A 288,358-nucleotide genomic window follows, 5' to 3' on the forward strand; every position below is an offset into this window, starting at 1 on the left:
GGGAGGGGGGGGGGTTGAAGATTTCTTACGCGCCATACAAATTATTTTTGGTTTTCATACAAAAAATCTTACCATGGGGGGAGGGGGGTTTGAAAAACCGCTAAAATTATCTCACGTAATTAATGGACAGCCCCATAGACTCCTCCAGCCAACAATGAAACATGGTGGAGGTAATGTGTAGGTAAGTAAACGGCAAAGAAAACGATCGCTTTCTCCCGATCCTGTCGTATAAAACCATTGGAATCGAATGGATGCCACAGAGCCCTAACTTGAACCCTATTGAGAATCTTTGGCAAGATCTTGATAAGAAAATGGAAAAGAAAATTACGTAACTAACAAAAAACGACGTTGGTGAAGGTCTGAAACGAACTGTATCCCCGATACCTCAAAAACATGGTGTACAATATGACAAAACGGCTGTAACGCGAAAGGAGGTCACATTGATGATCGATTACTTGTTTTTATGTTATTTTAATTGATTTTTCTGTAAAATTCGAATTGATTTTTGGATTTACCCCTTAATGTTATTTATTGAAGCTCGTTGAAACTTTATGCCTGTGTAATGAAAACAATTATTATCAGTAAGCCAAAATACTTTCCATGTGTATCTTTTGCCAGGGTGTATCACAACACCCATCTCTTTTGCAAATCCATGACTTTTGTAAACATTTACAAATTCATCACGGAGCGGTCTTTGTTTTAGCCGGTCAATGTATGAGGGTAAAGTGCTGCAGACAATACTCGGTGGGAAACTCGAAAATTGTTTATTGCGCATGATTCACGAGTTATATCAAGCGAATATTAATAAGCGTGTATACGGCAGACTTCAGTAGGCTGGTTATTTGGTGCGATTTGCAAAAATAATATTAAGCAGGGAACCAGGTAGAATGAAGACCACGAATACGTTGGTTGTACGCAATGGAAGAGGAGCTGGCCGCTCTAAACGTTCGGGGCAACTGGAGAAGTATCGTCCGAGACCAACGAAGACGGAGCTCTACATTACGCCCGGCAACGGCGTCACGATACGCTGTAGCCATTGAGATATCAAGATAGGTAGGTAACTAAAAATGTAGTTTCAGGAAATGAAGTCAGAACTTTTGGTTAATTTCGATGATCTTGAAAATATTGCAATATTGTGTAATATTAACAAATGGTGTTAATTAGTTTTTTGTCCGTCATATCTTGAATATCTATATATAAACTTCTCTATTTTTTCTTAAATTACACTGCGAAACACTTTTTTGTCTCAAACACCAAAATACTGTTATTTACTTAATTAAGGGTTGGTGAATTCATTGTAGTTTTCAGAACTAACATTCAAGTATTGAACTCTACATCATTTCAACGACGGGACTAATGTGCAGCTAAAGTGAGACTATATAACATTTTTTTATTGTGCTATTCAACAAAGATTCTAATGTGTTCCAAGCACGATATTTAATTATGTTTGGAAGTGTCTGAATGCTGCACACGAGAGTGCGAAACTGTATCCAACGTATTACGATTATAATAAACTAGATTTTTATTGACGCTCCTATGGCTGGCCGTGTGAGCGCGTTTCTAAAATTTCTTCTCGGCAAAATCGACATCCATCCCAACAAAAAATAGCCGTGGGTCGATCGAAAGACGATACACTCCACCGAGCTGCTGGGGTTTCTATGGGTGATAGCAGAGCTAGGCGAGCAAATTTGCAACAATTTAACATGATGTAGGGGTAGGTCCCCTAGAATAAGCCAAGCTTCAATTTTTTGAGATTCTGCTTTCTTTTTAGCAATATCTACTAAGAATATTTATTCTGTTTCATACAAAGTAAGATTTGGAAATATAAATATGAGTTTTAGAATTCAGTCTTTCTTACATCTTTTGCTAATTTTATATCGATCAGAAAACACATTGGAAATTGACTGTAATTTGAGACGCCAATGCGATTTTTCAAAGATTTGTTATACCAGACATATATTACTCTCTGTAATAGCTCCCTTTTCTTAACATTCTTCTTCTTCTTGGCATTACTTCCTCACTGAGACAGAGCCTGTGTCTCAGCTCAGTGTTCTTATGAACACTTCCACAGTTATTAACTGAGAGCTTTCTTTGCCAATGCTGCCATTTTCGCATTCGTATATCGTGTGGCAGATACGATGATACTCTTGACCCAGGGAAGTCAAGGAAATTTTCATAACGAAAAGATCCTGGACCGACCGGGAACCGAACCCAAACACCTTCAGCATGGCTTTGCTTTGTAGCCCCCCTTTCTTTTAATGCAGCATTATTACGATTGCATTGGATAACAATTTTCCAAAGATATCCCTTGTTGGGTGATGTCCGGTACTGGGGGATCCCCCCTATACGACCGCAGAAGTGAAATTTAAATTGGTCCAAGCCAGAGAATCCTCAGCCAGTAGTTTTGCGTTGGCGTACGAAAGTGAGGATGCTGGGTGCAAGATACAAGAGATATTGATGATCTACGACCACAGGTTCGGCCAAGATGCGAAACTTTGGACCATAGGTCACTGACCGTTTGTCGACGGAATTTTCTATTGGTTGTGATGCCGGAAACAGTTCACATCGCATCTATAACGCTGTTGAAGTTAACAAGTTACGTTCCTAGTATACTGTACACCGCGCTGCGCCACTATTGTTGGAAGTGTAATTAAGCGAAACTTAATTGACATGAACCTTATGCGGAGTGACGGGCGACGCCGGCTTTGCCACGGTACGGCCTGGTTACGTCAATTAGTGCAAGTCGCAAGTCGTCGTCGCACAGTGGTCCAGATTTAAAATATTGGATTTTTGACGACTGCTAATTCGATAATCAAAAATGATGGCTTCTCACTGAATTTGATGTTCATTATCACCACTTGACACTAGAACATCAAACTTCATGGTCAAAATAACAACAAATTTTGCTGCAGACAAACCCATTAAATGAATTTGAATGACAGTCGTTTTCGAAGCAATAAGCAATGTTTTATTTTATTGAGTAGACATTTTCTGGTTCTCTACCTTTATTGTAAGAAAAAAATGGTCCTATTGCGACTGGACTAAACAATATGCTTTCAAATTCCCATTTTGATTTTCGCCACAGCAAACAATTTTCTAGAGTAGCAGCACATGAGCTCCACTCTCAGTCAACTAACAATTTCTAGAATTAGCTATAAGAGCTTTTCCCAAAGCCAAGTCTTAGACCCTTGCTAAATATGTCTGATGTTCAGATATTGACAACAGTTTGAACGAACTACTCACGCTGAAACAACTTGCAGATGAAGTAATTTCCAGACCAGTGAATTACAACAGAGTTGCAACAGATTTTGTTACTCGGTTAGCGCGTTTTTTTTTTGCTAACAAAATATTTTATAATTTTGGCTCGTTAGTAGTTGAAATAACAAAAATTATAACACAATTTCTTCTACACTAAACTAAATTGAAACAAAATATGTAATAATTTAAACAAAAATGTACCTAACTCATTATGTTTCAAATCAAACAAAAATATAACTCATTTTGTTATTTTCCATAACAGAAATATAACAAAATTTGCGGTAAGCAATTGAACCCTTTTTTATAACAAATTGTGTTATAATTTAAACAAATTTAAAACAGACTTTGATGTTAGAACTGATTTTGTTTTAATAATGTTATAATTTCCTCCATCAACTCAATGTGCTTCAAACAAAAATGAAACCAGATTTGTTATTCGTAACAAATCTTGATATAATTGTGCTTCAATTTTGATGTAATCCACTAGTCGGGATTTTCTGTAAATAGCCCTCGAGCAGGAATATTACAAAGACGATAGCAAAACTACCTTGATAATCTATCCACTTTGGGTAGTAATTTAGATGGATGTGAATTTGGGTGAAAAAAACAGTAAATTTTAAGCTTTTAGTAATAATCGCAATATTTAAACGAAACCTTGCAAATATTACCAAAGAATTAGAAAAAATCTGACACAACAGGAAGTAGTTTTAGCACCCTGAAAGTAAAATCAAGAAAATGTAGGAAGTACTGAGTAGCTTCTTTTTTTTTCAAGATCATTCCAGGACTTATGGTCGGTGTGATACATGATTTTTTGGCGTTCTAGAGATACGTTAAGGACTTCATCAATTTTGATTTTTTCGTTGCTATTGATAAGTTCTTTTATTACAACAAACAATGCGAATGTTTCGAATATCTGAGGTAAGTTTTCCAGAAACCTTTAAAAAGCACTTAGTTCAGTCTGTCTGAACATCGACCATATTAAACTGTAAATTTGACAGCATCTTCCTAGAAATCTGTGTTTGCAGTTTGAAACAGTATGCTTAGCTTAGCTTAGCTTAGACTGACTACACATATCAATGGTTGCTATTCCGTGATTGACCGAAGTCAGTGAAAATGCACAAAGAATCAACTAGAAGTTCGGCTGGGATTGGCCATAATCTTCTTCAGTGTGCATAATTCAGTGCCTCTATTTATACAGGGTCAATAACGGCGCCGGCCACGTCCTTGCAGTCAGGTGGGATTGGGGGAAGGAATGTTAGTGTGTAACCTTTGCTTTTTGGAGACCGTGTTTGCCTCTGCATCTCCACAAAGGCTACTGGGAGGGATGTTTGTTAATGGGGAGGATCGTTGGGTCATAGGATTCACTTTGATAAGCGATTAGACCATGATAAACAATGATTTGTGAGATATATACATACTTATACGTAAATATAATATTTTCATTTGATATGAACAATTTCTATGTAGAGGAAAATAATGCCGACACTTGAGGTGACGAACCATTCAAAGTTTGTTGAACAAATACCTAAATGTAACATTCCTACAGCTGTCAGGACGAAAGCATGTGTTATTATATTTTACTCATTTGAAAAGAAACAAAAAACTCGATTGGTTGGGACATCATAGAACACTCTTATTATTATGCCGACACTTACAGTGGCGAACCATCCAAAGTTTGTTGAATAAAGTGAACCTTTCGCAAGTCTACACTTGTAGTGTCGAACCATTCAAAGTTTTTTTTAATTACAAAAATAAAGGTATATAAAAGGTGTTCTGAAAAAAAAAAATGTTAAACATAAATAAATCATGAATCAGAGTTTGTGTCGACACTCACAGTGACGAACCATCCATAGTTTGTTGATAAATCATATATTTTATAGATTAGAAATAGTAGCATGAAACGAGCTCACCAATTGATCCGTTATCCTTGACTGAGCAGCCACAATCCACTTTCGGCTTCACTCGTTTGCTCGGCTATAAAAAAGCACTCAGGAAAAAAAATAAGCGCGCGACCCAAAAAGAATAAAAAAAAACTGTTCGGGCTTTCTTGACGCACTGCCCAGGAGCAAGCGTCAAGGTCGAAGGATCAAACAGAACTAACCGATCGCGGCACTTTTTCAGTTACTCCAACCGAACTCACCGATCACGCCACTTTTTCACTTACGAGACCGACGCGCGACATGTTTGATCCTGCCCTCGTCGCTTGCCCCGGGAAAAGCAAGTGTCAAGGTCGAAAGATCAAACAGAACTAACCGATCGCGGCACTTTTTCACTTACGAGACCGACGCGCGACATGTTTGATCCTGCCCTCGTCGCTCGCCCCGGCAAAAGCAAGTGTCAAGGTCGAAAGATCAAACAGAACTCTTTGCAGTTTGAAACAGTATGCTGTATATTAACTCGTGAAGAGTTTTAAAATTCATGATATAACCTTGATGATTTTCATTGGAATGAATGGAAGGATTTTCATTTAAATTGAATAATAACTAATAACTATGAAATAACCTTATATCATGCAATACCTCTATTGCAAATCGTAAAGGATTCGTATTTTGTATTTAAAATCACTAATTTGAAAATAAATTCATTCAATTTCAAGTTGAAGAAAAATCCGATATGATTTCTGGCAAATATATGATAACATGAGATTAAGTTATTGTTTGCTTTAAAGTTAGTAGTTAATTCCATACGATTAACTTATTCGCTAATGGAAACCATCAAGGTTATATCAAAAATTTTAAAACTCTTCTTGGCCACGCCATACTTGGTAATTCTGACGTGTTGTTGATTTTACTATGACGGTACTGAAACTATTATTCTATTAAACAGATTTGATGTTCTACTAGGTTATTATAATTTTGAATTGATATTTTCTAGGTTGTGTTGAATATTGCTATTTCTACTGTAAGCCAATTACGGAGGAATTACCCTGCTGAATGCGGCGTACAAAATTCTGTCGCCCATCCTGTTTAACAGACTGATACCGCTCGAGGAGTCCTTCGTCAGCGAATACCAAGCTGGTTTTCGTGAGGGCCGTTCGACAACGGGCCAGATGTTTAGCTTGCGAATGATCCTAGACAAATTCCGGGAGTACAACTTGCAGACTCGCCACCTGTTAATTGATTTCAAAGCGGCGTGCAACTCAGTGAAAAGAAATGAGCTTTGGCAAATAATGTCTGAACATGGTTTTCCAGCGAAACTAATTAGGCTGATACGTGCTACGCTGGATGGTTTGAAATCAAGTGTTCGGATCGCAGACGAGGTGTCAACCTCGTTCGTGACGTTAGATGGATTGAAGCAGGCAGACGCACTTTCGAATTTACAGTTCAACATTGCACTCGAGGGTACTATTAGGAGATCTGGCGTGCAAAGAAATGGCACTATTACCACAATGTCGCACATGCTCCTTGGCTTTGCGGACGATATAGACCTAATTGGAATCGTTCGCAGGTCAGTGGAAAAGCCCTTCGTGCCTCTGAAGAGGGAGACAGCGAGGATAGGCCTGACCATTAATTCTACCAAAACGAAGTACATGGTTGCAGGTACAAATAGAGTCAGGCCTGGTGGTGTAGGTGCTGAGGTAGTGTTTGATGGGGATGTGTTTGAAGTTGTTGAAGAATTTGTTTACCTTGGAACACTTGTGACATGTGACAACGACGTTGCCCGCGAAGTGAAAAGACATGTTGATTGTACCCCGTTTGGCATAAAGTCGTTTGGCATAAGGTCGTTTGGCATAAGGCCGTTTGGCATAATGGTGGACTTAGAATTAATATCGGAATTTTCGAAGCTTTTACCGAAATCAACACAACCGAGCCCACAGCAAACAATTTTCGTAGATTCTCAATAAGCGTGGTGATTGTTCAGAGATATTCCAAGCTATGAATGTCAAAAATTGTAGTGACATTAGATAGCATAACTAAATATAACTCGTGACGGGTTTGGTGGAAGATCTTATCGGAAGAAAAACTTTCTTCACATCCCAGAACATAGAGTATCTTTGAGCTTATTGAGATATACTATATTTGAAAATAGTAAATAAGAAAGTTCTTAGTTATTAAGGAAACGCTCATAGAATATTTAGCTGCAGATTAAATCTGTCCCAGTTGGGACGTAACACTTGAGAAAAATTGTTTATAATTGTTTATTTACTTGTACCACCAACAGGCTTCAAAGCCCCAATGATGTCATCTTAAAACTAAATATATTAAAAATTGTCATTCTTACGATCTATCAAAAAACGAACTGAAACTTCGTCGAAGTAGTTGGCGAGACAAGTTGAAATCAAAGAGAGCCGCAACTCTATTGAAAAGCCTCTGCAGACCGTAAATAGCGCCAAACATGCTATTATTAGTTCGTTGAAGAGGTAATCTCAGCGTCACGTTATTCCGAAGGGCTCGGGGCTGCATTACTAAAAGAAGGTGAAATTCATTTGCAAAAAAGCTAAAAGCTCTTATCCAAAGATCTAGTATCGCAGCATAATGCAAAATAGCCTATATACGAGAGCAGATTATTGTTCGTTTGAAATGTTTAAGGCTCTATCGTAAAAAAATCTTCTCACAGCATAACTCAAATGAACAACACATTGTTGAAAAAAATGTGGCAAAACTTTTAAACGATACAATATAAATTTAAATTTTGGAAGTGTACGTCGAAAACACTCTATATTATCGAAGGAAAGGAAATTTTTTTATTGAAATAATATTTTTTCCACCATATCTTAAAAGGAGATAATGCATTTGCAAAAAAAGTTGAATATTGGCAGGTTCTAAAGTAATAATCATCCTAACAGCATGTTTTGCAAGAATTGATAAAACAGCAAAATATAAAAATTATTAACGTTTAGCTTAACCTAATAATAAAATTTGAGACAATACATATATAAAGAACAGCCTATTTTTAAAAGAACGCAAAATTTATAATTAAACCAATGCAAGATTGTACGCCAACAATTATTGCGGTATTATAAAACGAAAAGACTTCAAAAATTGCGTTCAGAATCATCGAAGTGATTGTACTTTTTTTCCCCGATTGTCGTTTCTCCGAATGTCAGTTCTCCGTAACTGATAAGTAATCAAAAGAAGGAGGTATTCTGTCATTCTCGGCTACACACATGTTGGCAAAAATGCTGAGCACGGTAAAACTTGAAAGAACCGCCAATTAAATAAAGAAGGGTGCATATCAGATGGCCAGTTCGTTCACCACCCTGAAATGTATAAAGTTACGACAATTATGAGCGCCAAAAACTCTTTGGAGAAGCTGGCTATTCGGGGAACTGGCGTTCGGAGAACTGACATTCGGGGAAAAGTAGCACAACCCATCGAAGTAACTGAAGTAATCGATTTCTCTTTTTGCTGATAACTTGAGCAAATAACATTCGATAACATTCGATTGCCGCACTTAGGTCAGTTGGAAACAAAATATATCTAAAAAATATAGAAAGAAAGTCCAAAGAACAGCCTATGTATAAAAGAAGGTGAAATTTATTTAATTTTTAAATCAACAGTTTTCATACATATAATTATGGTAACATCATATTTAGAAAAAAAAAATAATAAAATGTTTGAAGGAAGGGTAGATTTGTGCTAAATATATCAAAATCTTCAGTGCAAAAATTTATTCCAATAGCGGATCTCGAAAGAAGAATTAATATTTGAAAGAAGGGTAATTTCTGGATAAATAATAAAATACTATTGGCAATAACTATCCTAATACGCTTAAGTTTATTCAAGAGCTTATGATTGTTGAATTGTGTATCAATTGACTTTACAACAAGCCTGATGTCAGTAGAAATATTCAATAGAAACGTTAAAACGAATGACATCTTAAGAAATTCTTGGTTTCAGACTCATTATGCCAAACGGCTATTATGCCAAACGACCATTATGCCAAATGACCATTATGCCAAACGACTTTGTGCCAAACGGCTTTATGCCAAACGACTTTATGCCAAATGACCTACCACCGACATGTTGCGGCTGCGAATAGGGCCTTTTACGGACTACGTAACCAGCTTAGGTCCCGCAGCTTGCAAACGGCGACAAAATTCGCCCTGTATAAAACATTGATTCTTCCGGTGGCTCTCTACGGGAACGAAGCGTGGAAGTTGAAAGAGTCAGACCGGAAAGCTCTCGGTGTTTTCGAGTGTAAAGTGCTGCGGACAATACTCGGTGGGAAACTTGAAAACGGCGTGTGGCGCAGACGCATGAATCACGAGTTGTATCAAATATACAAAGATGCGAATATTATCAATCGTGTAAAATACGGCAGACTTCAGTGGGCTGGTCCCTTAGTGCGAATGTCGGAAGAAAGAATTGCGAAAATAATATTCAGCAGGGAACCAGATAGAGGTCGGCGGCTTAGGGGAAGACCACGAATACGCTGGCTGTAACGCAGTGGAAGAGGACCTGGCGACCCTAAACGTTTGGGGCAACTGGAGAAGTTTCGCCCAAGATCGACGAAGATGGAACTCTACAATACGTCCGGCAATTGCGTGACGCTACGCTGTAGCCATCAAGGTATCAAGGTAGGTACCAGTATATATCATCCCGGGGGATACATAACGTTTTACGACTCAAATAGGCACACATCATTTAGTGTTCAAAATGATGTAATAAAATTCTCGGAAATCTCAAAATGTAGTGAAAAACTTATAGAAACAAAAAAAAATATTTAAAATGTTCGCTCTTTCACCCCTTATTCACCACGTTCCAAAAAAAAACCATGTTGGTGGCAAATTCAAGAACCGAATTGAAAATATGGCGAGTATTGGTAAGAATAAGATATCAACCAGTATAAAGATATGCTGAAACCAAATTCTCACAAAAATAAGGTGATGCGATTTGGCGTCCAAGCATGATGAAAAATAATTTCCTTGTCAAAATCTTGTATGTGTTCCTTACTTTCTTATGTTGTAGATGGATAATTGACTCTTTTTAGCTTGAAATTATGTGAGGAAATTGGATTTTGGACAGCTTTCCAATAAACTAGACCACTGTGCGTCGTCTTATGCAAATGGAGCTGAATACCCAAACGATTCTAAGCGCAGCACTACGGACGGCGTACGATCGTTGATGGATTGCATTATTATTTATAATTTCGATCGCAGCCCAGCCCAGGCGTTCGCTCAGCTGGTTGCTAACTACCGCCCGCCGAAGGAGCAAACCAGAAAGCGGTGAACCGCGGCTTATTTGTGGTGAGAACAAACTTTCCGTGATAAACAATATTTAAGCATGTTAACGCCACTTGGTTTGAATTCCGATCGCCCGCAGTCCGAAGTGTGTGGGTTTGGTTCGATGGTTTTTTGGGTCTCGTTGTTTGTGCAAACGAGCTCTCGAATGTTTGGTGTTGCAAATTCGATTACTAAGTTGCAGTAAAGAGGTTTATAGTTATGGAAATTTTGCAAATATAATCCTTATAACTTATTAAGATATACTCACAGCATGAATGCAATGTTCAAATACACGACAAAACATAGCAGGATTTTTATGCTGAACAAATATCTAAACTACCCTGTAACGAGGTTTGTAGTCTAATGGCTACTGGTTCTACTAACTAAGCAAACAGTCATGAGTTCAATCCCAGCCCATTCCCATACATGAAAAATAACTTTCCATCTAACAGAATCCAACTACCAAGTTGGCATCCAACTAATCATCCCTTCTCATTCCCCAGGTATTATAAGGACCTCGCCAGGACTGCTCTCGACCGTTAACAAAGAGTCAAAGGTTCAGCCCAAATTTCTGACTTTGCTATAAGGCGGGAAGGAGGTAAGGTGTGAAGTGCTAAATGCTAATGCTTAAAATGATCTGAGCTATTCTAACCGTTGTTAGCACCAAAATGAGGTAGCTTTTTGTTTTTTTTTGCAACCCTAACTTGAAAACTAACAGCAGTGGTGCCTACTATGATGCGCCAAAAAAAAGGACAGAGTACACTGTGTAAAACGCATTATGCGAAACAATAGTGATGATGATTTAAATTAATTAACAACACACAACAAACCGAAACAACAAGTGAGGAAGCAAAGGGTGTCGCCAATCCTGGCCAAAGCAGGCAATCTTGAATCCCATTAGGGGAATCGAGATTTCCATCCAAATCTCGAATAAAAAAGTAAGCTGCGTTTAGACCAAAATCCTTAGAAGTCGCGAGTAGTTCTCAAAAATCTTGAAAAGATGAGGCATAAGCTTTTCACTTACGACTACAAGATTGAACGTTTGGTAACCAAGTTTAGGCATTCACTCATGATGAACTTTGATTTCTCAAAAATAGGTCATATCAACATCGAAAGCCGCTGAATTGTGCAGATCACGCATACCAAAGTTTATGACTGTTTCTACATCCAGTGAACGAACCGCTAGAAAGTTCATTCTCCTGATATCAAGCGATAAACATTTGTGTCATAAAACAAACGATAACAAATCCCACCCACTCCTGTTTAAAACATTTTGAATCGCCACCTGATAAGAAGCCACTCTCGAGTTACTGAACTCATTATCTAAGTCAAGCAAACCCCCTCTTTGTTGCGAATCAAAACAACACTATATGGCATTTCCAAACCTCTCCTGGTATGTTAACAGATGTCATCTGGACCAAGACGGCTCTCTACACCATCTCATTCATCCACCAACTGCCAAAAGATTGCGTCTTCCCGATAAGTTGCAGACAATCGAATTAAGCTGAAACAAGAATGTGCAAATCACACTTACGAAACCACTTGAAGCCCCCACATTGGGTGGGCGCGATCGGTAATTGGGTGTTGAGATTTCCCGGACGGATTGTTAGTGTAGAACACACTTTCATTAGCTGCTTTCGGACGGCACTCCGTTGGGACAGGCACCAAAAAACACTCCTTTCTCCACTCGAGGAGAGGTCGTTTCACTTTTCAGACGATGCCGATCGACACAAACACACCCGAAACTAAATCGATTTTCTTGAAACGAAATCTTTCACACCACTTGCATTTCCACTCGATTTTTTTCTCCTTTTCCTCGAGAACGGTTTTTCGATTTTTCTTCACCGGGCACTCTTCAACAAATCCAGACGATCCAGCTGAGAGATCCGTGGATGGGAAGCGTTCAAAATATTTATAAACAACGAGCTGAATCACAGATTTTTCACCCCTGGCAAGGGGTACAGTGATTGAAATTATTATTCGTACTTTTTTACATCAAGTTGCTAAAAAACTATTGAATGATATCTCAAATACTAAATACTTTAACAATAATGGAGGTCATAGATGTTATCTATCATTCAACAGTCTGTTTCTTTTGACTTTTATCTTAAGAATGTTTTTTTTTTTTTTTTTTTTTTTTTTTTCTTTATTAACGAGATTTTTAGCCCTAGGCTAGTTCATCTCGGATCTTAAGAATGTTAAAAAAATTGCTTGTCTAAAATTAACCTTATTTCATATTTGTATTCCTATCAAAATTTAAACATACAACAACTTGAACTAAATTTTGGTTTTGTATTGCTCTTTATGATTGCTGAAGTCCTATATGACATTGTTAACACATTTGGAGTACATTTGGACATATTATAAGTGGACATATTTGAAACTTAAGTAATTATATGAAAAATTCCACCTTTTCAATGATTTTGGCTTTAAAATTATTGGATCTAACACTTTTTTGCTGATCGGTCTGTTAAAAGAATGACGTGACGTTGGAATGGATTTAGTCTACAGAAATTATAAGCAGTTTTCGTCATCTTTAAGCTTAAAAAATTATTTTGCCATGACTCTAAAACATTTCTCAAATTTGATTTTTAATCAACGTAAACCAAATATTTTTTTTTTTTCAAGGTGTGCATTAATTATTGGTCTAGAGAATTTTCCTCGAATTCCTCCTGGTTTTTATGACAAGAATTTCTTCGGGGATTCCTCCAAAAATCGATCAAGTAATCATCCAGATATACCGCTAGTAATTCTGGCTTGCATTCGTTCAGATTTCTCAATTCATTTGCTTATAAATTATTCATGGAATTTATTCTGATATTTTTCTAAGCAATTTTTCAAAGTTTATTTATAACTATTTGGCCATAGTTTTTGGTATAGAGCCATAGAGTTGCATTCATTTAGCAATTTCTCCAGGAATCACATCAATAAAATTGATTAAAAGTGACCACAATACACTAGAAATATTCATGGACTGCTCTACATTAACTTTTTCAAAGATATTTGAAAGAAGTTATCTAGGCATTTCTTTTGAAGTTTCGTCAAAGAATCCTCCAAAGATTTTCTAAGCATACTTATTTTCGTTAAGAATTTATTTTATCCCAAGCTTCATACGTTTCTGCAGGGATTCTTCCATAAAAATACTCCAGCAATTCTACCAAGTATTTCTCCTAGCTTTGGTCTTAAGATTCATCTAATCAAACATCTCATAATGCTTACGAGAAATTTCCATTGTTTTCTTCCAAAATTTCTATAGGAATTCCACCAAAGATTCATGCTAGGTTATTCTTGAATTTCCTTAACGAACATTCAGGAAAGGGTTGTTTATGAATTCCTCCAGCGCACACTTGCAAAACTTAATTCCAAGTTTCCTCCAGATACTAAAAAAATTGACCAACGGGATTTTCAAAGCGAAAAACTGGTTTTAGCTCAGTTTTGATATTTTACACACATAATATGGTTTGAAAGCTTGCATTTGACATATTTGTAGCATAAATACGGCTTCCCATTTAATTTTTATTGACATTTACTCTCAGGCTGGCCAAAACCGGTGCTTTTACCCTAAAAGAAAAAAAAATATACACGATGGATCAATTTTAAATAAAAAAAAATATCAGGACTACTTTTTATCGACTTACAAAATTTTGGTTTTTATCAAAATAAATACGTTTTGATCATACAATAAGAATCTTCAATTTATTCTGAACCATAATGATTATCTGGATAACTTCTCTAGAAGTAGCCATTTTCATATTATATTAAATTCAACGCAAAAAAAATGTTTTATAATAAGATAGGCCTTTTTAATTAGTTATTCGCGATTACTACTGCGAAAAACTGGAGTGAGTCGCATTTTTTTTTTTTTTCAAATAGGATACAAAAAGTCGAGGGGGCCCAGATAGCCGTAGCGGTAAACGCGCAGCTATTCAACATGACCATGCTGAGGGTCGTGGGTTCGAATCCCGCTGGTTGAGGATCTTTTCGTAAAGGAAATTTTCTCGATTCCCAAGGCATAGAGTATCTTCGTACCTGCCACACGATGTACACATGCAAAAATGGTCAATCGAAAGCTCTCAGTTAATAACTGTGGAAGTGCTCATAAGAACACTAATCTGAAAAGCAGGCTTTGTCCCAGTTGGGACGTAACGCCAAAAAGAAGAAGAACAAAAAGTCGAGTCTAGTACACGACACTGAAGGCAACCTTACAGTTGAGGTCGAAATACGCGTATCTGTCAAAGGATACAAACTCCAGTGGAATTAAATGGTATAGTACTAAATTCGGTTTTTCATCTACTTACAAAAATATATTGTTAACAGGCAGCACTGCTTATGTAATGTTATATAAGGCTTAATATCTCAAACCAGCAGAAAGATAGGCAATCTGAATCTTTTGCAAAAATGGCATTCAGCCTGTTTACCTCATCTTTTTTTTTCAACATGATTTTTAGTTGATTTTCCGCTCAACAGAAAAAAAAATATCATATTCCGTAGAAGATTAGCTTGTTTTTTTTTTGGTTTCCATTCAATTATGAAATTTAAAATTGCTGAAATTCTTCAAACTCGATTGTCTTAAAACGAGGTTTTCCCGTACACCCTTTTGCTTCTAACCCTCTTAGTTACCTATGGAAGTGGTTCAGTATTTTATCATTCATTTCTAGTGGTTTTCTTGCGTCAGTATTCTAAATTGAACTAGTTGCAGACATTTTGCACAGAACATTTAGCGAGAACTTTAGCCACACGGCACAGCCGAAGTACCAACAAAACGATATTCTAGAACAAAACACTATTTTTTAAGATCAAATCAAATGTACTGTAAAAGAACATTAAATTAAACACTAAGAAGATTTTTTTAACTTTTCTTTGAATATATACAACAAAAACGGGGGTGACCCATTTCGGATAAAGCCGTTTCGCATACGGATGTTTGGTGTAATGGACGTTTCGCATAAAACAGTGCCATATAAGAACAGGTAGCATTTCAAAGAAGGCATATAATTCTCTTTATGCCAAACGTTCATTATGCGAAACGTCCACCCATAAAATTATGCGAAACGTCCTTATGCGAAACGCCTTTATGCGGAAAGGCCCTTCCCCAACAAAAACGTAATTGAACATTATTTTAATATAAGGCAGCTCAAATCAGAAATTAATTCATAACCTCTCAAAAATTTCATATTTTAGCGCAAAAAAAATTCAAATCGCGCCAACTTTTTTGCACATTTTTTTCACAAGTTCTTCTTTTCTAATTTGAGAGTCCGTGTCGATATTAAAAATTGGTGTCCTGGTTTTGCAAATACTCCGATTTTCCTTGGGAACCGACATTCTCCATCTAAAATATCTTTAGTGGCCATATTATTGTTGGTCAATTTATCAAAAAAAAATTGGACTATATAATGGCAAGTAATAAAGAGATACTCTGAAAAAAATCATACAAAGCAGTTAAGTATTCTTGGAGATATCTGAAAATTACGATATGGAGTATTTGAGTTTTCAAGATTTTTAGTTGGACAGCGAGGTACCAGATACCTAAATGCTCATCTCTCAAAGAAGACTACACCAAATTGTTCCATTTTTTCAAAGCAGACTTTCACTAACCTATAGCTCCAAGGAGTGTATATCCGAAAACGATAAACATTCTGTAGCCTGAGAAATTTACGTGGGTTATGTGGTAAAAAATTAAGCTGTTCGTGAAGAGGTTAATAAAGTGGCAAATCCATGCACTGTGGGTTTCTGTATTGTGTGCTGAAGATGTGATTTTTTCTGGATTTTCGAGAAGGACATTTTCAATAATTCTAGCAGTATTTTTTCAGAGATGCCTCCATTGATTTCATCAGATTTCCTACAAAACTTGTCTAAAGATACCTTTAGTAACTACTTCAGAGATTCTTTCTAAGACTTCTTCAGGAACTTCCCGAAGAATTGTTCAGGGATATCTCCAGAGAATTTTCAACTGATGAACTTCTGGAAGAATGTCTGAAAGATCTGCTGGACTTCTGAGGAAGTCTTGCAAGTTTTCGAGATAAGTTGCTAAGAGTTGCAAACATAATCACTCGAACCTATGGATAATACTCACCAAGATTTATTGAATAAACGTCGGACAGGATTACTGAAGAAATTTGTGGAATTCCTGGAATAATTCTCACTATTGGTAATTTCCATATAGACTGGTGGCCAAAAATATGTTTGCCATCTCATGTCAAATATATGATTATTGTGATGCAAAATTGATGTTTTGTTTTCATTAAACAAGTTTACGAGGTAAACTTTTGAAAAGGACATATAGTGAAAAATAAGTTTACTGATGATGCATCAATGATGATGCGATCAACACAGAGGAAATCATTATAATTATAAAAACTGAAATAGCCATGATTATAGTTGTCACATTATCTCCTGAAATTAATCTCAGCTGTTATTAAAAGAAAATTGTTAAAAATACTGAAGAAAAAAATCAATACGCACTAGATGGAAAAAGTACAAACAAATGCGGAGATAACTTATCCACTATCCTCTTGTTCACATCTTAGAGTAACCTTGGAAATAAATTTTAGCCTTGGGACACAAAAAAATGTGGGATGTGTCGAGTTTCGATAAAAAATCAAATAATTTTTTTTTCAGTGTTGTCTACACATTTACCCGAACTTAAATATGAATTTTTATTTCATTTCAATTTTCTAAGATAGTTTTTTAATGAGCTTTAGAACAGTGTATTAGACATTACGATTTTTGCAGTAAATTACATTTGGAGTTATAGCGTGCTTGCATTGAATTTTCTATTTTTCTTAAATACTCTAACTTTAACATACTGCTTGAATAATATAAAATCTTGCTCTTATATTCCAGGAAAATTTTGATATAAGTGTTTACTATGCAATGACTTACAAGAAAAATCTTCCATAACTAGTCATTTTTTGATTATTGGCCACCTGATCACCCATAGTGAAGTGCTGTGACATTTTAAAAGACACTAACACGTTAATGCTTCCAGTTGACGATTTGCCCTTTGAAAAAAGCACCACACTAGACAACGGACTAGCATGCAACGCCCAGTGGCACATTCGAAATACAATTCAGACGAAAAGTTTTTTGGCCTGAAGCGGGAATCGAACCCTCACTCCTTGACTTAATGCAGCATAATGCTTGGTAACACAAACCGCACGGCCACGACGCCCACAAACATTTGCTAGTGTGGAAACTTAAATTAAGTTTTGAAGGATCCATGGCATTCAATTTAAGAAATTATTCGAAAAATATTTCGGAAAACTGCAGGTGTAATTGGATTAAATGCTGAAGAACTTACTCGAGAAATTTCTGAAGGAAAATTCCTCGAATTTAAAGAAAAATCATGGAAGAGTTTCTTATCAATTTCCTGATAAAATTTCAGGAGGCATTTTTAGACTAATAACCAAGGATGGAAAAAAATCAGCTCTAACGACAAACAACACGGTATTTGAACGGTCCAAGAGGGCCATCGCTCTTGCAGCAACATGATTTCAACACCTCACCACGCGCGCTAATCATAGATATATCGAGCATCCGATAAACTGTTTGTCGTAGGACAAAAGGTTTGTCGGATATTGTAACAAGTTGCGATTAATGCGAATCAATTTAAAATTCACGGATAAACTTTCTCACATTCCATGCACGATTGACTTGAGGATCAAAAATGGTATGCTAGAAGTCATATCGCAGAGTGAAAGCGTGAAAATCTTCCAAAATTTATGAATTCGGTTTGCGAACAATTGATCGTTAGCACACATGCCGAGCGATTCATTTTTCGCGGAGCGAAGTTTGTTGTGATGGCTTGACGACTAAGGGTTTATCGTTGTTGCTATGATCGCATGACAAAGAACAACCACGATGCATCATTTGTTTTATCATGATCACTAGATTTCCATCCTTGCTAATAACTGCAAAAATCGGCGCATGAACTTCAAGAGAAATTTGTGCAGGGTTTCCTGAGAAAATCTTCAATTTCTTTAAAAACTGTGTAACAAACAATTCTTTGGAATAATTTATGAAGGTATCATAGGAAAAATTGGTAGAATACCCTCAGAAAAAAATCTGGAATAATCTGTGGAAAAATCCCTGGGTGACCCCAGTGGAAATTAGTGGAGATAGTGCGTTGAATTTCATAAAGCAAAATCAGTAGAATTTCTTTAAACCATTCCTTAAAAAATCACCAGGTTCCTGGCATAATTGATGGGAACTCTCAAGATAAACTTTTGGAGGGATGTCCAGTCTTTACTCGAGCAATTGGAATGAATATTAAACCTGTGAAACAATTGTGTAAGAATTGCTGAATGTTTTCTAAAACATCTTACTAATAGGGTAACCAATATATTTTGGACCCCCTGGGCCATTTTCCTGCAAATTTTCCAGATCAAATCGAAAAACCAACTCAAACCGCATGCCATTTGTAAAGATAGGACTATTCCGCACTTGCATCAACCGTTTGTACATAGAAAATGTGTTTATTTTATCTGAAATTAATTTATTTTAATCGGTTCATCCATGCCACCGTTACAACACGTTACACTCAGATATTGAAGCCGTCAGAAATGTTGCAAATGTAAACAAAAACTTTTTTCAAAATTCTGAACTAAAAGCTTAGAATTTCTTCGGTTTTCCATTGTCAATTGATTGACTAGACTATGGGCAAGCGTATTATACAACCAGTGTCGTGGACTTTGTTGCCAAGCGATAAAAAATGCCGGGGGTCCAAAATATATACTTTGAGGGTCCAAAATGTATTGGTATGTCCAAAATAATGGAAAAAATGCTTCACAAATCAACTATTTTCGACGTTTTTTGGATCCTGCATGACCGTATGGACATTTTAAACTCGTAGAGAAAGTTTTTCTTTACATTTTGGCATGTTTTTCGACTTGGTTACGCTGTGCAATCAATTAATTGGGACAAAAAACTAAAATCACTTCCTTAGGGGGTCCAAAATACGACCGTTACCCTATTCACTGTAAGAATAAAGGATAAAAAGCGACTTTAAATACCTTTTTGGTTCAAAAAGAGAGCATAGAGTAATGGACGGTCTGTATAATAGATAAAAGAGACTTTTAAATATTTCTCGCATATTTCCCTAAAAGCCATTGGTTACCGAGTGTGTAGCTCCTTGTTTCTAAACAAATGAACTAGGAACAAGGAAAACTGTCACAGAAGTGGACAGAGGAGGATCTTTTCTTCATCGCAGCATTGTTGAATAACGTGTAAATCAATTCGTTTGCACGTTAACAAAATGCTACACACTCGGATCCCGATAACTTTAAAGGCGAGATCACACGTTATGTGAGATTTGCGCTAAAATAATAATGACCAAGCCTCTAAAAAGAGACAATATCATTTCTACTGTCACACTTCATAACTATATTTGGAAATAAAATAGAATAAAAAATTGATAATTTGTTTATTTTTCTAAACCCGAACTACGAATTGAGGGCATTAGAAGCAAACCGATGTACCGTTTTGTCTCAAATTCGGAACATGGCCCTTTATTCCGAACAATAGTGATTTCAAAGGTAAGAGTTGATATGTTCACACCATTTAAATGTAGAGGATTTGAATCATTGAGGAATTTATTAATCTGTATAGAAATTTGAGTGGTCGTGTGTTCGGAATATGAGTCATGTTCGGAATTTGAGACAAAACGGAAAGTGACAAAAACCTAGTTTTGACAAAAAATGAGTTTTGAAAAAAGCTTTTAAGAAATTTCTAATTCCATACAAATTGTATGACATCCAAAAAAACAAGTCAATCTTCTACGAATTAAGTATTTTTTGGTGGACGAAGAAATCACCTAAATGTACCGTTGAAAGGTTGCAAAAGGTAGGATTTTTTCAGTATATTCAAATCAAAACCTACCATTTACACCCGTTTACGTTTGACCACCTTGTATATATGAAGGGTTAGAAGCGAAAGGGGTTGTGAGTGACAAAACCTAATTTTGAGAAAATTTACTTTGAATTTTTTTAGAAATTTCTAATTCTATACAAATTGTATGGGAGACGCAAAAATAAGTTGAACTGAAACATCACCTAAAAATACCATCGGAAAGCTTGAAAACAGCAAAAAAATTAGTATGCTCAGGGTGAAAGGTCATTGAGGACGTAAACATAATACTGCCACCTACTCAAACCATCTACTAAAACGCTACCTCGAGCCACCCAAACAAGACATAGCACAGTGCTAGTACATCGGCCCAAAAGCGTATCATAATCATCAATTTTTATCATCATCCATAGTATCAAGTAAGCTGTATTACTTTTATACGTTGCATACACAGGTATTACAGTCGACATTGATTCGTCAACACATTCAAAATAGGTTTTAGTAGCAAATTATTTCTTTTTTTTTTAAATAAAATATATTTTTGTCCGGAATTACAAGCGTTTCACACACTATTAGCTATTTTGTTGACAGTTTTCTTCTCTCGTTTCTTTTGCTTCTCGCCGCTGGAAAGAGTTGCCATCAGTAGGCTTTTGATTTGTACGGACAATTATTGTCTACAATATCGTACATATAAATTAGCTGTTAAATTGAATCCTAGGCTGTTTTCCTATGCATCAAAACATTTTGCAACATTTGGAGACATTTTACACTTCTTGAAAGTTTTCAAATTTTAGAATGAGAAGTTGAATTTGAATATCCAAACAATTTAAATCCCATATATTAGAATCACTTAACACTTCCAATCAGTGAGTGTTGCCAACCCCGTTCGTGAACAACAGTATTTCAGTGAATTTGCCATTTCGTGTTGATTTTTGAACTCAAATGAAGTGAAATGAGCGAACAATTGCTCTCAAAAGTACGATGCGAGAAAATACAAGTTTTTTAAGTAACATACCAGATTTTTGAATTGCTACGATAAGTATAAATACACTTGTGAGTTTTGGAACAGGTACAGAAAAGCCAGCAAACAACAACCACCGTGAAGCAGAAGGAATTCGGCACTGAGTAGTATTTTGTACACATATCACAGCATTAACTACGTGTTTGCGTTAAAAAAACTAATGGATTGTAAAAAAAAAACATTATGGTTTTTATGGAAAACAAGCGTGAAGGGGGAAGCGAGAATAAGATGCCATATTAGGGGTCATGCACAAATTATGTCACGCAACAAAGGCGGGGGTCAAGCCAAGTGTGACAAGCCTTACAAAAATTGCAGAGGATTCAAACAAAAAGCTAAACAGGGGGTATCTAAGAAGTTGAAATTTAGCGTGACATAATTTGTTTACGATCCTTTAGAGGCCATATTGGTACTCAAGCAAATACCAGCTTCACTCAAACACAACCCAAATTTCACGTACCCCTTTGCATTAAAGGTATACACAAAAAAAGATTTTGGATTTACTATAATTGTTATACCAAACAAGATTCTGAAGAATAAGATAAAAAAAAACATCCGTTACTGTTCAGCTAATTTCATTTTCCAAATCATAGTGCAAGCGGTACATACGTATTTTGTTATTGATTTGTTGATCAAACAATAAACATGCCATTGTTTTGATCTTACAAAATATTAACCAGATATTGTTTAATACTTCTGCATACTAATTTTTGAAATTATGATTGATCTATTATCTCTTATCTCCAACAAACCAACAGTAATTCACTTTATAACAACAAGTTATGATCTTGTTTAGCTTTTTCAACTTGCTCGGGTAAGTTATCCAAATGAACATTTATTACAGTTTACGGTTTGAACATTCACGAAGAGTATTGAAATTCAATACTTTCCATTGATCCAGTTGATGATTGTCAAAAAAAGAGATGACACCTATGTCCTTCTATATTGATAAAGAGTTTAGAATTCTATATATCGGTATTTGATATATTTGATATTTGATATTTGATGATTTTACCAACTTGATGTGAAAACAGTGCCCTGAACGAATAAGATTTTGACTCACTGTGTTTGTGGAGTAAAAAAACACGTGTAAAGAGATCGTTTTTGAGTAGCTTCTTTTGGACCAACACTTTCTTCTCGGTGCGCCGCCGAAAAAAAATCTTCACCTCCTGAGCGCCGTTGATCTTCTTCTGCCTGTAGGTATGTTAGTCAGAGAAAATTCCCTGCCAAAGTATTGCAAACAATCCTCCCACGAGCGAAATTCTTCACCACTTCACTTTGTCTCAACGACACGGAACGCGGTGGATGCCCCTATGACGGTACTCCGAATCCTTTTGTCCACGCACGTTTCCTTCGAGGCAGCAACTCAATTTTCCCAAGGCAAGATTTCCTTAGCAAGAATAGCTAGCAGTTTCCCGCTGGACGCGAGCTACGAACCGAACCGCGACTGCGTTCGAACTAAACCGTCTGCTTCGTTTCGCTGGCCGCTCAAGTGGAGGAAGGTGTTGCTTTCTTCAAGTGCGAGCGCGAAGCACGTTCTGCTCTTGAGAGACGCGCGCGCTTAGTTAGGTTGTCGGTTGATGGTCGTCGTCGCTCTTTGCTTTTTTCGAAATTCATTCTCGCGAACAACGACGAGTATGACGACGCAACGACGCGACTGCGATGAGGATGAATGCAGTCCGATCAAATGCCGCTAAATTTGACGGCGAGAGAAAGCATACGGTTCTTTAGTAGCTGCTCGAATTAGCAGAATGAAGAACCAAACTTGGGTGTTGCATCTACTCGATTGGTATCGCTAATTCGAGTGGAAGCACCACCGATTAGAAGAAAGGGTTCGAACAACAAGAAAATTGTATAGATTGAATAAATGAACCTTTTTAAAAGGCTTACAAAAAATATATTATTATTATATTTTAAAACACTGGTTTTGGACTATTTTCACTAAAAGTACCATTAAATCTGTGTAAGTGTAAGTAAATTTATTTTGTTATTGCTTAGCTTCAAAGACAAAATAATAAATTATTTTTTAACAATTTTTTGTATGAAAAAATGGTCAAAATCGATTTTATTTGGCTGTTTTCACTGAAGTGTCATACAGCGCCATCCACATCAGTGGTAAAGTATAAGTGTCTTAAGAAAAAATGTCAAAAATGTTTCAATGAACATCTTCGCAGAAGAAAGTTTTTTGCTAGGACGCTCCTATCAAAAAATAAAACTCATCTAGATTTGTTTTAACTTAACTAGACCAACTCCGAAGGAGTCAAAATATTGTTCAAATTGTTCCAAAATACTTTGTCGAAGACTCCAAACCTCTAGGATGCATATCCAGAGTAGTAGAAGTTTTGGACGTCGAAAACAGAAATCTGTCCCAGTGTGCCTCACAATAACAAGCGATCACGTTTTTATTATTTCAATTCTCAAATCTTTTACGCTCACTATAAAACAACGAGGGATAATCCATATTTGACATTTCATGCCTACCGATTTTATAGCTATATCTTAGTAGGCTTTGGGCCAGAGTATCTCCAAAATTTCATGTTTTATTCATTTAATAATAATCATTTGGGCGGGGGGAGGCGTTCAAATTTTAGCGTTACGTTATAAAAGGATGCTGCCTAACCAGGAACAAGATTCTAAGAAAACTGCGAAACAACAACAAATACTAATCAGTGCCGCCTGGTGACAAAATTTTGAATAGCAAGGCTCGGACAATGATACTTAATGAACAAATTTTCCAAAGGCGTCAACTTCCTAAGCAGTTTAGTGCTCACTAGCGCCACCTGTTAGTAAAATCTCGAATCTCTTTTCTAGAATAAAGATAGCGTTTGAGCTACTGAACCATTTTTCCGAAGACGCAATTTTTCAGGATCATGAGATACATATTTGCAATACAAAAATATTGCTAGTTCATAAATTAAAGTTTTTATCAAAAGTTTGGAAATTTTTTATGAAACTTTTTTGTTTCAAATCTATTTATATTCGATGTTTAGTTTACCGCAAGTGCTCCTACAATGCTGAAATAAATGAAAAAGCTTGATTTAGGACAAAACTTACTTTAATATCCTGAAAAAAAAATAACAGCCTAATTTAACCAGGAAAGTTCCAATATGATCATTCTCACAAAAAACCAATGTAATTGATTAATGTATGAATCTAAGTAAAAAAAAATAGCTAATGTCGAAAAACCGTGGAATTAGCATGGCTTTCCTATAACGGAGTTCCTAGTGATTTTGGCCTTGTGCATTCAAATTTTATAAAATATTAATTATAGATGATTCAGTTGGTTCAAAAAATATATCATCACCCCAAGTCGGTTGTATGGAAGTATCAATGATTCAAGTTGCAATCATTTGATAGCGATCACCGTCAAGCAAAACCTAAACCTCTAAAATTATGGCATGACTCATCGATAAAGTGGTAGCTTCTTTTTATCTTTTCCTCGCGGGCGATACATCCAGCACTATTTCTATATCAAACAAAGTGTTTTTTTTTTATTCGCATCCAATTGGCTTATTGAAGTGCAACGTTGCTGATCGTCTTCCCCAGCCACCGGCCAACAATAAAACGACATTGCTGCCTTATATTCATCGTTGCTTTCTGCCCATTTATCCTTTGTCGGTTCATTCGTAATGGCGTTCCGAATGAAGTGGCATCAGCTAACTGCCATAAATGCGCTGTTTCTGTTCCGATAGCGTTCTGTGCGCTTTAACCCTTTGAGACATGGAAGGATCAGAACAGCAGGTCATTCAACTTAAGGTGCTTTTAAAGAACATCTTGAATTATTGAGTTACAGTCAACTCTACCTTACTCGATGGTTCGTTTCTCGATATCGATTTAGAGAACCATAGAAAATGTTGGTTATCATGGCTACCTCTGTGGCCCCTTGGATCACATTTTCACTGGTTTGGTGTTCTGTAACTCGCTATCTCCCTAACTTGATGTTCCCTTTAATATCGAGTTATGGAGAGTTGACTGTGCATCTTTTTTGCCCAAAAAACGGCTGTTCAGTTAGATCGTTCTAATTTCGAAGCTCTTGAAACGAAAAAAAGTAATTATATGTCACAACAACATGGTGATCAAAGAAATTTTTATGGGGAGAGTCGGTTCCCCAAAAACATCGGAATCACATACAAAATAGATCACTTATGATTAAAATTGATAGAGATTCTGAAAATAGAAGAGTTTTTCAAGAACTATATGAAACATATCGAAAAAAAAAAAAGGTATCGTGATTTTTTGTCCTTTCGACGTTTTGTCTTTTGACCTTCTGTCCATAATCCATAAAAAGTTGGTCTTCAAAGGGCTAAGCTATCCCGTTCTACGGTCATCCATCAAATGGGACCTACATGGCTCCGAAGCATTGTCCAGCTTTGTTTTGACCAAACCAACCAAGTTTCAAGAGCTGAAGGCGCAAGTTCGATCATGCGTTCCATCCCAGGCGGTAGACGACAAAACTCATTGAGTGTTTCCCACTCTTCTCGCGAAGTTTTTGTTCTCAGTTGCTTGTTTCCGTCGTCATTTTTATTATGATAGCCGCGCAAGACAATCATCCTAAGCAGAAGAAAAATAAACTTCCCGTCGCGTTTGTTGTCGCTGTCTGACGGTGGCCAACAGACGTCCATTGACTGCGCGGATTATTTAGTCCAATGGACTTTGGATAAGGCAGTCAGTCAACTGTATCGCGGCTTTATCTCCCTAACATTATCAACATCAGTGGCCAAGAATAATGGCACGGTGCCCTGCTGAACCGCAATTATGAAAAAAAAAATTCAACTTCAGGAAACTGCATTTAGTTTTCGCCAGCATTTGGGACGTTTTGTCTCTCTCGCAACAGCAATGTTGTCCAAAACAGAGAGAAACGCATCGACCCAGCGTCGAATGTTCGTGGAATAAGCCAATTATGGGTTCTTTCGAGTTTACTCATATTTAAGTTTGTTTTAACCCACTACGAAGACTTCGAAAGCTAACGCTAGGTAGATTTGTTTGCACTGAGTTGTTTTTTTCGCTGTTGACAAACGAAAACTACCTACTGAGAGCTAAAAGACAGTTAAGCCAAATATGGGTTAACCCACGGAGAGCCGAAACAAGGTTCGATTCACAATTATCTAAAACAAACATATTTTTATTCATGACATTTAACCTCTCGGCTTCAGCCATTGCGCGAATTTTTGTAATGCAAGGAGCAGCTTTTGCTTCTGCAAAACTTTAGCGTCTGTACTCCATGTTAGGAGCGGCTCACAACAGCGTCTGTTCCCCATGTCAGGGGCGGCTGATCATCGTCCGAGTGCCAGAGAAGGACTCTAAGCTAAACTGCGCACTATGGCCCTCCGAACATTTAGGGGGAATGGTCCTCCGGAAATCTAGGGGGTTGGTGTCAGGCCCTGCAAGCCTGCCGTAAAAATACACCAGCACAGGAACGTCAACGAGAGAATACGGACCGGAACAATCGGCAAAGACCACAGCGACGAAAATGGACTAGCGATTGGAAACTCGGTACGTGGAACTGCAAATCTCTCAACTTCATCGGAAGCACACGCATATTCTCCGATGTACTGAAGATCCGCGGTTTCGACATCGTAGCACTGCAGGAGGTGTGCTGGACAGGTTCGATGGTGCGAACGTTTAGAGGTAATCATACCATCTACCAGAGCTGCGGCAACACCAGTGTTGCCACATTTTTTCCGACTCTCATCTGTGTTTTCGACTAAAAAAATCTTTTTTATCTTAAGTCATCCTCCAAAAATCTTGGTAAAAATCTGTGACGCAAAAACATGTTAAATTTTCATTTTTTTGGTCAAAAAAAAATTTACAAACTTATTATGACTGTTTTTGGCATGTCAACAATTTCTAATTTTAATTATCTTTTCTAAAAAAAAAGTTAAAGGTACGTAATAGTTCCTAAAATATTTAAATATTGATGTATTTGAGAAAAAACTAAACAGATAAATGGCATTTCTGATTTACACACTCAATCTGTTCGGTAAAAATTACTGGGTTTTTGCACTACCGAGAAAGTCAGTAAACTAAGAAAATTTGTTAAAAATCGAAGAACAGGAATTTTCATTTGAAATTTTGCGGTTGGCTATATTTAAATACCAATTACCAATGAAAAATAAAACCTGGCGATATTTGCCATTCAATCATGCATGACGATAATTTACATTTAACTGACTTTTTCGGTAGTTCAAAAACCCAGTAAAATTTTACCGACCCCAGTAATCTAATCTCAGTGTGTATGTCTTCCAGAACTGTGTCCTAAACTCGTGAAATATCATAAAATCTTAAAAATCTTATTTATCTCAAAAATCTGTGATCTGTGATCACAGATATCTGTAGGCAAAAGCAGGAAAAAGCTGTGTAATCTATATAAATAAAAATGGAATAGTGTTTGTATGTCACGAAATAGCTTAATAACGGGTCAACGGATTTGCGCAATTCTTTCACTATTGTATTCATCTAGGGTTCCGACGTGTTCGTATGAAGAAAAAGTTTAGAAAACTCTTCGGAAAAGTTGAAAAAACTGGAGAAAACTTATCTGTCAATTTGTATAGGAGAGTGCATGTCATTTTTCAACAGCCTACTTGATGGCAGGACGAAGTTTGCCGGGACCACTAGTTACAGATAAATCTGTGTATGAGGCATCACTGGGCAACACACGTGAGCTGGGAACAGCTTTTATAGTGATGGGTGATATGCAGAGGCGAGTGATCGGGTGGTGGCCGATCAACGAAAGAATGTGTAAATTGAGGCTCAAAGGCCATCATAAACGTGCATAGCCCTCACTCCGGAAGCACTGATGATGACAAGGACGCATTTTACGCGCAGCTCGAACGCGAGTACGACCGCTGCCCAAGCCACGACGTCAAGATCATCATAGGAGATTTAAACGCTCAGGTTGGCCAGGAGGAGGAGTTCAGACCGATGATTGGAAAGTTCAGCGCCCACCGGCTGACGAACGAGAACGGCCTACGACTGATAGATTTTGCCGCCTCCAAGAACATGACCATTCGCAGCACCTACTTCCAGCACAGCCTCCCGTATCGATACACTTGGAGATCACCACTGCAGACGGAATCACAAATTGACCACGTTTTGATCGATGGACGGCACTTCTCCGATATTACCGACGTCAGAACCTATCGTGGCGCTAACATTGACTCTGATCACTATCTAGTGATGGTGAAACTGCGCCAAAAACTATCCGCCATTAACAATGTACGGTATCGACGCCTGCCTCGGTATAACCTAGCGCGACTGGCCCAACCGAACGTCGCTGCCGCATACGCGCAGCATCTCGAGGTAGCATTGCCGGAAGAGGGCGAGCTTGACGAAGCCCCTCTTGAGGACTGCTTGGAGCAACATAAAAGCAGCCATCAACAACGCAGCCGAGAGCATCGTCGGGTACGTGGAAAGTAGGACATGTGACGATTGGTTCGACGAAGAATGCAGGCAGGTTTTGGAGGAGAAGGATGCAGCGCCGGCTGCAATGCTGCAGCAAGGAACGCGACAAAATGTGGAGCGATATAAAAGAAAACGAAAGCAGCAAACCCGCCTATTCCGGGACAAAAAGCGCCGCATGGAAGAAGCGGAATGTGAAGAAATGGAACAGCTGCATCGTTCACAAGAAACGCGAAAATTTTACGAGAAGCTTAACGCATCCCGAAAAGGCTTTGTGCCGCGAGCCGAAATGTGTAGGGATAAGGACGGAAGCATCTTGACGAACGGACGTGAGGTGATTGAAATGTGGAAGCAGCACTACGATGAACATCTGAATGGCACGGAGAACACAGGCGCCGAGGGTCACGACAGCGGAGGAAGTGGCTACGTCAGCACGGCGGATGAAGGAAACCAACCTGCCCCCACATTGAGGGGAGTTAAGGATGCCATCAATCAGCTCAAGAATAACAAGGCCGCTGGTAAGGATGGTATTGGAGCTGAACTCATCAAAATGGGCCCGGAGAGGTTGGCCGCCTGTTTGCACCAGCTGATTGTCAGAATCTGGGAAACGGAACAGCTGCCAAAGGAGTGGAAGCAAGGGGTCATATGCCCCATCTACAAGAAGGGTGACAAACTGGAATGTGAAAACTATCGTGCGATCACTATCCTGAATGCCGCCTACAAAGTACTATCCCAGATTATCTTCCGTCGTCTATCACCAATAACAAATGAGTTTGTGGGAAGTTATCAAGCTGGTTTCATCAACGGCCGCTCGACAACGGACCAAATCTTCACTGTACGGCAAATCCTCCAGAAATGCCGTGAATACCAAGTCCCAACGCATCACCTGTTCATCGATTTCAAAGCGGCTTATGATAGCATCGACCGCGAAGAGCTATGGAAAATCATGGACGAGTACAGCTTTCCCGGGAAGCTCACAAGACTAATAAGAGCAACGATGGACGGTGTGCAGAATAGCGTGAGGATTTCGGGCGAACATTCCAGTTCGTTCGAATCCCGCCGGGGACTTCGACAGGGTGATGGACTTTCGTGCCTGCTGCTCAACATCGCGCTAGAAGGTGTCATGCGGAGAGCCGGGTTCAATAACCGAGGTACGATTTTCACAAGATCCAGCCAATTTGTTTGCTACGCGGATGATATGGATATTGTCGGCAGAACATTTGGAACGGTGGCAGACCTGTACACCCGCCTGAAACGTGAAGCGACAAAAGTCGGCCTGGTGGTGAATGCGTCAAAAACAAAGTACATGCTGATAGGCGGAACCGAGCGCGACAGAGCCCGCCTGGGAAGCAGTGTTACGATAGACGGGGATACTTTTGAGGTGGTTGATGAGTTCGTCTACCTCGAATCTTTGTTAACGGCTGATAACAACGTTAGTCGTGAAATACGGAGACGCATCATCCGTGGAAGTCGCGCCTACTATGGGCTCCAGAAGAAGCTGCGGTCGAGAAAGATTCACCCTCGCACCAAATATACCATGTACAAAACGCTTATAAGACCGGTGGTCCTCTATGGACATGAAGCATGGACCATGCTGGAAGAGGACCTGCAAGCACTTGGAGTGTTCGAACGAAGGGTGCTTAGGACGATCTTTGGCGGAGTGCAGGAGAACGGTGTGTGGCGGCGGAGAATGAACCACGAGCTCGCTAGGCTCTACGATGAACCCAGTATTCAGAAGGTTGCGAAAGCCGGAAGGGTGCGCTGGGCAGATCATGTTGCAAGACTACCGGACAACAATCCTGCAAAGATGGTCTTCGCGTCGAATCCGGTTGGCACAAGAAGGCGGGGAGCACAGCGAGCGAGGTGGCTTGACCAGGTGCAACAAGATCTGGAGAACGTGGGCCGAAATCGAAGTTGGAGAGACACAGCCAAGGACCGAGTAAATTGGCGTAACATCGTTAACGAGGTTTTATCAAATAAATTGATGTAACGCCAACTAAATAAAATAAATAATGAGTTTTCCACGCAGTATTAATGATTTTGGATTGTTCTATACTGTTTTGATGATTTTGACTTTTAGTTTTGCATGTTTAAAAATAATATATCCTAAGGGTCGAGCGGGGCACCGCATTTTTTTCATAAAAAAGGGAAGTTTTGTTTTTTGTCTAATATTGCATTAAATCAATGTTTTCTATTAATTAGAATCAAAATAAACCATCTAGGACATTCAAAGGTTTCTGAATAGTTACACTGTTATTCTGATAACCATGTAGGATGAAAAATGAAATATTTTCCTAAAACTACCGTTTTACTATAAAGTTAACTTTTATCCCACAGTTGTTATCGGTATTTACTTAAGAGTATACATTTTTGGTGGGGAAATAATATGTATAAGATTTGTTGCATTTTACTCATGTGATCTTCTTGCCCCATGCGAGTAGCACACTTGTCCCGGGCCTCGTTGAAAAACCTCATAAGAAGAGCCATTTTCTAATATCTCACACAAACATGTCTTTCTTATTTATCAAAATATTATCGATTACATCAATTAGTTGAATCACGTTTGAAATAATTCATTTTGAACGATGTGCAAATTAGTGAGATACAGATTAAAATATGTTCAGATTAACCCAGATATATTACCCGGTATAGGTAACCAGTCGAAAAAAATAGATTTTTCAAACTTCTTGTTTGTTTTGCATGCTAAATTTGTGATGTTCTAGTAAAATTCCCATACACAATGAATGGAATACATATCGACGACAGAACTACAATTACGAAGTTTAAATCCAAATAATGAATGCTTCCGAAAAAAAATATCTGAGGTGTGTGTGTGTGTGTGTGTGTATACAATCCACCTCCCACTGACCGGCAGTGCTTTTATGGAAGAAAATTGTATGCATGTATTTATTGATACCCTTCGATATCTTCATATCTGCAGACAATTTTAGCCCAGGAGATGAAAGGTGATAGCTCTACTGAAATTCCAACGACCCATTTCAAGAATGGCAATAAATACACACACATTCTGAGGTCATTTTCATATACAGTAAGCCCCGCATAAAAACACCCAGATATCAAATGGATATCTGAAATTTTTTTACACTTCCCGAATCGAAAATTAAATGTTCGACCCTGGCACGTATTTAGTTTCATATGGAAATAGGTAGGTAAATAATAATGAAGAATGATTTTACCAGGATGTAATGCTGTTTCTTCCGTCGCAGCACTGTGCTTACCGCAAAATACAACACACTTTTTCACTGCACTGCGCGCGAAACACGATTAATCCTGCTTGACCGCTTCACCCGCCCCCGCAGGAGCAAGCGTCACGGTCAAAGGATCACACTTTACTAAATAAGTCCGCGAATCACGCCACTTTTCTCCCCCCCCCCCCCCCCCCCACTGCACTGCGCGCGAAACACGATTAATCCTGCTTGACCGCTTCACCCGCCCCCGCAGGAGCAAGCGTCACGGTCAAAGGATCACACTTTACTCTTCCGAAAAAAAAAAAAAAAAAAAAAAAAAAATATCTGAGGTATACAAAAATTCAATGTTGCCTATGTGACACAAAAACTCAGTTTAGAATCCCGACTTATTTCAATCAAGATTTGCATAACCCAGAAGTCAGCAAGCAAATTTCATTAGATCTTAGGAAATAGAAGTCGAGTATCAGTAAATCGTTCCCCGTAACTAAGTAGCCTGGTATTTTGTAAGGGTAGAAACAGGTGTGTTGGCCATATCGCTAGTTATAGTGATTCATACATAGTTGTACATGACAAATCAGCAAATGAAACTTTTCATTTCATGTTCAGTAGGCCACTATATTATGACCGAGATATATTCAAATACTTATTCGATTTGTTTGAAAATACAGATAAATTAATCATTTTCCAAAAAGATTTAACTCCCATACCCCTAGTCTGGCCAGCGTATTCCTAATTTGGTCACTTCAATTAAAAATCAATGTAATTGGCCAATTCAGGAACCTTAGTGAGATATCTCGCCGAAACTATATATCAAGCGTGTGCTGGAATGAGGGAGTAAGTCGCATGATCGATTTCTCCTCATCGACCCTCTCTCCTGTGAATAAAAGTGACAAGCTGCAATTTTGACAGTATTTTTCCAAGATTTCATCACTGCCAAGCGGTCTGAAGTGAAAAAATGCTAACAAACTTGCAGCTTGTCACTTTTATTCACAGAAGAGAGGATTGAAGAAGAGGAAGCGATCATGCGATTTACGCCCTTATTCTAGCACACGCTTGATATGGTGGTCTGTATTGACCAGCGAGTTTTTAATGCGAAAACAAGTTTTTTCTCAGTTCCGTTATTTCCATGCACAATATGGGTTGAAAACTTTCATTTGTTACAATAAGAGATTCTCTTCTCCCTTGCTCTCTTTCGATTATAACAGTGCAATACTAAAGCTTTTGTGAAGTTTTCCATCATAGATCGAAAGATAATATCAATGATTAGTGTTCAAATTTTCAAGAGCACAAGACTTGAGAACCAAAAAGCGCTCCGTAATTTGATTGATTTTCAACGCGAACTGTTGTCAGATTCTCCAGGCTTGTGCACTCGAAAATTCAAAGTTTGGCTTCGTTCTATAATCACCTTAAAACAAAAAACTCAACAAAATAGGTTAATTTGGCTCAGTTATTGATTAAAGAGAAAAATAAACAAAGAGAGCCTCTCAATGTTAGATAGGTCCTTTTAAAAAGTTACACGAGATTTATTTCGAAATTTCGTAGCTCAAAAATTCATATGAATATTTTTCAAGATTCCTCCTACGATATTTTTTAATTGGCCCAGAGGTGAAGAATGACCTAAAAAATCGAGTCCTGTACTTAGTTTTGATGGACTTTTTGCATAATAACGGCCTAGCGGGGCACCGTGAATGGAGCCACGGTCTTTCTTATTTATCAAAATATTATCGATTACATCAATTAGTTGAATCACGTTTGAACCATTTTTAATTTGAACGATGTGCAAATTAGTGAGATACAGATTAAAATGTGTTCAGATTAACCCAGATATATTACCCGGTATAGGTAACCAGTCGGAAAAAAATAGATTTTTCAAACTTCTTGTTTTTTTTTTGCATGCTAAATTTGTGATTTACTAGTTAAATTCCCATACACAATGAATAGAATACATGTCGACGACAGAACTACAATTACGAAGTTTAAGTCCAAATAATGAATGCTTCCGAAAAAAAATATCTGAGGTATACAAAAATTCAATGTTGCCTCTGTGACACAAAAATTCAGTTTAGAATTCCAACTTATTTCAATCAAGATTTGCATAACCCCCCAATATGGGTTGAAAACTTTCATTTGTAACAATAACAGATTCTCTTTTCCTTGCTCTCTTTCGATTATAACAGTGCAATACTAAAACTTTTGTGAAGTTTTCCATCATAGATCGAAAGATAATATCAATGATTACACTGCGGAACACGTTTTTGTCTCCAGCATCAAAATGTCTCTATTTACTTAATTAAGGGTTGCTAAATCCATTGCCGTTTACAGAAATATCATTGCACGTCTAGTTTTTGAGATATTGGTTGTTGAAAATGCAAAAATTGACAATTTCAGCCAACTTGCATGCAAGTTTGCCAGCTTGTATGGCAATTTATTTACTTAATTTACCACAGAATTCAAACTTTATGTGTATAACAACACTTATCATCAAAGTTTGTAATGCTTTTGACGCGGAAAAGTTATTGTTTGATGGTTTAGAAAAGTATTGTATTTTGCCATATAAGAGAAACGAAGAATTTTGTATGGAGACTGCAAGCATATTGAATAAATCTGTTTAATCTAAATTTAATCATGCAATTTTAATCAAAATACATCTAAAATGAAAGTTTAAGTCCTCTTTTGTATGCTAGGTGGAAAATATCACAAAAAAGTTTAATAAAATATACTTGAAATTTTAGGTAAGCATCACTAAAATCAATGTTTTATACAACTTTGGCGACCTGTAGCTAAAAATTGTGACGTGCTGGAAAATTTCTGAGAACGGCATCAGATTCAGCAACCCCAAATCTACTAGAGACACATAATTTGCTCCTTGAGACACGCAAAAATTGCATTTTTGTTGCGCTGTGTTAGTGTTCAAATTTTCAAGAGCACAAGACTTGATAACCAAAAAGCGCTCCGTGATGAAAGTTCATTCCATTGGTCACCACCAGCAAGCAAGTAATTTGATTGATTTTCAACGCCAACTGTTGTCAGATTCTCCAGGCTTGTGCACTCGAAAATTCAAAGTTTGGCTTCGTTCTATAATCACCTTAAGGTGAAGATGAATCGAAGCCAAACCTCAAATTTTCAAGAGCACGGATCTGGAGAACCAAACATCCGTTTAAGCTGAAAACTTAATCGATTGGTCACTTGCTGGTGGTGACCAATCGATTAAGTTTTCAGCTTAAACGGATGTTTGGTTCTCCAGATCAGTGCTCTCAAAAATTTGAGGTTTGGCTTCGATTCATCTTCACCTTAAAACAAAAAACTCAACAAAATAGGTTAATTTGGCTCAGTTATTGATTAAAGAGAAAAATAAACAAAGAGAGCCTCTCAATGTTAGATAGGTCCTTTTAAAAAGTTACACGAGATTTATTTCGAAATTTCGTAGCTCAAAAATTCATATTAATATTTTTCAAGATTCCTCCTACGATATTTTTTAATTGGCCTAGAGGTGAAGAATGACCTAAAAAATCGAGTCCTGTACTGAGTTTTGATGGACTTTTTGCATAATAACGGCCTAGCGGGACACCGTGAATGGAGCCACGGTCAAATGCGCGTGTGAAAGTGTCTGCGGCTCCCGGCTGCTGCAATTCTCCTGATAATGATATGAGATAGCGCCGCCGCATATGATGAATGGTTGGCGACATAGATGGGATCAACCGCCAGACAGCAGCGCCATTAGTTACAAGACGGAAACAACTGGAATTGCTCTCTTGCTCAGTTGCTCACGCGTTTATCCAATTGGGGTTATACATTTTAAATTACACACAATTAGAAAGAATTACACCACTTAACGAGTTTGTGTAGCAATAAGTGTTTTAATCGCAGACAACTTCTTTTGTTTATACTTTCATGTCTACTCTATCTTTCCGGATGATTCTACCCCACTACCCCGAATCCCATTTCCCCGAAATCCAAACCCCCGAATTCCCGGGGTTATAGATCATCTGGAGATTTGGATTTAGGGGTAATGGCATTCGGGTTAATGGCATTCGAGGTCATAGAATTCGGGGTAATGGGGTAGAATCTTTCGGAGAGTGTGAAAAATGTGCTATGAACTGTAAAAATTATGGTTTTAGGAAACACGTCAGTTTAACACATAATATAGTTATGACAGTGTATTATGTGCATCTTAGAATTTGGAGTCGTTGCATGTATATCAATCTGCTTGTTTAATCGCTACTCTTGTTTACGCTGTTATTGTTAAAATCTCAACCTTCTCAACTTTGGATACTGACTATGGTTAAAAAAGCTCAGATCAATTTTCAGTATGAAAGAAAAGCCACGATCAATCTTTGCAGCCTCATAGTTTTCAGACTTTTCTCATGAACATTCTTCCCTCTTAGATCAGTAAGACTTTATAACTTAACCTGTAAATATCCGCGATCATCTCCATTAGCTTATCTCAATGCACACATGCAGGCAAATGCAACATTTGAACAAAGAGTAAACCATCTTTACGCTACAACCATTGCGACCGGTTCTGCTGCCAAAGATGATTGACGCGCCAATGATGAAGCCGACAGAGTTATGGTTGAATGTTTCGAAATGTCCCGGAAGTGCCAAGGAAAGTCTTTGCCCACCGCTGAACTATTCATTCATCAGTCATCTTCTCCGGATGATGTGTTTCTGTTTACTTGCCCATTGGCATCCATGCTGTTGTTCCCTGTGGCAATATGCTAAAGGTTTGAAAATTTGTTGACTTTCCACAAGAACCCTTCGTGATCCAAAAATATTCCCATTTGCTTACAATCTAGCTAGTTCGAAGGTAGTCACTCACTCTTTTTCTATCTTACACAGATCGGTAGGACGAGTAAACAATCTAAGCGATAATTATCACTCCGTTATGTTTGTTCAAACTTTTTTTAGTCGCGACATGAGAGAACCCTGTCACTGTGTAATATAAATATCTTCTCTACTTGAGATACTCTGCAGTACCCGAACTACCCGGAAAATATCTTCAAAAAACACTTCTTGACTTTTTATAGAGTATACTTATAATAGAACCAAAACAGAATTGTCGTCAACAAAGTCACCATCGTGGCACAGTAGCGGCGTAAATATCTAGTGAGCTGTAGTGAACTGTCTTTTTCTCAGGCCAATTTTTCACACGGTTTCGGTAATACTTTTTATATTTCAAACACCAATGTTCACTCGTTTTACAGAAACACGTTTATTTTCCCCAAAACAAACCAACAAACTGACATCTGCTTTTCATACTCGGAAACAACTGCCTACTATGATCTGAATCAGTATCTTTTCTTCAACATCGAGCAAATCCTTATTAAATTTGAATTATTTTATTCCTTGCCTTTCACTATCCCTACATTCACCTCTTCCTCTACTCTTAGTTATATACTGTGATTCTAATCTGTTTAGTTAGATGTTACAATTTTTTTCTTCCTGTTCAATTGCTTCCATTTTCAGTTGAATCTTCGATTTCAAGCTTCTTCATCCTTGTGCAACCAACATCTGTTCTAATGTTTTTCAAAGATTCTTCATTGGATTCTGAAAAGATAAAAGCATATTTAATTTTATTTTCGCTTCCCATTTAATAGTTAATCGAGTAACGCTTTTCACTTATTTTCACCACGCTTATAGATGAAGATGTCATCAACAAATGAATTTGTCTTCTCCTTGGCAAATAGAGCGACCACTCCATTAAGTTGCAACGTTTCCTATAGATGAAATTAGAGCGTTTTCATTCCTCATTTGGTTTTTATGCGGCTAAAAGACATTGATAAAATGGTTATTATATAGAAATACGGCAACTTTACGTTTTCGAGCTTTTATTGTTAACCACTAGCAATTTACGCTATGTTTCCTCAGTTTAGTGCTCCTTTTAGGAAGCTAATCATAACTGGAATATTGTTCTGAAACCTAAATTTATATTAATGAGCATTCTTTAGTGTAGAACTATATCAGATATCGACCTGTTTAAAATTGAAATAAAAATTATGAACATATTTGTATATTTAACTCCAGATAATTCTTATTAATTTCTGCATATTATTTCTACATAGATCATTGGTTTTATAATGCTGATAGGTATTTATTTTAAATATTAATGTATCGAAATCTTTTGAAGTTTCTAAATTTTAAATTTGTTTACTTTGTAATACTACTATGAAAAAATATCAATGTGAACATAAGAGATTAGAATTTTAAAAGGTTCATCATAGCTACCAATGGCTATGTGTTGTTACCAGCAAAATTGATGGTAGGGTAAGCTTCTGATTTTTGGCAGCAGCATTGCACACTTTAATTCTTTGTGTTACATCATCTGTCCCTATGTTCAAAGTTTGTTCTTTAACTTTTCTCTTAAATGCATTGATTGGAGTATTAAAAAAAATAAAATCTTCAAAACTTCAATGGAAACGAATAGATGCACAAGACCAGCATAAGCATGAGAATTCCAAATCATTCTAAGATAAAATTACACCGACATCTTACACCTTCTAGATGATTTCTGTCCTCAATGCGTTGCTTTTCAGACTCAATATCAAAATTATATTAAAAGATTAACACTTATATATTGTCAGAAAAATGTACGATTTTGCAAGGCTCTATACATCTAGTGATTTCGTAATGAGAACTGTAGACTTAAAATACTATCAAAGACAAAATAAAGACCTCCACGTTCCTAACAGTTGCCAAAATTTTATGGAACATAAGGTAATAGAGCAAAATCTAGAATGCCATGAAAACTGTACTGTGATCTGTCAAACATGGGTACCTTTTGCAGTATCAAGGGACCAGATGCAGTATTAGAAGTGGTACCCAATTTGAACACGAGTAGGACGAACAGGTATATTTGAAATTTTTAGATTTTTTGAATGAAATAATACACTTAATATGTTCTACCTCTAGACTTATGCTACTTCTAATGTTCTCAAAACGCTACATTGGATAGAGCTTTCCTGGTTTAGAATATCAAAATAGGCATAATAGATCATTTTCATACTTATACTTTATAATTGCTATATACATGTTATAACTAAACTCCATTGTATACCTGAGATCTCAAAATGCTACTTCGGATAGAGTTTTACAGGCTAAGAACATCAAAGACAATATAAGAGATCAATATTGTATAGATATTCTTACTCTACCTAATTCTCTATCTTTGTTCTAAAAAACTACTACGGATAGAGTTTTCCAGGGTCAGAACATCAAAGAGAGCATCAGAGATCATTTTTTTTTTAAAATTTCTAACGCTTTACATGTTTACCTTATTGATCATGTTTTTTCTTCAAACTGCAACTTCGAACAGAGTTTTTCAGGCTCTGAACATCAAGAGATCATAAGAGATAAAAATTATTTCAATTTCTATAAAGCTAAATACTCTTTCCATGTTCTAACACTACTTCATCGTTTATCTTTGTTCTCAAAATGCTACTTCGGATAGTTTTCCAAGCTCACAGCATTAAAAAAAGCTTAAAAGTTTAAAATTATTTTTTAATGGCCTAATATACTTATATGTTCTAACCCTACATCATCGTAGATCTTTGTTCTCAAAATGCTAGTTCATATATATACATTTTTAAATGGCTAAATACACTTTCCATGTTCTAACTCTACTTCATCTTCTATATTTTTTTTTTATCAAAATGCTACTTCGAATAGTTTTGCAAGCTCAAAACTTCAAAAAAAGCGTAAAAGATCAAAATTATTAGTTTTTTTATAATTGCTAAATACACTTTACTTGTTCTAACTCTACTGCATCGTCTATCGTTGTTTTAAAAATCCTAATTCGAATAGTTTTTCAGGTTAAGAACACCAAAGAGAACATCAGAGATAAAAACCAATTAAAATTTTAAATGGTTAAACACATGTACATGTTTCTACTTCATTGTTTATATTTGTTTTCAAAATGCATCATTGGATAAAGTTTTTCAGGCTCAGGACATCAATGAGAATAGAAAAGATAAAAAAAATACTTTAAATGTTCTAATTCTGCTGCATCGTCTATCTTTGGAAAGAGTTTTGTAGGATCAGAACGTCACATTGAGCATAAGAGATCAAAATTACTTGGAACGGCTATACATTTCACGTGTTCTAACTCTACTTTATCGTCTACCTTTGTTCTCAGCTTCTTCGAATATTCTTTTCCAAGCTTAGATTACGAAAAAATATTTCAATTTTCAAATGACTAAATACATTTAATATGATCTAATCCTTTTTCATTGTTCCTTTGCGGAGAGTTAGCTATGCTAAGAATATCAAAGTGAGCGAAAATTAAAATTATTTAAATTTTCAAACGAACCAAACAGTTTTACAAATTCTTTCTCTGTTTTCTTGTCCACCTTAGTTCTCAAAGTTCTACTTCAATTAGCTTTTTCCAGATGTTCTAATCAAAGCGTAAGATAATTTTTTTTTTAAGGCACTCTTTTTTTTAAGGTGCTCGTGGCCACTACTGTGCCGGAATCAGTTGATCTGTAGCTTCTTTACCGATACAGATCTATTTTAAACTTATCTATATTTACATCTACTTTCACTCTCTCCTACTTTTTCACTCTCACACCGAGCAGGTAGGAGAAAGCTCTGCTGTTAGTGAGGCTAGCTGCCTGCGAAGAGGGTCAGTTTGTCTCAGGCACCATCTGATACTGGCGGAGGATGGATGTGCTCCCCAATGCACGGTCCTTCGTGAGGCGTCTTCTGGTGGCTGGACGGGTTTTTTTGTGGAGGGGCTGGGAATCGATCCCATGACCTCCCGCTTATGAAGCGAAAGCGTAACCTCAAGGCTACAGACCCCCTGAAGATAAAAATTATTTGATTATTTAAAATGGCTCAATACACTTTACTTGTTGTATGTCTACTCTATTGTTTATCATTTCGTTTGGTTTTGTTCAGGTACTCTATTCGGCGATAATTTTTCTATTAGTTGCCCTCTCATGTAACCCTTTCCGGTTCCTTTTGTGATTACCCTTGCTATTTTGATTACAAATTTTCATTGCTTTTCATTGACAACCCTCTCATGGGACGCACTTTTTTTTATTACCCACTCACTCAGGAGACTAGATGTTGTTATTAGTAAGCCTCGCTGGTTTTGCTTAGTTACCCTCTCAGGGGACTAACGTTTTGAAGACTACCCTCTCTGGGGACTCACTTTTTATTGGATACCCTCACAGGGGACTCACTTCTTGTAGACTACCCTCTCAGGGGACTCACTTTTTATTGGATACCCTCTCAGGGGACTCGTTTCTATTACCTACTTTCTGAGGGGACTCACTTTATGAAGACTACCCTCTCAGGGGACTCACTTTTTATTGGATACCCTCTCAGGGGACTCGCTTCTATTACCTACCCTCTCAGGGGACTCACTTTATGAAGACTACTCTCTCAGGGGACTCACTTTTTTATTACCTACCCTCTCAGGGGACTCACTTTTTATTGGATACCCTCTCAGGGGACTCGCTTCTATTACGTACCCTCTCAGGGGACTCACTTTATGAAGACTACCCTCTCAGGGGACTCACTTTTTTATTACCTACCCTCTCAGGGGACTCACTTTTTATTGGATACCCTATCAGAGGACTCGTTTCTATTACCTACCCTCTCAGGGGACTCACTTTATGAAGACTACCCTCTCAGGGTACTCACTTTTTATTGGATACCCTCTCAGGGGACTCGTTTCTATTACCTACCCTCTTAGGGGACTTGCTTTATGAAGACTACTCTCTCAGGGGACTCTCTTTTTTATTACCTACCCTCTCAGGGGCTCTTTTTTTTATTGGATACCCTCTCAGAAGACTCGTTTTTATTACCTACCCTCTCAGGGGACTCACTGTATGAAGACTACCCTCTCAGGGGACTTGCTTTAAATTACCTACCCTCTCAGGGGACTCACTTTTTGTAGACTACCCTCTCAGGGGAATCACTTTTTATTGGATACCCTCTCAGGGGATTCGTTTTTATTACCTACCCTCTCAAGGGACTCACTTTATGAAGACTACCCTCTCAGGGGACTTGCTTTTAATGACCTACCCTCTCAGGGGACTCACTTTTTTATTAGATACCCTCTCAGGGGACTCACTGTATGAAGACTACCCTCTCAGGGGCTTGCTATTAATTACCCTCTCAGGGGACTCACTTTTCGTAGACTACCCTCTCAGGGGACTCGTTTTTATTCTACCCTCTCAGGGGACTCACTTTTTGTAGACTACCCTCTCAGGGGACTCGTTTTTATTCTACCCTCTCAGGGGACTCACTTTATGAAGACTACCCTCTCAGGGGACTTGTTTTTAATTACCTACCCTCTCAGGGGACTCACTTTTTGTAGACTACCCTCTCACTTTTTATTGGATACCTTCTCAGGGGACTCGTTTCTATTACCTACCCTCTCAGGGGGCTCACTTTATGAAGACTACCCTCTCAGGGGACTCGTTTTTATTACCTACCCTCTCAGGGGACTCACTGTATGAAGACTACCCTATCTGGGGACTTGCTTTCAATTACCTACCCTCTCAGGGGACTCACTTATTGTAGAGAACCCTCTCAGGGGACTCACTTTTTATTGGATACCCTCTCAGGGGACTCGTTTTTATTACCTACCCTCTCAAGGGACTCACTTTATGAAGACTACCTTCTCAGGGGACTCGTTTTTATTACCTACCCTCTCAAGGGACTCGCTTTATAAAGACTACCCTCTCATGGGGCTCACTTTTTATTACCTACCCTCAGGGGACTCACTTTTTATTGGATGCCCTCTCAGGGAACTCTTTTTATGAAGACTACCCTCTCAGGGGACTCACTTTATGAAGACTACCCTCTCAGGGGACTCACTTTTTATTACCTACTTTCTCAGGGGACTCGCTTTTCATCCTATTCTCTCAGGGGACTCACTTTCTGCAGACTACCCTCTCAGGGGACTCACTTCTTTATTAGATACCCTCTCAGGGAACTCGTTTTTATTACCTACCCTCTCAGGGGACTCACTTCTTGTAGCCTACTCTCTTAGGTGACTCGCTTTTTTTTTTTTAGCCTCCCCTTTCAGGGGACTTGCTTTTTATTAGGAACCCTCACAAGGGATTCGGGTTTTTTATTAGTTACCCTAGCTGTTTTCATTAGTTACCCTCTCAAGGGACTTGGTTCTTTGAGTAACCACTCTCTCAAATGACTCGTTTTTCTTGTTAGGTAATCTATCAGGGAACTCACTTACTAGTCAACTACTTGGGCTCACTTTATCTACTAATCTACCATCTCAGGGGACTCGTTTTTTTTACCCTATCAGGTGACTTGTTTTTTTAGCTATGCTCTCAGGGCAGTCCCTTTTTGATGCACTGTCTACATACTCAGGAGATGCACATTTTATGAGCTACCATCTCATGGTTTTTATATTCTACATTCTCAGGGGACATGTTCTGAAACAGTTTCAATTTTTACAATATTTAGATTTCTTGAGACTTTTTTTTTAGTTTATAATCTCCTCTTCTTGGCATTACGTCTTCACTGGGACAGAGCCTGCTTCTCAACATAGAGTTCTTATGGGCACTTCCACAGTTATTAACTGAGAGCTTTCTTTGCCAAAGTTGTAATTTTTCGCATTCGTATATCGTGTGGCAGGTACGATGATACTCTATGCCCAGGGAAGTCAAGGAAATTTCCATTACGAAAAGATCCTGGACCGACTGGGAATCGAACCCAGGCACCTTTAACATGACTTTGTTTTGTAGCCGCGGACTGTAACCACTCGGCTAAGGAACCTACTTTTACAGATGTTATGATTTTGGCCTTTACTTTGACTGTTTTCATATTTTTAGATGCATTCTTTGATACCACACTGGCCAAATAAGTGCTCAAAATTTCTTATTCACCAATTAGTAAATATATAAAGAGCATAATTGTTTATTTTTAAATATATTTTTTGACGTTCACTATAATTACTACTTTCATATTTAACTCGTATCCAAAGGTATTGATATCTTATAAATGCTTCATATTGATGAACTATATTATTAAAACCAAGAATACATACATTTTCTGCTTTCTTTTTTTCCTACTTCTTTTTCAACTTCATGTTATACTCACATTCCAATATAAAAGGATGCATAACATTGCATAAACACTGCTTGAACCAGTTTTGCTTCATAATGTATGTATTTCATCTTTATTTTTCTTATTATCATTATATTTATATAAATCATTACGGCGTAAAAGTCACTTTTGCAGTTACGAGTAAAAAGTGACATATTTGCATAAAAATTCTTACGTCAGTAAATTAGGTACAATTCGTATTTTTCCATGGAAAATAATCAAATTGGCGCATGATGCAGTTTTGCGATTATGTGTACAACATATGTCATTTATGCAAATTATAGATCCTTTGACCAAGAACAACTGTTCCTTACATACCGAAGTGCTGATGTGGCTAGATCTTCCAGGTTTGATTTTTAACCCGCGTCTCCATACATTCAACGCTCTGTGTGTCACCTACCTTAGAATTATTATGCATCAATGGTTGCTATGCAACGATCACCTTTTTGTCGTTTCGTTACCGACGTTGGAACTCCATAAAAATCCACGCGTTTCTGCACTTGCAAATGAAAGATTGTTGAAGTATTTCTGTCCAAACTCATAACTCACTTCCAGTTCGGAAAAAGAAGCAGCATAAATTGTCTGATAAGGCGATTCGGAACACTTGTTGATGTAATTCACACCAATTAAGGAAAACTATACCAATAAACGATTTAGCCACCCGCTCTTCTTGATACATTATTTGTTGTGGGAGCAGCTGCGCCATGTAGTGAACTGTCTTTTTCTCAGGCCAATTTTTCACACGGTTTCGGTAATACTTTTTATATTTCAAACACCAATGTTCACTCGTTTTACAGAAACACGTTTATTTTCCCCAAAACAAACCAACAAACTGACATCTGCTTTTCATACTCGGAAACAACTGCCTACTATGATCTGAATCAGTATCTTTTCTTCAACATCGAGCAAATCCTTATTAAATTTGAATTATTTTATTCCTTGCCTTTCACTATCCCTACATGAGCAACTGGTGATAGGACTAAAAAAATGGTTCAACTATTCAGATATAATCCTAGTGTTGCCACTTGACGATTATACTAGCCAGGCCAGTCGCTGGGGGCTGCCGTCATCATCACATTATTGTAGTGGCCAATTATTGGCAGCAGCATGTGAGCGCCATAATTCGCAGAGTATACATATTAGTAAGCAAATTAACAGCTCGTTCAATAAATTTCAATCTAACTACCATGCTGAGACGTTGTCACTGGCGATGGATTATTTTAAAAGCTGGGAAACGGCTTGAATAGGAACCTACACGCAACTATAGATAACGGTTTGGGTTAGGATAGTTGTTCACGAGTGTTGGACAACGTGTCAGCAGTGATATAATTCATTTACATTTATAATAGCAAAGTTGCTTAACTTTTGCATTTTGAACGTTATTGCGCGCTGAACTGTAAAGTATTTTCTATTTAATTTATAGGGACCTTATAGCACTCTTTATAGTGAATTTGACACCGTCCACAAAACGCTCTAGGGGGAGAAGCGGGTAGGCTGAAACGTTACGGCTCATAGAAAAGTTTGGGATTTTTCATATAAAAAGCGTTTCGGACGGAGGGAGGGGGTCAACAATTATCAATTTTAGCGTTACGTAATAAATGGACGCTACCTTTCTAGCGATAGAATCACATATGAATTCGTTCCTGAGATTCATCATCTTCTCGCTCAAAATTCCCAGGATCCCGCTGCGATTCCCTAAATAGGAATCCAACTGAATATGCTTGAAATTTTGTAAGAAATTATCAAAAGTCCATAAGAAATTCCTGTCACCCGCTAGGAATATCCTGATCCAAATGGAATCCCGCTCAAACTTAAGCTTTGAATCTATAATAGCCCATAATTTCGCTCAAATCCCTCATAATTTGGCTGAATAAACTTAGAACCATGCCAAAGCACTCCAGGATCCAAAAATAAATCCTTATCCAGTTTAAAAATTTCTAAATCTCGTCAGGACTTCCCACGGATTTCCCAGAAATTCCCGAATAACTTTCTTCCCGAACTTCGAATAACGATGAAAATTCTTAGGAATCCATTAAGTATCTTTATACACTCAGCTCAGTTTATTGATTGCGGTTAACTTTACCGAAAGCACAATAGTTGACAGTCTATCTATTTATCTATTATCTAATATATCTTATTTTGGTTAAATTTCACAGATTCCGCTGAATAAAAAAAAAAATAAGCCAATGTGCAGAATTGCATTTGGAATCCTCAAGATTTCACTAGAAATTCTCAAAATCATGCTTCGAAAACCCATTTCACAAGGAATCTTCAGGATCCCCAAATTATTATCACTTATTGGAGTAAACTTGTTACAGGGAGCACCTCTAATTTAATTGCATCGCCTAAATTTATCAGATTTGCGCTGAAAATGTATAAATCTCGTTAGTTAACTCCAAGATCAGAAAAAGACAAAATTCCGCTGGGAAACCTCAAAATATCCCTGACAATCCCCACATTCCATAGGAGTCCCGCGTTATAATCCTTCAGATTTCTCATGAGTTAGAAACTCCAGGGATACCGTTATTAATCTCTAGATCCCACTCAAACTGCTTAAATTCTACGGTATCTCGCAAAGAATCCTAGAGTTTACAAGGAATTGCGCTCGAAATCTTAATAATTTGCTGTAAATTCAGGATTCCGCTAGTATGGATATGATCGCATTTGAGTAATTTTCAAATCCCACCAGATACTTCCAAGAACTCAGAAGGAATCGTAAACATCTCGCTGAGAATTCTGCTGAGAATCCTCAGGATCTCGCTAAGATCAACAGCATGTACAATATACAGTACCGACGCACGCTTGTTACAACCTAGTGCGACTGACACATCGCATACGCGCAGCATCTAGAAGCAGCGTTACCGGAAGAGGGTGAGCTTAATGAGGTCTCTCTCGAGGACTGAAGGTAACGATTGTTTCGACTAAGAATGCAAGCAGGTTTCGAAGGTTGGGTGACAAAATGTCGAAAGACAAAATGTCGAATTCCAAAACGTCGAAGGGACAGAACGTCGAAAGGACAAAACATCGAAAGTGCAGTATGTCGAAAAAAAATACGAGTTGACCTATTCAATTAATAAAAAATCCGAAGAAAATCAATAAAAATGCAGCTTCGAATCCAAACACTCAACAATGTTTTAATAGTTAAGGCCGTGAAAAATACTTATCTTCCGATCTTATCATCGGACTGTCATTTCCATACAAAGCCGCGTTCCAATCGAGCAAGAAACTACTTGGGCACTTCCATGATTCACATTGGCATGGGGTGTTTTTCTCGATAGAAACTATACAATAATACGACGCGTATTGAGGCAAAATATGAGCTCAGTAGCTTTCAAAACACCCCACTGCCGAAATGAATCTAAAGTGCCAAGAATAGGATCCGGCTCTCTACCCCTTGTGATTCTTCCACTAACTTTCAGATATTTAGCCATGTGCTTTTAAGAGATTCCTCTGAGAATTCCCACGGAGATTCCATCATGAATTATTTATATACTTTTTCCGTACATTCTTCAATAATTCCTCTACCTGGATTCACTGGGTGCCTCCTCCTGGAACTTCCACGGAAAATCATGCCTGGGAATACTAGTTTTTATTCAACAGATTTTTTTTCTGAAGCTTCTTCACGCTTCCTGATCTTACCAGAAAATTTCTCGAAGAATCTCTGTCGAATTTCGTTAGGAAATCTGTGGAAGGATTCAGCCAGAGAATGATTTGGAAATTCTTTCAACATTTCTCCAGGAAGGTCATCTACGTACTTATTACATATAAAATCCAATTGTTAGTTTAAAATATCACCCATCCATGAACAAACAGTTTGTTTAAAATTTTCTAGAATAAATGAAGATTTCCCCAAGATTATCAAGCAAGGATTCATTCCCAAAATTCTTCAAAAAGTTCACCAATAGTTTTTCCAATTTTGCCTTTGAGGTTCTTCCTAAAGTTCCTAAATTCCTTCAACCATTCTTTCAGATAATTTATCAGAAATTCTTCAAGGATTGCTTAAAAAACCCGCAGCAAAATTATTCAGCATTTTCTGCATTTCATGATTCTTCCAAGTGTTACTCTAAGGATTCCTCCTATTTAATACTCCACAATATGTTCATAACCGAAGGGGCCCAATTAGCCGTAGCGGTAAACGCGCAGCTATTCAGCAAGACCAAGCTAAGGGTCGTGGGTTCGAATCCCACCGGTCGAGGATCTTTTCGGGTTGGAAATTTTCTCGACTTCCCAGGGCATAGAGTATCTTCGTACCTGCCACAAGATATACGCATGCAAAAATGGTCATTGGCATAGTAAGCTCTCAGTTAATAACTGTGGAAGTGCTCATAAGAACACTAATCTGAGAAGCAGGCTCTGTCACAGTGGGGACGTAACGCCAGAAAAGAAGAAGATGTTCATAACCGATTGAACAGGATTCTTTTGGAAAATTACAAATTTCTCAGAGAGGTGCTTCGCAGATCTATTTGCCTTTTTTCCACAGAAAATTATTAAATTCTCTAAAAATCAATTGGATGTTGCTTCCTGCATTTCTTAAAAACTATCTCAGAAATAATATACTGTAGTTTCTTCACAAATGCAAAAGAATATTTTGAAAAACATCAAACATTCTTATGAATCAACTATTCTTTTGAAATCTCTTCTGAGACATTACTCAAAAATTCCTCGACTTTTTTTTTTAGGGATTTCTACAGATAATTATACTATTGTTGCCCCTGGGATGTCGTTCTGAGATTCTTTAAAAAATTCCAGATATTCATCCAAGTATTTTTCGGAGTTTTTTACTTCTTTCAAACAGCTTTTTGGGAATGTTTAAAGATTTTTTTCAACAAATTTACTACAGCATTCGCAATTCATTCTCAAACTTCTCCAAAAAATTCCCCACAAATCCCATCAGGCATCTTTCAGGTTCTGTAAATTACTCCATATAATTACTTCCGAATGTTAACCCCAGGTAAAAAATCTAAAATCTATCCTATTTCCATTTCTTATTCTATCTATCCGCTCTCATTTTTTTTCAGGAAAAATTCAATATTTTTTAGGAATTTCTTTACAAATTACTCTACGAATCACTCCATAACCAAATTAACCCTCTAATACCCAAATTGTTATTTTCGATTGAGGTATTATTTTTCGTTATCTAAAATCGTTCTTAACACGTTTTGGGCAATTATTTATTTTAATTCGCAAATTTTTAAATTTTGGTTTTTGATTTTTATGATTTTTATTTTTGAACATCCCTAGCTTTTTCCATTTTTTCTTGAAGCCTTTTCTAGTTGTTGATTTTTGTCAATAATAAAAATTTAAATTTTTACGGTACTTTTAAAAACATTAAATTTTTGATAATAAATCTTCGAGCTGTTTATTAGAATACCTATAAGTAGATCAAAAAACCGAATTTAGTACTATACCATTTAATTCCACTAGAGTTTGTATCCTTTGACAGATACGCGTATTTCGACCTCAACTGTAAGGCCGTCTTCAGTGTCGTGTAGTCGAGTCTAGTACACGACACTGAAGACGGCCTTACAGTTGAGGTCGAAACACGCGTATCTGTCAAAGGATACAAACTCTAGTGGAATTAAATGGTATAGTACTAAATTCGGTTTTTTCATCTACTTATCTTAGAAAATGTTTTTACATGACCTCCGATGTTTCATGATACTATAACGAACAGATTGACAAAACAGATTTGATCTTGGTTTAAATCACAAAGCACTTCCAATACGTGGATTTTTCGAACTTCAGTCCCAACATGCATCATAATCTGATTCTGAACACCAGAATTTACGGACACAATACAAGGCATGCTAATAATTAAGTGAGATCTAGAGCTTCCAGTCAAATGCAAGTATCCTATATGTAATATAATTCCACAGCGATTGAAACGGATAAATAGAATATTATCATTCAAAACAAGTCTTAAATAGTATTTCAGGACGAAAATTAATTCCTTCCTTCTATAAACACTCTATAAAATGTTGTAATTAGTATGTTCAATAGTTCAATGTGTCCTATTATTTCGGTTCAATTAATTGTCTAGTGAATCAGGGATCCCTTAAAAGAAAATCAGTTCAACTGGACAGTTAAGTTTTTATGAAAGTTTAATTACTCCCTTCCACGCACCGATAAGCTAATTTTTCTTGTTTTCTTGTCTTGTTTTGTTAGTTTTTTTTTTGTTCTTAAGTGTAGATAGTGTAAATAGGTGAGGGTAAACGGTGAGTAATAAAAAAAATATTTGGAGCAAATTTTTAGGTTACTCTGTTAATTTGTTGAAGAATCAACTTCTTGAATCAACAACTTGAAGAATTCTGCAAAAATTTCAAACTTCTTTCATTTACGTTTGTTCTTTCAATTCTTAAAAGTGTTGCTCTTTGGTGTATGAAAAGATTTTTGTACGAAGTTCAAGCAAGTGCCATGCAAAGGAAATAGAAACAAAAAAATGTTGAAGAAGGTATAAACAACAGATGAACAACGGAATGACGAAAGATAAGTGAGAGTTTATAGGTGAATGGTTACAGGATAATAAAAACCTCTCTAATGAATTGAAAAAAGCAAATTTCTGAAGAAGTTCAATCTTTAGAAATTATTCTTGAAATCTAGTAGAATTCCTTCCTTGATTTCTGGATTCCTAAAAAAAACCTGCCAAAAAGCTTCTATGAATTCTGCCTTGGAATAGCCCAAGAATTCAAGCCCAGGACATGGATTCTGCCAATAATTGATTAAACTATTTCTTAAAAAATATTTCAAGGGAGATCCTATGAATCGCTATGAATATCAATTTAAGGGAATAGGCCGTCATTTAAATTCGTACTGAGGTACTGAGCATCGATGATTGTGTCTAATTCGTTTCACGATTGCGAATTAAAGAAAATAACTTGTTTTTGCGCTGACATTGCTGAAAAGTATCAGCATACTTTCTGCATGTAAGTACAAGTAGTGATGCTTTTCTGAATCAATATTACTTATAATGATTGAGTTTCATCACTTTGAAATTGCGAGCTACAAAATGAATAACGGACTACTTAACCTTAAATCCCTTTCCCCTTCCCAGTTTTTTGTTACCTGTTTCTCCACAAATTTCTTTGCCGATATGCTAACTTTAATAGCAAAAGTGTTTCTGGGATTTTTCAACAAATTGCCTCTGAAGAAGCAAGAGACATTTCAGAAACAGTTTAGTAGATTATTCTTGTATAATCTGGGGGTTCGAAGCAATTTACAGAAAATAGAACATTCTTACGTGATTTGTGATGTATTTTGAAAATGTTCCAAAAGGACTTTTGATGAATTCCGGGAAAAAATTTGATATAATTTTTGGGAAACTTTTTGAAGGAATTCACAGAGGAATATCCAGTATAGAACTTTCAGTGAAATATCTCAGTAGGGTAGAAGCTCCGGTTTTGGCCATACGCCAGTTGTAGCCATAGGAGATTATACACCGTTTTACATAGCCAATCAGCATGAAAGCTTTTATGTTCAGTAGATCACATTCACATGATAGAGCTACATTCATTTACTCGTCCAAATTGACTCAATACATAAGAAAAACAACTCATTTTCCTTATAATTTTAACTCCCATACACCTAATTTGGCCAGAGCACTCCTAATTTAGCCACTCTCATGAGAAATCAATGCGATTGGCCAATTCAGGAACCGAAGATAAATCTCTGGCCAAAACTGGTTCCGTTGGCCTATATTGACCAACGGGATTTTCAAAGCGAAAAATGGTCGTAGCTCAGTTTTGATATTTTACACACATAATATGGATTAAAAGCTTGCATTTGACATATTTGTAGTATAAATACGGCTTCCCATTTATTTTTTATTGACATTTTCTCTTAGGCTGGCCAAAACCGGTGCTTTTACCCTATAAGATTTGGCATTTGAAGCTTTTTTTGAGGAACTGCGAGGGAAAATTTTGAACTTTAGCAAGTTAAAGTTTTTTTAGTTGAATCCGGGAACATATTCCGGAATTATTTGTGAAACTAATAAAGAATGATTGTTCCCCAGGATGAACTCACGTTGATTGTATGAACAAATCTTGCAATATTATCAAGCAAATGTTCTGAAGCCAATTTTCGATATTACTTGAAGATAAGAGTCATGTAAATTGATTCAAAAGATTTTTCTTCACGTTAGAGTCATATACATTGTTTTTTTTATATATATATTAATTATCGTCCAAAATTCTGGGGGCTGGATGATTCTGGGGAGGGGGGGGTTGGGGGTAAAGCTGCTCTCCTCTGGACCCCCTGTTCCTAGGCCAATGGTAGTTAGGACCATAAAAAACCGCAAAACAAAAGTTCCATGTTCACTAGCGTCGCCTGGTGGCAAAATCTTAAATCTCAAGAGAGAATAAGGATAGCCATTAACTTACTGAACAATTTTCCCGAAGATGCACCATTCCAAGCGGTTAGAGATATTTGCAAAACAAAAGTTTTATTTTCACTAGCGCCGCCTGGTGACTAGATTTCAAATCCCATGGATTCAATGATGATAGCGCTTGAACCCCTTTCTAAGTATTGAGGATCCAGAGATACCAGAACAACAAAATTTTGATGCTCACTAGCGCTGCCTGGTGGCAGGATTCCGCATTTCAATTACCACCACATGTTGGCCCTTTATTTATTGAACAACTTCATGACCCTCTATTTTGATAACTTTTCAATATATTGATCATTTATAAAAACGGTCGTTAATCTGAATGTTGGTCGTAAGAAGTGGTCGTCAGAAAAATCGTTGTAAAAATAGATTGGAGTGTATGGAGCAGCAGCATCGTACACTAGAAACGCGAAAGTACTAAAAAAAAATCAACGCATCCAAGAAGGCTTCGTGCCGCGAGCCGAAATGTGTAGGTATTGGAATGGAAGCATTTTGAAAGGCAAAAGTAAGGTGTTCGAAGGTGGAGGCAGCACAACGATGAACACTCGAATGGCACGAATAACATAGGCACAGATGGTCACATAGTAAATTGTGAAAACTATCGTGCGATCATTATCCTAAATGCCGCCTACATAGTGATATCTTCAGAAACGCCTTGACTACCAGGTCGCATCACTTGTTAATTTATTTTGCAGCGATGTACGATAGGATAGATCGCGTAGAGCTATAGAAAATCATGGACGAGTACAGCCTTCCTGAGAAGCTCACAAGAATAATAAGAGCACTAGTATGTAGAATTTCGTGAAAACTTCGGACATGCATTCCAGTTTGTTCGTTTCTCGCTTGGGATTCGTCAGGGTAATGGACTTTTAACCTTTTTTTGGGTCTCATCAACCAAGATACGATCACAAGATCCAGCCAATTTGTTGGCTTCGAAAATTATATGTTTATTATCGGTCGAAGATATTGCGTGTTCGATGTATGATTCGCGTAGTTTGGTGTTAAAGTGTCGTAAATCTGGTTAGGCGCGAATCATGCATGGATCGCAAGACTAATTGTGACTCCCAGATTCCTACCTACTAACACTCAATGTTCTTTTCCACGACAACTGTGGAAATGCAAAGGTCTACTCGATTTCTAGTAACAATGGTTGTCTACCTACCATTCCTTCCCTTCCCCGATGACAGTAAGGACGTGGCCATAGGAACATTTTTGGAACTTCAAAATCGCGATAAGCCGAGCTACAGATTATTTGGGAGCATTTCAGTTTCAATTAATTATATTTTGTACTTTGTAAGACCGAATTGTCTCTCGAATGAAGCCCGTGTCTCCTGAAACACGATCAGAAACCACATTCGAAGTGCGTGACTCACCATATCAATGCTAACACAGCACAAGAAATTTACTTCAACCACACTCTACCCACAGACATAAATCATGTGCATAATTCCAAAAGTGCAATTAGCCGCAACGCATTGCAGCCGTCTAGTGGCCACAATCCTGGGCGGCCGACGACGCACTCTGTTTGGTCCATTCCTTGCTCAACCCGATAAGAAATGCGTTTCCAATCCAATAAGGCTGATACAAATATTAATTTTCTTTTATGTCACCCCCCCCTTCAAAAATCAGAAAATTTTGAAGGGGAGAAAAAAAAATATTCATCATTTTTTTGACATCAGTAAGGTTTTTTAATTTTAAAAGTCGAAAACAGGTAAAATAATAATCCAGATGACGATTGAAAATAGTTTAACAACTATCGTTAAAAATAAAAATTCAAAAAAATATTTTTTTTTTCAATTTTTATTTTTTTGTTCCTTATTTATTTTTATCCCCCCCCTCGTACCTTCCAAGTGGTCTCGGACATAAAAGAAAATTAATATTTGTATCAGCCTAATTGAAAAAAAAAAAACATTTTATTTATGTCAAGGTTAGTTATAATATTGATCTGAGGACAATTAAAACTAATCTTTATAGTTATAAGAAACTTATGCGATACAACTTTATATGCAAAAAATATATATAATTTGTTACAACCTTTGTTATAATGATCATTTCTAATTTCAAATTATTAAATCTAATTTTCTTAAAAAGTTAGTTATAGTTATAGTTGTGATATTCATTTCAGATCGAAAATGCAATCAATGAACTGGTGGTGCCTCACCACAACACCGCTTGCATAGCATTGACGGAAAAGAAGTCGCGAGATATGATAAATTTGCATGCCCGTTATTAATAACCAGCGGCGGCGGGCAGCAGCATCTCGTTCGCACCACGGATTGGCCAGTCGTGGCTCGTGGGTGTCTTATTCAAATAAACCCATTAACCTTTCATGGCTTCCCTTTGCAGAAGTGCTCCTCGGCCACGGGTAGCGTTCTTTGTTGGATTAAATGTGCTTTCTATTTGATGCATATAGCAAACAGTATCCAAAAACTATCCTAGATCCTTAGAAACACAGATAATGTAAGGTTTCAATACAAGGGCTGTAGAAGAATCCAATATTTTTTGTAAATTCCTTCAAGAAACTGTTTTTGCATTTTGTCTACTACTTGTCAGATACCGCCAATAATTTTTTTCAAGGAGTTTCCTAACGGAATAAATTTCTGGTCACAAATATCAAACAATACAATTATTTATTGGAGTTCTATTTTAATTAGTTTCTATCAGTGCTGGGAATGGTAATAGTAGTAGGCTTGAATTTTCGCGAAAATCACGTGGCTCTCCAGTACAGTAGTTCAAAAACGTGAATCTCATCAAGTAGCCAATTTTGGGTGCACGAATTTTCTAAATCATGAGTGTCATTGAAGGCTCTAAATGCGGGAAATGCAGCGGGAAATAGAACATTTTTCTACAGTAATTCTGGGTTGCCCTTAGCAACGGGTGTTTTGCTATTTTCAAGGCTTTTTGTCTACAGCAGCGATGGGCGTGAGTTTCACTGGCTTCGCTGATTGTGATTGGCTTTGCTTGGATACTGTAGAGTGAATTTCAAGATTTTTCCCAACCCTGGTTTCTATACCATGCCTGCAAAAGTTGAACTTTATCACAAACAAAACAACAGCAATAACATTCAGTCTGAGCATCATCTGTTTGAAACCGTCCGTTCGACCTATCAACACCCATGGAATACCAAACAGCTTGTCTAAAAACGGCACGCAAACTTGAAATTAATGGCGATTATCAGTCACAGCTACGAATGTCAAAGCCAACCATACCCCCCGAATTCCAATATATCGCACCCCAAATCGTTGCATCGCATCCAAATTAAATTGAATCACAGCTTTAGATGCTGATAGTTTTGACGTCACACGCTTTGTGAGCGCTACTGTAGAAGACCAGTTATCAAAAAATACCACGGACAGTCAGACCGGTTGGGGGTGCAATGGCATAAAATATACAATTAAGTGCGTACAGGTGATAATGATAAGACAATGTCGATCGATTTCGGTCGGGTATGTACCTGGTAGACATATGATTTCATCAGTGGATTAATACCTAATACTTCGGTGCCGAAAACGCTTCAGGTAATATAGGCCACCTAATGAATTAATTTAGTGTGCCATGGCTTTTAGTTGTTCGAATTGGTTCGAATGTCGTACATATTTTGTTCGGCCAATGGCATATCTAAGGGAGAGTTGAAAACAGGGGCAAACCATGATTCAAACCTTTCAAAGTTCAGTTTATAACATCTTCAATTTATGTAATATCTATCTTACCTCTGATTTCAGTGCTATCCAAATAACAAATGAAAGATGTTTCAAATTGAGCAAAGTCTCTCCACAACTCATTATATTTAGTAACTCGACAGATTTTTCGATCCCTTCAAATTTCCAGACATAGGTCGATGTTTTCATAATGTTATGTCTATTTTAATCAATGTCACTTGCTATCCATAAATCTATATTTATTTGAAAATACTTTCTATTCAGTGATACTTGAGCTAATTCTTGTTTTGTAATCCTGCAATGGCTTCGTACCCCGTGCCGATATGTGCAGGGATAAGGATGGGAGCATCTTGACGGACGAACGTGAGGTGACCTAAAAGTGGAAGCAGCATTTCGACGAACACCTAAATGGCGCTGAGAGTGCAGGCAATGAAGGTCGAGACAACGGAGGAAATGCCTTCGTCAGTACTGCGGTCGATGGAAAACTACCAGCCCCTAGTTTCAGAGAGGTTAAGGTTGCCATTCCCCAGGTCAAGAACGGTATAGCTGCTGGTAGGCACAATCTGGGAAACAGAACAGCTACCGGAGGAGTGGAAGGAAGAGGTATCCCTCATCAACAAGAAAGGTGACAAGATAGATTGTGAGAACTTCCGAGTGATCACCATAGTTAATGCGGCCTACAAATTGTTATTTCAGATCATCGTCCGTCGTCTGTCACTTGTAGTAAACTAGTTCGTGGAAAGTTGTCAGGACGGTTTCGTCCGCCAGGAATGTCGTGAATACCAGGTCCCAATGCATCACCTTTTCAGCGATTTCAAGGCAGCATACGATACCATCGACTAGATATGGAAAAACATGGACGAGAACAGATTTGCCGGAGCCTTACAAGATTAATAAGAGCAACGATGAAGAGATTCCCTAGAAATTTCTTCAGGAAATCCTTTATGGACTTCTCCAGAAACTCCTGCAGGAATTTCTGAAGTGATACCTCCTAGAATTATTTTAGGAATTTCTCTGAGATTACTACAAGATTTCCTGCGGGAATTCCAACAAGTATTCATACAAGAGATAAGTCCCCTTCAGGTATACCTCCTGGAATTCCCCCGTGATTTTATTTTTATTTTCGCAAAGAATCGCCCGAGAAGTGCTACAGGAATCCATACAGGGATACCTGCTAAATGGATTTCGGGGGATTCTTTCAGGAATACTTCTACGGGATTGAATTCTGAGAAAATTGAGAATATATCTCACTTATAGCTTTCTGTAACAATCACGATCCGCAACACATCATGAGAGTCTATGAAAAGACTAATTCTGCTACAGCTTAGATAACAGTGGGGGATAACAGTGCATGATAAAACCCATCTAAACAGGCTCCAAACCTGGGGAATTGCTATGGGATGTCTTTGGAGCTCTCGCTCGCTGCTGTTATTTATCAAGCTTGTTACAATTTGCGAAACATTGCCGATCATGGACTATCGGTGGAATGGGATGTTTTGTTTCGCTTGCTCTAATCGTGTTTCAAAATCAAATGACAGTGAATTCTGCAATACCTGTCCACGGATCTTTACAGGGTTTTTATTTTAAGGGAATTCCCCAATACATTCTGCCGGAATTCTTCCGTAATTCGATCATGAATTCCGCCGTGCATCCCTTCAGGAATACATTAAAAAATTCCTTAACCGATTCTTTCGCGGGTTCTGTCGGAAATTCCCTCAGGTATGCCTCTAAAGATTCCTTCTGGAATTTATCTAAGAGTTCCATTCAAAATTCCTCCGGAAATTCCTGCAAAGATTCTGCAAGCAATTCCTTCAGGGATTTATCCACGATTTCCTTTATTGGTTGGTTGGGAAATTCCTTCAGGTTTTTTTTTTATTAAAAATCCTTTAGAGATACGTCCAGGATTTTTTTTTGAGTGATTCCTTCCAGAATTTCAACAGAGTTTTTTTCGAGCATTTTCATAAGAATCCTTCAGAAATTTCTCCAAGTAATCCATCAGGGATCAGCAAAAAGGATCGCATAGAAGCTTTCGTGCGTAATTACAGTGCATTTACTCAGCATAAAGCCGTATAAAGAAAGCTTCGAGTATGTATGTTTACATTTGCATTGAATGTTAGTTGGCCTGCGCATTTTCAGCAAGACTCCAATAGACAGTTCGCGTTGAAACGCTGAGATGATCGGACGTGCGCGTTATAATCTCAAGCATTTTCACGTGGTCAAATAAAGTTAGTGCTCTGAACCGTATTCTTTTCGTCAGGCTGACGACACAAAATCAAAGGCATTTTCAATGCACAATTAACGATGTCTTCGCCAAAATCGCGGGAAAACACTTTCCGGGTGGATTTTTCTAATCTGCCCAAACGAATGTCGTATGAAGAAACGCACAACTTTGTGCACAATACATTGGGTCTCAGCTTGGACGCTGTAGTACGACTACAAGTAAACCACGCTCTCAACTGTGCTCAAGTGAAATGCAGAGATCTCAAAACTGCACAAGAAACTGTGATTAAACACAATGCGAAACACGATGTAGAGATCAACAGTACGAAGTACAAAGTGAAATTGATCATGGATGATGGGGGAATTGAAGTAAAGATCCACGATCTTTCAGAAAATGTCACATCCGAGCAAATATGTGAATTCTTGAAACACTATGGCGACGTTATTGCGGTCAAAGAGCTCATGTGGGGAGACAACTTTATCTACAAGGGAGTCTCTACCGGTGTACGTGTGGCTAAAATGGTTCTTCGTAAACACATTAAGTCGTACGTGGTAGTTCAGGGAGAACAAACACTAATCTCCTATTCAGGGCAGCCTGCCACGTGTAAGCATTGTGCAAATCTTGTGCATCTAGGTATGACCTGTGTACAAAACAAAAAACTTATTACACAGAAGACTGACCTTACTGCAAGGTTGACACGGGCTCGCGAAGAGCGATCATCGTATGCTGACATTGCTGGAAGTTCTCCAATCCTGATGCCAGCACAGAACAACACTGGATTCAGATCTGCCGAAGCTCTCATGCCTGAGTTTGTGAAGCTGGGTGGTATGAGGAAAGACCAGGAAGCTACAAATACCGCCAAAGAAAATTCCAAGCTATCCGTACATTCGAATATCGAGGGTGAAGTTGCGGGAGCGTCTACTTCGTTCTCTACTGCTGCTGCTGCTGGTGTTGAGGCTGCTGCTGATGCTGCTGAGGGAGATGTTGATGTTGAGGAGGCTGTAGGAGGTCAACTCTTTTCTCAGTCCGAGGAGCTCAGAACTGAGATAATAATTCCAATGAACGTGGATCTTGTTGAGGCAGACCATGACACCGAAGTTGACTCGTCAACTGTCTCAGGCAACACTGAGAATGCCGAAACTCTTTCTCAGCCACAAATACTGAACGTCTACTCCCAGAAAAGAGTACCTATACTCGCTACAGACACAACCAAGGTTTCCAAAACCAGTGTGCACCAGTCGTCGGAGAAGCACTTCAAAGTCCCGGCAGGAATCTGCGATGGTGCGATGGAAGTTTCAGAGAGCGAATTGGAGATGAGAGCTCACAAAGAGTTTGAGTTCTCATCGGATGCGTCGTGTCATGATGATGGATTCGTCGTGAAAAGAAGTAGACACCGTTCCAAGAAAGCCAGAACCACACACTAAGATGAGTGTTCTCAACACATTCAAAAGCTACAATATTGCTAGCATTAATATTAATGCCATATCCAATGAAAATAAGGTAAATTCGCTACGATCAATGATACGACTATTTGTTACCGTTTGTAACAATAAGACTGTTAGTTTGTAAGTTTTTGTTTTTCCTATTATTATTATTTGCATGTCGTCCGTTTTCAAATTTAAATTAAACAGAATGCCTTACACATACCCCTAGATTTAGTACACTACATTACCACAGTACACTACACGAAAATCTGCTGGAAGAAATAGGACAGTTAGAGTTCAGTGGAAGAGAGAGAAAATAAGGGGAAAAGAGGAGAGTTAGTTATACCTATTGAACGATAGAGGGAGCTGTAGGCGCTGAGGAAATGACTCGTTCGACTTTTGAAGAGGACCTCAGCCAAAGCAGTCGTTAACCAAGATTGAAGTTTATTAAAGGAAAAAAGTTTTAAGTGAAGCCTGTATGAAGAAGTTTAGGACAGTGGAGAAGTTCTTAAAAAAAGGAAGATATACGAATCAGGACCCGCAAAGTGCAACCTGGAGTTCCATTACGTATTCACGTTACGTACGGACACCTTTTCGGCGTGGGAGCCAGTGACGAACCACGGAAGCGTTCCAAACGTGCCTGGGATCCAACCCATCCTCCCCTCAGAACAGGTCCAGCGACCTAGAGTACCCTGAAAAGGCAACACGTTGTCCTTCGACTCCAGAACTGATATGTTCCAAGTTTTCCAGCAGAGACCGGCCGGTATACCAGAATAGTGCAAGTATAACACACCACACTCACCCACACAACACTGTAAAATTTAGGGAATAAAAGTTGAAATTGTACCCCATTAGTTTATTCAGTTACACCCCCCCCCCCATATCCGAGGTCTGATTAGCGAAGTAGGTCCACTCCAGCCGATCTTGAGACCGTAGAAGTGCTCCAGGTCGAGCTAGCCGTAAAAGAGGTCCTTGACGCACCCAACCTCAAAAGGCAGGCCGTTGCTTAGCCAAGCTTGCCGAGGTCTTTGTCCTAGCAACCCACGTGTTGACCAACCTAGCAGTAACATATTGGATTTAGACATAGTTTTATTACAAGAAGTGGAGAACAGTCGCTTAAGCTTCCCTGGCTTCCAAATGTACAGCAACGTAAACGAAACGCGGCGAGGAACAGCTATAGCACTAAAGATGCACATACCTGTATACGCGGCTGCTTGGGCACGTCAGGAGTTAATCATCAATATTAACCTCCTTTTCCCGAGCAGCCTAGATAGCCGCGTAGTGTCGGTAGCGGTTGTTTCAACTGGCTAAGAATTAACACTACGGACTGCCTGTTCCGGTGGTAAAAGTCCACCTCACAGGTGACCCCTAATTTATGGTGTGATGCGTACCGTGCCTAGGAATGAATGGTTAGGGGGGTCTAAATAAAACCTAACCGCTAACGGAGCCTGTGGGGTACCAGGGCGCCCTCCACAGTATTGAGTCCTTCCTGTGCTACCCGCAGCAATGGTGCAGGTGACCTTGTGTTTCTCCGAGATAATCGGCTGCCCTTCTTCAGTCTCTATCCTGAGGCTTAATAAGGGTGGGATTATGAATATGTTGACATTTAATTTAAATTATCACCTATATGGATTCGCATTATGCGTTTTAGACAGTGTATTCTGTGCTCTTTCGCCTTTGGCGACTTTAAATAGATACCGATCTGGTTTTTTCGTTGCTGGTCTTTTTCGTGCTGAGATTGCAAAAAGCTTAATCCTGCCTAGTTTGGGTAGTGGCTACGGTTAGGTTAGCTCAGATCAATCTTCAGCATAAAAGAACAGCAACGATCAATCTTTGCAGACTCATGCAAAATGGTGCAGCCCAAGTGGCGCTAGTTCAAGAACCCTACTTTCGTAGAGGGAACTTCTATCTAGGTAACCTTGTGGACCCAGTTTTTGCTACTTTTAGCAAACTTGAAATGGCAAACTCGCGCTCCATGCCCCGCGCATGCGTGCTCGTTAATAAAGCAATCGTTGCTACACTCATTTCTGAGTTAACTACCAGAGATGTATGTGCTGTCACAATCGATGTTTCTGTTGGTGACCTCAACAGGAAATACGTCTATTGTTCGGTATATTTACCACATGATGAACCATCCCCAACGGATGACTTCAAACGAGTTGTCATACACTGCGTAACAAAAGGCCTTCCGCTGATTGTGGGTAGTGATGCCAATGCTCATCACATCATCTGGGGCAGCTCGGATATCAATTTGAGAGGCTCCAGTCTGATGGAATACTTAAGTAGTACAGACCTTGGATTACTTAACATAGGCAATCGCCCAACCTTCATGGTTTCTAATAGAGAAGAATTGTTAGACATAACGCTCTGCTCGAATAGAATCAGTCACGAGTTGACGAATTGGCATGTATCAGATGAGGAATCATTATCTGATCATCGGTACATCTTCTTTGAACATTCAAATGTAACTGCGCAGACTTTGCGTTTTAGGAATCCCCGGTCAACAAACTGGGAACTCTATATTGAATTGGTTGCGACCAAGTTTCATGGATATTCTCCGTCCATTGAAAATCCAAGTGATCTGGATGATGCAGTTGATACTACAACATCCTACATTATGGAAGCTTTTGAAGAAGCATGTCCTCTGCGGTCTGTAAAGACTACAAGAGGGACCCCATGGTGGAATTCCGATCTGACCAGACTCAGGAAACAATGTAGAAGGAGTTGGAACAGACGCCGTTCAGCTGGATCAGAGTCGTTCAAGTCGGCTCGCAAGGCTTACAAGAAGGCTCTTCGTTCTGCTGAACGATCCGGCTGGAAAAACCTTTGTACAAATGTTTCCAGTTTGAGTGAAGTCAGTCGGTTGAACAAAATTCTTGCAAAATCTAAGGATTTCCAAGTGAACGAAATTCGCTTACCTAATGGTGACTTTACTTCTTCCGATGAAGAAGTTTTAGAATGTTTATTCAATACACACTTCCCCGGATGTGTGGACCTAGCATCTACGGATGAACCAAATGTCTTTTCATGTAGTTACGAGTCTCTGGCCTCGGCTCGCAGTATCGTAACTACTGAATCGATTCAATGGGCACTTAATAGTTTTGCTCCTTTCAAATCTCCAGGAGCGGATGGGATTTATCCTGTTCTGCTCCAAAAGGGATTTGAGTATATCAAACATGTTTTGAAAAAGCTACTTGTAAGCAGTTTTGCTACCGGGTACATTCCCAAATCCTGGCGTGATATTACTGTAAAGTATATCCCAAAAGGAGGACGTGCGTCGTATGAGGAAGCGAAGAGTTTTAGACCAATCAGTCTGACCTCTTTTCTTCTGAAATGTCTGGAACGCATAATCGATCATCACATCCGTGATGTTTATTTGGCAAACATGCCTCTTCATGTGAATCAACATGCTTACCAATCTGGAAAGTCCACTGTGACTCTTTTACACAAAGTTGTATACGATATCGAGAAAGCATTCGCTCAGAAGCAATCGTGCTTGGGTGTTTTCTTGGATATTGAGGGTGCCTTTGATAACGTGTCTTTCGATGCCATATTGGAAGCCGCACGAAACCATGGGCTACCTACAATGATTACCAATTGGATTCATCAAATGCTCAAAAACCGACATCTCTTCTCGACATTGCGTCAAGCAGCGATTCGAAAATTGAGTGTTTGCGGATGCCCCCAAGGGGGAGTCTTGTCACCACTTTTGTGGAATCTCGTAGCAGATACGCTATTGAGGCAACTCAATAATTGCGGTTTTCCAACTTATGGATTTGCCGACGACTATCTAGCTCTGATAGTTGGTATGTGCATAAGCACCCTATTCGACCTGATGCAAAGTGCTCTTCAGGTAGTCGAGAGTTGGTGTCACCAATATGGCCTTTCGGTTAACCCGAATAAAACATCTATTGTTCTTTTTACGGAAAGACGAAACCGCGATGGAATTCGACCTTTACGTCTTTTTGGCACTGAGATCAATGTGACTGATCAAGTAAAGTATGTCGGAGTCATTCTAGATTCCAAACTTTTATGGTCAGCTCACATTGATTTCAGAGTCAAAAAAGCTTGCATGGCCTTCGGTCAATGCCGGCGAACCTTTGGTAAAACTTGGGGCCTCAAACCCAAATATATCAAATGGATTTACACAACAGTTGTTCGACCAATATTGGCATATGGATGTCTTGTGTGGTGGCAAAAGGGCGAAGTGAGAATAATCCAATCAAAATTGGGCCATCTCCAAAGGATGTGCTTGATGGCGATGTCTGGTGCGTTCTCTACAACTCCCACAGCAGCGCTCGAGGCCCTTTTCGACGTTGCGCCACTACACATATATCTTAAACAAGAAGCACTTTCTTGCTCTTACCGTTTATGGGTACTGGATCTACTGGAGAAAAATCCAGTGAATCGTAGATCTACACACACTTCGTTGTTTCCACTTTTGGTGAATTGGGACAAAATTGTCCTTGCTCCAAGTGATCTCACAATTGCTTGTAACTTTCCTTACAGGACATTTACCACACAATTCCCTTCACGGGAAGAGTGGACGTCTGGCTATTTGGAAAGAAGTATATCAAACAATATAGTATGTTACACTGATGGCTCCCTTCTTGAAGGTAGAGCTGGTGCAGGAGTATATTCTCGTGAGCTAAGGCTGAATCAGTTTTACTCACTTGGTAGAAACTGCACCGTTTTTCAGGCGGAAATATTTGCTCTTATGTGTGGAGTGCAATCAGCACTTCAACAGCGCGTAATGGGTAAAGTCATATACTTCTGTTCAGATAGTCAGGCTGCTATAAAAGCTCTCGCTTCGGCCAACTCAAGGTCGAAGCTTGTTATCGCATGTCGAACTCAAATTGAGGAACTGAATTCAGTCAACTCTGTAAACCTTGTATGGGTACCTGGCCATTCTTCCATCGCTGGAAATGAATTGGCTGATGAGCTAGCTCGCGATGGAGCATCGCATGACTTCATTGGCCCTGAGCCGGCTATTCCAATTTCGAAGTGCTGGGTGAAGCTTCAAATAAACTCTTGGGTGGCAACTCAGCACAAGCAATATTGGAATAGTTTGGAGTCGTGTCGTCAAACAAAATTGTACATTACTGAGCCATCTCCAAAGGTGGCGAAGTATTTAACAAATCTGTCAAAGCAGAATTGCAGTCTCTTGGTCAGAGCGTTGACAGGCCACTGCCGACTCAACTATCACATGGCAAATATTCAGCGTGCTGACTCATTTGTGTGTGATAGTTGTGACTCCGATTATGGAACTTCGTATCACCTGATATGTAACTGTCCAGTTTTTGCGCAAATGCGATTCCAATTACTTGGTAAACACTTATTAAGTGAAACTGAATACAGAAGCCTGAATCTTCAGGACATCCTGTTATTCTTAACCCGCTGTGGTAATGAGCTATAGGCTCTCTTTACGCTCATGCGTTTTGCAGTGCCCTTTTTAGGGCGCTGTTCGAACCCATTGTGGTATGGAGCTACATGCTCTCATTTCGCTCATGCGATCTTCCCTCTTCAAGGGACCCCACTCCTATTTCCTCCCATCTTTCCCTTCCCTTTCCTCTCCCATCGGGTAGATGATGTAATAGGCTCAAATATGGCGATGGCACAAATCTCCCAACTGGTGGGGAACGTGCCTTTGGAGCCGGCCTTCTGATACCTGATACCTGATACGTACGGACACCTTTTCGGCGTGGGAGCCAGTGACGAACCACGGAAGCGTTCCAAACGTGCCTGGGATCCAACCCATCCTCCCCTCAGAACAGGTCCAGCGACCTAGAGTACCCTGAAAAGGCAACACGTTGTCCTTCGACTCCAGAACTGATATGTTCCAAGTTTTCCAGCAGAGACCGGCCGGTATACCAGAATAGTGCAAGTATAACACACCACACTCACCCACACAACACTGTAAAATTTAGGGAATAAAAGTTGAAATTGTACCCCATTAGTTTATTCAGTTACACCCCCCCCCCCCATATCCGAGGTCTGATTAGCGAAGTAGGTCCACTCCAGCCGATCTTGAGACCGTAGAAGTGCTCCAGGTCGAGCTAGCCGTAAAAGAGGTCCTTGACGCACCCAACCTCAAAAGGCAGGCCGTTGCTTAGCCAAGCTTGCCGAGGTCTTTGTCCTGGCAACCCACGTGTTGACCAACCTAGCAGTAACATATTGGATTTAGACATAGTTTTATTACAAGAAGTGGAGAACAGTCGCTTAAGCTTCCCTGGCTTCCAAATGTACAGCAACGTAAACGAAACGCGGCGAGGAACAGCTATAGCACTAAAGATGCACATACCTGTATCTAATGTGCAACGAAGCCTTGATAGCAGAATAATAAGTGTGAAAATCAATAACTCTGTTACTATCTGCAATGTTTATGCACCAAGTGGTGTACAAAATTATCATAGCAGAGAAGATATGTTCAACCAGTTTGTTCCGTATTACTTACAAAGTGCATCGGAGTATGTTGTGTTTGGAGGTGACTTTAATTGTGTAACTGCAAATAAGGATGCAACAGGAGTAAACAATAAGAGTGCAGCGTTGCGTACGCTAATTCAGAACATGAACATGCGAGATACATGGGATTGTTTGAGTCGAGAGATCGAATTCAGTTTCATAAGATCGAACTGTAAGTCACGATTAGACAGAATTTATGTGTCTGCAAATCTAGTCGAGCAATTGAGGAGTGCTTCTTTCCATGTAAACTGCTTTTCAGATCACAAAGTGTATAGAATAAGACTGTGCTTACCAGACCTGGGTAGAGCTGCTGGGAATGGTTATTGGGCTATGCGTGCGCATGTGTTGACTGAAGAAAACGTCGAAGTGTTTGAAAACAAGTGGAATTACTGGTGTCGTCAAAGAAGAAACTATAACAGTTGGATTGAGTGGTGGATAGATTATGCAAAACCAAGAATCAAGGGGTTTTTCAAGAAGAAAACCAATGACTCCTTCAGAGAATTTCATGCCAAAAATGAATTCTTATACGCACGTTTGAAAACTGCTTACGAAGAATTATATCAACATCCGAACAAAATGAGTGAAGTGAACCGGTTGAAAGGCAAAATGCTACTTCTGCAACGAGAGTTTTCGAAGAAATTTGTGCGTATTAATGATCAGTGCCTTGAAGAAGAAAGTATGTCGTCCTACCAGTTGGGAGACAGAATCAAGAAAAAATCAAGTTCGCACATAACATCCATCGTAGATCAACAGCGACAAATTAATGGGTCAGCTGCAGTTGAAGAACATGTATATCAGTACTTTCGGGATTTGTATTCTGCAAGTGAAACGCAAGAATATCAAGATGCAACTACAACAACCAAAATTCCTGAGAATTCTCAAGAAAACCTAAGAATCATGGACGAGGTGATAACTGAGGAGATTTTTAGAGCAATAAAATCCAGTGCTTCTAAAAAGTCTCCTGGAGTGGACGGATTGCCCAAAGAGTTCTTCGTAGCTGCGTTCAACGTTATTCACCGTCAATTAAACCTGATTGTGAATGAAGCAATGCAAGGAAACATTCCACAGAAGTTTGTTGAAGGTGTCGTCGTGCTGTGTAAAAAGAAAGGTGGTGAAAACAGCATTAAAGGATATCGTCCACTCACGATGCTGAACTATGATTATAAATTAGTCAGCCGTATTCTCAAAAGTCGAGTTGCAAGTGTAATCGATAAAAACAACCTACTAACACATTCGCAAAAGTGTTCTAACGCTAAGAAAAACATTTTTGAAGCTCTACATGCGATTAAGGATCGTATTGCAGAGATACGTCATAAAAAGAAGAGAGCAAGAGTTGTATCACTGGATCTCGACCATGCGTTCGACAGAGTCGAACATTGTTTCTTGTTTCGTGTAATGAGAGATATGGGTTTCCACGAAAGACTAATAGAGCTTCTCCGAAAGATCATGCAGAACTCCCGCTCACGTGTTCTAGTAAATGGTCATCTCTCTCCTGAGTTCCAAATTGGTCGTTCAGTGAGACAAGGAGACCCTATAAGCATGTATCTGTTTGTGATATACTTACATCCGTTGCTCGAAAAATTACACATGATCTGTAATGATCCGCTTGAGTTAGTGGTGGCCTACGCCGACGATATTACGGTAGTGATAGTGGATGATTCAAAACTTGAACAGATCAAACGAACTTTCCACGAATTTGGACAGTACTCGGGAGCAGTATTGAGTCTCTCGAAAACGATTGCACTTAACATCGGAGATTTATCACGACCTCAGTCAGTTGTGAACTGGCCGTCTGTGAGTGATAGTGTTAAAATTCTGGGGATCACTTTTTTCAACGATCACAAAGTTATGATTGAGTTCAACTGGAAGGAAACTATACGTAAAATGACGCAGTTAATGTGGATGTTCAAGCCGCGACTCATAGTGTTACACCAGAAGATAAGGCTGCTGAATGTGTATGTAACGTCCAAGCTATGGTTTGTGGCTTCAGTGCTCAGTATAAGGAATCAGGATGTGGCGAAAGTAACGAAGCACATCGGGACCTTTATTTGGGGGCGAAAACCGAGAGTAGCGATGAATCAACTAATCCAACCCGTTTCAAAAGGAGGGTTGAATCTACATCTACCTATGTACAAGTGCAAGGCTCTTCTGGCGAATCGAACGTTGCAAGTAAGAGAAGTGATACCGTTCGGAAATAGATTGATTACTGAAGCAACAAACGGAAATAACCCTGTGTTCCCAGCTATGTATCCGTGCATAAAAGTGGTGTGGAGAGTGGTCCAAGATCTTCCACAGCAAGTGATGGAAAATATCTGCAGCAGCGCGATTGAGAGACATCTTACACAAGAGTTACCAATCCCTAAGATTATTTCAGAAAACCCAGCAGTTAGATGGCCCTCAGTGTTTCAAAATATTCATAGTAAACATATGTCAGCAATAGAAAAAACTACGATGTACTTATTTGTTAATCAAAAACTTCCTCATGCACAACTACTGTATAAAATTGGTCAAACCACCAGTCCTAATTGCGCTATATGTAGATTAACAGTAGAGAGCCAAGAACATAAATTGGCAAATTGTCCCAAAGTTGCTAGATTGTGGAGCTATCTGTGCTCAAAATTGAGATTGCATTTGAACACAAGAATAGAATATTCAATAATGAAAACACCAGAATTTAGGGATGTAAGCAGAAACAGCAGAATTGCAGTTCTAAAATTATTCGTTAAATACGTAGTTTATATTTTAGAAGGCTCAATCCCTCTGTTAACTAGTGTTGAGAATAGGCGGTGCGCATTGTAATGTGTATGTGAACGTAAACAGTGAATAAATGTGTTTAAAAAAAAAAAAAAATAGAGTCAAGCAATTTTTAGAGTGTTCGTGATTAGCCAAATTCCTAACCAGTGCTTCTATCCTATTTAATTTTAGCAAAAAATAAAACACCGGTTAAGTTAATATAGTGCTAATTTCGGTTTACATTGGACAAAAAATAAAACACCGGTTAAGTTAATATAGTGCTAATTTCAGTTTACATTGTTGTGCATCAGGTGGCTCTCGGTTAGTTTCAGAAGTTTGGTTATTTACCGACCTGAAAAGTCACTTACAAAATCACACAAAATTGCAACGAAAACAGCGAAAAACTTTTTTTGGGTCTTTATGTTCCTCAGAAAACCACAAAAATATAAAGAAAGAAGCTTTTTTACACATTTTATATAACCTTGGGTCAAACATGCGTTCCGAACACGACGTTCGATCAAATTGAGTGTGGCGTGTTTCGTCCCCTGTGAGCAAATTAACCCCAGTTCCCTATACGCAAGGTCATTCTGATGTTTCAAAACAATATCTCACCCTTCTTTACTTCCTCTCGAATCGCCTATGCTAGTTGTCTTTTATTGATTTTAAATGTCGACGTGTGTTGTGATATTATCTAAATCAAAGCTTACTCCCACCCATCCTACGCGTCCTCCCCCATCCACTAATCACTATCCGTAATCGATTTTTCCGTGTTGACAGCTTCTGCCAGGCGCATGCTGCCACAGGCCAAATCTCGAACGCCTACTACGCTGCTGCATTCACTATATATGACTTGAAACCTCCCCGGAGGCCCCGTCATAAACGAATAGACTCGTGTGTGACAACACTAATCGAATTAACCATTCACCGTGCGGCATGTAAAAGCTGAGGAAATCGCACTTACCTCGGAGGGACTCATTGCCATTTTTCTCGTACTGTTATCACTCTTGCTCATGTATTATTGCACACCACAGAGTGACAAACTAGCTCCACTCTTGCACTGCGACGGGATTCACTCTTGTTTTCTTCCGATCCTTCCGCAAATATAGGGAACAAAAATACTGCAGCTCACCTGATCACTTGCGACACTTTGTTTCGACCTCTCGGGGTTAATCTTCCCGCAGGACAAATTAACCCTATAGGGGATAAAGAGCACTGCACGGTACCCCTGTTTTATTTTGCGTTCGATTTTCGATTCCCCTAAATCTGTTTGTTTCTTCGTGACAGATCGTGACAACTAATACGCGAGATGATTTTTTTCCCTAATGCTGTTTTGCACACTACTGTTGTGTACGAGTACGAGTACGAGTACTGGTATAGAGATACGGGGCTCCCCTAGGCCATACGGAAAGCGTGCACAACACCGAGGCAAAGATAAAGTTTGTTGTGTGTTGTGTTTTGGGGTTTTTTTTTTTTTTTTTTGGATTGTCTTTTCGACTGGCTAAGACCACGAGTTGGTCCATCTCGCCGGTGTTTTGGGGTTAACAAAGCAAGCGCAAAAATGACAGCCGAGCAGCTGTGGTGACTGATAGAGGGCTGGGTTGCCAGTTGTGATGATGCCGGCATGAATGGGGTGGTACTCCATTGAGCTTCACTCGCTTTTATCGTCGAGCAACCCAGCGTTCGAATGCGTCAGGTCGTTTTACGCCTATTGACTGTTTAACGATAAACTTGCGACGATCGACGCGTCACCATATTCCATATAACGGAGGTTATTAGAACTAACTTGGAGGTGATGATTTGGAGGTTATTTGCCAATTTGACGTTGACGTTTGATCATTAATACGCCATTGAAATTTAGGTTAACCTTTTCAGGATGATAGATCATCATTATCACGCTTTTTCTATATTATGCAGTGTAAAATCAAGTATTGCTGTGTGCATTTGAAATGCGGGAACACTAAACGCGGTAAGGATGGAAATCTAGTGATCATGACAAAATCCATGGTGCCTCGCGTTGTTCTTTATCCTGCGATCATAGCAGCAACGATTAACTTTTTGTCGTCAAGTTATCACAACAACGCGAATAATACATCGTGTTACACGTGCGCAAGCGATTAACTGTAAATAACGAATAAAAGTTCAAACGATTTCGAGGATTTTTCAACTTTTACCTAATGATCTACCTCCATATATGCTGTTTGTGATTCTAAAACCATTCGGACATTGGTTGAGCGATCAATAATAGCGCGAATGCGGCATGATTCAAGTTCCTATATTCTAAATGTCTAGATACCGTTTTGTCTCAAATTCCGAACAGACTCATATTCCGAACACTCGGTTTTTGTATGGCGATTTGGTTGAAATGTTTCGCTGAAATATGTCACCGAATAACAAGGAAATGGCAGTCAATTGCAATTCAATTTTCACGTTTCCAATTTTATTGTTTACCGCGGGAGTAGTGATGATTCTCTAGTTTAAGACCAGTAGAACAAGCTCTTCTTCTTCTTTTCTGGCGTTACGTCCCCACTGGGACAGAGCCTGCTTCTCAGCTTAGTGTTCTTATGAGCACTTCCACAGTTATTAACTGAGAGCTTACTATGCCAATGACCATTTTTGCATGCGTATATCGTGTGGCAGGTACGAAGATACTCTATGCCCTGGGAAGTCGAGAAAATTTCCTTTACGAAAAGATCCTCGACCGGTGGGATTCGAACCCACGACCCTCAGCTTGGTCTTGCTGAATAGCTGCGCGTTTACCGCTACGGCTATCTGGGCCCCAGTAGAACAAGCTCAGATAAATTTATTTGCGAAATTATTCATTTGAATACGATTTATCCGTGCTGTTCGGAATTTGAATCAAGGTGTTCGGAATATGAGACAGAATAAACACAGTGTTCGGCATTTGAATCAAAATGTTGTTCCATACTTTTACATAAAAACAATGCTAAAACTAATTAATTCAACATTATTATGGGTACACCCAACAGCTAACAGTTCGACTTTGCGAAGGAATTAAAATTTACACAAATGTCAGCTAATTTATACCAATCAGATGCATTTTAAATCACTGTTGGCCTTAAGTGTTCGGAATATGAGTCAAAACGGTAGATACCTACCGTTTTGACTCATATTCCGAACACTTAAGGCTAACAGTGACTTCAATTGCATCTGGTAGACATAAATTAGCTGATATTTGTAGAAATTTTAATTTCTCTGCAAAGTCTATCTGTTAGATGCTGGGTGTGCCGAGAAAATTGTTCATTTAAACTTGTTTAGTATTGTTTTTACGTAAAAGTTTGAAACAACATTTTGATTCAAATGCCGAACACTGTGTTCATTCTGTCTCATACAGTGGGGATTCGCTCGTTGGGGGTCCGCTACATGGAATGACTCGATGGTTGGATGTTCGCTGGTTGGAAAAAATGCCAACTAAAAAGCACTCGAATGTCAGGAAAAGATGTCAAACTGACTTTGACGTCTGACTACCGTCGCATTGGAGTCTCCATATATAGAACAAATGTGTATGCATATGTGCGTTTCGTGACGATTTGCGCTCCAGATGCGTTAGTCTGGAGCATTTTCACCAGCTGTCAGTCGTTCCAACTAACGGGTCGGAATCGTTAGATGGAAGGCAGTCGTGTTCCAACCAGCGAATCCCCGCTGTATTCCGAACACCTTGATTCAAATTCCGAACAGCACGAATAAATCGTATCCAAAGGAATAATTTCGTAATGAAATTCATTCGAGCTAGTTTTACTGGTCACGAACTAAAGAATCATGACTACTCCCGAAGTATAAAATAGATTGGAATACGTTTTGAATTGCACTTGTCTGCCATTTTCTTGTGATTTGATGATATGACATTTCAACCCAATCTTCATACGAAAACTGAGTGTTCGGAATTTGAGACAAAACGGTATCTAGAACTTTTGGATACTTGTAGGTCTTAAGGAGCCGTAGTCATGTAGAATCATGATGTATATTGTCCGAACAACAAAATTTGGATAAGATTATCTCTCATTGAAAACAAATAAATTATTTTCATGTGCCTTTATAAATGTACCGTAAAAAGGGGTAACTTTGATAGTTTTTTTTTTAAGAAAACTTGGATATTTATGCATGCCTTTTCAAAGAATTATAATTAATATTTTTCGAACAAGTACTGGTATCCTAGCTGTCGGTTGCAGTTGACAGATTGTCAAAGATTTATTTTGAATGGATATATTTATTTATGATTTTTCATATAATCGAAAATCGCTTTTCTGTTTTATTTAATGTTTTTATTTTACAAAAATGTTCCCATTTTGTAAAAATGGTTTTCGCTAAGAGATTTGAGACCATATTCAAGTTCTATAAAAACTAGGCTATAATATATAAAGTTTCAAATGTTCTCGATTCAAATGGAAATATCTCTGACATTAAGAGCCATACTAATATTCTTTACTTATGCATTTGTTTTGCTTAACTGATTAACAGATATTACCTTATTTCTTTTAGTATGTGGTGGGTCTCGCACTAATAATATAATAATTTCAAAATGATTGCTTCGTATTGAGTAAAAAACATTCAAATTTTCCAAGGCCATAGTCAGAGAGAGGCAGGGAGGGAGGCATTGTCCTCTCCCTGGCTGATGAAAAACAATCAAAATCAACTGGAAATCAGAAATCGTTTCTGGGAGTATCTCGAATTTCTAGAATCGAGTCCTTAGCTAAATCTTTTTTGCCTCTCAATTTTTTTTCTAGAAATTTCTTTGATTTCATCCGACAACTCCTAAAAATTTTTTAACAAATATTACACAAAGAATTTCTCTAGAGACGCTTTCAAGAATTCATCTATAGAATCCTGACGAAACTTTTTATTTCCAAAATATAGAATTGCACCATGGATTGTTTCAGTAATTCTAGCAATGAACATACTGGGAAGTTTGTACCATTTCTCCTGTTATTAATTCAAAATGCCGCCACCTGTTGGCCCATCGGTCAAACACAATGATTTTAGTATTTGGCGTACATGTTCTCGCGACTGTGATTTTGTTCTAAGTGTTACGTCTGTTTGTCTGTGGAATTAGTTTTTGATATTTATTCTGGAAGAATTCTAGAAAGAATTTCTGAATATAATATCATCAGAATCATTGACAGCTGTCCTCAAATAAATCCTTAAGGCCGCACGGGACGTCATTATAATCATCCTATCCATTTGAAGAAGCAGATCTCAAGTACCACTCAATATAGGGATGTGAAAAATTTATCACTATATTTTATATATGTGGTGCACAATCGATTAAATTTTCAGCTTCATCGGTTCACTAAAACTCGAGATTTGCTTCGGCAAAGTTTTGATGATAATTGTTAGAGTGAGACAAAAGATAGGGAAAATAACACGGTCTCTCGTGTCCCCTTAAACGAACTTTTCGAAAAATCCTAACGCAAGAAAAAATCATAAAATTGATAAGAAATTTTTTACTGAAATAAACATTGACATCCCTGAAAGAAGAATCATGGATTGTTTCAGTAATTCTAGCAAAGAACATTTTGGGAAGTTTGTAGCGATTTCTCCTGTTATTAGTTCAAGATCCTGGCTCCGGGAATGCTTCTCCCTGTATTTTTATGAGTTTTTTTCATGCATTTCACTTCATCAGAAATCACACACATTATTACGCCTTAGGAAATATGATATTTTCTTTTTGTTTTTTTTTTAACAATTTAGTTGGTCTTCAGATTCAGTAATCCATCAAGATATTATTTTAGATATTGATCCTGATAACTCCTTAGGATACTGCGTTTAATGACTCCATGGAATCTAAGAAATCCTTCCATTTTAATTCTGGAGTTAATACAGAGTTGACACCAACCCAAGAATTCTATCTTAAAAAAAATACTTCAAAGATTTTCCCAGCAATTTTTGTGTAGATGGAAAAAACGAATTTAGTACTATACCATTTAATTCCACTAGTTTGTATCCTTTGACAGATACGCGTATTTTGACCTCAACTGTAAGGCCGACACTGAAGACAAACAAAGGATACAAACTCTAGTGGAATTGAATGGTATAGTACTAAATTCGGTTTTTTCATCTACTTATAAGTATTCTACTAAACAGCTCGAAGATTTATTATCAATTTTTGTGTGTGTTTTATTTTCTCAGATTTATCAATTTAAAAAGAGCAAACTGCTTTTTCAGTTTTGACTTTTGCACCATTTTTACTAACGCTCTTTTCAAAGAAATTTGTAAATTTGTAAATGATAACACAGCGTAACAAAAATAACATTTTTGCGTGTCTCAAGGATCAAATTATGTGTCTCTAGTAGATTTGGTTGATGAACCTCATGCTGTTATCAGAAAGTTTTCAGCACGTCACAATTTTTGGCTACTGGTCGCCAAAATTGTATAAAACACTGGTTTCATTGATGTTTACATGAAATTTGAAGTACAATTTATCAACCTTTTTGGTGATCTAATCCACCTTCTTTTCAGATAAAATTTGGTTGAAATTTCACAATTCAATTTAGCTTACATCGATTTCAACATGTCTAGAAATTTTCCCTGAATATTTTCCGAAGCATTCTTTTTCGGATTATTCTGGGAATTACTCCAGTTACAGTCGACTCTCCACTTTTCGATGTTCTACATCTCGATTGCTTCGGTCCGTTCATTCTGCATACGATTTCTCTCTCCATATCTCGATATCCTCCTTATCTCGATATCTCCATATCTCGATGTGTTCCTGTTGATTGTTTGTTCCCAATTTTCTCTCCATATGTCGATATGAAGAATATATAAGGTTACTAGACCAGATTTAAGCGATTCAGAACAATTTGGAAACTCGAGATGAAGTTTGTTTGTTTATTATTTTCCTAGTAACGGAGTGATTTTCAATCTAGTGTTCATTAAATTAATGTTCTTTGTTTCGATCTCTCCCTATCTCGATGGTCCCTTCTTCCTCGAACTGTGTCAAGGAGTTCTTAAAAACTACATCAACAATTTTGAAATTCGGAAATTTCAAGAGTTCCAAAAATTTATCTGGAATTATCTAAGGTATTATGTATTTATTTTCTACAGGTAATATATCACAGTACATCTCAAACGTCTCGCATTGGTTTCTCCGACAATAGATCCTGTGATTTCTTTTTTTAGAATTCTTTCAGATAATTGAATTTATGTTGCCGTCTTCCACCTCAGAAAATTGATCATATGAAAAAAGATTTGTCAGTACTTCATGCAATCCTTCCTTCGGGTTTTTCATTCTAATTATAATTTACCTATGAATATCACTACCAAAAAAGAATCAGCAGAATCAAAATGAAATGTTTGAACACATTACATACTTACTGGCTTCCATACATATTTGCAAAGGATATTTTTAGAAAAAATCTGGGAAAGATCCTTGAAGGACTTTCTGATTAAAATTCTGAAGTATATGCAGGAAGAAAAAACCATAAAGAAAATATTAATGATTTTTTCAGTAATTCTTGAAAAAAAAAATTTTTTTTTACTTCATTCAATAAACAATGGTCGAAAAAAAAAGTTTGGCCAAAACTAGTTTTATCGCTTTAATAGATGGAATATGTAATCTTGGCGTTTTTATTGTTTTAGAATGGGTTATTCACATATTATTACGTAACTTTTTTTAAGTATACTTTTTATTAGAAATGCGATCAAATTTGGCTGAAAGCATAAATTTTGTTTGTATTTAACCGAGTTCCTGGTGAAATTATGTAAAAATCTGAAAGAAAATTCTAGAGTAATCTTTCACATTATGCTCAAAGAAATATTAAGAAAAACTCATGAGAAAATAACTGCAAAGAGTTTCTAGGAAATCCACAGAGTAGCTCGTATATGAATCACTTTAGGATTTTTTGTGATTCAGGAGTAATTCTTGATTTTTGAAGTTAGTCGCGGGGGTTTATTCTGGAAGTATTCTAGAAATAATAATTGAAAAAATATCATCAGAATCATTTACGGTTTTTCCCAAATATATCCCTTAAAGAACTTTTTGAGAAATCCTGACGTGTTTTTCATCAACAATATCTGAAGAAATTCCTCCAAAGAGTTTGTTAGGAGAATCTTTGATAGAATTGTGGAACAGGTATGACAGAGTCTCAATACTTGGAGTAATATTGACAAAATCATATTGACGACATCCAAAAAAATGGAAGAAATTTTTGAAACAATTTAAAATTGTCTCCTGAAATTAACATCAACAGTATCTCTGATAGAAACCCTAAAGCGATTCTGAAGGAATTCAAAAGAAAATATTTGAATGATTCTTCTGAGAATCCTGAAGAAATCTCTACAGAGATCCCGAGACATTTCTTTGGCAAATTTCTGATGGATTGCTTAGAGAGATACTTCAAAAAACCTAATCTGTAGAAATTAGGAAAATACAGATATCATATGTTGTTTTGGTTCAGAAGTTCCATGAATAAAATTTTGACGTTATCTTCAGATTTTTTTTTATCTTATATCAATCAGCTTAACAGGTATCATGTTTTGATTGGAAGAACTTCGCTTCTAATTGGATGTTGTCAAATTGTCGAATTAGCGACCTCATTAGCTGAGTTAAAGTTTCTTTCAATGTCAGTTTATTTCAGCATTCGTTAAAAGATTTGCAAGGTATCTCGGTGAGAGTCAAACTTAAATCAAACAGACAAACAAACGAAAACCTGCCGAAATTTCTATCGACCACTCATATAACTATCATTTTCGCTATGTTACAAATCTCACAACCAGAGGCACGCGTATCGGTTTTCTTCGAATTTGACGTTTCCCGCCATCTGCAGGTCTTGTTGCACGAAACAGTATTTCGTGCAACATGCTCCAGATGATGATGGTGTAAACTGGGCGATGGATTTCGAAGAAATTTGTTCTAAGTGTTATGTCTGTTTGTCTGTGCTACTATTATCGTTGTCAAGCTAACTTTGAACTATCGGACGATAACACAGCGTAACAAAAATGACATGTTTGCGTGTCTAAAGGATCAAATCACGTCTCTCTAGTAGATTTGGGGGCGCTGAATCTGATTCCGTTCTTAGAAATCTTCAAGCACGTCACCAAAGTTGTATAAAACACTGGTTTCATTGATGTTTACATAAAATTTAAAGTAAGATTTATCAAACTTTTTTGTGATCTAACCCACCAAACATGCAAAACAGGACTTCAACTTTCATTTAAGATAAAATTTGGTTGAAATTGTTCGATAAAATTTAGATTTTATCGATTTTTTCAACATGCTTGAAGTCTCAATACAAATGTCTTCGTTTCTCTTATATGGAAAAATACGATTCTTTTCTAAACCATAAAAACACTTTCGAATATCGAAAGTATTATGAACTTTGTTGATAAGTATTGTAATACATGTGACAATTTGAATTCTGTAGCTAATTAAGCAAATAAACTGCCATACACGCTGGCAAATTTGCATGCAAGTTAGTCTAAATAGCCAAATTTTGCTTTTTCCACAGCCAATATCTGAAAAACTAGACGCGCTGTGATATCGTTGAAAAAAGGCAATGGATCCAGCAACCCTTAATTATGTAAATAGCGGTATTTTGGTGCTTTAGACAAAAACGTGTTCCGCAGTGTAATTTATTACTTAACAACCCTAACAGTGATTATATTCTACGAGCGAACTATGTCACTCAGTAAGATTCCAGTTAGCGATCACGAGATCATGTCGTATAAGGGGAAGGAAGACGGTGATTCAACCTCCTCCATACTCCAGCAACCACCTCATCTCACCAAAAAATGCCTCCAGGAGTTTGGCGATACATTTTTTTAATTTCCACTAGTAATTCCTTCAGGAGATTGACATTTTCACAAATGTCAGATCCTTCAATTTGTTTTTCATAGTTATACTCTGGTGTTATATTTCTCAGAAATGTTTTTCTAGTTCACAAAAGTTTTATTCATAATTTTCTGAATGTTATATGTTAAGTAAAATAGGCAATTATTTCTATTTGTTTAAAATGAAATTATTAAAGGGGGTAGTTGGCAGAATTTATGAAGCAGAATCATGTGGAACTATTTCTGTGTTGGGAAATCGTAACAGTTTTTTTTTACAGCAAGAAGAAAAGAATTTTAAAACATTTTTTTTTCTTTCCTCGTTGTTTCAAACACTTAGATTTTAAATTAAAAAACATTATAATTGAGCTATAAATTGAATACTTTTACCACAGACAACACGATGTCACTAGTGAACATCAAAATGCATTAGCACACAAATCAACGCTAGCGACAAGTGGCAATTTTTGTTATCGACACTAGCGCCAAAGTGTAAAAAGCGGCAAATTTGTAGCGTTCTCAATTTGACGAGAGCGCCGCGTAACAGGAGCATAACGACATACTTTGAAATGACCAGTACAATGCTTTACACACGCTGACGAGAAAAGATGAACGTCTGTTCTCTGTGCTTTTACTATTTGTAGTCGTTCTTCATTTTTTCCTTTATTATTTCTAAATACTTTGTTAGCTATTTGTTTTACATGATATTATCAAATTATAGTAGATTTGAATTTCTTAACCGCATGAACAAACTTTTTGTTGACCAACCATATATATTTTGATCGAAATCAATCGATTAGGAAAAACTACGATGCGTTTGAATAAACTCATTTGTTCTCAACGTTATCGACATGTATACTTGTACAAGCCATAAACCTATGTTTGCAAAAACTACGCATCAAATTTTCATAAAAAAAAATGCCCATAGCAAGGTTATGAGGACTATGCAGCTGGAAAGAAAATTAATCGCCTATCTCGATGCTTGGGAAATTTCCTGCGAGAAATGCTCAAGAAAATCATTTTTCTTTGATCGCAGTACGCAGTTGAAAAGAAATGTCAATTCAAATGGAAATGTAGAATGTAGAAAATTTCTTGATCATTTCTTCCGCATAAAATTTACTTTTCTTGAGCGGAACAGTATACTTAGTTTGGGTATTTTCAAAAATTCTTTCCAAACATAAATCAAAAAGGTGAGAGATGTAGTACGCATTCCTTTACCGCAAGAATTTTTAAACTTTTCAAGTTAAGTATACTGTTCCGCTCATTTATTGACTCATTCATCACATGAATGCAAACGGATTCCTCAGCTTCGACACCATAAATGCATTGAACAAGTTATACGGATCAATATTACTCAAAATTATAGAAATATTTAAGCAAAATGCTTTTTCCACAGCTTCAGGAAAAGATAAACATACAGATGAAATAAGAAACATAAACAAGAAAGCAAAATCTATTTGACAAACGAGTACCATGCAGCTTCATCGATTTTTTCTGTCATTCTTTGGTAGCTAGCATAAGATCCGTCAAAACGTACATCGCATAGCCAAGCGACGCTGATCATGTTTGCACACATCCGCTCTCTGGTGGGTGGTAGATGCAGCATAAGTCATCGCCAACCGACCCTCTCGAAACTATGCTCTGCGACACTGTCGCTATCGCAAGCTTCACGTCTGGCGCAAATGTGTAGTGGGGAAAGTCTACACGGGCGAATGATGGCTTTCGATATGTGCAGGGAGTGATGAAACTAGGCGACTACGACAGTGTTGTTCAATATCAGTCGATGTTTTAGCAGGAACCCAGTGAATGATTCAAATGAACGGTTGAAGCTATAAGATTAGGCATGGTCTTCCTATACTGAAACAGTGTGAACAATTTTTTAATTATTATCCTTCTACGAGTATATTTCAGTTTTTTTTTTAGTTAACGGCAGGTATAGTCAATAAAACGTATAGTCAATTAAACACGTTTCAACTAAACTACAAAGCAAAAGCTTAAAACATCATTCCAACACAATACATATTTCCCATTTAATCGATCATTCGAACTTCGTCCAAAAGTTACGTACATTGAATTTCCGTAAAACGACTTCGTAAATCGAGGTTTCAGTGTACTTTTACTTGGATCATCGAAAACAAATATTGTGCAGCTCTAACACTCAGTTGATAGATATTGAGCAAAGACTTATAAGCGGTTTCTTCACCACCGCTTAGGCCTTAAACCTGGTTTAATCGTATGGGTAAACGTGGTTTACGGCTTAAGCGAAGCTGAAGAAATTGGCCCTTAGACAATCCCAATACTACAAATGTTTTGATTGATTCTTAGATAAAGGTAATAACACAGCTTAACAAAAAATACATGTTTGCGTGTCTCGAGGATCAAATTATGTGTCTCAAGTAGATTTGGAGTTGTTGTATCCGATGAAAGTTCTCAGAAATGTTGCAGCACGTCACAATTTTTGCTACAGGTCATCAAAGTTGTGTAAACACTGGTTTCATTGATGTTTACATGGAATTTAAGGTATGATTTATTATTAAATTATTTGGTGTTCTTACGGAACCTCGGGTCGAACTTTTAAAAGAATCGCAATGAATATTTGGATTCAATCCTGTGCGCAATTTTCACAGAAGCTTGACTAGAATTTTTTTTTGTTCCTATTCCGAACTGATTGATAACCGTTTGAATTTCCGAAAATATTATTGTTTGTTCAATAAAAATTCGTGCTGAACTCTTGGTTATCGAGTTGTTCACTGAAATTTACCAAAGGTTTTTGACAGTAAATTCAGTTGTTTCTTCGAATTCATATGTCATCATATGAACAACAATTTGATAAATAATTTATTTAAACCGTCTTCAAACGCTCAAACGAAGATTTGCCAAGGGCGCTATGAGGCCACGCTACCGCTTTGATTATCCTACAAACGCGTTTACTACATATGGGAGCAGGCCACGGCCGTTAGGCCGAAAGAGTCGTTTGGCCGAATGGGTTGTTAGGCCAAAATAATATTTAACTACTTAAGGTGAAAAATACAAACTTCTGATTCAAATGGGTAACATCAGTGTTTTTACCTTTTTTCGAGTGTCCTTCCTAGTTTTATTTCAAAATGGATATTGTGAGCTTCAATCTGGACAAAAAACTAACAATCCATTCGACCTACAAATCCATTCGGCCTTGAGACCCATAAAAACTATCAACCGTTTTCGGCCCAATGATCCTTTCGGGGGTGATCTATTTCGGCATAACGCAGTTTCGCACAAGAACAGGTAGCATTTTAAAGAAGGCATATACAGGGGATAGGCAAAATGATTGAGATAGGCAAAATTTTGCCTAAATTCAAATGCTCATAACTTTATGAAAAATTGATAAAATTGGATGCATCTGGAAGCAGTCGACGGCAAATTTGGTCTACTTTCAGGAACATGCTTGGCCATGCATATTGGCCACTGGACATCGGAGATGTTCCGGATTTTCCGAGGTCATGTCTAAATGTCTTTTTTTCTGTCACTTGTATTTTTGTGCGGTGTAAAGTTGGATAGATGTTTACTATTTCCCTAGAAACTAGAACTAATAGGAAGTCGAATGCCGTCGGACGCATCAAGATTGGTTGGAAATCTTCAGAAATATGACCATTTCCGTAAAATGGTTCCGGAAAACATGGTCAGTCATGTGTGTATTTCCAATTATGTAAATATTAACCAGAACTATATCCAAGTGGGCATCAACCTTAAAAATAATGTTTCCAGCAGCATATTCAAAACCATTAGATACGTAGACCACTCGACAGAAGGTTCCAGGTACCCTGGGGAAAGTGGTCAATTAGGAACATATCTGGAACCATATCATTATGGGCATTAAACTTCATGATTTTCAAAGCTTATGCTATCCGAAGCATTTCCAGCACCACCGGCTGCCATGACTACTTAATTGTAGGTTCCAGGTGCCCCAGGGGATTTGGCCAATTTGGCCGTTCACCTGTTAAGAATCACCTTCTACCATGAACAGTAGGATCCATGTGACTTGAAGGATGTGGAGCATTTTCAGAATCACAAGATTAAATAACCACTCTATAGTAGATTCCATGGGCTCCTAGAGATGTGGCCAATTCGGAACACAACCACATCCCCAGGGCCCATGGAAACTATTACACAGTGCAGTGGTTATATAAATATGTTGCACTGTAAATGCTTCTAGTAGCATAGCCTTCAAAAAACTTGATGTTTATACCCATACTGATGTGTTTTCGGTCATGTTTTGAATTGGCCACATGCCCGGGGGCACCTGGAACCTACTATAGAGTCGTCATGGCAGCCGGTGGTGCTGGAAATGCTTCGGAAAGCATAACCTTTGAAAATCATGAAGTTTATTGCCCATATTGATATGGTTCCAGATATGTTCCTAATTGACCACTTCCCCCAGGGCACCTGGAACCTTCTATAAAGTGGTCTATACATCCAATGGTTCTGAATATTTTAAAGGTTGATGCCCACTTGGATATAGTTCCGGATAGTATTTACATAATTGGGAATACACACATGACTGACCATGTTTTCCGGAACCATTTTACGGAAATGGTCATATTTCTGAAGATTTTCAACCAATCTTGATGCGTCCGGCGGCATTCAACTTCCTATTAGTTCTAGTTTCTAGGAAAATAGTAAACATCTATCCAACTTTACACCGCACAAAAATACAAGTGACAGAAAAAATGACATTTAGACATGACCTCGGAAAATCCGGAACATCTCCGGTGTCCAGTTGCCAATATGCATGGCCAAGCAAGTTCCTGAAAGTAGACCAAATTTGCCGTCGACTGCTTCTAGATGCATCCAATTTCATCAATTTTTCATAAAGTTATGAGCATTTGAATTTAGGCAAAATTTTGCCTATATCAATCATTTTGCCTATCCCCTGTAGTTCTGATTAATCCAAATTTCCATTATGCCAAACGTCCGTATGCGAAATGTACTTATGCGAAACATCTTTATGCAAAATGTCTCAACCCCGATCCTTTCGGCCTAATGACCCTTTCGTCCTAACGGCCTTTGGCCTAACGACATTCGGCCTAACGAAATAGAACCACTACATATGACGATCGATGGAAGATGATCTTCCGTAGGCGACATTAAGAATGGTAATCAATCAGAATTGGTCACAATTCAACTTGTCGCATTTCTCGTAGATGAGGCATATTATTATTAGTTCCACAGCTGTTCTTTTTCGCAGAGTATGACTATTAACTTGTGCAGATAACATTGAAGATTCTCCTAGCTTGATGAGCCTAGCTCCATATGCATTTTTCTAGCTGCTTTAGGGGGGGACTGGTCCCTTCCCGAAGAAATACCGTAAGGTGGTTCCGGGGAGATGAGGGTCTGAGTCCAAGGGTCATGTCGATGCACTGTTCACCACTTGAGCAATTCTAAATGAATTGCTCATGCACAGTGCATAGGCTGGTTTTAGCGGGTCGTCGTTGGTGCGTCATCCCCGCATTCCCTGAGTTATCTTCTCAGGGGATCTGTTTGCAGATTTCCCCCTTGTAAAAAACAAAAAAAAAAAGCTGCTTTAGGGTACGTGTACCAGTATTCGCCACCCCACATTATATACCGTTTCACGACACATTTAAGCATAAATCGTTCAGTCTTCATCAACTCGCTTTAAAATGATTGTGGTACATTCTCAGAAACCTCAAAATTTTCTGGGAAAATAAATGACAAAAACATAATTTTATTTATCAGACAAATTGTATAATTCTTTTGGAAATTCTTGAAACTATCTCAGGATTAATTATTTGAGAAATTTATAGAAAAATCATCGATTTTTCTGGTCACCCTATTTTGGAAATGGTCACCCTAATCAAAAAATCCAAAAAACACGTGTATCCTTATTTCGGATAAGGAACAAAATAGCAAATTTTCACGAAATTCGGTGACTAACTAGATCGGTTTTCCATGGAATGGCTGTATAACAAAAAAACAGCTGCAAAACAAACCCAGTGAAAATATTTGACCTTGCAATAAACATTCTAAGGCCTACTAAGACCTAACTTTAAAATCGGCTGGCAAGAAATATCGAAGTCAAATCACCCCCCACAGTTTTATAGCTAGCGTTAAAAGCTGGATAGTGAAATTCCTGGGAAATAAACTGTAATAATTCGGTTCAAAGAAAAAAAGAAACAACACAAATTTACAGATTGTTTGCTGTTCATCCATTTGTTACCTAGAAATAGATGAGGAAAATTAAAAAACCTCACAAGCATTTTGATATATTTTTGTCAAATTTATAAACAAAATTGACATAAAAAGGATATAAATAGAAAATATAGGTATTCAATTTTTTTTATATGAATGATAACAAAACTTGATCCAATGGATGATACAAACGACAGAACTTGGTCTCTATTTTAATGCAAGTCTCTAAAAAGACTCTATTTTTAATGCAGATCATATCATGGTCTCTAAAGTATCTCTTTTAATCAAACTGGACTCTAAAGTCTCTTTTTCTTTATTGTGCTTGCATTGAATCCTGATGAAAAATTTAACAGGTCCCAACTTAACCTTCAGACACTATAACGGGTTCAAAAGCCTCTTCAAGAATTTCGTCTCATAGTGATTTAATTTAAAATACTTTCAGGGTCTCCTGCAGGGATCTCTCCGGAAATTCTACTAGAGATTTCTCTACCAATTCTCCCAAAAACTCTTCCAGCGATTGTTCAAAAGATGTTTAGAAGAATTTCTCCAGAATTAGCTCAAAAAAAATAAGGTATTACTCTGATTTTTTTTACAAAACTATTCTAGAATTTTTCCAGATATGTTTCACTAAACTAAATTCTTCAGTTACTTTATGAGATCTTAAAAAATTTCTTCCGAGGAAATCCATAAAAAGTTCATTTCTGAGTGTTTAAAAAATAGCCCTGCAAGAATGCCTCCACCTGTTTATGTGGACTCCTTCAAGAATTCATCAATATTTCCTTCCAGAAATTCCTTGAAGGGTTCTTCGGACAGATCTATTTATTTTTTCAAGGAAAATTTCCAGCAACTCCTGCCATTTTACCAAACATTCTTAAAAAATAGCTCAACACATTCCATTGCAACCTTCACACCAAATTTTGAAAAAATCATTCGATCATTTCTAGACAAATTGCTGTCCTGTCAAATGTTTTTCGACAATTTTGTATAGAAAATCCTGCGGAATACTATCACGAGATTCGATTGATTTTTTTTATTATCTGAGCAAATTATCTAGGAAATCTTCTAAAACTTTCTCAAGAGTCCATAAGTTATTGCAGAGATCTTTGTTTCTTTAACGGTGACTTTAAAACTTACCCAAGTTTTATCAAAGGTTGCTCTAGAATTTTCTTTAGAAATACCTTACGGATTTATTTTTCAGAAAAATTTTCTTGGCGTTTCCCTGGAGATATTCCTGGCAGGATTCCGAAAAAAACCTTCAAAACTTACTTCAGAAATTTTCAAAGAATTACTGGAGGAATTTCTGTACAAATCTTAAAAGGAATCTCTGGTTCAATTGCAACCTGTAGAGAAATCCCTAGTTGAAACCTTATTTGAATACTAAAAGGCAATTTTAAAGGAAATCCTTAGAAATTTCTGGAGAAAATCCAGATCTTTGAATTAGATACAACTTTAAGAAATTTTTGCGCTGATGCTATGCAGAATCAAACTCATTTCTGTTTTCTTGGTTCCTGTTTGGTCATTTTTTTGGTCTCTTATTTGTTCCTTTTAGTACTTCTTTTTCTGGCAAGGAAAGACCTCTTTTTATCCGATTTCATATTTTTATGACACTGTGTTGCTACCAGCCCTTTAAAGACAAAATTTTTTCTTAATCTTGTGGTAACGACTGTCGAACATGGGTAGGTTGAAAGCAAAGGGGTGTCGTTGACAAAAACCTAGTTTTGAGAATAACAACTTTAATTTTTTTGAGAAGTTTTTCATACTATACAAATCGTATGGGAGCCAAAAACAACCAAGCCAATCTTCTAAGAATGATGTTATTTTTTGTTGAGCGGAAAAATCTCCTGAAAATATCGTTAGAACGCTTAAAAAAAATAGAAAGTCCTCAACTAAACTCAAAACCGATCAAAATGGCATTTACACCCTTTTGCGATTGAGCCCCTTAAATATTGTAACATTCAATTTCCTGTTCAGGGTTAAAATTGTCCTTAGCTTCACTGTGCACAAAAATGCCAACGTTTGTCCTACCGATGGTTTCAAACGTGGACGCGCCTCTGCATGCAGACAAAAAAGCCTTTATTAATCTGTGGAAATGGAAATTCTCATAAAAATAACTGGACAAAATTGAGAACAATTTACCTGGCATACATTACGGGGCCCAGATAGCCGTAGCGGTAAACGCGCAGTTATTCAGCAAGACCAAGCTGAGGGTCGTGGGTTCGAATCCCACCGGTCGAGGATCTTTTCGGGTTGGAAATGTTCTCGACTTCCCAGGGCATAGAGTATCTTCGTACCTGCCACACGATATACGCATGCAAAAATGGGTCGTTGGCATAATAAGCTCTCAGTTAATAACTGTGGAAGTGCTCATAAGAATACTAAGCTGAGAAGCAGGCTCTGTCCCAGTGGGGACGTAACGCCAGAAAAGAAGAAGAAGACATTACTTTTATTTACACAAAATACCACACATGTTTTAATAAATCCTTCATGTGCTTTCACCTTTTACAACTTGCTATTGCTCTTGAGCATATCTTTCACCAATTTCGTGGCATAAATAGCCGTTCCTGGCGAAGTAGTCACACCATACCCACCATGTCCATAGTTGTGTACCACCTTCACACGTCCACCAACCAGATTCAGCATTTCCGGCTCCACGCGGACAGGGTCACGATGAGGACGCAAGCCAACCGCTTCCCGGATGACCGGTGCCCCCTTCAAACTGGGCAACAATGCCTCACACCGTTCCCGGATGGCCGCCGAGTCGTGTTTGCATACTTCCGTATTGTAGCTGTCGTAGTTTCTGCACCCGCCAAGAGTAACGCCCTGGAAGCCGGGAATGATGTAGGTGTCGTAATCGGCGTAGAAGGCCGTCTTCACCCACGGGGCTTTCACCTTGATCACCTGGCCACGGATTGGCACCAGCTTGTAGTCGGTGCAGAGCTTCTTCGCACCCATACCGGTACAGTTCACTACCGCATCGTACTGACCGGCAACTTCCTGGAAGGAGTCGACCTTCTTCGTAATGATGCTACCACCGTTGCGGAGGAATCTATTAGATAGAAGTGTAATGGAAAGATTTTTAAAATTTTATTACAGAATAAAATTGAAGATAACGCGTCTTACTTTTTCGTTGCCCATGGTTGGAAGAGTCTGCACTCGGTCAAGACAGTCGTATAGAAGGAACCGTACTTCCAGTCTCCAGGACAAAGTGTGAGCTCTTGCTCTGTAGCAGCACGATACACGGGAAGGATATCTTCGATGTAACGGTTCTGGAAACAATACGTTTTATGTGTATTCATTCATTCATTCATTCATGCATTCATAAGTATTGTTATGTCAAATTGAAAGTACTGAATATCAGACTGAACCCCATCGAATTAATAAAATCCTACGTCAAGTCTTACAACCGTTCAGCAATCAATCCCCCGCTTGTGACCTAGTTTTCCTCAAGCACGAGTTGTTTGACATTCACTTCCACAATTTTACATAATTCACTCAAGTGCCGGTGAAGCCTATCCAATAAAATTATCCCCGCGTCGTCGGTGATAATTCTACAGTCATCCCTGCGAAACATGAACCGTTTCCAAACAGAAACCGTAAACTGCTGACTCACTTCTGCTTGTTGGTTCAGTGTTTTATGGGCGGTGTAGGTAAACGGATGCGAAAAAGAATGGCAAAATGGAAAAACCGGGACCGTGAAACGGGGTAACTTTGATAGTTTTTTGAATGAAAATGTAATTATTTCTGCTTTTTGTTATAAGAAATTCTTTTTCAATACAAGTTCTGATATCATAGTTATTGATTTCAGTCGAAAGATTGCGTTGCGTTTCATTTTGAATGGACCAAAAACTTTTCATATAATCGATAGTCGATTTTCTGATTTGGGTATCTTTGATAACGGGTATGTAAACCAAGGCTTTCAAATGTCAGTGAATTTCAATTCAAATGACATTTGAAATTTGTGAATTTCATCGCCCCCAGAAAAAAATATAATTGGTGAGCCTGACTTTATCACTCTGATGTTCGATTACTGTAATTGGCAATGCTTTCCAAAGTTAAAACTCCAATAGAAAATGTAAAAATCAATTTTCTTTTTTGACATTTTCCGACTCTGATGTAAACACATGAAAAATGACAACAAAACTACTGTTTGACTATTGTAACGGGATTGACAAATGTAAATAGAGAACGTGGATTAGACTTTATTCATTAAAGTACAAAATTTATTGCAAAATCACCTACAAAAGCGGGACGGACCTGGTGTAGTGGTTAGAACCAGGGTTGGAAAACGTCAATGTAAATAGAGAATGCCGTGCGACTTTTACATAGATGCTTACCTCATTGTCATCGGACGGCGAGACAATGACAGAATTTTTTTTTTCAAATTCTCTTTTATTTTTTGCCCTACGACTTGTGACGAAATCGTAAACTTGATAATTTTTAGTTCATAATCTGGTATGATTGTTATTTATATCGCTGGAATCATGGAAAGAGATCCACCTAATTTATCAAACACATTTACTTCCCGAAATTCTTCAAAATGAGATAGATATTTTAATAGCAAAACAACAACAAAATTTCTCTCATGAGCAAAAAAGCCATGACGTGCAAATAGTTTATGATGGCATTTTTAACACTCATCCACTTTCACTGGTTACGAAACTTCAAGAGGAAATTCTTGCCATTACGTTCCTGAAGAAGCTATTTTTCGCTTATGATCTATGAGCTTTTCCATTGTTACCCTTGTAGTGCTTTCTTTAACAAAGTTATCAGTCTTATATCCCTTTACCTTGATGCAGACAGAAGCATTCCAGTATGTGATTCATTATATCAGAGTATCTAGAAAAGTTGAAATTCTTGACCACTAATCGATCTTAGCATGATAATTAGTATGATAATTTACTGCGGTTCAACTTAACTAACTGAGGTCCATAAAGAAAAAAAAGAGGAGAGGGAGTTGAAAATACCACATAGAGTACCAAAACAACTTAACAGTACGAAAAAATATACTTTTCCCATAATATAACTCCATATAATCCGTTTATTATAATCATTTTTTTAACACCAACGAATAAAGGACAACGATTGGAAAGTTGGATCTTGGAACGTTAGAACTTTGAATGAACCCGCGCGTGTTGGGCTCCTGGCTCGTGAGCTGCGGAATGTCGGCGTGAACGTGGCAGCTATCCTGGAAATACGCTGGCCAAGAAGCGGAGAACGCGAATTCCGAGCGGTGGACCCCATCCCCAGCACTTTATTCAAGTACCACATCTACTTCAGCGGTGGCGACAGAGCAGAACGTGGAGTTGGCTTCATAGTGATTGGGAAGCATATGGAGCGAATTATTCGTTGGAAACCGGTAAGCGACCGAATCTGTGTGTTGAAAATGAGGGGCAAGTTCTTCAACTACAGCCTGATCAGCATATATGCGCCAACGAACGATAAGTCCGATGACATGAAGGATGAGTTCTATGAGAGCCTGGATAAGGCCTACGGAGAGTGCCCAAAACAAGACGTCAAGATAGTCATCGGCGACGCAAATGCGCAGATCGGGAAAGAAGATTTCTTCTCAGCCGTCATTGGAACGTAAAGCCTTCATTCCGTTGCCAATGATAATGGCCTGCGGCTAGTAACCTTCGCTGCTGCTAGAGGGATGGCAATCAGCAGTACCTACTTCGCACGAAAGAATATCCGCAAACACACCTGGCGACACACGAGTGGCGATGCCTGCTCCCAAATAGACCACGTGCTGGTTGATGGGCGGCATTTCTCAGATGTCATTAATGTCACGACCTTCCGAGGCCCTAATATCGACTCAGATCATTACCTCGTTGTAGCTAAAATTCGGGCGCGGTTATCCAGCGTGACGAGTTCCACAACAAACAGAACGCTGCGCTTCACTATATAACGCTTGTCGACTGATGGGGTAGCTGCGCAATACCATCAGCAACTAGACGAGCAGTTGTTAAGAATCAACGTTGCTGGAGACGTCGACAGCCTGTGGGACCCCATCCACGAAGCTGTCAACGACGAAGACGAAACGGCAGGTTCGATGAAGAGTGCCAGAGGGTGACAGACATGAAGAATGTCGCCAAAAGCCGTATGCTTGTGACCGGTACCCGACAGAACAGAGAGCAGTACAGGGTAGCGAGAGCCGAAGAAAAGCGAATCCACCGCATAAAGAAAAGGCAGCACGAAGAAAGTGTGGTAGCTGACACTCAAGAAAGCATGAATCGGAATGATATGCGGAAATTCTATGCAACGGTCAATGGTGCGCGGCACAATACCGTACCAGTGCCCGCCATGTGCAATGATCGAGAAGGGAATTTGCTGACCGATAAAACGGCGGTGGCTGCCAGGTGGAAGGAGCACTTTCAGCAATTGTTGAACGGTGAGAATGGAAATGTAGCGAGGAACAGGATGAACAAAGATGATGACGATCAAGCTGTGGACCCACCAATCATAGGAGAGGTTAAAAAGGCTATCAGTGAGCTGAAGAACTGTAAGGCTGCTCGGAAGGACGAGATCCCGGTCGAGCTTCTCAAGCACGGAAGCGAGCAACTTTACCAGTCGATCCACCGAGTACTGCTGAAAGTATGCGAGGACGAAAAATTGCCCACCGGCTGGTTGGATGGCCTCATCCGCCCTATCTACAAGAAAGGGCACAGACTGGAGTGTGCCAATTATAGAGGAATTACCCTGCTGAATTCGGCGTACAAAATTCTGTCGCGCATCCTGTTTAACAGACTGAGACCGCTCGAAGAGTCCTTCGTCGGTGAATACCAAGCTGGTTTTCGTGAGGGCCGTTCGACAACGGACCAGATGTTTAGCTTGCGAATGATCCTAGACAAATTCCGGGAGTATAACTTGCAGACTCACCATCTGTTTATGGATTTCAAGGTGGCGTACGACTAAGTGAATAGAAATGAGCTTTGGCAGATAATGTCTGAAAATGGTTTTCCGGCGAAACTAATTAGGCTGATACGTGCTACGCTGGATGGTTCGAAATCAAGTGTTCGGATCGCAGACGAGGTGTCAACCTCGTTCGTGACGTTAGACGGATTGAAGCAGGGAGACGCACTTTCGAATTTACTTTTGAACATTGCACTCGAGGGTGCTATTAGGAGATCTGGCGTGCAGAGAAATGGCACTATTATCACAAGGTCGCACATGCTCCTTGGCTTTGCGAACGATATACATCTAATTGGAATCGATCGCAGGTCAGTGGAAAAGGCCTTCGTGCCTCTGAAGAGGGAGACAGCGAGGATAGGCCTGACCATTAATTCTACCAAAACAAAGTACATGGTTGCAGGTAGAGATAGAGTCAGGCATGGTTGTGTAGGTGCTGAGGTAGTGTTTGATGGGGATGTGTTTGAAGTTGTTGAAGAAACTGTTTATCTTGGAACACTTGTGACATGTGACAACGACGTTTCCCGCGAAGTGAAAAGACGTGTTACGGCTGCGAATAGGGCTTTTTACGGACTACGTAACCAGCTTAGGTCCCGCAGCTTGCAAACGGAAACAAAATTCGCCCTGTATAAAACATTGATTCTTCCGGTGGCTCTCTACGGGCACGAAGCGTGGACGTTGAAAGAGTCAGACCGGAAAGCTCTCGGTGTTCGAGCGTAAGTGTTGCGGACAATACTCGATGGGAAACTCGAAAATGGTGTGTGGCGCAGACGCATGAATCGCGAGTTGTATAAAGTGTACAAAGATGCGAATATTATCAAGCGTGTAAAATACGGCAGAATTCAGTGAGCTGGTCACTTAGTGCGAATGTCGGAAGAAAGAATTGCGAAAATAATATTCAGCAGGGAACCAGGTAGAGGTCGGCGACTTCGGGGAAGACCACGAATACGCTGGCTGTACGCAGTGGAAGAGGACCTGGCGACCCTAAACGTTCGGGGCAACTGGAGAAGTTTCGCCCAAGACCGACGAAGATGGAGCTCTACAATACGCCCGGCAATGGCGTGACGCTACGCTGTAGCCATCAAGGTATCAAGGTAGGTATAATCCTTTTACCATTTAATATTATATTGAAATTTTGGTAGTAGTCGCGGACTTCACCATTAGGCTAAGGTAGACTCCCACTGATAATTGATAAATCTCAGACCGAATTGGGTCCTAAAGGGTTTGATGAATTCTTATTTTTATTATATAATCCGATGATTCTATAACATTACTCTGAACGCCATTGCCCAAAAAGCCACGAATGCATAATATTTGGAGTCTAATTCTTATTAGAAGGTGTTGGGATAACTGTACGGTTTCTTCTAAGTAGTATGCATATGCAGCCCACAGACGCTCAGACGATTTGACCAACATTGACTTTGCCCCCAAGTTAGTCAAACCGGGTCATGTTGATGAGGCTTGACACCGCCAATACAATCCTATTGAAAAATAACGAGCAAACATATCTGGTTCCTACTGGGAAGTGGTTCCCACTGGCAACTGATTGTTTGTAAACAAATAATCGTTTATGGACCAACAATCTATGATGGCGAAATCTTTTTTTCGATAGAAAATCTCATTATCCCATTTCTAAGCCTTAACAGTGATATTTGATCAAACAAATGGTTGCAAGTTATTCTTTTTTTTTTTAAGGCACTCCGTGCTTGTGGCCACTACTGTGCCGGAATCAGTTCATCTATATCTACTATACCGATAGAGATCTATTTTTAGCTAATCTATATTTACATCTGCTTTCACTCTCTTCTATCCTTTTACTCTCACACCGAGCAGGTAGGAGAGAGCTCTGCTGTTAAGTCCAATCGATGGATGTGCTCCCCAAAGCACGGTCCTCCGTACGGCGTCTTCTGGTGGCTGGACTGGTTTTTTGTGGAGGGGCTGGGAATTGAACCCATGACCTTCCGCTTATGAAGCGAAAGCGTAACCTCAAGGCTACGGACCCCCCTATATTTGTACTATAGGAAGTAAATTAGAGTTGATGTATTAAGAGTGGAACGCATTTTAATATCGAGGAAATTTTCCCTAATATAATTACGCCATTGTACGTTTTCGGTCTTGAGTTTGATGCTGGAAACAGATATGTGGAAATATGAAGATACAGAAGATTTTTCGGTCTCTAGTGACAATGGTTGTCTAACTTACTTTCCGTCATTTCCCCAGATAACCGTAAGGGCGTGGCCGGTGCCCAGTAGTGTAGCTAGAAGGGTGCGGTGGGTACGGTCCGCACCGGGCCCCGGATTTTTAGGGGCCCGAATTCATGGTAAAAATATCTCATAGCATTAGAAATTGAGTTTTTGACAAACTGTTATGTATCGGCATTGGCGTAGGAACAGGGGGGGCCAGGGGGGCCTGGCCCCCTCCAGAATCATCCAGGCCCCCCCCAGAATTTTTGATGATAATAAAAAAACACAACAAATTAACACGTAGCAGAATCTTCTGAATCAATGTAACTACTGTAGAGTCATGGTTATTGACAAAAATCTCTTCAAAAGTTACGTTTTCTTATGTTGAACAACTGAAGTGAGGAAACCTCGCTTGTCTCACATAGCAGCAGCGTGGTGGTTCTGACTTCAGTAAATCGCGCAACAACCGATAGCTTAACCGTTGCTGTCGATCGAAAGGTTACTGTTAGAAATAACTTTTTTTTGTATGCGATAAACGCAATTTTTAGGCAATAAAAGCGTCAATATCCTGAAAATTCGATTCCCAAAATTCGTTCCAAATCCAATTATTACTGTTTCAGCATAAAGCAGCATGTTCCCTGCATTCTGATTTATTAGGTTTTTGGAGGATACCCTGCCCGAGGTGTCCGGTAATGCAAATTCACTAAAGAAATCCATACATTAAGGCGAAGTAGGCCGTCATTGAAATTTGTACCATGACCCCACAGTTATGGATCAAATAGTGTGGAGTCCAACCTATAAAATTCAATAAAACGACATGGAAAACGTGAAATCGTAATTAAAATGCATGAAACGATTCAAGTTTCAAATTGGAACTTCGGTTAGTGAACTGTTTTGAGTGTAATATTTACATAGGATTGCATAGAAATTAAAAATTGTATCGGTTTCTTAAAACCATATTATGGATCAAATTGTGACATATTACGGATCAGTGCGCAAAATCAAGAGAATTTCAACTCAATGCATCTGTATTGCATGATTTGGCGAAAGTTAACAATTTGTCACATATTACTGCAAAAAATAGCAGTGTTAGAGTTGTAAACAAGGGTAAAATGCCCTCATTTTGTGATACTGCGTTATAGTAACTGAGAAATGAACTGTTTTCGCTCCACATATAGTTTTCCACCCATTTTTGTCTGCTAAAAAATGAAATTTACAAACCTTGATGTTTTATTAGTTTTATCCTTAGTGCGATTGTCTGAAAATGTCGAATCCAATGCTTAAAATGGCAGAAATCTACATTCTTTGGAAGTGATCCATAACCGTGGTAAACAATCATTTCCTGATCCATATTATGGATCACTAGTTAGAAATGCTAATATTCGGTATTTAGAATCAACGATCAAGAAAAATGTTTTCCAAAGATGAATTCATACCTAATTGAAGCGAATGAGCATGGTTTATGCTATAACATTTGAATTTTACCACCTGTGGGAGCTTATGAATGCTGACGGCACTTCTTACAGAAAACGACCATATAATGATAGCTGTGTGGTACCAACTAAACATTTGTCAAATACACCATTATTTAGCGGTTGAATGTTGTGCTTAACATTACAAATGGTAGAAGACAAATAGTATAACATGGGAAAAATATGTTTTAGGTCAATGTTTATGTTTTGAGCGAGTTATCCGATGTTAAACGCCAAAGTGATCCGTCACTGTGGGTGATCCGTAACTGTGTGGGAATGGTATGTGTCGTTGATGATTGTTGTTAATTTATCCCACGATTTCGAATCAAAGAAAATCAGTTGGTTTTGCACTGACTCAGCTGAAAAAGTATCAGCATACTTTATGCATGTTAGCGCGTACAGTGATACATTTTCAAGTCAGTATAATCCTATCACGACTGAGTTTTATCACTTTGAAGTGCAAGCTGAAAAGTCATCATTGTTGCCAAAACGAATGACAGGCTACTTAGCCTTAACTCCAACTCCTATAGTGTCCGAAAAAAAAAAATTGAAAAATATAGACAGAATTTCTAAAGGAATTTCTAAGACAATACATAGCGAAAATTCATGTTGAAAATTAAGACATAAGTTTCATGGAATTTTGGCGTATCCAAGTTTTCTATAGATGATGTGAAAAGATGTAACACAATTATCGCCTTAACTATGTTTTCCCAAGAAAATTTATTACTTCATAAATTTTAATATGATTAATTTCCAAAAGATTTGTAAATTTTTTAAAATAACTTCGATAATCTTTACAAAATTGTAGTATAATCAAATCCCTCAAGGAATACTGAAGGGTGGCTTCAGAACTTTTGAAAATGTCTTGTAAATAAGTCAAATAATATTGTGGGACTTGTTGATATATTCATAGTGAATTCCTCCTTGTTGACATTCCTTCTTACCGAACAGAAGAAAATAACTACTGAATACCAAATTGAGGTATTCCATACCAGATAATTTCCAATACTTACAACCTGAATTAGGTATGAATGAGCCCTGCATAAGAGGTAAAATACCTCAAATAATACCTTCTGCATATTCTACAAATGCCAAGCTGATAATTAGATCAGGTATTGTAATACCTAAATAATACTTGATGGATTTTCATATAAAAGTGATTTTTTTTTTTTTTTCAATAAAAGTTCACCTCCAGCAGTCCTCAATATCTTTCGAATACCAAAATGAAGTATATATTGTTTGAAACATTTTTTTTTCAATACCTTTATAATACCAAAACGAGGTATTGAAAACTGAACAATACCTAATTATGGTATGATACCAAATTATGGTTTGCATAAGTTATTGCGAGTTATTCTTTCCTCCTCTAGTTGTTTGTCTATTTTTCATTAGCAAATTGATTTCAGAATATGTTCCCGGATTTACCTAAAAAATGTTACTAAATCTTTCACAAGTTCAGTTTTTTCTCGCAATTCCTCAAAAAGTTGTTTCTGTCAAATCTAATACTGAGATATTTTGCTGATTGTTTTACTAGAAATTCTTTTGCGTATCCCTTTAAATATTTTTTCCATAAATTTTATTACAAATTCTTCCACAAAGTTCATAAAAGTCCTTAACAAACATTTCCAAAATACATTAAAAAATGCGTAAAACATTCTTCTATGTTTTCTTTTTCGAGAAATTTCTCTTCAAATCACCGGATTATTCTAGAATTGAAAAAAAAGGTTTTCAGATGTCGCTTGCCTGCGAATTCTTCAGAGGAAATTTGTTGAAAAACCCAGAAAAAGTTTTGCTTCCGAAATTGGCATAGCGGTTCAGGAATCTGTAGAGAAATATGTAGCAAAATAACTGAGAAGTAGAAAAGTAAAGAAATTTGTATTGATCTTCCTTAAAACACTTCTTTGGAAATAATGTTATCAATTAATAGCAGAATCCACTAGGGCGGAATTTCTATAGGCTCGCTGGCGGAATTCTAGAAAACCGGAAGTCAAGGAAAGATATTTTTCAGAATAATTTCTAAAGATGATTTTGATGCAACTTCTTGAGAAATTTATTTTATTTGTCAATTAATTAGAGAGGTTTTAACTATTCTGTAATTTACCTCTAGAAATAAGATAAATAATCACTTGACTTTCATTTTACCATTAATCATCTATTGCTCTACCTGCTTCAACCTTTCAACCTGCTTTTGTTTCTCCTTCCTTCGCATGACGCTTTGAGGAACTTCGTACAAAAATCTGTCCATACTCCAAAAAAATTTAATATTTTAAAGAATTTAAAAAATGGTGAATTATAGGTGTTTTGAATTTTTATACGTACGGTTATGATCTAAAAACATACTGGCAATGTTTACGAGTTAAACTCTTACAGTATTACAGAATAATAGATCCTTCAAAAAAGTTTGTTTTGAAATTCAGAACGTTGAAAAAATTCTACGTCAATATGTTCACCAGAGTATCATAAAACTTCGGAGTTGATACAAAATTTTATCTAAGATTTAAGTTACAAATGCTTGCAGTAAGGTAACCAATAATTTTGTATTATTAGAGACGAGGAAAAATAAACAAGATTTTTTGTAGTAAATCCTACAACGACCACTTAACTTTTCTATGAGGTACATTGTCAATTCTTGAATTTTACGACAGGAATTCTGTATTTTTTTTCCGAATAATGTTTATTCAAAAGATTACCAACAAAGTACTTTCAAACCTTTTTTTGTATGTGTTTCTCTAGAAATCTGATATGGAGTGATTTCTAGGGGAATATGTAGAGCAATCCCTAAAAATATTGTGATGTTCCCGGAGTAGTTTTTGAACCAAAAAATTGAGAATGGATATTTTTTTTAATTTTATTCATGGAAAAATCCTGAGATTACCATTACCAAAAAAATTAGAGTTAATTCTAGACCCTGAAAGAATATTCGATGGAATTTCTAGAGAATTTTTTATAAAGTTCAAGAATAAATTGCAAAATATTAGTAAATCTGATGAAAAATTTCTTCAAAAATTCCGAAAAGCATCGTTAGTGTGGTTTAAACAAAAAAATCTCTGGAAAATATTCAGATGAATCTCTGGTGATTTTTTCGGAAGAATTTGAAGTAATCTAAAAAAATATCTGTGAAAATAATGCAGATACAAATGCGGAGAATTTCTCTGAAAAATCATAAATAAAATTTTCTCAATTGTATTTTTTTTACAATTGCTCATGAAATTCTTGTGAAATATTAGAGCAACACCTGGAATAATCATTTGATTGTTTTGCAGGAAGTCCGGATAATTTTTACTGTGGTTTTTTTAACAATCCTGCAGATACATTTAGGAAGAACTTCGAAAGCAAAGTGGGAAGAACTGTTGATGAACTATCTAAAGAACTCGTGGAATTAATCCTTGCTTTTGATCTTGAAGACATTTCTAGTGAGAGTCATAGAGTTTTTTGTACTATTTTTTGATGAAATTCTCAGTTATTCCTGAAAATCCTAATCAAATTTTTAATGGACAACTGGAGGATACTTTTAACTAACAATTGGAATTTATATGTAATAAGTATGTAGAGTAGACCTGTTCATATTTGAAAAAATGTCTGGAAATCTACGAGTCAAGCAGTATTCGGAATTCTCATGCTAAGAACAATGTCTGGTCAAATTTTCAGCTCATTTGATAAAGATTTCAGTATGCTTCAAGTTGAAAATGTGTTTTTGGGCTTATTTCAAGGTTTAAAAAATCATAACTAGCATGTGGAAAATCAAAACTACATGCTATTACCACTATTTGAAAGCAATTTCTATTCTGTTAAAGTTTGTCGAACACGCTAGTAAAATTAAATTGAGTTTTAACATTGTTTGATCCAAATTTGTTCTCCACAGTACCCAGAAATTACAGTTTTCTCAATATACATGGTATATAAAACACCCATTAAAATTATTTTTGCATGCCCTTGTCAACGGGAATCGAACATAATACATTTATTACTTCAATGACCATCAACAGTTTACATGTTGCTCAAGGCAATAAATTACAATAAATGCCCAAAGATCGAACACTGCATCGCAACCTGATGATAATTAAATCATGCATGACACATGTACCGAAAACGAATGAATTGAACAAGTTAGCATTGCTTTTTCTTTCCGAGTGATGATTGTTTTGATCACATTTCACTGATCATTTAGAACGATTTGAAAACAATCATCATCATCGACTGAGAAAAGGCAGGGCTAACGCGTTCATTTTTTGTGTTCTTTGAAGCTCACGGTGGTGCTCTTGGCTTACCCACAGTGGATTTACAAATGTGCTTTACAATTACTAATTTTTTACAATTTATTTTCGTAAGATAAATGGTAACTTTGAACGGGATTGAATTTAAGATAAGCATAGTCATCATGCCTGGAAATTAAAAATCCGAAATATTCATGCAGGCATGTTTTTCAGTGAAAACACTTCCCGAAAAAAGAGATTTTCAAGAACCTCGAGATACAAACCTCAACCAAACTATGTTAAAACTTGCTCCAATCTTAAAATCGTATTCGGCAAAAGTTCGTAGAATTGGATAAACTACTATGTAGAGGTATTTCCAATAAACTTTGATGTTTCGTTCGATAGTTATGATTTTTAAAGCTTGAAAATAGCCCAAAAGCACATAATTGGTTTGAAGCACACCTAAATTTACTCTAAATTAAGTGAAATTTTGGCCAGAAGTTCATTTCGCAATGATAAATAAAAGTATTGGTTGACTGGGGAGTTTCCAGACATTTTTGAAAATATGAATAGGTCTAATGTAGAGGGCCTTGCAGGAGAATTTATTAAAATATTTTTTAATGCATTCTCTGGAGAAATTCTTCAAGTGTTTTTTTTATTTTTTAGCTAATTGATAGAGAAATTTTCTGGTGATCAATTAGTCTAGGAATGATTTTTCGTGAGAATCCCAGGATGAGCTCAGTGGAAACCGGTAAAGGAATTCTTGGAGAAAGCACTAAAAAGTACGAAAATAATTGAGGCAGGAATTTTTTCTCCAAGAAGGAATCTCTTCAAAGCACATGGTTGAATACCTGAATAGTTCGTGGAAGTACCACAAAAGACATTGATTGTAAGTTTTTTTTTTGCTATAATTATTGAAGAATTTTTGACTGGATTACAAAAAGAATCCAGTAGCAAAGATTGAAATTTACAAATATCGCTGATGTGCCGTGGAATGAGACAAAATAATAAACACATAAAATCAATACAATTCTGGTAAAACTACGAAATTTGGGTAAATCGTGATTATTGTGACCGACATTACTTCTGTGAAACAAGTATTTTCTAGGCTCCCCCTAGGCCCCCTCCAGAAAAAAATCCTAGCTACGCCAATGTGTATCGGGGCAAAGAATATCAGGTTTGGAAGGGCCCTGAATGGGTAATGAGTAGAGGCCCTTATATCATCTAGTATATTGATGAAGGTAGCTTTCATTTCAACACTTTAGAACAGTACTTTTGAACAGAACATCGTGGATTTGGATTCAAAAATACATGGTTCTGTTAATCATCGAATATCAGGGAGCACTCTATAGCTTGATCCTGAGGAAGCCAGGAATTGGTTTGAAAAATTTTATTAAGAGCCACATCCTGAACCAAGCCGAAATAGGTAGTTGTACACAATATTGTATACACTCTCGAAAAGTATCAAAGCATATTTCAATAACTCTAAAGTCTATTTTTACGCAACAGATCTAATCTATCTAAATTATACTTTTCCTTTTATCTCGTTGGGATGATTTTTATGTAAATTCTTGAGGCTCCCGAGATTGCTATACGACTACTCCATAGGTTCATAGATTTTCATCTTAAGGATTTTTTTCTAGACATTCATCATTAGTTTTCTTCAGATATACGTACAAAGACTTATCCAGGGATTCCCACAAGAATTCTTATGAAGAAGCAAATACCCCAGGAATTCGTCTTGAAACTTCTATGGATATGCTAAAAGGAATTCCTTCAAAATTTGCTCCGGAATATCTTTCAGCAGTTCAAGAACGGAATTACAACGAGAATGCTCTCAGAAATTGTTGTAATGATTTCCGCTAAGATATCTAAAAATATTCCTACAGAAATTTTTCCATGATAATAACAAAGGTTTATTCTACAATTGGCATAATTCCTATTTTTACTTTACAGTCAGTGACATAAGTTAGTAACCAAACACTGTTTTTGCATACAAAATGTCCAAGTTTGGGGTGCTGTATCTCAGCTTCTGGTAGTCCGAATTGGCTGAAATTTGGATGACGAACTACAAATAACTTGAAATTCTGCCTGTAAGGGAATTATTATATTACCGTCATTTTACATAGAGTTTCAGAGGGTTATTCGAAGACAAAAGTAAGTAACCGAGAGACTTTTTAATTTAATTCAAAAACGGTAAGTCGTGGAAAGATGGTGTGTTCTACAGTTTTGCGTGACTTCTGAAATTTAACAACTTTGTGGAACAGACCAACCACCCACAATTACCGTTTTAGAATCAAATTACAAAGTTTATCGGTTTAACGGTCATTCATCCCCATGCTCATGCTCATGCTCCGCTTACAATTCTTTGAGAGATTCCTTCAGGTAATCCTTCGGGAATTCTTCTAGGTAATCCCCGAAAGAAAACACTGAAAGGCAGCTCCTGATGAAAGATTTAGAAGAACTGCTGATGCAATATTTAGAGAAACTCTTAATAGAATCCCTGGAGGGATTCCAGGTGGAATTTTTAAACGAAGGAACTCCTGCTGAAATCCCTAAAAGAGTTTCTGATATAATCTTCAGAAGAGCTCCTAATGTAATCCCTAGAAAAACTTCTGATGTAATCCCTGGAGAAGTTCCAGGTGGAATCTCTGAAGGAACTTTTGATGGATTCGGTATAGGAACTCCTGATAAATTACTGATGGCACTCCTGGTAGAACCCTGGAGGAACTTCTGATATAATCTCTGGAGAAACCCCTCTGGAGGAATTCCAGGTAAAATATCTGAAGGAACTCTAGATGGAATCTCTGGAGGAACTGCTGATGAAATCTCCAGAATAATTTTTGATGGAATCCCTAATAGGATGCTACAGGAACTCCTAATGGCATCCTTGGAGGAACTCGTGATGGAATCCTCGGAATAATTTCCAAAGATATTCCTGAAGGAACTCCTGACAAAATCATTGTAGGAACTCCTGATAAAATTTGTAGGAACTAATGATGAAATCCCTAGAAGAACTCCTGATGGAAACACTAGTGGAATCTCCTGATGGAATCCCTAGAGGAACTCATGATAGAATCCCGTGGGAAAATTTCAGGTGTGATCCCTGTAGGAACTCCTGAATCCCTGAATAAACTCCTGATGCAATTGCTAGAGGAACTCCTGATGGAATTCCTGGAGGAATATCAGATGGAATCCCTGAAGGTACTTCTGATTGAATCTCTAGAAGAACTTCTGATGAAATTCTCAGAAGAACCCTCGATGGAATTGTTAAAGCAACCTCCGATGGAATCCCTAGAGGGATTCCTGATGCAAGCCCTAATGGAACTCCTGATTTAATTCATGACAGGATATTGAGAAGTATTCCTGATTAAATTCCTGAACGATCCCGTGATAAAATCCCTAGAATAACTTCTGATTCCTAGAAGAACCACAGATGTAATCCCTGCATGGAAGCAACTCCTAATAGAATACCTGGAGAAATTTTTGACGTAGTTCCTGATGGAATCTCTGAAGTAGTTTCTGGTGGTATCCCTATAAGAACTTCTGATGGAAACTTTGGAAGTTCTCCTGATGGAATAGGGTGATGTGCTAGTATCCATCGTATTAAGCATTGATCAGTGAGAACTGCAAATTTCCCAGTATTGCAGTGAATGATGCTGGTGCAAACCGATGCCAAACAATTCTTTCTCAAAACGGCTTTAACATTGTACAATACCATTTTGATAAATCTTGATCTCTTTTTGGAAATAATTCAAAGAAAATGCATCTTACCGTACTCTCAATCCGTCGTATCGTTTTCAATTCCGTCGCAATCAGTTTCCAGATCCGTCTCACAACTTACGGCTCATTGTGATGTATTGAGTGGTCAAAACACAATACATCAACGCTATAATAAAATGTTTTACTAGAATATATAGATCTTCGGGCATCTCCCTCCATTCCTTCAGCATGATAGAATATACTAATTTCCTTTAAAATTAATTGTTCGTCATCAAAATTCAGCCCAAACATATGAACACAATTCCTTTTGACCGTACAATTATGGCATTTGCTCACAGTACAGCGAAAACAATACAATCAAAGGAACCGTATTTTTACGTCGAGCGTCGCGCACACATTGATGCGCACAAGCTTTTTTTCTCAGTGCGACGGATAGAACTTTGTTTACATTCTCAATTATACGCGGCGGTTGAGGAAATTTCGTAAAATTTGGTGATTTATTGAAGTTTTACGGCGTGTGATTGGAATGAAATCCTTCAGTGAAGAAGTACGAAGGTTTTCCATAGTGAAAATAAATGCCCGGCGAAGTAAATCACCCACGGGGCGGGAAAAAACTTGTGTTGGAAAGTGGTGTGACTGATGTCGATCGCTAAGCATTTCTCTCAAATCGTATTCGTCCATGCGATTTCGGTGAAAAAGTGTAAAGTGGATAATTGAACTGAAGTTATTTATCGAAATACAGTAGTTTCATTGCATTTTTGGTGTACAGGTGGACGAATCATAGAAGCTTTCACAAAATTACATTTGGAAAATGAATCTATGTTGCAGATAAGTTGGAATATCCACCGTAGTGGAACATTTTAAGTTTGATACGACGAATAGTAGCTCTTACGACGAAGTAAAATGAAACCCTAACTGCTAAAGCATTTAAAAGAATCCCTAGAGGAACTTCTGATGGAATCTCATGAGGAACTTCTGATGGAATCTCATGAGAAATTCCAGGTGAAATTTTGGAAAGTATTTCTAAAGGAATCCTTACAGAAATTTGTAGTAAAATCACTGGAGAAAATATTGATCAAATTTCTAGAGGAACACCTGGTGCTATCATGGAAGGAATTACCGATAAAATCCATGCAGGAGTTCCGGTTGAATTTCTAGGGAAATTCTATTCCTGATGAAATCCCTGTAAGAATTCTTGGTACAATCCCTGGAGGAATTCCTTTTTTTGATTTTGATGGAATCATAAGTAGAACTGCTGGCGGATACTGGGCAGATAGTTCTGGAGGAATTTTGCAAAGAATCAATTGTGGATTTGCTGAAGAAATTGGTTACAGATTGTGGGAAAACGAATGGAATATGGAGAAACAACTCTAGAGCGCACATTTGCGAGATCACTATGACGTAAAGTCACGCATTTTGACTTTCCAACCATCTGCATCGGCAGTACGTGGGACGCTGAAGCTGCAATTTGAGAGGCTGACGTCGGTGTTCGTGCAACATCCCTACAGACAGTATGATCAGTTCATCAAACATTTGGCTCCGCCCACCGGTGGTTTGAGCTGAATCAAAATCGTTTTGATTACCGTAAAATTTGTTTGGCAAACTGTTGAATTATTTCGTCAAGCAGCATCACGGTCAAACATAGCGCCAACATGATCACCAATCTAAAAGCGGAGTTAATGTTGGTCAAACGGTCTGAGTTGTCTGTGGGCAGCATTAAACGACTTTGGCTTAACAGTTTATTTTTTTAGATATTAGAAGATTAAAAAAGTAGGTAGATTTTTAGCAAACGCTATTACATACTAAGTTCGTTTGGCTTTGTTCTTCAATTTTGACCACATTCCAATGCTATGAAGAACAGCCTACTTCGAAAAGAAAGATGTAATCCCCAGAAGAACTCTTGATGTAATTTCTAGAAAAACTCCTAATTGTATCCCTGGAGGGGTTCCAGATGGAATCTTTGAAGAAACTTCTGATGTAATCTCTAGAGGAACTCCTGTTGATATTTCTGAAGAAATTACTGATAAGATTCCTGAATAAGAATTTGATAAGATTCTGATGAATAGGGAATCCCCTTTGCAACCCCTAAAAGAATCCTGATGCATTTCCTTGAGTAACTCATGATGTAATCTACGCAGGAATTCAAGGTGGAATTTTTGAAGGAACTTCTGGTGGAATCTCTATAGTAACTCCTGATGGATTCCCTAAAGGTACTCTTGATGCAATTTCTAGAATTCCTGATAAGATTCCTGATGGCTCTCCTTAAAAAATCTCTAGAGGAACTCCTTATGATATCCCTAGAAGAAATTCTGATGGAGTTCCTCAAGGAACTCTTAATATAACCTCTGGGACTCCTAATAGAATCTCTGGAGAAATGTCAGATGGAATCTCTGAAGGAATTCTTGATGGAATCCCTGGAGGAGCTCCTGATGAAATCCCAAGAAGAACTCTGATGGAAGCCCTAAAGGTACTCCTGATTGAAGGTGAAACAGTTTGGAATCAACTTCTAAGATTGCACTAAAACTTCAAAGGCACAAATCTCGCGAAGAAAGCATCGCACAACAGTGCACTTTTTATTTTGGCTTTGTGTACTAGCAGAAAGCTTAAAATAAGAAGATCAGGAACATTTGCCAACTATTCCTCCAGTTTTGTGCTTTTGAAAACGTGAGTAGGTGGAGAAGTCGGCCATTGTGCCGGCCATCTTTGCATTCCGAGATGTTTCACCTGAATCCCTATAGGAACTCCTGATGGAATCCCTTTAGGGACTTCTGATGAAATTTCTGGAGGAATGATATTCCTAGAAGAAATATTGATGGAATTCCTCGAGGAACTCTTAACGCTTGATATAATCTCTAGAGGAACTCCTGATGGTATCTCTTAAGGTAGTTCAGGTGAAATCTCAGAAGAAACTCTTGAAGGAATCCCTAAAGGAACTCATGATGAAATCCTCGGAAGAAGTTTTTTGAAAACCCTAAAAGTACTGCTGATAGACTCCCTAGAGAAACTACTGATGGAATCCTTGTAAGAATTAGTAAATATATTCTTGAAGGAACTCTAGATGAAATCATTGTAGGATCTCCTGATGAAATCCCTTTAAAAACTCCTGATGGAATCTTTATAGGAACTCCTGATGAAATCTCTAGAGGAATCCTTGATAAGATTCCTGATGGAACACTTGATAGAATCCTTGAAGGAATCTCTGAAGTAATTCTTGATGGAATCCCTGGAGGAACTCCTGATGAACTCCCCAGAAAAACTCTGATGAAAGCCCTAAAGGTACTCATGATAGAATCCTTATAGGAACTCCTGATGGAATCGTTGGAGGAATTTCTAAAGATAGTCTTGAAGGAACTCCTAATGGAGTCATTGGAGCAACCCCTGTTCCTGAAGGAATTTCTGATGAAATCCCTGGAATCCCCTTTGCAACCCCTAAAAGAAATGCTGATGCATTTCCTTGAGTAACTCATGATGTAATCTATGCAGGAATTCAAGATGGAATTTTTGAAGGAACTTCTGGTGGAATCTCTATAGTAACTCCTGATGGATTCCCTCGCTCTTGATGCAATCCCTAGAATTCCTGATAAGATTCCTGATGGCTCTCCTTAAAAAATCTCTAGAGGAAAACCTTATGATATCCCTAAAAGAAATTCTGATGGAGTTCCTCAAGAAACTCTTGATATAATCTCTGGAACTCCTAATAGAATCTCTGGAGAAATGTCAGATGAAATCTCTGAAGGAATTCTTGATGGAATCCCTGGAGAACCTCCTGATGAAATCTCAAGAAGAACTCTGATGGAAGCCCTAAAGGTACTCCTGATTGAATCCCTATAGGAACTCCTGATGGAATCCCTTTAGAGACTTCTGATGAAATTTCTGTAGGAATGATGTTCCTAGAAGAAATATTGATGGAATTCCTCGAGGAACTCTTGATATAATCTCTAGAGGAACTCCTGTTGGTATCTCTTAAGGAAGTCCAGGTGAAATCTCAAAAGAAACTTACGAAGGAATCCCTGCAGGAACTCATGATGAATTCCACAGAATTAGTCTTATGAAAAACCTAAAAGTACTCCTGATAGACTCCCTAGAGAAACTTCTGATGGAATCCGGAGGAACTCCTGATGGAATCCTTGTAAGTATTAGTAAATATATTCTTGAAGGAACTCTAGATGAAATTATTGGAGGAACTCCTGATAAAATCCCTTGAAAAACTCCTGATGTAATCTTTATAGGAACTCCTGATGAAATCTCTAGAGGAATTCTTGAGGAATCTCTGAAGGAATTCTTGATGGAATCCCTGGAGGAACTCCTGATGAACTCCCCAGAATAACTCTGATGAAAGCCCTAAAGGTACTCATGATAGAATCCTTATAGGAACTCCTGATGAAATCGTTGGAGGAATTTCTAAAGATAGTCTTGAAGGATGGAGTCATTGGAGCAACTCCTGTTGAAAACCCGAGAAGAACTCCTGATGGAATCCCTCTAGAGGAACTTCTGATGGAATCCCTGGAGGTATTCCAGGTGTAATCTCTGAAATAACTCCTGATGGAATCCCAGGAGAAACTTCTGATGGAACAGCTAGAGGAACTCCTGATGGAATCCAGTTTCAGTCTCTGAAAGAACTTCTGATGGAATCTCTGGGGGAATTCCAGATAGAATTCCTGAAGAAATCCCTAGAAAAACATCTTGATTTCATGCATTTTGACTTGTCTCACATCTGCATCGGCAGTTCATGGGACGTCGAAGTTTCATTTTGAAAAACTGACGTCGATGTTCGAGCAACGTCCCTACGAACAGTACGATCAGTTCGTCAAATATTGGCTCTGTCCATCGGTGGATTGAGCAAAATCAAACTCGACGCTGGACGCTGCCTTTTTACTTTTGCATTCATTTTGCTTAACTGATTAACAGAAATTATATAATTTAGTGTAGTAGGTTGTGTGTCCGGTACTGTTAAAGTTACCTTCATTATCAAAGCTCCTTCGTTTTACGATACCAGTCATATGGTGGAGGCCTGAATTGCAAGTAGAAAGAGAGTTTCACTTACCCTCACAATCGCTGGATCCGTGCTGGAAAAGATGTACGCGGAAAGCTGAGCCACACCGGCTTCGGAAGCGTCGGCCGTTTTGCGAATCTCGTCCCAGTAGAGGTACGCATCAGAAATCCATTTCCTAAAGTGGGGAGAAGGGATGAGAAGAACATATGGAAATCAGAAAATGAATGGAAAGCTCTTAATCTGTTACTCTCTCTTGTACACTTCACTGTATTAGAAGAGGAAAAGTGGAAGAGTTGTGAGTGTTCTGTGTATGACAGATTTGCAGGTACTTTGCTGGCTTGTCTGGTGGAGACGCATGGTTTTTCTCTGTAGAAATTTGTGTATGATAATCCCTCCCTCTAGGACGCTTATTGTTACCACGTAGAACTGTATCAATCGAGATTATTGGCATAATAGAGAGTTGATCCTACCCGTAATGAAATTTCCTAAATTTGTATATGTTTGGGGGCCTTCCTTAGCCGCGGCAAAGCCATGCTGAAAGTGTCTGGGTTCGATTCCCGGTCAGACCAGGATCTTTTCGTAATGGAAATTTCCTTGACTTCCCTGGGCATAGAGTATAATCGTATCTGCCACACGGTATACGAATGCGAAAATGGCAACTTTGGCAAAGAAATCTCTCAGTGAATAACTGTGGAAGTGCTCATAAGACACTAAGTTGAGAAACCGGCTGTGTTCCAGTGAGGATGTAATTCCAAGAACAAGACATACTGTACTACAAATTAGTCATTTCATATGCTGTTTTCACTATTACTGCGTGTGATATCAGTGTCATTCAGGTGTTCGTCGTAGCGCTGTTCTCACCTTTCGATTAACACAACTCCTTTCAACAAGATATGTCAGCCTTATATTGAGCTTCCATTTGATACATTTATCTTCGTTTTTCTCCCCGGAACAGAGCTTACTTTTCAGCTTTTAAAAGCACGTCCACAGTCATCAACTGAGAGCTTTCTGCGCCAAAGGTGCCATTTCATATACCTATATCGTGTGGCAGGTACGATGATACTCTATGCCCAGGGAAGTCAAGGGAATTTCCATTACGAAAAAATCCTGGGCCGACCAGGAATCGAACCAAGATACCTTCAGTGGATGGCTTTGCTTTGTAGCCGCAACCGTTACCACTACTGTTCCAACTTCTGCTTGTAACGTTCCTTATTCATTAATTTTCTTTTCTCCTGAACTTTAGCTTGTCCTACATCATTTCCTCCCAAAGCTGCCATGAAACTCTTTAAATGTGCGAATTCATATCATGAGCTGAGTCACAAATGCAACATCAATCAGCGTGACTCGATATTTCATAAGCGCTATCTTCAATGTAGGTCATATTATTATACTCTTAAACAAAATAAATTCCGAGGTTGAAAGTCTCAGTCGTCGAGAAATTTACTCTCTGTATGTATAATTTTACCCAATTTTCTTTGTTTCTATCATGCAACCACCTTGAAGTACTCTTAATGCAACAGCACCGTTTTCCTTGTCCTGGATTTCCCCCTCCCACTTCAATCATAATTCCATCGCTTCTAACAGTTGTAGCACAAGCTTGGTTGGGTGGAAACTTTAAGTACAGTGACACAAGCCGGTGAAATCCTGTTGCCATCACCGATTGTGGAGTGGCGCTTGCCCTCCCGCTTACTTGAACCCGAATATCACTCGAGTGTGTGAGAAAGGGTTTCGAATCGAGGCAAGAGTCACGTAATTTTTCACAAAGGAATGGGTAATAAGGTCGGAGAGGTCAGGTCAAAGCTTCGCACTCGGAAGAGCTGAGTCGCGCTGTATGGCCTCCCTCTTGGTTGGTATGTATTGTATCGAGGCGTGTGTCTTCAATGTAGCGAGTTGCTAGTGTGCTGGAAAACTGGTGGAAAAGAAAGGATTTTCATAATGCTTTTTTTTTGTATTATCGCGTGGAGGAACGAAAAGGGGGGTACGCCTCAGTGGGTTGAAGCAAGTGGGTACAGGGTAGGTATAACCCAACTGTGCTTTTCCAGCGATATGTGACGATGACGCTTCCTAGCAACAGCCATCTGGGCAAATATTCATGAACACCAGCCAGTGCCACACAGTACATAGTGGTGCCGCTCATAGGCCAAAAACTGAAAGAAAAAGTTGTCTTATTTTTCCCCACATACCGTTTCTTGGAACTATTTTTAACCAAGTAATGCGGAAATATAAATTCTATACCGTTTTGTCTCATATTCTGAACACTTAAGGCCAACAGTGACTTCAAATGCATCTGATTGGCAAAAATTAGCTGATATTTGTGTAAATTTTAATTTCTTCGCAAAGTCTAACTGATAGCTGTTGGATGTACCGATAATATTGTTGATTTAATTAGTTTTAGTATTGTTTTTACACAAAGGAATGGAACAACATTTTGATTCAAATGCCGAACACTGGGTTAATTCTGTCTCATATTCCGAACACCTTGATTCAAATTCCGAACAGCACGAATAAATCGTACTCAAATGAATAATTTCGAGCTTGTTCTTCTGGTGTCAAACTAGAGAATCATAACTACTCCGGCGGTATAAATTGTATTGGAGACGGTTAACTTGAATTGCAATTGACTGCCATTTCCTTGCAATTTGGTGACATATTTCAACGGAACATTTCAACCAAATCGCCACACGCGCTGAAGGCGCTATCTGTTCGCATTCTCGAACAATCGCATAATTAGCCCTTATCGGTAGTTCATACCGAGTACTGACGCCAACGCCACGCGGTGGTTGAAATCTGAATCAAATTATAACTCATTCGGAGGTTCCCGGTCAACGAAGCAAGTTTGCTGAAGACAGTATTGTGGTAACCGGCACTAGCGGAACATAATTTTTGCAAGAAATTGCAAAATCAAACTGAAGGTGTTCGTTCACCTCAAAAGCCGTTGACAAACTCGACCAAGCCAGCTGAACTGACAGGGATTGCCGATTGGTTAGCATCTCTGAGAATAGATCTGAAGCTCAAGGGTTCGATCCTGCTTGCCGGTTACCACAATGGCGCATATCGGTAGGTGAGTTATGATGACCAGTTTGTCAAGTTTGGGGTGAAGGAACACCTTAACCCGTTAACGCCCAAGGTATCTCACAATTGGAATTCAGCTCCGTTTTTTTTATTCATAGTCGTATTTCCATAAATTAAACCTAATTTCACCAAAAAAAAATTAAGTCTATGGTGGGGATCCAAAAAAATTTCTGAAAGTGTGTCGTCCATATCTAGTTGTTCTATAAGTTTATTTTGAAGATTAATCAAATATATTTTCATGCTCTTCGACCCATTACAATGTAAACAAGTTGAAAAAAACTTTCAACAAAATTCATAAATTACGTCCCATACAGAAGGTGGAAGGAGGGGGTTACAAGGAAACGTGACTACCCATATAAAAATTGAAATCTATACAAAAAGAGTAATATAGAGAAAAAATGAAGAGGATGAATATGGCCAAACTTTGCGTGACGTAATTTATGGACGTATCCTGATGAAGAAATTGCAACATAAAGAATACAAATTTCAGAGGCGAGAGATGCATGCCAGAACTAAATCATTTAGTGACTTCAATTCAATTTTCTGCTCTACCAAGTAAGTAAGTAAGATAGAGACATACATACATTTCCATACATGTACATGTACAATTATGCCCACTTACACCCTTTATACCAAAAACAAAATAAAATCTCACGTCAAAAAATTTGATTATAAAAAACCTACAGATGTTTCAGAATAGTCTTCAAAAAGATTCTATAAAACTTGCCAGCTGACTATCCAAATATTTTCTCTTGGTCTAGTTATTAGTATACAATGTGGATCGGATCTGACAGCGATCGAAATACAGGGTGTTTGCTTCCTGGTTGTGCATATTTTTAGGGTAGATAGAGGACCTTGAGACATGAAAAAGTGTCCATGGCACATAGGGTCGGAAATCACTGCTAAGGGATTTATTCAATATTCGATGTTTTAAAACTGGCTCAATTTTGATTGTCGTTATCTCACTAACCACTTATCAAAAAAATAATCTGAGCTCATGAATGGTAAGCCTAAGCCTTTATGCTTCAAAGTCTCTTGGACGTTAAAATTGTATAAAATGTTTTAAGTACATTAATTTTGACATCTTTGAAACGGATACCCGAAAAAATACGCTTTTTTAAGGTATTTTGCTAGTTTAATGTATGGCAATATCGTTTTAACAAAAAATGTTCTTCTAGAAAACATTGATCATACTGTTTTCTACCAAACTTCCTTGGAGACCAACATTGGTTGACCTACCGTTTGACCATAATCGATAGGTCAAAATCATGCATAAAACTCATCGAACAGCTGAAATCATCGCCATGATTTCATTAAATTGTGCCTTTGGCAGCCCTTCCTTTTCGCTCTTTCTCTCGCAGCGTCGAATGTTGAATTCGTTTTTGAATCTTCGTTGGACTGGTGAAACCCATCCAGAATCATAGTTCCAGCTACAACCCGATTCAGGTTCGACCGAACAAAAATTAGCCTGACGTTGATTTATTTACATTTTCATCACCGACAAAGCTCACAAAAAGAAAAATGACATAAGACTTCTGGCGTGAGAACGAACGCTGGTATTGTTGTAATAAGAGGGTAATCGCATCCTCAAATTGCGTTCCGTATCTCCGCTGAGGGAAAACATTGGTGCGGAAGTTTGTTTCTGTAATGCGCACAGCGGAGAATTAGTTCTATGCGCAACAATAAAGTTCTCGGCTGGTGTGAGATGCGAGCGTATGACGATGCGTGTGATTTAAAATTCCTTGCTGACTTCATATCCTTGCACTTAGGGTTGTCGCAAAATCTCAATTAATCGATTAGTTGGTAATCGATTACTGTCCAAGAATGACGATTATGGATAACGATTAATCGACTTGTATTTTTCGATTAATCGAATTAATTGTCATTTTTTTGAAAATTTGAGATATTACTGCTATAAGGTACACCGGAGTAAGCTAAAACGGGTGGGGCAAAATGAAATACTAAGTTTTAAACATGATGACAATAAGTGTTAGCAGGTATTTCGTTCTTTAAAGTTTGTTTCATTTATTAGCATTCTGTAGTAAAATTTTACATTATTACGAAATTTTACATTTCATGTAACCCCAGCCGTGCTAACTAGCTCGAAATTTAAATTGAACAGTTTTGAGAATTGCCCCTAATAGATAAATCCTTGTAAATACGGATCGACGTGCACGGTAAAATTCTTCTAAAATTTAATAGAAGTAATTTCGAATCATGAAGTTGAGGTTCATGGCTTAGTAAATTGTTTCTTTGAGCAATTTTTTTTTTCAAATCAAGATGAATTTCAGTATGTTATTACCCAGCCAGCATTTTGGTAGGTATAACGATTGTACGACATTTCCCAGAATGACGTTCCCCAGAACGACATTCCCCAGAACTCCATTCCCCAGAATTGGACATTCCCCAGAAATCCATTCCCCAGAATGGGACATTCCCCAGAAAACCATTCCCCAGAATGGGACATTCCCCAGAAAAAAAATAACAAGAGATCTTTGAGGTGTTCAAATCCAGGAAAATGGTAAATAGTAAATAGTGAATGCATCTAACTGGAAATTTGGAGGAAAACCATAATTTTCATAGGTAAAACATTTTCGTATTTTTATTTTATTTTTAACGGTAGGACTTTTGGTTTGTTGCGGTCTCTCATTTATTGAATGGAGAATCTTTAAATAAAAAAATCTTTAAAATTAACCACCTATGGTCGGAAATGTAGTTCGAACCATTTGGACGATTTTTATATTTTTTGACGATTTTCTCGTCGAAAAAGTTAAAATTTAGCGTGACATAATATGTGTACCATCCCTAATTATTTAGACAATAAACCTAGGAAGAACAGCATATGTTCAAAAGAAGGGAGAATATGCCATGAAAGCCGAAAAACAAATTCCATTAATTTACTTTGTGACATATTACACTACACCAATCTCCCTTTGAAAGTACAATTAGAAAGAACAGCCAATTTTAAAAGAAGGAAGAATAACTATGAAAACAAAAAAACAATAGCTTGGATCAAGTTTGATCATAAAACACAGGATGGCATATGTAGGAACAGCTTATGTTAAACGGTTGAGCTACTTTTCCTCGAATGTCGGTTCCCCAAATGTCGTTTCCCCGAACGCCAGTTTCCAGAATGCCAGTGCCCCGAACAACGCGTTTCCCCGAATAGCCTAGTTTCTGAAAAGTTTTTAGCTCTTATAATTATCATAACTTTTGTGTTTCGAGGTGGTAACGAAGCGGTCATCTAATATGCACCCTTCTTCACTTGATTGGCGGTTCTTTCGAGTTTCACCATCATTAGCATTTTTGGCAAGATATATTTAGTCGAGGATGACGTTCAAATCTATATTATCTTCTTCTTTTAATTGCTAATTATTCATTCTAGTTCAGCACCCAGTCCTTAAAGACTATTCTTGCACCTGTTTGAACTGCATCACTATTCGGGGAAACGGGTCATTCGGAGAGGTGGCATTCAGGGAAATGATATTCAGGGAAACGACAGTAGCACAATTATGAAATTAGTTAAGACACAATTGAGAAAATTTTTAAACAGCATTTTTCTCCTAAGATTATGGTTGGGTCTGCCGATGAACCACTTAGCCACAAAACCACCTCTTTCCCCCTTCGTGATATTTTGACCGTACAAACTTTTTGAAATTTGTATGCCACCCCCCAAGGAAGACCAAGTAATTTATGGACGGCAGCTTAGATGGTTTGCCTGAGAAAAAGGAAGCAAACAGTCGCCGTTCAAAAGATTTTTTAACTCAATTCCGATTTTATTCGCTTGAGATCCATTATAATGAATTTGACAAAATAATATTTTGGGTGAATTGACGTCTGTGTTCGGAATTCGAAGCATCTGGGAATTCGAATCAATTCAGTAGGTACATTTCTTAACGACAAAAAAAACTAAACTACCATTTTTTTCCACTCTTTAGAAACGTATAAAACCCATTCTGGGGAATGTCCTATTCTGGGAATGGTTTTCTGGGAAATGTCCCATTCTGGGGAATGGGTTTCTGGGGAACGTCATTCTGGGGAATGTCGTTCTGGGGTTTGACTTTCTGGGAAATGTCCTACAACCGGTATAACTTTTGTTATACATCATTCTATATGAATCAATTCAATCGTATAGAATGCACGAAAAGGCTATATACGTACCAAAGTGGAGGCTATATGCACAGACAAACAGACGCTATATGCGTACTTAGCACGACTTTTTCAGACTTCATCAGAAATACGATGCCACAAAATTTGAATGAAAATAAAAAAAAAGTCTCCAGTAAGCCTCAAACGTGCGACCTCTGGATTAGGGAGCGGACACCTTACTACTGTACCACCAAGGATCATATAACAGAGTGGTGATTATTTGCCAATATTAACGCATGTTTCATGTTCAGCGACACTTGCTATGTTGTTCTGTGAGGCCCATCGTCAGTAGATACCAAGTTTGGGAGGCAATTTTTGCTAAGTTATTGTGATTTCATATGATGCTTTCTGGATTGATATATGATCTGTCAGTTTATACAACATAACGCGATTTTGTGATGCTCTATATATGATGTTTGGTTTGTCAACACAGATTGTCGTTTATGAATCGTATTGGGGATTTATATACAACTTGTGTTGACTTTGATAATGCCTTATTTGGCATGTTATGCGATTCTGATTTTTGACGTACGAATATGTGATTTTGGATGCACATTCTTATACGATACGTGGTTAACTGGGTAGTATACAACTTCTTTGAACCAATGGTTAACATTTATAATTCTGAAGCTAATCCCTCCCTCTCCCGTTTTGCATGATTTACATTATGGAAATGAAAAAAACAAGCACATAGAGATAGAACTGAACCATTTATGCAAAACATACATGAACGAGCTTTGTAGAAAATTTATGTTTTGTTTCCTTATTCCTGGAGAGTAATTTGATTGAATTTCCATTGATATTTTGTGTCATGATTAATTGTAATTTATAGGGAATAACTTAAAGAAATTGTAAAACAATTCGTATTAATCAGAAGCACTTGAATGTTTACGGAATTGTCATAAAATTTTAGGGATATTTTGGAATGAGTTCCTGCACGATTTTCAAATGAACTTTTGATTCATTTTTCAAGATTTTTTTTATATCTACTACATTTTTAGATTGACTCGGGAATTTCTAGCTAACTTCGGCGATATTCAGTTTACTCAGGTAAGCTCTGTTCAGGTTACTTCAGAATTTTCTACCATCTGAATATTTTTTCACAATTCTGCAAGGAGGAAAACGGCAAAGATTAAAAGAATTTTTGCTATTAATCCATTCGTTTTTTTTTCACATTACAACCTAGCTATCTCGGCATACTGCGCGTTTATGGGCGTTTATTATACAAAATACAGCACACAATTTCCTAACGTTATCTTTAAAGTTTATTGAATTTTCCCTCGCACGAATGCGTCGGAGTCCTGGACAAATCAAAACAAAAAAAAAATGCAAATCCGTTGACCCGTTCTCATGTTAACTCATGACCAGGAATGGTATAGGACTGGAACTTTTTAGTTCTTTCCTGAAAAAGGCACCAAACAGGAACCAGAAAAAAACAATAAGAAACCAAACAAAAATTAAGAAAACAAAGAGAAACTGAACAGGAAATAGGGGATGTGAGATCCATTTATCATAAAATCAGGCCAGGAATTTCTTTAAGAGTATTTTGAAGATTTTTTGGCATTTCTCGTGACATTACCAAAAGTGTTACTTTTCGTATTATCCATCTGTGTTACTGTAAGCATTTCGTCATGATTTTCACTAGGAATTTCAGCTGCATATAAATAAAATTTTCCAGTCATTTTTCAAAGTCTCCAGAGAAACGTCTAGGATTTTTTAGGAATTATTAGTAAATGAAAAACCGAATTTAGTACTAAACCATTTAATTCCACTAGTGTTTGTATGCTTTGACAGGTACGCGTATTTCACCCATAGACAAACAGACGTCACACTCTCACCAATGTCCATCGACCACCTTTTTAACGACCGATTCAAATATATGGTAGGTGGCCAATCCACCACCCGCAGCGCACGCATAGTTTTTGTTCGCGTTTGACGTTTTCACACTACCGCCATCTGTTGGCCCATCGGCCAAACACACCGATTTTAGCATTGGGCGTACATGTCTTCGTGACTATGATTTTGATCGCGATTTGTTCTAAGTGTTACGTCTGTTTGTCTGTGTTTCACCCTCAACTCTCAACAGCCTTACGTCTTCAGTGTCGTGTATTAGACACGGCTTGGAAATTATTAGATTATTTTTTAAAATAAATCTGGGGGTAAATTCTGAAGAAATTTTTATTGACGAAAACTAGACGCACGGTAAATAGTCACATAGAACGGTACGAGGCGATTTTAACATGAAATTTGTAAATACAGTTTTTTAATATTTTTTTGGAAATTATTTGGAAAAAATATACAATTTTTTCAAGTGCAGATTTTTTTTTTAAATGCACGGGAAATGGTAGCTTGACGATAGTTTACGAATAAATTTCTTGATACTTTTGAAAGACTTTTGACACGTGAAAATGTTCAGGCAAAACAGCTGCAGAAATCTTCAAAGAAAATCTCTGAGGAAATGTTGAATAAATTTTTAGAATTGAATCCTTTATGAATTCATTTTAAAAATTTCAATAATTGAATAGAGGCGAATATTAATGGAAACTTCTGGCAGAATTCTTGGAGTAAGACCTGGATATTTCCCCTTTTCCTCAGGAAACCTGGATATTTTGTTATGGTCCTTTGTTGAGGTTAAAACGTTAAAATTTCACATCATGCATTGAGGGCAAAAATGGCCAATGATTTTGAAACAATTGCAGCAGGAATTCATCCAGTGACTCTTATAGGAATTCCACCAGGGATGCTACCGACAGAATTTTTTTTGGGATTTCACCCATAATTTCACCATTATTCATGCTTCCAAAAATTCCTCAAATTTTTTTGTTTTTAAATTATTTCATGATCGTTTTCAAAGACTCCTCCATGCATTCTACAAGGATTTGTTCCAGATTGTTCTCGCAGGTTCTATCAGGATTTCTTTTGGAAATATTACAGGGGATTATTCCAGATTTTGCTTCAGAAATTTTTTATCAGTTATTGATTTCGCTTTTTTTTTTAAAGTTTACCGAAGATTTTCCTAGGCATTTTGTGTCAGCAGCTTCAATATTCTGCCATAAATAAATATTCAAATCGCTATAACTTTTTTGTTTCTCAATATATTTGCACCACCACAAGTTCTCAAAAAACTCTTCTATTTTAATAATCTTAATCGCGTAGCCATGACTCACGTTAATATCTCAAGTTACAGTTTTTTCTCATGTTCGGTAACTTGCGTTTCAAAACTGTACATTGACGAGAGTCTGTTATGAAAAAATGAAGCAAATCGGTTCAACCGTTTTTTGAGTACTGTAAAACGGGGTAACTTTGATAGTGCTTGACCCACAACATACTAAACGAAACAACGAAGTTTCTGTTAATCAGTTAAAAAACGAATGCAAAAGTAAAGAGTTATAGAATGTCACTTCATGTTCAAGCTATTTTCGTTGGAATCAAGTACATTTGAGGATTTATAGGCAAATATTAACATACAAAGGTATCGACCGTGATAATTATATTGAAATTGTTTATCGGCATATCGGTCTATTTTGCTCGAAGTAGGAGGGAGCATGGAGGAGAAAGCAATGAATACTAGATAGATAGGTACCGTAAGGGAACGGCGAGAGAAATTGGATTAGATTGTTGAAGAGGGCATACCATATGAAACAGTATTAGTTCCTTTATAAATTCATCCAGCGATTCCTCTACGCTTTATTCTAGGAATTACTCCAGATTTTTTTCAAGGGATTCTATCTTTTTTTTTACAGTAATTCCTCCTAAAATCGGCCAGAATCTCGAGTTTTTTTATTTCAGGAATCCCTCATTTGTTTTTACAAGATTTCCATGAAGTCTACCGATTATTCCTCAAAAAATTCATACTGAAATTTTGTACAAGGTTTCTTTATTAAAAAACAACAAGTATTATACCTGAAATTCTTTGAAGAATACCTGTAAAAACTCTTCCATTACAATGATAAATCTGGAAACGCAGTTTTGGACAGTTTTCTTCTCCTTCGGAATTTCTCCAATTATTTCTTCTGGGTTTTCTTAAAAAAAATCCTCCAGATTGTTTCCTAGAATTCATTCAGGAAATACTCCAAGAAGTTCTCCAAGAAATCCGAGGAAAAGTTTTTATTAGATATCCTGGTTGAAATCGTAGAAAAAAAAATCTCTTAGTAACGTCTGGAGGAATTTCTGAAGGAATTCTCGCAGGAATCCTAATAGGGTTTTTTGAAGGAATCATTGAACAATTTCTAGAAAAAAGCAGGAGGAATCTGTGGACGACTCCTGGTGGAATTCGTGGAGCATTTTCTGTAAGGATTCTTAGGGCAAATATTGCAGGTGAATATATAGGACGTCGTGTACGGTTTCATGAGGGGTTTCTAGTAGAGCGTTCCATAGGAATCCTAGATGGAAGTGATAGAGAAATATTTTGGAATGTTTTTGGGAATCGCTCGAGATTAATTCGACAGTATTTTTTTTTTTTTTTGTCTTTTTGAAAAATGCCTGGAGGAGTCGACTTGAAAATAATGCCTGAAGGAGTCTTGGAATTTATAAAAGCGGTATTACCAGGTCCGTCCCACTCGGGCTCAGATTAGGTACCACTTCTAGTTAGAGTTACATGTTTCTCAGGAGCACAGAAATGTACTGACGAGCCTCCAACCAAACCGTCTCTCAGCTCAACGGAATCCTAGTGTGCTGCGCTAGACGGAGGCTCACGAAAATTCTAAAAGCGCGCGCTAGGTGATGTGCTCTCGGGGAGACTCGTCTCATACGCTGCTCGGCGCTACGGCTCGCCATCGGTATCCAAGTTGTGAAACAACTGCTTAGTAACGAAGAGCCTCTACAACTATTTTCGCCTCATTATGCAGGTGTCTAGATGGTGTACATGATACGATCGAAGACTCGCGATCCAAGAGTTACAATTTCGGCCCTCGTTGAAAACTTTTGTAATCACTTTAATTATTGCGCTGAATTTTAAACAGCACATGTGACGGAGCGCATGAGACCGCAGTGAGACACATCTCAAGAAAAATGAGGCGCATCAAAAAAGGTCTCACAATGTATAGCGCACCCGTGCGCTTACAAGAAATGAGGCTCCTGCACCTAAGGCTACAGCACGTGCACATTAACTCTATTTCTAGTACTGCATTCGGTCCCTCGGTAGTGCAAAATGTACCCAAGTTTGACAGATCGCAGTACACTTTTCACGGCATTCTAGATTACCTAATGAGCCATAAAATGTTGGGCAACTGCAAGGAACAAGGAGGTCTTGAATTTGTCTTTGGTATTACTGTAGGAGCTCCTGAAGGAATCTCTACAAAAATTCCTAATTGATTGCTTGAGATGAAATTCGGGATAATCTCTACCATCTTCCTGGATAAATTCCAAGAATCATTTGAAGAAATGTCTAGAATCACGAAATAATTGTATGAAAGAAATGTATGAATCACGAAATAATTTGGGAAAGAATCCATGAAGGAATTTCTGAAGCAATCACTGAAAAATATGAAGGAATCTCATATTTGAGCTTAATATTGAATTCCTAGAGACAACTACAGCGATTACACAGCGAGAACCGAAATCACATGGCCAAAACCAATCGTCCATGACTTAATTGTAAACATTCGTTTAAAAATGTGGGAGAATCTCAAGAGATACTTTGGGAAGACTAAGAAAACGCTGAATGTGGATGTAAAACATGGAAACGTTAGTAAAAATTTGTAGCGTGGGCAATGAAATAATGATCCATGGCCAATTAATTGATAGACAATATACTGCTGTAAATCGCAAGTGAGTCCCATCCATCCATTCAAACAAATACAAAAATAAGTTGATGAGATTGAAACATGTTTGGATATCAATAAAAGTTTCACAATTTGCCTACCATTCTGTTACCTTTTGAGATAAATATTAAGATGATCAAAACACCGTTAACTTTTGTATAATACGTTACAAAACTATGTAATGAGGGCACATTTCATTATGGGACAATTCGACTTGGTGTTTTTGTTTTACAAATTTTACCGAACAAATTAATAGTCTCGTTAGTGTAGCTGAAAGATCATAGGTGTCCTAATTTCATGCGTAACGATATCCTATCGTTACGCATGAAATATCTACCATCTATATGCATTGAACTTTTTAAAATACACTTATTTTGCAACAGCTACAAGCGTGCTAGCCTATACTTCCAGACTCAACGTCTCGACTACTACGTTCGCTCCAAGACTCACTCACATCAGGATGCCACATCCTCCCCTTTCAAAAATGTTTGAAAATCATTCTTGTTAATGCGAATGTCAAACATGGACCACAAACATTTTGCATAATCCTGTAATATGTGGCTTCGACATTAAACCTCTTTACACTTCTCCCCGAACCAAGAAAAAAAATATATGCATACATGTGGTGATCAAGCATTGTGATTAGTTTTTGCATAAGTTCATTTTAACTTAATATATGAACTGTTGCATGATTTGACATTTTTGGCAAACTTTGATTTATTTCATGATTTCAAGACGTTTAGGGTACTTCTATTGTCAGACTCAAACTTATATGGAAATAGAGTATCTCCGGATCTCATCCGGATTTGATTTGATTTTAATAACGACATATTCGCGCGTAGAGAATTATCATGAGCAATTTTACAAAATGGCAACATTACTGATGTTTATGCTATTTATTCAAAATATCCGCGCTTCCTGTTGTCGTTCCTAAGAACTGTTCCTAAAATAGCTTTGTAAATTCTACAATTTTGGACATAGTGTGGTTGCATCGCACAAAACAAAATATGCTGCTCTTGCAGTGTATCATCACACAATCTTTGAAAAAGTTTGCAATTAGGTTCCATTCAACATAAACGTTGGTCCAATAAATGATGTTGAGAGAGGTATTTTTTGTTGCTTCTTCAATAGTTAACAAAACTCATTTGCGTGGCCTCAGTAACGTATTCGTAATCACAAATACGTTGCGAAAGAATTATATGCTGTTATGGGTTCTGCTTGACGCTCACGCGTCGCTTTAAACGTTCAATATAGATGTGCCTTAACAAAACATCGCAAGCAAACATGCGCAAGACAGTGTAAGTGTAATCATCACTCTGCTTGTTGTAAGAACATCATCAACACGAATGCTCTCACACAACGTCGCTTGCAAACTTTGCGATATGATCTGTCACTCTGTCAGTGCACAACAAATATAACTAATATACGCACGAGAGTCACATGGTATACGTTCAAACACAACTGGAAATAAACCCCACATCTTCTCGACGATGAGCGTGAGAAAACGGTTCAACCGTGTAACTGATTTGTGGTAGCCACCCTTCTCCACAACTAAATCACATGCTTAACATTCCTCCGATAACGGGATGCAGAACAGACCACCGTCCATTCCCCTTTTCGTGTCAATAGCAATTCCAATTCATGATTTTCAGAGCGCGTGGAGCGGCAGTCCGTGACCGGAGAGGAGGAACGAAAGTGCACCAAATATGACGATTTTTACATATACAGATGACATTGATATGACAACCGCTGTACGAGCGATTGCAAGAGGGTGTAGAAAGCTGTACGGGTGCGCTTCTGTGTGCGTTAGAATAGTGCTGCCAAAACTAACATATTTTTCTGAAATAACATTTTTGTTCATCTCACCTCATCAGTTTTCTTATCACAAGTCACTTAAAGCAGTTGCACATATACAATTTTTACGCTAATTTAGCCTGCAAGACATTCATTTTATCAATTTCCTTTCTGGTATTCTGGTATCAAGTTGTAAATCGACATTTAACATTATTCCAACGAACATTCAATCATAGTTCAGAGCTCATCTAAACTCAGTGTTTTGTATTTCGGCACCTTCATATTTAACTCCATTGATCTTTAGCTCAATATATGTATGACTTTGGGCTATACCCGACTCAGATGGTCAAATTTCAGATAATCAAATAAAAAAAAAATATTCAAACGCAGCTTTCTCATGATTAGCTGTATTGACCTTGAGCAATACTTGACTCTATATAAATGTTGGCCATAGGCTCCACCCGACTCAACTTTTGAGCTGCTTGGCAATGAGCTAATACTCTACTCAAGCTTTCTTTTCTTTTTTTTAAATGAATTATTGTATTGGCCATGAGCTATACTCGACTCAATACATCTGTTGGCCATGGGCTTTACCCGACTCAACATTTAAACTGCTTGGCAATGAGCTAAAACTCTACTCAAGCGTCATGTTTATCACATCTGTTGGTCATGGGCTTCACCCGACGCAACTTTAAAAACTTTAAATTAGCACGAAATAATATTGAAGCATAACTGGCAACTCTGCTGAATGATCACTTTATCTTTCACTGTGAATGATTTCATCACATTTAACATCGCATCCATCTCACTTACACCACTAAAATCAATACCGACGTACATTTTTCACTTTCCAATTATGTAATATAGATTTCAATTTAATAATGATTACATCTTTTTGAAACCAATGCCATTACCATGGCAGGATCGCCAATGTGATATCCTATCGTTACGCATGAAATATCTACCATCTATATGCATTGAACTTTTTAAAATACACTTATTTTGCAACAGCTACAAGCGTGCTAGCCTATACTTCCAGACTCAACGTCTCGACTACTACGTTCGCTCCAAGACTCACTCACATCAGGATGCCACAATAGGCATATATGTTGAAAACTTGTATAAACTAAAATTGGACAAAAATGCAGGCTGCCTTGCTATTCACCGCAGTATAGGACGGTGTTTAACGAAAACAATTCTCGCACCGGTGATCTTGGAAAACGACAATTTGGAGTTAATGCACAGATAATATCGAAATGAATAACTGCTAGATCTATAAACATATTCGTGGTTTTATGATTGCCTGTGCGATAAATTTTCGTACACAACCTAACACAAAACAATGTTTTACAGGAAAACGTCACTGTAGTTTGAATTGGACATTTTATTTTGGAAAAATCGACAAATAATCGACGTCAGTTAATCGATTATCTCGATTATTGAGTGAGCCAGGTATCGATGAAAAATTAATCGATTAGTGAGTCGATTAATCGATTAATTGAAATAATCGATTGATTTGCGACAACCCTACTTGCACTTGCAGTCGTGCTGCGGTGCAACACGGTTGGCGGGAGGGTACGCATGAGTTCGAAAAATAAACTTCACCATGCCACCATTCACTGCATGAGATTCATTTCAATATTCATAAGCAGTGTTTGATTATTTTAGAATAAGTATTTTAAGGGTAGTAAATTTGCTTCCTTTCTCTGGCATTATGTCCCAATTGGGACAACGCCTGCTTCTCAACTTCAAGTGTTCTTATGAGCATTTCCACCGTTAATAACTGAGAGATTTCTTTGCCATTTTTACACGTTTATACCATGTGGTGGGTACGAAGATACTCTATGCCCTGGAGAATCGAAAAAAAAATCTTTTCAAAAGTTCCTCGACGACTCTCAGCATGGTCTTATTGAATAGCTGCGCGTTAACGGCAATGGCTATGTGGGCCCTTAGAAAATATGGGCCAAGAGTTCCTCTTGGTATTCTTCCAGGAGTTCCTCCAAGGATTCTTCCAGGTGTTCCTCCTGGGATTCTTCCAAGAGTTCTTCCTGGGATTTTACCAGAAGTTCCTTCTGGGATTCTTCCAGTAGTTCCTCTTGGTATTCTTCTAGGAGTTCCTCGTGGGATTCTTCAAGGAGTTCCTACTGGAATTCTTCAAGGAATTCCTCCTGGAATTCTTCCAGGAGTTACTCCAGGGATTCTTCCAGAAGTTTCTCCAGGGATTCTTCCAGGAGTTCCTTCTGGGATTCTTCCAGAAGTTCCTTTTGGTATTCTTCCAAGAGTTTCTCCTAGGATTCTGGCAATAGTTCCTCCTGGAATTCTTCCAGGAGTTCCTGCTGGGATTCTTCCAAGACTTCCTTCTGGGATTCTTTCAGAAGTTCTTCTTGGTATTCTTCTAGGAATTCCTCCTGGGATTCTTCCAGGAGTTTCTCCCAGGATTCTTCCAGGAGTTCTTCCAAAGATACTTCCAGGAGTTCCTCCTGGGATTCTTTCACAAGTTCCTACTGGGATCCTTCCAGAGATTCCTCCTGGGTTTCTTTCAGGAGTTCCTACTGGAACTCTTCAGGAAGTTTCTCCAGCAATTCTTCGTGGGATTCTTCCAGGAGATCCTACAGGGATTCTTCTAGCGGTTCCTCCAGAGATTCTTCAAGGAGTTCATTCTAGGATTCTTCCAAGAGTTCTTCCTGGGATTTTACCAGAAGTTCCATCTGGGATTCTTCCAGTAGTTCCTCTTGGTATTCTTCTAGGAGTTCCTCGTGGGATTTTTCCAGGAGTTCTTCCAGGAATTACTTCTGGGATTCTTCCAGAAGTTCCTCTTGGTATTCTTCCAAGAGTTCCTCCTAGGATTCTTCCAGGAGTTCCTCCTAGGATTCTTCCAGAAGTTCCTCCTGGAATTCTTTCAGAAGCTCCTACTGGGATCCTTCCAGAGATTCCTCCTGGGTTTCTTTCAGGAGTTCCTCCTGGGATTTTACCAGGTCCTCCTTTGGGAATTCATACAGGAGTTCCTCCTGGGATTCTTCAGGAAGTTTCTCCAGGAATACTTCCAGGAGTTCTTCCTGAGATTCTTCCAGGAGATCCTACAGGGATTCTTCTAGAGATTTTTTCAGAAGTTCCTCCTGAGATTCTTCAAGGCTTCTTCCAAGAGTTTCTCCTGAAATGCTTTCTGGAGTTTCTCCTGGGATTCTTCCAGGAGTTCATCCTAGGATTCTACAAGGAGTTCCTCCTAGAATTCTTCCAGGAGTTCCTCCTGGGATTCTTCCAAGAGTTTTTCCTGGGATTTGACCAGGAGTTCCTTCTGGGATTCTTCCAGTAGTTCCTCTTGGTATTTTTCTAGTAGTTCCTCCTGGAATTCTTCCAGAAGTTCCTCCTAGGATTCTTCCAGGAGTTCCATCTGGGATTCTTCCAAGAGTTCCTTCTGGGATACATTCAGAAGTTCTTCTTGGTATTCTTCTAGGAATTCCTCCTGGGATTTTTCCTGGTCCTCCTCTGGGAATTAATACAGGAATTCCTCCTGGGATTCTTCAGGAAGTTTCTCCAGAAATTTTTCGTGGGATTCTTCCAGGAGATCCTACAGGGATTTTTCTAGGGGTTCCTCCAGAGATTCTTCCAGGAGTTCCTCCTGTGGTTCTTCCAAGAGTTCTTCCTGGGATTTTACCAGAAGTTACATCTGGGATTCTTCCAGTAGTTCCTCTTGGTATTCTTCTAGGAGTTCCTCGTGGGATTCTTCCAGGAGTTCTTCCAGGAGTTCCTTCTTGGATTCTTCCAGAAATTCCTCTTGGTATTCTTTCAAGAGTTCCTCCTAGGATTCTTCCAGGAGTTCCTCCTGGAATTCTTCCAGGAGTTCCTCCTGGAATTCTTCCAAGAGTTTCTCCTAGGATTCTTCCAGGAGTTTCTCCTGGGACTCTTCCAAGAGTTCCTTCTGGGATTCTTTCAGAAGTTCTTCTTGGTATTCTTCTAGGAATTCTTCCTGGGATTCTTCCAGGAGTTCCTCCCGGGATTCATTCAGGAGTTCTGCCAAGGATATTTCCAGGAGTACCTCCTTGGATTCTTTCAGAAGTTCCTACTGGGATCCTTCCAGAGATTCCTCCTGAGTTTCTTTCAGGAGTTACTCCTGGGATTTTACCAGGTTCTCCTGGGAATTCATACAGGAGTTCCTCCTGGGATTCTTCAGGAAGTTTCTCCAAAAATTCTTCCAGGAGTTCTTCCTGGGATTCTTCCAGGATATCCTACAGGGATTCTTCTAGGGGTCCCTCCAGAGATTATTCCTGGGATTCATCCTGAGAATCTTCAAGGCTTCTTCCAGGAGTTTCTCCTGAAATGTTTCTGGAGTTCCCCCTGGGATTCTTCCAGTAGTTCATCCTAGGATTCTACAAGGAGTTCCTCCTAGAATTCTACCAGAAGTTCCTTCAGGGATTCTTCAGAGAGTTCTTTCACGGATTCTTCCAGAAGTTCCTCCTGGGATTCTTCCAAGAGCTCTTCTTGGGATTTTACCAGGAGTTCCTTCTGGGATTCTTCCAGTAGTTCCTCTTGGTATTCTTCTAGGAGTTCCTCCTGGAATTCTTCCAGGAGTTCCTCCTAGGATTCTTCCAGGAGTTCCTTCTGGGATTCTTCCAGGAGTTCCTCTTGGTATTCTTCCAAGAGTTCCTCCTAGGATTCTTCCAGGAGTTCCTCCTGAAATTCTTCCAGGAGTTCCTGCTGAGATTCTTACAAGAGTTCCTTCTGGGATTTTTTCAGAAATTCTTCTAGGTAATCTTCTAGGAATTCCTCTTGGGATTCTTCGAGGATTTCCTCCCGTGATTCTTTCAGGAGTTTTTCCAAGGATTCTTCCAGGAGTTTCTCCTGGGATTCTTTCAGAAGTTCCTACTGGGATCCTTCCAGAGATTCCTCCTGGGTTTCTTTCAGAAATTTCTCCTGAGATTTTTCCAGGTCCTCGTCTGGGAGTTCATACAGGAGTTCCTCCTGGGATTCTTAAGGAAGTTTCTCCAGGAATTCTTCCTGGATTTCTTCCTGGGATTCTTCCAGGAGATCCTACAGGGATTCATCTAGGGGTTCCGCCAGAGATTATTCCAGGAGTTCCTCCTGAGATTCTTCAAGGCTTCTTCTAGGAGTTTCTCCTAGATTTCTTTCTGGAGTTCCTCCTGGCATTCTTCCAGCACTTCCTCCTGGAATTCTTCCAAGAGTTACTCCTGGGATTCTCCCAAAAGTTCCTCTTTGTATTCTTCTAGGAGATCCTCCAAGAATTCATCCAGAAGTTCGTCATGGGATTCTACCAGGAGTTCCTCTAGGATTTTTCCAGTAGTTCCTCTTGGTATTTTTCTAGAAGTTCCTGCTGGGATTCTTCAAGGAGTTCCTCTTATGATTCTTCCAGGAGTTCCTCTTGGGATTCTTCTTCCAGGAGTTCCTCCAGTTATTCTTCCAGAATTTTCTCCAGGGATTCTTCCAGGAGTTCCTTTTGGGATTCTTCCAGAAGTTTCTCTTGGTATTCTTCCAAGAGTTCCTCCTATGATTCTTCCAGAAGTTCTTCCTAGAGTTATATCAAGAATTCCTACTGGGATTCTTCCAGGAGTTCCTTCTGGGATTCTTGCAGAAGTTCCTCTTGGTATTCTTCTAGGAGTTCCTCCTGGGATTCTACCAGGAGTTCTTCCTGGGATTCTTTCAAGAGATCCTACAGGTATTCTTCTAGGAGTTCCTCCAGAGATTCTTCCAGTAGTTCCTCCGGAGATTCTTCAAGGCATCTTCCAGGAGTTTCTCCTGAAATTCTTCCAGGAGTTGCTCCTGGCATTCTTCCAGGACTTCCTCCTGGAATTCTTCAAAGAGTTACTCCTGGGATTCTTCCAGGAGCTCGTCCTGAAATTTTTCCAGGACTTCCGCCTGGGATTCATCCAGGAGTTTCATCTGGGATTCTTCCAAGAGTTCCTCTTTGTATTCTTCTAGGAGATCCACCAGGGATTCTTCCAGGAGTTCCTCATGGGATTCTACCAGGGGTTCCTCTAGGATTCTTCCAGTAGTTCCTCTTGGTATTCTTCTAGGATTTCCTGCTGGGATTCTTCAAGGTGTTCCTCCAGTGATTCTTCCAGAATTTTCTCCAGGGATTGTTCCAGGAGTTCCTTCAGGGATTCTTCTAGGAGTTTCTCTTGGTATTCTTCTAGGAATTCCTACTGGGATTCTTCCAGGAGTTCTTCCTGGGATTCTTCCAGAAGATCCTTCAGGGATTCTTCTACGAGATCCTCCAGAGATTCTTCCAGAAGTTTCTCATGGGATTCTACCAGGAGTTCCTCTAGGATTCTTCCAGGAGTTCCTCTTGGTATTCTTCTAGAAGTTCCTCATCGGATTCTAACAGGAGTTCATCTAGGATTCTTCCAGTAGTTCCTCTTGGTATTCTTCTAGAAGTTCCTGCTGGGATTTTGAAGGAGTTCCTCCTAGGTATTCTTCTAGAAGTTCCTCATGGGATTCTACCAGGAGTTCCTCTAGGATTCTTCCAGGAGTTCCTCTTGGTATTCTTCTAGAAGTTCCTCATCGGATTCTAACAGGAGTTCATCTAGGATTCTTCCAGTAGTTCCTCTTGGTATTCTTCTAGAAGTTCCTGCTGGGATTTTGAAGGAGTTCCTCCTTGGATTCTTTCAGGAGTTCCTCCTGGAATTCTTCCAGGAGTTCCTCCAGGGATTCTGCCAGAATTTTCTCCTGGAATTCTTCCAGGAGTTCCTCCAGGGATTCTGCCAGAATTTTCTCCAGAGATTCTTCCCGGAGTTCCTTGTGGGATTCTTCCAGAAGTTCCTCTTGGTATTCTTCCAAGAGTTCCTCCTAAGATTCTTCCAGGAGTTCCTCCTGGAATTCTTCCAGGAATTCCTGCTAGGATTCTTCCAGGAGTTCCTTCTGGGATTCTTCCAGAAGTTCCTCTTAGTATTCTTTTAGGAATTCCTCCTAGGAATCTTCCAGGAGTTCTTCCTGGGATTCTTCCAGGAGATCCTACAGGGATTTTTCTAAGAGTTCCTCCAGAGATTCTTCGAGGAGATCCTCCTGAGATTCTTCAAGGCTTCTTCCAGGAGTTTCTCTTAGAATTCTTCCTCGAGTTCCTCCTGGCATTCTTCCATGTCTTCCTCCTGGAAATCTTTCAAGATTTACTGTTGGAGTTCTTCCAGGAGTTCGTCCTGGAATTTTTCCAGGACTTCCGCCTGGGATTCATCCAGGAGTTTCATCTGGGATTCTTCCAAAAGTTCCTTTTGGTATTCTTCGAGGAGTTCCTGTTGAGATTCTTAAGGAGTTCTTCCTGAGATTCTTCCAGGAGATGTTCCTGGAATTCTTCCAGGAGATGTTCCTGGAATTCTTCCAGGAGATGTTCCTGGAATTCTTCCAGGAGTTCCTCCAGAGATTCTTCCAGAATTTTCTCCAGGGATTCTTCCAGGACTTCCTTCTAGAATGTTTCCAGAAGTTCCTCTTGGTATTCTTCTATGAATTCCTCCTGGGATTTTTCCAGGAGATCTTCCTGGGATTCTTCCAGGAGATCCTTCAGGTAGTCTTCCAAGAGTTCCTCCAGAGATTCTTCCAGGAGTTCCTCCAGAAATTTTTCCAGTAGTTCCTCCTGAGATTCTTCTAGGCTTCTTCCAGGAATTCTTCCTGGAGTTACTTCTGGCATTCTTGCAGGACATCTTCCTGGAATACTTCCAAGAGTTTCTCCTGGGATTCTTCCAAAAGTTCATCTTTGTTTTCTTCCAGGAGATCCTCCAGGGATTCTTCCAGGAGTTCCTCATAAGATTCTCCCAGGAGTTCCTCTAGGATTCTTCTAGGAGTTCCTCTTGGTATTCTACTAAAAGTTCCTTCTCGGATTCTACCAGTACTTTCTCTAGGATTCTTCCAAGAGTTCGTCCTGATATTTTTTCAGGAGTTCCTCCTGGGGTTCATTCAGTCTTCCTTCTGAGATTCTTCAAGGCTTTTTTTAGGATTTTCTCCTGGGATACTTCCAAGAGTTCTTCCTGGAATTCTTTCATGAGATCGTCCTGGTATTCTTACAAGAGTTTTTCCTGAGATTCTTCCAGGAGTTCGTCCTGCAACTTTTCCAGAACTTCCTACTGGGATTCTTCCAGGAGTTTCTTGTGGGATTCTTCCAAGAGTTTCTCTTGGTATTCTTCTAGGAGTTCCTCATGGGATACTTCCAGGAATTCCCCCTAGGATTCTTCAAGGAGTTTCTTCTGGAATTCTTCCAGGAGTTCCTCCAAAATTTTTCCAGGAGTTTCTCCAGAGATTCTTTCAGGAGTTCCTTCTGTGTTTCGTCCAGGAGTTCCTCTTAGTATTTTTCCAGGTCCGCCTCTGGGAATGCATCAAGGAGATCCTCCAGGGATTCTTCCAGAAGTTCCTCCAGGGATTCTTCCAGGAGTTCCTTCTGGAATTCTTCCAGAAGTTCCACTTGGTATTCTTCTAGGAATTTCTCCTGGGATTCTTCCAACAGTTCCTTCTGGGATTCTTCCAGGAGTTCCTTTGGGTATTCTTCTAAGAGTTCCTCCAGGAAATCTTCCAGGAATTTCTCCTGGGATTTTTCCAGGAGTTCCTCTTGGGATACTTCCAGGAGTTCCTCCTGGGATACTTCCAGGACTTCCTCCTGTTATTCTTTCAGAAGTTCGTCCTGTGTTACTTCCAGGAGTTTCTCCCTGAATTTTTCCAGGTCCTCTCCTGGGAATTCATCCAGGAGTAATTCCTCGGATTCTTCAGGGAGTTTCTCCTGGAATTTTCCTTGGAGTACCTACTGCAATTCTGGAGGATCTCTTGGATGAATTCCCAAAGGAGGACCTGGAAAAATCCCTGGAAGAACTCCTGGATGAATCCATGGTGGAACTCCTGAAGGAATTCCAGGAGGAAGTCCTAGAAGAATCCTAAGAGGAACTCCTGGAAGAATCCCAGTAGGAACTCCTAGGAAAATTCCAGGAGGAACTTTTGAAGTATCTGAGGATGAATCCCCAGTAGAGGACCTGGAAAAATTCCAGGAGGATCTCCTGGAAGTAACACAGTAGGAACTTCTGAAAGAATAACAGGAGCAACTCCTGGAAGTATCCCAGGAGGAACTCCTGGAAGTATCCCAGGAGGAACTCCTGGAAGTATCCCAGGAGGAACTCCTGGAAGTATCCCAAGAGGAACTCCTGGAAGAATCCCAGGAGTAATTCCTGGAAGAATCCCTGGAGGAACTCCTAGAAGAATACCCATAGGAACTCCTGGAAGAATCCCAGAAGGAACACCTGGAAGAATCCCAGAAGGAACTCCTGGAAGGATTCCAGGAGGAACTCATGGAAGGATCTCAGGAGGAACTCCTGGAAGAATCCCGATAGGAATTCCTGGAAGAATTCCTAGAGGAAGACCTGAAAAAATCCCAGGAGGAACTCCTGGAAGAAACCAACGAGGAATCTCTGGAAGAATATTTGGAGAAACTCCTTGAAATATCCTAGGAAGAACTCCTGGAAGAATCCCAGTAGGAATTCCTGGAAGACTCTTAGGAGGAATTTTTAGAAGAATACCAAGTGGAACTTCTCGAAGAATCTCAGATGGAACTCCTGGAAGATTCCTTGGAGGAACTCCTGGAAGAATTCCAGGAGAAAGAGAACTCTTTGAAGGATCCTAGGAGGAACTTCTTGACGAATACCAGGAGGAATTCCTGGAAGAATCCTTGGAGGAACTCCTGGAAGAATTCCAATAGGAACTTCTTGAAAAATCCTTGGAAGAACTCCTGGAATAATCCCAGGAGAAACTCCAGAAAGCATTCTAAGAGAAACTCCTGGAAGAAGCCTTGAAGAATCTCTGGAGGAAGACTGGAAGAACTCCAGGAGGAATTCCTGGAAGAATAAATGGAAGAACTCCTGGAAGAATATCAAGAGCACCTCCTGGAAGAATGCCTGGAGGAACTTCTGGAAGGATTACAGGAGAAACTCCTTGAAGAATACCAAAAGGCACTCCTGAAAGAATCCCAGAAGGAACTCCTGGAAGAATCCCTGGAGGAACTTCTGGAAGTATCCCTGAAGGAACTCCTGGAAGAATTCTAGGAGGAACTCCTTGTAGAATCCTAAAATGAACTCCAGGAAGAATTCCAGGGGGACTCCAGGAAGCATTTCAGGAGTAACTCCTGGAAGAAGCTTTGAAGAATCTCAGGAGGAAGACTGGAAGAACTCCAGGAGGAACTTCTGGAAGAATTTGTATTTGTATTTGTATTTGTATTTAAAATAATCCATCTGACAAATTAGTCTTAATGAATAAAAACTTGAACATGACATACACTTAACACAGATTACTGAACTACAGATCGTATTCTATTAGCAAAATGCCTCGTCGGTTCATCGAACTCGAAAAACTCTTCGACAGCTGAAAATGCTCGGATGCACGCTGAGATGGGTTCGTTGTATCCAAATACGGTGCGATGGAAACTTGATTGGAGCAGTGTTGTACTCCGGAGAACTCGGTTAGGAACACGAAATTCTAGCAAACTAAGCAGTTCTGGAGCATCGACTTCGCCATTTAGCAACTTTGCTATAAGCAACGATTGCTGTACCTTTCTTCGTCGATCCAATGTTTCTAGTCCCAGGAGTCGGCATCTATCCGGATACGGTGGCAGGTTATCGGGGTCCCTCCATGGCAAGTTTCTTAGTGCCAAACGAATGAACCTCTTTTGAATCCGTTCAATTCTTAGACTCCACGTGAGTTGGTGCGGATGCCAAACGACGGATGCATTTTCCAAGATAGGGCGTACCAGGGAACAATACAATGATTTCCAGCAGTGCGGGTCTGAAAAATCCTTGGCAACCTTGGAAATAAAGCCTAGCTGACGCGTTGCTTTTGAGATGATTGCAGAACGATGCAGCTCAAACGACATTTTCTCATCAAGCTGAACCCCTAAGTCAGTCACATGATCAACTCTGTTGAGAATGATCCCATCAATTTCGTAGTGAAAAACAATTGGATGCATCTTGCGGTGAAAAGTGATCACCTGACATTTCTCTACGCTAATAATTAGCTTGTTTCTGCGGCACCAATCGGCAAACAGTGTTAACGAGTTCTGAAGACGCATACAATCATTTTCAGTCCGTACTACAATGTACAGTTTGAGATCATCGGCATAAATCAGTTTAAATCCTTCACCGAGAACCAAGCCAGCATCGTTAAAGAAAATAATAAATAGCAACGGTCCAAGGTTGCTTCCTTGTGGGACACCAGACTTGTTCGAAAAGGGTAATGATACACATCCATCGACTTTAACTCGCAGCTCTCGTCCCGTAAGGTACGACTCCATCCAAGAAACCAAATGCGTAGATACTCCGAGGCGGGACAGTTTGTGCAAAAGTATTCGGTGGTCAATCTTGTCGAACGCAGCTTTTAAGTCGGTATAAATTACGTCAACTTGTGCCTTTTCTTCCATGCTCTTCATGCATTTTGACGTAAAAGTCAACAAGTTTGTAGTAACCGATCGGCTAGGCATGAATCCGTGTTGCTCAACGGAGATGTAGCATTTTGTTGTTTCGAAGATAATTCCACACATTATTATTTCGAACAGTTTCGAAACAGCTGACAGGCTTGTAATACCCCGATAGTTTGTAACATCATGACGATCACTGCGTTTGAAAACGGGTGTCATGAACGATTGTTTCCAGATGCGTGGAAATTTTGCTTGCTGGAGTGACTGATTGAAAATATCGCACAATGGTTGTACCAATGCAGAAATACAACGACAAATAATAATTGCCGGTAATCCATCAGGACCAGGAACATACGACCGTTTTAGCTTTTTCGCGGCCAATAAGATCATATCGGGATTTATGGTAAATGCACTAAGATCAACAATATCTGCAGGGACATCTCGAGTTGCGTCAGCTACTTCCTGTATTGATGCGGTGTTTGCAGCAAATATAGCTTCAAAGTGCCTGGCGAATAATTGGCTTGATTCTACGGCAGTCCTAGCACATTGCTCGTCTGTTCGTTGGAATTGCAGAACTTTTTCGTTTGGAGTTGACGAAGCGCCAAAAACCACGAGGATTCCTTCTCAAATCTCTTTGTACACGCAATATGTACAACTTGTAAAGAGAGGCATTTTTAAAACGGTATGCATTGCTGGCTCGTTGAAATTTTCGTTTATTGCTTGGCGTGCGTTGACGACGTAGTTTACGTTGGCAAGCATTACGTGCGCGTTTTAGTTCCCGCAAGCGAGGCGTACTCCAGGCGGGCGAAACTGACGGTCGTATTCGTGGGACATTCAAAGCAAGCCAATTGTTCAAAATGGAGCAAAAATTTTCGGCCACTTGATCAATGTCATTGCTAAGAAATATTTCGTTCCAGTCTATGATTAGCAAATAGTCCAGAAGAGCGTCAAAGTCGATTTGACGAAAATTCAGTGGTCGGTTTTCTTGAGGTTGGGCAATCCTTTCGTCGCGTACCAAACACGCAGGTAAGGAGATTTCGAGCGGGGGATGATGAGAATCAACGGGTAACATCGGAGCTAACGAACAGTCAACATCGGCCACACATTCAGAAAGGCAAAAAACCAAGTCAAGAGTGCGATCCAGCTGGTTGCGAACAAGATTCCTTTGGGCGAGGCACAAATAATCCATTCCGTCCAGCAGAGTGCTGCTGGCTAACGGTAGTTGATGACTGTTGCATTGAACAGTGTTATCAACCAAGCACCAGTTCATACGAGGTTGATTATAATCGCCACACACCAAAACAGCGTCGCCAAGTGAACATTTCTCGCAAAGTTCATTCAATGCCGAAGGTGGTCTTCTTCTTTCTTTCTTTCTGGGTTTACGTCCCCACTGGGACAGAGCCTGCACCTCAGCTTAGTGTTCTTATGAGCACTTCCATAGTTATTAACTGAGAGCTTACTGTGCCAATGACCATTTTTGCATGCGTATATCGTGTGGCAGGTACGAAGATACTCTATGCCCTGGGAAGTCGAGAAAATTTCAAACCCGAAAAGATCCTCGACCGGTGGGATTCGAACTCACGACCCTCAGCTTGGTCTTGCTGAAAAGCTGCGCGTTTACCGCTACGGCTATATGGGCCAGGTGGCAGGTGGTCATTGATCACATTAACATCTTGACTTCTATCCGGTGGAATATAGATCGCGCACATGAAAACCTTCCTACCTTTGATTGTCGACGAAACACAGATCTGCTCCAAACTCTGCGCACTTACGGTTCGCTCAACGCTGCTTACATAACGCTGAGCAATAGCAATTAGAACACCCCCAAATCGAGATTTACTACTGTTGACGGGGCTCCGATCACAGCGATACACATTGAAGCCTGAACCAAAAAGCTGTTGCTGGAAGAATCCCAGGAGGAACTCCAGAAAGCATTTCAGGAGAAACTCTTGGAAGAAGCCTTGAAGAATCTCAGGAGGAACTTCTGGAAAAATCTCTGGAGGAACCCCTAAAAGAATCCCTGTAGGATCTCCTGGAAGAATCTCAGGAAGAACTCCTGGAAGTATTCCTGGAGAAACTTCCTGAAGAATCCCAGGAGGAACTCCTGTATGAATTCCCAAAGGAGGACCTGGTAAAATCCCAGGAGGAACTCCTGAAAGAAACCCAGGAGGAATCTCTGGAAGGATCCCAGTAGGAGCTTCTGAAAGAATTCCAGGAGGAACTTCTGGAAGAATCCTAGGAGGAACTCCTGGAAGAATCCTAGGAGGAACTCTTGGAAGAATACCAAGAGGAACTTCTGGAAGAATCCCAGAAGTAATTCCTGGAAGAACTCCTGGAAAAATCCCACGAGGAACTCCTAGAAGAATACCAAGAGGAACTACTGGAAGAATCCCAGATGGAACTTCTGGTAAAATCCCAGGAAGAACTCTTGGAAGAATCCTAGAATGAACTCCTTGAAGAATCTCTGGAGGAACCGCTAGAAGAATCCCTGTAGGATCTCCTGGAAGAATCCCACGAAGAATTGCTGGAGAAACTTCCTGAAGAGTTCCAGTAGGAACTCCTGAAAGAAACCCAGGAGGAATCTCTGGAAGGATCCCAGTAGGAAGTATCTTTGGAAGAACTCCTGGAAGAATCCTGGGAGAAACTCCTGGAAGAATCCCAGGAGGAATTCCTAGAAGAATACCAAGAAGAACTTCTGAAAGAATCCCAGAAGGAAGTCTTGGAAGAATCCCAGAAGGAACTCCTGGAAGAATCCCTGGAGAAACTTCTGGAAGAATCCCTGGAGTAACTCCTGGAAGAATTCCAGGAGGAATTCCTTGAAGAATTCCAGTAGGAACTCCTTGAAGAATCCCACGAGGAACTCCTAGAAGAATACCAAGAGGAACTACTGGAAGAATCCCAGAAGGAACTTCTGGTAAAATCCCAGGAAGAACTCTTGGAAGAATCCCAGGAGGAACACCTGGAAGAATCCTTGGAGGAACTCCTGGAAGAATACCAAGAGGAACTCTTGGCCCATATTTTCTAAGGGCCCACATAGCCATTGCCGTTAACGCGCAGCTATTCAATAAGACCATGCTGAGAGTCGTCGAGGAACTTTTGAAAAGATTTTTTTTCGATTCTCCAGGGCATAGAGTATCTTCGTACCCACCACATGGTATAAACGTGTAAAAATGGCAAAGAAATCTCTCAGTTATTAACGGTGAAAATGCTCATAATAACACTTGAAGTTGAGAAGCAGGCGTTGTCCCAATTGGGACATAATGCCAGAGAAAGGAAGCAAATTTACTACCCTTAAAATACTTATTCTAAAATAATCAAACACTGCTTATGAATATTGAAATGAATCTCATGCAGTGAATGGTGGCATGGTGAAGTTTATTTTTCGAACTCATGCGTACCCTCCCGCCAACCGTGTTGCACCGCAGCACGACTGCAAGTGCAAGGATATGAAGTCAGCAAGGAATTTTAAATCACACGCATCGTCATACGCTCGCATCTCACACCAGCCGAGAACTTTATTGTTGCGCATAGAACTAATTCTCCGCTGTGCGCATTACAGAAACAAACTTCCGCACCAATGTTTTCCCTCAGCGGAGATACGGAACGCAATTTGAGGATGCGATTACCCTCTTATTACAACAATACCAGCGTTCGTTCTCACGCCAGAAGTCTTATGTCATTTTTCTTTTTGTGAGCTTTGTCGGTGATGAAAATGTAAATAAATCAACGTCAGGCAAATTTTTGTTCGGTCGAACCTGAATCGGGTTGTAGCTGGAACTATGATTCTGGATGGGTTTCACCAGTCCAACGAAGATTCAAAAACGAATTCAACATTCGACGCTGCGAGAGAAAGAGCGAAAAGGAAGGGCTGCCAAAGGCACAATTTAATGAAATCATGGCGATGATTTCAGCTGTTCGATGAGTTTTATGCATGATTTTGACCTATCGATTATGGTCAAACGGTAGGTCAACCAATGTTGGTCTCCAAGGAAGTTTGGTAGAAAACAGTATGATCAATGTTTTCTAGAAGAACATTTTTTGTTAAAACGATATTGCCATACATTAAACTAGCAAAATACCTTAAAAAAGCGTATTTTTTCGGGTATCCGTTTCAAAGATGTCAAAATTAATGTACTTAAAACATTTTATACAATTTTAACGTCCAAGAGACTTTGAAGCATAAAGGCTTAGGCTTACCATTCATGAGCTCAGATTATTTTTTTGATAAGTGGTTAGTGAGATAACGACAATCAAAATTGAGCCAGTTTTAAAACATCGAATATTGAATAAATCCCTTAGCAGTGATTTCCGACCCTATGTGCCATGGACACTTTTTCATGTCTCAAGGTCCTCTATCTACCCTAAAAATATGCACAACCAGGAAGCAAACACCCTGTATATATTTGGCAATATCAGAATTTCGTTAGTGCTAATCAAAAATTAGACCTTCAGACCAATGACAGTCAAATATTGCACTCCAACTGTTACATGCTTTACAGACGTGAATATTTGAAGCCAACATAATTCGTCTATAACGTTGAAGTTACTTCATATGGTCTTATCCACCGATAGAACCGAATCCACGCGGTCCAAGATTTTTGACACTAGAGATTCAAAAGATCATCTTTTTCATTCGACGGCTAGAAAACATGTGTTTTCTTCTTTCAGCCTACAATAAATGGTGTCAAGGTTCATCTAAAAATGTAAGGAGCATTGCATCCGAAATAAGCGATTACTGCACGACTCGATAGTAAGTACCGTAATCCGGGGTAACATTGATAGGCAGGGTAACATTGATCGGGATGACTCATCTTGTTAAACGTTCAAATAAAGATTTATTGATGAAACATTTTCGAACCATGAATGGTGCCTCTCTTTCGTATATTTATAAGCTAATGATAATTAAGGTTTTTGCAAAAATTGCGTTTAGTTCATGCGCAAATTTGTCAACTTTTTGAAACAATGATTTCTATCATTTTCACTGACACTACCGAAAATTCATGTCTCACATGAGTTCTGCAGATGATGTGATCAAGGAAAATGCGGGTGTTACTAAAAATGGCATCGCCAAAAACGATTCCGTTGTCAAATCTTTCATAAGTTTATTCAATTAGGGAACATCTACTAATTACTATTACGAATGTAGAATTTCCTGAGGAAATTGCCTACTTTTAGGCGTATTCCGCTGTTCAAGGTGTTTTTAATTTTGAAATAACTCAAAAAGTAAATGACTTGTAAGAGTTTGGTCTTCATATTCGGCTTTAGGGGCCCTGATTTTAGTAAGTAACGACATTTCCAATATTAGCGAACGTTGTTTACTTGGGTAATCAATGTTACCCCATATCAGCTGAATCAAAAAATCACTTAAAACATTTATTTAAACATGTTTAAATCTTTCGAAAAACAAAATAAAGTACATAGTTAGGAGCGGTGGGTGCCAGTACTTGTTTTAAAAATATGAAACTTGTAACATTTGTATTGTGAAATGAAAAATTTAAGAAAAACTAAAAAAAATGATCAATGTTACCCCGGATTACGGTATCCATTGTTTTGATCTAGGCAGACCAATTTCTTATTGTTATTTTCCTTGATGTTTTGCACATAAAAGCAATTCCCAGCTAATAAGTTTTTTTTGCGAAAATATCTCCTTTAGTTGATTATCGTTTTCGAAGATACCAAATTTTTCATCACTGGACTTCAATATGGACGAATAAAATATTTGCCGACTAGCGCCATCATGAAAATAACTTCCGAACTAAGAAGGATTTAAGAGAATAGCTTTCTTTGGATTTAATCAGTGGACTGATGTATAAGCGAATAAAATGTGTGCCCAGTAGTGCCATTTAGGTGATTTCCGAAGTAATAAGTTTCCAGGCGAATAGGTCTCATTTAGTTCTTCAACTTTGTCAGACACTAACTTTCTATCCAATCACTGGATTGAGATATAAGCAAATAATATGTTTGTCTACTAGCGCCAACTTGGGAGAGTCTTCAAACTGAACACTTTTGTCGAAGACACCAATTCCGAATCTCATCGCTGGACTGAGATATAAAAAAAATATATTTGACCACTAGCGCCACCTTGTGAGTGTTTTCCGAACTTATAAGGTTCTAGGCAAATAGGATTCATTTAGTTGTTCAACATTGTCCAAGATACAAACTTTGTATCTAATCACTTGACTGAGAGCAACATAAAATCTTTGCCCACTAGCGCCATCTAGCATTTGTCAAAGACACCAATGTTGTATTTCATCACTGAACTGAGATATGAACAATCAAAATGTTCGACCACTAGCGCCATCTTTTGAGTGTTTCTGAACTTGTAAGGTTTTAGGCGAATAGGTCTCATTTAGTTGATCAACTTTATCGAAGACACCTATTTTGTATAAGGGGGCAAGTTGAAACGGGTGGGGCAAGGTGAAATGCAAAGTTTTGAATATGGTGCCATTAATTTTTATCAGATTTTTCTTTCTGAAAAGTTGCTCCCATCTGTTAACATAGTGTTTCTGTAATTGTACTTCTCATCATTATTAAATTTCACTATGATTCCTTGCTATTTCATCTTACCCCAGCCGTTTCAACTTGCCCCGGTGTACCGTTTTCCGAATTTATAAGGTTCTATGCGAATAGGTATTATTTAGTTGTTCAACTTTGTCGAAGACACCAATTTTGTATCAATTTTGGACGGAGATATAAACGAAGCAAATATTTGTACGTCGGAAAGTTGTTTCATATTTTGCTTATAGATGCAACATTTGTTGGCGTCTGTGCGCCACCTGGTGAGTTAATTCTGAATTACAATAGTTACCAAGTGGAAGTCAGCAGTCCTGTGATAAACAAACATTTTTCTCGTAAACCTCTTTATTTTCAAGATATTTGCACTACAAGTACTGTCCTATTTATAGGACGCTGGGCGTTCGGGGCTTTTGTCCTATTTTTAGGACGCTGGGCGGATATGGGTTAAGTTTGATTTTGCAATTTCTTGCGAAATTATGTTCCGCGAGTGCCGGGTACCACAAGTATGTTCCAATATGTTTTGCATTTCAAGCAATTCGGTGATGACTGCAGCTTTCTGAACTTAATATATTCTAATTACGCTTGGGCCCTTTCGTAGCCGATTCCCGGTGGACACTGAGACCGGAATTGGTATTCCAAGTAGTGATCACGATATTCAGAAGTATATTTTTCGAATGCGGTATAAATTTCGTTATTCGTTTCTTATTTCGCTGCTTTTTAGGGGTATACATTTCTGGGTCATAATGACCACAATATCTTATTCGGGTGTTCTCGTGGCGCCATCTTGAATTCACATTCAATAAACATCCATAAATTATTAAATCTTGTTTACTTTGTCAAATCGACGTAAGTAACTTTCATACGGTTCTGAGAAAGTTAATTAAGAAGAATCGACAGGTTGTGATTCTAAAAATGTTTTGAGTAAATCCCCTTTTTTTCGTCGTGTACATCAGGTATCATACTTTGTATGCAATCACTTTCTTAAGACGTTGTCGTACCAGAGTAAAATCGACTCAAGTAGTGTTTTATTTTGATTCCCGGTTAGTTCATTTTGTCTCTCCATACAACGGAGCGATGGAAGTAATAGTTAGATTGCGAAAGTTGAAAATCTTACTGACGCCGTTTTGATAAACATTCTAAAAGTGAAAAATCGAGCTGGCTGAGGAATAATAAAGTGACTTGAGGGGCTCCGTCCCATTACCCCGAACGCCATTACCCCGAACGCCACTACCCCGAATGGGTCATTACCCCGAAAGCCATTACCCCGAATGGGTCATTACCCCGAACGCCACTACCCCGAATGAGCCATTACCCCGAATAGTATGAAATACAGTGCAGTATCTTGTTTTGTGGGCAAAAATGCGTCTCTAATGAAAACTGGTAAGTAATGGCGCGTAAAATTCGTCGGTAAAATGTTCATCATATATTTTCCCTTCTTTCATATGTCAGCTATTATTTCGAAATATCTTGTTGGCAACTATCTTCTTCTCATTCTTTCTGAGACAGTGCCTGTTTATCAGCTCAGCGGACACTTTCGCAGTTCAAGGGTTCATTCACAAATTTCATAACGCCTAAAATTGCCAGTTTTGACACCTACCCACCCCTCGTTCCATTTTTGTGTGGATATCCTACATAATGTGAATGGGCTGCAACATTTTGAGGACAACCACTCACAACATTTTTTTCTCCCTGCAGCGTTACGAAATTTGTGAATGGGCTTTTAATAAAATAAAGCCTTTTATTGACTGCTTTCCTTGTCAATTTACCATTCTTGTACATGTACCTCTATGTCCAGGAACGTTAAGGAAATGTTCAATGCATAAGATCCCCACCGGAGAAATTCGAACCCATAACCCTGAACAGCTGCGTGATCATCGGTATTTGGACTTCTTGGTGGTGTTCATATTTCAATTTTGTTTTTAAACATATATTTTCCTTTCTTATGAATATAGGTTGCGCCATAGCATCACGTTGTTACAGTGATCATTCACGTCATAGCTGCAAACATTTCACCAGAAACTTGCCCTTCTTTCTTAAATAGGCTGTTCTTTCAAGTTATCTTTGGATAAGGTAGCCGCTTATGTTTCCATATAGAACAGTTTTTTTTTAAATGAATATATCCTGAAGGCATTCACTAAAGTGAATCCTGCTATAATTTCAACCAGAAATTTTCCCTTTCTTTTATCTTCTTGTATTAAAACATGCAGGTCTCTTATGGATTTGCTCACCAGTTCTGTGCCATCATCATTTCTTCATTGCCTTGGATCAAAAATAAATATTTCCGCCGTTTTTCTAACACATACAAGTGTGTTAACGTTTCCTTGCTACAGCGGAACGGTTGTCTAACATGTTGGTCTTTAAACGGATTCCATAGAACAACACTTGCAGCAACTATCTCAGAGTGATCTTTCATGGATAACGAAACAAGATCTTTAAGAAAATCTTAATGCTATAAGCTCGCCACCTACAAAAATGAGTAAAAGAAGTGGGTACCGACGTCCAATAAGAGACTGTACTACATCCTAATTTTGTGCATATTATAGCTATCCTTTTCATAATAAATTCACCCTTCTTTTCGAAATAGGTTGTTCTTCAGAGCATTGCAATATGTCTGTGAGAAGCTCACAAAAATTAGAGGACAAATCCAAACAAAACTTAGTATGTAAAAAGTATTTGCTGAAAAACTAGCTGATTTTTTATCTTCTAATAATTGTAAAATACATTTTTGAGCCAAACTCTTTAAATACTCATAATGAATCATACAATTATCTCCCACTCTCTACCTAGAATAAGTCTTAAAATATTATGCATTCGGGGTAATGGCGTTCGGGGTAGTGACCCATTCGGGGTAGTGGCGTTCGGGGTAATGACCCATTCGGGGTAATGGCTTTCGGGGTAATGGCGTTCGGGGTAGTGGCATTCGGGGTAGTGGCGTTCGGGGTAGTGTCATAGAATCGACTTGAGGATGTTTGAATAAGTTTTCGAGAAATGTCAGGAAGTTTCAGAATATTGCAGTTTAAAATACGATTTCATCCAAATTTCTTACGTGCCAATTTTTTTTTTTTTTTTGATTTTCGAACAAAAAGTCTCAACTTGTGGGTCATTTTTATATTTTTATCGGAAAGTTATTGGAGTGAAATGCAAATTATGAAAATTTCATTATTTTTTAAATATTCGTATGAAATTTTGTCGTCGGTTTTCGCTGTTCACTATTTATGTTGTGAAATTGAGAATTTTAAGCTAAACCTGTTTTGTAATTCAGACGAAATATCAAGTTCGAGTATTCAGCATAATTAATCAGACGATCAAAGAAATCAGCTACATTGTATATTCAAATGTTTCAAATTTGATTCATCAGGTATGATTTACATCGTGTATAAGTGATTCAAGGCTGACTAACATCACATTCAAATTATCCAAGTCAGAACCACTTCGTATCCAAGTGATTCAGAATTGATTGATTTTATATTTTTCTGATTCGTGTTTGATTCACTTAATATTCATGTGTTTCAGGTTGGGTGCACTTCATATTCAATTGATTCTGGTTGGATTCTCTCCACATAATAAAAATCATTTCAGGTTCACTTCATTGTTAAGTGATTTACGTCAGATTTACTTCATTTTGACGTGATTCAGGATTGATTCAATTCATATTCAAGTGATTCACGCTTGATTCACTCCATATCAAACCAGTTTAGGACTGATTCATTTCATTTTCTAATAATTCAGGTCTAATTCTCTTCATCTCCAAATAATTTAGGATTCAGAAATTCAGGATTTGTGTAATTAATTTTTAACAAATCATATCTATTTCACCTCACCTCATAATTGAATGATTCAGGTCAGCCTTGGTGAACAAGTTGAAAGACACCAAAATTTGCACCATTGCTTCAGGCATGGTTTGCTTCGTTAATGTGAAATCCGACATCTTCTTCTTATTGGTATTAGTCCCGACGGTGCACAATGGTCGGAAAAAAATGAAGTTTGGCCAAAACTATTTTTATCGCCTTAATCGATGAAATATGTAATCTGGATATGTTATTAGGCGTTTTTGTTGTTTCAGAAGGGGTTATTTACAAATTACGTAACCTAAAAAATGAATATTTTTTTAAATTCAAATTGTTATCAAACTCGGCTGAAATTACAAATTTTGTTTATATTTGATCGAGTTTGATCAAAATGTGTATGAATAGTGGTAAAATATATTTTAAATAAGTTTTGTTTGAAAAATATCGTCAAAATATATGTAAAATATTGAATTAATTCAAATAGCTCTAACTTGCAAATCAGCAAATTTCTGCAAAAATTTTAAAGGTTTTTTGTAAGATCTAAGGATGCTTTTTGATGTGCAATATTCGAAACGGCGGCGACATGACGCGACAAGAGTTGTTTTTCATGTTCAATATCATCAAAATTACTAAAGTGTAATATTGAATAGTATTAAAACTTCAACCAAATATTTTTTCCATCCTCATGCTCGATAAAAGCGTTGATAGTGGGTAACTTTGGGGAAATATTGCATTCCTAAATTATAAATTTTGTGCTTTATTTTAATGTAACATTTTTCAATTTTTTGACTTCAGCCGGTTTGCCATCATAAAAGTCATAGAAATTTAAATATTAGTTCAGTTTCAATTACGGATCATAATAATATAACACATGAGGTATACTTTAAAATTTAAAAGATCATAAAAATCTCAAAAAAGTTTTTGGTAGTTTTGGCCGCCCCTTTATATGGAGCCCGACCATTGTGCGGTGATAGGTCATTTGGCATAAAGCCGTTTGGCATAAAGTCGTTTGGCATAAAGTCGTTTGGCATAATGGTCATTTGGCATAAAGTCGTTTGGCATAATGGCCGTTTGGCATAATGGTCGTTTGGCATAATGAGTTCGAAACCAATGATTTCTCATTTTTTGTTCTTTCGTTTCTATTGAATTTATGTCTGATGACATCAGGCTTGTTTTGGAGTCAATTGATACAAAATGACACTTTATTAAACAATCATTCGCTCTTGAATAAATTTAAGCATATTAGAAAAGTTATCGCCAGTAGTATTTTATTATTTATTCAGAAATTACCCTTCTTTCAAATATTAATTCTTTATTTGAGTTTCACTATTGGAACAAATTTTTGCACTGAAGATTTTTATATATTTAGCACAAATTTACCCTTCTCATAATCGTTTTATTATTTTTTTATTAATGATGTAACCATAATTATAGGTATGAAAATTGTTGATTTAAAATTTCAATAAATTTCTCCTCTTTTATGCATAGGCTGTTCTTTGGAGCTATATTTTTCAAGTATTTTTTGTTTCCAACTAACAACAGGGCGGTAATCGATAACATTGATCTGTTCAAATTATCAGCGAAAAGAGAAATTGATTACTGCAGTAACTTCGATGGGTTGTGCTACTTTTCCCCGAATGTCAAACCCCAGTTTCCCAAATATCCCGTTTCCCCGACTAGCCCACTTCCCCGAAAAGTTTTTAGCACTCTTAATTGTCGTAACTTTATACATTTCAGAGTGGTGAACAAACAGACCATCTAATGTGCACCCTTTTTTATTTTATTGCCGGATCTTTTGAGTTTTACCGTCCTCAGCATTTTTGCCTACATGTGTATAGCCGAGAATGTCAGAATACTTCCTTCTTTTAACTGTTTATCGTTCTTTCTTGTCGCCACTATTCGGGGAAATCAGTCATTCGGGAAAATGGCGTTCGGGGGAAAATAGCACAATCACTTCGATGATTCTTGACGCACTTTTTTATGTCTTTTCGCCGAAATATTTTTTGGCGTCCATTCTTCTGTTGGTTTATAAATTTTGGCTTCTTTTAAAAATAGGTTGTTCTTTATATTTGTACTGTTTTAAATTTGATTATTTAGTAAAGCTAAATGTTAACCATTTTTTTATTTTGCGGTTTTATCAATTCTTATCTGTTGTGTTGTTAGAATGATAATTACTTTAGAACCTGCCAATATTCAACATATACTTTTTTGGGCCAAACGTGTGATCTCCTGCTCACTACTGCCTCTTAATTCACGGTTGGCCAAATAAAGTATTTTTAGCATTGGGCGTAAATGTTCACGTGACTACGTTTTGGATTGATAAATGTTCAAGCTGTTACGTCTGTACGTCTGTGGTATTCAGTGGCGCGGGAAGTGGGTAGGACAGGTAGGACATGTACTACGCACAAAAAAATCTGGGTAGGACAGTCAAACGATATTCCTACCCACGATTTAACAAATACAGACTCAAAATGACATGGTTTGTGCATGACCCCCAAAAATATCTAGCTCGTATGAAGAACGATTGAGAATATCTCTAGTGAAAATCTTGGGAAACTCACTGTAACAATTGTTACAAGAAACTTCTTTAAGTTGATTATAAAACGAAGCCAAACTTTGCATTTTCAAGTGCACAAGACTAGCGAATCTGACGACAGTTCGCGTTGAAAACCAATCAAATTGCATACTTGCTGGTGGTGAGCAATGGGATAGATTTTCAACGCGGAGCGCTGTTTGGTTCTCAAGTCTTGTGCTCTTGAAAATTTGAGGTGTGGCTTCATTCTATAATCACCTTAATCGTTAGAAAAACTAATGTAGCAATCTTCTATGGCATTTCTGAATTAACAATGAATGTTTTTTTTTTAATATCAACAACCAACCCTATACACGTTCTGGGACAAAATACCGTGAGTATTCCTGGAAGTAATTCATGAGAAGTTTACTGAATATCCATAGAGAATTATCAGAAGATTCTTGAAGAATCTTTGGAAGACGATATGAATTAATCTAAGATCACCCTTGATACAATCTATCAAAGCATTGCTGTGAACCTCTTGACGATTTTCAGAACAATGTCTATAGAACTCCCAAAGTGTCAAGAAGTTCTTGGCTGATTCAGAATTGCTGTAGAAATTTATGGAACTATTTCTTAGTGAATTCTTGAAAAATGATTTCATCAGTATCCCAGTGATCTTTTTCGGTCTCCATTTTTATGCAAGTCTCTAAAAGTCTCTCAATTAACGGAAGGTCTCTAAAGTCTCTGTTTTAACCAAAATGGTGTCTAAAGTCTCTTATTTCCTTATTCTGCTTGCATTGAATCCCGATGAAAAATATTACAGCCTCTGCAAATCTTCAGTGAACTATATAGGGATCAACAGGGCTCTTCAAGAATTTCGTCTCAAATTCCTCGAAGAAAAGCTTGAGAAATTCTTCAGAAGAATTTCTATAGAATTTACTCCCTAAAATCCATGAGAACTCCAAAACTACAGCCTCCAGTAATTTTCTCAGGTATTATTATGATTTTTCCAGAACTATCCTGGAATTTTTCTTCCAGACACCTATGTTTTCACTAATTTTTCAACAGAATTCTCATTGGAATTGGATACCTTCAGAGTTGGATCAATTGCTGAAGGTATCATAAAATAAATATCTAGTTGAAAACATATTAAAACATATAATTTCTGAAAGACAATTTCATAGGAAATCCCAAAAAAAATCTTGAGGCATTTCTGGAGATGTAAATGAAAAACCGAGCTATACCATACCATTTAATTCTGGAGAAGTTATTGATTGAATATTAAAAGATGTTTTGACCAGGAATCTAGAAGGATTTCCCAGGGAAATCTAGAGATAAAATCTTCGAGGAATTTGAACTTTCTTTAAAAAAGGCTCTAAGAATTTTTGTAGGAACTTTTTTGATTTACGAAATAATCTTTGGATAAACTTCATTTCTGCAGTTCTCCTTGGGAAAATCCAGGCTGAATTTTTGAATATACATTAAAAATTTTCTGATAAAATTCATAGAGAAAATGTACATAGAGTAATGCGAGCAGTAATATTTGTCGTAATATCACGAGGAATTCTCAAAAAAAGTCTTAGATCTTTGAAAAAATATCTGCTCTGATAGTACACATAATCAAAATCAAACTCTTATTTTCTGGATCCTATTAGGTTTCGCTTTATTTTCTTGCTTCCTGTTTGGTCTCTTTTCGGCCTCTTTTTGATTCCTTTTAGGTATCTTTTTCAGGCAACAGGTCTTTTATATCATATCTGTAAGGTACTCAGTCGTAGCCTTGTATAGACGGAAAGTTTTCTTAGTTTTGTGATTGTGATAAATACAGTAAATTTCAATTTTCAGTTCCGAAATCCATAGGGTTTATTTTTTTTTTACTTCACTGTGCACAAAATATTTGCCAACGTTTGTCCTACCCATGGTTTCGAACATGGACGCGCCTCTGGTGGTATTATATTATACTTAGAAAAAAATGTGTTCTTTCGATCAAGCTACAAAAAACTGTAACTATTCTATCGCCAAACAACCTAATTTAATTAATCATTCAGTAAATCATCAATATTAGCTTCCTTTTCCCGAGCAGCCTAGATAGCCGCGTAGGGTCGGTAACGGTTGTTTCGATTGGCCAAGAACAGTGTTGGAAAGCATCATGCCGTTTACGTATAACGAACCAATGTTAAGCAGGATCCACGCTCACATTCTCACGAACCAATAGCGACTAATTTGTTCACATATTTTTGCATCGGAGAACCGGAACAAAACAAATCTCGAAAACTTATTCAAATAGTCTCAAGTCAGAAAAGTGAACAAACTTACTTTATCGATCCTACGTGTTTCACAGCCGAAATTCCACACGTTCCGCTCCTACCCAACTAGTTTTTTCCCTTTTAAAACGTTTAATTCCAGAATGAAACGGCGTAAGTAAGAATTTCAAGATTCGCAACCCAACCGCTACTTTCACCGCTCCGTTGTATGGAGAGACAAAGTGACTTAACCACGAATCAAAACAAAACACTACTTGAGCCGATTTTACACTGGTAGAAAAACGTCGAAAGTAACTGCTAGTAATCATTTTGTTATAATTATTTTTGTGAAAAATAATAGAAACTACCTAGTTTTTGAACGTGAGTATGCAAAATTGAAGCGATGTACACGGCGAAAACACGTTAAAAAGGTGATTCATTTTAAAACAGTTTTAGAAGACAGGTTGTGTTTCGTCTTAATTAATTTTCTCAAAACCGTATGGAAGTTACTAACGTCGATTTGAAAAAGTAATCGAGAAATGTAAAATAAACGTGATTCTTGGATGAGTAGAGTGTACTCGCAGCCGTACTTTTAACGTTCACTGCTATTTTTGTAAATAAATTGTAATATTGGATGATCGGACTGCCTGTTCCGGTGGTGACCCCTAATTCATGCGGCATCAAGCTTACCGCGCCTAGAAATGAATGGTTAGGGGGGTTTAAATGAAACCTAACGGAACCTGTGGAGTACCAGTCTCCATCCGGAGAGTAAATAAGGTTGGGATTATAAAGATATTGTAATTAAGTTTAAATTTTTACCTCTATGGATTCGCATTATGCGTTTTGCACAGTGTATTCTGTGCTTTTCGCCGACTTTTTTTTCCTGTTTGTTTCGCTAATAATCTTTTCCGTGGCACTTTCGTAGGGGGACTTCTATCTTGGTAATCTTTTTTTTTTTCCTTAAATTTATTTGGTCGGCCGCTTTGTCCACTTGGGCACCACTGGGCCAATTTCCTATAACTAGATACATTTGTTTTGTGCTCTAGCCTAGATCTATTTATAGTGCATGGTTCCTCATTCGTCATCTCACACAAAGATGCGAAGAGCGTTCTGCGCTTACCACCATGGGTCGTTGTTCATATCCATATTCAGAATCCATTGTTCATTGCGTTGGTCTGGTTTGCCGATTGTACTGTGTTGAGGCTGCTGCCTGCGAAGAGGGTCTGTTTGCCGCAGTTGCTCTCTGATGAAGCCAGAGGATGGACGTCCCTCCATCGTCCTCCGTGACGCATCTTCGAGGGACTGGGCTGTGTTTTTGTTGGGGGCTGGAAATCAAACCCATGACCATCCGCTTAAAGCGAACGTGTAGCCAACTACGCCACGTTGACCCCCTTGGTAAGATTCTACCCCATTACCCCGAATCCCATTACCCCGAATGCCATTAACCCGAACGCCATTACCCCGAATTCCAAAACCCCGAACGACCCATCACCCCGAATGACATTACCCCGAATTTCAAAATCATTGGGAAATGTCATCAATATCATCATGTGAAGATAATTGTGAATTCGGGGAAATAGCATTCGGGGTGATGGAATTCGGGGTTATGGTGCATTCGGGGTAATGGAATTCGGGGTGATGGGATTCGGGGAAATGGCATTCGGGGTAATGGGGTAGAATCTGCATACGTGATGACGAACCATCCTAAACGGATCATTTGAAACGAGCTGTCGTGCACTGCCTAACAAACAACAGGCCTTCTGCTGATTGTGGGCAGTGATGCAATTACTCATCACACCATCTGGAGCAGCTCAGATAACAATTTGAGAAGCTCCAATCTGATCGAATACTTAAGTAGCAGTCTTCCCGAACGAACACCGAACACTTAAACTTATGACACACTTGTAGTATACGTACCATGGTACAATTATCTTGAAATGACATCTGATGCATGTACCATGGTACAAGTTGTCAAGAAAATTATTCCAAGGCTATCTTGAATGAAGACAATTATCAGTACACAGCCAATTCAGATTACCGACCCCAGTAAAATTTTACTGGGTTTTGGAACTACGGTTTTTTCGGTAATTTTTACGATTACCGAAAAACCCCAGTAAACCAAAATATGTTTTGATTGATGGAAATTACTGACTTAGTCAGTAAAATTGAAGAGCGTTTTTACTGGCTTTCCAGTTTACAATGCTTCATGCTTTGCTCTACTGAAATAAAACATTTATTCAAGCCAAAAGAGTCTTGCGATTTAAAGCAAAAAGTTCCATGATCGTAAAAATTTATCGGCGTGGATTTCAACCGTTCCCTGTCTGTCTTCTTTGTGCCATTATTTGAACCTAAGTTGAACCGAAGTACACATGTACCGTGTTCGGTTTGATACACTGGTATACAGAGACGAAGAGCGTTTGCGGTTCAACACAAGTCGCAAGGTTCAAACCAATGTTGCACATCGGTTCCGTTAATGGGAAAACTGTTAAGTAGTAATTTACAAGGATGGAAAAAAATCAGCTCTAACGACAAACAACACGGTATATGAATGGTCCAAGAGGACCGTTGCTCTTGCAGCAACATGATTTCAATACCTCACCACGCACGCTAATCATAGATACCTATATCGAGCATCCGATGAACAGTTTGTCGCATGACAAAGGGTTTGTCGGATATTGTAACATGTTGCGATCAATGCGAATCAATTTGAAATTCACGGATAAACTTTCTCACATACCATACACGATTGACTTTCAGATTAAAAACGACAAGCTAGGAGACAAATCGTGGAGTGCAATCAGAAAAATCCTCTAAAATTATGACTTTGATTCGCGAACAATTGCTCGTCAATTCACAGGCCGAGCGAATCATTTTTCGCGGAGTGGAGTTTGTTGTGATGGCTTGACGACTAAGGGTTTATCGTTGTTGCTATGATCGCATGATAAAGAACAACCACGATGCATCATTTGTTTTGTCATGATCACTAGAATTCCATCCTTGGTAATTTATCTATTAGAGAAGCAGTGTTAGACATAATGCGAACAGAATCAATTACGAGATGATGAATTGGCATGCATGAGATGATGAATAATTATTTAATCATTGCTACATCTTCATTGAACATTTGAATGGTAGTTCACAGACTGCGCTTTTTATACTCCACAAACTGGGAATTGGTTGTGACGAAATTTCATGGATTCTCTCCGTCCATTGGAAATTCTAGTGATTTGGATGATTCCACTTCTTGTAAATTGAGACACAATTGTCCTTGCTCCGAGTGATCTCACAATAGTTTGTCACTTTCCTTATAGGAAATTTTCCACACTATTCCCTTCACGGGAAGAGTGGACGTTTGGCTATTTGTAAAAAAAAATATTTCAAATAGTTAGACTGCTATGAAAGCACTTGCTCCGGCCAACTCACTCCCATAGAGGCTGTTAGCTTTAATACTAAATAACAATGCTGATAAAGGGCACACAAAACACCCAACAGTCCAATGGAGAGTGCTCCGATTGACGAAACGCTCCATCTGGCTGTAAAGGGAAGGATAGTTTACTGCGTTACACTCACAATGCGTGTAAATTACTACCGCCGTTAGCACACGGTTATGAGGCCCACAATAAAACACATTTTCCTATGGGAAGCGTGCGGGTTAGACCTATTCAAATGTCTGGAAGTTTCTCAGTCAACCAATATTTTGATTTTTCATGTCAAAATGAACTTGTGGTCAAAATTTCAGTCAATTTGGAGAAAATTTAGATGTGCTTCAAATCAATTATGTGTTTTTGGACTATTTTCAAGTTTGAAAATTCATAACTACTGAACGGAACATTTAAACTTATCGGAAATACCTCTACATAGTAGTTTATACAATTGTACGAACTTTTGTTGAACACGGTTTTATGATTGGAGTAAGTTTAAACATAGTTTGGATGAGGTTTGTGCTTCAAGGTTCTTGAAAATCACTATTTTTAGGGAGTGTTCTCCCCGAAAAACATACCTGTTTGAAAATTTTGGATTTTGAATTTCCAGAACATGATGACTATGTATTTCTAAAACTCAATCCCGTTTAAAGATACCTTTTATCTTAAGAAAATAAATTGTAAAAATAGGCAATTAGGAAGCACATTCGTAAATCCGCTGTGGGTGAGCCAAGAACACCACCGTGAGCTTCAAGGAACGTAAAAAATGAACACGTTAGCACTGCTTTTTCACAGTCAATGATAATGATTGTTTTCAAATCGTTCTGAATAGTCAGTGAAATACGATCCAAACAATCATTACTCGGAAAGAAAAAGCAATGCTAACTTGTTCAATTCATTCATTCGACGGTACATGTGTCATGCATGATTTAACTATCATCAGGTTGGGATGGGTTGTTCGATCTTTGGGCATTTTTTGTAATTTAATTCCTAAAGCAACATGTAAGCTGTTAATGGTTAATGATTTCATAGATTTATTATGTTTGTTTCCCAGTGACTAGAGCCTGGAAAAATAATACCAATGTGTGTTTTTTAGAGCATACATATTTAGAAATCCGTGATTTCTGGGTACTATGGAGAACAAATCTCGATCAAACGATGTTAAAACTTAATTTAATCTTATTGGCGTGTTTGACAAACTTTAACAGAATAGAATTAGCTTTCAATAGGTGGTAATAACAAGTGATTTCGATTTATGAGTATTGAGTTATGATTTTTCAAACCTTAAAATAAGCCTAAACACACATTTTCATCTTGAAGCATAGTGAAATCTCTATTAAATGAGCTGAAAATTTGACCAGACATTGTTCTTAGCATGAGAATTCAGAATACTGCTTGACCGGAAGATTTCCAAACATTTTTTCAAATTTGAACAGGTCTAGTGCGGGTGGACAACGGTTTTTCAGTTCTGTCGCCTAAACGATAAAAGAAACCATTTTGGCGTCTATGGACGAAAATTAGAGTATAGATTGATGAAATAACATATATTTTTTCGAAAATTTTTCATGATACAGACGATAGTTTTTCCAACAATTTTCTCCATAGTGAAAAATTTTCCGGGAAATGATTTTCTTTTTAAATTTTCAATAGATTATTAAGGAAATTTCCTTTCGATTTCGACTTTTGTTCTACGATGCATAGTTCAGGAGATATGAATTTTTGAAGTTTGAGGTATAAAGGAAAATCGTAAAAATTCATCTAGAGTTTTCCGGGTAAATAGGCCACTATATTTTTTTGAAATTTCACTTTTGGACATATTTCCACAAGCTCTACCTCTGGTGAATACAAATCAGAGAACTTCCGGCCCAAATTGTCCGATAATAAAAAAAATCCCCGTGTTTGTAAAAATAGGTTCGAAACTTCTGCTGAAGTAATCAATCCTCTAAATTCTGGTTTTCAAAAAAAATGGTTTGCTCAGGTGCTCTATTCAATCTATCCTGAAAGAGTTATTTAAAAACGTCCCGAAGACACTTATGGGCTAAAGTTCCTCTAAAAGGATTTGACCGTGTATTATTAGAATCGTCCCATTGTGTGCCACTGTAGTCGGTGTCGGCCATCCGAGGACGACTTTGTGTTGTGTTGTGGGGGTTTGGTTGGCTGAGTGGCCTTTTGTCTGTCCATCGTGTGTCTGTTTCCTCGTTCCATTTGTTCACCTGGCGTCGGCCACCGGCGTCGACGTCGTTGGCCGTCTAGAGCGGAATTGTTATTCAGTGCAACGTTGTAACGTAACTGCGCCGGACACCACGATGCACTCTACTAGTGGTAGGTAATGTCCGCCAGTCATACATGCAATTGCACCGGAGATGGGGAAATTGACGGAAAACAGAACGGTCGAGTACGGTGCAGTAAAACACTGCATAATTGAAATCCCAGTGGAGAAGTGTTTTTTTTTTATTTGCTTCGGAATCATTTTTAATTGCTTTGATATGATGGGATTGAACAAGTGCGATGATAGAACTTTGAAATGTTCATATTGGAAACATTTCACGTACTATGCACAGTTGTCCTGAAATCAGATTAACGATGAATACCTAATTTAAATCAATCTGAGAATGAAACTGTGCATATTGTGGCAATATATTATTTCAGTAGCTTATAAAAAAACGTCCTGCCGAAGTGAATCAGAAGTGCCAAGAATAGGATAATGGCTCCCTATGTGTTTTTCATTTCTTTGATAACCACTGGAAATAAGGGTGGCCCTTAACTTTCAAAAACACTCACTGAAAATTATTAAAGTTGCTGTGGGAAGTATTTGGACTACTTAAAAAACAGAACAGTACTTCTCAGCGCTACAGAAACAGTAGTTTATTAACCTAATGATTTCTTTTCCATCCTTGTTTGGGCTCGAGCCTTTTGTTTTTAGTTGAACCCGTTAGCGTAAGCTAACTGTGGTACCATGCGGGATCGAAATTCGTACACCTAAGAAATGAATCTAAATTCGTCCACTTCATAAAAAACGCCTACTATTTGTTTAAAGTGTACGGATTATGAGTCTGTACGGACTTCGGTCCCCCACTGTAATCTTCCGTGGACATCGTCGTGGGAGAAAACCTCTCGGAAGATCATTTTGAATATTCACTTGAATATCAACTGAATTCCTACATAACTTTCCATCATCTTGTTCGGGAGTGCACGACGATTTGCAAATTATAATTTGAGTTCAAAACATAGAAATAAGAATATGGATTGTTTGTAAAAACTATTTTGTTTGTGTTGTTTTAGACCACTGTGTGTCCATTTATAAAATAAATCGATACAATTTTATATCAATTTAATAGGAACTTTCACAGATTTTAGCTGGAGAGCTTTCTTCGTCATTTAACCTTTTCACCTTTTATATCAAGTGATAAGTAAAAAAAGATAATCTAGAGTTGGGAAATCATTCAACCCGAAATTATTCTCAATTAGATCCCGCCACCCTAAGCATAGTCCTACTTAATATACCCATAAACAATTCTAAACAAACTTCAAGGAACCACTTTCATGCCTTGAAGTATCGTGCACCTGTTCTGTCAATCTTTCCATTTTCGGATCCCTGTGATATACTAAAGCACAATGTCTAGCCTATAGCGGCAATTCATCAACATATCAAGCTCACCTAAAGTCTATTTATTCATGTAAAATATCAACTGCTAGTGACAGCGTTTCTCGGTCTTCTACATAACTGGGAAGTTGTATGAGTTACCAACAATGTAACTCATATATGCCGCCAGCTTCTATACCTTCGAAAATGTGCACCATAGAGCCGTGAAGAACCACTCTCGGTTTACCCGTGCACACACATTTTGATTGGGTGTTTATGATCTATAAATATAGGCACGGAAGTATAAACAGCGCGCTCCCCTAAAAATAGACGCGTCCCAACCCAAGGTGGGGCGTGGAGCCGATGATAGAACAGAATAAAGCCGTCCTTACCCGGTCCCTCGACCACTATGGTGGGCATGGGCCTGACGACGATATAAAGTTGATGATCGGCTGTTGTACAAATAGAAAAGCTAGCAAAACATCGGAAAATGGCACGGCACAGGTTCTTATGGGTGCGCACGCCAATCACTTTGAAGAAGCCATAAATTACGTAACGGGTACAATAAATGTATGCAAATGAAATGAATTGGTGCCACACATAGACACATTACAGGAACCGGAGCCAGAGGATTGCATTCGTTTATCCACTTACTGAATGCAGCAGCTGTCCGGATAGCGACAACCTACATAGAAGGAAAATGTGTTTCATGGTTACCAGGGTTTTCCGCCACGGAACAATCTCAAGGACGACGTTGGTAATCTGTAATAAAATCCTTTCTTTTTTCATTATGACTGTACACATATTGCGATAGTTTGCTTGCATGAGGCATGGCCATGATTGTCTTCATAAGTTGATCATATCTTGTACCGTAGTCCGGGGTTAAATTGTCCACTGGAACGTATTTAATTCAGCGTTTATCGAGCTATGAACGGATCATCGGTGGGTTACGAACTGTTTTTTGTCTTTTTGTTGAGTTACCGATGTTACAAGGATCAAAATTAAAAAAATCCATCATAATCCCACATTAAATAAATCATATTTGAATGAATCAGACTCCCACATGATAATAGTTATCATGACTCTCAAATGGTAGAAACTGCTTTACTCAAGTGAGAGTGAGTTCATTGTGTCTAGTACTTCGAGAACTTGGCAAATCCAAGTAATACCAAAGGTTCCGGACACTCGAAAAAGTGAGATGGTTGAGGTAGTGTTTTCTGGGTTCGATGTTCCACGGAGTATAACCATGTGGGAAGCACTAAAGCAGAATCCAGTAGTCCTTAATTGGAACTACTAGATTTTGATCCAGTGCTCCTCTCAACGCCGATTCCACAAAACACTACCTTAACCTTCCCATAGTGGACTTTGGGGCAAGTTTGCCATAGGGGCAAGTGTGCCACCCCTGGTTTTTATAGAAAATACATTATATATTTTCTGTTTGAGCTTAACAATATGTTCCATTATAGTGCACAAAGCAATAATAAAAATATGATGAAAATTGCTCTATTTTTCACGTATTTACCGTTTTGATTCATATTACGGACAGCTTCAAATTCCGGACACTCTACTTTGTATGGGAAACATTTCACACGAAATGTTTCAATTTTTGCCGTTTAAAAGTTCTCGATTTCAAGGCTCGTTTTAGTTAGCATTTTCCATAAATATCTTTGAAAATTTATAATGCCCAACTACCTTAGATGTCTCTTTAGTGGTTTGACGATTTTAATTTATGATTTGACTGTTCCATTAATGATTATCATGAGCTGTCCGGAGTTCGAATCAAAGTGTCCGGAATATGAGGCAAAAGTGAGGAAGCGTCCGGAATAAGAATCATGAAAAGGTCACACATTTTGATTTATTAAAAAATTTTCCAGTTGTGGAAGCGAATTCTTTACCCACCATTCGAAAGTTAAGGGCTTCCAACGCTTGATAACGCTAAAGAATCATAAAGTATGGTTTATTTTGTATGCTCTCTGCTGGGTTATACTTCACTGAGGCCTTAAGTGTCCGTAATATGAATCAAAACGGTACATCGACTTTTGCAAAGTCAACCAAATTTAGATGGTTTTTTATAACATTTCGTTGTTTCTAAATAGCATGGTAAAAGGTAAATTATTAACAGATTTTTCTAACGTATTGTACATCGTGAAACTAATCAAATGTGTAAGTTATTGTGGCATTTGAACGAAAAAAGTATTTAGTATTACATACTAAATCCAGATTGGTTAAAATCTATACTTATTGGGGCAAGTGTGCCACCTATTTGGTAAATGAAAATTGTTGGAGTGAAATTTATAAAAATGTAAACATCATCAACAAAATCATAATAATTAACTTAAATTAGGCACTAGTAGTGGTTTCTGAAGTATAGTAGAGGAATAACTGACATGTTTGCCCCCAATGTGATTTTTTCTCAAAATATTCAATAATAACATGTTTTTTCGGCTTATTAAGTACCGTTTTACATATCTTCATCAATATTTTACCGTTATTTAGCGCTGATCTAATGTAATATTATACATATTCGCCGTAATATAAGGTTAATACATATATTGTATTGAATGGAGACAAAAATAACTGTTTTAGTTATTCGAATTGAGTAATAGAGAGTTACGCTTGTTTTGAACCTTGTTATAGGGGGAGATCCCCCAGTGCCGGACAGCACCCAATATCGGACAAAGTCGAAACATTGAGAAATCATGGTCCAATCAAGATGGTGTATTAGTAGAAAAGAAAGCTATTATGTAGACTAATGTTTGCGTAGAATAACTTATCCTTGAAATATGCATGCCTTTTTTAAAAAAGGAGAAAAGTTTGAAAATCTTTAAAAAATTGACGTATTCTCTTAATTTTGAGCCTATTTAGCAATTATTTTGAATATGAAAAAATACTTTGGATCACACAAGCATGATCGAACATAACCCTAATTTGATAGTATGAATGTATTTTGTACCATAATTGAACTAAATATGGACAAATTACAATTTTCGTTAAGCACCTCCTGTCCCTCAGTTTCGGACAGCTTGATTTGTTATATGATATCTTTGTAATTATTGCGTCAGTGTCTCAATATACTTTCATTTTTCATGGGTTCCGTCGATCATGGTATCAAACATGCAATAAAATTAAGAAGAATGATTATTCAGAACAACATCCTAAAATGTGCTATTTTTTCATCATATATGGAAGAGGTTTTTGATAGGCATCTTGCAAACTAAGAAAGACTCAAATTATTCTTGTAAATGTTGCAAATGCATTGGATTGGTAATTTTAAACTATTCCTGTAATGTACACATTAAATGATATTCAACTTTGCAGAAATAGAGGCATTTCCAGATCGTGTCCGGTATTGGGTGCCACCTTTCAAGATCGATCAATTTGGTACTAAAATACATCATCAAAATGCATTGTCAAAATTCATATTTACTTCTTCAAATTTATTTTTGTACACTATAAAAATGATAATATTTATCATAAATGGGTAACACGAGCCCATAAAATCAATAGTTTTCGAATTATGAATTTAGTGGCTTAAGTGTCCGGTACTGGGGGATCTCCCCCTAAAGCATCCCCTTATTACGGTAAACTTAAAATTATTTTTAAACTATCGGTTAGCGTCTGCTTTGTAAGTAATATAAATAGGAAGTATAGAAAATTTCATTACAAGTAGAATTACATGCGATGTTCATTCCGTGGCCGTCTTGCCCCATATGGGTGGCACACTTGCCCCATAGTGTTGAAAAATAGGTTATTTTGGATGATATTTCAGAAGCTCCAAAACTATTACTTTTTGAAATTATTTTCTTTTTAAATGGCACAGTGGTTATGGAAAGATGTGAAACTAACATCATGAGGCAAAATTGGTAGATTTTATAAGCTTTAGGCAAAGTATGAGAACAATTTGTTTAAGGTGGCACACTTGCCCCAAATTCCGCTACTTCTGATTCTCGCGTAATACACATGGCCCGTTTCTGGTTTGGGGTCGTCCATAAAGTACGTTTCGCTATAAGATGGAGGGGGGGATCAACAAAACGTGACGATCCACACAAATTGTTTGATGGTTTTATTTAAAAAGCGTCACGAGTTCTACAAGTAACATAACAATATGATTCAATATCCAACGTTCATTATCGGATAGAATAGCTGTATAGTACCGCCAGTCTTCCTAGATTATTAACGTAGTAGCAATCGTCCCCTAGGACAGGACGTAACAGCTTAACTAAGGCTGACCCAGAGGCTTAAGCAAGGGCAAATATTCACATTCAGTTTTGAATAAGTTTTTCTCAATTAAGGTTTAAGTTTAGTTGACTTACATACAGTTTTATAGTAGATCTAAGTAATAGTGATAAATTTTACGTTCAAAATTACGATTATGACATTGAAATCACTGATTTGATGAGGTATGTCTTGTCCTTAAATCCGGACACCAGAAGCAAGCCTTGTATTTAAATCCGAACACTCTCGAATAAAAATCCGGTCAGCTGCACATTACATGAAAAAGTTTTATAGTCTAGAGGTGATTTAAATTCATCTTCACCATCTGATGTTTTCGACGTTAAGGTGGATAACGAAACACAGTTTCTACGTTTCTTACTTGGTGAACTTTCATGTTTTTTTTTTTTTTTTTTTTTTTTTCTTTTTTTTTTTTTTTTTTCTAAACATATTCTGCCGGTGAACATTTTCCAACACATTTTGTATGGGACAGTTTTAGAAGCGAAACTGGGGTTTCTTGAATTTAATCCTCTCTTCCTCACGGTACCAAAGATGACCTACTGATTTTCGACGAACGAATTGGAATTTATGTATACACTGATTTGTCTCATCAAACATCGAAATAAGTAATGTTTTGTTGGAATACTTATCCTCGTCGAAAAAAATCTGAGCTACATGCCATTTCGACAATAATCGAAATTTTGACACCGTGATGCAAAATTAAATACATTTCAAATCAACGTTAGTTACTTTCATACGGTTTTGAGGAAATTAATTAAAAAATATCACTACCCGTATTCCCAAACTGTTTTGAAACGAATCTTCTTTTCTGCCGTGTAGTTACATGCAAATAGCTCGCTTTAAAAAACTAGGTATTTCCTATTATTTACCACAAAAATTGGATGACAAATTGATGAATCTTGAAATTTAACTTTCCAAATGTAAAAAAATCAAGTTGGTTTGGAGCAGCACATATAGATTTTTTTTCTGCAAAACTTGTAGGATCGATAGACTAAGTTTGATCACTTTTATAACTTGAGTCTGTTGAATAAGATTTCGAGATTCCACGAGTTTCGTAAACAAATATTGTTATTTCTGAGAGTGCTGATCCTGTGATTAACTCATTCAGACACATTAATAAAAGTTCCAAAAAGAAATATTTTACTACAGAAACTTGCTTAGTTGTTCGAACTAACAACAAAAATCTGAACATTTTTAAGCCATGAATTTTGAAATGTTCGGCTAACACCCAAATATAGTTTTATTTGAATGCATAACTTTTACAGTTTAATCCTGAAATAAAAAAAAAGTTTGCTGGATCAAATACAACAAATCTTTTTAGATAACAACTAAAATTTAAAACTAAAACTAAAATAAAAATAAATAAAAAATGGAAGATATACTATCATAAATCTTACTTTATGATTATCGTAGGAATTATAGAGTCAATTTAAGTGTGAACAAGAATCCAGATTTAAAACCGAATGATGATGAAGGATAAGTGCTCCGCGAAACAATATTATTTCAAAAAGTGCTCCGCGAGCCAAATAGGCTGAAAACCACTGATTTAATGGAAGAGAAATTTGTTTAAGTTTTGTTTACCTCACCTGAGGCAAAAGATATCCGATTCAGCGCAGTAGAATAATTTTTGCGTTGATAATTCAAATCACTATTTTTTTAACATCAAAACGGCATTCTGTTCACTAATAACACTTTTCACAATAACGTTGTCCTAATATTGTACTAATATTGTTCAATTATACGTTCGAACACATAAAACATACCACTTTGAAATTATGTCCGGATTTTAAACCACTTGCTTGTAATTCCGGACAATCTTCGTGCATAACTTTAATTGCTTATTTATATTATATTTTATGGCCACGATGTAATCAAATCCCTCAATAATCATCACTTTCACTTATGTTGCAAACACCAATCAAACAATATAATTTAAGCACGTTTTCGCTGACTGAATGTTGTGAAACGATCGTCACAGTTTTGTGAAATTCAACCAACACCATCAACGAAATGACGTTAAAATGGGAGAACATTTTTGTTCTTATTTTTATTAATTATCTGGCAAAGGTAACTAGATTAGAACTGATAGTGGAATGATCAGTAATATTTACAGTATTAATTATGTATAAAACCATACGTATGAACATTCAATTTAACTCCTAACTGATAAATATTATCACAATGTCCGGATAATATTTGATATCGTCCAGAATTTGATTCATTACGGTACCATTTTTACAAACAAATCTTGTGAACAAATTCAAATATTAAGGCTCATAATGGTACGAGTTCACTATTTGACGTTTGAGCGGTGCCGTGTTATTTACGTGACCATGGTAACAAGTGAATTCGACACCGCTCAAACGTCAAATTAGTGAACTCGTGCATTGGTCCATACCGTGATGAATCAAAATCCGGACAGTACCAATATTCGGACACTCTAACCATGGATCAATGCATGAGTTCCCTATATTGACCTTTGGGCGGTGCCGAATTCACTAGTTGCCATGGTCACGTAAATAACACGGCACCGCTCAAACGTCAAATAGTGAAATCGTGCATCGGTCCATTGCTAAACAGTTGATAAAAATAAAAACAGAAAAGTTGTTTCAGTCAGACTTTATTTCTTTGCAGTGGAAGCTCTTCTAGGTTAAGCCTGATTCGCTGCTGACAAGTAATTTCTCACCCTATCTTGATGCATGGGAAAATTCTGCAAGGAATCGATCAAGAATGCGCTTTTTTCTGATCGGAGTACGCAGTTGAAAAGAACTATCAGTTCAAATAGGAGCCGCTGTAAAAAATTTCTGCAAGGAATCGGCGAGAAATTTCTTTAGCGATTCCTTTTCAGTAGCAAATCAGGCTTTAAGCGTCGATGAATGCTCCATCAAGTTCGGGGTGTTATATTGTGAGTTTCCTGGCAAACGAGGTACCGTAATCCGGGAGCAAATTGATAATTATTTCACAACTTTTTATTATTCAAATATTGTCAAATTTATTTCGGTAAAATCAGTACTTCATTGATCTCTATCAGTTTATGTAATGGATTTTCTATGAAATAAAATTTAACATATCATAAAATTAGTTTTAATATCAAAAATTGAAAATGACACATTGGGGCGAAATTGATCATTATACACACTTAGAATAATCTGCCGAATCTCGGTTTTCGAAAACCGAGATCCGCACAGCCGAGCGCTCGGCAGTCATCTCGGTTTAATATTTCAACTGATTACTCGGTTTATGTTAGAGGTTTTAGCTGCCGTATTTAACTGAAAATCTCGGCATCACACAAACTGAAATCTCAGCAAAAAAAGAAAGCAATCTCTATTAAGGCTCTTTTAGGCACAGGAAGTATTTTTTAATTTAATAATCTTAAGTACTGGCAACTTTGGGGCTGCTCATGAATCATTTACGGATATGATAATTGATGTGTCTTTGAAATTCGTCTTATTATTCCGTAATTACTTCCTGGCCGAAAAAGCACGTAATACTCGACACTGATCACCCATAATGAGCACTAGAAAAATGCTAAAAGATCACATTGAGCGTACTTACTGAAGATTTTGTGCAATCTAACTTCTTCGGGCTCCATCATTTCAAGCACTTGGTTTATTTCAGAATCTTTTTCACGATATTTTCACCACTTTTCACATATACACAAAACCGAACCAAACTTTTCTGAATGTGAATGAAAACAAGATGGCAGATGGTCAAACAAAATACTGAGAATCACGGTAAACTTGGATGGAAAACCGATATATCAGTATTCAAGAAAACTGAGTTCGGTGAAAGCATTGTTAACGTTGGTGCTCGGCATACAATGCTGCCGTGGTACGGGTAAAAAGTAGAATCAACCGAGATTTCAGTTTCAGAAGTTGCTGAATCTCGGTTATAAATATTTTTTAGCTGAGTTTTCAGCAAAATGTGCGAAAACCGAGTCAATTCAGCAATTTCAAATGCCGAGCCCGCGAAAAAAAATTTAAGTGTGTATAATAAAGCAAATTTTAGAATGTAGTATTTCCCTATCTACTAAATTTGGGTCTCCTGAATCCGAAAATGATGTCAAAATTCTTACAACTCGTATAAATCATAATTTTACAGCAAAATTTAACTTCGTAGATCTGTGTTAGACGCCTAAATGTATGCAATTTCCTTTGAAAAAAGCACGTTATTCGACAACAAACGGTTTTATGAGCAAAAACTATTCTTGTAATGCTATACGATTTCAAAAATGAGTTCAGCAGTTCACACTGAAGCTTACACAACACTTTCAACACTCAAAGTTTACATGCAGGCTTAGCACCAGCAGATTGTTTAATACCGACACTTCCAACAGTATTGCTAACACCTTCAAAAACTGTGAATATTTTTATGTAAAACTAACCATAATAAAAATAAAATAGTTCAAAATCATAATTAGACATCTATAAACTAGAAAAAATTTAATGTCTGTGATGCCAACGAAGCTTTAAGCATCCCTGAAAGGAAATGTTATTTGGTACCGACTTGATCTAGAGCTCTGTAATTTTTGAACTCGTTTCAATTTTGGTTCAATATTTCTACACATCTTTGTGTTACTTTCAAACAATATAATGTGAAGTGATAATCATGAAAAATCATATTCTTTACCTCTGATAGAACGATTTTTTGGTGGAGTATGTGTACTTGGTCCAATCTGACTGAACCAAACATCACCGTTCGGTGTGTTGGTTTACTCTGACTGAACAATTTCTAGGAAAATAAAAATCATTTAATGCTTCAATGGTCAAACTGGGTGCATATTTCTAGGATAGGCAGATTATCAAAACCCTTCGACCCCAGTATCTTAAATTCTTCAATGATCCATATCGTCAATACCGAAATCAATGGCATTACGATAGCTTGAAAATTGAAGTATTGCAGGATCATTGCATTGAAGACCAGAAATATTCAAATATGTGTTCAGTCAGAGTGGACCAAGTGAATATTTTGAATACCGACCAAAATATACTGGTTCAATAAGCGGGTTCTAACACATGCTATACATACACCATAGAAATACCATAAAGTTCTATCGGCCTCTGAAATTGACTCAAAAAATGCAATAATCAATCAGTTTAGTGCTTTTCAACATTTGGTCCGTTCTGTCTGCACAGAATTCGTTGCAATTTCTGTCAACCCATCCAAATATGGTAAAAGGTAAAAAATCAAAAATACATCAAATACATCGAATTAAGTAATATTTATAAATGTCTATTGATAGAGAAGTAGAAGAATCATTGGATGTCGAAAAATCTGTCAAATCTCTTGAAATTTATTTCATTTCCTCGCATTCCTCAGCTCGCTGATCATTTTCGCTGTTATGGTAATAAACACTTGGTCCTCAGACACACTTTTATCGATTTTTATTGATTATCCAAAATAAATTTGTTACATATCTCTCGCAGTTTACAGCATTCATCAAATCTGGTCAATGTGAAACAGAGGTAACCTCTTGTCGTATGCAAGAGGTTCAATTTGATTGATTTTCAACACGAACTGTTGTCAGATTCTCCAGTCTTGTGCACTTGAAAATACAAAGTTTGGTTTTGATTTATAATCACCTTAAAAACGAGCTGATGCAAGGTATCAACTGCAAAGCGGATCATTTGACCTTTTGTGATGTGTGTGCCCAAGCAAAACAGCAGCGGGATCCATGTAGTGGGACGCATGACAAGACTACGAGACTCCCTGAGCGAATCTATTCGGATGTATGCGAACCAGTGAAGCCTGCTGCACGGGATCTTCTTCTTCTTGGCATAACGTCCTCACTGGGACAGAGTCTGCTTTTCAGCTTAGTGTTCAATGAGCACTGTTACTTGCGTGCCGCTGTAACAAGAAAAAGACGATGGATGCGTTCCAAATCCTTAACGACCTTTATTCGTCCAAGGTTCAGGGCCGTTTTAAATTCCTGTTTGCATGTAAATGAGATCTTAGGGCATGTTTTAGGTTAAGTTTTAGGGTGTGTAATATCTTACGTTTAGTGCATTTAGCGTCTTTTCCTCAGCTTCGTCTGACCTAGCCTGCTGAGCTGTGGCTTTAACAAGATTCCTAGGTATTTACGATTGATGAATTTAAAAAAATATTGTTTTAGAATGGATATATCAATTTCTCACCTGATATCAATCAAACGTACTTATGAACGTTCTTCTCGTCCGTACTGTTATTTCACTTTTGCGTAATATAGTTTCTTAGTTGAACAAATGTTTAGTTATAAGTCAAATTCCAGATCAGCAAGGCTTTGCTTTGTAGTCGCATACTCCAACCACACGGATAAGGAAGGACCCCTGCGTGGGATGGCTCAAGATATTTCCTTACATTCATCGATGACCATACACATTTCACTGTTATACACCTGCTGAAGCGCAAGAATGAAGTGTTTCAAAGCAATGATTACTAGATGGATAGGTACCGTAAGGGAACGGCGAGAGAAATTGGATTAGATGTTGAAGAGGGCATACCATATGAAACAGTATTACTTGAAACGTCCTTCTTTGTGGCTAACGTCCCCTATGGGAACGGCTTTGTGTGTTTTGAGAATGACACTACCAAGACAGGCTGTGTCCGGATTGCGATTCACGGAAGAAAAAACGAAGTGTGCCGGTGAAAAAAAACAAAAGCGTCAGTAGTGTTAGATCCGTTGAACCTGATGCATGCTCTTTGTGGGCGAGCGACGGAATCCAGATCAATTGTGTCCGGTTCTCGTTGCGCGGAAGAAAAAACTAAATGCACCGGTGAAGAACAAAAAAAGGCGTCAGTAGTGTTTGATACGTTGAACCTGTTGTATGCTCCTATCGAGCGAGCAACGAAATCAGTATCGTGTTCGGTTTGAGTAGTAACCGCACTACCAGTGTCGGTCATACGTGTATATGCTCACGTATCCATTTCGAATTATATGTTTATCGTTCACCAAAACGAATCCTTTCCCATATCCAAACTCCCAGTGTTTTCTTGTGGAAGTGCAGAGAACTCCTCGGCTTCAGTAAAGCAAGTAATACGTCAACATTTCCCTCCCATTCCCAAATTGACCTGCATTCGGACGCAGCCGGCGCCGGTATTGTTTATTATAATAATGAGAGCACCAGTACTTACACATTGAGGATGCTACTGATCCCGAGTAGTGTCTGTTGGTTCCCTGTGCAAGTAGGGGAACTGGGTGTAAAATGCGCCGTTGGGGTAAAACTCGCCACCCTTGTTTTGAACGAACAACGTGCTTTGGGACGCTGTTTTTCACCCGAGATAATGCAAAATGTATTAAAATGCTTCTCTATATATATTTTTAAGTGTTTTCATGGCAAAAATCGTGAAAAACTCGAAAAAAACGATTTTCGCTGTTTTCGTTGTAATTTTGTGTTATTTTCTAGGCCATTTTTCAGGCCGATAAACAATAAAACTTTTGAAACTATCCCCGAGAATCGACTTGTGCACTCCCAAAGTTCGTATTCCATGCGAAAAAAGTGTCGAATTTGTCCTTAAAAAGCGTATTGGAGGACTTACACTTTAATCAACTCGTGGGGCAAAACGGCCACACCTATTTCATAACACCAAAACAGCCGTTTGAATTCAAATTCCAGCAAACGTAATGCCAAGTTATAGTTACGTGCCAATTTGAACCTTACAAATGCACATTTTTCGAATCAGCATGTATACTATAATCGAACAATAACATCTGATCAAACGCCCTTATGTATGCAACGTATATAGCACGCATGATTGCGCATGCGTGCGCGCGATCGACTAACGCCGAGATCAGGTGGCGCGTTTTACCCCGCAAAAAATAAAAATGCAGATAAGCAAGCATTTTATAAAAATTGATTTATTAACTCCAGAAAAAAGAAAATGGATATCTATTTGTACTATTTGATAGAAAACATGTTTGTCTATGAGATAATGAATAAAAAATGGCTTATAATAATGTTCTTCATAGCTAAAAACGCTTCCTTCCTTAGAGGGCGCGTTTTACCCCCAGTTACCCTACAGCTGTTCTTGTAATAACGGAGTAGCAACTGCGGGCGGTCAATCATGCTCATGCTAAAAGTTTTTTTTTTTCAATCTTTCTGGTATAAAACATATAAAAGAATGAATATTGCCAAATTTAAACAAAACTTTACGTGGTTTATCTAAGCTGAGTTACAAATGCGCGAAATATTTGTTTCTTTCAATTTAATGCGTAATATTGTACCTTATTTGACCATATAAATTGTTTTAGACAGATGATACAAATATATTCACAAAGAGAATAAAAAGATTTTAGTTTTTTAAACAAAAATAAGTGTAACTAATGTTTTTAAACAATAAATGTTGTTCAAAAACATCGTTTGGAATAATCCTGCAATACTTTTGTAAAACTTGTGTATAAATGGATGAATTTTCTCCAAATCATTCTACCTACAATGTTTTTTTTTTCTTTGAATTAGTGTGAACTATTGTATAAATATGTTTAATACTATTTTGATGGAATAAAGATAGTTTTTAACTTTTAAACTATCAAAATGTAACATAACTAGCACTATTAACAAGAACGAGAGTATTATCATTCATGCTATACATAATTATACCATATTAGTTTTGAGAATAGATTTTTTTGTTTGGTGATCCACTTACCCCACCATGGTGGGCAATATTACCCCACCATGGTGGGGCAAGTGGATCATTTGGTACAAATTTTCAAGTCGCTAATACTCAATACATAACAATCAGAAAAATCGAAATAAATAACGATTTGAAGCACATTAGTCCCTCATTTGTTATCGACAGAAAAAAGTTTGAATTACATTATTCAGGTTAGCTGTACATAACAATAAAGTTGACTACTGATTTGATTTTTCTGTATCCACTTACCCCACGGTACCTTATATGCACTGTTTAATCCAACAGATAAGTTTCAAACTATTTTACCGAGAAAACTCCAGTGTCAAAATGAATTATGAAGGTGATGATGATGATGATGATGATTATTGAGCCACCATCAGCGCAAGGATTACCTATGGCTGCAGAATCATACCGGGATGGTATGATCGACCTGATGGTTTGTTGTAGCAGGGCTAGTTAATATCTTTGAAGACCTTTGGAAGACAACACTAAGGCTGTTTTCTCATGACAATAGGCTGGCGACCCCACGCACTTCAATCCAGTCAACAGTTCAATTAACTCCCTTAGGCTACCCCTCCCCAAAATTCAATATATAGTAATATATCATACATAGTGTTGTTAAAGTATCTTATCGTAAAATTATAGAAATAAATAAATTTAAAAATATACTCAGCCTAATCCAAATAAACTTAAAAACAACGTCCGGGAAAGTATTTCAAGCTTGAAAGTCAACCAGTTTGAAACATGAAATGAACATCAAAAAATGGGACGCTTCTGACATTGAACGACCTCTTGAATATTTTGCTTCCAACAGATCCAAAAGTTCTTCTCCAGAAAGGATTAATCTGGAAAACGGATCACTTCCAAAGGCTCGACACAATCTCCTAGAACTTGAATCCGAAACGCCACAGCACACACGGAAACCGAAACCTCGAACAGCTTCTATGGTTCGGAAAATTTTCTCCTCCGGATCCAACCTTTAGCAGGATTATCCATCGTCTCAGAATCGTTTAAAAGGGATGATGAGCGTGCCTATGATCCTTGTGTTATGTATGAACCTTAGTGGTGGCATTGCTGCATAATCGATGGCTAGCACATCACTTCCCGAACTACACAAATTTGAATTAACACGAACTTCTTTCAAAAAATCCAAGTAAAAACACCTTCGAATTAACTTTTTTACAAATAAAACTTCAAAATTTTCAGAAAATTGACGGAGCATGAAATGTTTGCTTCCGTTTTCAGCCATCGCTCACTTCGATGTGTCAAAATGAATTATGAAGATGCCGAAAAATTGTTCAATTGCTCTCGATGCGTATAGATAGGCACTCCGTGCACCTAGCCATAGTAGTGCACATCGGCATAGTAGTGCCGATTATCATATCGTTACAGAATCTTTTTATATCCTTATTGCTATCTCTCTCATACCGAGCAGGTAGAGGAGATAGCTGCCGTTGGTCCAATCCATATCCATATGGCCGTAGTCCATTGGTGTTCGGTGGTTCATTTTGCCATGTTTTCGTGTCGTGTGAGGGAACAGCCTACAAAGAGGGTCAGTTTGTCTCAGTCACCATCTGATACTGACGGAGGATGGATGTGTTTCCCCAATACACGGTCCTTCGTGCGGCGTCTTCTGGTGACTGGACGGAGCTTTTTGTGAGGGAGAATTGGGAATCGAACCCATGGCCTTCCGCTTACGAAGCGAAAGCGTAACCTCGAGGCTACGGCACCCCCCATATTGTTTGTTAATAAACAACTGAGTTATTAACGTTTCAAATCTTCCCCAATTTCATTACACGTCCCAATCTTCGTACTCACAAAGTGCACCCTAATATAGTAATCAATGACTTGGTCCTACGGCAAAAGATATCCAAAGAATCATAACAGAATGTTTACATTATATCTGTGGTGAATTTAAAACGGGATTTTTGTTATACTTGCCAATTGCAAGATTATATATGACAAATCATTCTGAGAAATTTGGAATGTTTGCATGACCATTCATTTAAAAAACATTCATTTCTGGGGGTCCGCGGGATGTTTGTGAAACTTCAAGGTCCGCAGCTTCAAAAAGGATGAGAACCACTGCGTTTAAGGGTCAAGATTCATAACCTGTTACTGATCAACTTTTGTGGGATGGACAACTTTCGACAATTTTCTCGAAATCGACGCATTTTTCGTAAATAACCGTGAAGTTCGAAATAAATTAGTGGAACCAATTGTATTCTGGTTATTTTTGTAATTGAAAATTCCTTAACTTCCCTGGGCATAGAGTATCATCGTACCTACCACACGATATACGAATGCGAAAATGGCAACTTTGGCAAAAAAAAGTTCTCAATTAAAAACTGTACAAGTAGTTCAATGTGCTCAGCTAAGCTGAGAAGCAGGCTCTGTTCCAGTGGTAACTTATTGCCAAGAAGCATAAGAAGAAGAAAAAGAAGGCTGTGATGGAGAAGCAATTTTTGTGTTCAGTTTTATAAAATCATAGCCTTTAGTTCATGCCTAATTTGGGATGATAATTGAGATGACCAGTTATAAAAAAGAAACATAGGAACAGAGGTAGTTTTAAAAATGGTCATCTTGTTTAAATGTAGATGTCATTTCCTATCCATTATCTAAAATAAGCAACGAGAACGCAACATTCATTATCAGCCCCAACTGTTGGCCCTCTTGGCGTTAGAGTTTTTTGAACTTGACGCCACGGAAGCACGGTAATGACGCAGAGAAAAATTTCGCTTAAAAATAGCCACCCACAAAACAAACCGTCATCACGTGAAAATACAATTTTCCCCGGACTCGGACAAACATTTCACTCGATTATTTGTCGTTCTACAGAACCACTCGCGCTAGACCACAATTTGCTGTCGCCCAGCTCGAGTCGAGTCGATTGTGAATGCGACGTGACCTGTGTGGTGTAGTTGTGTACAAAACAAACCAACGGCACTTCCCCCATTAGCTAGGAGGTATTCCTATGGAGCTGGACTGTAGTGTTGGGTCGGAAGTCCATGCAATTGCCACGAGCCACGGCACGGCACGCACTCTCACACCACTCTGATTGCCTTTGCCACTACTGGAAGCCGAGGGAAATTAAAAGAAAAAATCCATTACCAGCACGCAAAGCTTTCGCGAGTGACGACGCACAGTGTTAAAATTTGTAGATTTGGCGTGCTTTTTAAAAGTGTTTAAATCGTTGATACGGTTGGTATAAAATTTACAAACAAAATTATTGGATTACGTTTTTCTAATGGATGCAAATAAATATTTGAATTTGAATGCTCGTTTTTTGAATGGTAAAAAGGATGAGCTGTTTAATTTTCCAACAGCTAACAACATACATATATTAGTTATTACTTATTTGGATGTTACGCTTATGACGAATCATGATTATGACTCCATGAACCATGATCTGTGGTCCTGATATCATGGACTAACGAATTTATGAATTTCAGGACTTGTAAATCATGATTTGAGAACCGTATTTTTTCCGTGTTGTACTATGGGTATCAAATTTCAAGATTGTTGAAGACAATGCTTTCGAAAGCACTGGATGCCATGACCGCTCTACCGTAGGGGCCCTGTGGGAAGTGGCCATTTTGAAAATGCCAATATTTATATTATTGTTGGTACCAAACTTTCTAAAAGCACTTGAATATACCAAAAAACTTCGAACAAACTATGTCGCTAAAAGCAATGATCCAGAAATAGACAAATTAAAACACTGTGCGATGGCGTTTTTCGGTGCCATGACCAACTCGGGCCCCAACCTAGGACTAGGATATTTCATTGGGCCATTTCCTAGGTGGTAGCTTTCCATTCATGGTAAAGTCGCGGTTTGAGAGGCGCGTTGTCACCTGAGAGGTGGTGGTCCATTGTTCAATTTCAATCCATTCTGGGAATTGTCCATCCATCGTCATCGACAAATGGTGTGGAAACACCGGATCAATAATTGAGGCCACGTGGACCATCGTCCCAAAAGGGGGGAGTCCCCTTATTCGATGGATGCGTTTGTACTTAATTGGTCAATTTGTATCCGCCCGAGTTGGAGAGGGGATATGGGGAGTGCAATTGGGGAAACAATCCGTATCATTTTCTCCGGCAGTCGTGTGGAGAAATCCTGGGGGAGACAAAACATCATTAGTCATTCGTTGTGTTGAGCCATTTGTTGCTTCGGTAGCCATGACAGGATGCTATTTTTCCCGGTCAGAAAGGGATGCCTGAATGGAGAACAAAATTGAATTGGTTGTTTGTCTGATGCTGGGTACTCGGATATAGGGGGAAACAGCTCCGACTGATAGCAATAAGTTGTTCCAGATTTGAAGTCAGTCCGAGAACTTGGATCATTGATTAAGATGGAAAGATCCCCATTGAGGTGGTCCATTTCTGTTTGTAAAAAAACGTAAGCCATAAAAATGTAAGTTACATTCCTAAAATTTGTTCATTTGGAGTTCAGAGTTGTGCTGGTGGGTTACTGGATCTAATTAGGCAAAATGACCCCAACTTCCTTTTCAATCAACTTTCATCCAACTAATTTGTGTAAAACTAAACATATTTTAATTTGTTTTGCATAGTCTCGAATACAGACGCCATGCAATAACTAAATTAGATAATGGGACCCAATTCGGTTTTGGGGGTCCTCTTGGGAACCTGCCCCAAATTGGTAAATATGTTTATTCTAAACTAACAAATTTGGATGATAAACTTCATCATTTTGAAAAACTAGTTTAGACCTAATCAAACGAGATCATTTGAAGAATGTTGGTCATTCAGAAATAAAAGAATAGTTTACCATTTTCTCTTAGTTCGAAATTTCCTAATTTCGAAAAAAATGGTTCATAAATAAGTCACAAAACCTGTCATTTAGATGGTCCAGATTATTTCTAAGAAGTTGGGTATAATTGATTTAAAAGAATGTTGGGATCATTTATACCCGATCTGACCCAGTGACGCGGCCTGCAATGCACAGTGGTCCAGGAATCAGTTTTACGCGGAAAGATGCATTTTGAGCTTTAGAATGAAACATTAGACAAAAACGGTCTTCTACAAAGTTGTTTGTATTAGTTAAGCCCTTTGTTTGGTTTTATTGAAAATTAGGGTGGACCACATTTTCATAGAAATTGTGTAACTAACTTTCTTATTTGTAGAAATTATATTATACATGCTTCAGCAAAGTTATATACCATTCAATTTCAAGCAACTTTGCCAAGAAAAGTTTTTTTGTATCTCTTAAATTGACCGATTTAGAGCTTTTTTCCTGCAGTGACATAGGGTGGTCCGAACAAAACTGGTTTTCTGGCTCTAGAGTTTTCAATTCAAATTTCTCATCAATGTAGTCTATGAAACACTGTTAGAACTTTGAAAAATGCGTAATTTGGTGAGTGAAAAAACTCGCTATCTCCTTCCGTTTAGGAGTTATTGTTGTTTTTCTTTCAAAAACATGCCTACTTTGATTGTGAATATCTCTGATTGGGGAAAACATAAAAAATATCTTTTGACGGCATTCGAAAGACAAAATAAAATTGTATGTTACATAAAAAAAATTACAAATGTGTTATTTTTGTAACTCTAATAAAATGCCTTGAAAAACAAAGGATTTTAAGCACAAAAACTTTAATAACTTTTGAACTAAAATAGATATCATCAATATTTTTGCATGAAAATTTGCGTTTTGTTAAGTTCTTAAAGTCGTTCATAGACCGCTTTGACGAGAAATCTGAAATAAGAAAGATAGGGCTCTAAAACTGTTTTGAAGATTTTCATAGTACCGTAAAACGGGGTAACTTTGATAGTTTTTTCGGAGAAAACTTGTATATTTATGCATGCTGTTTCAAAGAATAATAATTTATATTTTTAAAACAAGTACTGGCATCCTAGCTATCGATTGCAGTCGATAGATTTCCAAAAGATTTATTATGAATGGATATATAATATTTCATATAATCGAAAGTCGGTTTTCTGTTTTGGGGTAACTTTGATAATGGAGTATAAATCGAACAAAATTGAATAAATAACGAACATTTGTAGGGTATTGCATACCTCTAGGCGTTTAACGTTATAGGGAAATTTCTGACTTAGATTACAAAAATGGTCCCAGTTTGTGAAAATGCTATTCGCTAAGAGATTTGAGACCGTATTTAAGTTCTATGATAACTAGGCTGTCAAAGATAAGTGACCAACTATTCAAAACTACATCAAATATTGATCGTAGAACATATTGTTTGTAAGCGTTTCGAAAATGCTAAAATTGTGTCAATTTTTAATATTCGTATAAAAAGCCTCAAATGCACTTGATTCCAATGAAAATAGCTTTGACATGAAGTGTCATACTAATACTCTTTACTTTTGCATTCGTTTTACTTAACTGATTAACAGAAACTTCGTTATTTCGTTTGATATGTTGTGGGTCTCGCACTATCAAAGTTACCCGCATTATCAAAGTTACCCCGTTTTACGGTATTTATTTCTTTATTATTTTGCATTTTGAGCATCAAAATGAAATTTTGGACAAAAATGATCTTCTACAATATTGTTTCTAAAAATGTAAGCTTTCATACTGTGTCATTTGAAACTAGGGTGGTCCACAATATCACACATATCATTTTTTTATTTGCAAAAATACTGGTATATGCTCTTAGGCAAAGCGGTAGAACTTGAAATTTTGATCAACTTTGCCAAAAAAAAGTTTTCATGTAGCTTAAAATTTGACCAATCTAGAGCATTTTTTCCCAATCATCGCAGGGTGATCCAACAAAAATACGTTTTTCAACTCTAGTTTTTTTAATATTATTTTCTCGTCAAAGTCGTCTATGAACGACTTTTAGAACTAAACAAAACGCAAATTTTTATGCAAAAAGATTGTTGATATCTATTTTAGTTCAAAAGTTGTTAAAGTTTTTGTGATAAAAAAAGATTGATTTTCAAGACGTTTTATTAGAGTTACAAAAATAAAACATCTGTAATTTTTTGATATAATATACAATTTTGTTTTGTCTTTCGAATGCCGTCAAAAGATATTTTTTATGTTTGCCCCAATCAGAGATATTCACAACCAAAGTAGGCATGTTTTTGAGAGAAAAACAACAATAACTCCTAAACAGAAGGAGATAGCGAGTTTCTTCACTCACCAAATTACACATTTTTCAAAGTTCTAAAAGTGTTTCATAGACTACTTTGATGAGAAATTTGAATTGAAAACTCTAGAGCCAGAAAACCAGTTTTGTTCGGACCACCCTATAACACTGCAGGAAAAAAGCTCTAAATCGGTCAATTTAAGAGATACAAAAAAACTTTTTTTTGCAAAGTTGCTTGAAATTGAATGGTCTATATTTTTGCTGAAGCATGTATAATACAATTTCTACAAATAAGAAAGTTAGTTACACAATTTCTATGAAAATGTGGTCCACCCTAATTTTCAATAAACAAAGGGCTTAACTAATACAAACAACTTTGTAGAAGACCGTTTTTGTCTAATGTTTCATTCTAAAGCTCAAAATGCATTTTCCGCGTAAAACTGATTCCTGGACCATAGAGTAATGGCACGACACCCTAGTTAGGATTACACTGTAACCGAACTAGATCGGGGGTGCGTAAATTGAATCAGTGCGTAAAACGAGGGAGCTCAGTTCGTAAAACGAGGTTTTGTCGTTTGGAGTCTACTTGTATGAAATTAATTTACATTATTTAGAAAAATGTGCTCTTTTAGTATCATTAACATATTATTAATACATTGGGTTCTTAATCAGGCTAGAATGTGTGCAAGTTAATGTCTTCCAAGAACTCTTTGGAGTTTGGGCATATAATTCAACATGAGTTAACGGAGATCATTTTACCATTTCTATGTAGAAGAATGTCTCACAATACTGGATCCTAGAAGATTGTTATATTTTTAAGGAGCGTTTGTATTGTCAAATCCAAGTATTGGTAACTGTGAGTACAACAGGTGTCCTAGTTCATCCAAAAACTTCCTGGAATATTTACCTGCAATGTACTGGTATATTTAGCGATCATTTGATGTTTTTTTATATGGCCCAGACCCTTATCAATTCATAGTAGTAAAATGAGTATTTTTATAACTTGTGCGGATATCCTAGGTCCTCCAAGGACTCCATTAAATATAGGCCTTGGGATGTACGACCGAAATAAGAGAATAGAGGTTAGTTTTCAAATACTCCACAGGTCCCTAACCATCCATGTGAGTAAACGGTGTATTGCAATAATTTGTGCCGATGTCCTAGGTCCTCCAAGGACTTCATTGAATATAGGCCTTGGGATCTACGACCGAAATAAGAGATTAAAGGTTAGTTTTCAAATACTCCACAGGCCCCTAACCATCCATGTGAGTAAACGGTGTATTGCAATAATTTGTGCCGATGTCCTAGGTACTCCAAGGACTTCATTGAATATAGGCTTTGGGATCTACGACCGAAATAAGCGATTAAAAGTTAGTTTTCAAATACTCCACAGGCCCCTAACCATCCATGTGAGTAAACGGTGTATTGCAATAATTTGTGCCGATGTCCTAGGTACTCCAAGGACTTCATTGAATATAGGCTTTGGGATCTACGACCGAAATAAGCGATTAAAAGTTAGTTTTCAAATACTCCACAGGCCCCTAACCATCCATGTGAGTAAACGGTGTATTGCAATAATTTGTGCCGATGTCCTAGGTCCTCCAAGGACTTCATTGAATATAGGCCTTGGGATCTACGACCGAAATAAGAGATTAAAGGTTAGTTTTCAAATACTCCACAGGCCCCTAACCATCCATGTGAGTAAACGGTGTATTGCAATAATTTGTGCCGATGTCCTAGGTACTCCAAGGACTTCATTGAATATAGGCTTTGGGATCTACGACCGAAATAAGCGATTAAAAGTTAGTTTTCAAATACTCCACAGGCCCCTAACCATCCATGTGAGTAAACGGTGTATTGCAATAATTTGTGCCGATGTCCTAGGTCCTCCAAGGACTTCATTGAATATAGGCCTTGGGATCTACGACCGAAATAAGAGATTAGAGGTTAGTTTTCAAATACTCCACAGGTCCCTAACCATCCATGTGAGTAAACGGTGTATTGCAATAATTTGTGCCGATGTCCTAGGTCCTCCAAGGACTCCATTGAATATAGGCCTTGGGATCTACGGCCATAATAAGTGATTAGAAGATAGTTTTCAAATACTCCAAAGGCTTCTAACTATTCCTGTGGATAAACGGTGATATGTGTATTAATATGTGTGGATGTTCTAGATCTCTATCGAATATGGGCATTAGGATATACAAGCGTAACCAATCATCAATCAACCAATGAAAAGTTCTTCAATATGGCAAAGGCCTCTTACTATCCATGTTAGCAAATGAAGTGTTGTGTTGAGTTGTGTAGATGTTTTTGTATTTCCAAGGACTCCATGATATATAGGCCTGAGTTTCTACAAACGTAAGTAGTTTTACATTGATGCTACTTATTTATAGCATAAAATCTAAACTTTTAAGGCTAAGAGTCCGTCATTCGTTTTGGTAGCCATGTTTATTTTGCAGATTGCAATTTCAAAGTGATAAAACTCAGTCATCTTAAGTAATACACTGAAACCTTCATGAGTCGATATCGAAGGGACCATCGACTCATGGAAATATCGAGTCATGGAACAGCAATCCTTTGGAAAGCTACTTCTAGGGACCATCATAGCAACCATAGAATTTTGTTTTTAGTATGGTTCCATGAGTCGATATCGAGTCATGGAACATCGACTCATGGAGGTATCACTGTATTGATTTATAAAAGTGTCACTACTTGCGCTTACATACAGAAAGTATGCTGATACATTTTCAGCAATGTCAGTGCAAAACCAAGTGATTTTCTTTAATTCGCAATCGTGAGATGGATTGACCACAATCATCGATGCCCAGTACAAATTTCAATGACGGCTTACTTCGCCTAAATATATACATATGGATCAATGTACTGATCTGTACTGATGTTTATGAATTTACTTCGTTAAACAAGTGACGTCAATTAAGTTTGCGTAAAAACAGACTTCGTTCATTGATGTTTTGGTGAATTAAATTTAAAAATGGCGTCGGACATCGATTTTCGTCATCCCCTCGTCGTGCCTGTTCCGGAAATACCTATAATGCATCAGTTTCCAACGATTTTTCCAAACCAGAGGTCGCCATCTTGGATTCCAAAATGGCGTCGGTCAGCGGTACGGTTTTCCCTACCGGAGGTCAATAATTTCCCACATAATTGTCTAAACTCAATTTACGCACTGCGTAAAAAAGTGACGTAAATTGAGTTCACTTCGTAAACAAAGTGACGTAAATTGAGATAGCGTAAAAACAGACTTCGTAAATTGAGGTTTTAGTGTATATGTTAAATTGCTTATCGTTCTTCCGACAAACGAGTAACCTGACCAGCTGATTGCAATGTTACGCCAACTAACTCGGTCCATGGCTGCTCCTCCAGTTTCTCGATCGCTCCATACTTCCATGATCCTGCTCCACTTTGTCAAACCACCTAGCTCGTTACGCTCCTCTTCGTCTTGTACCGGCCGGATTCAAAGTGAACACCATCTTTGCGGAATTGTTGTCCGGCAATCTCACATACCTACATCTCACATCTACATACCGGATTCAAAGTGAACACCATCTTTGCGGAATTGTTGTCCGGCATACTCACGAACCTACAATGACAGATTTGATCACAGATTCTTGTTCTTCGGAGAACCAGAACAAAGCAAATGTAAATAGAGCGTGATTGCTGGATGAGCAGAGTCTGTTCACAGCCGTTCTTTTCCCGTACAATGTTAATTTTTGTAAATAACTGGTTGGATTATGATCATAATAGATAGATAACAAACTAAGGTACGATAGTATTGATAGAATTAACCATGACATTATCGTAAAAATATCACAGGGAATCTGATGCGTGAATCCATGTCAAAATAAAAAGATGCGATGCCCTCTACAGGGTTTGTGTTCGGGTGATCGTGAGCAATGAACGCAAGAACGCAATCACGCAAAAGGTATCAAGGTTGTGGTAGCATTTTTCTGTACTACATGAACAGATTCGTTATTCATTCTTCTTCTACGCCGTTCTCACATACTTTACCAAAGATCGTCCTAAGCATACGTCGTTCAAAAACTCCTAGCGCTTGCAGGTCCTCTTCGAGCATTGTCCACGTCTCATGCCCGTAGAGGACTACCGGTCTTATCAGCGTCTTGTACATGGTACACTTAGTACAGAAGTGAAGTTTACCGTTTACCAGACCACTAGGTCTTGTGGAGTCCGTAGTAAGCACGACTTCCGGTAATAATACGTCTTCGAATCTCTCTGCTGCAGTTGTTATCCGACGTTACCAATGATCCGAGGTAGACAAATTCGTCCCCCACCTCGAACTCGTCTCCGTCGATCATTACGCGTCTACTAATACAAGCTCTATCGCGCTCGGTTCCTCCTGCCAGAAGATATTTCGTCTTCGACGTATTTACCCTCAATCCAACCCGCTCTGCTTCACGTTTCAGCCTGGTATACTGTTCAGCAACCATCTGGAACGTTCTTCCGACAATGTCCACCTCGTCAGCGAAGCAGATGAACTGGCTGGATTTATTGAAGCCCGCCCGTTTCATAACTCCTTCTAGCGCAGTCAGTTTTCCGGGAAAACCATTCTCATCCATAATTTTCCATAGCTATTCGCGGTCGATGGTATCCTAGGCCGCTTTGAAATCGACGAATAGTAGGTGCGTTGGGACTCGATATTCTCGACACTTTTGGAGGATCTGCCACAACATAAAGATTTTGTAATCGTTCGATTGTTCTCACACTCTAGCTTGTCACCTTTTTTGTATATAGGGTATATCAATCCCTCCTTCCATTTATCCAGTAGTTGTTCTGGCTATCAATCGGTGCAGACAAGTAACCAACCTGTCCGAGCCCATTTAATAAGTTCCGCTCCAATACCATCCTTTCCAGCTGCTTCATTGTTCTTGAGCAGTTTGATAGCATCCTTAACTTCACTTGTTGTGGGAGTTAGCACGCCTCCCTCATCCGCCGTATTGATAAAGTCATTCCCCCTGCTGCTTTGGTCTTCCTCCTCTGCGCCATTCAGGTGTTCATCGTATTGCTGCTCCTACCTTTCAATCATCTCGCGTCCGTCCGTCAAGATGCTCCCATCCTTCATCCCGGCACATTCAACTCGCGGTACGAAGCCTTTGCGGGATGTGTTAAGTTTCTGATAGAACTTCCGCGTTTCTTGAGAACGGTACAGCAACTTTTTCTCCCAGAATAGGCGGGTTTGCTGTTTTCGCTTCATTCTGTCCCCGTATTGCCAAGTACCATGCTGCAGCATTGCAGCCCGCGCTGCATTCTTCTCCTCCAAAACCTTCCGGAACTCCTCGTCGAACCAATCGTTTCTTGAGCTCCGTTCCACATATCCGACAATGCTTTCGGCAGCGTCGTTAATGGCTGCTTTGACTGTCCTCCAGCAGTCCTCAAGAGGGGCCCTATCGAGCCCGCCCTCATCCGGCAACGCTGCCTCAAGATGCTGCGCGTACGCATTGGCGACATTCGGTTGTTTCAGCCGCTCGAGATTGTACCGGGGCAGGCGTCGGTACCGTACATCATTGATGACGGATAGTTTTGGGCGCAGTTTCACCATCACCAGGTAGTGGTCGGAGTCGATGTTAGCGCCACGATAGGTTCTGACGTCGGTTATGTCGGGGATAGATCAAAACGTGGTCGATTTGCGATTCTGTCTGCTCCAGGTGTACCGATGCGGGAGGCTGTGCTGGAAATAGGTGCTTAGAGGCGGCAAAATCTTTTAGTCGTAGGCCGTTCTCGTTCGTCAGCCGGTGGGCGCTGAACTTTCCGATCGTCGGTCTGCACTCCTCCTCCTGGCCAACCTGAGCGTTCAAACCTCCTATGATGATCTTGACATCGTGGCTTGGGCAGCGGTCGTACTCGCGTTCGAGCTGCGCGTAAAATGCGTCCTTGTCATCATCAGTGCTTCCGGAGTGAGGGCTATGCACGTTGATTATGCTGAAGTTAAAGAATCGGCCTTTGATTCTTAACTTGCACATTCGTTCATTGATCGGCCACCACCCGATCACGCGCCTTGGCATATCACCCATCACTATGAAAGCTGTTCCCAGCTCGCGTGTGTTGCCGCAGCTCTGGTAGATGGTATGATTATCTCTAAACGTTCGCACCAATGCTCCTGTCCAGCACACCTCCTGCAGCGCTACGATTTCGAAACCGCGGGTCTTCAGTACATCGGAGAGTATGCGAGTACTTCCAATGAAGTTGAGAGATTTGCAGTTCCACGTACCGAGTTTCCAATCGCTAGTTCATTTTCGTCGCTGTGGTCTTTGCCGATTGTTCCGGTCCGTATTCTTTCGTTGACGTTCCTGTGCTGATGTGTTTTTACGGCTGGCTTGCAGGGCCTGACACCAACCCCCTAGATTTCCGGAGGACCATTCCCCCTAAATATTCGGAGGGCCAAAGTGCGCAGTTTAGCTTAGAGTCCTTATCTGGCAGCCGCCCCTGACATGGGGAACAGACGCTGTTGTGAGCCGCTCCTAACATGGAGTACAGACGCTCCAGGTTTGCAAAAGGAAAAGCAAAAGCAAACCCCCCCTTCCCTGTCAGCATACGACCAAAGTTCCCACCGGGGGTTGGTTACCCGATCTTCCCCAAGGTTACTCGTACCCCGGCCATTACCACAAGGAGGTAGGGATAGGAGTTGCTGGGCAAGAGGCTAAGGACCGCACAAAAAGGTCTATTTTATTCCTGCAGGTACGCGAGGTACTAGTGGTACGCCATGCCCAGCCCAGACATGACTTTTCTAGGTGGCCAGGATGATGAGCTAGAGCCTTCTAGATTATGACCAAATGTACACTCACACACACAAGCGCGACGTCGCGGGAAAATTGATCATCAATCAGTCTCAAATTCCTTTCAAGCTTCTAAACAATGTTGCTGCAGATATAATATTTAAAGGTGGGCGGAATCTTGTGCTAGAGTCTTCTGAAATATGACCAAATTTACATGCACACTAACGCCACGTAGCGGTCAAATTTCTAACTAAACAGTGCTTTCAAGGATATGAACAACTTTGCTGAGGACCAGAACTTTGTAGAAAGTAAGGATTCCGAAATTGTAATGCTTCCAAAACTCAACTAATAATATTCCCACATAAACCAAAAGCTCTTTAGCTTTTAGCTTCAAGCCTTCTACTAGACATGTTGTCACGATGAGAGGGGTTTCAATAAATTGATCAGATGAAGTTCAGTACCAAGGGTTCATACTAGATAAGAATTTAACTTTCAAAAATCACATGGAGGGCATTCAAGCCAAATGTAACAAATATGTAAAATCTCTCTATCCCCTTATTAATAGAAAATCAAAACATTGTCTTGAGAACAAGCTTTTGATACCGTCTTTGGGGGTGAGAATGGGTCAAAAAGGTATATGTACGATTTATTTTTTGAATAACTATCGCAATTTAACTCCAATTAACTTCAAATTTGATGTGTATGTACCATCAAACATTAACAACTGTACAAAAAATTAAAGACAAATATTTATTCACAGCGGTACCACAAGTGAAAGAAAAATGACCCAATCTCACCCCATAGAGGGGGTGACATTGGGTCACTGTAATTGAAATAACTTTTTTAATATATGATTGCAAACCCATTCACAGCTGAAAAATATTGATGAAATACGACGCAAACAAAACAAAAAGATATCTAAGATGTTTCACAGGTATTATAAACCCACTTAAAAGGACGATTAAACCAAAAAATTGAAGATCTATGAGAAAAAACATGTAAACCTAACATTTATCGTCAAGTTTACATAAATTTTCTTGTTTTTTTTTCCTCAAATTGTCTTCAAAGTCTCATCCCCATTGCCATAAAGCCTGTTCAGTTTCCCCGAAGGTGTACCGAAACAGTGATTATTTTAAACCTTGGCAAATAGTTAAATTTCGGTGCGACATTCCTCGATCAAGACATTTCAGGCAGATGTTGACGTCATAATCCCAATATTTCAGCGATCCAACGCATTTGAACTTCCGTGAGATGTTTCTATAATATGAAAATACTGATAAATAATTAAATTCCAAAAAATAAATCCATTTGATGAAATTTTACGATGTAGCTGCGCACGAAACACAGTTGCTGGTTTGAGAAGTTGTCAAAATGCGTTGCATTGTATTGAATAACACGGACTACTCAAGTAGACTTGCTTGATGTTTTGAGATGCTGTATTTAGAAAGAATAAACAAATATTAATGAAAAAAGAAAACACTCGACACCGTAAAATGTTAAAAAAGTGGACTTGCAATTTAATTTACTATCGTACTTGCTTGACCCAATCTCACCTCCATTTTTGATGTTTTAGACAACGTACCGAAAAAAATGAAAGTTTTGTGGAAAAATCAAATATATTCCGGAAAATAAGTGTGAACTGTAATGAAAAGACTTTCTACCTTCTACTAATATAACGGTAGAGGTTAAAGTACATGCGTGATACTTGGCACAGGAGGTTGTAAATTTTATCTAGTGTCAACATACAAGTTTATTGATATAGTAAACAAAAACTACTTTTTCCAAAAATGTATATTGTGATGAATTACGTGTAATAATATGTTCCCTAACATATAAATTATGAACTTTAGTAATATCAGCGTTATTAGCTGAAATATTGCATAAATCATATTTTTCCGTTTTGACCCAATCTCACTCCCTAGACCCATTGTCACCCCCATCGACGGTATTCAAACAAATTTTCAGGCCAGCCATGTTGTATGCTGTACCAATATGGACTAGCTGTTGTAATACCATGAAGAAAGCTTTGCAGAGAATTCAAACTAAAATTTTGAAAATTACTCTGAAGCTTCCTCCCTGGTATAGTACCAATGAGTTACATAGAATATCCGATTTTGTGACATTTGAACAAATGTCAAAAAAATAATAAATAATTTCGGGCAAAAATCGTTACAATCTTCTATTGCCACGATTAATGCGTTATATGTTTAGGTTAAGTAAATTAAAAACGTGTATTTTCTCTTTTGAGCAGGTGAAATCAACTCATCTGTAAAAAATCTGAACTGCTACAGCTACGGCAAATGAAACGTAATATGTTGTTAATAAAATCTTAAATTTGTTTTATCAAATTAGGATGATAGTGTTGTCTAATAACACAGAACACCTAGATATAATAAATGAATGTAATGTTTGAAATGATACTAATAAAGAAAAAAAGGGATTTCGGGATAGAACATTATAAATATTATAGTCTTAGGTGATGCTAAACTTTTTAGGGAGTGGTGCAATATTCAACTGGGGTGTTGCAATACTACACACTTAGAAAATATCACCGACTCCGGTAATTTTTTTACCGAAATATAAACCGCTGAGCGCTCGGTAATGCTTCCGGTAAAGTTAAGGATTACCGAACAATCTGTTATTTCAATCGACACGCAGCTGTCAAAAAAATTACAGTATGCTCGTAAATTATTACCGAACGAATTGTAAAATAAACTACCGAACGCATTGTTCGTAGCAGCAGGCAGACGGAATAGAATAAGATGATCAAAACAAAATAAAAACAATAAATTTCATATTGATAGCAAATGTGCATCGATTTATTTCGCGTTTTCGTCTTAAAACCGTACGAAGATGAACTGCTTGTCTGCTTATGAAGATAGGAAACCACCACACAGTGGGACGAAACTGAAAATTGACGGTCAAAACCTCTTAGAGGCGTTTTAGCCCATAGGTGTCTTCGGGACATTGTTTTGAATTAGCATCCCGAGTAATAATAAAAAATAATATTTATATTAGACTAAATAAGGCACCCGAGCAAAAATATTTTTTTTGAAAAAAAATTTTTTTGGGCGGTCATACTTCAGCAAAGTTTTAGTTCTTTTTATTTTCAACAGGTTTGCTGAACATACTTGATTTTTTGACTTCGTTTTCACGGTTGAATTTTTAAATTTAACCTATTTTACCATAAAAATCAGTTTTTTGACCATTTTTATGCTCAATGTGCAATTTACGAACATGACATGTTCTACAACATTTTATATATTACAAAAATACACAAATTTGCTAAATATACCAAAGCTGTGAAATCTTCACATTTCAAGATATAATGAAATTATGTTAAAATTTTTATAATTTTCGACCATTTTTCTAAGCAAGTTTCTTCTGAATCGGCACTTTTCGGCAGCCATATTTAGTATACTTTGATGCCTTATTATATCAGTTAAAGCCCCATGGCAACAGAATGATCGGGTCTCACAGGGCTTATTGATTTCAACCATTTTTTTGACGAGCTTGAAATTTTGATCTTAAATAGTTTTTTGACCTTTTGTATACTCACAGTGCAATACTCTGTATTAGTTATATCATAAAATAACATATTAGAAAACACCTTTAACACACTAAAACTGCTCAATTTTAGCATCAAATCGTAGTTGTCGACGATAATTTGGCTTCGGTCACAGTGCGTGAAAAACTTAAGAACAAATAATAATATGGTCGGTGTTCAAACAGACTAAACCAAGTGTTTTTATTGATTTTAGGAAAACGCCAGGCATTCAAAATATCAAAACATTTGCATTATTTGTTATGATAATGGAACTTATCTTTTTGATGATACGTCTGTATCAAAATACCATCAGAAAAATCAAAAATCGTGTTACCAACATATCTCTATGACACCAAAATATCATCTGGTCCAGTCTGTCTGAACACCGATCATATGTATTTTATGATAAAAAGCAAAAAATATTGAGAGCAAAACATAATTTCACCTGTTAAACACAATTCCTCTCATTTTTCAACCATTACCATTTTCAACCATTTCGTTGTGCCGGCCGAAGTAAACTTTTGTCCGAAATTGCTGATACATGAGAAACCTACCAAGTAAATTCTCAAAAATAGTATTTATTTTAATAAAACATTGTTTTTGATAGCTTGTCAGCTTATATTGATGTCTTCGACATAGTTGTTGAGATTTGTGATATAAGAAATCCCAAGTTAATTGATTGCACTATGAGCGTACAAAAGGTCAAAAACTATCTGATGACAAAATAAAATTCCATGCTTCTCAAAAAATGGTTGAAATCAATAAGCCCTGTGAGACCCGATCATTCTGTTGCCATGGGGCTTTAACTGATATAATAAGGCATCGAAGTATACTAAATATGGCTGCCGAAAAGTGCCGATTCAGAAGAAACTTGCTTAGAAAAATGGTCGAAAATTATATAAATTTTAACATAATTTTATTATATCTTGAAATGTGAAGATTTCACAGCTTTGGTATATTCAGAAAATTTGTGTATTTTTGTAATATATAAAATGTTGTAGAACATGTCATGTTCGTAAATTGCACATTGAGCATAGAAATGGTCAAAAAACTGATTTTTATGGTAAAATAGGTTAAATTTAAAAATTCAACCGTGAAAACGAAGTCAAAAAAATCAAGTATGTTCAGCAAACCTGTTGAAAATAAAAAGAACTAAAACTTTGCTGAAGTATGACCGCCCAAAAAATTTTATTTTCAAAAAAATATTTTTGCTCGGGTGCCCTATTTAGTCTAATATAAATATTATTTTTTATTATTACTCGGGATGCTAATTCAAAACAATGTCCCGAAGACACCTATGGGCTAAAACGCCTCTAAGAGGTTTTGACCGTCAATTTTCAGTTTCGTCCCACTGTGCACCAGCGGTATCACCAACAACTCGAACGCGAGCTTTTGCACAAAAGCGCCACCGATTCCGTCATGGGTGCTTATGCCCGTTAATGTGACGATTCTATCCGGAACCGTAATTGGGCAGTTGAATACTACAACGAAAATATTTTATTCGACCTTAAAAATAGGTTTTTAATAGAATCCATCAGCTCATACTTACGGAAAACTAGTTCCAGGCGCTCATCCTGCTGTTGTTGTTTTATTTTTTTCAAAAAACAGTGTCCATGACCACAACACAGAATATCAAACGGTATTGGATGCGATGCTATCATGTTGACTAGCACATCAAAATGGCGGCCTCAAAAATATCAAATCACAATTTGTTCGGTAAAGCATTGTGGCACTATGAACTGAAGTACGGTAAAAAATTACAGTCTACGGTGAATCTAAACGATTTACAGTTTTTTCGGTAAATAAAACGACGATTTCGGTAAAAGTGGACGAATATTGTTTTGATTTTCTAATATATTCAAGGGTGTTCGGTAAATCTTGTTTGTAATACCGAAACTTCAGTTAAATATTCATTTACAGTACGTTTCCGGTAAAAAAAAATACCGAACAACGAGAAAAAAAATAAGTGTGTAGGTGATGCGGTTTCATACTTATGTTGGGTAGTGTATGGGAATATTATTAGTAGAGTTTTGGAACCATCAGGAAAAATCTTCCATTTTTACAAGTACAAAGAAAAAATATCCACAAATTTTTATTTTTTTCAATGTACTACACGCAGGCGGAGAGGCCTGTGTAATCCGCAAATTTTTGACATCCCTGAGGTGTACCCAACCCGGGAGCATCATGACAGCTGCAGTACAACGTCAGTGTACCGAAAAATTTTGGTCCGTGGTACTGTCAAACTCAATGAAATCACGGAGTGTGCTCAAAATAGGGCGTAAACTAGAATTATGCTTGATGGACATAAAAAAAGTTTTACTATTTTTGTTTGGCATTTGTAGTATAATTATAAATGAGTGATTACCAAATTACGATTCTCTGAAAGGATTTGTACGGCCATCGGGAAGATTTTGTATGGCCCATGAGCGAGTTTTGAATAGTGGTGTGATGTGGTCCGCATGTTGTAAGTTGCTTATACTAACCGATCCTTTGTTTATGAAATTATTTATTGACCACTTGGCAATTCAAAGCAAGCCAAATTTGTTAGGGATCGCACAAATATTACATGACACAACAGGGGGAGGGAAAGGGTCTTTTGTAGTGTTACGGTCCATACAATAAATTGAAATTTTCCATACAAAATCTGTTACTTCAGGGAGGAAGGGTGTTTAAATTGGCAAATTTCTTCGTTACGTAAAATTTGAATCATCCCGTAAATATTTACGATGATCATTAATTTATGGGAAATTGACTATAGTTATAAGCCTGAAATCAATCTGAGATCATATCCAGCTTTTGACTCGCAGTACATTTTTTTGTGGATTTGAACACTTTTTTTTCTCATAGTCACCCCCAGATGTCTATGTTTTAATCAGATAAGTTTATTGGATAAACTATCCAGCTTTTTACGAGCGCTAATATCACCAAAAATTAGCCCATTTTTATAAAAAAGGGATCTAGTGATCTGACGTTTCACATGGGTCGCTTGGTATAGTGGTTATCACGCCCAATGGTATGGGTGTCCTAGTGTAGATGTAGTTGTGAACCTTAGAGGAAAACAATATGCACTCTGTCTCGAAAAACACCCAGAATCCGGGTGTAAATTTTTCAAATTGGGTAATATTTCCATATGCATTTTGATGAGTCTGGAAAGCGTGTGCAAGTTTCTTTGAGGAAAACAAAAACAAACTGTGTATAACGAGCGTATGCTAGTCTACGTGTTTTCAAATGTCACTAAGCTCTATGGACTTATCCACCGGTGCACTAAATTTACTCAGTCCAAGAAATTTGACTCTTGGGGAGCATTGAAAAGCGTGACCCTCTAAAGTGTCAAAATTCTTGGACCGAGTGAATTTATCACACCGGTAGGCAAGTCAATTGAACGGACCCAAGCCAAACGTCAATATGTTGGATCCCTACCAGAAAGTAAGCTAACTTTTGGCGGCCATTACCGCTTTTGAACAGCTGGGTAGTTCACTAATGGACTTATTCACAGTCTTCTTTTCTTGTTGATTTTTTTCCGGTCTAAATCTAAATATTACATAAAATGAAATCCGCACCAACACGAAAGTTCACCGGATGAACAATGCGTGAATAAATGTGCAACGAAATCGTTCATTTTTCTGTATTCATACATTTTTATACAATTTTCTGTATGCAGTAAAGGTTTCCTTCTCGCTGGAAGTTGCAGCATGGCGTCATCGTTCATAGGCTTATTTGATTGAAACTTAGACCTCTGGTGGTGCGTATGAGGAAAATTGAACACTTTTCCGCATAGAAAACAAAACTGCAAATAAAAAAAATATCACTTTTCGACTTGATTCGATCTTATTGAAACCCGTTCTTATAAAAAGACAAGGACTCCGTCTTCAGGCATTTAGCTGCACAGACTGTAACTTAGCACTAGACAACGGACAAGCATGCTCCAGTAGCACAGCCGAGAAACATTCCTGACGAAAAGTTTCAATGGCAGAAGCGGGAATCGAACCCACACCCCATGACACGATGCGCTTAAATGCCTGACGACACTAACCGCACGGCCGCGAGGCCCACAATATTTCTCTTGAGGGCATAAAAACGATCCACAAAATCAGTTAGGCTGTATTGTGAGTAATTTCTGATGGATTACTTTCCCGCAAAACAAAGCACTAGGGTAACCAATATATTTTGGACCTCTATATATTTTGGATCCCCTGGGCCATTTTCCTGCAAATTTTCCAGTTTAAATCGAAAGACCAATATAATCCGCATGCCATTTGGAAAGATAATATCATTCCGCACTTGCATCAAGCGTGCATGGAAAATGTGTTTATTTTATCTGAAATTAATTTAATTTAATCGGTTCATCCATGCAACCGTTACAACACGTTACACACAGAAATTGAAGACGTCAGAAATTTTTCAAATGTAAACAAAAACTTTTTTCTAATTTCTGAACTAAAAGCGTAGAATTTCCTCGCTTTTCCATTGTCAATCGATTGATTAGACTATGGGCAAGCATATCATACAACCAGTGCCGTGGACTTTGTCGCCAAACGATAAAAAATTGTCGGGGGTCCAAAATATATACTTTGAGGGTCCAAAATGTATTGGTGTGTCCAAAACAATGAATAACAGTGCATCACAATTCAATTATTTTCGACGCCTTTTGGATCCTACATGCCCGTATGGGCATTTTTATCTCGTAGAGGAAGTTTTTTCTTCATTTTGGTATGTTATTTGACTTGGTTACGCTGTGCAATTAATTAATTGGGACAAAAATGTAAAATCACTTCCTTAGGGGGTCCAAAATACGACCGTTACCCTAACAGGTCATTTAATCTTTTCGCCGAACGAATTTGTGTGCTCTGAAGTTCATTTGGTGCTTAAACTTGGTGATTTTATTAAATTTATTTTCATTGGAAAACGAAAACATCAGACTCGCCCTTATTTCATTTCATTCCATTCGTTGTTTTGCATCCGTCAACAACGAAACAAAATTCCGATCTGCCATAGTGAAAAATCGTGCCGGCAGCGGTGGATGGCCCCATTGTTTACGTTGCAAGTAGGTACGTGAAAATTGCGTTATCTGTCACTTCGCGGGGTGGTTGGGTGTACCGTACACTGTAAACCCGGCATTACCCTTTAAGGAGTAAAGAATACCCATTATTTTCCGATATATGAAGCTGTCAAAATAAGGGGTAGTTTCAAATTTTGGATAAAGGGTACATTTTATCCATTTATTAGTTTCGGAGGTTTACTCTTTAATGGGTGAAGAATGTCTTGAGGGTTTTTGGCGGACGCTGTTATTTTGTCCGTTCTATCTCCTAATGCCAAGGGAACAAACATCTAAATATTGCTAAGTTTAAAGGTAAATAATACTATCTATTACGTTACGAACTAAGTGATTTTGTCTTTGTAGCACGAATGAGCTACATAAAAATACCTTCACGGAATGCAGTAATTGTTTAGTAAAAACCGGCATACCAATGCTACAAGAAGCGCTTCAAACATTGACCTTGGTGAAATGTGCAAATCAGCATGATAATTGTATTTATAGATTAAATTAAGTTCTAATAAAGTATGTGATAGCTAAATGTTTATTATTTCTCTTGTTTATTTTCATGAATTGGTTTTAAATCATTATATCTCAAAATAACAGAAATAGAGTATATTTTACCCATTTTCCATCTCGAATTCCTTTAGGATAAAGGGTAAATTTTACTCGTTGATTTGACGTACAGGCAGTTTACTCTTTAATGAGTACAGGCCCTTTACTCTTTTTATGAGTTAAACTAGTTTCTCTCAAAGAGGGTACTTTTTACCCTTTAAAGGGTACTTTGAGCTTACAGTGTAATTCTGCTCATAATAACCTTTTCAAAAAGGTTACTGATGGCTGAAATCAAGCAAATTGGATGATAACTGGAACAACCTTGGCATTTTTCCATTTGTCAGGAAAATATGCCAACTGAAAATATTTGTTAAAAAATAAACCAAGAATGATTAGCTTCTCTCTGAAAGTTTCTTGATGATGATGTAGCACCTTGCGGTTCTATGCCTTGTCGAAAAAAATATCTGCTCTAGCAGCGGTATGCTAAACAGATTAGTACTAGTTGGTACACATTTTGGCATCTGATAATAAGATGCTAGATGGATGGAAAGTTTATCACATATGTTCTGTGTTAGTGTAACACGACATATTGTGTTTTAATGAAATCTGCAGTCCACACATGGGGAAAACATGCCATGGTTACAGAAAATGCTTTTAAAGCATCGAAACATGGCACAGGCCCATACCATCGACCACCATTCGACCTTGCTCTCTAACACTCCAGCTGCTGAGTCCGTCATTCAACTGATCGACCGCAAAATTCCATCTCCCAGTATCCTATAGCTACCTAAAGAGGTCATCTGAAGCTGTTAGTGTTCTCTGTTCATGACAGACCCATTTATCGATTGGACCATCATAGCGCCGCCCGTGCACATGGCACACGGGGAAAGTGTTACAGAATGCTTATCCGGGGCTCATCAAAAATGCATTGCGGGCCGAGCTATCATTTTAACCAAAACAGTGTGGACGAAAATCAATTTTAAGGCTCATGACCTTGGACATGTAAGTTTGATGCGCAAATGCTTGTCATGGAGTGTAAAAAGTGCTTATAGTTTTCTTCAGTTTGGCCGTTTGGCATTCGTACCTTATAACTCGACGAAGCGACATGTATTCGCGATCTACTCTGAATAGTCCTTGGCGATATCTCTGAAGTTTTTCAAAAGCTTATATTCATAATCTGAACTCTTTGTTTTGAACAGAACAGACGCTACTTTTTGTAATTTCTCGATTAAATTTTCTTCTGATTCTGCTGAGTTTCCGAATGATTCCTCTTTATTTTTCTGCAAGGAGAGAATTACTCCTATTTTTTGTTTCTTGGAAGAATTTCTGGAAAAAATAATAAAGTAATTCCTGCACAAAAAAGAAAACGGAATTCGATAAACAACAACTGTGTGATTTTTTGTGAAAACCTAAAATAAATTACTAAACTCTAGGTTATTGACTAGTATCATCAATAGAATTTCAGAAAGAACTACTGGAAAACGTGCTACTTAAATTAAAGCAAAATATATATGCTGATATCGGATACAGTATCGGACATATAAAATGCACCAAAGCCGTTTTCCCATACAAAATGGTCAACTTCAGAGAGCTGTATCTCCGCCGTTTCTCAACCGATTATTTTCATTTATTCTGTGACGAACTACAAATTACCTCAATTTTCGAAAACTATTGGAGAAGTTGTGTGAAAACTATTGATTCAAAAGTTACAGATAGGTTGAATTTTGACATAAAAAATGCACCAAGACACAAAGTGATGTAGCAGACAAACTATGCGTCGTATCATTTCGGTGTCTTCAGCGCATTTGGTCCTTATCACTCAATGAACAAGTGTGTAAGTGTAAGTGCGTAAGTGTCTCTGCTTACGGGTTTGGCCCTTCATACGACGGCATTATGAATACAAGACTCAAGCTAGGATGGTGGCTATCTACATACTGAAAGATCTGTTCTCAAATAGTGAAAGACGATTTCACGGCATTGAGTTTGACCATGTTATCGACGAACAGGGCATGTTCACCAGAGTTACAAATCATATAAATCATATGGCGGGCTGCAAAATTTGAGGAACTCGCCAAACTATACTCTGCTGAAGATGTCCTTTATCTATAGTAGGCCAGAATCAAAATCTCAAAGAATGGCTAAACATTTTAGGAAGAACATTTTCCCACACTACCTGGTTTTCTGGTTTCTCTAACTTTTCACACTGAGAATTCAGTTATGCTGGTTACGTCTAAAACACGGTTTAACAAAAAAAATGGTCCATCCGAGAATCCACAGTTAAAGAAAAACTAGTTCAGTTCAGGTGGTTGACCACCGTCAGAACCACCACGCTGCTGTTGTGAACGCAATGCATGTTTTTTCACCAGTGTTGTACAAAATACAACAGCGCGACAACTGAAGTGTTAAGCTCTCGAGATCAAAAAAAAACTTTCTAAGGAAGTCCTACTATTCAAAACTTCATTTTCAGAACCTATTAGTAAAGTCGGAAACAGGATCATGTGAAAAATCTGTCGCACCGTGTGAAACGTGCAAAGGGACGAGGAAAAATCTCCACTCGAAAGGAAAATCGGAAGAAGTGTAAATCGAAAATAAACCGATTAAAGGCAATCACGTCACTCCGATTGCAGGGACCGTTGCCACTCGAGTAGACATTTCCAGTGAAAACGTCCTTCTTGCGTCGTCTATGGAGCCTATCTTTAGTTGAAAATCAATGATCCAACATCGGAATCCCAATTTGGGTAGATAGGCATTCACTGGAGTGCTCAATGAGTCTCAATCAAGCTCAATACAATCCACAAATAACTAACTCACTCTATTGCCTAACAGAAATGATTGTGATTTTAGGATCTTACAATATGTTTGGCTTGATTGAGGGGAAGGAATGTTAGTGGTGTAACCTTTGCTATTTGGAGACCGTGTTTGCCTCTGCATCTCCACAAAGGTTACTGGGAGGGATTTTGTTAATGGGGAGGATCGTTGGGTCACAGGATTCACTTTGATAAGCAATTAGACCAATGATAAATAATTATTTGTGAGATATAAACAGATTATGCCGACACTTGGGGTGACGAACCATTCAAGTTTGTTGAACAAATACCTAAATGAAACATTCCTAACCTCCTATTCTTATGCCGACACTTACAGTGACGAACCATCCAAAGTTTGTTGAATAAAGTGAACCTTCGGAAGTCTACACTTGTAGTGTCCAACCATTCAAAGTTTTTTTTATTACAAAAATAAAGGAAAAAGAAAGGGGTGTTTTGCATAGCATAGCATAGCATAGCATAAACTGACTGTACATGTCAATGGTTGCTACTCCGTGATTGATCGGAACTGGTAAGAATTGCACTACGATCCAAATGAATAAGGGATGGGAGTTTCCGCTTCTCTCGAAGTGCAATTTTAGCAGATCTAATATTATTGATCAATAACGCGCCGGCCAAGTCCTTACAGTCAGTTGGGATGGGGAAGGAATGTTAGGGTGTAATGATTGTTGCTTCTAGAGACCGAGAATACCTCTGCATCTCCACAATCACCACGGGAAGGGTGTTTATTAGTGAGGAAGGAAAAGATCTGGGAGTCACCTCTGGTCGGTGATGCGATCCATGGACAAGGGGGAAATATACGACTTGTATTAAAGCTAGTTTTTGTATTTTTGTCTCGAGAAGTTTTTGGAAAAATTACGTCAACATCTATAATGTCGAACAATTCAAAGACGTTTTTATTAATGACGAAAACTGAAAATTACATGTATATATTTAACTTATATGAAACAGGAATAATGCCGACACTTGTAGTGACGAACCATACATAGTTTTGTTTGAAAAATTACATATGAGTATTACTGTGCATTTTGTCTCGATATGGTGAAGTTTTAGAAAATACGTCAACATTCACAATGTCGAACAATTCAAAGGATAATTTTAATAAGTCAAAAAAGAGAAAAATATATGTATATTCAAATTGTATAAGAAAAAAAGCATAATGCCGGACACCTATAGTGACAAACCATACAAAGTTTGTTTTTAATATTACATAAAAGTTACGCTTTCAAGAAAATATGTGTTATCATAAGCCATGAAACGAACTCACCAGTTGGCCATCCATTCTCGACTGAACACAAAACGACACTGACAGCAAAACTTCTTGGCGTCCCGAAATATAAACCGTCTTGCTTGGGCCTTCCCAAATACGTACCCAGCAAGACGCTCAAAACAAAGGGAAAAAAAAAAAAAAATCTCCGGCGACCGAAAACACGCGCGAAACCGTCAACAAACTCTATCGGACGACGCAAACCGGAACCGTCCTGCTTGGGCTTCTCGAAGCACTACCCAGCAAGACGCTCCAAAACAGGGGAAAAAATTCTAAACTATGTTTTAAATAGTACGTTGTAATTCGATCTTCAGGCTAACTATTATAACGAATCATTTTCATAGAAACCTCTTCCACAAATTTTCCTGGCCAAGGTCAAATGCGAAGACAAAACTTTTGACTTAACATAAATTTACGTTAAGTAACATACCGGTGACAAATTTTAATATGGACTTCATCCTATAAATATAAATCCACCGATTTCTCGAGTATAACTTACCTCGTAATTTCCTCCGTCGGGCCGGAAAAACTCGTTCCGGGTCGGAACAACCCAGCTGCCACGTCACTGCACGTGTCCTGCTCGAAACGGTCGGCCAGAATGGTTACATTGGCGTTGCGAAATTCGCGTTGCAATTCCAGTGCCGTGGTCAGTCCGACCACTCCGGCTCCAATCACGCACAGATGCATGCTGTTGACGCTAGAGAGAAGGGGTCGTCCATTATTCACATAAGGCATTGAGGGAAGAGGGAGTGGGTGACATCTTGCATACTGATATGATAATGTCTTATTAGGGTAGATGTACCAATAGTGGAGGTAGTAAATACGATTGAATTTCATTTAACCGTCTAAATTCATGAAGAGCAATCAATGTACCGTTTTGATTCATATTACGAACACTTAAGGCCTCAGTGCAGTATAACCCAGCTTGGACCATACAAAATGAATCATTCTGTATGATTTTTAGCGTTATCGAGCGTCGGAAACCCATAACTTTTGGATGTTGGGTAAAGAATACGCGTCCGCAACTTGAATAATTTTAAATAAATCAAAACGTGTGGCCTTTTCATGATTCTTATTCCGGACGCTCCCTCACTTTTGCCTCATATTCCGGACGTTTTGATTCGAATTACGGACAGCTCATAATAATCATAAATGGAACAGTCAAATCATCAATTGAAATCGTTCAACCACTTAAGAGACGTCTAAGGTAGTTGAGCATTATAAATTTGCAATGATATTTATGGAAAAAAACCTAATAAAACGAGCTTCGAAAATGAGAACTTTTGGACGGCTAAAATTGAAACATTTCGTGTGAAATGTTTCCCATACAAACGAGAGTGTCCGGAATTTAAAGCTGCCCGTAATAAGAATCAAATCGGTACTTGTTAATGTTGTAGCGGGTAGTAACGACCATTCACTTATTGAGAAAATTTATTTCATCGCAGTAATCCACGGCATGTAAGTGAATAATAATACCTCCACTATTGATACACTGTTCCTTTAGTCGCGGTATATTTTTTATTTGTGTTCCTATAGTTGCGTTATCCGTTGTTTTCTTATGGGATCCTCCACTATAGGAACACTTAATCGCAACTATTGGTACAAGTAAGAAAAGTTTTATAGAAATTTGATTGATCTTTTCAACTATTCCGTGTATCAACAAGCCAATACGTCAATTGGCAGTGTCGGTTCTGTGACTGATGTAATAAAATCAGTGAAAACGGCACAACTGCAACTATAGGTTCACCCACAACTAAGGGAACACTTACCCTAATTATTGAAATACATACTTTGTTTTATTTCAGTGCGCATCGTACCTTCGTGCTGTGCGTACACGAATTCCCTCTGCTCTTGGAAGTTTTCTTAAAAACTACCTAAAGCAATAAAACAGTACTTTTCAGTGCTACACAAACAGTACCTTTCAGTGCTAAAATTAAAAACGGTACTTTTCAGTGCTACTTAAACAGTACTTTTCAGTACTATTTTTTCTACTATTGATCCCTTTACGATCCTTGTTTGGACCCGTGCCTTCGATTTTTCGTTGGACCCGTTGGCGAAAGCTAGCGGTAGTAATCCTTCTTGGACACCGTCTTGGGAAAAAACCTCTCGAAGGTCACGTCTTTCTCGTTTATTAACTAAACATGGTATCAACAACTATCAAAAGGAAGGGTGAATCTCTGAATTCACTACTTCCTTCCAAAAAAGTGGGTTTTAAAACTGTCACTACACGTGGCAAGAATGGAAGAAAGGACGCTTCCCCGGAATGCGAACTTTCTTCCAAGGGTGAAATGAATAATTGTATCGAAATGAGCAATCAGTTCGATGCTCTAGAAAAATTTTCCGAACACCAAATCGAAGCAGCCTCTAGCCCAGGCTCTTTGATTCAAGTGAGGAAGCAAAGAGTGCCGCCTATCGTGGTCAGTTGTTCCGAATTTGGGGGATTTAGGCAGGAGAACTTGAACTCCATTAGGGGAATCAAGGTTTCCTTCCAAATCGCAAAGAAAGGAGACTGTCGCGTTTTGCCGGAAACTATTAAAGATCGTCAACTTCTTCTCAGACATCTTGAAGAGAAGAAGCACAAATTTTTTACTTATGACGACAATACTGAACGTTTGTTCAAAGTTGTCTTGAAAGGCCTCTCAAGTGACTATAAGTCACCTGAAGAGATCAAAAATGAAATAAATGATTTACTTGGATTTTCCCCAGTCCAAGTAATCAATATGAATAAGAGAACCCTTAACTGGCATTGTTCCCGGGGCTTTCTCAAGAATATTATTTAGTTCACTTCAACAAAAAAGAACTAAATAATATTAAAGCTTTAGAAAAAGCTAAACTTATGTTCGATATCCGTATGACACGGGAACATTTCCAGAAACCTGGAGGAAATTTCCAGAACCCCACTCAGTGCCGTCGGTGCCAAAAGTGGGGTCATGGTGCAAAAAATTGTCGCATGGATGCTAAATGCATGATTTGCGGAGGTTCTTCTCACGCTAAGGACGACTGTCCTGTGAAAGAAGATACCAGAAAGTTTGAATGCGCCAATAGCAAGGGCCCTCACAAAGCTAACTTTTGGGAATGCCCTTCACGCAAAAGAGTCGTTGAGGCTCGTGCCAGGCAGATGAAAGATAATATCCGTTACGATAACGGTCGTTTCCGAAATTTGCCTGGTAGAGTATCGAACAATGCTCATTTTTCAGTTAACGATCGCTTGATCAGGAATCATACCCACCAGGAAGATCATAATCATGCTCATTCACAAACTAATTTTAATCCGTCGGGTAGCCGTTCGAATCTTTCAATTTCGAATGTATCTACCCACGGTAAATCCTTTGCCGATATCGTAGCAGGAAATTTGAACTCTTCCCCTATTCGTTCCATGAGTACCCATTCTACTTGTTTCAAATCAAATGGAAAAAAACCCTACCGCCACAGGTAAGTCCTACCCCGCTTCTTCGTCTACCGAAAATTCCAATGGGAAATCATCAGATGATATGTCTACCTCTGATTTTAATTTTCTAACTGAACAATTGAATCTAATGATTGATGCAATGTACAAAGCCACCACTATGACTGAAGCAGTCCAAGTAGGTGTAAAATTTACAAATCAAATTGTTATTGGATTACCTTTTTTCTAATGGATCCAAATAATAATTTAAATATTTTAAATTGGAATGCTCGTTCTCTGAATGGTAAAGAAGACGAGCTGTTTAATTTTCTTACAGCTAATAACGTGCATATAGCAGTGCATTACCGAAACTTATTTAAAACCTGGATCCAAACTAAAAAAGATCCTAACTTTTTTGTTTATCGTAATGATCGACTCGATGGGGCATGTGGGGGAGTTGCAATTATCATTCATAGGCGTATAAAACATCAACTGTTTTCGTCATTTGAAACTAAAGTTTTTGAAACTTTAGGTGTTTCTGTTGAAACATAGTTTGGTAAATATGCTTTCATAGCTGCCTATTTGCCTTTTCAATGCTCTGGACAGCAAGTTAATTTGCTCCAAACTGACTTGCGAAAATTGACTCGCAATAAGTCAAAATTTTTTGTCATTGGTGACTTTGATGCCAAACATCGGTCATGGAATAATTCTCAAAGTAATTCCAATGGCAGAATTTTATTTGATGAGTGCTCTTCAGGATATTTCTCTATTCAATACCCTGATAGCCCTACATGTTTTTCCTCTTCTAGAAATCCATCTACGATTGACTTGGTCTTAACTGACTCTAGTCATCTTTGTAACCAATTAGTTACTCATGCTGATTTTGATTCTGATTATGTCCCTGTTACATTTCAAATATCGCATGAAGCGATTCTCAATCCTATCAGCTCCACTTTCAATTATTTACGAGCCGACTGGAATATATATGAAACGTATGTTGACTCTAATCTTGATGTTAACATTTCTTTAGAAACTAAAATTGATATTGACAATGCTCTTGAAACTTTAATAAATTCCATTGTTTAAGCCAAGAACATTGCAATTCCAAAATGTGAAGTAAAATTTGAATCCGTGATTATAGACGATGATCTTAAACTCTTGATCCGTCTTAAAAACGTGAGGAGAAGGCAATTTCAGCGCACTCGTGATCCTGCTATGAAAATTATATGGCAGGATTTGCAGAAAGAAATCAAGAAACGTTTTGCAGATTTAAGAAACAAAAATTTTGAAAATAAAATTTCTCAATTGGACCCTGGCTCTAAGCCCTTTTGGAAATTATCTAAAATTTTGAAAAAACCTCAGAAGCCTATACCGGCATTGAAAGAGGAAAACAAATTATTACTAACTAATTGCGAAAAAGCTCAAAAACTTGCTATGCAGTTTGAAAGTGCGCACAATTTTAATTTAGGACTTACTAGTCCAATTGAAAATGAAGTTACTCAGGAGTTCGAAAATATTCTCAATCAAGAGAACGTTTTCGAAAATGCCTGGGAGACTGATTTGGAAGAAGTGAGAACTATTATTAAAAAATTCAAAAATATGAAAGCTCCTGGCGATGATGGAATTTTCTACATCCTCATCAAGAAACTTCCAGAAAGTAGCTTATCATTTTTAGTTGATATATTTAACAAATGTTTTCAATTAGCATATTTTCCTGACAAATGGAAAAATGCTAAGGTTGTTCCAATTTTAAAACCAGACAAAAATCCTGCAGAAGCATCTAGCTATCGTCCAATCAGTTTGCTTTCCTCCATCAGTACACTTTTTGAAAAGGTCATTTTGAGCAGAATGATGGTCCACATCAACGAAAATTCAATGTTTGCCAATGAACAGTTCGAATTCCGCCATGGGCATTCGACCACTCATCAACTTTTACGTGTAACAAATTTGATCCGTTCCAACAAATTTGAAGGCTATTCAACTGGTCTTGCTCTTCTAGACATAGAAAAAGCATTCGACAGTGTTTGGCATGATGGTTTGATTGTAAAATTAAAGAACTTTAATTTTCCAACATACATTGTTAGAATAATTCAAAGTTATCTGTCAAATCGTACACTTCAGGTTAATTATCAGAACTCCATGTCTGAAAGACTTCCTGTAAGAGCTGGTGTTCCTCAAGGCAGCATTTTGGGACCAATATTATACAATATTTTCACATCTGACTCACCTGAGTTACCTCAGGGATGTCAAAAATCTTTGTTTGCGGATGACACAGGCCTCTCCGCTAAAGGACGAAGCCTGCGTGTCATCTGTAGTAGTTTGCAAAAAAGTTTGGATATTTTGTCTTCATGCTTGCAAAAATAGAAGAGGAGAAAATGCTTCCAAAACTCAACTAATAATATTCCTGCATAAACCAAAAGCTCTTTAAACCTTCAAGTAGACATGTTGTCACGATGAGAGGAGTTCCAATAAATTGGTCAGATGAAGTTAAGTATGCTAGATAAGAATTTAACATTCAAAAATCACTTTGAGGGCATTCAAGCCAAATGTAACAAATGTGTAAAATGTCTCTATCCCCTAATTAATAGAAAATCAAAACTTTGTCTTAAGAATAAGCTTTTGATATTCAAACAAATTTTCAGGCCAGCCATGTTGTATGCTGTACCAATATGGACTAGCTGTTGTAATACCAGGAAGAAAGCTCTGCAGAGAATTCAAAATAAAATTTTGAAAATGATTCTGAAGCTTCCTTCCTGGTATAGTACCAATGAGTTACATAGAATATCTAATGTTAAAACATTGGAACAAATGTCAAATAAAATCATTAATAATTTCAGACAAAAATCGTTACAATCTTCTATTGCCACGATTAATGCGTTATATGTTAAGGTTAAGTTAGGTTAATTAAATTGAAAACGTGTTTTTTTTTCTCTCATAAGCAGGTAAAATGTAAAAAAATCTGAACTGCTACGGCAAATGAAATGTAATATGTTGTCAACAAAATGTTAATAAAATCTTCAAATTGTTTTACCAAATTAGGATGATAGTGTTGTCTAACACAGAACACCTAGATATAAGAAACGAATGTAATGTTTGGAATGATACTAATAAAGACATTAAAAAAAATCTAAGAAAATTCTACATTGTATGCAGTAATTCTGATGTCTCTAGGGAAAAAAACAGTTTTATCTCCATTTTACAATACTATGAAACTTGAAAAAAACTCGAAATCCTTTCTGAGTGATTTTCTGGGTACCCATTGACTTGAAATCATTAAGAAGAAAAGATTGAATTTAAATATCCAAAACAAAACAAAAAAATTGGTTTGTGTTGAGCAGATAAGAATATTTTTTTTATTTTTTAATCAAAGTCATACCCATACTTGACTTTCTGGGACACTTTATAACTGCCTAATATTACTTCGTAACAAGTTGATGGCCTATATTCTTAGTTTGATATTTTTAAGGAAAAAAAAATGTTGAAAGAAATTTTCTGCGCCACCATGTTTTATACTCTAAACTCAACAAAGCCAAATTGAAACACCAAAACACCATAGAACTTCTAACTTAATAAGTAATTGGTACGAATAAAACGTTTAACGTTCACATGTGACATATGTAATTGTTCATTGTAACTGTTAAGGTGAAACATCTCAGAATCCAAAGATGACCGTCGCAATGGCCGACTTGTGACCCAACTCGCGTTTTCGAAGGCACAAAACTGGAGAAATAATAGGCAAACGTTCCTGATCTTCTTATTTTAAGCTTTCTGCTAGTGGACAAAGCCAAAACAAAAAGTGCACTGTTGTGGATGCTTTCTTCGCAAGATTTGTGCCTTTGAAGTTTTAGTGCAATCTTAGAAGTTGATTCCAAACTGTTTCACCTTAAACGAAGGTTAAATTTGAAAGAAGTCGTATTTTTCTACAATGTGTTGTTTAAAGAGGCAATATTTTCTCTTGATATGAGGCATGTAAATCTAGGCGTTATTCAAAATAAAATCTATATTTTTTCATGAAGATTTACACGAAAACCAAATTTAGGACAACGCTTAGATTTCGTTCGAGTCTATCTAAAAATCTACACGACCTAATTAATTTTAATTTGTATTCTTTATGATTCCAAGAACCCTCACTGTAAGATTTCCTTTACCTACTTGCCCCAAAAGAGCTGGATCTAATGTTCACTAAAAAGGGATGGATTCGTATGTTCTCAGCTTCTATCTGTAGTAAAACTGGTAGTATTTAACGTTAGCTCCTGACCCACCACACTAGACTGGTTTCAGCATTGTAACGAAATGAACACCAAATGGTTGTGTATCGTACTTCGAGTATACATATCAAACACACGACTAGATACAGATTCAGTACCCATTCACGCAACAACTGGTGAAGGCAAGAGCGAAAGTACATGTGAAGAAAAATTGACACTAACTATAATTTCCTTTGTAGCGATGGCCCGTGCCATGTGAGTAGTGATGAGAAAATTATGCATAACGAAGAAATGGTTTCCGCCGCCACTGCGAAATAGAACCACCGACACCAGTGATAGAACAGAACTATCAAAGAAACTCTCCACCTAAATGATTTCTTTCGAAGCTGTAATCATGCTTACCTTCTAGCTTTAATCCTATGTTTGTTTCAAACGCCGGTGGATGATACAAATCGATCGTCTTCACTACTCGCAGATGGCACTTCTATATACGCAGCGTCGTGTCACGATGAGTCACGGTATCGTTAGCGAGAAATCCCGATATCCAGCAGCAGATGGTTACGTCACAAAACACGAAAAAGGCACAATATTTTCGCTTGACAGTGAGAGCGCCGTGGAACTGAAAGATGAACAAACATCGACTGTAGTGAGGGCGAAATGAGCGTGAATTCGAATAATTTCACTCACACAGTGTAACAAGTACCAGAGTGTAATCACAGTGTCACAGCACTCGTTGGAGAGGATCCATGAAGACGCTATGGCTAAGTGGTTTTCAACCGTGGGGGAAATTTCTCCTTAGTGGGGAATTGTCCATCGAAGGAATTCATTACATTTAAATTTCATAATATCCAAAAGTTTCATCGAATTACTTGAATTGATTACATTGAAAGTCCTTTAAGATTGCTCATAATGCTGCAGAATCCACAATTTTAGAGTTACAATCGTTCATGAATTTAAAAAGAATTTGTTTCTAGTCCAACAATCTGTTTCCTTTGAGCTTGGATAAAATAAATTTCGATCAACAAAGTGATTCCACCGTTTCGTTCTTACAAACTCAAGCTTTGCCTAACATAACCGTAATAGATATCTAAATATTATTAATGTTATGTAGTATGAACAATTTTGTGTCTTATTATTGCGATTTTACAGAGCAACTAGTGGATTTAAGTCAGTTAAACTATGACAAAATATGAAATGTTACTTGAGAATGGTCACTCATTCAAGTAAAGAAGAACGAAGCGTTTATCAAATAAGGCATAAAATTATTTCTTTTTATTTTAATTTCTTATTTGGTATCATTTCAAACATTACATTTATTTTTTATATCTAGGTGTTCTGTGTTAAACAACACTATTATTCTAATTAAGCTTTTATTAACATTTTGTTAAAACATATTACAGATGTTTAGAGGTGAGTTCATTTCAACTGCTTATATAAAATTCTATCACTGTTTATTTGTAGAAAGTTGTGGAGCTTGGTGGGGCATCGAATTAGTTAAAAAAAAAGGTTGGATACCTCTGCTATAGCTTAATGGGGCAGTTGGTTGATTGTTGCTGCCAATGACTGGAGATGAAGGGAGCGGCGTAGTTGTTTTGCCGGTAAGCCACTCGCTCTGGGTGATAAGAATTGATAGCTCAGACAATGGAGTGCAATATTTGGGGGTTATCTTTCCGGCGAGGTATTAGAAGGCGTTCAAATTCAAAAGTGTTCAATTGCTCTCAATCTATATACTGATCTATAAGGGGAAACTGGGGATACTTGATCTTCATTCAATACTATCAATGAATGGTCAAATTTTGATCAGAAAATATGATTACTTCGTGAAATTATGGTAGAAGTGTTCGTTGGCCATTAACGTTTTCTTTCAGAATTACTTCCTCGAAATCAAAATAACTGGTAATAAGTATTTATTTAGCATAGTAATACATCAATGTTGAATGAATGTAATACATTAATGTTGTAGAATGTAGACATTCTTCTAGAGATTGGCCCAGGTATTCCTCCAGACATTTTTAAGCGATTTTTCCAGATATTCTGCCAGAAATTCTTTCTGAGACTCCTCCGAGAATTCTCTAGGAAGTCTCCAAAGCTTTTCCGGGAGTTACACTAGGACAATCTGTCGAAGGATTACTCCAGATATTTCTCAAGTGACTTCTCCAGAATTTTTTCCATGGCTTTTTTCAAGGACACTTGTAGGGATCTCTCGAGATATTTTTTGGAGATTTCTTCTGGAATTACTTCCGAGATTCTACCTGGAATTCAAGCAGGAAATCTACAATAAATTACCTTATGATTTGCACCAAGGGTTTTTCCTGGTAATCCTTTACGAATTCCCCCAAAAATTTCTCCAGAGATTTGTTCTGGACCTCCAAAAATTCCTTCAGAAATTCCTTTCCTCACAAATTGGGATTGTATCAGAAATTAACCCAAATTTTTCCTGGAGATTTTTTTGGAAAAATTCCTAGAGGAACCTCTAGAAACAAATATTAAGAAATCCTTGTCGAATTTCATGGAGGAATCCTTAGAGTAATCCATAGATAAACCACTGGTTGAATCCTTGGAAAAATTCATGTATGAATTTCTGGATGAATGCCCGGGGAAAATTTAAACGAACTCCAGAAGAAATCCCTAAAACAACTTTTAGTGGAACCTATGTATAAATTGCTCTGGGGCAATCGATGTAGAAATTTCTGAAGAAATTGCTAGAGGAATTTCTAAAGGATTCCAAGTAAAGATTTTTCTGAATAAGTCTCCGGAAAAAAACAACTGTAGAAATTTCTGAAGGATTATCTTGGTAAACTGCTGAAGGGATCTTCGAAGGATTATTTCTGAAGGAACACCTGGAGGTATCTCTGGAGGAATTCCTTGAGGAATTCCTGGAGTAATCCTTGGACAAATTCCTGGAAAAATCACTGTAGAAATTTTGCTGGAGGAATTCCTAGAGCAATCCCTTTAGAATAACCTATTGAGCTTTTTGTGGAGAAATCCTTTTAGTAATCCTTGGAGGAATTCATGGAAGAATTTCTGGAGAAATATCTGGAAGAATTCTTGAAGAGATTTTATTGGAATCCATGTAGAGATTTTTCTGGAGAAATGAATCCAGCGATTTCCCTAATGATTTTCTGAAGAAATTCCTGGAGTAATATTTGAAGATTTGTTTTTACTTGGAACCCAGAAATATCTCTGAGAGTAGTCCTGCAGAGATTTTCCTGTAGAAAACACTGAAAGAAACTCCAATTCACTGAAAGACTAATTCCTGAAGAAATTCCTTAAAAAAATCTAGAGTAATCTCTGGAGATCTCGCGGAACATTACTAAAGGACCTATGTACAAATGAGAGATTCTCTCCTCTCTCGTTCTCTTTTGATTATAACAGTGGAATACTAAAGATTTTGGGAAGTTTTTCACTATAGATCGAAAGTCAATTTCCTTGACTAGCGTTTCATACAAAAAAAGCAACAGAAGAGATTAATGTGACTCAGTTATTAATGAAAGAGAAAGTAAACAAAGAGAGCCTCTCAATGTTAGATAGGTCCTTTAGTAATGTTACGCGAGAAATCTTTGGAGGATTAGAATTGAGGTTTATGAAAAATAGTCTAAAAATATGTTTGCGATCAAAAGGTCTTGATAGAGGAATCCGTAGAGTAATTGTTGGAGAAATTTTTGAAAGAATCACTGGAAATCAAAAGTGAGGGATTTGGAGGAATCCCTGAAAGAATAACCAGAGGAATTTCTGGCGAGACCTTGGGTAATTTCATATGGAACTTCTGGAGGTTTTTAAGAAGTAATCCCCGGGGTTTTTCCTAAAGCTATATCTGAACCGGTTCTAAAACTGGTTAAATGTTCATTCTCAAATAGAATTGCTCTAATGATTACCGTTTTGATTCATATTACGGACACTTAAGGCTTCAGTGAAGTACAACTAATCACTACACATATAAATTGAATCGTTCTGTACAAAACTTTAGCGTAATCAGGCCTTGCAAATACTTAAATTTCGAATGGTGGGCGTAAATTCGGATTCCACATCTTTAATTCACTTTAATCGATAAAAATGTTCGGCCTCTTCATGTTTTTTTTTCCGGACACAATCACACTTTCGCTTCATATTCCGGACACTTTGTTTCGAATTCCGGACAGCTCTTGAAAAACACAATCAGAATAATCGAATCATTAATTAAACGCACTAAACCGTAAGAAAAACGTCAAAACTAGTTGAACATTGTAAATTTTCATGGATTGCTATGTAAAATAATTATAAAAATCATAATTCAAATTGGGAACTTTTTGACGGCGCATTTTGAAACATTTCGAGTGAAATCTTTCCCATACAAAGTAGAGTGTCCGGAATTTGAAGCTGTCCGGGTTTCGAATCAAAACGGTACATTCGGGAAATCCCTACATGGATTCCTTCAGGAAAATCTCTTAATGAATTACTCCAGAGCTTTCTGCAAGGATTTCTGGAGAAATTCCTCCTGGGATTATTCCAGAGATTTTTCAGCTTAATTAGCTATAAAAACCTGTAAACTCATAAAAGTTTTCTTCTTATAATGCATATGTGGTACCAGAATGAATCTTCGGCATATACTGTTTTAATTCATATTACGGACACTTAAGCAGGGTTGGCAAAAAATCTGAAATTCACAAGGGCAACCCAAAATTACTGTAGAAAAATGTTCTATTTCCCGCTGCATTTCCCGCATTTAGAGCCTTCAATGACACTAATGATTTAGAGAAATTCATGTACCCAACGTAGGCTACTTGATGAGATTCACGTTTTTAAACTACTGTACTGGGAGAGCCACGTGATTTTCGCGAAACTCAAGCCTACTACTATTACCATTCCCAACACTGCACTTGAGGCCTCGATGAACTATAACCCATCAGGAAGCATATAAAATAAATCATTCTGTATGATTCCTCAACGCTATCGAGAATTGAAAACACATAACTTTCGAAAGGTGGGCAACGGTTTTGATTCCGCTACATGGATAATTTTAAATAAATGAAAATGTGTAGACTTTTCATGATTCTTATTTCGGACGCTTCCTTACTTTTGCCTCATATTCCGGACACAATGATTCGAATTCCGGACAACTCATGAAAATCATAAATAGAAAAGTCAAATCATTTTTGAAATTGGAAAACCACTAAAGAGGCGTCTAAGGCATTTCAGTATTATAAATTTCCATAGATATCTGTGTAAAATTTTGATTGAAACAAGCCACAAAAGTGTGAACTTTTGAACGGCAAAAATTGAAACATTTCCTGAGAAAAGTAGAGCGTCCGGAATAAGAATCTGTCTGTAATATGAATCAAAACCGTATTCATGTTCAGGAATAGCATTTTCATTCTTTCATTTTTTTTTCGATTGATTTAAATGAACAATCAATTGAACTGCTAAGATAAGATAAGAGGGAAAGAATCTGATTGTTTTTTTTTTCAACGATCTCATAATTCAACATGAGGAGCGCTAAGATGGTAAAAATTCATTCAACTGCCCAAAACAAAAATGGAATCGAATTCCAAGATGGCCGCCAGAATTTTCAACCTCAAAATGATACTCTTAAGTATTGGCATTACGTCCACGTTGGAACACAGCCACAGCCTGCTTCTCAGCTGTTTAATTTCGCTATTTTCTCGCATGTATTTCGGGTGGCAGTTAAAACGATACTTTATCGCTCAGAAAGTATGGAATTATTAGTTCAAAAATTTAAGATTTTTTCTATACATAGTGCATTAGACAATAGAATGCTTTGCGAAAGCCCAAGCCGTTCGATTCATTTTTCGCGCGCTCGGAGAATTTTTTTTTCTCAGTTAGCACTTCATTCGCGCGCCATCGGAGTGATTTTGTATGATTTTTGACGCTGAGATTGTGACTGTTGAGCTGGTGAGCTCGTTTCATGCTTGTAATAACACATTTGTACCATGACATGCATTTTTTTATGTATTTGTTGAACAAATTATGGATGGTTCGATACTCAAAGTGTTGACATAAGCGCTTACCAATGTTTTAAAAAACTCTAGATTCAAACCTTTGAATTGTTCGATGTTTAATATGTCGACGCATTGATAGATAACTTTTTAAACAGAGGTTACATGAATCGCATCACTTACCAAGGTGAATCCTGATTGTGTAGCTTTTAAGCCCTCCCACTAAAAAAACTCCTTCCCGTGACAACCATGAAGATGCAGAGGTATACTCGTAAGGACGTGGCCAGCGCCGTAATTGACATTACTAATTTCAGAGTCCTCGAAAATGTACATTGAAGATGGTATGCTACTCTCGAGCTACATCTGTTGATTTCCTTTACAATTTCGATTATTCTGGTCGATCACGGAGTAGTACGGTCATCAATGCTTATGCTCGTGCTCATAAATGCACTATAGGCAATGTTTTACATTAAAACTACAGATAATATCGCAATACTTATTGGGATATTAGCCAACGCGCAATTTCTTCATTAAATGAAATGTTTTATTATCTAATTAGGCAGAGTAGCAGGCTCGGTTCCAGTACGAACGTAACGCCAGGAAAAAAGAAGAATAATAAAAATCAAGATGGCGTTAAAATTCAAAATGGCCGCTAGATTTATGAATCAAAATTAAAACGCTCATTCATCACTCGAATCGAAGAAAACACCAACAATTGAAAACTTGTTTCTTTGTTGTACAAAAAATGATGTTTGCATTGATTGTACTCGTCATATACATCAAATTCGTAGAACATGATTTAGAAAATCGTTCATTTCATAGGGTAAATATCATTGCTCACCTAGTTTTTGTAACCTATCTTACTCATTTTTTTCTCAGTTTTCTGATGATGATCTCAGAACTCAAAAGCAGCTGTGCACTAATAGTGAAAAATAACTTTTCTGACAAAATTCAAAATGGCGGCCAAATTTAAAATGGTCGCCAATTTGTTTTGCTTCAAATGAAAGTATTTTATACAGGGAAAATTGACAATGATGACTCATTTGGGATGCTTGCATTCTTCGTTGCTCTCTTTGCATTATTAAAAAACTGATTTATATCTCGAAATGATTGTACAGTGTTATACAAAAAAATGGCGAGGTGTTTTGGCGAAGTTATTAACGAAAGAATGGATCTATGAATAAGTAGATGAAAAACCGAATTTAGTACTATACCATTTAATTCCACTAGAGTTGGTATAGTACTAAATTCGGTTTTTTATCTACTTATAGGTATTATACTAAACAGCTCGAAGATTTATTAGGATCTATGAAGTCAGATAAGCCTTTATCAAGCAACAGTGTACAAATTTCGTATCCCATTGTAAATTGCAGGGCCTTAAGTTGGTTACGTAGTTCGTAAAAGAGAATATTCGCAGCCAGAACACGTGTTTTTGCTACACGAGAACCATCATTATCACACGTGACAAATATTCTATGGCTTTTCAACAACTTCAACTACATCCCCATCAAGCACTACCTCTGCACAAACACAAATGAACCTGCCTCTTCCTCTACATGCAACCATCTACGTTTGGGTAGAGTAAATTGCATTACAAGCTTATCCCAGTTGCCTGTCTTTAAAATAGTGAAACCCTGCTATTTTGCACTACGATCGATTCCAATAAAATCATCGTCTGCAAATCAAGGAGTATAGAGTAAGGTGGGCAAAATTTCGACCTTAGTGATATAATCAAAGTTTCCTAGAAAACAATAGCAGTTGAAACAAAACCAATACCATACAGTAAACCTTCAACATATTGGCTATAATTTTGCTGAACAAACTTGTGTCAAAATAATTACCCATTTTTAAGTAGATGAAAAACCGAATTTAGTACTATACCATTTAATTCCACTAGAGTTTGTATCCTTTGACAGATACGCGTATTTCGACCTCAACTGTAAGGCCTTCTTCAGTGTCGTGTACTAGACTCGACTTACTTATATACTCATTTTTAGTTATAACAGTTTCTAAATTAATTGTCTTAAACGAACTTTTGCCCCACCGGTGGGATGAGAGTTCGAATCTAGTGTGGGGCAAGAGTTCGCTGGCTAAAACACAAAATATCGATCCTTTTATGACAGGCATACTTTACACCAGCCGTAAATTTAAGTTTGCCGAAAAATACACACTAAATTTTCATCAAAAAAGTGCCCAAAACAGGGTTAATTGTAACAAACAGCAGTTTTTCGCAGAACTAAGTGGAAATGTTAAATTTTGGTGACATTTTTCGCACGATCAGTCAAATTTAGCAAAATTTGAAGATAATATGTGGATTATTAGGCAATTTGCAAATTTTTCCATGAGTTTATATATGGGTCGAACTTTTGCCCCGCTGATCCGAACTTTTGCCCCACTATGGGACAAAAACTATTTCCAAGCAATTATGCAAAAAACTAATACACCTCCAAGCATTTTTATGATAGGCCTAGAAACGCCCCTACATAATATATTAAAAAAGATTTTATCTTCAATTGGTTCCACGCAACGAAAGTTAGACCAAAAATTACAATATTCACGTCGAAAAACAACAGATAGAGTAAAGTGGGGCAAAAGTTCGAGTGGGGCAAGAGTTTCTTTTTAAGATTTCTAGTTCAATTCAAATCAAAACTTATAAATGTCATGGTGGCTCGAATGCTATTCAAATAAGAGACTTTCACTCCAAATATAATAAAAATCGATTGAGATTTGGAAAAGTTATGGCTATTTGTTGTTTTTCGACGTAAATATTATAATTTTTGGTCAAACTTTCGTTGCGTGGAACCAATTGAAGATAAAATCTTTTTTAATATATTATGTAGGGGCGTTTCTAGGCCTATCATAAAAATGCTTGGAGGTGTATTAGTTTTTTGCATAATTGCTTGGAAATAGTTTTTGTCCCATAGTGGGGCAAAAGTTCGGATCAGCGGGGCAAAAGTTCGACCCATATATAAACTCATGGAAAAATTTGCAAATTGCCTAATAATCCACATATTATCTTCAAATTTAGCAAAATTTGTCTGATCGTGTGGAAAATGTCACCAAAATTTAACATTTCCACTTAGTTCTGCGAAAAACTGCTGTTTGTTACAATTAACCCTGTTTTGGGCAATTTTTTGATGAAAATTAAGTGTGTATTTTTCGGCAAACTCAAATTTACGGCTGGTGTAAAGTATGCCTGTCATAAAAGGATCGATATTTTGTGTTATTTTGTGTTTTAGCCAGCGAACTCTTGCCCCATACTAGATTCGAACTCTTGCCCCACCGGTGGGGCAAAAGTTCGTTTAAGACAATCAATTTTGAAACTGTTATAACTATAAATTTTGACATAGGTTTGTTCAGCAAAATTTTAGCCAATATGTTGAAGTTTCACTGTATAGACTGTATGGTATTTGTTTTGTTTCAAATGCTCTTGTTTTCCTGGAAACTTTGATTATACCACTAAGGTCGAACTTTTGCCCCACCTTACTCTAGCCATAACTTTTTGAAAGTATCAATCAATTTTTATGATATTTGGAGTGAAAGTCTCTTACTTGAATAGCATTCGAACCACCATGACATTTATAAGTTTTGTTTTGAATTGAGCTAGAAATCTTAAAAAGAAACTCTTGCTCCACTCGAACTTTTGCCCCACTTTACTCTATGCGACAAAATGCATTATTGAACAGTAAATTCGAAAACTCATCTCCTTTTCATTCCATGTAATTTTCCAAAAATGTAGGCACCTCGGCTACAATTCTAACACTTGATTGTATTTGTCAGCTTAATCGCCTTTCCCAGTTCATGTTAAGATATGACCATGATATTTCCTGCCACAGCTTTCGTTGCAAACTGGAACGCGACCTATGACAGATTGATGATAAAATCTATTAGAACAAAGTAAATGGTTGCAGATATAGAGAATTGAAGTCCTAGTGTTGTTGATAGTTAAGCCATAGAAAAACATACTTAAGCCACTCTGGTAAGCTAAGTCAAACGTGTTTACCGAACTAATAAAGGGGGCCGCGCTCCCTAGCTCCGTTTCTATATAAATACAGTGGCCGAAATTCCTATAAGCGCACACGCATTTTTCAACATTTGCGACTAGTTATTACATAAAACATTGACGATCTGTTACTAAAATGATATTTACTATATTTCCACTTGGTTGTATGAAAGACAGTCAAAATTAATAATTTTTCGATTTTGTGAAATAAAAATATCATTTTTTGGCCAGGAAATTCCTATAAGCGCACAGTGTCCAAGCTAACGCCATTTGTGTTTGCTTCACTCACACTACAAAAACTTGTCATTTTCTTTTGCTGCCGATGTAAACGGATGCGTGCGGAAAGTTTTGCGATTCGTGCACAGTGTTGTTTGTTGACAGTTTTCAAGATGCCGAAAGGAAAGTTCTTGGACGAAACGGAGCGAAGATTAATCCTTGAATTGAAGGATGTTGGCCAAAGTAACCGTGCAATCGCCAAGTGGATCGGTAGAGGAGAGACGGTCGTGCGAAATTTCCTGAAGAAAGGCATCCGGAAGAAAAACAAGGGCAACTCCAAGATCACCAACCGTGAGAGGAACCGAATTATCCAGCTTGGTGAAGCCGCGGAGCTGGATTCATCCGGTATAAGAAGGAATTGGGTCTTTCCATCACAACAAGGCGAGTATTTCAAATACTACGTGGATCTGGACACATGGTGTACACGAAAAAGGCCAAAAAACCCAACCTTACTCCGAGGCATGTTCAGGCAAGACTGGATTTTGCCAGAAACCATATGTCTTGGAAGCGGGAATGGAACAACGTGATTTTTTCCGACGAGAAGAAGTTTAATCTTGATGGTCCTGACTGCTGCGCGTATTATTGGCACGATCTTCGGAAGGATCCGCAAGTGAAGCTGAGCAGAAATTTCGGTGGAGGAAGTTTGATGGTCTGGGCTGCATTTTCACGTAGAGGTAAAACCCCGATTGCAACAATTACTACCAGAATGAAGTCCGAAAACTATGTTGAGCTTCTGGACAGTGTTTTGATCCCATTTACGGAGGATGTGATGGAAAACGAATTTGTTTTTCAACAAGATAACGCTGCGATCCATGTCAGCAAGGCCTTCAAACAATGGTTTTTGGAGCGGGACATCCCAGTTATGGATTGGCCAGCGCGGAGTCCGGACCTAAACCCAATCGAAAATCTTTGGGGAATCCTCGCAAGACGGGTTTACAGTGGAGGACGGCAGTTTGGATCAGTTCGAGAGCTGGAAGCAGCTGTTAGAGAGGAGTGGCGTAAAATTCCTTTGACAATGCTGCAGAACCTCGTCGATTCAATGCCGAAACGAATTTATGAAACAATTCTGAAAAATGGTAAACAAACCAAGTACTAAAGTTGTTGTGTTCTTGTGATATGATTTTTTATGATCTGAAAATAAAGGTGCGCTTATAAGAATTTCCATACTCAAATCCCGTTTTTTCCTCTTCATTCCAAACTGTTTGAAAGAAAAGTCTTAGTAGTTGGTAGAAATATCATATTATCCGAATACCTAAAAGCAGAGATGATTTATTGAAGTATTGGACTTTCATACTACATGTGCCGGTGAAAAATGGTCATGCGCTTATAGGAATTTCGGGCACTGTATACGATACCAGGTTTTCGGAATTTTGCGCAATATAGCAAATTTTGGATCGGTTAAGACCAAATTAATTTCAGACGGGTTGGAAGATAAAAAATACTGAGAGTATCCTGAAAAGCAGTCATAAAAAAACCTGCCGTTGGCATTTTTTGAGAATTGTTCCATGACCGATGTTTGGCATTCAAGTCTCTAATGACAAAAAATGATTTTTTTGCAATGAACTTGATATCTAGTGCATTGAAGGGCATTAAGGTAAATTTACCAGGATAGGTGGGCCCATGAATGATGACAGTAACTTACTTTACTACTATTTGAGATCGATCTTATAATAAGTCAAATTATATTCAACGGATGCCGTACTAAACTTACAGAATATTCCAGAACATTGCGATTCCTACGATATCAATAAATGCATCATATAGGCAGGTGCCATAACAGCTAAAGTTATAGCTACTGATGATTACCATCTGTGATGCGATGACGATATTGACAACAGCAGTGGCTCTTGCGCCGCCAGTTAGTGATAATTTTACGCGCTAACGTCTGGTTCTGCTATAGCCGTTTTCGAGCTGTGTCCCATATTTACCGTTGTTGGGTTGGCGATAATAATGGCAAAAGTACGTGCTCGGGACGTCACACCGTCGAAGTCTGAATCGAAACAGAATACCCACCATCACACATATAGGTAGGTCTGACTAGGCCGATGGCTTGCGCTTCTTGCCAATAATAGCACGCGTGGAACGACGACACCAGTAAACTATCCAAAAGCAACAACTGGTCACACAGAAACGGAACACAATTGATACCAGCCTACAGTATAGGACCGATTTGAATGAAATTTTCACAGTTCTTTCATAACTTGAATTTTAACATGTATTTTTGAGTAATTTACCCAAATCAGAAATTAATAGTAATAACGTTTGACTAAAGTGATTTGTTGACAAATTTAATAATTCATATAGTTTAAACAAATAAAGAATAAACTTTATGGTATTTTTACAAGCTTTCGATCGTCAAACAAATTTTCTGGCCGGCCATGCTGTATGCTGGACCAATATGGACTAGCTGTTGTAATACCAGGAAAAAACAAAAATTTTAAAGAGGATTCTAAAGCTACCTCCCTAGTATAGTACTAACGAGTTACGTAGAATATTTATTGTTGATACATTTGAACAAATGTCGAAAAAATTGGTAATAATTTTAGACAAAAAACGTTGTAATCTTCTATTGCCACGATTAATGCGTTATATATTTAGGATCAGTTAAATTAAGTTTATTGAAAACCGATGTTTTTTTCTCTTAGAAGCAGGAGAAATCAATTCACATATAAAAATTCTGAACTGCTGTGGCAAATTAATTGCAATATGTTGTTAACATAATATTCATAATAGCTTAAGTTCGTTTTACTATATTAAGATGATAGTGTTGCCTAACACAGAACATATAAAGAATGAATGTAATGTTTAAAATGATACTAATGAAATAATTCAAATTAAAAATCAAATTTATTGTTCAATACTGTACCAACCTATCTGTTTCTCTCTGGCACCAGCCAGCAAGCACCAGCAGTACTAAAGGGTCATCGCGAATCGTCATGATGTTGGAAAACGTCGCACACGGGAACGAAATAATCAATCAACCGGAAAGCGCATCAGAGAGACGAATTGCGTGACTGAACACATAGGTAGGTCGTTGGAAAAGAAGTTTCTGTTGTTGTTGGCCGTTTGGTTTGCTTTCTTTGCAGGAATGCATAGGGCTGTTATGAGGTCGGAGAAACATATAGTTTTACGAAAAGTATTTAAATTGTCGTAAACTTGACCTGATTTTGACGCAAAGTCCCTTCCTTAGCCTCGTGGTAACGTATGCGGCTACAAAGCAAAGTTATGCTGAAGGTGTCTGGGTTTCATTTCAGAACGGTTCAAAATCATTTAGTGATGGAAATTTGCTTGATTTCCTTGGACATAAAGTATTATCGTCTTTACCTCAAGAGACACGAATGCAAAATGGCAATTCTGACAAAGGAAGCTTTCAGCTGATAACTATGAAACTGCTTTTGGAAACCAATCTGAAGAGTAGGCTCTGTCCCACTGAGGACGCAATGCCAGGAGGAAGTAAAATAAGAGATTCGAAAAGTTCTGTTAGCAACACTTACAGCATCCCTCCATGTAGAACGGTACCACCCACTAACCTCCCTCAGCGTTATCTCAGCTGTTTTTCTTTTCTAAGCTTTATCAGAACTTCCCACGCGTTTCACGAAAAACACCTGTAATGATGTACTTAACAAGTTCGGAAAGTATTAAAATGTTGGTGCACAATATTAAACTTGTAAGATAATGTGCATATAATTGCATGACAAACTCGCTTAAAATCATTAGTAATAAGCTATGATTTTTACTAATATTTTTAAAAAATTTAAATACTAAAACCATCGAATTGTTAGAAGGTGACATGATGAGAACCGAGTTTAGCAACCGAGGTCAGATTTTCCAAGATCCAGCAAATTTGTTTGCCTCGCTCATGATATGGATATTGTCGGCAAAAAATTTGAAACAGTGGCAGATCTGTACCGTGTGGGACCGAAATTCGTACACTTGATTGAATTTTCATTATTTTAATATAAAAATGAATAAATATGCAGTTTTAAAATTATATATCCAATTACAATAAGTTATAAGTTGTTATAAAGGCTAACAAAATACAAGTAGGCCATGATTTCAAAATTTAAAACATCAAAATGTGATCCCTTGTCATTGTGAGGTTTGGTTTGTGTGATTCTTAGGCTGTGAACCGTTTCACCAGTTCGTTTAACTATTAGTTAAAATTTGACATTTCGATAGTTATTTTCCCCTCAAATGGTTAAATTGAACATCGCGGTCGACCCATTTGAGCTTTGACAGTCGAGTAGTTATTTCAGAACAAAGTTGACGGATGGTTAGTTATTCTAAAATTCACGGGAGCAGAAAATAAATTTCGAACTGTCATGTTTAACCATGCTCCAGAGCAGGGTTATTTCTAACTGGAGGGGAAATAACTGTCAAGCTGTCAAATTTTAACTAAAAGTTAAACGAACTAGTGAAACGGTTCACAGCCTTAATGATTTGCTAGCAAGAGAGGATTTAGTTTCCAACATATTATTGCTGAAATTTGCACACATTTTCGAAACAGCTGTTTGGCACGATGTCTTTGGATTATAAGTATTTGTAATTCCGAGGGTGTAAACGCTATTTCTGAACAGGAAAATAACTATTTGGGAGGATTTCAATTTGACACATGATGTATGAAAAACTTCAAATAAAGCTGATTGTAAAGAAAAAGCCATTGAACCAGTGCACAATGGCCAATCATTCCGGAAATAATAATATTGATCAATAAAAAACATAAAAAAGTATTTTATGCCTTTATTTAACAATATGAGCCACATTTTTCCCCAACATTTTCTAACAAAGTTTGTAAATTTTTATATGCATCGAAGTGATAGTAAAAATGAAGACGAAATCCAGATGCCTAAATCAAATGGAGATTTCCACAAAGTTTCACCTTAGGCTGAACCTACCCCACAGGATGAACACCTCGAAGTATCGTCTAAAAGGCTAGACAATGTAGTTTCATTGCTCAACTTCGATTCACTTCACTCGAAGCGCGGCATGTAGTTGTCGATCCTTCAGATGCTTCAGAGGATCTTAACCCCTCTACCGGCAGCTTCATTTTTTACCGCAAAATAAATATTCAAATCTTTATAACTTTGTTTTTGATCAATTTTTCAAAAAAATAAAGTGTGGCTATATAATGCCAGGTTATAAGGAGCTACTCTGAAAAAATCATGCAAATCAATTAAGAATTCTTGGAGATATTTGAAAATTACGAGATGATGTTTTTTGAAGTTTTAAAGATCTTTATTGGGCCAGCGTGGTTCCAGAAACCTAAATGCTCATTACTTAAAGACGGCAGCACCAAATTGTTTGATTTTTTCACAACATATTCTCATCAATGTATTGTTCCGAAGAGTGAATATCCGAAAACGTTTAAAATTCTGTAGCCTGTGTAATTAACGGGGGTTCTAGTTACAGGTCGGTCCCCCAAGGAATTTGGGACTATCTTCAAAACCAGATAACCAATGATCAATATCGACACAGATCCTAAAACAAAAAAGTTGTAAAGATTTGAATTTGAATTTTGCGGTAAAAAATTAAGCTGTCGGTAGAGGGGTTAAAGTAGACTCGGATGGAAGAACTAAAAAAAACCGGAAGCGTACTAACAAAGAAACACATAGGAATATGTCAGCAAATAAACAACGACATCTGTATCTAGTTATATTATTAACCATAAAGGACCAAGAGAATGCTCAAAAACTGTCTTTTAAAGACGACAAAAAGAATGCGAACATTTTTTATTGAGCCTGGGTGTTAATTTACGTACAAAATTGAACTAATTTGAATCTCCTTCCAATAAATAATGCACTAAATTAAATAATTGGTCGGCGTTAAGTCAGAGTGGACCAAGTGACATTTTTGATATTTTGAGAAAAATGGGTTTAAAGTCTAACGCTCTGTAATTTTTGAACTCGTTTAAATTTCGGTTCAATATTTTTACACGTCTTTATGTTACTTTCAAACAATATAATGTAAAGTGATAATCATGAAAAATTATAATCCAAACCTCTGATAGAACGATTTTTTTATGGACTATGTGTACTTGGTCCACTCTGACTGAACCAAAAACCACCGTTCAGTGAGCTGGTTCACTCTGACTGAACAATTTCTTGAAAAATAACAATCATTTAATGCTTGCATGGTCAAATTCGGTGCATATCTCTAAGATAAACCAATTATCAAGACCCTTCGACACCAGTATCGTAAATTCTTAAATAACCCATATAGTAAATACCAAAATCAGTGGCATTACGATAGCTTGAAAATAAAGGTTTCGCAGGGTCAGGGCGTTGAAGACCAGAAATATTCAAATATGCGTTCAGTGAAAATTTTTAGTACCGACCAAAATATGCTGGTCCAATAAGCGGATTGTACATACACCATAGAACTACCGTAAACTTCTATCGGACTCTGAAATTAACTCAAAAAATGCAGTAATCAATCATTTTATTGCTTTTCAACACTTGGTCCGCTCTGTCTGCACAGTATTTGTTGCAATTTCTGACCACCCATCCGAATATGGTAAATGGTCGAAATTCAAATTCAAATGCATCGAATTAAGCAATATTTATAAATTTCTATTGATGGATAAGTAGAAGAATGATTCGATGTCGAAAAATCTGACAAAACTCCTGAAATGTCTTTCATTTCCTCGCATTCCTAAGCGCGCTGATCATTTTCGCTGTTATGGTAATAAGCACTTGGTCCATTCTGACTGCACACTTTATCGATTTTTGTTGATCATCCAAAGTAAATTTATTACATATCTCTCGTAGTTTACAGCATTCTTCAAATCTGATCAAAGTGTAACGGAGGTAAAGTAATTTTGCATCTAATGAGAGAATAATCCAATTTTCTCAAGTTTTGTACTTGGTCCCCTCTGACTTAACGGCGACCAATTGTTTCAATAATTTTCGTCCGAAACTTACTTATCTATTCTCAAAGTCTATACAATAAACCAAAATATCGTAAAATATGACCTTTTTTATTTGAAAACATATAAAATTTGTACAAAAAGTCAGTCGACATAACCAGGATTAGCTACTTTCGAATGACTTACTACTGTTCGCATCTGATCTGTTTTTAATAATTCAAAATATTTCCAGCTCAATTATTAAGTATTTATCTTTTCTTGTTCTTTCCTCTTCTTTCTCCTTCTGCTTCTTCTTCTTGTAATGTCTTTTAATACCTGAAACTAGGGAAGAGTCTGCTTCTAGTTTTAAAGTACATTAAACACTTCTACAGTTATATCTAAGAGTTTTCTTATCCAGTCGATTATTTGAACATGTTTGTATCGAGTGATACTACGCCCTGCGAAGGCAAAGAAATGTCCAACCTGATGGACCCTCGACCAGACTTATGTTGGTTCTTACCAGCCTAAGCATGGTCTGGCTGAAGAGATGTGCTTTTATCGATTCAGCTATTCGATACCTTTTGATGCTACATACAATTTAAAACGAATTTAACATCACAAATAAAAATAAATATCATCAGCAAATTATCTTGAGCCTTTCATAGACACTTTACATATTCCATACAATACTAGCTTATCACATGGTCATTACCAGCAAAAGCGGTTCTGCTATAAATCATAATTCAGGAGCGCGATATTGAGCCATGTTGCAATATAGTACTTGATGCAACTGCTCTAAATTAAAATCAATAAAATATTTTATGTCATTATATGGAATTAATTTGCAAATGAAGAATGTCAACCAATATGTACTCGCCATAAAGTTGTATTGAAGAGAAATGTCCCTACAGAAAAATTAAACTTTTTGCAAGTGGTTCTATACAGCGATAGTTATGCCTTTATTTTTCAATATGGGACTGCACTAGTTTGAATTTTTTCCGCAGTGTTTTCAAACAAACTGCTAAATTTTATGAGCTTACTTGAAAGTATACATAACAATAATTGCAACGCGTCAAATATTTTTTTTTTGTTTTTTTATGGGCAAAATAGTAGAAACATTAATGTTGCGACGATAAAGGGTGTTGGTTCACCAATCCATAGAGGACTATTATATTTTCATGGGCAGTGCAGCTGGTGATTTCAATATATAGTGAGAAATTTTCATGAATATTAATTCTGCATTGTGGGAAAAAAGCCACTCAAAACGATGATGGTCATTTTCCTCTTAATGTTTCAAAGAGCTGAATTTTGATCTGTCATTGGCTTTACAAATTCTATCTATTTGTCAGTGCACGAAAACTACAATTGTGGTAATAAGACATAGTAGTTGCAGTAACAAATTGTCAATCCGATAATAAACGAGAACTGGTTATATTCCCCATAATGAACCAATAATGAAAATAATAATATCGATAGAAGAAGATCTTTCACTTGAAGTACGCCCCACATTCAAATCATAGATGGATTTTAATTGAATTTCATCAGGGTGTACAGATTTCCATTCAAGGAAAGTGATTTTTAAACCTATTATTTATCTTGCTGTGGTTTTGATCACCGTTCTCTTAATCGTTTCCACTTTATTGGTATTTTTCGGTGACGGGTAATGATTTCCGATATAGAAATTTTACGTTTCAACCTACTTTATTTCGGTCATCTTCAGAAAAAATTCCGCCAACCGTTCGTCCGTCTCGGCGGTATACTTAATTAAGTATACCGCCGAGACGGACGAACGGTTGGCGGAATTTTTTCTAAAGATGACCGAAATAAAGTAGGTTGAAACGTAAAATTTCTATATCGGAAATCATTACCCGTCACCGAAAAATACCAATAAAGTGGAAACGAACCTATTATTTATGGTTTATACTTATCTTTGGGCTCATTATGTGATTGATTATACCTCAAAAGATGTGAAAGTTATTATTATTATTTTTGTATGTACACTTATTTTTGACAGAGGATTTTATTTGGCTTAATGCTTAGGTGTACGAATTTCGATCCCACATGGTACACCTGCCGGAAACGCAAAGTTGCATGAAAAAGCGCCGCCGATCGTTAGTAGTGTTCGATCTATTGATCGCTTCGCTTGCTTATGCGTGGGCGAGTGATGAACACTTGTTCGGCGTACAATGCGAATATCGAATTGTATCGCGAATCCGATTAACCGTGATTACTGTTGGAGATAAGTAGTGTCAGCAGCCCCCTGGTAATTGTGATAGAGTTAGCCCCTTGAACGATGTTGACAATTGAGTGTGTATGTAGGTAAGTGTTTCGTATGCGTTTCAGACTAACGAAGCAATAATGTTGATATGTTGATGTGTTTTGACTATGGATTGTTTGTTTATATATTAGTCCGTACTAGCTCTTTGAGCAATAAAGAAGTGGAACGCATTCCGTGTAGTTGGCTTTCATTTTCTTCTATCACGCGAATCCTGGGACGGTAAATGTCCAATCGGTCGGTTTTATAGTGTAACCGTGTCCACTGTGCCTGGGTTTTAACAATTATATCATTGATAGCATTACCAAACATTGGTGACTCTCAGATCTCTACCTTATTCCACTAACTAAATATCCTTTCCATGACAACTGTGGAGATGCAGAGGTATACTCGGTCTCTAGTAACAACGGTTGTCCAAATAACATTCCTTCCCTTCCCCGATGACCGTAAGGACGTGGCCGGCGCCGTTAATGACTTTTAAAAATTGAGCTCTCGATTTGTGCACATTGAAAATGGTAAGCTAATCCCAATCCTCATTCATTAAATCTCTGTGCAACTTCCATTGCTCTGGTCAATCACGGATTAGCAACTACGAATTGTACAGTGGTACAGTCAGCTATGATCTTGCTTAAAAACGTGAAAGTCGTGCCTATTGTAGACTGGTCTGGTAAACTTCACCTCCATACTAAGTTTACCATGTACAAAACGTTAATAACACCGGTGGTACAATATGGACATGGCGCATTGACCACGCTGGAAGAGGACCTGCAAGCAATTGGAGTGTTCGAACGAGGGGTTCTCAGGTGTATACGAGAACGGTGTGGGGCGGCAGAGAATGAATTACGAGTGCGCCTGACTCTACGGCCAACCCAGTATCCAGGAGGTGCCGAAAGTCGGAAGGGTGCACTAGGCAGGGTATGTTGCAACTCTACCGGACGACAAACCTGCAAAATTGATGGGCGCGTTGAAACCAGTTGTGACAAGGAGGCGTGGAGCAAACGAAGTGGCTTAATCAGGTGCAGCATCTGGAGTGCGTCGGCCGAAATCTGATTTGGAGAGTCACACCCATGGACCGAGTAAACTGTCGTAACATCGTTAGCGAGGTTGTATCAAATTGATTGATCCATCTGAATAAATAATAGTCAAATCGACCATCGATTCGTTACAATTTCAAAGAATTCTGAACCCGCTAATTCTGAAACCGCTAAAACTACGTATCCTTTAATTACTTACCAATACTCAATTTGTCCTTACGACTAAAAACCTAAGGAATGTGATATAAAAATCATACCAACTTACAACCTTTACTGATAATCATGTATTACTAGATTAATCGCTACGCTTCTCTACAGAGTGGTTTCCATTTCTTTTATTATTTATAATTATTATTACAACTTTCTTACTCTCCATGTGTGTGTGTTTTTGTGAGTTTATGTATAATGTAGTTCTATAGTTTGCTCGTTTGAAATAAATATTTTAAACAGTGAGAACGAAAATCAACATTATCCTTGCTGGCTCTGTCTCTGTGTTATCTCTACTCAACTTGCTTTCTAGGATTTTTTTCCTGTTCTCATATCGATATAACATTCCTAAGCTTCTGTTGCTTTGTTACTTTGTATTTATTACAACTGTACTCATGCTGCTTACTGGGGTTTCAATTGGATTGTGTTTAACTGTTTTCTGTTTTTTGTGTACCACACTGGCGCTGGTATTGCTCGTTTTCATCTCGCATCTATTGTGTTCTGCAGTAAAAGAAATCTTCGATTTGAGTAACGAAAACCAATTATCTTTTTTCTCAATTTATCCCATTGCCAGCATGCTTGGTATGGGACATAGCATCAAAGGATCGCAATCTATCATGACAGAATAAAATTCTAACAATTTCATATGCTACGCTCTTGCACATACAAAATCCATGACAACCATGTACATCATTGGGATAATCTACCACGAAATAAAAAAACGACCGAGATTAAATTCACGGGATGCCAAGAGACATTAAAGCCTTATTACTCTCGTTTCGCTTGCTTGCTTTATCCTAACTCTCTAACTTGCTTATTTTCACTCGATGACTTGGTTTGTTCGTGTGTGGTTCATGTTGTCTACTCCTTTCTCCTGCCATTTCCCTAAATTTTCCCCTTGTTCGTGTTTTGTTGGTACCTATACTGGAACCGAGTTTTAACGTTGCCTGTGGCCTGATTCGTTTGATTTTCCAACAAGGTCCTGGCACGGTGTCAACGGGTTGACTGACGGTTTGGCTGTGGTTTGGCAGCTTGCATGCAATGCATGTAGGTCAAATTCGAAGCGATGCAATCTTGGAGTCTAATCGAATCCTACCTACGGCAATGCAGCATGTTTCATTACCTTGGACGTTGACCAAATTTAAGGTTTCAATTTACATAGTAAATTCCATAAAGTTCAATATAAGTTTTAGAAATTAGAAGGCATAATCATTGCAGTAGAAGATTTTTTTTTTTCAAAACACGCAATTGAACAGTTTTAAATGGGAGACTATAGTATACAAATAACAGAAAATTACCTTTTTAGTTTTCAAAGCAGATCAATTCAATAAACGGCGCTTGAAAATGTCTCAGGTACGAAGCAATCACAGCTTGAAAACTGTGTTTTAGGATTGCTAAAACGGATAATTTGGATGATTGACATAAGCTATCCCATTTTCGATAATTGCTTCGCCAAAAAAGTGCTCAAAATTATTCAGAATACTTGACTGTTCTACAAACATGGAGACAATCACCTTCTTTATTGTTGCTTCGAAACCTCAATGATTGATCCAATCATGCGATACATCATGATTGAAAGAACCAGTGCGAAAGTTTTGCCATAGTTCACGAAACATCTTTTAACTTCCTCGCGATATTCTACGGTTCAGTGCTGCCGAAAATTCGTTACAGATATTTCTAGGTTTCTGTCAAGGATCTTGTAAGATCTTGTAAGTAAAATAACTGATGTGCGCTTCACAAAGCCCAAGCAAGCGGATTCGTGAACAGTTTTTTTTGTCAAACAGTGGAGGATGGAATATCAACTAGTGAGCTCGTTTCATGCTTTAGTTTCAAATTAGTTAAATATGTATGTAGGGAAAGTGTACCAGTTATGGCCATAGTGGTTCCCTATTTGGCCATATGTGAAATTTTGATAACTTTCACATATGGCGAAATAAGGAACCGCTATGTCCATAACTGGTACAGTTATGTTGGTCAAACAGTGAATAAAAGGTTACTGTAGGCATAAAACTCAATACAAGTTTTGCATAATGATTATATGCAACATGCCTTTTTTTTATTTATTTAAAATAATACAAGATTGAATGTAATCATGTAAAATATTCGACAAACCATCGAAAATGTCGAAATATTGTGCGCTCAGTCAAATGACACGTTATGTCTGGATTATCCTTGGAGCCCTATAATCAAGAGTGTCGTTTAACAAGACGAAATCTCTAATTCAACCATTTCTCATTTTCTAAATTCCCAGTGTATTCTCGTAAAAGCGCAGACGACTCAACGGCTTCCTTAACCCTTATAGGCCTTAGTGAAAGAAAAATTACTAAAACTCTCACCGCTCAGTGAATTCATAACGGATTTCAATTATTTTTTATCAGTATACTCGTACACATATCTAATTTCTAATTTCTGGTCATAGAATCTCGGGAATGTTCCTGTGGCCGGAGTTATTGCGGTGGATCACTGGGTCAGGTCGGGTGTCAATGGTTTCGTGCTTCTGTGCCCCTGGAGGTAGGCAAATTTCAAGTCACAGATAATTTCCAGAATCGGCTATAATGTGGCCACTATACCAAGGAGTTTTATGAAAAACACATCAGCGTAAACATTCTGATAATCAATTAAATTGAATAATTATGTTAACTGCATTGGATTGATCTTACAAATGACCATTTCCGGGTCCCAGGGATGCCTCAAATTTATGATAAAGTGCACAATTTGTATATTAAAATCTGTGTTAAGCTTACGGGAACGCATTTTAGTGAGCTATTATGTTCGATCTATACTTTTAGAGATTTGAAACAGTTTGATACTTAACAAATCTAGAGCCGGTTTATCTGGACATTAAGCCTGAGTAGTAGATGCGGCTAAGCTTGCAAAACTATTAATTTATAATGTTGAATATCAGATCTTATTGATTTATGCAAAATAAAATTAATGCCATTAGAAATAAATAAAGATAACTAGGCATGTCCCAAAAAATCGCCTTTTTCTACCCGACTTGACCCAGTGACCCACCGCAATTACTCCGGCTACATGAATATTCCCGAGTTCCTCCGGCCATTCCTAGAAACTAGATATGTGGGCCAGTATACTGACAAAATATTATTTCAATCCGTTAAGTATTCGCTGAGTGGTGGGGGTTTTAGTATTTTTGCTTTCACTCAGGCCTATACGGGTTAAAGCGAGTAGCACGTCAACATTTTCTTGCGTAATTTATAAAAAGTCCTATCTATCATTCAGAAGCTCTCTTTGTTCACTTTCTATTCAATCAATAACTGAGCTACATTAACCTTTTCTGTTGCGTTTTTTTTTTTTTTGTATGAAACGCTAGCCAAAGACATTGTCTTTCGATCTATAGTAAAAAGCTTCATAAAAGCGTTGGTACTGCACTGTTATAATCAGATGAGAACGAGAGGGGCCTTCATTAGCCGAGTGGTTAGAGTCCGCGGCTACAAAGCAAAGCCATGCTGAAGGTGTCTGGGTTCGAATCCCGGTCGGTCCAGGATCTTTTCGTAATGGAAATTTCCTTGATATACGAATGCGAAAATGGCAACTTTGGCAAAGACAGCTCTCAGTTAATAACTGTGGAAGTGCTCATAAGAACACTAAACTGAGAAGCCGGCTCTGTCCCAGTGGGGATTTTAATGCCAATTAGAAGAACGAAAGTTTATTCATAGGTCATTTTAAAAAGTTACGCGAGATTCCTCCCCATTTCAAATTGGCCTACTGTCAGAGGTACCCAGCACTGGTATGACCGGTATAGCTAAAAAAATGGGACTTAAATACTTGCACACTGAGGGCGCAACTAATCTCCAGTAGCATCCGTTGATTCCTTGTTCCTCGGGTGAAATTTCCATGTTTTTTTTTTCTGATCTGTTTTCTATAAAGTCTATAAGGTATCAAATTTTTCAAACGAATTTAATTTTAGTGCAAAAAAGTTTAAAATAAAAAATCGGGGGAGGGTGAAATTGGGTCCTAAATTTTATGATAACATTTACATTTTATTAAATAACACGACAGAGCGTGTCCTTGCAACTTATTTGGCAAATTCTCCCCCTCAATTAACGGCTTTATCATATTTAAATTTCATATTAAAAAGTTGGTCCAAATTTGAACCTTGACATTTTTGATCATGATTGATTGTTTAAAAGAATCCAGCCAGACAATTTTTAATGGATATTTTTTAAATATTTTTTACGAACATCCCCAGAAATTAGTCTCAAAAATCTACCATGATTATTTTTGGAATTCTTTAAAAGATTTCAAATTGTTCAAAAATATCCTAGCCAGGGCAGGCAGGAACCGAGCACTTGAATGTTGTCCTATACGTATTTACGAACTAAGACAGCGTCTTTCGAATGCAAGTAGGCATCGCCCAACTACTTGCCATCTGAAAAGAAACATGTTTTGCTTCGTGAATATAGGGTAACGGTCGTATTTTGGACCCCCTAAGGAAGTGATTTTACATTTTGATCCTAATTAATTAATTGCACAGCGTAACTAAGTCAAAGAATATGCCAAAATGTGGAGGAAAAATTCCTCTACGAGATAAAAATACACATACGGTCATGTAGGTTCCAATAAACGTCGAAAATAATTGAATTGGGAAGCACTGTTATTCATTATTTTGGACACACCAATACATTTTGGACCCTCAAAGTATATATTTTGGACCCCCGGCATTTTTTATCGTTTGGCAACAAAGTCCATAACACTGGTTGTATAATATGCTTGCCCATAGTATAATCAATCGATTGACAATCGAAAACCGAAGAAAATCTACGCTTTTAGTTCAGAAATATGAAAAAAGTTTTTGTTGACATTTGAAAAATTTCTGACGGTTTCATTTTTTGTGTGTAACGTGTTGTAACGGTTGCATGGATGAATCGATTAAATTAAATAAATTTCAGGTAAAATAAACACATTTTCTATGTACAAACGGTTGATGCAAGTGCGGAATAGTCCTATCTTTCCAAATGGCATGCAAATTGAGTTAGTCTTTCGGTTTAAACTGGGAAATTTGCAGGAAAATAGCCCAGAGGGTCGAAAATATATAGGGGTCCAAAATATATTGGTTACCCTAATTTTTCCAGAATAGCTTTTATTAATTTCTTAGAATGGCAAAACTGCAGTTCAAAATTTCTTGCAAGATTTCAACCCTAAAAAATCTCCTTAGATTCATTCTGAAAGTCTCCCAGAAATTCTGTGAGATTTACCAAGCTCATTTCCTAGGAAAAATTCCTAAGAAACTCCGGAAGGCATTTCCAAAAGAAACCAATAAATTCTAGTGGAATTTCTGTAGAAAATCCTGATGAACTTTTACAAGGATTTCTGAGAAAAAAATAAAGGAAATCTTGATTGATTTGGCAAATTGCTAAGTTAATTATTGAAAAAAAAACGATCGATTGAATTCGTGGACAATATTTGGTAGCATTTTCTGAAGAAATTTATTTATAAATATCGACCGAATCCCTGTGTTGGATTGTTCGAAATAATTGCTCTAGTACCGTGCGGGATGGAAATCCGTTCACCTAGAAAATGAATCAAAATCCGTCCACTTCATACAAAACGCCTACTATTTGTATGAAGTATACGGATTTCGGTCCCTTACTGTGTTTGTTGCTGTGAAATTGTTAAAAAAAATAAGGAATCCATAGAGATTTTACTTGAAAAACTACTCGATATTATTTTGAAAGTGGAGGAGCAGTTCGTGGGTGAAGTATAACAGAAATTCGGAATAAATCTGGCGGAGCTTAAAAAGGAATCCATGTTTCAAATTATTTAGGAATATCTGGGAGAGATCGTATTAATTTTTTTGAAGTTATCCATGGAAGAATTTTGAAAAGAAAAAAATGACTGGAAGAATAATCGGAGAAGCAGCTCTTGGAATTTTTGGAAAAACTTTCCTTACGATTTTTCTCTAGAAGTCTAGAATAAAATTTCGATGATTATCTTGGACTGCTTCGGTCGGATCTTTTGGAAAATCTGCTAGAATAATACTGGAGGAATCGGCGAAAGATTTGTTGGAAAAATCTGTGAAAGAAATACCTACTGAAATAATATCTGAGAACATTTTCAAAGTAATCCATGTGGAAATTCCTGAATTTCCTTAAGAAGGATTAGGAATAAATTCCTTTGAACAGCTCTTGAAAATGTCACGAGAAATTCATAGACAAATTTCTATTGAAAATTTGTTATAAATCTTAAGAAACGTTTCTGGATGGATACCTGGAGCACTGCCCATACTCGCATAACAGTCCCATATTCTATGGGATTTCCTATATAAATGGGACTGTTATGCTAGTATGGGCAGAGCAGTTCCTGAAGGTACATATTTCATAAAACAAATCTCTGGATAAATCACATCAAGAATTTCTCAAGCTTTTTCTCGAGGATTGTGAGAAAAAATTCTTTGAAAAAAGTCGTGTAAGAAGCTTTGAAGGTTTTTTGAAGCTTATAGAATTTTGTGCCACTTGCATCACCCCTTTCTTACCCACAACTTACGACCATTCAACTATTCAAATTTACTCAAACAATCGATTGGAAATCAACAGTTAGCTTAGCATAGCATAGACTGACTGTTACAGTCATGTCAATGTTTGCTACTCCGTGATTGATCAGAACTGGTAAGAATTGCACTACGATCCAAATGAATAAAGGATGGGATTGTCCGCTTTTTCTCGAAGTACAATTTCAGCAGATCTAATATTATTGATCAATAACGGCGCCGGCCAAGTCCTTATAGTCAGTTGGGATGGGGAAGGAATGTTAGGATGTAATTATTGTTGCTTCTAGAGAAGAATACCTCTGCATCTCCACAATCACCACGGGAAGGGTGTTTATTAGTGAGGGAAGAAAAGATCTGGAAGTCACCATTGGTCAGTGATGCGATAAGGAAGAAAATAATTTCTATCATAATTAAGCTATCAATTCGATTTAACTAGCGTTTGTAGAAAATCGGTGAATCACCTGTGCTACCATGAGAATGAGAAGCGTAAAATAGACACAACATCTTTAAAAAAAAACACTTGCTACCAGTCCTGCTAAATCCCTAAAAGTATTTCAGTTGGAGTTCGTAGAAAGATTCCTAGACGAAACTAAAACTTCCTAAATATATTCATTTGTGATAGTAATAGTAGCCAGCATTACGGCAAAATTCTTGACTTGGGGGATTCAGGTTCTCTTTTTCGCTGCAGGCATATCTGCAGTGATCGATTTCCCTTCGTCGATTGTGGATAAGTACAAGAAATAAGATCGTTTCGTACCGTTTCACGATACAGCAAGACGAACTACGATGTCTCGTCGGGGCACAAATGTAGGTGTTTCTTTCACCAGAATCATTAAAACAATGAAATGAAATTGAAATTAATTACTATTAACCAAACGTGTTTATTACGAATGTTCACCGTCTCGACACGGTGAGAATAACAATGGCGAATACGTTTTCTCTTAGGGTGGCCCAAAAACATATAGTTTAGGGCTGTGTAACTTTAAAAGGGTATCTCCACAAGTATTTCTACTGAACCAAAAATTGCAGTACAAAACAGGTGTCTAGCCAAGTAATTAATAGAAGGGAAAATCGACGAGGAGAAACTGATCACTGCAGGTACGCCCTTGTGATAATGAACACGAGATTTAAATCATTTTTTGGACAAAATCGAGCTTAAAATCAACTGTTTTTAGATAACTAGCTTCAGAGCTTCATAGCAAAAATATGTTGATATGGTTTTCAGCAAAACCGCCATAAAAAGCCACTAAATTGGATTGTCTACTAAGGGAACACACAACTATGAGATTTATTTTACAGCTCTTTCGAGCACTACACATTTCGCAAATTAGTCAGCAATAAATTTATCTGGCCAAAACATACAGCAGTATTCAATGTTCATCGGTTTGACTCAACTTCGTTAAAAATCGATAAGCCTGTAGATCCACCACAAAAGAAGAAAGGGTTTAATCAATTCCCTAAAACAACGACCAAACAAGTACAAACTATAGACACAGTGCCACCCACTATGCCGCCAAACCACAGCCCTCGGGTCAATCCATGCCATTCCGAACGAACCCATTCCACCCAGCTCCATCCGTTTCATGATAAAACGATGATACGAGTATAATGCAACGACGGCTACATAGTCCTATAGTCCTATGATGTGACACGGTACACATTGTTTCTCTCATGGTGGCGGAATGAGAAGGAACTGTTTACAGCTTTGTGTTTGTGTGTATGTCAATGTATTTGTGTGTACGAGTGAAACAGTCAGTGAGTGGCTACGTCTGGTTCCTAGTTTTCGCTATACCTACGAATGTAGTAATGATGCAATATGTTTGCTAATCTCTTTCACACAGCTCTTATTTTGTTATCCAGTTTAAAAAAGTGCCTGTATGCGACATAATCTCCAATGATTCTTCTCATTTGTTTGCTATTAACAGTAATAATAGGATTACCCACTGCTGATTTCCCCATCCATAATTTCCTCTTCCAATACTAACATGATCGCGGGTTTTCATATTTTGTTTTGTCATCCGGCTAACTATTGTTTGTATGCTACTCTATAACGTTATTGTAAATCTGTTTGGCGGCATTTTATCATTTCAGATCCTTGGGTCATTCGCCATATACTCATAAAACTGTTCAACCTACGAATTGTAAGTTCCTTTATCCTCACTCACACCCAAAAGAGATTTAGATCAAAGTAAAAAAACTATGTTAGTGATCATGCACCAATTACGTTACGCTCCAAGGCAGGGGTCAAGCCAAGCGAGCTAACCCTTACAAAATGTTTGGAGGTCTCATGCAAAAACCGTGACAAAGTGGGGGAAGGTGAAAAAGTTTAAATTTAGCGTGACACAATTTGCGTACCATCCCTTGTGCACGCTATGTCCAAAGGGGTTTGGTTATGAAACTTTCATGTACCTTTTTTCATATGGAGCTGCTCTTGATCAAAATTGTTTCTTATAAAATCAAGTAAAAATCGCAAAATGTTCTATCTTGATCATTTTCAGAAATCTTCTTTTGAAGTTTTTATAAATTTCTATAGAGGTTTATAACCTCCTTTGGACATAGCATGAAGTACTCCTTTGAATGGAAACCCCAAGGCTCACCCACTGACCAAGGGTATCTGAAACGACAAAAAGCACACGATGAAGAAGATTGGTCGTTCGTTCCGTTCCATCCTATTACCGCCTACAACTGCCAGCACTGCCTGTGCAGCATCCGCAAAAGCGGTTCCTTCCTGTTCTCGTTATCAACACCTCATCCCTCACTTCGCATCCTTCTACGGTACGCCCACCGAGTCCCCGCAAAACGACAAACGATACCCGAGATTTGCCTACCTGTCTACCGACCGACCAACTACAATGAATGTCAACCTGTCTCCCGATGCGAACTCATTTGCCATCTTTGCTTCGCATTGGCCGCCGTCCCCGGTGTCATGTCTCCATTGGTCGTCGTCGTCGTTCTTCCTTCCTGTTTAGTAGCTGCACCACTACGTACCTCATAACGGTGCTCCTACCCATAGTCGAAAAGTATTCCTCTTTTGCATAAACCCATTTCCTAATAGGGCGACAACGGTCGGTGCGTGCAGTAGCAGTGTGGCGTTGATTAAAGTAGTAACAGTTCTCCTCAGACACCGCCGCAGCTGACTTTTATGTACTCTGTTCGGTTTCTTTTATTCTTTTCAATATAACTAGGCGATACAAAATATTCACGTTTATTCGGTTTTGGTGATTATTTACTTCTTTTTTTTTATTATCTCATTTCATAATGTCTGGGTGTTGCTTCATATGCTTCCGTTAAGATTTAATTTCTCTTTAGCCTGTGTCTAGTGTTGAAACAATTTTTGTTACTAACTTCCCATAAATTCCTCTTCTTGCTGTTTTGTGTCCAGTGGTGATTTTGATTCCTGCGGCAGGATTCCATTTAGCGAGAACACCCCATCAGCTTGCCGCAGCAGCATGTAGCGGCATTCGCGTGTCGTGGTATTTCTCCCGCAGATGCAATGATGTGCTATTTTGAGGAAGAAAGAGAGAGAAAATAAAACAATAATTATTGTAAATAAAATAGAAATAAACAAAAATTATTTACTTGGCTGAACGAAAAGGCTATTTTAGGGCTCATTACAATAATCATCATGGACAGTAGGGTGCGGCTTATTTTTCAAAAGTTCTCAAAACCAAAAATTCGTGTGCTCTAATGAATTCAAATCACATTAAAAGAGAAACCTCAAAATCTGAGCCAAAAATATTAACATTTAGAGGTGGCGCAAGCGTCTTGAAGTTGAATTTTCAGGTTATAAAAAATGACCTTCAGTGAAGTACACATAACTTTGTTGTTTTTCAACCCATTTTAAAACTTTTAGCATCAATACCTTCAACATTAAATTTGTAAAAACTTTGTTGAACACCAAATTTGTCTAAAATCAAAACAAGTTTTAGTTAAAAGTAATTTATTCCAAACTTTTCCTCATTTTACTAAAAATTTCAACTTTCAATTTAATTGTTTTCAAACCTTTCATATATCACATTTCACTAAAAAAAAATGTCTTGACCAAGTTATTCAGCAAAAACTGCACAAAAACATTATTTTTTAACGAAAAATCCCAGTTTTGTCAAATCTTTGGCAGTTAAACATTGTCTCTTAAGCTGAAACTGTTTTTTCTCATTTGTTAAACCTTTGGGAAGGACTTTGTAACAATTTTTAAATAATTTTGAAACAAAATTATGTTTGCATATGTTAAAAAAATATTTGCACTATTCAACTCGTAATTAACCCATATCCACCCAGCGTCCTAAAAATAGGACAGAAGCCCCGAACGCCCAGCGTCCTGTAAATAGGACAGTACTTGTAGTGCAAATATCTTTAAAATAAAGAGGTTTACGAGAAAACTGTCTTCAGCAAAGTTGATTACAGGACTGCTGACTTCCACTTGGTAACTATTTAATTCAGAATTAATTCACAGGTGGCGCACAGACGCCAACAAATGGTGTCTTCGACAAAGTTGAACATCTAAATAATACCTATATGCATAAGACCTTATAAATTTGGAAAACTCTCCCGAAATGGCGCTAGTGAGCCAAAAATGTATTTGCTTATATTTTAGTCTGGTTATGAGATACAAAATTGTTGTCTTCGATATAGTTAATCAACTAAATGAGACCTATTCGCCTAAAACCTTATTAATTCGGAAAACACTCAAAAGATGGCGCTAATGGTCGAACATTTTGATTGTTTATATCTATGTTCAGTGATGAGATACAACATTGGTGTCTTCGACATATGTGTTCAGCTGAATCAGATCTATTCACCCGCAAACTTATTAGTTCGGAAAACATTCACTAGATGGCGCTAGTGGGCAAAGATTATATTTTGCTAATATCTCAGTCAAGTGATTAGATACAAAGTTTGTATCTTGGACAATGTTGAACAACTAAATGAATCCTATTCGCCTAAAACCCTTCTTCTTCTTCTCTTCTTCTTTCTGGCGTTACGTCCCAAGTGGGACAAAGCCTGCTTCTCAGATGTGTTCTTATGAGCACTTCCACAGTTATTAACTGAGAGCTTTCTTTGCCGATTGACCATTTTTGCATGCGTATATCGTGTGGCAGGTACGAAGATACTCTATGCCCTGGGAATCGAGAAAATCCTTTACGAAAAGATCCTCGACCAGTGGAATTCGAACCCACGACCCTCAGCATGGTCATGCTGAATAGCTGCGCGTTTACCGCTACGGCTATCTGGACCCCTAAAACCCTATTAGTTCGGAAAACACTCACAAGGTGGCGCTAACGGTCAAATATTTTTTTTATATTTCAGTCCAGCGATGAGATTCGAAATTGGTGTCTTCGACATAAGTGTTCAACTAAATGGGATGTATTGAAAAACTCTCCCAAGGTGGCGCTAGTAGACAAACATATTTTTTGCTCATATCTCAATGCAGTGATTGCATACAAAGTTAATATCTTTGACAAAGTTGAAGAACTAAATGAGACCTTTTCGCCTGAAAACTTATTACTTCGGAAATCACCTAAATGGCAGTACTAGGCACACATTATAATCACTTATATATCAGTCCACTGATTAAATCCAAAGAATGCTACTCGCCTAAATTCTTCTTAGTTCGGAAGTCATTCTCATGATGGCGTTAGTCTACAAATATTTTATTCGCCTATATTGAAGTCCAGTGATGAAAAACTTGGTATCTACGAAAACGATGATCAACTAAAGGAGATATTTTCGCAAAAAAAAACTTATTAGCTGGGAATTGCTTTTATGTGCGAAACATCAAGGAAACAACCAATAAGAAATTGATCTGCCTAGATCAAAACAATGGATACTTACTATCGAGTCGAGCAACAATCGCTTATTTCGGATGCAATGCTCCTTACATTTTTAGATGAACCTTGACACCATTTATACTGCTTCGCGTTGAAAAATGGGTTAACCAACGTGCGAAGTTCGGTTTTTTGACCAACTTCACCGCGTTGCAACTCGATTCTCAATAGTGCGCATAATGGCGGTGGGCATTGATGCGCACTATAGCGAAGTGACTCGCGACGCGGCGAAGTTGGTCAAAAATCGAACTTCGCACGTTGGTTCACCCATTTTTAGTCGCGAAGCAATATAGAGTAAAGTGGGGCAAAAGTTCGAGTGGGGTAAGAGTTTCTTTTTAAGATTTCTAGCTCAATTCAAAACAAATCTTATAAATGTCATGGTGGTTCGTATGCTATTCAAGTAAGAGACTTTCAATCCAAATATCATAAAAATCGATTTAGATTTGGAAAAGTTATTGCTATTTTTTGTTTTTCGACGTGAATATTGTAATTTTTGGTCAAACATTTCGTTGCATGGAATCAATTGAAGATAGAATCTTTTTCAATATTTTATGTGAGGGCGTTTCTAGGCCTATCACAAGGTTGCTTTGAGGTGTATTAGTTTTTGCATAAATGCTTGAAAACAATTTTTGGCCCTTAGTGGGGCAAAAGTTCGAATCTGCGGGGCAAAAGTTCGACCCATGTATAAACTCACGGAAAAATTTGCAAATTGTCTAAAATCCACATATTATCTTCAAATTTAGTCAAATTTGTCAGATCGTGTTAAAATTGTCACCAAAATTTTACATTTCCACCTAGTTTTGCGAAAAACTGCTATTTTTGAGTATATTACAATTAACCCGGTTTTGGGCAATTTTTTGATGAAAATTTAGTGTGTATTTTTCGTCAAACTTAAGTTTACGGTTGGTGTAAAGTATGCCTGTCATAAGAGGATTGATATTTTGAATTTTAGCCAGCAAACTTTTGCCCCACACTAGATTCGAACTCTTGCCCCACCGGTGGGGCAAAAGTTCGAATAAGACAATCAATTTTAAAACTGTTATAACTAAAAATGGGTAAATATTTTGACACAAGTTTGTTCAGCAAAATTATAGCCAATATGTTGAAGGTTCACTGTATGGTATTTGTTTTGTTTTAACTGCTATTGTTTTTCTGGAAACTTTGATCATATCACTAAGGTCGAACTTTTGCCCCACCTTACTCTATTGAAGGCTAAAAGAAGAAAACACATGTTTTGTTGAATGAAAAAAAAAAGATCTTTTGAAGGGAGTAAAGAATGAAAAAACCGACAAATGAACTGAACTCCAAGGGTGAAGGGCGGCTGTTAAATGAGAGTAAAATTGAATAGCCGCCAACCTAAGTCCAAAACCAGTTTTATTGCTCAACGTGGAAAAGTATTGCTGTTTGCGTTTGACGTGCAAATCTTGCTCGAATGCGTTCCAAATGCGGTAACACAAACCAATCAAAGGACACTTAGCAACCATGATCCATATCACGGCCAACCTAGCAAAGAAAAACGAACTTTGACTTCGCATTCCTTGTTGAAAATCTTACCGCATTTGGTGTTCCCGCATTTGATATTTGCATTTCAAACGCACACAGCAATAAAAATTATTATTCTCAAAATTACAGGTAATGCGCTTGAAAGATATTGTTTGCAAGCAGTTATATACTATGCGCTACTGCAGTGCGTTGTTGCCAATTTAATCAGAAAACTCTACCAAATTCCTAAAATGAATGTTCGAGAAAATTGATTACGCCTTCCAAATTGTTTGGTCGTATTTTTGTACAGTTAGTTGCTTTTTAGAACCAGCGACACGTTGAGGTAGCAGTAAAGAGCCTCCCTTGCTGAATTCACTCGGTCTTAGAATTGTGACGTTTGAGCGGGCACGCTTCCGTATGCTCCCCAGGTATTCTGGCCCGCTCTCAAAAACCTTGGACCGCGTGGATTCGGTTCTATCGGTGGATAAGATTATATGCATCAGTGATTCAGTAACTTCATCTTTATAGACGAATAATGTTGGATTCAGATATTCACGCCTGTGAAGCATGTAATAGTTGGAGTGCAATATTTGACTGTCATTGGACTGAAGGACTAACTTTTGATTAGCACTAACGAAATTCTGATATTGCCAAATATATATTTCGATCGCTGTCAGATCTGAGCCACATTGTATACTAATAACTTGGCCCAGAAAAAATATTTTGATAGTTATGTTTTCATTATCAGCTGGCAAGTTTTATAGAATCTTTTTAAAGACTATTCTGAAAATGTTTTTTTTTTTATCAAAATATTTGACGTAAAATTTTTTTTTGTTGTTGGTATAAAGGGTGTAAGTACATGTACTTGTATGGAAATGTATGTATGGATGTATCTTACTTACGTGGTAGAGCAGAAAATTCAATTGAAATCACTAAATAATTTAGTTCTTGCCTGCATCTTTCGTCTCTGTAATTTTTATTCTTTATGTTGCAATTTCTTTATCAGCGTACGTCCATAAATTACGTTATGCAAAGTTTTGCCATATTCATCCTCCTCAATTTGCCTCTATATCACACTTTTTGTATGGATCTCAATTTTTATATGGGAATTCACGTTTCCATGTAACCCCCTCCTTCTTCTTCTGTACGGGACGTAATTTATGAATTACCCCTCACCTGCAGTTTTTTTTTTTCAAATTGTTTATATTGTAATGGGTCGAAGAGCATGAAAATATATTTGATTAATCTCGGAAATAAACTTATAGAACAACTAGATATGGACGACACACTTTCATGAATTTTTTTGGATCCCCACCATAGACTTGAATTTTTTTGGTGAAATAAGGTTTAATTTATGGGAATACGACTATGAATAACAAAAACGGAGCTGAATTCCAATTGTGAGATACCTTGGGCGTTAACGGGTTAAGGCGAGATGCTTTACATATTTAAGTTTTATAGAAAAAATGCTATTTTCGGCAAAAAAAACTTAAATAATCCAAAGAAATTTGATTTTTTCATTGAAAAATCATGTTTGGGATAGTTTTTGTTAAAAACCTAAGTCAAACATATTTAAACAAAATTTTGTATGTACAGTTTGAAAGTAAATAAATTTTCTTCAAAATATGTTAAAAGATTTGGAATCGATTGAGTTTTAATGAAGTTATGGTCAAACAAAAATGATTTTTTTTAGCAAAATGAGGAAAAATTTGGATAAAAGTATTATTAACTCAGACAAGTTTTAATTTTAGACAAAATCGATGTTCTACAAAATTTTTATAAATTTAATTTAAAAAAAATGGTGCTAAAAGTTTTGAAAACTAACAAAGTTATGTTTACTTAACTGCAGGTCATTTTTTATAACTTGAAAATTCACCTTCAACACGCTTGCGCCACCTCTAAATGTTAATATTTTTGGCTCAGATTTTGAGGTTTCTCTTTTAATGTGATTTGAATTCAGTAGAGCACACGAATTTTTGGTTTTGAGAACTTTTGAAAAATAAGCCGCACCCTAATGGACAGGTTGTGACAATTTCAAACTACGTAATACTAAAAACCAGTGCAGCTTGTACAAATTTTACCGATTTGCTGAATAGTGTTTAGCATCGTCGCTTATTCACTTACAATCTAAAGGGTCCTGCCTTAGCCTCGTGGTAATGTCCCCAGCCAAAGCAAAGCCATGTTGAAGAAGTCTGGATTCGATTTAGACGGACAAGTTTTTTTTCCGTAATGGAAATTTTCTTTACTTCATTGTGCATAATATCGTCACACCTACCAAACGATAGGGAGCCGGATCCTATTCTTGGCACTTTTGATTCACTTGGGCAGTGGGGTTTTTTTAAAAGCTAGAGAACTAATATTTGGCCACAAGATGCGTCGTACTGAAGTGCTTCTTATTGCAAAGTTTCAGACAATTCGGCCGAGAAAAACCCCCCATGCCAAAGTGAATCATAGAAGTGCCCAAGTGGTTCTGCACCCTATATAAAGGCGAGATGGCAACTTCGGTAAGGAATATTCTTAATTAATAAGCTGAGAAGCAGGCTCTATCCATTTAGGGAAGTGATGCCAAGAAGAAGAATAATAATTCTAAAGGAATAATAAAACACTAACAAAACAAGCATTGTTTGCGAGCACGTCTTATGTTTGTTTTTCTTTTTTTTAAAGATATCTCTAGCAGTACTAATAGCGACTTAAAAATAGGAACTTCGGAGACCGTATGCTGAGACCAAAGAGTAACCACAAAGAGATCAAACAGGAATCAAGATACCAACATACAAAAACTCAACAGAAACCGATTGATAAGAGTCCTCATAAACATTCATTGGAGAATCCGACCAGATTGTTCTCTGAGAATATTTCCAAGATCTTTTATCCGTTTTTTTTTTTTTGAAAGTCATTACGAAAAGTATTTCTGCACATGGCACTGTATGTATTCTTTTCCATGATTTTCTTCATAGACATAGCACCACCGCGGAACCGACGTGACAGATGCGCTTCAAGACTATCCCCTGCTTTTTGTGTGTAATGGTTGTTGCTTCTAGACTGAGAATACCTCTGCATCACCACAATCACCACGGGAAGCGTGTTTATTAGTGAGGGAGGGAAAATATCTGGTAGTCACATTTGGTCGGTGATACGATCCATATGAGGAAAACTACGACTCTTACTTAAAGCTAGTATTACATTTTTGTCTCACGTAAAAATAGATAGAAATTAAAAAAGTACGTTGACATTCATAATTTCAAACTATTCAAAGGTCATTTTTTGCGTAATGAAAGGAATTTCTATATTAAAATTATAAGGAACAGGAATAAAGATTTATGCAGACACTTGTAGTGACGAACCATCCAAGGTTTGTTGATAAAAATATGTTATTATTAGCATGAAACGAGCTCACCAGGCGGTGATCCAACAAGAATATTTTTTCGCACTCGCACAACGCGGATCGGACACGATTGATCTTGATTCCGTCGATCGTCCAACAGGAGCATGTAACAGAGTCAAAAGACTACACACTACTCTCAATTTTTACAAATTTCGCTAACGCTAAAGGGGGAAGGTGGGTGTCCTCAAAATGTTACATACAAAACCGTAGAATATTTTTTATAAAAAGGGTTACAAGAGGGTGGTTGTTCAAAATGGCGATTTTCGGCGTTATGAAATCCATGAATGAACCTAATAATAGTTACCAGTGAATAATGATACAAAGTAATTTGTGCAAGTGAAGTGAAAGTGTAAACAGTGCGCATCGTACCTTCGTGCTGTGCGTACACGAATTCTCTCTGCTCTTGGAAGTTTTCTTAAAAACTACCTAAAGCAATAAAACAGTACTTTTCAGTGCTACACAAACAGTACTTTTCAGTGCTAAAATTAAAAACGGTACTTTTCAGTGCTACTTAAACAGTACTTTTCAGTACTATTTTTTCTACTATTGATCCCTTTACGATCCTTGTTTGGACCCGTGCCTTCGATTTTTCGTTGGACCCGTTGGCGAAAGCTAGCGGTGGTAATCCTTCTTGGACACCGTCTAGGGAAAAAACCTCTCGAAGGTCACGTCTTTCTCGTTTATTAACTAAACATGGTATCAACAACTAACAAAAGGAAGGGTGAATCTCTGAATTCACTACTTCCTTCCAAAAAAGTGGGTTTTAAAACTGTCACTACACGTGGCAAGAATGGAAGAAAGGACGCTTCCCCGGAATGCGAAGTTTCTTCCAAGGGTGAAATGAATAATTGTATTGAAATGAGCAATCAGTTCGATGCTCTAGACAAATTTTCCGAACACCAAATCGAAGCAGCCTCTAGCCCAGGCTCTTTGATTCAAGTGAGGAAGCAAAGAGTGCCGCCTATCGTGGTCAGTTGTTCCGAATTTGGGGGATTTAGGCAGGAGATCTTGAACTCCATTAGGGGAATCAAGGTTTCCTTCCAAATCGCAAAGAAAGGAGACTGTCGCGTTTTGCCGGAAACTCTTAAAGATCGCGAACTTCTTCTCAGATATCTTGAAGAGAAGAAGCACAAATTTTTTACTTATGACGACAAAACTGAACGTTTGTTCAAAGTCGTCTTGAAAGGTCTCTCAAGTGACTATAAGTCACCTGAAGAGATCAAAAATGGAATAAATGATTTACTTGGATTTTCCCCAGTCCAAGTAATCATTATGAAAAAGAGAACCCAATCTGGCATTGTTCGGAAAGGGCTTTCTCAAGAATATTATTTAGTTCACTTTAACAAAAAAGAACTAAATAATATTAAAGCTTTAGAAAAAGCTAAACTTATGTTCGATGTCCGTGTGACGTGGGAACATTTCCAGAAACCTGGAGGAAATTACCAGAACCCCACTCAGTGCCGTCGGTGCCAAAAGTGGGGTCATGGTACAAAAAATTGTCGCATGGATGCTAAATGCATGATTTGCGGAGGTTCTTCTCACGCTAAGGACGACTGTCCTGTGAAAGAAGATACCAGAAAATTTCAATGCGCCAATTGCAAGGGCCCTCACAAAGCTAACTTTTGGGAATGCATTTCACGCAAAAGAGTCGTTGAGGCTCGTGCCAAGCAGATGAAGGATAATATCCGTTACGATAACGGTCGTTTCCGGAATTTGCCTGGTAGAGTATCGAACAATGCTCATTTTTCAGTTAACGATCGCTTGATTAGGAATCATACCCACCAGGAAGATCATAATCATGCTCATTCACAAACAAATTTTAATCCGTCGGGTAGCCGTTCGAATCTTTCAATTTCGAATGTATCTACCCACGGTAAATCCTTTGCCGATATCGTAGCAGGTAATTTGAACTCTTCCCCTGTTCGTTCCATGAGTACCCATTCTACTTGTTTCAAATCAAATGGAAAAAACCCTACCGCCACAGGTAACTCCTACCCCGCTTCTTCGTCTACCGAAAATTCCAATGGGAAATCATCAGATGATATGTCTGCCTCTGATTTTAATTTTCTAACTGAACAATTGAATCTAATGATTGATGCAATGTTCAAAGCCACCACTATGACTGAAGCAGTCCAAGTAGGTGTAAAATTTACAAATAAAATTGTTATTGGATTACGTTTTTCTAATGGATCCAAATAATAATTTAAATGTTTTAAATTGGAATGCTCGTTCTCTGAATGGTAAAGAGGACGAGCTGTTTAATTTTCTTACAGCTAATAACGTGCATATAGCAGTTATTACCGAAACTTATTTAAAACCTGGATCCAAATTTAAAAAAGATCCTAACTTTTTTGTTTATCGTAATGATCGACTTGATGGGGCATGTGGGGGAGTTGCAATCATCATTCATAGGCGTATAAAACATCAACTGTTTTCGTCATTTGAAACTAAAGTTTTTGAAACTTTAGGTGTTTCTGTTGAAACACAGTTTGGTAAATATACTTTCATAGCTGCCTATTTGCCTTTTCAATGCTCTGGACAGCAAGTTAATTGGCTTCAAACTGACTTGCGAAAATTGACTCGCAATAAGTCAAAATTTTTTGTCATTGGTGACTTTAATGCCAAACATCGGTCATGGAATAATTCTCAAAGTAATTCCAACGGCAGAATTTTATTTGATGAGTGCTCTTCAGGATATTTCTCAATTCAATACCCTGATAGCCCTACATGTTTTTCCTCTTCTAGAAATCCATCTACGATTGACTTGGTCTTAACCGACTCTAGTCATCTTTGTAGCCAATTAGTTACTCATGCTGATTTTGATTCTGATCATGTCCCTGTTACATTTCAAATATCGCATGAAGCGATTCTCAATCCTATCAGCTCCACTTTCAATTATTTACGAGCCGACTGGAATATATATGAAACGTATGTTGACTCTAATCTTGATGTTAACATTTCTTTAGAAACTAAAATTGATATTGACAATGCTCTTGAAACTTTAACAAATTCCATTGTTGAAGCCAGAAACATTGCAATTCCAAAATGTGAAGTAAAATTTGAATCCGTGATTATAGACGATGATCTTAAACTCTTGATCCGTCTTAAAAACGTGAGGAGAAGGCAATTTCAACGCACTCGTGATCCTGCTATGAAAATTATATGGCAGGACTTGCAGAAAGAAATCAAGAAACGTTTTGCTGATTTAAGAAACAAAAATTTTGGAAATAAAATTTCTCAATTGGACCCCGGCTCTAAGCCCTTTTGGAAATTATCTAAAATCTTGAAAAAACCTCAGAAGCCTATACCGGCATTGAAAGAGGAAAACAAATTATTACTAACTAATTGCGAAAAAGCTCAAAAACTTGCTATGCAGTTTGAAAGTGCGCACAATTTTAATTTAGGACTTACTAGTCCAATTGAAAATGAAGTTACTCAGGAGTTCGAAATTATTCTTAATCAAGAGAACGTTTTCGAAAATGCCTGGGAGACTGATTTGGAAGAAGTGAGAACTATTATTAGAAAATTCAAAAATATGAAAGCTCCTGGCGATGATGGAATTTTCTACATCCTCATCAAGAAACTTCCAGAAAGTAGCTTATCATTTTTAGTTGATATATTTAACAAATGTTTTCAATTAGCATATTTTCCTGACAAATGGAAAAATGCTAAGGTTGTTCCAATTTTAAAACCAGACAAAAATCCTGCAGAAGCTTCTAGCTATCGTCCAATCAGTTTGCTTTCCTCCATCAGTAAACTTTTTGAAAAGGTTATTTTGAACAGAATGATGGCCCACATCAACGAGAATTCAATTTTTGCCAATGAACAGTTCGGATTCCGCCATGGACATTCGACCACTCATCAACTTTTACGTGTAACAAATTTGATCCGTTCCAACAAATCTGAAGGCTACTCTACTGGTCTTGCTCTTCTAGACATAGAAAAAGCATTCGACAGTGTTTGGCATGAAGGTTTGATTGTAAAATTGAAAAATTTTAATTTTCCAACATACATTGTTAGAATAATTCAAAGTTATCTGTCAAATCGTACACTTCAGGTTAATTATCAGAACTCCAGATCTGAAAGACTTCCTGTAAGAGCTGGTGTTCCCCAAGGCAGCATTTTGGGACCAATATTATACAATATTTTCACATCTGACTTACCTGAGTTACCTCAGGGATGTCAAAAATCTTTGTTTGCGGATGACACAGGCCTCTCCGCCAAAGGACGAAGCCTGCGTGTCATCTGTAGTCGATTGCAAAAAAGTTTGGATATTTTTTCTTCATACTTGCAAAAATGGAAGATTTCTCCTAATGCTTCCAAAACTCAACTAATAATATTCCCACATAAACCAAAAGCTCTTTATTTGAAACCTTCAAGTAGACATGTTGTCACGATGAGAGGGATTCCAATAAATTGGTCAGATGAAGTTAAGTATCTAGGACTCATGCTAGATAAGAATTTAACTTTCAAAAATCACATTGAGGGCATACAAGCCAAATGTAACAAATATGTAAAATGTCTCTATCCCCTTATTAATAGAAAATCAAAACTTTGTCTTAAGAACAAGCTTTTGATATTCAAACAAATTTTCAGGCCAGCCATGTTGTATGCTGTACCAATATGGACTAGCTGTTGTAATACCAGGAAAAAAGCTCTGCAGAGAATTCAAAATAAAATTTTGAAAATGATTCTGAGGCTTCCTCCCTGGTATAGTACCAATGAGTTACATAGGATATCCAATGTTGAAACATTGGAACAAATGTCAAATAAAATAATCAATAATTTCAGGCAAAAATCGTTACAATCTTCTATTGCCACGATTAATGCGTTATATGTTTAGGTTAAGTTAGGTTAAGTATATTAAAAACTTTTTTTTTTCTCTTATAAGCAGGTGAAATCAACTCACCTGTAAAAAATCTGAACTGCTACGGCAAATGAAATGTAATATGTTGTTAACAAAATGTTAATAAAATCTTAGATTTGTTTTACCAAATTAGGATGATAGTGTTGTCTAATAACACAGAACACCTAGATATAAGAAATAATGAATGTAATGTTTGGAATGATACTAATAAAAAAATTAAAAAAAAAAAAAAAAAAAAAAAAAATAAAAAAAAAAAAAAAAAAAAAAAAAAAAAAAAAAAAAAAAAAAAAAAAAAAAAAGTGAAAGTGTAAAAAATAGCCTTTCCAGCCTTCAACTGTAATTTTTTGAGAAAGATTGCAACACTGTCTTTTTAGAAGCCATCTCTTTGATGTACGTTTGGTGAGCTGTGAGTTACGTTAATTTCCATCCAAAGCCTACTTAGCACCATTCAAAACCAAAAAATAAAAAATAAAAATAAATGAGAACTTTTCTTGACATTCTGCTGCTCTGCTTCTAGGCATTACGTCCGCATTGGGACAGAGCCTGCTTTTCAGCTTAGTGTTGTTATGAGCACTTCCACAGTTATTAACTGAGAGCTTAACTGCCCATACTTGCATAACAGTCCCATTTATATATGAAATCCCATATAATATGGGACTGTTATGCGAGTATGGGCAGTTAATTTGCCAAATTCGCCATTTTTTACATTTGTATATCGTGTGGCAGGTACGATGATACTCTATGCCCAGGGAAGTCAAGGAAATTTCCATTACGAAAAGATCCTGGACCGACCGGGAATTGAACCCAGACACCTTTAACATGGCTTTGCGGACCACTCGGCTAAGGAAGGCCCCATTCTCATGACATTACAAAAAGTACTACTTGACATGTTATGGCATGTTTTTTCATGATTTGGTCATAAAATTTACATAAATTATTCTTTGTTCTTTATTTTAAATAAATTATAAGAGTATTTCCAAGCATTTTTTTTAACAAGCTTTCTAAGGAATTCCTTTTGCTCAAGAAACAGAACCCCAGAAATTTTACAGTAGATTCTCCTGAAATCGTTTTAGAAGTGTCTCTAGGAAGTCATAAGTTCTCCAGAAGTTGTTCTGTTGATTTTTGATCAATGTCCGTATTACCGTCACGGTGTACTACATTACGAAGGTGATATATTCCGAAAACTGACAGTTACTTGACAACGTCATTCCTATCCACCTCGAACAAATTTGCGAAAAAAATAATCTAGTGGTCCTGAAGGTATATGGTACGATAGGAGTGACGTCACATGTTTACAATGAAACTTGATATTTATATCAGTAAAGAGCCTGCCTTGTTAATTTTTATGCCGTGTATTACCGCTATGATTTAAGGCGAAGTAGGCCGTCTTTGAAATTCGTACGCGTCGGTGATGATTGTTGCTTATTCATCTCACAATTTCAAATCAAAGAAAATTAGTTGGTTTTGCTTGAGCTTGATTGGCCGCCCGTGGTTGCTACTCCAGTATCGCCAGATCAGCTGCACTTACACAAGGAACCAGCCAGATGACTGCTTTGGACTAACAGGCACCCTCAGTGTATAAGTGCTGGTGATCTTCTATTTTTAGGCAACAATGGTGCCTGCCAAGTCAGAATGCAGACCAATGCACATTGGTCCCAAAGCCATATCTAGGAAGACAAAAATGATAGCGCCTAAACCGTCAATTTTAGATATATGGTGTCTTTGGCAAAATTTCTCCATATTTTCCAGACATTTTTTTCAGTGATGTGAAATAAGGGTGGCCCACATGGTTTACGAGATCAGCAAATAAATTTTTTTGCTGACGCATTTAGGCCTACACAATGTTTTACAATGTTTTAGAACAACCAATTTTGAGCAACTTTGCCGAAGAACCCAAATTTCTATCTCTCATGGTTCGCGAGTTATGATTTTTTTTAACAAAAAAGTTAGGGTGGTACTGAAAAATCAGTTTTTTCTTGATAACTTTTTATACGATAATTTCTCGCAAAAACTTTGTTCTGAGCGCTTTTAGAACTTTTGATTACGCAACGTTTTGCCGAAGACACTACTGTTCTATCTCTTACGGTTACGGAGTTATTGGAGATTTTCTTCGAAAAAATGATTGTTTTCAAATGCCGATATCTCCGAAAGGCGCAAACGGATTTTCAATATATTATCGCCATTAGAAAGATTATCTCTTTCTTTGTTTATGGCGAAAAAACTGTGAGGACGTTTTTTGTTTGAAAAGATTGACAAAATTTTGAAAATAATATGTTTTTGAACGAAAATTGTCCATAACTTGAAAAATAATCGAGATAGCTCTTAGGTGCCTTCAGCAAAAATGTGCAGAATTGAAAGTTCTGAAAGTGTTTCATACAAAGTATTCATAAAAAATCAACGCTTTAAGATATATTCACCATAAACCAAATTTGATATGGTAAAGAATGCAAAAAAAAGAGATATTTGCTGGAACAGCCGAATTAACTGTATGTAAAGTCATTAAAAATTGAATATTTTGTATTGATATAAGATCGATCACAGTAAGCGAAATCTAAGGAATAAGAGGTAGGAAAGTTAATTGCTGAAGCAGCTTTACCAGTGATCCATGGAACATCAATCCATTAACGAAGTCTTGTTATTTCACGCGACATAAAGTTTGTCCACCTAACCTATGACGTGGTCGGTTATGAATTGCTACCGCTTCGGTTTACTAAGCAGAAGGTCATGCGTTCAATACCGGTCCCCAGTGATGCATTTCAAACTGAACGCGAGCCAAAAGTGAACTGAACGCGTTCTAATTTTGCACGTGAACTCAGTAAACAATGAACTGTCGTGCAAGATTCTAACGCTGCTCACGAACGGCCCGTTCACTTCAAAGCGCAACCCATGACTACAATTTTCTTCTCGCGTTCATTTTCCAGCTCCAGCTTTTGAACTGATCAATGTTCAAGCCTACCGTGAGGACTTTTACCAAAATCCACCAAAATCTGGTAAAATACTTAATTTTTGTTTAAAATTTGTTTTTTGATATATTGCTACAATAGTAATAAAAAAGCACGCGAAGAATTTTCTTGGCAAATATAAGTTTATTACTTTAATAAAAAATAAAATAGCTTTAAAAATATTGAAAAACGTCCAAATTGACTGCCCGTTAAAAAAAAAAATGCTAAGGGAGTACCTCATCACTTAAGTCATTTGAAGCAAATTGAAGAGAATATAATTCAGATTTTTAGTATATAGGCACTAATTTATGTATCGAGCAATCGTCACTGGTAAAATGCAACTTATTTTCTCTTCATTTTCTTATTCTTCTTAAGTGCGCATAGTAAGGAACCATTTTTCAACTATGTTCCTTCACTAGTTTAAGCGTATTTAGTAGAAATGTTCGCCAAGGGTCAACGCAAAAAGACGTAGTTTGTACCCTTTTTGTATGTTGGCTTAGATATTAGAAAACTAAGTTTATTACATGTTTTGGAAATCATATGATGATAAGGATTATTTTGAGAGTTGGATTGAATTATAGATAAAATTACCTTCATCAAGTAAACATCTATGTTAGAGACATTCCACGCTCCACAGAGGACATAAAGCCGTATAAAGCAAGAACATGAAGATTAATTCAGAGTTTAAATGCTAGTAATGCTTTTAGTAAAATACTTCAACTGTTAGAAAGAATATATCGAGTGCGCAGGGTTAGGAACCTAAATGCGCAGAATTAGGAGCATTGCAAAAATGAGTGCGCAGAGTTAGGAACACGGACACCCATGAGAAAAAATAAAAATTTGCGATAAAAATCATTACTAAGTGATGCTTTTATATTTTTTCCTTATACATAAGATCAATAAGTATTTTCTCCCAAAATTTCAGAGTATTGTGTTCTGTTTTCAATTAATTACAGCTGTTTGAAATTTGAAAATCCTTAAGTGCGCAGAGTATGGGGCCTTCACGGTACTTCAAGACTAACAATTCAAAAGGCCTCATCTCCAAAAAGTAAACAATGAGTAAAATGCAATCTTGTTTTGTTTTTTTTTTTTTTTTTGTCGGTAGCGATAGGGGTAGTACTGGCACTCTTAATCTGCCCTAAGCTCCTTCCCAGCATTTGCTTTTATAAGCCAGACGTTCCTAAGCAATGTTGCTCAAATGGTCACTGTGTTCCCTAGCAGCAATCAGCCCTTGCCGTAGTTTTGCAGTCTAGTAGTTCAGACTACTATCAAACTATGATAAGGCCTGAAATGCTACTAGAGTGGTTAAAGTGAAGGACGAAATAGTTTTATTAAAAGGTCCTCATTCCCCATTTCAAATCATCACTCACTATCGTCACTTTTATTTTCGACACTATCACGTATATCACCGATTATCACTCATCAACTTTCGTAATACACTTCAGATATACTTTCCATAATATCACTTTTCACATCACACCATTTTCATATAAATTCATTGTTATTACCATTTACCGTCTGTTAGCATTACTAAGTAATTAAAAGATATTCTATTTAAATGTATCATTGTTTTTGTTGCTGAAGAGTCATTACTATTCAAACTACGATTTAGCACCATGATCAAGAAAGTTACAGTACAAAAAATCACTTCCATCCATTCTTCTGCACTCGCTGTCATTATAAACACTTTTATCATGCACGTTTGAAGAAGACAATATTCAGAGAAATTATTGCACAATGTATTATGGCCATTATTAAATTAGTAGAGTTCACATTATTATTATATTTTTAACAAAACTATCCGAATCACTTCCACTTTCATTTTCAAATTTTCATCACCATAGATTTTATTATAAAATCACTATTAGCACCTTCACAATCACTAATTTTAATAACGACGAGTGTAGCGCACAGTTCCACCAAACACCCATTCTTATGTTGCATTATAAAACGATTGATCACACGTTGGCTTCGAAACTTAACCACCATTGCTGATTGGTACAAAGGATGCTACAGCTCGTGTGAACGAACTGAAACATCAACAACCTGCACTGGTTTATAAGTAACTAATGAGCCCTGGCGGTCCCTCCGTTCGAAGAGGACCTGATAATATGTCGAAACTTATTAACAGATCCTCTGCCTGAATGCAGCCGTTTCATGATAAATCATGAACCGTTGGAGGTGTGCCAAATTATTGGGAAGGTGATATGTTTCACAGACGGGTATTATTATGGTGCACCTTCTACTTTGGCACCGTCAAACCCTATGATCGTGGCCAGGGAAGAACAAGTAAAGTTGATGAGAATGGAATAAATTTAAGTAGAGTAGAATTGAATAGAATACAGATAAGGTACCGCGGGGCAAGTGGGTAAATGGGGTAAGTGAAAACAATTGATATATTTTACTGAATATGTGAATTAACGTTTTAAACTCATGCGTAAACCTTTGAGGTCATTGAGAACATTACGATAGATAAGATATTTCTGAGATTTTTCAGCCATTATTGTATAATATTTCATTTTCATTTTCATTTTGCAGCGTTTGGTGGGGCAATGAGAGCGCAAGTCAGTCCAAAGCCGGGGTAAGGGATAGGTAATGGCCGTAATAGTCTATGCGGACCACTTGAACACCATCGGAAAGGATAAGAAGGGTTGGGGTAGGGTATAGGGAATGGAGAAGACTTGACACAGTAATGCGATTAATGCTGCAAAATGTAAATGTGCTGAAAGCAATTTAATTTGAGTTTTGAAGTTTGATTTGACTTATTAAAATTCCAAATAGATCGGCCATTGTACAAGTAAGAAAGAATATGCTGATCGCTTTCTAGAAATTTTATAAACAACAAAATAATAACAATATGAGAGTGATGCTAAGGGCTGCTGATGGCACAATGCGACGCTTTAGGAAATTTTGATACTGAATGAACATTACTATACAGAGCGCAATTTAATCGATGGTGATAACTTTACAAACTTTATCTGTTTTTACACTGATTGACGATGCTGATTTATATAAAAAATATTTAAAAAATATTTGATATTAGTTCATTTGTTTGTGTGATCTAGGTGTTAATAATAGAAAAATTTTACATACCCTTGATGAAATACTTCCCTGACCAGAAATATTATATTTTGAGCGCCCTTTTCGAAGCTATTCTATCCAGGTATCCATGTACTGCTTTCAATCCTGAAATTATTCTTATTGTGCATGCTCATGCATTATATTAGTGATGCTCATAATCATGCAACAGATAAGAAGGAGAGAAAAAGAGAATATAGGAACAGTGATTAGTAATGAGTTAATTATGTAGTTTTGTTAGAATTATAAACAATTAAACAGCAGTAATGAATAACTTATAAAATTACTTTGCAGCATAGCTGAGCCTTTCGGAACGTAAGACCGATGTATAAAAATAATTTGTTTCGAAATTGTCCGCGTGGTCTTCTAGTGCCCCTATTAGATCAGAATCAGTCATAGACATACATATCGAATGCTCGCCATGACCCTATGACCAACATTTGTATATGTATAGACTTAGCTGATGTGGCTTTTCTAATAGGTAGTTCTTTCACTCATTGATTGTCTTCAAAACCTTGTCAAGTATAGAAAATTGATTTTATTTCATTTATTACTACATTAAAGCTACATTGTACTTATTAAGTATTAGGTATTATTTTATGTTTTTATCACTATTGATATTATCAAGGCCAGAATTCCCAGTGAGTGAAGAATTTTATAGTACTAGAACACCATAGAAGATCGCTTAACATTACCTAATCATGGAACGGCTTTTTGCTCTATTATTTTAGGTAGATGCTATTGATCTCCCTTTGCTCCTATCCGCAACCCGGTGCACGCGCCCTGTTGGTTTTCGAAAACCTCGTAGAAGATTACAAACCGTCAATGGCATTCCCAATTACTACCCCACATTGCACATTCAAGGGTCTGATTGTGCTCCTAACCCACCCTCAGTCTGTAATCTTCTCGCCAGTTTGAAATTATATTTTCCCGAAGTGAAAGTAATTTTGATGAGTGATAGCGTAGTGCAGCCCAACTGCATAGTACAGTAGTTTAACCAGAATCTTTAGGTCAGAAGATAAAATCTAAATTTTGTAATAAAAAGGTTGCCATTGCTTTGAAATTTACCCAACATCTAATCAAAACTACTAACAACAGCGATCAATTATCAAAATTCATCGCTCCCTGGAAAATATAATCCCAAGCCCAGGGAACCATACCGTACCATATTTGACGCGGGTCCAAACTTGACGCATTTTCTAATTAATGTTATCATAAATTAATTCTAGATCAGACTAGCACTCGAAAATGTATTGCTTAATCTTTATTTACATGTTATTGAAGGATTCCAATCGAAAAAAGTTTATATTTGATTGATAATAGTTAAAAAATAAAATTTATTTGGAAATGCATCCGACAAGTGCGTCATTTTTTTCATTCCTTAGTGAATGTGCTAACTATTGTTGATCAATTTTCGTGAAATTATTGTGCTGTTTTACAGCAATATCATCAACAACAGTCAGTAATATTCTTTTATTCATGAATTGACGTCGAAAGTTTTCTACTTTTAAGCTTTAAGACATATTTTTGTATGAAAATCTTGTGCGTCAAGTTAGGCACGCAATGTTCCTAATTATTTGCTATTTTGTTCAGCATGTTTTGTTGAATCGAAAATAGGAAAATAAATATTTATGGTGCTTGCATTCAAAAAATCCGTCCGCAGAACAATCCAAGGCTTTATGTAATCACATGTAAAGGGTCATCCATAGATTACGTCACGTTTTCAGGAAGAGGAGGAGGTTCAGAGAAACGCAACGATTCGTACAAAATATTCGCACTTTTCATAAAATAAATGTGGCCAAGGTTGAGAGGGGTTGAAAATTGTACAATTTATCGCGGTTTATGGACGTCCCCTAATGTTTCAAGGAAGCTTCAATAAATGCGTCAGGAGGTGAGTTGTAGGTTCAATGGTTTGTTTCGTATAATTTATACAATAGGGGGTGTCCACGAGATACGTGTCACAAAAACATACCATTTTCTACAAAAACCCCGCCCATCCGCCCTACTTCACACTTTTTATATGAAGCCTTTAAAAAACTTGTATGATTCGTCACATCTTGCAGAACACCTCCTTCCCCCTAATAACATGACGTACTTAATGTATGACCCATATATGGTTCTCGATCTATTTCGAGGCCTATACTGCCGTTGGTTCTACGCATATTTGTCCCGCGGTCCATATAGGTGACATAGAACATGGGACAAGTAGGCGTAGTTCACGTGTTATAAGTAACGAAGATTATCAAACGGCCATTTTTGGAACCGGTTGTTTTCGTTCTAGTTTTTGACCAATTTGTCCCTTATTTTAGCAACTACCTTCCCCGTTCCAGCGCAACATAGTTTCCAAACCTTTCCCTTGTTTGATATCACGACGAAAATACATTAAACTAAACAATAATGCTTAACTATGGATTGAACTCAATCGCCGGTTTTATTTTCTACACTAACTAAACGCATAGCAAAAGTGACTACCGAATGACGTCATTCAAAACTTTTTCCAAAGGTTCTAACTTTTATGTCCTCTATAAAACGCTTTTTTCAATTAATTGAACTTTTGAATACTGAAACTCTTGTATATTTTAAACTTTAGCAATTATTTGTAAGTGCGTCAAATAAGGAACATAGTGCGTCAAATTAGGCACATTGAAGAATTGATGCGTCAATTAAGGAACCTAATGTGTTCCACAAAAAGTCAATCAAACGTAAAGAAAAAAATCGTTCAATATTGTTTTACTGATTTTTTCCTAATTCTATAATAGTTGAGCTATCATAGGTTCAAATTTCAACAAAATCGGATAGATTTAGACGATTTGACAAGTGTTTGAATTTAGAATTTTCTTAACCGCGTCAAATATGGTACGTCCACGGTATAGATATGTACCGACGAAAGAAAAATCCCCTTCCCCATTGTGAAAAACGAGCACACGCCCGTCAACCAGTAAACTATATTTTCTCCCGTTCCTAGTCTATACCATCGAGCAGAATAAACACTGGTACGCCTCACCAAGATCTAAAATAGCAAACAGAGCCAACAAAAGAATATTCCCCACCTTGCGCTACTCCTTTTCATTTCATACTGTACGTACATGCATTGAAGATTGAAGAGAAAACTTACAATTTTCCTAGTTGTATCTTATTATCCTCAGCCGCCGCGCGTTTTTCTCGTTCCTCTTCCGCTCCTCCGCTATTTTCCTGTCTCGTATCCTTTTGTCATTCTTCATTCTTCTTCGCCCCTCCCCCTCCCACTCCGTGCACTGTGCAATATCATTTATGGCTCTCTTCCTCTCTGTTTTCACTTGCCACACGTATCACCGATTTTTTCTTCTAGCGTTTCCCGCTCATTCTTTACAATTTTCTTCCCAAACACACACAAAACTCCGCTTCGATTGATTTTAGTGCTTCAGCCAAGAATGCGCCAGACACTCAGCTGCGGTCGCTCGGTTCTTCGGGTCGTAATCCAACATCGGCGTCAGGAAATCACTAAACTCGATCGCTTCCTCTAGCTTCCAGTCGTACTTTTCCCGCAGCACTTCGACGAGGCCCCACGGCTTGAGCCCGGTGATGTTCCGCAGCTCACCCTTCGAGTTGAACGCATGGTTGGACATCCGACCGGACAGGGCAATCCGCTTCGGGATGGGACCAAGCAGTTCGATGATGTGGGCAATATGATCGTCGTCGCGGCAATAGTTATCGCCCGAGTGCGGCTCGAACAGATAATCTCCGGTGGCCATTTCGAATGCCATGCAAGCTGTGCTCCAGATGTCAGCCGAAGTGTTGTACCCCGATCCGATGATTACTTCCAGGGAGCGATACTGCCGAGTTTGGATGTCCTCGGTGAAGTGTTTGTCCACCCAACATGCATTGCCCAAGTCGGCAATCTTGACTTCGACGTCGCACACTTCGAAGGTCGGGTCTTTGCGTTCTTTCACCCGGGACAAGATCCGACGCATCGAAGCGCTGATATCCAACTTGTTGCTAGATGAGGCAGGATCTGAGGATGAGGCAATCGGGAGAGGTGATGAGGAAGCTTTCTCGGTAATCGAGTCGTCATTGTTGTTGGAAGCGGACTGATCCGGACTGGGCGTGGCGGAAGTGTTGGAGGTGGCGTTTGGTTTGGAGGCCGATTTGGGAGATGGTTCATCTTCATCGCCGGACGATACGGATCCGGATCGGTCCCCATTCAGAAGCCGAGGGCTTTCCGGTGAGGCTATCGGAGATTCACAATCAACCTGATTTTCCTTCAAACTGGCGTCCACATCTCCGTTCTCTAAACTACCGAATTCAAGCTTCTGGATGTGCTCCATCTGCTGCCGGATGAGTTCCGTTTGCATTTTGGCCTTCTTTTTGAGCTTTTTCTTCTTGGTCTTGCTCATGTTTTGGCTAATTGGCTGCTCCTGGAATTGTGGCGGGGCAGCTGAAATCAAGGAATACGGCAGACGACATCCCATCGTGTGAAGTTCCGTAGCTTCGCAGGCCAACTTTCGGATGTAGCTTTCGTCCACGCAGAGCAGGACATTCTCCGGCTTGATGTCGGTGTGAATCACTTTGCATTTCGAGTGCAGATAGTCTAATCCTTCCAGCACCTGTCGGATGATAGACTTGACATTAGGCACTGGAATTCCTCGGTAATTGCTCTTCAGAATCAACTTTAACAGATTGTGCCCCAGCACTTCGAACACCATGCAAATGTGAGTGCCATTCACTCCGGTTATTCGGAAATCGTTCAACAGCTGAACCGTTTTGTTCCGTTTCGGATCGGCCGGGTCGGCATTTCGTATCGATTTCAAAATTTGAATCTCATCCTTTGCCGTATCGGTGAAATGCTGTGCAGATTTGACAATCTTCAGAGCAACGTATCGTTTCTCCTCCAGATCCCAACTGAGCCACACCGTAGAAAAGTGACCCCACCCAAGTTTCCGGATGACATGATAGCGCTGCAGGAACAAATCTCCTAATTTTACCGGATGGTAACCACCCCGACAGTAATCCTCTCGGCCTTCCTGTTCGCCTTCCCTTTCATCACTACTGTAGCCTTCAGCGTCATCCAGCAGCCTCTCGTCCGGATCGTCGATGCTCTCATTCGAGCTGCTGTTCTTCTTATTACTGCTATTTAAGCTCGAATACTGCTGCTGCTGTTGTTGATTGTCATTCACCGGAACCGGATTCATCTCATTATCGGAAGACACCTGGCTTTGCTCCCTCTGCTGCTGGTTCTGAGCTGCTGCTGCCGCTGCGGCCGCCTGTTGTTTGGCCTTTTTCTTCGCTGCCTTATGACGCTTCTTTTTCGCCTGAATCGTTAGTACATGCCGATTGGTGTCGGATTTTGTGTTCATTTTTTGCCTTCCACACTGTCGTCGTCAATTATCTTTTCTGCGTCCACAATTCCACCACCACTCAGCACAGACAGCACTTCCCTTTAGGATCTATCGATTCTCACTCTTCCGACAGGAAGTTCACACTCGGCGTACCAAATTCCTGCTTCCGGACCTGAAAGGCGTTTCTTGCACACTGTTATCTGGCTTATGCAACCTGCTTCCAGCAAAACAAACGCCCCCGAACTAAAAATACAAAACGGAAAAGAAAAATCACTAAAATCGCACAGCTTCACACGCTTTTTTCCTGGTCGAAAATTGGTTTACGTACCACCTTACACTTCGAAAAAAGGAAGAAATCGTCCGGAATTTTCCTTCCCTTGTCAAAACTGCGACGAGATCAGAATCCACGAAGTGTGCGATGCGAGATGGACCAACCAATGGTCTTAGCCTGTCGAGTACGACAATCCAAAGAAAAAAAAAAAAAGAAGTGTGCGATGCGATGTTTATCCACCACCAACACCACTGGCTGACGTTTTGCTCTTTTTATTTTTTTGACAGCCAAACTCGACACAACACACATCCAAAATTTCCCTCTGATGAAAAGAGCCTCCTCTCCCTCACACCAATATTCTGCTTGTTCTTCCGCGGATTCTCCCAAACCCCAGAGAGCCGAAAGCAAAAAAACTTCTAGACTGGCTTCTAGATTTTTTCACCAACTTTTCCGGGGATGAAATTTTGCACTTTCAATTCCGTTAACGTTTCCAATCACTCACCCGAAGACTGCTATTATTTACCGGAAACAAAACGAAAAACTGCGACTGAAAATGCCTTTTTTTCGGACCCGCGACGACCGAGAAACTGAAGAAACGAATAAGAAAAACCATTACCAACGCAACCGCACGCAGCAAACTACCGTCCACTAGATATCGGGAATCGGGAGGTTCTCGCTTCGGCGTTCGTTCGGCTCGACTCCCAAACTTCTCTCTGTTGATTCTGGTACGTATACACAGTAAGAAAAACTGCAAGACTTTTTTAAAAACATCGCATAAGCTACCCAGGAAAAGTCTACAAGCGAACTAGAAATGCGCAGGAGTTCTCCGATTGGGAGTACACGGTCGTTTGCGAATACCCTTTAATGGGTAAAAATTCACCCATTTTCGCTACACGGGAAAAAATTCTGTGGTAAAAATAACTATTTTAGCTGACTACGCCCATTCTTGAAACTACCATGGAAATTCAGATCAATTTACTATGTTTACGGTACACCCCACCACATTACTGGTACATTTGACAGGAATAATTTACAACAATCTGATTCCAACTACAGACATGGTAAAATCAAGCGCATTTCTGGTCTGCTGAAAATTGCCGGTGCGAGCGCTTAAGTTAACCCCCCAAAATGTTAGTTTTTACCGCACAATTTTTTTGCGTGTAGAAGTGCCTCTCCACATTTAAAGAGTAAACACGGTTTACTCTTTAAAGGGTAAAAGCGGTTTCTGTCACATGATGGGTAAATTTTTACCCTTTTTGTAAATCTCGCTTGCGGCATAAAAAGGGTAAAAATTTACCCATTTTTGGAAGGGGAATGCAAATAAGCATAACCTCAACTTTAATAATGTGTTTTGAAATAAAGTATTACAATAACAAATACATTTTTATTTCAAACAATAAGCATTATTATACAAATATAATTAATTAAAACATACATTTATATTGTTTACACATAAGCACCTCTAATCTGTCAAATGTTGGAATTTTGCTGCAGCCGGCTGGAACCGAGGCAGGGATAACAGGGAAATCTGAAATGTCTGTGTAGTTTGTGATCAATATAAATTTAACATTACTATATAAGTCAATAACTTACCTCTTCGTTGAACGCTGTATTTACAAAAATAGAAAGATGAACTTAAAGATTTATAATTATACTTAATCTTCGGAACTGCGCACAACACAGCTGCATCTATGGAATGTTTGCTTTAACTATTTTTTCACCCATAAATGAGTTTTTAAATACCCATTTTTAATCTGCAATGGCCAAAACAAATGGGTGTTTATTTACCCGTTTTTCATTTCTGAATTTACCCATTTTATGACAGAAGTGTGTGCTATTTGAAAATGGGTAAATTTTCACCCATTAAAGGGTATTCGCAAACCACCGTGTAAGCACACGGCAACGCGGGTCTACTCAAATCTGAGTTGTTTCAACGCAAAAACATAGTTGAGCCCAATAATCCAAATTTGGCCAAATTTCCAAGGCCTCCATTAGGTACTTTGACTTTGAAGCCATAAGAAAAATTTACTTGAATTTGGTTGCAGTAACATTCCGGTCAACCAGTCAGTGTTTTTCGATAGCGATCGATATAGATTCGTTTTGAACCGTTAGCGATCGCCATCGTTGGTCAAAGATCTATAAAGAATTAAGGCCCAAACGCAATAATAGCGGAACGGCAACGGAAAGCGGAACCGGTTCGCCAGCATGAACTACAACAAGCTTGTCGACTCAGTGTTGATTCAATTTCATTCGTTGTCAGCTCAGTCGAGATGATGTGATTCATGCTGGCGAACCGGTTCCGCATTCCGTTGCCGTTCCGCTATCATTGCGTTTGGGCCTTTATAAAGACTGGTTGGTTGGGATGCTATTTCGTGTTATTAAATAAAAAACAAGATTTCGTTAACCATTTTAGGACCCTATTGCAACTTACCTTCATGAAGCAACCACTCTTAGTTCCAGCATGACAACGTCGTTGATAATGATGAAGCTAATGTCAAGCGTGTGCTAGAATAAGGGCGTAAGTCGCATGATCGATTTCTCTTCATCGATCCTCTCTTCTGTGAATAAAGGTGACAAGATGCGGGTTTGTCTGCATTTTTTCACCTCAGGACGCAAGATTGGATCGCTACCTAGCGGTCTGAAGTGCAAAAGTGTTGACGAACCCGCATCTTGTCACCTTTATTCACAGAAGAGAGGATCGATGAAGAGAAATCGATCATGCGACTTACGCTCTTATTCTAGCACACGCTTGATGTTTTCATTTTTATCCAAATATGGCTAGATTGCAGCTACTCACATATGAGTAAATTCACTTTACTCATAATATGAGTGAATTTTACCACATTTTATCAGCAAAATTTACTCATATTATAGGCAAGGGCCCATTCACAAATTTTATAACGCTTTAGGGGTGGGTGGATGTCCTTACTTTGTTACGGCTCGTACAAAAATTGTAGACTATCAATACAAGAAGCGTCACGAGTAGTGATCCTTTATAGCAAGGGACTGGCAGCACTATACCAACCAACACAATGTTTCCGTAGCCAGCATTACGAGGCTCAAGCCAAAGGCCCAAGCTGACAGCCAACCTCAAAGCAGTGTTGCATAGTTTTGATGCTGGCTACGGAAGCATCACAATCTGACAGTCCTTGCTTTATAGAGAGATAAGCGGAAGTAAAATGGAATGATTTTGGCAACAGACCAGCAGTGCTGATTTTGCTCGGCGTTGAGAATAATATTGTAACACGGACATGACTTCTTCATTGCTATAAAGTGTATTTTGTTTCGTTATAGATCTTTGAGCTACATAATATTATCAAAACTAATAAACAGCCGAAAAAATCAAAAACTAAAAATCGCATTGACAGAAATTCAAAAAAGTATAACATTTCATTTTTTTGCTTCATGCAAAACTACTTTTACCGAAATAATTTCAAGCGGATTACATTACTCCTCAAGAAAAGTTCAAAACAAACATAACGCATGTTCGTTTGGCTCACACACATATAAGGGACGAATGACCTTCGGGTTAAAGTCCCTCACAAACAACAACAACAACAACAACAACAATCACACTTTGACACCTCTCGCTGCTCGATTGGCTCACACTTTGACAGAAATGTCAGCTTCCGCGAATCTCTCTTATAAAGGATTTCTACACTGAGAACAGCGTTGCAGTTGAAAATTTAAATTAAATACACAACGCCACTTGATTTGTGCAGACTAAATTTACATTTACTTCAAATATTTTGTGCATTCAATTTTACCATAGTACCACAGACAAACAGACGTAACACTTAGAACAAATCGTGATCAAAATCATAGTCAAGAGAACATGTACGCCCAATGCTGAAATCGGTGTGTTTGGCCGATGGGCCAACAGATGGCGGTAGTGTGTGAACGTCAAACGCGAACAAAAACGATGCGAGCGCTGCGGGTGGTGGATTGGCCACCTACAATATATTTGAATCGACCGTTAAAAAGGTGGTCGATGGACAATGATGAGAGTGTGACGTCTGTTTGTCTGTGATGGTACCATTTCGACAGTAAAAATTTAAAAACTTGCAGCAAGCCAGAATCGAACCGAGGATCTTGCTGTTCTTTTTCGGACCACCCTAGTGCAAACTAAATTCTCAGAGCAGTGCTTAGTTTTTCAAAGTGCAACAGCTTGAAACTATATTTATTGGTATAAATAAACAAACAAAATCGAATCACTTCAAATATTCTTTTCAGCTATTTCAACTAGTTTCAATTACTTACATTAATAGTTTTCCACAGAGGAATTATTTCCCTTTTTAGCTATGGCGGTTCGACCAACGGTGATTTCCTACGCACCAAAATGCAAATGTTATTAAACACACTTTGTATCTATTAATTCATTCCTCACCTTATTGTATTTCGAGTATTTTCAACTCCTTTCTCACTATCCACAATAAAGTAAATCTCACTTAAAAACCTGCCTTGAATTATTTAATTGCAAATTATATTTACTACAAGGCAACTAGGTTTCATTACAATAATGTCCTTGTTTCCACTATCTACTATGACCATTATCTACGTTTTCTTCCAGCTGTTTTTGTTTATGTTTTTATTTACGTCCTCCTTCTCACTCTCTACGTTTAACATACTTACTGACAGCTATGCTACCTATGTTTCGCCCAGGGTTAGTGGATGTGCGGTTGTCGTGCCTCTTGGTGGAACGAATGTTGACTTACCGCGGGGTGGTACGCAGCTGTGCCAACATACCCCCTCCCCGTAATTCTGGTGAAGGTTCCTCAGCTGCGCCGAATTTACTCTCCTGCACCTCGAGCACAGCTAGCTTTCGTCACCGGCCTCCTAAACTTACCCTTTGCGGTCTTGACTATCGCCTGCCGGATTCGGCCGTCCGCTCCCGGGTAGACCTCAGTCACGATGCCACGGATCCAGCTCTTCCGCACGGCTTCGTCAGCGATGTATACCAGGTCGCCACAGGTTAATGGCGGCGACTCGGAGTGCCATTTCGCTCGCTGGTTGATCGACGGCAGATACTCGGATATCCACCGAGCCCACAATCTATCTGCCAATCGCTGTGACCGCTTGGACCGGTCCCGCAATGCTTCCGCCTCGCTAGACGGTGGAACGGAATGTTCCGTGTTCATCGTACCTGATGCCGCGAACAAAGTGGTTCGGCGTCAACGCTTCGTCCGCTCCTGGTTCCAGGCCAACGTACGTCAGTGGCCGGGAATTGATGAGGTCTTCTGCCTCCGCTATCGTCGTCAAGAGCACTTTGTCGGTCAAGGACCGCCCCTCGTTCAACACGCTTAGCGCTGCCTTCACGGAGCGAACCAATCGCTCCCAAACCCCACCCATGTGAGGTGCGCTAGGTGGGTTGAAATTCCACCTAGTTCGTGAATCGGTGAATTCATCCTCGCATTCGATACCGATCTGCTGGACGATCGCCTTGCTCGCTGCCTGAAAGTTCGTGCCATTGTCCGAGTAGAACTCTAACGGCTTCCCTCGGCGACACATGAACCGTCGAATGGCCATTAAACACGCTTGAGTCGTCAGGCTGTGAGCGATCTCCAGGTGAACAGCTCTCGTCGTCATACACGTGAAGAGGCAAATGTACCGCTTCTCCGACCTGCGACCGACCGTAACGGTTACCAGCCCGCAGTAGTCCACGCCGGTATGACTGAATGGTGGTAGATTCGGCGTGACGCCTGACTCCGGCAGTGGAGCCATTCTCGGATTCCTTGGCCGACACTTTTGCACCTTACACCAGACGCAGGCTTTCCCAATTCGCTTCACTTCCGCTCGTAAGTTCTGGATGTAGAAGCGCTGCCGAATCTCGTTGACGGCGGTTTCTGTATTCCCGTGTGCTACTTGCTGATGATAGAACTCAAGCAGCTTATCTGTCACCGGGTGCTTCTTCGGCAAAATGATCGGCAACCGCAACTCAAACGGCAGTGACAACCCTTGTGCCACTCTTCCTTCCATACGCAGTACACCATCGGCATCCAGGAAGGGACTTAAGGTGTAGAGGCTGCTGGACTTCTCCACTTTGTATTGCTGCCGGCACGGTTGCTGCTGGTTCTTCATTATCGTCCGGATCTCATCTCCGAAACAATCGGCTTGAGCCGACCTCCAAAGGTCCATCACCGCGTCATTGAAGCGTGAAGAGTACCAGAGAGCGGAGGCGTACGATTGTCAAGCGCAAACGCTTACCGCTCGGCTATCGATGCGGTTGGATCGAGAGGGACCAAAACGCAAATAAGAAGTGTTCTTGATAGCTCAATCGCGATTGGAATATATATAACTCCCCCGAGACTCCCTTGGGAACCCCTGGAGAGCTCATGGCTTCCAACCACTCCCGGTAAACTAGCTCAGTAACATGAAACCCCTGAACTGTGTCGCAGGGTCGGCATGTTACTGGGTAATCGGAGGGGCTTCGCGAACAAGGTATGAAAAACTACGATTATTCATTTTTAAACATTTATTTGTCCCTTGTGTGGCGTGTGGGTGTGGGTTTGAACATTTGTGTGGCGTGTAAGGGAGACTATTTTGGGATTTCTGGTACTCACTGCTGCAGCTTGGTACATCTCCTTCATCGCGTTGGCCCACACGGCTGCTCCTGCACTACCGTGTGGCCAGAAACTCGCAGCGAGGCTGCTCGGGGTTGGTGAGATGGCGGATCTTGCTTCCAGCAGGCGGAGCTGGTGATATTGCTGTGGGCAGGCGTCTTCCTTCTTTGACGTGATCGGCACGGCCCAGGACGAGACCCGAATGACCGTGCCGAGAAGGGAACCTCCTTTGTGATTAGGGCCGAAGGCCCGAGGTATTCGTCCGGGATCGGACGAAGGCAAGTCCTTTGCTGTTAGGCTCGGAAGCCATTTTGACTTCCGAGCCGCCGTGTGCTGACCGTTTCAATAAACGGATACGAGGTCCTGAACGGAGGCAGGCTAGCATCCCCATTGCTTCCCTCACTAAAGGGGGGGGGGGTGTATTAGATTTTAGCACTGCACTTAACTAACAACATAACGATCTGAACACACGGACGCCTGGTATTACTCTGCCCAATAGCCAATTTTTAGAAGATGGCAGCGCCCAGTAGATTCATCTGCTTCTTCAATTCGATCTACCATTTTTGTGCGACTATTGGACGAGTTATCGAAAATCCCTTCAGAAACGTAGTCGGCTTTGTTTACAGTGGTACGAATTCTCGCTAAAGTGTGAGCTATTGTATTTTATAATTAAAAACGTGAATTTTCACAAACATATAAACTCATACGAACACAAAAATCTAAATATTGGAACCAACCGGTTACATTTAGTAAATCTAAAAACTTGTTCATGGTTCTCATTATTTCAACGCTTGTTTCAGTGTAGTCACGAGGGGGTGGGTGGGTGTCCAAAATAACCAATTTTAGCGTTATGAAATACAGTGGGGATTCGCTCGTTGGGGGTCCGCTACATGGAATGACTCGATGGTTGGATGTTCGCTGGTTGGAAAATATTCCAACTAAAAAGCACACAAATGTCAACAGAAAATGTCAAACTGACTTTGACGTCTGAATGCCGTCGCATTGAAGTCTCCATATATAGCAGTAATGCGTATGTATATGTGCGTTTCGTGACGATTTGCTCTCCAGATGCGTTAGTGTGGAGCATTTTCACCAGCTGTCAGTCGTGCCAACTAACGGGTCAGATTCGCTAGATGGAAGGCAGTCGTGTTCCAACCAGCGGATCCCCGCTGTATATGAACAAGCCTTAATGCAACGGAAACCCAGATTTGGGTGAATCAACTACCAATTTTTGGATAAACTGAACTAAGCGTGTAAAAGTTCACTAATCATTTTTGAGTAGCAGTTTTTTCGCCGTGCAGATTCAGATTGACAGTTTTAGCACAGACAGGAACCGCATTGCTACCAATCAAAATCCACTTTACGTCAAAAGATATTTCCGAAGGGCTCGCTACCCAGAGTTGATCGATTTCAAATGAAGTTAAACGTCATGCCCCATCTCGCTCGCCCTTGTGATAAATCGTACCGAAAACTGTCAACGTGCGTGTCCGAAAATATTGCTCACTCTCTTACTCCTTGGCAGAACTCTGGAAAACAACAGCAACGCAGCAGTCCCAAATCGCGCGCCAGTTCGCAGCCTTTCATCGATTGTTATTGCATTGGAATGCAGTTTGAGTTGCAATAGGATTCAAATTGGAGGGAAAACCGCGCTCTCGCCATCATCGTCGTTCTTTTTCGCAGTTTGCAGTGAACGAAAATCCGACTGTCAGAAGTTTAAAAGCCCCCTAATAGGAAGTGAGGAAACTGGTGACGCGTTCCAGTTGTGGCCATCTTTTTGTTCGAAGTTAATTACAGTGATTTAGTTAATCCAGTGCACAATGTCTCAGCCAACAGTCGCTGCGTATTTTAACACCAGAAAACGTGTGGCAGGGGAAGAACTCAGTGCAGCAACTCGTAACAAGGTATTGGTCCTGGAACAATCGACTCCTGCGGTAGCGCCAGAAGATGGCCGAGACTCGGCTTCGAGTCGAGTCGTTTTCGCCAATACTAAAAACTTTCTTTCCAAGAATGCCTCCGTCGATGAGTCGGGATCCGCTGGGACCCCGCAGGGGGATCGGAAGAAAATTACCCGAGCTACGCGGTCCATCAAGCGGATCGGCGCGACCAAAGTGGACGAAAAGAGCAAGCAAATGCTGGAGCAACCAAAGTTGGTGCGATTCTTGAAGCTGGGAAACTTGTCTCCGAAGAAGAAGCTGAATCAGTATCCGACCAGTCCGGCCAAAGCATGCACGGCACCGGACCAGGCAGCATTGCCACCTGCGGCCAATACGGAGTTCTCCGCTAAAAACAACACATCCAACGTAGAGCGGGGCATGAAGACGCCAACGAAGCAAGTTCCTCCGACATTGAACCAGGCCAGAAAAGCCGCTTCCAATGTCCAGATCAGCAAGCTAACCATGGAGGAAGCCCGGAGCAAACTGGGCCGCAGCTCCCGGCTGGCCGAACTGAAGACGTCGCTAAACAAGCTTCAGAGTGGGTTCGACCGGTTGGATCGACTGGAGAAGGTCCGGCTGGAGGACAACGTCTGGAAGCCTCCGGTGCCCCGAGTCCGACCACCGCCGCACGGAATCTGAAGGAGTTCGAACGGCTGGAGGTGGAGGTCCCGGTGAGGTGAGTTTCACATCAAATTGTTTTCCTTATCAGCTGATCAAGGGGCGATAAGAGTAGTTTGAAGGTTCCAATCCAATCTGTCATAGGGAAATAATCCTGCTGCGTGGCAAACGATCGTATTTTACTCAAGTCAATAGGGAACTGTGTTGATTGAACGATAATGACGTCTTATCTTTAGTCAATCTTATCGCCCAAGCAAATTGAAAGGCACAAACACTATTAGGCATAGCGATTTAAATGGGGCAAAATAAGTGTCATTTAATTGCTTTTGTGGGAGTGTTTGTTGCATTACCCATGAAGAGAAAATGCACCAATAATATTATGCGCGTTGAGCTTTGGTCAAAAATAGATTGCTGGCGCAGGTGTTTGCATTCAATGGGTATAGTGAAGGAATGTTTGCTTTCTGATAGACTTGCTACTAGAAACCATTCATTTTGGCGATATGCGTAATTGGATTGTTTAGTATAATGAAAATTTAGTGTTTTGTTGAATGTTTATTTTTTATTAAAATCATTTCAAATATTACATTCAATTATTCTTATATCTAGGTGTTCTGTGTTCGACAACACTAATACCCTTATCATGTTATGGTTAAATTGAATAACCCTGAAGTGTATGTTTTGTCAAATGACTTTGAATTATTCTAACAATATATGTTTAAAAATGAAGTTTTTTCAATTTTATAATCAAGCCTTCATGCCGAACACTGTCGAATGCTTTTTCTATGTTCAAAAGAGCAAGACCAGTAGATTAGTCTTCAGATTTGTTGGAACGAATCAAATTTGCTACACGTAAAAGTTGATGAGTGGTCGAATGTCCATGGCGGAATCCGAGCTGTTCATTGGCAAAAATTGAATTTTCGTTGATGTGGACCACCATTCTGTTCAAAATGACCTTTTCAAAAAGTTTACTGATGGAGGAAAGCACACTGATTGGACGATAGCTAGAAGCTTCTGCAGGATTTTTGTCTGGTTTTAAAATTGGTACAACCTTAGCATTTTTTTTTGTCGGGGAAATATGCTAATTGAAAACATTTGTTAAATATATCAACTGATATTGGTTTCTGAGGTTTTTTTCTAAATTTTAGATAATTTCCAAAAGGGCTTAGAGCCAGGGTCCAATTCAGAAATTTTTGTTTCTTAATTGTGCAAAATTGATTTCTTTCCGCCAATCCTGCCATATATTTTTTATAGCAGGATCGCGAGTGCGTTGAAATTGACTTCTCCTCACGTTTTAAAGACGGATCGAGCGTTTAAGATCATCGTCCATAATCACGGATTCAAATTTTACTTCACATTTTGGAATTGCAATGCTCCTGGCTTCAACTATGGAATTTGTTAAAGCTTCAAGAGCATTGTCAATATCAAGTTTAGTTTGTAATGAAGTGTTAACATTGAGATAAGAGTCAATATACGTTTCATATATATTCCAGTCGGCTCGAAAATAATTGAAAGTCGAGCTGATAGGATTGAGAATGGTCTTATCCACTGGTGTACTAAACTAACTCGGTCGAAGAATTTTGACACTAGAGCGGGTCCAGATCACGTGGGGATCATACGGGAGCGTGCCCCGCTCAAGTGTCACAATTCTCAGACCGAGCGAATTTAGTACACCGGTGGATTAGACCATCGCTTCATGGGATATTGAAATGTAACAGGGACATGATCAGAATCAAAATCAGAATGAGTAACTAATTGGCTACAAAGATGACTAGAGTCGGTTAAAACCAAGTCAATCGTAGATGGACTTCTAGAAGAGGAAAAACATGTGGGGCTATCAGGGTATTGAATTGAGAAATATCCTGAAGAGCACTCATCAAATAAAATTCTGCCGTTGGAATTACTTTGAGAATTATTCCATGACCGATGTTTGGCATTAAAGTCACGCATGACAACAAATTTTGACTTATTGCGAGTCAATTTTCGCAAGTGTGGGTATGACTCCTAATCAAGCGATCGTTAACTGAAAAAATAGCATTGTTCGATACTCTACCAGAGAAATTCCGGAAACGACCATTATCGTAACGGATATTGCTGTTCATCTACCTGGCACGAGCCTCGACGACTCGCGTTCGCGAAGGGCAAGCCCAAAAATTGGACTTATGATTGCCCCCGCAATTTGTGCATATGAACTTATCGGTATCTTCCTTCACTGGACAGACCTCTTTAGCGTGAGAAGAACCTCCGCAAATCATGCATTTAGGATCCATGCGGCATTTTTTGTATCATTGTAGTGACGAGACTTGATTGCTTGGTTGTATAATTATTAATGGTCATTTATTAAAGTCCTTGTCAAGTTACATACATCATGGACTACTAAGATCCTACATCTCTCCCTTCATTTATAATTTTATAATTCATTTAATAATATAAGTTATGTGCGTAATCCGCTTCCAATACCATTTGTTTATCAATCAGTAAGCCGAACTTCCTATTAATTATAGTTTGTTTGAACTTTGATTGTAGCTTGTGCCTGAAAATAAATAAAACGTGAGTCTACAGGAATGTTGAGTTATCATATAATGCTTCATGTTATCCATGTTCTACATTTCCATTTCCTTGTCCGTCTTCAAATTCTCACAATTGCTACTGCATGTGTGCCTTTGTAGTTGTAATCTATACTTTGTTTTTCTTGCTTCACTCTTCATAAATATGATAATTTCTGACTTGGTATTATCTCTCCTTCTCATATCGTTACAAAGATTTGATTAACAATGTTTTTCATTTGTCTTATTATTATTTTTAATTATTCTTGAAAGTTTCATTTTTTCATATTGTTCTTGTTATAATAAGTTTCCGTCACTGTAGAAATAAATTAAAGTTTATATTAATTTTGTTTAATGTAAATGCTTTTACCCAGCCATTGAGATTCATCCTGAGGATCGCCTCTAGGTCTCAATCGGGTACACGAGATGCATCCCGCAAGGATCGCCTTCTGGTCTCGGAATGTTATAACTCCATCTTTTAAGATGGGTTTCATTATCTCTTGAGAATCATCCTGAGGTTCGCCTCTAGGTCTCATAGAGTTCAATATTTCCCCGCGAGGATCGCCTCCGGTCTCTGCGTACTTCATCCCTTTGTCTGGGTTCCACTATCCTTCCAGATCAGTGTACTTTATCCAACAACAAGGTTCCGCTTAATCTCAAAGGATCGCCTTTGGATTTTCTGCTCATCTCAAAGGATCGCCTTTGGATGTTATTTTTTCTATGCTCATCCCACTTATAGGGCTCCGCTTAATCTCAAAGGATCGCCTTTGATACAACATTTTACGAGATCCACTCAACAATCTCTGGCATTTCTTTTTTTTTTTTTGTTTTTCATTACGTTCTCAACTTAGTGTTTTCACGAGCACTCCAAGGCTATTTTCTTTGTCAAATTTCGTATATTGTGAAACACGTAAGCTGATACGCTCTGCCCAGGGAATTACTATTACGAAAACATCCTGAACTGACGGGGAATCAAATCCAAACACCTTCAACATGGCTTTGCTTAGTAGCCGCGTACTTTACCACTAGGCTAAGGAACGGCTCTCAATAATTTCAGAGTTAAAGTATCTTGTATAATGCTCATGATTAGAAAATCATTAAGAATTGATCAGTCACATGATAATATTGAAGTGTATCATAAATTCCATTTAGTCTCCTGAGAGATCATCCATTCAAACCAGCCTGAACTACAATTTGGCAGCCAAATGACAGTATGCTAAATTATTTCGTACTTAATTTCAAATATCTAATATGTTGGTTGTCTTCCAAATTAGATATTATATAATTATTCCTGTAACACTCATGATGTCTGTAGAGCGCCATCACTTTTCCACGGGTCAAACGTAAACCAATTCAAATTCGATATTGTTCCGTAGTTATTTTAACTCGTTATCGTGTAAGAACACTGGTATACTTTAATGATTGATCCAATAAACAATCAAATAACTATTGATATACAATAAAAACTTTCTTCTCAATTTCGATTAGTTAGTTAAGGCTAGTTATACTAATTAAGCAATTTCTAATAACTTTTGTGATTTTTTTTTCATTTTCCTTCTTCAGAACTTAGAAATAATAAATTCAATCATTTCTTTTCCAAAGCATTTTTTAGTGTCCTTAAAAATTTAGTAATCTAATAAAACCTAAGAATCTAAACGGCTCTGGTCAATATTTGAATACATTGCATCAGTTTTAAAATGAAACCTAAAATTTAGTTGTGTTCAACTGAAAACCGTATAGAACTAATTCCTGATTTTGATTAAAATAGAAATCAACACGAGTAACAACTTGAGACAAACTGCAATCCAAGTTTGTTTGAGTTTCCTCGAACATCTATTGATGGCATGTATGTAATATGGAATATTGCAAAGGTATGAGAACCATACAGACATTTTTTGTTACATTTACAAATACTATTGTCATTATATTACAACTTTTTTAATCAACCCTTTTTGAGATAATACATCTCTTCTAGGTGCGTACTTACTTCACGCAGGTATATTTATATCATAATAATCATTGGTACAACAGGAAAATGGAGACCTTTACTTGCTTCCTCGTGGTCAAATAACTTTTTGTTTTCTCGAGGATATAACAAACAAGAATTTCTAATCAATCTTATTCCCATTGTCATTTATCTACTACATAATTGCAATACATTGACACTTTGTTCTATTGATCAAATCTAGATCATCAGAAGTGTACTATAGAAGGCCACATACCTGAAAATGAATTCCTCAAATAGTATATTAACGGGTAAAGTTAATTTGGAAATAATTTACATTGTGAGTCACAACAATATCTTTTTTAATGTTAAACTTACTCATCTTATATTAAAACAAAGACTCAGTGTGAGTTGTATCTAATAACGGATACATGTCTATTGAAAGTATATTACAACATTAAGGCCCCGCTTATCGTATGCAGACGACCTGAAAATATTTTTACGGATATGCTCCGTTGCCGACTGTTTATACCTACAACAGCAACTTGATAGTTTCGCCAGTTGGTGCTCGCTGAATGGAATGGTGGTTAACCCCACCAAGTGCTCCATCATCACGTTTTCTAGAAAAAAGCAACCAATCACGTTTCGATTATAGTTTGCTTGGCACGAAAATTGAACGTGTGAATCACATTAAGGATTTGGGCGTGTTCCTTGATTCACAGTTAACGTATAAACAGCATATCTCGTATACCGTCAGTAAAGCGTCAACGACTTTGGGATTCATCTTTAGAATCGCCAAGAATTTCTCCGACATATACTGTCTAAAATCACTCTATTGTTCTCTCGTGCGTTCCACGTTGGAATATGGTTCCGCTGTTTGGAGTCCTATTTATAATAATGGCGCAGAAAGGATCGAATCTGTTCAACGCCGATTTCTCCGATTCGCACTCCGTAAGCTACCTTGGAGAGATCCATTCCGCTTGCCGAGCTATGAGAGTCGATGCCGATTGATAGACTTGGACCTCCTCCGGAACAGAAGGGGACATATTCAGAGCTTTAACAATTGCAGACGTTTTACTGGGTCGTATTGACTGTGGGACAATCCTGGAGCGAGTCCATCTAAATGCCCGTCCACGCTCCCTCCGGAACAGCGGTCATGCTGAGATTGCCTCTAACTCGAACCAACTACGGACTTCACGGAGCACTTAGTGGGTTTGCAGCGAGTGTTCAATAAAGTCGCATCATTGTTAGACCTTCAATACCACCCGAGAGATGCTTCGCCGAGGTTTTTTAGCATTTTTTGACGAACGAAGAGTTTAATTTAAGTTTTATCTCTTGACTGTTTAGTGCTTTTGTTAAGTTTTTGTCCCTCTGATTGTTTTATATATATTTTAGACATCCATTGGGGGCTACAATTTGCCTGTTGATGTGTTTCGAATAAATAAATAAATAAATAAATAAATAAACATTAAATTTGAAATATTGTTCTACGGTCAACATTGTTCAGACCTAAGACAGTAGATAGTTTTAATTTCTTTAATACTGTCAAGTCTTTCAAATAAAGATATCTACCCGAACAAAGTCCTATATCAAGAAGAGCAAGTCGACAACATATCCTGTTTTCAACATTAAGTTGATATCACAATTTGATATCTATTTGTCATAATTATTCGATGTATTATGTTACTGCTTAGTGTGACAACTATGAAAGCTATGTTAATGTAATAGATGAAGCATTTATTTTTTCTCAATTAGCTCTCAATGATATCAGAAACAATTTTCAATTTGATTTCTCTGCCAGCAAGAATAGTTTTCAATTTTATTTCATGGGAACATTTTGCTACTCTCAATTTTGCTATTTTAGCCGTTAAACCGGATGAAATGACAACAAACTGAGTTATCAAATTTCGCAACATCACAACATCAAATTTAGCTTGGTATCTATTCATTTTATATTTGTATTAGCCTAATTTGTTAAAGTTAGAACTATACAGCTAGCAATGCATTTGAACCAAACTCTTTTTCAAACCCCTAACAACTATTGTACGAACCACTCAATTTGTTTATCTCTCTGGCGAACAATTCACTAACTTTCCTAATAACAATCAAACAGCGCCTCTGGTGTAAACCCAAGTAAAACAGGTCAAAAATGACCCCCAATTATCTATGAGGATTAAGCTCCGCAGTTGTGGATAGTACTACCATAACCAATGTAGTATACTACCTTTAGTTATCACCGTTTAAGGCATCAACATCAACATCCGTCTACTTCCAATGTTTTCCTTCTAGTTGTATATCTTAGAAAAGTGATCCGAACTTGCTGATGACGAACTATTATTGCTCCACTGTTTCTCTTTTTGCTTTTTGGAAACTTGAAACGGCGTCCTTTACAGACCTCTAACATTGAGGTATAAATAATTAGTACTCCGTAATATCCTTTCTTGATTTCGTTTTTGATAAAGTCCGTGGCGCAAATACTTTGGTTGAAAATTTTATTCTTCGTCTCCATTTTGTAGTGACGAGACTTGATTGCTTGGTTGTATAATTATTAATGGTCATTTATTAAAGTCCCCTTGTTCAAGTTACATACATCATGGACTACTAAGATCCTACAATCATGACCCCACTTTTAGCACCGACGGCTCTGAGTGGGGTTCTGGTAATTTCCTCCAGGTTTCTGGAAATGTTCCCATGTCATACGGATATCGACCATAAGTCTAGCTTATTCTAAAGCTTTATTATTATTTAGATCTTTTTTGTTGAAGTGAACTAAATAATATTCTTGAGAAAGCCCCGGGAACAATGCCAGTTTGGGTTCTCTTATTCATATTGATTACTTGGACTGGGGAAAATCCAAGTAAATCATTTATTTCATTTTTGATCTCTTCAGGTGACTTATAGTCACTTGAGAGACCTTTCAAGACGACTTTGAACAAACGTTCAGTTTTGTCGTCATAAGTAAAAAAAAATGCTCCCTTCTCTTCAAGATGTTTGAGAAGAAGTTCGCGATTTGGAAGGAAACATTGATTCCCCTAAAGGAGTTCAAGATCTCCTGCCTAAATCCCCCAAATTCGGACCAACTGACCACGATAGGCGGCACTCTTTGCTTCCTCACTTGAATCAAAGAGCCTGGGCTAGAGGCTGCTTCGATTTGGTGTTCGGAAAATTTGTCTAGAGCATCGAACTGATTGCTCATTTCGATACAATTATTCATTTCACCCTTGGAAGAAAGTTCGCATTCCGGGGAAACGTCCTTTCTTCCATTCTTGCCACGTTTAGTGACAGTTTTAAATCCCACTTTTTTGGTAGGAAGTTGTGAATTCAGAGATTCACCCTTCCTTTTGTTTGTTGTTGATACCATGTTTAGTGAATAAACGAAAGAAGACGTGACGTTCGAGAGGTTTTTTTCCCAAGACGGTGTCCAAGAAGGATTGCCACCGCTAGCTTTCGCCAACGGGTCCAACGAACAATCGAAGGCACGGGTCCAAACAAGGATCGTAAAGGGATCGTAAAGTAGAAAAAATAGTACTGAAAAGTACTGTTTTAATAGCACTGAAAAGTACTGTTTTTGTTGCACTGCGAGAGTGAGACTGGGATAGCTTCTTAAATTCAAGTCAATCGATGCAGGTTTACAGATTGTTTAAATACAAATATCATATTTGATTTTTGCAATCAAATAATCCAGGAAACAAGGGATTCCTTGCAGGTTTTCTGGAAGAATACAGGTTAATAATTCGTAGTTATTCTATCAAAATGTAGGAAATTATTTTGAGCAAAATTTCTTGGCAGAAGTATTTGAAATAGTCTTGGCCAAAAATCAGAATAAATTTCTTATTAATGTTCTTAAATAAATTGTTGATGGGTTTTTTTTAAAATTAATCCTAATAGTCCAGGTATAATATCTAAAATGTATCTAGGACTTCAGTACGACTGTCGCTGAGTAATTTCATTTAATGATTTGTGTTATAATTAAGTTAAAAACTCCAAAAGTCCCTATTTAACTTCCAATTGAAATTCTTACATGAAATTGAATCCCTAATTTCATGTAAGAATTACTCAGTTTGTAACGGTTTTTTTAGCAAGATATCTAAAAAGTTTTAGTTAGAATTACCATTCCTTTAGTTCTAATAAGAACAATTTTTGCTGAAGGTGTCTGAGTTCGATTGTTGGTCTGTCCATGTTTTTTCGTAATGGAAATTTCTTCTACTTCTGTGGGCATAGAGTATCATCATACACCGATGGTTTTTTACAAGGCGCAAATCTGCAATATAGTTCAGGGACGTACCACTGACGAATCATTAATATCACTATGTGGTGTACAGAATGCACAGATCCATTATTCTTGGCCGCAGATTCTTTTCTCCACGGAATAACCTTATGGTATTTTTTCGTTTGGCCGTGCCTTACGGTGTTGCAACACGATGTACAGGTGCCAAAATGACATTTTTCTCAGTTAATATCTGTAGAAGTGCTCATTGAACACTTGTATGAGAAGCAGGCTCTGTCCCAGTAGAGACGTAATGCCGAGAAAAAATAGAATTATTTTACCATCAGATTTTATGAAGACTCCCTCATGACACGGCAGAGCTGGTGCAGGACTGTTTCGTAGTACCGTAAAACGGGGTAACTTTGATAGTTTTTTCGAAGAAAACTTCAATATTTATGCATGCTGTTTCAAAGAATTACAATTTATATTTTTAAAACAAGTACTGACATCTTAGCTATCGATTGCACTTGATAGATTGCCAAAAGATCTATTCTGAATGGATATATAATTTTTCATATAATCGAAAGCCGGTTTTCTGTTTTGGGGTAACTTTGATAATGGAGTGTAAATCGAACAAGATTGAATGAATTACGGAACATTTATAGGGCGTTGCATACCTCTAGGCGATTAACGCTATATGGAAATTTCTGACTTAGATTACAAAAATGGTCCCAGTTTGTAAAAATGGTTTTCGCTAAGAGATTTGCGACCGAATTCATGTTCTACTATAACTAGGCTATCATGGGTAAGTGACGAACTTATTATGACTTTATCAAATAGTGGTCGTAGAACAAATTGTTTGTAAGCGTTGCAAAAAATGCTAAAATCTTGTAATTTTTAATATTTGCATAATAATCCTCAAATGCACTTGATAACAACGAAAATAGCTTTGACATGATGTGTCATATTAATACTCTTTACTTTTGCATTCGTTTTTCTTAACTAATTGACAGAAACTTCGTTATTTCGTTTAGTATGTTGGGGGTCTCGCACTATCAAAGTTACCCGCATTATCAAAGTTACCCCGTTTTACGGTATCTAAGAAGTATATTTTCAATGGATGCATTCTGTTGTTTTGTGTATGTCTCAGTGAGGACGTAATGCCATGTTCTAAGTTCTGGAAACTTAAGTGAAGATTTCTGTTCAAATTATTATGGGAGCCAGAAGTCAATATTGTTTTTCTGAATCATGTTATTTTTTGTTGAACGGAAGAATAACCTAAAAAGAAGGTTCTTTTAGAGAATTCAGAGGATCTAGAGTGTCCATTTCCCTACCATTTTGCTCGTCCCGGGATTTGGACAAAAATCTATGCTTGTCCCGGGAAATTCCGGGAACCCGGGAAATCCCGGGGTCCAGGGATTTATAAAATTTTCAATAAAACTTGCATTTCGGTTGAAATGAAAGTACAAATTTCACAATACATTTTTTTAAATTAAATAAACAGATAATGCAACTTTTTAAATTAATATGTTAATAAAAGCAAATCACATTTCAGATAATACTCTCTTATTCTGCTGAAGTAACCTAGCAAAAATCAAAACTAAGCTTGAATAATTACGGGTTTGCTAGGGATTTTTTCAAATTCTATATAACACTTATGGATGGAAGTATGATAAAAACATAAAACATAATTTTGAAGCAATTTGCTTCAAACATTTGAAAAATCATAAAAACTTTGATTCAAAAGAAACGATTATCATTTTTTGTCCAGTAAAATTGTCCCATAATGAAAAGTAAACACATGCCAGTCCCACTGCAGATTTTCGCATCGTGTAACACAAAAATGAATCGTTATTTGCTCATCTTTATATTTTTCTTGGAAAGGTAACGGAGTGAAAATCAAATTATCAAAGCATGTTCCAATCTCCTGGATTTTTTAAATACACGTATGGAAAACAAGATTGAAAACTTCTCAGTCAATTTTCTCAATTTCTACTTTTTATAGATGCATGGTACTGACTTGCGATTTGTGGCAGTTTTTAAAAGAAAAGCATTAAAACTTTGCAACTAGACTAATAAAAATATGTGTTTCTTACTTGGTGAATTGATCTTTTCATGAAAATATCTACTCGTTTATTCTCTTTTTAATTATGTTTTTCTATTTTATCAAATAAGGTTGATAGTGAGGAAAAATGTCATTGCTTTTATATTAGTATTTAGTGTTTTTTTTTTATTAAATTCTACGTACATTTCGAGAATCCCGGGATTCCTGGGATGTCAGAAATAAAATAAAACGGGAAATCTCGAAATATGGCAAATCCTGGGATTTGTTGTCCCGGGATGTCCCGGGATGGAAGCTCTAAGAGGATCCTACGCGTCTTCAACGCAGGTTCTGCGAAGAAGAGTTTCAGTAATTCGTCCAACAATTCTTTTAGAGATCGGTTTAGGAATACATTATTATCCTGATTTATTTTTTATTTAAGTGGAATGCATTGATGAGTTCCTCCAGAAATTCCTCAGAAGATTCTTGCAAACATTTTTTCGACCAGGTTTGCCCATGAATCCCTCCACCAAAGATTTCTCGAAAGAAGCTTGGAGGGATTTCTCCAGGAAATCGTTCAACAGTTTGACGTTGATACCTTCAATAATATAAACAGGGATCGCTTCAAGGATTTCCCATGAATTCTCCCAAAGATCCCTATATAAATTTTCTCCATAAATATCTACAAAAAATACAAAAATCCTAAAGAATCCTACAAACATTCTTCCACGAAAACCATGAAAACATCGACTTTTCCCAGTAACTCTTGAAGCCATTTCCAGAGGAATATTTAAAAAAAAACCGACACAGATTCTCTCAAGATTTACTCCAGTGATGCATCCAGAGACTCTTTCAGGATTTTTTCATTATTGCAAAGATTAAGAAAAACCGTTCAGGATTTTTATTTGTTTATTTCTTCACTGAAAACCTACAAAAATGTAACTAACATTCTGCCAAATATTAAGAGCAATACAAAATGCCGTGTGAAATCTTCAAGAAAGTATAAAACAATTCAATGAAAATTCTTGTCAAAATCCCTTCAGTAATCAGAATTTAAATGGAATTAGAGAATCCAGAGGATCCTACGCGTCTTTTTTGCAGGTTCTTCGGGAAGTCCTCCATAGGTTCTTCGAAGAAGAGTTTCAGCAATTCGTCCAACGATTCTTTTAGAGATTCGTTTAGGAATACATTATTATTCTGATTTATTTTTTTATTTAGGTGGCTTTTCGCCCATGGCGAGTTTGCCACTAATTTTAGGGATGCATTGATGAGTTCCTCCAGAAATTCCTCAAGAGGTTTCTGCAGACATTCATTCGACCAGGTTTGCCCATGAATCCCTCCACCAAAGATTTCTCGAAAGAAGCTTGGAGGGATTTCTCCAGGAAATCGTTCAATAGTTTGACCTTCAATAATATAAACTGGGATCGCATCAAGGATTTCCCAGGAATTCTCCCAAAGATCCCTATATAAATTTTCTCCATAAATATCTACAAAAAATACAAAAATCGTAAAGAATCCTACAAACATTCGTCCACGAAAACCATGAAAACATCGACTTTTCCCAGTAACTCTTGAAGCCATTTTCAGAGGAATAATTAAAAAAAACCGACACAGATTCTCCTAAGATTTGCTCCAGTGATGCATCCAGAGACTCTTTCAGGATTTTTTCAATGATAAGCTTTGTCATAATTGCAAAGACTAAGAAAAATCGTTCAGGATTTTTATTTGTTCATTTCTTCACTGAAAACCTACAAAGATGTAACTAACATTCTACCGAATATTAATAGCAATTCAAAATGCCGCGTGAAATCTTCAAGAAAGTATAAAACAATTCAATGGAAATTCTTGTCAAAATCCCTTCAGTAATCAGAATTTAAAAGGAATTGGAGAATCCAGAGGGTCCTACGCGTCTTCTTCGCAGGTTCTTCGGGAAGTCCTCCATAGGTTCTTCGAAGAAGAGTTTCAGCTATTCGTCCAACGATTCTTTTAGAGATTCGTTTAGGAATACATTATTATTCTGATTTATTTTTTTTATTTAGGTGACTTTTCGCCCATGGCGAGTTTGCCACTAATTTTAGGGATGCATTGAGGGATTCCTCCAGAAATTCCTCAAGAGGTTTCTGCAGACATTCATTCGACCAGGTTCGCCCAAAAATCCTTCCAAAGATCCCTCGAGAGATGCTTGGAGGAATTTGCTCCAGGAAATCGTTCAGCAGTTTAACGGGGTCTACCCCGTTTGGCATAATGCCATTAGGCATAATGCCGTTTGGTATACAGTCGTTTGGCATCAAGTCGTTTGGCATAATATTTGTTTAGCATAACAGTTGTTTGGAACAATTTCAAAAGGAAGATACTGAAGTGGTACAGTAATGTCCGGGACCATAGGATGCGTCATAAAATAACATGTTCCTTATTTTTCAAATAACATGGCATAATTGAACCCATTTTTTTGTTTTGTTAAAAATACGTTATAATATCCCGGACATAATGACCACCTGAAGTCATTTATGATGCCGTTCTAAAAGAGCTTTATTGGATATTGGTTTCCTTGAAAAATGAAGATTAGAAGTATATCCTAATTGGCTTGTTTAGAGGTATCCTGTCTTTAACATATTCTGATTTTACGTTAAAAACTGAGCCAGAATCCAAAGTTTCATAATTTTTAGTGCCCTGGAACTATTTTAAAAATACGTTTGAATTTAGTATGGAAGTCGCGTTTGAATCACCCCTCGGCAAAATTTACTTTGGGACGAGCTGTCATTGTGTAAAATGAAATGTCATTCAGTCAACGGAATGAGATCTGTTTTTATCATTTACTATATCAAAATTAAGATATTAAAGCGCAATCAAATCGTGTTACAGTTAGAAAAATGTGCTCTTTCGATCAAGCTGCAAAAAACTGTGATTTTTTCATCACTAAACAACCCAATTTATCCAAGCCCCTTTGCTAAATGGAAGGAATTTATTCAAATTCAATGTTTTTCGGCTATTATGAAAAATTGCGATTATGTCAAACGGCATTATGCCAAACGGGGTAGACCACCAAGTCATTACCGCAGAGATTAAGGAAAAACGTCCAGGGTTTTCTCCCAGAGGTTTCTCTCATCACTTCAACACTTTTCCGAAGATTTTTCAATAATTTGCCTATGATTTCTCAGGTATTCAATGGATTCTTCGGAAAAATTAATTTAGTTTTTCTGCCGGGAAATGCTACATGAATTATTTTAGTAATCCCTCCAACTTATCCTGTACAAATTACATCAAGGCTGTGGATTTTCAGGGACCCTCAAATATTTTGCAGGATATTATCTAGGCTCTCTTTTGGCTTTCTGTTTCATTAATTATTATTATAGAATCCTTACAAGACTTAAATAGGCCAGAAGTTCATTTAGAGTTCTTTATTATATGGACTTTTTTAATGAAATAGGTGTGGTAACCGGCCGAATACATTTTTTTACTTCACTACAATAGGTTCCGAAATTTTGTTTAGAAAAACCTTCAAAAGTTTCTAGGATTTTTTCGACGATTCCCTGAAGGATGAATTATTTGAGTAATACTTTGTAAAAATTCTGGAATAATCTCTGAAGAATGATGAATTCTTGGAGAATTTTATGAGTTTTGGAGAAAACCTCTGGACGAATTTCTAATGGAATCCCTGCAGATACCTACGAAGGAATCACTGGGGTAATTTTAGGGAGTATGCTTAGAAAAATTACTGAGAGGGAGCCGGATCCTATTCTTTGCACTTTTGATTGACTTCGGCATTGGGGTTTTGGAAGCTACAGAATTCATAACACAGCGCAACAAAAATGACATTTTTGCGTGTCTCAAGGATCAAATTATGTGTCTCTAGTAGATTTGGGGTTGCTGAATCTGATGCCGTTTTCAGAAATTTCCCAGCACGTCACAATTTTTAGCTACAGGTCGCCAAAGTTGTATAAAACATTGATTTTATCGATGTTTACCTAAAATTTAAAGTATATTTTATCAAACTTTTTTGTCATCTTATCCATCTAGCATACAAAAGAGGACTTAAACTTTCATTTTAGATGTATTTTGATTGAAAATGCACGATTAAATTTAGATTAAACCGATTTTTTCAATATACTTGTAGTCTCCATACTAAATTCTTCGTTTCTCTTATATGGCAAAATACAATACTTTTCTAAACCATCAAAAAATAACTTTTTCGGTTCAGAAGTATTACAAACTTTGATGATAAGTATTGTTATACTCATAAAGTTTGATTTCTGTGGCAAATTAAGTAAATAAATTGCCTTACAAGCTGGAAAACTTGCATGCAAGTTGGCTGAAATAGTCAATTTTCGCATTTTCAACAACCAATATCTCAAAAACTAGACGTGCTATGATATTTCTGTAAACGGCAATGGATTCAGCAACCCTTTTTAAGTAAACAGAGGTATTTTGATGCTGGAGACAAAAACGTGTTCCGCAGTGTAATTGGCCACAATACGCGTCGTACTGAAGCACTTACTTCTTACCGCAAAGTTTCAAATAATTCGGTCGAGTAAAAGAAACGGAAGTGCCCAAGTGGTTCTGCACCCTTCCTACATTTCTCGAAGAAATTCTGAACAATCATGACACTGACTGTCCATTACCGATCAAATGAACTTCTCTTTTTGTGAAATGGTAGAAAAAACGTCTTCAGAATCTTTTTCATTTACATAAAATTGACTTCCTTGGTGGAATTTTTTAAGAAGTCCTCAAAAGCCTAAAGCTCATTTCCCTTAACAATATTTTACTAATAAACTTTCGTCTCATTACAGCCCTCAGAAACCGTTCGCCTCTCCGACGAAGACCCTACACCGCACTCCAACCAAGGCCAGCCACAGTGCGTTGATGTCCCCGCGGAAACAGGTTACACCGAAACGTCTCAGCAGTTTGATGAGCCCCATCAAGGAACCCACTGCCACCCCAGTAACGGCCAGCCCCACCAAGGTTCCCGCCTATCAGCGTTTCCAGACCCTGGTTGAGTCCGGTACACCGTCCCTCCAGCTGCCCTATAAATACCGCAGCCTGGCGGAACTGTTCAAGTGCATCGACACCGTTTGTGCCATGTTTTACAACCGCAAGGAGCAGATCACATTCAAAAAGCTGAAACCAGCGGTGCAACGTATGGCCCGGAAGAACCTGTACGAAACGCATCTGGCACAAATTAAGACCCTGTTCCCCGATGCGTTCGAGTTTAGTCAGGAACTCACGAAAAACTATGGTTCCGCGACTAAGAACGAATACTATCAGTTGATTATCAAACCTAACGTCGAAGAGAAAGAACCAGCAAAGTGCGATGACGAAGACGCTAACGTTATCAGAAGCGCTCAGAATCAGTCGATGAATCCTCAGGTGTTGATTGAACGTTACCAGAAATTCAACAGAATTCTACTGGCCCGTGCCAAGGAAGCTCACGAAAAATTCCTTCTACAGTTGGATCCACCAGTTATCATTGAAAAGCATAAACTTACCCGTTGGCATCCAGATTTCAATTTGGAAAGTTGCCCCGACATAGAACTTGGCGATGTTCCCCAACCACCTAATGTGGAACGCTTCTCTTCGGCAAAGGACATTCTCTCCACCGCCAGAAACCTCTTCAACTGCGGCACCGCAATGGAAAAGGCCCTGGAACGCCTGGAGGAGAAAAAACGTGTTAACGCAGCGGCCACAGAGAACCCTGCTAATCGTCCCACAACCTCCACCATCACCTCGCAAGAAGAAACCAACAAGAAAAAGACTGAACATCCCTTCCAAACGGCGTTGAAAAACGTCCCCCCGTCCCTGCTGGAGAAAATCCGCGCCAAGCAGGCCGCCAAAGCCTTAGACCAAATGACTCGACGACCTTCGCAAGAGAAGGAAGCAATTCAGTACTCCCGCCTGCCGGAGATAGCGCGACACTTACGGAACGTTTTCGTAACCGAGAAGAAGAACGTCCTTCCCCTGGAGTCGGCTCTGGTGAAAATCGAAAACAGCTACCGGGGTCGTCTGACCGTTACGGAACTGGAGAACCACCTGAAGCTGATTTCCGAGGTGGTACCCTCCTGGCTCACACTGACCGAGGTCCGCAAAACCATGTATGTGAAGATTATAAAAGACTTTGACCTTGCCAAGGTAATCGCCCTGCTCGAGAAAAAGGCGACCGATAAACTAAAATGCTAGAAAAATGCTGCTTTTATTTATACTTTCGTGTTTTGTTAGGATAATTTTACATTATTGTAATTTTAGTAGTTCCTCTTCTACCAAATTTTGTCATAACCAGTATGATACCGATATTTATAAGATCACGAATTCACCGACACTTACATATCATTTACACAATTTACACTCACCATCATTAGCTTTACAGCAAGCTTTATTGTTAGCACATCAAAATTGAGTGGTTTATGGAATGGTAAATAGATTTACTTTAAATTATCTTTAAAATCATTTTGACCAAGTTTTCCTTCGCTATTCTTTTTATTCGTTCTTTTACATTTTACTTAATTTTTGTTTTTCTGAATGTTACCCTACAGCACATAAGAAGATATTTAATAAAAGCTACGTTGGCTGAAATTGATTCGTTTTCAATATTTTCTTCCGAAGACTTCCGTATGATCAGTCATATTTATGGAATTTCCAACCAAAGTTATACTCTGAAAAATGTTCAAACAAACTAAGAGAACTGGCCAAGTGTTATCACAATCTAACTTGTCGCCTTTCTTATTGATAGCATATTACCCCTTCTTTCCACTCTTCCGGTAGTTGTTATGTTTCGCCGATTGAGCCCTGAGACATTGTGCGGTGCAGACAAATGGACAGCCTCTCCGAGTCCATCTTTATGTGTTCAGCTCCGCTACCTTCCTTTCCAACTGTTTTATTGTTCTTGAGCTGGTGAATGGTATCCTTAACCTCCCTCAAAGTGAGGACTGGTTGGTTTTCATCGTCCGCAGTACTGACGAAGGCATTTCCTTCATTGCCTGCGCTCTCCACATCATTCAGGTGTTCATCGAAATGCTGTTTCAAACTTTCGAACACCTCCCGTTCGTCCGTCAAGATGCTCACATCCTTATCCATGCACATCTCGGTTCGCAGCACGAAGCCATTGCGGGATGCATTGAGCTTCTGACAGAACTACCGTGTTTCTTGAGACCGGTACAGCTGTTCCATCTACTCGCACTCCGTCTCCAAGCGGCGTTGCGGATCTGCTGTTGCCGTTTCCATCTATAACGATCCATGTTCTGCCGGGCCCCCCTTGCTGCAGCATTCTTCTCCTCCAGAATCTGCCTACATTCATCGTCGAACCAATCGTACCGGTACCGGTCGTTTCAGAACGTCGCGACTCATTGGAAGCCCACACAATAGAAATCTCAGCCAGCACGTCGTTGGCGAGTGTGGTGTGGTAATTTCAATACGTAAAAAATAATGCGCTCTCGGGCTAGGCATTGGATATACATAGAAAGCGTTGTGTTTGGATGGGCATTAGTGTGTGACAAAATTTAGATTCTCGCTCCAGTCCACTTTTTGGATTGCATTTAGGTCCCATAACAACTGTGCGATCGGAGAAACTATATTTAAGCGCCAGCCGTTCAAAGTTTGTATGGGATTTACTATGGGAAAACATACTTTTGCAAAGAAAAATCGCCAGCGGTCGCCCATTGACCTCTATAAAAATTCTGAACACAGACCTCGATAGGTATTTTTACGATGAATAATATTGCCGAAGACCGCGAAACAATCCGACACTTGTGAAAAAAGTTAAACACTTGTGATAAAATTCTTTGCAGACTACGAACGAAATTTAATATCTGCATCGAATATTATTGTCCCGCCGCACAAAATTGCTTCTGCGATTTGGCCCGCGGTTTAAAAAGGTAGAGCAGGCCTTCACGCTGCACTAAAATTTCCTCAAGAGCCCAGGGGTACTTTTAGAAATCTTTATAAGAGTTAACGAAGGGTTACTTAAGTTTAAATCAAAATCAACCAAAATTTTAGTTTGAAATAAATTAACTTCATGAGTTATTTCTGTGCTTGCTTTTGGATAAACACGCAGATAACCATCTTTGTACAAATTTTTAATTGGAATTTGGAGATCATGAAAGGATTCCGTTTTTCACCAGTGAATAGTATTCCAAACGTTTGCACATTTGTCTCTGAGTTTACTTACTTACTTATTTGGCTTTACATCAATTATCTTGATAAAGCCTCGCCAACAATATTTCGCCAATTCCCTCGGTTCATGGCCGCTTCTCTCCATCCTCGACTGTGACCCACGCTCTCCAGGTCCTGGTGTACCTGGTCAATCCACCTAGCTCGCTGCGCCCCACGCCTTCTTGTTACGACCGGATTCGTGGCGAACACCATCTTTACAGGGTTGTTGTCCGGCATTCTTGCAACATGCCCTGCCCAGCGTATCCTTCCAGCTTTAGCTACCTTCACGATACTGGGTTCGCCGTAGAGTTGAGCGAGCTCGTGGTTCATCCTTCGCCGCCACACGCCGTTCTCCTGCACGCCGCCGAAGATCGTCCTTAGCACTCGGCGTTCGAAAACCCCAAGAGCTTGCAAGTCCTCCTCGAGCATAGTCCACGCCTCATGCCCATAAAGGACTACCGGTCTTATGAGCGTTTTGTACATCGTGCATTTGGTGCGGGGGTGAATCTTTCTTGACCGCAGTTTCTTCTGGAGCCCATAGTAGGCACGACTTCCGCTGATGATGCGCCTTCGTATTTCCCGACTAACATTGTTGTCAGCCGTCAACAAGGATCCGAGGTAGACGAACTCGTCCACCACCTCGAAGGTATCCCCGTCTATCGTAACACTGCTTCCTAGGCGGGCCCTGTCGCGCTCAGTTCCGCCAACCAGCTTGTACTTTGTTTTCGACGCATTCACCATTAGCCCGACTCTTGTTGCTTCGCGTTTCAGGCGGGTGAACAAATCTGCCACCGTTTCAATTTTTTTCCCAATAATATCCATGTCGTCCGCGAAGCAAACAAATTGTCCGGATCTTGTGAAAATCGTGCCTCGACTGTTGTTGTATCAGGGGGTCGAATCACGGGCTTATTTTTCGGGAAATAATCACTCCAAAACACGACGCGTTTACTCAACTAACGACACGACTCATTTATTAAAGAAATGGGCAAATATATTCAATACTTTTCTTGGTACACTTTATTTCGCACGCTGTTGGTGGCTATCTAATTCTTACTGATCGTCTAATCGAATACCGAATAATCGAAAGAGGATCTGACGTGCAGATCGATAGAAACGCAGAAAACCGCTAACAAAGGCATATGCAAATGCGTTTTATGCAGATTTACATCCACGGAGATGGATTCTAATTCATGGTTAATTCAAATTCAATTTGAAAGCAATCTAATTGCTATGTTTCGCTATTGTGAACCGTAACATAGGCCGGCCACCTGAAATGTCTCATTTCACTACAAAAAAACTAATCTATCTATCAAGCGAAATACATAATCTTCAACATAATAGATTTACTCACTGCTGCTTTGAAGAGTCTTCTACGACGATACCTGGACTGGAGTGGTCAGTTGCTTCATCTGTGTAGATTATCTCTTCCTCGTCCATCATGGGCAGCGGACAAAGCTTCGTCACCGCTCGTTTCATAGTCGCTCCGGTTGGAGTGCGAATTGTTACCACGCGCGTAACACCATCTTGTCCGGGATGCAGTTCCACTACACGAACGAGAGGCCAGCGTACGGGCGGTAGGCAGCTGTCTTGCAGGATCATCACTTGACCAATTTTCAGTACGAAACGTTGTGGGTTACTAGCAGATAAGCGTTGAAGCTCCTTGAGGTACTCTGTCCGCCAGTGGTACCAGAACAGTTGCTGCTTCTGCTGGATAACATCGTACCGGTTTCTAAGCCGGTTCACTGGAACGTCCTTCATATCCGGATAAGGTAGAGCTTGCAAGGATGAGCCGATCAAAAAATGGCTTGGCGTAATGGCTTGAAAGTCGTTTGGATCTTCTGAAAGCGGGGCTAATGGCCTCGAATTCATTGCACCTTCAATTATCACTAGGATCGTTACTAGGTCCTCGTACAGCAACGGTGAGCTACCCAACTGACAAAGTAGATGCTTTTTTGCGACCTTCACCCCGGCTTCCCAAAGGCCGCCGAAGTTGGGGGCACGAGGTGGGATCATGTGCCACTGTATTCCATCAGTAGCGAGAGCGGACGAGATACGATTTATTTCGTCGGTACTTGAGAGCATTCGGTAGAGGGCATGTAACTCATTTTTTGCCCCGACAAAATTAGTGGCA

At 38.0% G+C, this 288,358-nt stretch overlaps 4 protein-coding genes and 1 long non-coding RNA gene across 11 annotated transcripts in view; 1 reads left to right on the forward strand and 4 right to left on the reverse strand.

The window, feature by feature from the left end:
• The window catches only part of LOC5570741 (ubiquitin-conjugating enzyme E2 W), a 205,852-nt gene extending 135,513 nt beyond the window's left edge, over positions 1-70,339 (reverse strand). The window contains exons 1-2 of one of the 5 annotated variants that reach the window (XM_021841668.1): positions 22,451-22,760; positions 11,958-12,300 (exon numbers count right to left, since the gene is read on the reverse strand). Coding sequence is in view for 1 of the 5 variants with exons in the window: in XM_021841669.1 (XP_021697361.1) it covers positions 69,807-69,857 (51 nt within the window). In the remaining 4 variants the exon portion in view is untranslated. Of the gene's footprint in view, positions 1-11,957; positions 12,350-22,347; positions 22,761-69,806 lie in introns of those variants that run through there. The other 4 variants (XM_021841667.1, XM_021841666.1, XM_001659282.2 and 1 more) reach the window with 4 other exon arrangements.
• Positions 37,080-37,962, reverse strand: LOC110675818. Its single transcript, XR_002499821.1, has 2 exons — positions 37,511-37,962; positions 37,080-37,438 (listed from the first exon to the last, which is right to left on the reverse strand). It is a non-coding gene; the product is annotated as an uncharacterized LOC110675818 (long non-coding RNA).
• Positions 70,340-87,247: 16,908 nt separating the features above from the next.
• LOC5576648 (D-aspartate oxidase) lies at positions 87,248-204,673 on the reverse strand. The gene is made up of 5 exons (XM_001662754.2): positions 204,398-204,673; positions 196,902-197,099; positions 108,333-108,456; positions 87,932-88,077; positions 87,248-87,857 (listed from the first exon to the last, which is right to left on the reverse strand). The coding sequence occupies exons 2-5, from the start codon at positions 197,087-197,089 to the stop codon at positions 87,311-87,313; spliced, it is 1,005 nt and encodes a 334-aa protein (XP_001662804.1). The 5' UTR covers positions 197,090-197,099; positions 204,398-204,673; the 3' UTR covers positions 87,248-87,310.
• Positions 204,674-232,996: 28,323 nt separating this feature from the next.
• Positions 232,997-258,929, reverse strand: LOC5570733 (SRSF protein kinase 3). Of its 3 annotated transcripts, XM_021841671.1 has the most exons (4): positions 258,743-258,929; positions 258,298-258,417; positions 255,770-258,212; positions 232,997-234,576 (listed from the first exon to the last, which is right to left on the reverse strand). In XM_021841671.1, exon 3 carries the CDS (start codon positions 257,985-257,987, stop codon positions 256,047-256,049), a length of 1,941 nt encoding a protein of 646 aa, XP_021697363.1. In that variant the 5' UTR covers positions 257,988-258,212; positions 258,298-258,417; positions 258,743-258,929; the 3' UTR covers positions 232,997-234,576; positions 255,770-256,046. The 3 variants fall into 3 exon arrangements, with proteins under 3 accessions (XP_021697363.1, XP_021697364.1, XP_021697362.1); XM_021841672.1 differs by lacking the exon at positions 258,298-258,417; XM_021841670.1 differs by having other exon boundaries at positions 258,298-258,929.
• A 7,411-nt stretch (positions 258,930-266,340) lies between these two features.
• LOC5570732 (DNA replication factor Cdt1) lies at positions 266,341-284,652 on the forward strand. Its single transcript, XM_021841673.1, is given in 4 exon segments — positions 266,341-266,701; positions 266,807-267,314; positions 267,317-267,410; positions 282,876-284,652. Coding segments are annotated over 4 exon segments (2,070 nt in total). The 5' UTR covers positions 266,341-266,617; the 3' UTR covers positions 284,260-284,652.
• The last annotated feature ends 3,706 nt before the right edge of the window (positions 284,653-288,358 follow it).

The sequence above is a fragment of the Aedes aegypti genome, chromosome 2 (genome assembly GCF_002204515.2).
Source record: "Aedes aegypti strain LVP_AGWG chromosome 2, AaegL5.0 Primary Assembly, whole genome shotgun sequence".
Taxonomy (NCBI): domain Eukaryota; kingdom Metazoa; phylum Arthropoda; class Insecta; order Diptera; family Culicidae; genus Aedes; species Aedes aegypti.

Excerpts from the sequence above, each read along its gene's own strand:
- LOC5576648 (XM_001662754.2), bottom strand. The coding sequence starts at position 197,089 with ATGCATCTGTGCGTGATTGGAGCCGGAGTGGTCGGACTGACCACGGCA. Across the intron at positions 108,457-196,901 it reads CCGACGGAGGAAATTACGAG|GAAATGGATTTCTGATGCGT; the intron begins GTAAGTTATACT and ends TCCCCACTTTAG. Across the intron at positions 87,858-87,931 it reads CAACCATGGGCAACGAAAAA|ATTCCTCCGCAACGGTGGTA; the intron begins GTAAGACGCGTT and ends TCTATCTAATAG.
- LOC5570733 (XM_021841672.1), bottom strand. The coding sequence starts at position 257,987 with ATGAACACAAAATCCGACACCAATCGGCATGTACTAACGATTCAGGCG.